The 288,358-nt window shown below is 33.9% G+C and overlaps 3 protein-coding genes across 4 annotated transcripts in view; 1 reads left to right on the top strand and 2 right to left on the bottom strand.

The window, feature by feature from the left end:
* LOC145241526 (uncharacterized) overlaps positions 1 to 19,708 on the top strand; it is a 30,717-nt gene extending 11,009 nt beyond the window's left edge. The window contains exons 4-7 of the mRNA XM_080104570.1: positions 8,284 to 8,379; positions 11,288 to 11,359; positions 16,254 to 16,334; positions 19,639 to 19,708. Coding sequence (XP_079960696.1) covers positions 8,284 to 8,379; positions 11,288 to 11,359; positions 16,254 to 16,334; positions 19,639 to 19,665 — 276 coding nt within the window. The 3' untranslated portion in view covers positions 19,666 to 19,708. The remainder of the gene's footprint in view (positions 1 to 8,283; positions 8,380 to 11,287; positions 11,360 to 16,253; positions 16,335 to 19,638) is intronic.
* Positions 19,709 to 28,807: 9,099 nt separating this feature from the next.
* Positions 28,808 to 66,775, bottom strand: LOC145241525 (threonylcarbamoyl-AMP synthase-like). Of its 2 annotated transcripts, XR_013862566.1 has the most exons (6): positions 66,509 to 66,775; positions 60,568 to 60,763; positions 57,368 to 57,602; positions 41,485 to 41,621; positions 29,044 to 32,331; positions 28,808 to 29,011 (listed from the first exon to the last, which is right to left on the bottom strand). XR_013862566.1 is itself a non-coding variant. In XM_080104568.1 (5 exons), exons 1-5 carry the CDS (start codon positions 66,615 to 66,617, stop codon positions 32,271 to 32,273), a joined length of 738 nt encoding a protein of 245 aa, XP_079960694.1. In that variant the 5' UTR covers positions 66,618 to 66,775; the 3' UTR covers positions 28,808 to 32,270. The 2 variants fall into 2 exon arrangements, 1 of the variants encoding a protein (XP_079960694.1); XM_080104568.1 differs by having other exon boundaries at positions 28,808 to 32,331.
* A 42,187-nt stretch (positions 66,776 to 108,962) lies between these two features.
* On the bottom strand, positions 108,963 to 247,551 carry LOC145241523 (growth factor receptor-bound protein 2-like). Its single transcript, XM_080104566.1, has 5 exons — positions 246,998 to 247,551; positions 153,074 to 153,171; positions 122,383 to 122,529; positions 114,009 to 114,189; positions 108,963 to 110,141 (listed from the first exon to the last, which is right to left on the bottom strand). Exons 1-5 carry the CDS (start codon positions 247,073 to 247,075, stop codon positions 109,977 to 109,979), a joined length of 669 nt encoding a protein of 222 aa, XP_079960692.1. The 5' UTR covers positions 247,076 to 247,551; the 3' UTR covers positions 108,963 to 109,976.
* Positions 247,552 to 288,358: the final 40,807 nt, after the last annotated feature.

Below are 288,358 nucleotides of genomic sequence, written 5' to 3'. Positions count from 1 at the left end.
TAACAAGACCGATGATGAGGGAAGGTTCTGTCATGATTTCTCCATTGCCTATGACCTCACTCAGATTTTTCAGGAACCCACCCGTGTGCCCGACAATGATGGCCAGTATGCGAGCCTACTAGACCTTTTTCTCACAACTTGCCCTGAACTATGTTCAGTTTCTGTTCTGTCGCCTCTTGGCTCTTCCGACCACTCTGTTGTATCAGTTAAGATAAAAATGAAATGTAATAAGTCCCCAGATGTACCTCTCCATCGTACAGTATATCGATACACTAAGGCTGACTGGGATAGCTTCCGTACATTTATATCTGATCTACCTCTGCATTCCATGTTTAAAAAGGATGTGTCCTCTATAGTATTAGACCTGACGGAATGGTTAATTGTAGGTATTGACCGTTTCATACCCTCGAAAAAGTTTCAGCAAAAACCTAATAGCCAGCCATGGTTCTCTCCTGAATGTGCTGCTGCCATTGCGCACAGAAATCACTTTTTCCACTGTTTCTAACGTAATAGATGTATGAAAACTAAAGCCGCTTTCAGGACTGCCAGCAACCATTGTAAGAAAGTAATAAAGAATGCAAGAGAGTTGTATGCTCAATCTGTTAAGTCCAAAGTAGCTGAGCAGCGGCTTGGTTCCCACCAGTTTTGGCAAATAGCAAACAGAATCATGAATAGAAGCGTGTGCTCCATCCCAACTATTATCAATGGACCTGAGGTAATCTCGTCAGCATCAGACAAAGCCAAACTCTTTGTCAAGAACTTTGCAGCTAATTCTACCCTTTGCGATCAAGGCTGCCAACCCCCAATATTTCCTCCTGTATCAGAAAACACGCTATGTGATATACGTATATCTGTACATGATGTTGCCAAGCTAATCAAAAACCTTGATTCCAGTAAAGCAACTGGCCCTGACGGTATTCCAATTATAGTACTCAAAAAACTTCAACCTGAACTAGCGCCCATACTTACAAAACTGTTTAAACGTTGTCTTAAGGAGAATAGTTTCCCATCTCCCTGGAAAATTTCATCAGTATGCCCTGTATTTAAGAATTCAGGTGATCGCTCATCCCCCTCTCAGTACAGGCCAATAAGTCTCCTGTGCGTCATGAGTAAGTTGCTGGAATCTGTGTTAAATACAGAATTAATCAACCATCTCAACAAAAATAACCTTCTTAGTGACACTCAATATGGTTTCCGTTTTGCTAGATCTACAGCAGATGTGCTTACAGTTATATCTCATAGGATTAGCAAATCTCTCGACAGAGGCAACCTTTCTAGGGCAATTGCTCTTGACATATCAAAGGCCTTTGATAGGGTATGGCATAAAGGTTTACTTCATAAGATCTCTAGCTATGGTATTGCTGGAAATGTCTTCTCAATTATTAAATCATTTCTTTCTGATAGGTTCATAAGAGTAGTAGTTGAGGGGCAAAAATCAGAAGCTCACAGTATTAATGCCGGTGTCCCTCAGGGGTCCATCCTGGGCCCAACTCTTTTCCTGATCTACATTAATGATCTTCCAAATCACATCCTTACATCATTTGTAGATATCTATGCTGACGACACTATCATTTATGGTAGCACATCTAAGACAGTAAATGACCAAGTTCTCTCCAATTCTCTCTCCTCTGATCTTGAGCACGTAGTACAATGGGGTAAAGAATGGCTGGTTACTTTTAATGCATCTAAAACCAAGCTTCTCTCTTTACATCATCAACATTCTGATCCACATCTGACATCAATTGAAATGAATGGCTCTCGTCTTCAGGAGGCCTCAAGTTTTGACAAACTTCTTGGCTTGACCATTACTCCTGATCTTAAATGGAACACGTACATCAAATCTGTTGCCAAGGCCGCTGGAAAAATGGTGGGATCTTTCTATCGATCCGGTAGATATCTCACTGCTGATGCTATTCTCTATCTATATAAGAGCCAGGTACGTCCAAGGATGGAGTACTGTTGCCACATCTGGGCAGGAGCTGCTAGAAAGGACTTGGCCTGCCTTGATAGAGTTCAAAATAGACTTTGTAGCCTCGTAGGAGATGTCCTTTTCTCTTCCTTGCAACCTTTATCTCACAGAAGAGATGTTGCGAGTTTGTCTCTGATGTATCGTTATTTTCATGGAAAGTGTTCGAATGAGCTTCAATCTATGGTCCCCCCTCGCCAAACTTTCACAAGAAACACTCGTCTAGCTGTAAACACTATCAATAATTCCCCCCACTCTTTATCTGTGCCTAAACCTAAACGTAGATTCCATGAACAAAGCTTTTTTCTTAGAACTGCACGTCTGTGGAATTGTCTTCCGTTTTCCTGCTTTCCGACTGACTACAATATGGTTGTCTTCAAGTCTAACGTAAATAAGTTCTTGATGAGCCGTTCCATATAAGTTATCAACTTTACCAAATTTTCATTACTAATGTCCAATTTCTACTGTACACTCTTTAACCCTTATCCTTGAGTGGCCTCTTGGCCTTGATAATGTGGTGATGCCTATGTAAAAAAAAAAAAAAAAAATGACTATATCCAAATGAAAATATCCAAATGAAAATATCCAAAGTGAAAATAGCTTGTATTATTTGGATTATCTACTGTTCTAATCTTGAATGTTATTCTCACAATATTTCAACCGATGTAACTTCCGACCTTCTTCCAGTGTATCTTGTAGAACTCCGAAATCTTTCTGTTGAAATCAAGAATCTGTATGGAATTTAGAATGGAACAATTTTTTTAATCCACAGAGGTAGCTGGTTCTTGTTCCATCAGCTATGATCGAGTAGAAATCATAATTTGTTATTGAATTCTTAGTATCGACACACTGACGATTGAATCTTCAACCTCCAAAAAAGTGTCACTTAGAACTGATTACATTTAGCACTTTATCCGTTACGCCACAGACCCTATCGCTATACATCGCTATACTACTTATTACAACATATTATTGCACACACACATATACGTATATATATATATATATATATATATATATATATATATATTAGTATATTTGGGCAGCATTTTCATCTTGATGCACGTTTCATTGAAGAGCAGAGATAACTCGTATTTGTTTCTCTTACAATCCCTTTTTTCTTTTTGACGCGCTAGTTTCCGAACATTCTGTTCAAGTGTAAAAAGAAATTTGCCATATTCGCGAACGTTTTCGGCATCCATAGATTATCCTCAGGCGAGTAATAAAAAAATAATAAAAATAAGGTAATGAATTGAATCGAAAGACGATTAAAATCGTTTAAAATCGTTTAAAATCGTTTAAAATACTTAAAAGCTTCGTATTGAGCTTGATTAATGATTGTTTTTAATACAGACTTAGAAGGCTTCAATAATTGGGAGGCGTACATCACAGTGTGAGGCAACTAAAATAGCAGTGTTTTTTATTAGTATGTCTCTAAATTCGGTTTGGGGATGTCGTGTGCTGTGAGGGGCTGATAAATGGAGCTATATAGAGAAGATAAGTGACATATTAGTCGACGAGAGATGCTAGTTCGAGTCACGCCAATGTATTTTTATTTAGTGTTTTTTTTTTTTTAGTGTTTTTAATAATGGTGCTTAAAGTGGTTTAATCTGCTGGTCACGATGTAATTTGGGAAGTTATTATTAATTGATTAAGGTTTATTTTATGTTAGAAAGTGCCTTATAGAATATTTCATTGTGGAAAAACTACGTTTGGCTCTGTAGATGAGATATTTACACTACAGCCATTTTATATCTATCGGAGCATTCACTTTTATAATTGAGGAGACATGATTCTTTACGGCAGTTTTTTTTTGTATGGGTAGGTAATAAATGTTTTCGGTGTCAACTTTAATGTCAATATCGAGGAAGGGAATATTGTTATTTATATTTATTTCATGTGTGAAATTTAGTACGGAATTATTTTAAGTGTGATTTTAATTTTTGTTAGTTCATCTAAATTTTTCATGAATAGAAGTATATCGTCATAGATGAATGGTTTAAGTATGATATTAAAAACTTTAGCTCCTGGGTTTTCATTACCTTATTTTTTTTATTATTTTTTCATTACTCGCCTGAGGACGACTTATGGAGGTCGAAAACATTTGTGAATACGGCAAATTTCTTTTTACACTCGAATAGAATGGTCGGAAACTAGCCCGCCAAAAAGAAAAAATGGTTTGTAAGAGAAACAAACAAGAGTTGTCTTTGATCTATATATACTAGCAGGCCGCTCGACGTTGACCGGTCATAAAAAACACATAAATATTATATTTGAATTCACACAGAAACTGAAACACATACATGCAAGTATTATGTTTGTTTTTTTTTCTAAACAGTTTATTTCTTGTAAGTAACAAAAAGAAAAAATGCTTGAGGTGAGATCGGAGCTAAATCCGTGATTTGAATACGATAACCATTGGACCAGCGTGACAAGATCTTTAAAAATTCTTTTCAAACCTAGTTATTCGTGAACTATTCACACATGTGCATTTGTGAAACAGTTAGCAAATAGCTAAAAATCCGATGAAAAATTTTTCAATTTCAACTCATTAGCAGCACTTTTTTCCGAATGAAAACGGATTAAAAAGTTTTCCACAAGTTCGTATATCCTACACACCAAATTTCAAGTCTGCAGATCCAAATTTCGTTGGGTATATAGGTTGAGAAGTGTCCTTATACACACTTTCTCACTTTTATAGATATATAGATTGCTAAAGTGAACCTAAAACCAACATTTTGAAAAGTTCTCAATATAGAATAGAGCTTTATAAATGAAATTTATATAAACGTCTTGAAAACCTTCAATTACTGAACTACACAACCCCACCTGCTTCCCTTGTTGTACTGAAAAATTAGTTTTATTACATTCCCTGATAGAGATAAACTACTGAATCAAAGAAATGAAATATGTATTGGCTGTATACACTTGAAAAAATTCAACTTAGATAAAGATAGTAAAAACTTAGTGTAGTTATTTACATTTATTTCGTAATAAAATCTTGATAAACCTACTTTTGTGTGTTGCATAACAATTAAAACCTTTCTAGCTAAGTATATACAACTAATATACAATCATTTATTAATGTTAATTCATGTAGGTATTAAGCTAATTACTAAATAACTTTCAATAGTAAATTATAGTGTGGTTGTAGAATATAGTAAATCTAGATTATATTATAAGAACTAGATTATATTTAATGATTAAACAAATAGACAAATAAAATTTTAATGATTAAACAAATAGACAAAAAAAATTTTAATGATTAAACAAACAGACAAATAAAACCCACATTAAATTGTTATAAATGAATAATATATTTAATAATATCGCTTTTACTGTCATTATCATTTGAAATTTTATCGATTGCAACAATTTTCCTTGTTGAAATAATTATTGCAAGAAGGAAACCGAAGCGAATTATACTTTTTTAATTTAAAGAATATGCTACAAAATCAAATATCAATTACGTTGCTACTTAGGTCTGACACTAAAAATTTGACAAGATAAATATATATATATATATATATATATATATATATATATATATATTATGGCATTGTAGTTTGGTTTCCTAGAAGTACATCCATTGAAACAACATGTGTCTCCCAAAAAATGCTTAATGAGTTAACAGAGCAGGTATATTAAATTTATTTATACAAACATTAATGGCTACATATGTGCATACATGTTTCTGTAATTACCCGTTATTGGGGGCCTACAGAAACATGCATGAACGTTGCCCGGGTGTTTGGAGGTGTATGCTGAGCAAAAAAAAAAAAAGTCCATTTTTTTTTTTAACTTTGACCCCTATTATGACCCCTTAACGTTTATTGTTTTGGGCTCAAATCAAGTTTTTTTTTTTTTTTTACATAGGCGTCACCACTTATCAAGGCCGATAGGCCACTCAAGGATAAGGGTTAAAGTGTAGAGTAGTCAAAAGGACAATATAGTAATCGATAGTAATGGAAGTTCGGTAAATTTGTTAACTTAAGTGGAACGGCTCATCAGAAACTTGTTCACGTTGGACTTGAAGACAACCATATTATAGACAGCTGGAAAGCAGGAAAACGGAAGACAATTTCACAGGCGTGCAGTTCTAAGAAAGAAGCTTTGATCATGGAATCTATGTTTAGGTTTAGGTACAGATAAAGAGTGGGGAAAATTATTGATAATGTTTTCAGCTAGTCTAGTGTTTCTTGTGAAAGTTTGGCGAGGGGGGGGCCATAGATTGAAGCTCAGTTGAACACTTTCCATGACAATAATGATAAAGCAGAGACAAACTGGCAACATCTCTTCTGTGAGATAGAGGTTGCAGGAAAGAGAAAAGGACATCTCCCACCAGGCCACAAAGTCTATTTTGAACCCTATCAAGGCAGGACAAGTCTTTTCTAGCTGCTCCTGCCCATATGTGGCAACAGTATTCGATCCTTGGACGTATCTGGCTCTTATATAGATAGAGAATTGCATCAGCAGTGAGATATCTACTGGATCGATAGAAGGATCTGACCATTTTTCCAGCGGTCTTGGCAACAGATTTGATGTACGTATTCCATTTAAGATGAGGAATAAAGGTCAAGCCCAGAAGCCTGTCAAAACTTGAGGCCTCCCCAAATAATTTTAATTGATGCCAGATGGGGATCAGAACGTTGATGATGTAAAGATAGAAGCTTGGTTTTAGATGCATTAAAAGTAACCAGCCACTCCTTTCCCCATTGTACAACGTGATCAAGATCAGAGGAGAGAGAATCGGAGAGAACTTGGTCGTTTACTGTCTTAGATGTGCTACCATAGATGGTAGTGTCGTCAGCAAAAATGTCTACAAATGATGTAAGGATGTGATTTGGAAGATCATTAATGTAGATCAGGAAAAGAGTTGGGTCCAGGATGGACCCCTGAGGGACTCCAGCATTTATACTGTGAGCTTCTGATTTCTGCCCATCAACTACTACTCTTATGAACCTATCAGAGAGAAATGATTTAATAATTGAGAAGACATTTCCAGCTATACCATAGCTGGAGATCTTGTGAAGTAAACCTTTATGCCATACCCTATCAAAGGCCTTTGATATGTCAAGAGCAATTGCCCTAGAAAGGTTGCCTCTGTCGAGAGATTCGCTAATCCTATGAGATATAACTGTAAGCACATCTGCTGTAGATCTAGCAGAATGGAAACCATATTGAGTGTCACTAAGAAGGTTATTTTTGTTGAGATGGTTGATTACTTCTGTATTTAACACAGATTCCAGCAACTTACTCATGATGCACAGGAGACGTATTGGCCTGTACTGAGAGGGGGATGAACGATCACCTGAATTCTTAAATACAGTAGTAGTAAATTCTTAAAAGTGGTAGTAGGAAGGCAGGCTTGAACCTGTACCGCGGAGGAGGAAAAGAATGGGGTAAACACCTGACATCTATGCTGTTACGACCACCGCCAAACCGGAAGCGACATTTTTTTTAAATTAAGGCTAGACAATCTAAAGGAGAGGATAACTTTCAAAAATATCGGCTAAAAAAGTGACCCCCCGCCCTGTAGAAAAGTGCCTAGATATCAATATTTTTAGCCAATTTTTCGATATTTATCGTATGAAAGGTCGAACTTAAAAACGATACTGATGTTGTGAAAATCCGTCGCCTCTGTCAAAAGTTTTAGGCAGACATGCAAACATACTTACAAGCATAAATTTATATATTGGTAACTAAACATTTTCGACCCAAACTGATGAAAAAGCTTGCCTATCTCTGAATACCCTTTATGTAAAATTTCAAATGTTTAGACCAGAAATTGTTTGAGTAATTTGGAAGAGACCGCAGAGGTCAATTTTTTTTAACTTTGACCCCTTTTTTGACCCCTTATTATTTTGGGCTCAAATTAAGTTATTAAATTAGATCCATGTCCAAGGAACCAATATCTAAAATTTCAAGTGTTTAGACCCAAAATTATCGGTGGAGTTTGGTAGAGTTCTCAAAGGTCAAATCGTTGAACTTTGACCCCTTACCAGCCAAATTTCTTACCGAAAACCGATCACATCGATTTTCCCAAATCTCAGTACACTGTATATGAAATCTCGAGTCTGTAGACTAAAAATTAACAGAGTTATTGCGTAGGGAAATGTACGCAGACACACAAACACACAGACATGTTCACTTTTATAGATAGATAGATAGATAGATAGATAGATAGATAGATAGATAGATAGATATAAAAATTTGTTGTTCAGTCAATTACAAACACTAAACGTTCGTTATATGATTCATTTCCATTATCTTGTGTAAGATTGTTGATTTTAATTGTTATTCTGTTCTATTTCAAGACAGATACTAGGAAGCTCCACGACTACAAATCACTTTACCATTCCCGAGATGACACAAGCATTAATTCAAAGAATATGTCTCATCACGACAAACAGGTATTTCAAGGCAGATTTGCTTCAGTTGTTTTCATTATTGCATTGTCTATTGTTGTCACCATTTCTTTCCTGAAAGCTTGATATATATATACTAGCATTTCAGCCCGGCGTTGCCTAGGTGTTTGGAGGTGTATGCTAGGCAAAAAAAATTAAAAAAAACAACAAAAAAACGGTCAATTTTTTTTAACTTTGATCCCTATTATGACCCCTTAAAATTTATTGTTTTGGGCTCAAATCAACTTATTAAGTTAGATCCATGTTCAAGGAACCAATATCTAAAATTTCAAGTGTTTAGACCCAAAATTGTCGGAGGAGTTTGGTAGAGTTCTCAAAGGTCAAATCGTTGAACTTTGACCCCTTAAAAGACAAATTTCTGGCCGAAAACCAATCACATAGATTTTCCCAAATCTCAGTACACTGTATATGAAATTTCGAGTCTGTAGACTGAAAATTGTCAGAGTTATTGCGTAGGAAAATGTACACAGACACACAGACACACAGACACGTTTACTTTTATATATATATACTAGCAGGGGTGCCCGGCGTTGCTCGGGTGTTTGGAGGTGTATGCTGTGCAAAAAAAGCAAAAAAACAAAAAAAATGGTTAATTTTTTCAAACTTTGACCCCTATTATGACCCCTTAAAATTTATAGTTTCGGGCTCAAATCACTTTATTAAGTTAGATCCAGGTTCAAGGAACCTATATCTAAAATTTCAAGTGTCTAGACCCAAAATTGTCGGAGGAGTTTGGTAGAGTTCTTAAAGGTCAAATCGTTGAAATTTGACCCCTTAACAGCCAAATTTCTGGCTGACACCCGTCACATCGATTTTCCCAAATCTCAGTACCCGGTATTTCAAATTTCGAGTCTATAGACTAAAAATTGACAGAGTTATTGCGTAGGGAAATGTACACAGACAGACAGACACACAGATACGTTCACTTTTATAGATATAATAGATATATATATATATATATATATATATATATATATATATATATATATATATATATATATATATATTAATAAAAGTAATAACAATTTTTCCCTTAAAACTTCCTACAGTATAGGAACCAACAAGCCAATTCCTATGCAAAACTTCCACACTCACTATTCCAAACTCATACTGTGGCACATTTTTATACAAGAATATACATATTTCTTCATTTTTCAATAAACGTTATTTTTCCTCCTTGACTCACTCTCTCATCACCATAATCTCATAATAGTAGTAGCAAATATATTCCACCTCTTCAATTTTTAGTCCTCCTACAAAACTCTTAATCACCAGTTCTTTATTTAAAAGTAATACTTAGCTACAAGGCACTCGTAATTATTCCACTTACTAAATGCATTCGTTTCATACATATTACATTGACATGACATTTCAGAATATGGACCGCTCCTTTCAATTTTAAGCTCTGCAGAATGACGAAATGGCAATCAGACAAACACCCTAGTATTAGAACCAGTCGTTCTTCAATTGAGAGAATGCGATTTTCTGAACACATAAAAAGTCTTCATCAATATCAGTCACGTTACCTGCAACACAAAATTTACTTACAACAAAAAAAAACATAACTTATCGTTTTCACAAGTTCTCACTAATTCTTGCGGCTATAGTTTAGATTCAATCGGATTATCAATTTAACAGTTACTACACCACAATCCACCTGACTCATTACTATACCTTCATAAGTAAACATACACGTTGTTTATAACTGACCGAAAGTCAGTTTCTTCTGCTTCTCACTTTCTTAACATTTCTTCTTCACTTTCTTCTCCAGTAAAACCTTCGTCCTCTTTTTCTCTTTCGCTTTCTTTTTCTGCCTCATCTTCTTTCTTTTATTTTTCCCTTCTTTGTGTTCTTCTAATTATTATTTCTCCGCATCTTCAGCTTCTTCATTTATATATGTCTTCTCCTTCCTTTTACACTGTCTTCACTGGTGCTACCAGATCAAGCTGTCTATTGGCTTCCTGAAACGAAACGCACCTACATTGATGTTCCTTTTTTTGTTTTCTATTCTCTTTTGTAAAACTTAATTATGTTCTACAAAACCAAAAACACCCTTCCACCCCTTTTTTTCTTCCCCTATTTCCCGGTCCTGGATATGACCTTAAACTATATTCAGTGGTGAGGCCCCTGTTTGTGGGCTTTGGTGAGTGTGGAGCCACCCTTTAATTGCCATTGCTCCCAGATCCACCAGAGTGGTAGTACCTGTTAGGGTTCGAACTATGGGTTAAATAGAAACCGACTTGAAAACAACAAATCTATTCTATTAAAAAATTTTCTTCAAAATCTTTGGATTCGGCATTAAATAACCTGAAAAGGGTTGATATGCCGTAAAACAAAAACAACCAACCACCCAACACTGCCTTCATCTTCTTCTTTCTCGTCTTCGACTTTGATTTCTTTGGAGTCTCTCTCTCTCTCTCTCTCTCTCTATATATATATATATATATATATATATATATATATATATATATATATATATATATATATATATATATATATATATATATATATATATAAAACCATATATATACTCAAATAATATAAAATGCATGCTAAAATATAACTTAGTTCTGGATTATTTTTTCTTTACTAGAAGCCAATACTTATAAAATCCAAAAGCCACATTAGAGGATTCCAGATCTGGTAATTCCAAATCTTATGTTTGTTCCAGATCTGATTATTTGAAGTTATATAGTTGTTATGGGATTCCACATATGATAATTTTCCACCAAAAATTTGTTAAAGAATTGTTATAAAATTGTTATAGAATTGTTATAGAATTCCAGATCTGATATAGTTAAAGTCCTATATTTGTTCCAGATCTGATCATTTTAAGTTTTATCAATGTTATAGGATTTCAGATGTTAACATTTAATTCTTATGTTTGTTATAGGATTCCAGGTGTGAGAATAGACACAGGAAAGAATGCAACGAAGAAAAGAAAAAGAGTCAAAAAACAATTTATGTAAGTGGATTTTCTTTTTTATTTCATTAACTGACAACATGAGGTTATTCATTTTTTAATTACCCTTTTAAAAGGAAAATTTGTGAAATAATTATTTACTATGTCGAGTAATGATAAACAAAATTAAAGACATTTTTCTCTTTATTTCAATAATTAATATCTAATCTTTTTAGTTGAATTTTGTACACTTTCGTTTTTCATTTACACTTATAGAACACAACAAATGTACATCTTGCATATAAACAAATGTCGTTGATGATATATGAGGCATCAAAAAATATTTTTTTTAAGATTTTGGTATTTACAGGCTTGGAGGATAATCATGGAAGGAATAAATATATATTTTTTGATTTAATTATATATTTTTTGTTTAAAGTTTATCCTCGTCTGACATATGTCCCAAGTTGAGAGTTTCAGAAAGACTAAATGTTTTGGGCACTTTCTCAAGGAGAAAGAGTCTTGAAAATCAGCATTAAATGGCTCAAACATCAACCACATATAATTAGGTGCGAACGATATTCGCTAAAATTTTTTAACTGATAAATTTATGCATAACTTAATATTTTTTATAGGCATCACCACTCATCAAGGCCAAGAGGCCACTTGAGGATAAGGGTTAAAGAGTGTACAGTAGAAATTGGACAATATAGTAATCGTTAGTAATGGAGATTCAGTAAATTTGTTAACTTATATGGAACGGCTCATCAGAAACTTGTTTACATTAGACTTGAAGACAACCATATTGTAGTCAGCTGGAAAGCAGAAAAACAGAAGACAATTCCATAGGTGTGCAGTTCAAAGAAAGAAGCTTTGCTCATGGAATCTATGCTTAGGTTTAGGCAGAGATAAAGAGTGAGGGAAACTAGTGATAGTGTTTTCTGCTAGACTGGTGTTTCTTGTGAAAGTTTGGCGAGGGGGGACCATAGAATAGAGCTCAGCCGAGCACCTGCCATGAAAAAAATGATAAAGCAGAGACAAACTGGCAACATTTCTCCTGTGAGAAAGAGGTTTCAGGAAAGAGAAAAGGACATCTCCCACAAGGCCACAAAGTCTATTTTGAACCCTATCAAGGCAGGACAAGTCCTTTCTAGCAGCTCCTGCCCATATGTGGCAACAGTATTCCATCCTTGGACGTACCTGGCTCTTATATAGACAGAGAATTGCATCAGCAGTGAGATATCTACTGGATCGATAGAAGGATCCCATTTTTCCAGCGGCCTTGGCGACGGATTTAATGTATGTGTTCCATTTAAGATCAGGAGTAAAGGTCAAGCCCAGACACTTGTCAAAACATGAGGCCTCCCCAAGACGAGAGCCATTCATTTCAATTGATGCCAGATGGGGATCAGAGCGTTGATGATGTAAAGATAAAAGCTTGGTTTTAGATGCATTAAAAGTAACAAGCCACCTCTTTCCCCATTGTACCACTTGCTCAAGATCAGAGGAGAGAGAATCAGAGAGAACTTGGTCATTTACTGTCTTAGATGTGCTACCATAGATAGTAGTGTCATCAGCATAGATGTCTACAAATGATGTAAGGATGTGATTTGAAGATCATTAATATAGATCAGGAATAGAGTTGGGCCTAGGATGGACCCCTGAGGGACTCCAGCATTAATACTAAGAGCTTCTGATTTCTGCCCATCAATCACTACTCTTATGAACCTATCAGAGAAAAATGATTTAATAATTGAGAAGACATTTCCAGCTATACCATAGCTGGAGATCTTGTGAAGTAAACCTTTATGCCATACTCTATCAAAGGCCTTTCATATGTCAAGAGCAATTGCCCTAGAAAGGTAGTCTCTGTTGAGAGATTCGCTAATCCTATGAGATATAACTGTAAGAATGGAAACGAAGATATTTCCACTGTTTTTGCAAAATAATTGATTATGAACAAGTTTAAACTTTCATAGTTGTGGAAGGGATACAAAGTTCTCCTTGGAATGGTTAAATGACAAATAAGGAGATTTAGCGACAGATAGTGGAAATGGTCAAAAAAGAATTGATAGATTCAGGATTCCATGATGCGGCATCAGAGATAAAAAAAAAAAAATAATAAATAAATAGAGATTTTTTTTAAAAATACATGATCAACAATCTGAAGTCGTGGAAAACCTGGAGTTCGCTGCTAAAGGTGACGTCATATCATCTCACTTCTTCCTTGAGATCCTCAGACTGAACACCAACGACTACACTGAGCAAAATAGTGAAATTCTAGATCGACCAAATAGCAGCAGATAAACCGTATATTTGGCAGCAAAACTTAGCATCATGTGATACAAGTCAGAAGACTCAAATCTTGATGTCAGAGAACTGTGTCGACCACACTTCATCTAAAGTCTGACCTCTTAGCAACCCACTTGAGATTTTTGGGTGGGCTGCAGTAGAAAGAAACACTAGCAAAGCTGAGGGTAAACTAAAATAATTAAGTCTTTGGGGGTCTAAGTTGGGAGGCTATAACTGGACGGTTCCAAGTTCACTTTAAGGCTGTCATAAAATCTAAAGATAAATTAGAGTGAAATTGACAGAACAAATCGTAAAGACAACCTGACCCTTGTTTCACGTAAAAATTTCAACAAAATAAAACCATTTGAAACATGGAATTCATTTGCTATTCTACTTCTTTTCTGAGTATGGTAGTGAAAGACAGGATCAACCAGGCAATTAAATGCAAACCATACGTATGGTAGTAGCAGAAGAAGAATGACAGACACAGGTTGTTTGGTTAAAGACGAGGGTTCGCCTTTTATTTGCAAATGAAGCGGGAAATCGTGTGATCTGGATGCTGGTTGCCTGGAAGGTCGCTCATTACCAGAGGCTAAGGTCTGGAGGTCTAGAACAGGTACTCTAGACGTAGCATGGTTTAGGGTTGCTTGCTGGGTCTGGAACGATCGTCTAGGCGTCAGGGCGATCCGAAACGGGCAGTGGACACTGAAAATGAGATGGTCAATGTTAAGGAACGGACGACACTGAGAACGTAGGGTCAGTGTTAAGGAACGGATGGTCGGTAGGGAGCCAGGTGCAGGCAAGGTTCCAAACCAAAGGAGCAAGGTGCATGTAAGGTCACAGATCGGAGGAACGAAGTGAAGGCAAGGTTGCAGGCCGGAGCGGCAAGGTGCAAGCAAGGTTGCTGGCCAGAAGAGCGAGGTGCAAGTGAGGTTGCAGGCCAGAGGAGTGAGGTTGCAGAAGGAGCTGAAAGCACCAAGGCCTGGAAGGCTGCAGGAGTGAGCTGGACGCACTGGAGTGAGCTGGAGGCACCAAGGGCTGGTAAGGTTGTGGGAATGAGCAGCAAACTGCTGGAGTGAACTGGAACCACTGGAGACTGGGAGTGAAGTTCGCTGCTGGTGGGTCTCAGGAAACAAGCAGCAGTGAATCGCATTCGTAGGAAAACTTATTAGCCCTGATAAGGACTGGTTGTTTAGCCCTGATAAGGACTGTTTGAACTGCTGCTGAGACAGCTGGTGTCACTGGGAATCCTTCGGCTGGTGGGTTCGGTCAACATGACTGGTAGCGTCAACGTCGCCATTCCGGGAGCCTCCTCCTACCCCCGGCCGAAACTGGCTTGGTTGGGCCGAGGCTGGCTGTATTCATTTGTCCAACGTGATGTTAGAGGCGTCACTCCCAATAAGACAAACAAATGACTCTAATTGATTCTAGAACAAAATTTATGCAATCAAAAGTAGCTTGGGAGTTTGCTGATTCCATTTAAATTAATTTCGTCTAAAAAGTAAAAAGTCAATTGCCTGAATTATTGGTGTTTTGTTTGATATATTTGAATTCCGATGTAGTGAAGTCGAGGACAGAAAGGGAAGGTGAATGTATTCACAAAACCCAGATATTGTTCGTACGTTTAGCTCACGTTAACCTATTGCGTCCTTTGTTTAAAGGAAGGGAAGGCGAAGAGAAACAGCGGGGGTGGAGAAAGAAAGCAAAATGGAGGCGTAGATTTTGAAAGCGCAACACCACTGACCTTTCAACTTGCCTGACTACAATCCCCTTCAACTTCTTTGTGTGTGCAGTGGAAGAAGAGAACAACTGATTCAGCTGCAACACGAAAGATGAGCTAAAAATCAGAATCACCAAAGGTTTTGAAGACAATAACAAAAGTCTGTGACAGATTCTGAAGTCATCAAAGGTGGTTTCAACAAGTAAAATCAGCAGATAAGTCAAGTTATATTTAATGTTCTTTAAATATTTATTCATGGTGTTTGATCGTTTTTTTTGTTTTTATGGCATATCTACCCTTTTTCAGGTTATGTAATGCTGAATCCAGTCATTTTGGTAAAATTGTTATGTTTAAAGTTCTTCAAATATTTACTCATGTTGCAAACGTATGTGTTGTATATGAACAGTGAGATGAAGACTTGGTTAGCCATAGCTTTAGTGCTATCTTTAAGGGATGACTAAATCGAAAGATAGTAACGAAAACTTGTGACCGAATGCTCTTATCAAAATCAGGAGTGAAATTAATAGAACAAGTGATGAAGATAAACTAATTCATATTATTTTATTGGAATCCTTTGAGATCAGTAATTTGTGTAAAACAACAACAACTATGGAAGGCAGTAATTACTGGAGATACAGTTACGAGACAAAGCATTCCTATCCCGTTGCGACTAATCACCTGAAAAAGGCCAGAGGATGAGTTGGGCGAAACGTGGTGAAACGACAACTATGAAGCTGAGGATAACAATCCGCATAAAGTAATCCACGTTTAACGAATAAATCAACCGAAATAAAATTACTGTGTTATTTTTTTTTCTACAAAATAATTTTGCAAACGAACATGGTTCGCATCCTGGAGATCATTTTTTTTGTTTTGTTTTGTTTTTTTTGTTTTTTTTTTGTCATTTTATTTTTGACTTATCGCAATAATCTTTTTGTTTATCAGGTCAACGCACCCAGTTGCTATGGTTACTTCAGTTATCAAGAAGTTGTTCAGCAATTACAAGGAAGCATGAAGATTCTCAAAGTAATTAATTTATATATTTTATTTTGCAAAACAAAAAGTTTAACAAAACAAAATTAGGCACAAGGCCAATCAAAAAGGTGGGGATGGGGGGAGGCGCTATGGTCATCCTTGTCAGTGTACTTTTGCTTGTCTACGCTAATCCTAGCTAGAGTTCTCATTTACCATAATACCACAAACACATCACTTAAGATTCCCAAATCAAATTGTTTTTTTTATATATATACATTCCTTTACAGTTCTCTTCTTTTATTTTTTCAAATTTTCTCATCATTTTGGTTTTTCTGCGGATATATATATATATATATATGAATAAAAAAGAATACGAAAAGTATAAAAGCTTATAACTTTTCTTTATTCGTTTTCAATTGACGTGCAGGAATACAAAATAATATTGTGAAAAAAAATTAAAAAACTTTTATAAGTACATAATTTTCGACCAATCCTTCAGTCTTCATCGGTGTAGTGAAAGTATGAGGATGCACGGGGAAAAGGGGAATGGAAAAGGAAGGAAGCTCCATTATGTCCATTAATTCTATTTTCGATCCTTTCCTACTTTCGAATAACAGTCTTCTTCACTTCTGGCAGAAACTGGCTGATGTTATCACCATATTTATCATAAGTCCGAGTACTTTTCAATCCTTCAAGATTCATCGTCAGGGATAAATTAATTTTAAATGGTTTTGAACAATTTATAACTTTTTTTTCTCTTCATTGGTTAATTATTTATCCTTTTTTTCCATTGGTTAAAAATTATTATTTTAATAGTTTTGCAAATATTTCAGAATGCTATTAATTTTAACTCCAAATGATCCCTCCTATAAGTACTTAAAGCTAAAAAGAACTGGGGGAACCAATGCTGCTAACAGATAAAAAGAGTTGGCCAAAGGTCATAGCTTGTGGATTCATACAAATTTGTGTTTTACAAGCTGTACTTATCCGGTGTTGCCCAGGACGCAGTGAATTATTCTTTAATTTAAAATATGAGTTTGTAAAAATATGAACTCAGTGTTTTATTGTTCATAAACTTCCTATATGTCTGAAATATATTTTAAATTCAATAAAATAATTAAATTTAAATAAAATTAAAGTGAAACAAAATCATTAAGAGTAATATATACAGGGTGACAACCACCCACCCACCCAAAAAAACGGGCCCCGTGTACACTTTATGTGATATCTACATTATTTATTCACCGATTGCCCTTATTTTACCGGACATGGCAGAATCAACGACTGTGAGTACACCAATGGGAGCTGGGACAAAGAATACACTGTGTTAAATTTTACTACAAGACAGGCTCGTTTAAGAAAACCCAGGACAGTTTCATGTGTCAGCTCGAATGTGAAAAGGCTCCATCCAAAAGCAGAATTCAGAACTGGGTGGACCACTTTGAGAAGTATGGGACCGTGGAGAATCTCAACGCTGCCAGAGAGAACCGTCCAAGCCACTTGGGACGTCCCAAGAAGCGAACAGCCGAGCTGGTCGAAAGAGTGAGAGAGTCTCTCCAGCAGAGTCCGAAATGATCTGTGCATAACGAAGTCAGTCCCTCAGTATGTCCCGTGAGACTTGCAGGAGAGTGCTGGTGAATGATATCAGGGCTTACCCATACAGAATACAGACGCTGCAGACCCTTACAGCATCAGACAAGAAGTAGAGGAGGGCTATGGCAGTCAAGATGCTCAAGATACTCGAGGAGACACCAAGTTTCCTTAACCTCCTTTGGACCTCAGATGAAGCCCACTTCCATCTTGATGGAAAGGCGAACTCCAAGACAAATGTCTTGTGGAAGTCCTCCAGACACAATGAAGTAGCCGCCTAGCCCCTGCACTCTCCTAAGTGCACGGTGTAGGCTGCAATCTCAGCCAGAGGCATCATCGGACCAATCTTCCTCAAAGAATCTGGCGCAGCAGTGACAGTCACCAAGGAGCGGTATGTGGAGGTCCTCAAAACCTTAGTGAGCTCCAGACCATCTACCCGTCGCTCATGAGCAAGTTCTGGTTCCAGCAGGACGGAGCAAGTTCTCACACCTCAAATCTGTCCCGAGATTGGCTTAAAGAGAACTTCAGAAGCCGAGTGATCAGTCTCAAAACTGATTTTGAGTGGGCACCCCATAGCTCGGACCTAAGCCCCCCAGATTTTTTTCTTTGAGGCTATCTTAAGGGCAGAGTCTACGCAGGGAAACCCAGAACCATCACGGAACTCAAGGAAGCCATCAGGGAGGAGATGAGAGCCATTACCAATTTGGTCTGTAAGAACGTCATGGACAACTTCGTGCTGCTCCTCAAGAAATGCACGGAGCTAAATGGAGGCCATCTAGAACATATGCTGTAGAACAGAGAAAAAAAGGCCAAAGACCCTAGTGTTTTGATGTTATGTTTTGAATATAATTAACTAGTTATGACCAAAGTTTCATTTCATTCAGACAAAACACTAAGAAACGAGGTCTAATTAGAGTTGGGGCCCGTTTTTTTTGGGGGGGGGGGTCACCCTGTATGTATGTATGTATGTATGTATGTATGTATATATATATATATATATAGAGAGAGAGAGAGAGATTAGATGAATTGTTTTTCTTTTTAATGAAAAAGAAAGTGTTATTCTTGCAATCATTTAATACTAAATGTTTTGTTAAGAAGCCGACAAACCTCGGATCTTGAATTTCTTTTTCAACTAATCGTGTCTTTTTCTAGCCCCAAGATGAAATCATTTCAACTTGTAAGAGGAATAAAGAAGATAAATAGCAAGTCTGACAACCGCCACTGCTTGAAATGAATTAGAAAAGAAATCCTTCACTTTAAATAAAAATCAACAGTTGTTTTTTTTTCTTTAGTTTTATTAATGATAATAATTTACATATGAAAAGTGAGTTTACTGACGTCATAATATTTGGTTTAATGTCTATTTATTAATAATAATAATTACATATGAAAAATTAAGTTACTGACGTCATCAATGTTTAATGTCCATTTTCATGCTGGCATTCATTTGACATCCATCATAACTTATCTCTGCTCAGGTCTTCATTTTTTCAGATTTCCCTTAAGTCCATTTTTATTACTTCCTCATTTACTCATTTTTTTTTTTTTTTACACTAGTTTTAAAATAATTACTTAAAAATAAAAATCGGCAAGAGGGATAACTCGTACTTTCGATTGAAAAATATAATAGGAGTTTTCTACCTTATTTTATACCATCAAAGAAAAAAGTTCCACAAAGTTTTTAATGTTATTAAATTTAATTAAATGTTCTTACAATTAGAAACGAAGTTATTAATATTTTATGCTTTTTTTTTTGTTTCAACAGCATACATCAGAAAAGAAATTATATTGAAACTGATGCGCACTATAAAGAATAAAAGCTGGGAACATTTGAACTTTTGTGTTTTGCTTCTTTACTGCTTATTCGACAAACGAGTCATCACTTATCAAGGCTAAAAGCCATTTGAGAATAAAGCTTAATGAGATGAATGGATGATGAATATTATGAGAGGGTAGAAAACGGTGAATGGAATAAAAAATTTACTTATAAGAATGGTTTATGAGAAATGTTGACATTCAATTTGAAGGTGAGTATGTGGACCTTGGGCATGCCAGGTTCAAATCCAGTCAGTTTCATAAGTACATTCACATAATTTCTCCTGGAAGTGGATGTTCATCTGTCCGAATGACGAGGATCATCTGGATGGATGATGGATGACATGTTGAATTGTGAAGCAAGAGTTGCACAATCTCTAACCACTTCTCTCCTGAGTCAGTACTGCTTGATTCCAGTTGCAAAGAAAAATCCACGATGATTGGGAGCAATGCCGAGATAAGCAGAGTGCACATAAAGCATCTAGTATTCCTAAATATTGACCCATATTAGTACTGACGAGGTTCAACAATGCTTAACTTTGGTGATCTAACAAGAACCAGTGTATCCACGTGATTATGCCACATATCTTGTAAGTACCTGATTCGTGAAAGAACAGAAGAAACCAATACTAGAAACAGAATTAAACCAATCAAGGGTCGTACCCTGCGGATTCATTCAGATTTTTGTTTTATTTGATGTACTTATTCAGTGTTGCTCGGGATGCAATAAATTATATTAGTTTTTAATTTTTTGCATATTTTAAAACTTTAGATAGATAACTTCTATTATATTCTAAGGAATGATTGAAAGTATTATTTTTGGGTAGGAAACAATTCTGAAAATCAAGCATTTTGATATTCATTTATTCTCTAAATATATTCAGGATGTCATTTAGAATGTAAGTGAAATTGAGGGAATGTCTATTATTTGTTTTCTTAAATGCAGTTTCGTATGTTGAAAGTATTAGAATTGAAAAAATGAAATAATAAACAGTAACATAAAAATAATTATATCTGTTAAGGAAGTTACACAGTGGTATGAGGGAATTGAGAGTACTTAACAAATAGAGAGTTAAACTCTTTGCTACCTTATTTGTGAGACTACATTTTAAAGGAGTATTTTCTTAATTATAAATGTAATAATTATTGAATGGGGATGAAATGTATGTATAGTTTATTGAAATTAGATGCAGAGGAAAAATTGAGATACTCTATTAATATTAATGCTGAACTTACTCAGCATCGCCCAGAATGCAGTAAAGTCATTTTAGTTTTTAATTTTGATTAGTTTGCAAATAAAGGCAGACAACTTCCATCATATTCTTCAATCTAAAATATGAGTTTAAGGAAAGCAGTCCCATGGTAACATGTTTAAAAGATGGGAAGTTCTTGAAAAGAAACCGTTCACATAAATATTGTTTGATTTCGATACGAATGTTAGCGTTTGCCACCATCTTCTAAAGTCATCTTGAAACTGCATCAACTGATTCCACAAGTATCTTTTTTTATGATGTGTCATCATTTATCAAGGTTAAAATCCACTCGAGAACAAGGGATGGGTTTGTTAGTTGAATGATTAGGAAGACTATCAAAAGATTGAAATCTTCACATATCACGCACTCAAAACTGTTAGATAGCAAAGGGTGTATTCGGGTGAAAGTCGTTTGAGTAACACTAAATGGGGGACCAAAAGGAGGCTAAAAGCGAAAGTCAGGAAAATTATGTGACTTCCGGTAAGGAAGAAGGGTTGTCTCAGTCTCTTTCCTGGCTGACAAGACAAGCAATTAGACACAAAAACGTTACACTCTCTGGGTTTTACTGGAGGTAGGGTCGATCATGCACAATAATACAGCAAGACAGACGATTTCTGTCTATCTGTTTATTGGTCTTTCTCTCTCTCTTTATCTGTCACTCTCTCTCTTTCTCTCTCTCTCTATATATATTTATTTGTTCATCAGTTTCTCTCTCTCTATCCTTTGCATACAAGCTTTTCTGTTCTATTTCTAAATAAACACTTTATGAATCAATCAATAAAATAAATGTCCGCGTGATTTTTATCAACAGCTGAAACGCCATTTTTATTTCACAGCAGTGGCAATGAAAAGATCAGCCGCACGAAGATAATGGTTGTAAAATGATGCATATACCCAACACTAAGGCATAGCATGACAAAAAACAACAATTCCTTCTTCTTTGTCCGAAACTTCACTCATGCAATGTGAGGACTAAAAGACAAAAATAGGAGGAAGTAAATAGTTACAAGGTTGCCCAAATAGAATCAATTACGTGATTTCCATGACAATTGAAATTATGAGCTTTACAATGTTTATCTATTTATTTATGATGCGTGATTGAAATATACACTCACAACACCAGCAATTAACTTTTGTAAGAATTAACAGTTAATTTTTGTAAGAATGCATAGAAGAATCGGTTTACATTGCGTAGTGAAGACACATGTTCCAGTGTTGAGTAAACATTTTCTGCATCTTTGTAATCAAGGAATCGAAGATTTTATTATGGCTTCCAAAAAGTGTTGCTTCCTCGTTTGTTTTTGTTTTAAGTCAATAATAAAAATATTAGACAAGAATGGATGACTATCTTTGCTGTTTTAATAAATAAAAAAAAACATCATATAATTTTGCTACCATATTTTGTTTATGGTAACAACTAAAGCTAGATTGCTAAGCATGGTGCTGATATCGATTGTAGCAAAAAGGCTAGAGGTCAAGTTTGTAGCAGTAGTAATCACTACTACACAGAACGGCAACAACAGTCGCCTTTAACATAAAATTGGCACTGATTGGAGTAAACATTTAATTTGGATTCTGATTTAACCAATCAGAGAAAATCTCTTATGTGAGTAGAACATGCGTTCCCAAAGATTATTTATGAAAGTGAATTGTCACTGTTCACTTTTTAAGCCACGAGCAATCACAGATCTAAAATCAAGCTCCTGTTGTTCAGATCAACTACCAACCTCTTTGTGTGCAAGCAAAACCTACTTTTAACCACAGGTTATCAGCATCAATATGAACATTTTATTATCCAAAATGTCAACTTGTGGACTTAGTTTCAATACCATTTCGACACACAGACTAACTTCCAAAGAATAAGTCCTGGATATGACCTTAAACTATATTCAGTAGTGAGGCCCCAGTTTGCAGGCTTTGGGTAGTGTGGAGTCACCCTTTAATTGCCATTGCTCCCAGGTTCACTTTGACCCGGAGTGGTAGTACCTGTTAGAGTCCCAACTATGGGTTAAATAGAAACCAACTTGAAAACAACAAATATATTTTATTAAAAAATTCTTCTTCAAAATCTTTGGATTCGGCATTAAATAACCTGAAAAGGGTTGATATGCCGTAAAACAAAAACAACCAATCCAAAGAATAACAATATCAACTCTGCCAATCTTACAAATCAACTCTCATTTCTGTACTTTGAAATAATATTCTATTATGATAAAATCTTAACACTTTTTCTTGCTGCAGACTCATATCACTAAAACCTTGTTTATTTTTTTTTTATTACGTTTAACATGCAGACACAACATTGTGAGATAAAAAAAATAAACACAAAATATTTCAATAACCTCCATTCTCCGCAGTCTTGTCGAATCACTTGCTTCCAATTCTCCCTTGATTGGTCAGCCTTCCTGCAATTCAACACTTCCCTGCTTATACAAAGATTTGTCCAGGAGGTTTGAACATTAAACATGGCCATATCAGCTCCACAAATTAATCCTTAGGATAATAGCTATGTTGGGTAATTGCAGTGCTTTCAGCAAATTTGACCGAATGTGGCAGGTTTCGTCAGATTTCTCAGCGCAGATCCATTTAATCATACTGCAGTTGGCAAGAAAACTTGCTATTATCTATCACTAGCAGTTCAACCCAGCTTTGCTCAGGCCCTATGTACTGTTCATAACTTTATGTGGATATATATATATATATATTAACAAGTTTGACTCAGGTAACCTACATCTAAAATTTCAAGTGTTTAGATCCAAAATTGGCAGAGGAGTTTGATAGAGTTTTCAATGGTCAAATCGTTGAACTTTGACCCCTTAACAACCAAATTTCTGGGCAAAAACCGATTAAAAAGATTTTCCCAAATCTCAGTACCCCTTATGTCAAATCTCGAGTCTGTAGACTGAAAATTGACAGTAATTTGGTAGGGAAATGTACACACACAGACACACGCACAAACAATTTCACTTTTATAGATATAGAGATATAAAAGGCAGTTGTCAGTGTGTTTGTATGTTTAGCTAACATTTAAAAAAGTTGGTAATTTTTTCAATCAGTGTAACTCCAAAAAAGCTAAAATTTAGAAAAAAAAGAGATTAATTTTGTGGAGGTCAAATACCCGTTTGTATCTTAATGTTATGAAGAAGTAAACAATTTTTAATGTTATCATGTATTAATAAAGACCAGGAAATGAGTCAGCATTTTTTCAAATTGAAAGGCGCTAACTACAGATTTATTGTTTCTTAACTATTGTTATTTCTCTACAAAGGAAACTTAGTTTTAGTAGTGTGCTGGAGCATCCTTGATTTTATTTTGCACTCTGAAGGCCTAAGTTTTATTTTTTCACTCATAGAAAAAAAAAAGGGGGAATTTCTCTTTGGAACTTAATTCTATTTAACATCTTTTACTTAGTTTTTTTATGGCTCTCAGGCAATGCCAGGTAACACTGCTTATATAACATAATGCTGCAGACAACTATTATACAACTTACCACAGATGTAGGTGAGATACCCAGCAATGTCAAGCAGAGGCAACAGTTCACAAAATTTTGTCTGTTGCCAGGCACCACACACACTCTTACGAAGCAGGAAGTGTCAACTACCTTCAGAATGTTGTCATTTAGCATCATCTCTTTGTGACGATCATCATTAATAGGGCATAGCATCTCAGACGCATTAAATTTTCATTATTGAAATTTACAAATAGTAAAGTAAAAATAAAATAGAAAACAATGAGGATTTTAAAAGTGATTCATTTTTTTAATATTTCATAAAAATAATCCCGTTTACAGAACGAGATTGTATTTAAACATGAAAATAATTTCATGCCAGACACTTTGGTCACTTCACTCATTTTTTCGATGCTTATGGCAACAGAGTCAATTATCCAGGAGAAATAACTAGCATTGACTAAATAAAAAATAAGCATATTTTACAAATTACAATTTAGGATGCTTAATCAATTGAACAATGAAACAATTTTAAGTAAAAAAAAAAAAAAAGACCTTATCCCCACAAGCATCGAATGAAGTTAGTCCCTGAAATTGCCGAAGCAGTTTACAAAAAGGAAACAAGTTAATTAACAGACTAAAAATGAAACAAGTTCCAGAAATTGCGAAAGCATTTCACAAAAGAAAAAAAAATTACACTACAGAATAAACTGAAAAATAAATTAGTGATCATAATTATTAAGAATTTAAATAATTAAAAAATGAGTACACAAATATAATACTTAATACTTGAGCATATTAACTGAATCTAAACCATCAAAGGCGGCTTGTTTAAAATGTCTTGTTCACACTTCTGATAAATTGTTTCCAATCCACGATTGGAAGTTGGCATTGATTCCCACACTTTCTCAAATGCATACGGCTTCATCTCCATGCTCCAACAAAAAAAAAACGAGTAGAATTATGTCTTATTTGCAGACAGCTTTTTTTTAAGAACCTTTGCACACTCAAACCACTGACTGACAGCTACAGCATAACCACTGCTATTTGTTTGTGCATTTACTTCTTTTAATAAAAATCCTAGATATTTCACATGATAAACAAATGATAGAATCCCTCATCAACCCAAAAGAAGCTACAAAGTGCAACTCATCTTTAAGTAAACTGAACTAAATGTTCAATTTAAATTTATAATTTCTAGTCGAGTGAAGACTATTTTTTTACTGAACTAAGGACGTTCTAAATTTGACATGTTATTCAGCCTTAAGATAGCTTGCTAGTGATTAATTCATAATTAAGTCGACAGCAACAAAATATTCAATTCCAGTAGCCAATGAGCCAATGACAAATGTTCACCTATTGAAAGAAATAAATAAAATACATTTTTTATTATAATTTTTTTCCAAAATTAATAAACAAATATAAAACTACCCAATAAAAATTAAAAAAAAAAATTTTATCATCTTTATATACAAAAGCACTTAATTAAAATTAAAAAAAAAAAAAGCACTGGATTAATTTAATCCTGGAAATTGCCGAAGCAGTTTATGAAAAAAAGTTTTCGTAATATCAACAAATTTGTATTCAATTAGCCAATTTGATCTCCTCCTCCCTCCCCAAATAAATTATTGCTAAACTTACCAAAGTCTCTTTAAAAAATATAATTAAAAAAAAAAAAAAAATTTTAATATTTAACGGATGGCGAAAATTAAATAGAAATTTACAATTTTATTTTGGTTTACTTAATTTTTATTTGTCGATATTGCAAAATAACATTAAATCTGCTAATAATTTCAAAATAAAATATGAATACATAAAGCAATCTACGTTTTTACCCCAAAAATAAAGATAATTACAAAATATACCCCAGGACTAACTTCATTGTGCAGTCGCTTGTGAAAACTTCCGTGTACTGCTTCGGCAATTTCTGGGACTAACTTCATTCGGCACTTGTGGAGACGTTTTTTTTTTTTTTTACTTAAAATGGTTTCATTGTTCGATTATTTTAGTGACCTAAATTGTCTCTTGCAAAATATGTCTATTTTTACTATGTATACCCCCCCCCAAAAAAAAAATAATTGACTCTGCTGTCATAAGCGCCTGTTTTTCTAGGCACCGCCAAAACTGGGGGGGGGGGGTATGGGGGCAGGCAAGTACTTTTTGACGAACCGTCTTTTTAAAAATCTACTAAAAATCAAGTAATTATCTAATCAATACGAAATTTTCAGCGATTATTAAGAGAAGAATGAACTTTATAACAGTGTACTTATTTTTCATGAACAATATTTATATATATTTTTTTTTTTTTTTTTGCTTACAACCCCCCCCCCCTTGTTTTGAGGGGGTTCCAAATATGCTTAAAATAATCATCTGAAACTGAACAAAACATATTGTGTTGTTGTAAGGGACGGGATTATAGATTAAAAAAAAAAAAAAAAAAAAACTTGGTTGCATACCTTATTTTGATGTCTAAATATCAGAACTTCGATTGTGTTTAATTATCCCGCTTTTGAGTTTTGAAGTGTGAAATTCGGTGAATATGTTAAATAAAATAATTTAAGTTAAGCAAAAAAAATTTTTTTTTATATTTATACGAAAAAAGCCTTTTTAAAATTTTTGATAAATAAATTAACAATTTCTTTTTAGCGAGTCGAATAATGCATGACCATTATTAAAGAGGGCATGCTTTGAAGAATCGATACAAAAAAAAAATTCGATAAATATTGTGCCCTTTGTGTTAAAAATATCATCATTTTTTCGATCCAATTTGGAAACGTTTGCCGCCTTTCGACTACGGTGGACCAAACGCGCTGAAATAATTTTTTTTATTCTGCTTTAAATTGCCCCCCCCTCCCCATTTTGGAGAGCCTGACCCCCACACACATACACATTAAAAACCAAACTCATACAAATGGTCACCCATCTGGTACTGGCCAGCCTCAGCGTTAATAATACATTGAAATTTTCGTCACTGAAAAATAAGGTTTTTTTGGGGGGGGGGGGGCTTTTTGGTCTTCCGTAGTTTTCTTTTTATCAAGTACAAATGTAAACAGAGTAATCAAATCGACTCGAAGTAACTGGTTGCCTATATGAATAAGTGGAATTATTTGAAATCCAGGTACTTATATTATAATATTTTTGCATATTCTCATAGAAAATCACCCTAAATCTTAGTTAGACAAGAAATAAACAAATTAATTCTTTCAAAAACCTTCTTTTTTTTTTTTCTTTTTAACTATTTATATACGTTTTTTGTACAAAACAAAAAAACGCCAATTGTTAACTTTTGGGCAAAATTTAACATTTCAAATTTAATTAAAAATAGTAGAAAAAGTTTTACATTATTCTGTTTTCTATATGATAAAATTCAGGCTTTTATCTTTCTGGAAAAAAAAAAGTTACTCAGAAATAATGGATGTTAATGAATGTTATTTCGTTTTAAAAAACAACAAAAACTTGATTTTTCGGCCATTTTTGGCGGTGCCTAATTTATACGATCATCTTAGCGATGAAAAATTCCAGGGATGGCATTAAATCAAGGGAGATAACTTTTAACCTAAAATGGATCCAGGGGAATAACTCATAATCCATACACTCATCCTCAAATGAAAGACAATCATGATTTATAGTGACATTGAATGGTAACTATTATGCAAATATTGCGACGTACAATTGAAACCGGTTTCGTATTCGAACTCTAGTACGAGTGTAAAATTCCACCCTCACCACTAAGAAAAAAAAATACCCGTTGATTTAGTAGACTGCAAAAAGAAAATTCAACTCTCAGCTCAGTCTTACAAAGCCGACATCAGCAAAGAATTAAAAGATATTTTTTTAATAAAGATAGTAATTTTTTTTTTTCATCCAACTTTTGATTTGCTAAATGGCAGCAAAAATGTGACTCCATTCAGTCTTATAAAAACCCGACACCAGCAAAGAATTAAAAGTAAATCAATTTTTTTTAATCTGAAACACATAATCTTGGTATTATTAGTGATTAACACCTTCAGCTAGTCTCTCACCACAACCATGACTAAGAAAAAAAAAATGTGATTCTACTTTTTTAGGGGATTACGTGGGAACATCCTGAGAAACCTGGTGAGAAATCAAAACAAGAACAATTATTTTAAACTTAAGAGTGGCCGATCAGTTATAAATTTATAAAAAAAAAAAAGGTTAACATGAAATGATCCTACATTTTCAGACCATTCTAGAATTTTAGGGAAGTTAATCAATGTTATATTTTTCCTGTGAGAAAAATTTTGTCTGTTCTGTTTTTTAGAAGTGGGAGGGGGAAGCTTTAGGTGATTACATGTGGTTTTTACAAGAGGTTTTGTTTGGGTTAGTAATAGAGTTAGTTGAAAGGTGGAGATTTTAGGATTTATAATTTTTTATCAAATTTAATGCAAAATAAGAGCAAAAGTTTTAATTTTTTTATTTCTTTAAATTAACACAAAATGTTTTTTTTTTATTCGTTAAAACACATGCCCCATGTTTGAGCACAACTAGAAATTATCCGCATACAAATTCCGAATACACTAGTTTGTCCACACAACAGAAACTGGCAAACATGTACAGCAGGTTCCCACTCACCTTACTGGTATAGCTTTTATGGGTCATACCTTACAAAAAAAAAAACAAATTATGGTCATACCTTACAAAAAACAAATTATGGTTATACCTTACAAAAAAAACATAAATCAGTCCAATTAACATTTTTATGATATCACAAATACAAAAATTTTATTTTATTTACCTCCTCTTCACAAGGTCAAGTCTGGGTTTTGATGAAAATGTTTCTGTGGAACAAACTTGATTTGAACTCCACACACTCAGGTTTTCAGTCTATCATTAACTACTTAGCCATCATCACCATCTGACAACCTGAACAATATCAAACTCAACAATATTTACATATAAGTAAACATGTAACTGCACTTTTGTATTTGTATCGTCTGCCTTCAAACTTAGGAATAGTCTGTGCTCTTTTGGGATTCTCCGTTCATACTCAGAACACACTACACAAGCACTGTAATCTGATGAGGGCTGTAATTCACTGCAAATAATCTTAAAATTTTTCTTTGCTAAAACTTTATTTTATTTCTTTGTTTTAAATATTAAATTGAATGTATATGTGCCTAGCTCACCTCAATAAACACATATGCAAATTTTATGAAAAAAGTGAAGGCTTAATAACTGATAATAATAAAAATGAAAGTAACCAATTACTTTCACTTCTGATATAAATACAAAAATATTTCATAAATCATGTAAACTGATCAAGTAATTTCATCTTTAAATAAGAAAATCAAATTTTATGAGTATCTGAAGATGGTCTCGTCCTCCATTTGAAAAAAATGACAAGAAACAGAGGAAGATAACTCAATAATTCAAAACTTACTAGCTTTGTTGTAATGCCTACAAATTCCCATTAATCACTTAAAAATGTTCTTTTATAAAGATAAAACTACTTGTTCAATTTACAGGATTTTTGGAACATTTTTTTGCTTTATCACAGGTATATGCACCATACAGATTTTTCTTAATTTGTTTTTGATATGGGGGCAATTCTGGATAAAAATCTCATTTTTTTCTTTTACCCAGAAAAATGAGAGAAGGAATTATAGACAGAGATATGGGCTGAAAGAAGGTGATATAGTGGGAGAAAAGGAGAATCAAGAGAAATTTTAAAAGATGTTGCACAAACTTTTAACTCTATGTTGTTATCCATGCTCCTCCCGAGCAACAGCAGGTAGCTATACTAGTTTTATGTTTTTAAAACATTTTTTTTATGAATGTATTATTTTCTAGATTTTTTTCCATAACATTATCTTTATTGTCAAATTTTTTTTTTGGGGGGGGGGGATTTTACTAACTTTTCAACATGATCCCTACCTCCAAAAAGAATATGCACATATTTCTTGGTCCCCCTACAAAAGACCTATAAATTCACCCTTGTCTGTTCATCCATTTGCACTTTTCTCATTAACTATGCCTTGGAATATTTAGAAATTTTGCACAAACATTAAACATGATATGAGTAACAAAAGTAACACAACAGATTTTCAGGCAAAACTTTGGTTGCTCCCCACCCCACCCCACCCCAAGGGTGCCTTTCAGGTTAAAATGGCTACAATTGAGACTTTTGTGCCTTGGATTTTTATAAAACTTTCTGAAAAGTTGTAATTAACTGATTTCTATATAATTTTATTTGTCTATACTTCAGGATAACTCTTGGGTGTGCCCTAGGGGCTATTTTAGGGCTAATAAAGGCACTCCATTTTTGGGACTATTTTACCATATTTGTCCAACATTTTCTGTGTATGTCTATTTAGCAGTTTTGCATGGTGGTGAACTCAAATTTAAATATGTTAAGGCCTTGGGAACTTTTTTTATGGGACGCAAATGATGGACTTAGTCATTTCTTTTTTTTTTGCCTGGTGCAGAAGTCAAATTTACATATGTTAAGGTCTAAAACTGCACCGTTCATTTTCACTAGGATTTGACATCCTCTGGGGATGTTTGGGGCTAAATGGGAGAGAGTGGGGGGGGGGACAAATGCTGAACTTGGTCATTTTTTTTATGCCTCGTACACTGTACACTCACGAGGGACCATGCATGCTTCACTTTTTTTTTCAAATTTGGTTAACTGCCCTAAAACACTAAAATAACCTGCAAATAGGGGATCATTTTACATTAAATTTGTGTGAAAAACTGATTCACTACTCTAAATCTAGATATTTTGCTTGTCCCTTCTTTAGTTCGTCCGTACGTTATGCTTTGAAAAAGGTCAAATACAATTTTTTAAGGTCAATCTTTAAAAAAAAAAAAAAAAAGAGGCCAAATTCACAAAAATGTCGCTTTAAAAAAGCCAATCTGGCAACCCTAGACAAGACTACAAGAGTGACCTCCCTTTGATGTAGCTTCGTTTTTGAATATCATAAAATATGATCATTGTTGTAGTGGTGTGAGAAAGGAACTCATAATTTCGATGTGCAGTGAATTTTTCACTGAAGAAAGAAGTCAGCAAAACCTTATGTAAAAAAAGGAACATTTGAAAGAAACAGGGAAAAGAAAAAGAACCTTGTCTGCCAAGAGGTGCCAGGCTGAAGAAGTAGATTAAAGATTGTTTTTTTAGAATGTGATTTTTATTATTTGTATTAAACTATGCGGCACAATATTACTTTTTGATTATTTATTAATTGATCTCATTTGGGTCAGTTCTATATTTAAAATACAATGAACACTATTTTCATAGAAATGTAAATAAACTCATATTTGCTGCATGTGATTGTTTTTGTTTCTTTTTACCAGTTTTATCAAAACATATTTGTTGATGAAATATAGTTCTCATTTCTACTAGTCCTGCTAATTCTAAAATGTTTTTGAAGCTTTACACCATGTTTTTCCGGATGTTTACACATAATCACCTACAATGTTTTTTGGGGTTTTTTTTTAAGTAGAACCTCATTTTTCATTGATGATTCTAATTTACAAATTTTTTTCATGAATAAAAAAGTATTTTTTTTTTATTAAAAAAAAAAAAAAAAAAATGACTTTCATGCATGATGTAAAAGGTAAGGGGAGATAATTAGTAAATATATATAAACTCTTGACTTGGTATAGTTGATTGCAAATAAATACAAATCAAGTTCCTGATAAAAAATTCCAAGATTTTTAATAAAAAATAAAAAAGGTTTCTTTCATTAAAAAATTGTTTTTAAATAAATCAAACTTTCAAACAAGTTTCTGCAAAATTAACTTGTGCTTCCTTCAATCCTTACTGTCTCCAGACTCCAACTTTCAGATTCTGTTCCCAATAATTTTACAACATTTGTTTTGAAATTGAAAAAGGTTTTGTGTGAAGAGTAACAGATGCTGCTAGCTGATTTCTTTAAGATGGTATCTGTCTTTCAAAATCCAGATAGTTTCGTCATAAGCACTACAAAAAAGAAATAAAGAAACCACAATTATAATACATGCTTTTTTATTATTTCTTTAGCATTGCCTGGAATTATTTTTACTTCCATTAATAATTTATGTGACTGAAATGTCAAGATTTTAGAAAAATGTGATCAATACACCAAACAGAGGGAAGTAACTCTACATTAATAAATAATACGAACAATTATTTTTAGCAAATAAAACTGTTCGTATTATTTATTAATGTATTATTGTTCGTATTATTTGGTTCTTATCTTGACTGTTATATTCACAATATTTCAGTTGGTGTAACCTCTGACCTTCTTTACGTGTATTTTGTCGAACTCAGGAATCTGCATGGAATTTCAAACACAATCCTTCATTTAATTCACAGAGTTTGCATGCTCTCATTCCATCAGCCATGACTGGGTAGAAGTCCTAAGTAATTTGCAATTGTATTTTGAGTGTCGCCCACACTGAAGATTGAACTTTCAACCTTCAGAAGAATAACTTTTACAATTTAATTTTACCAAGTACAGATTCGTGCAGATTCCCGAGTTTGACAGAAAGATTCCAGAGTTGAAATTGTTGTGAAAATAAAATCCAAAATGAGAATAGTGGTTCAAATTATGAATCCTCATCTTTAAAAATTCAAAAAATAAATTTCATAAATCAAAAAAGGAAAAAATTCTATTCACCTGTAATTGAGCACCTGGAATGGATTTTAGATACGCTACTTGAGAAAAAATTTCTTTGAGATCTAGGGAAAGATCTAAAGTTATATTCTACCAAACCTCCCGTTATCTACAGATATCACACAAATGCAGAGACAGAGACAAGGTTGTTAGAAGACTCACTTAATGGATTTTCACCAGAACTCCTTCAGCTAGGTTGAATCCTTGATCCCGCTGGATGGCAAATCAATACCAATCTGCTTTATGTTGTCCTTTTATCAATTATGCATTTCAGTTTATAGTTACGCATTTTCACTATTTGTAGCATTAATAATTGTGCAATGTTAATTAAGTTTGAATGTTTTCCTGTCAAGGATTTTCATATTGCAAAATGCTTTTTTTTTTTTGTTTTATAGTTTTGAGGAAGATCTGTACATTTTTACTGAATGGGGGATTAAACCATATTATATTTCTACTACTAGTGTAATAAATATTCCACACCCAAGTGTTAGAAAGTAAAAATATAGAGGGAAAAAAAACTTTAAAAAAAATAAAAATAAAAAATAATAATTTATCAACAGAAAAAAAGATATACAAAGTTGTTCACTAAGGCACACAAAGGGAACTAAAATAGGATTGTTAATCAAGGTGTACCAGTGATTTGGGACAAAAATACTAGACAACAGAGGTCAATAGATATAGGGACAGTTTACAGACAGTCTAATATGCGCAACAGTTGAGGACAGTTTCAAGTTTGACAGTTGAAGGCATGTCATGGTTTGGAGCAGATCTAGATGAGCTGAAATCAACCAACAACAAAGACCTCATCAGGCTAGTCCTTAGAAAGCTGCATATCCGCTCGGCAGCCATTAATAGAACAAAAGAGAACATGAAAGAGAAAACCATGGAAACAGCGTCGAAATTTGCATTTGCTGTCAAGCGGGTTGGGGGTGAGGATAGCACACGATGTCACACTAGTTGAATGTTTCGTTCTGCTGAGGGGTATGTCAATCTTTAATGTTCAGATCTTGAGGAGGGGTTGGACTTTATGGAATACAGTTCAGCACCAAGAGGAGAGTTGATCTACGAGGCCTTCCCTCAGCTCATTAAATCGATTGGCACAAACATGCTGGTAGGCACTTGAAGACATAGGCAACAACTCAAGTAGTTAATTGTCAACTATGCAATCAGAAGCTAGCCATACTGTGTGACGAAGTTCAGGTTGACAAAAATGGGTTGTGATGGTCAGAGACACTGTAAAACCTACAATTGCCAAATAACACTACCTGAGAGCTCATCTTTCAAACTCTTCAATGTAACATTCATAGGCAACATGAAGTGGAACAAATACATTGAGGACATTGCCAAGGCTGCTGCAAAGATGGGCTCCGTCTACCATGCTAGAAAATTACTCACACCAGAGAGTCTCCTATATTATTACAAAGCCACAATTTACCCATGCATGGAGTATTATTGCCACATCTGGACTGTTGCATCTACCATTGGGTTCAAGGAGTCTTAAATCCAATAATTTCCGCACTGTCGGTCAAGTTCAAACCTCTGTCCTACTGCTGCTGCAATGTCGCATTCCTGTGCCTGATTTACAATTACTTTAATGGAATGTACTCTGATGAACTCATAACACTTGTGCCCTCTTGACATACATACTCCCAACTAACCCAACAAGCAGTAAAATCCCACGCCTTCACTGTTGGGGTCTCTAGATACCAAAAAGCGTTCTACTCTAATAGTTTCTTCCCTTGGACGGATAAACTTTGTTTCTTGCTTCTGACTGTACTAACACACAGAAGTTTAAATGTAATGTGAACAAGCATCTCACTGCTCAGCTCCCCACAGTCTCCTGTTAGACAATTACAAATAGTAGTTCCTTACATTCCAAGTAGCACTATACCTTGTTTGGGGTGAAAAAGAATAAAATACAAGTTACGTGCACTGTTATGGTTGAATGGCCTTGATGCAAATTAGGTCATTTTGGATTCATAAAGTGAATTAAAATGCTTAAAGAAAACCTTAACTAGCAAGTAGTCAAGTAGTTATAAAGAAAAGTAAGCATGAATGAATCTATTAAAGGCATCTGCTGATAACGTTGATGAAATAACATAATATATATGAAATTACAAATAAAGCTAATACACAAAACACACACACACACACATATATATATATATATATATATATATATATATATATGTATGTATACACACACACACACACACACATATATATATATATATATATATGTATACACACACACACACACATATATATATATATATATATATATATATATATATATATATATATATATATATATATGTATACACACACACACACACACTGCTGATCAAAAATTTAAGACCACTTAAAAATATTTTAAAGATAGATTTTACACTCTCCCGAATTAAGGTGACCAATACTACAATCTAAAAGGTTATGGAAACAAAAAGGTACATTCCAAAGATTTATTTTTAAAATTTACATTTTTATTAAATTAGGCTTTTTACACATGATCAAAATTATAAGACCAGAGACAAAAATTCTATTAAATTGTACAAAAAGTGTATGAAAAGTGTATGAAAACATTCAACAATCAAACTTAATATTGAGTTTTACACCCACTGCTTTTGATGACTTAAAAATTCTTCAGGGCATGCTAGAAATAAGGGTTTCCATTAAGGTGCGGGGGATTCTGCTCCAGTTTCTGAAGCTGGCTTCATGAAGTTCATTTTTTGTTGAATATTGTTTGCCATTTTGATAAACCTTTCTTGTCATCCATCCCCAAACATTTTCAATTGGGTTCAAGTCCAGTGAGCATGCAGGATATCCCAAGAGATGAACTCCATTTTCTTGCAGAAAGCTCAAGGTCCGTTTTGCAGTGTGGATTGCAGCATTATCCTGTTAGAATAACCATCCATCCCCACAACCTCCATCATCGAAGATGCTTTCTGTAGCATGCTAACATAACCAGCTGCTGTCTGATGACCCTGCACCACCTGGAGCTCCATCCTCCCTCTGTAAGAAAAGGCACCCTATACCATTACGGACCCTTCCTGCTAGGACGTGTGGAAAAAATTTCAAGGCGCATGTTTTGTTATGCCAATATCGCTGGAAGCCATCAGGACCATCTAAATTGAATTTTTTCTCATCAGAAAACAGGACTTTCTTCCACTTCCCAATGACCCCAGCAAATCTTAAGTGGTCCACTTTGTGATGTGGAAGCAGTCGAGGAATTTGTTTACGCTTTTTATTTACCATGCCTTTTTGTTGTAAGTGTCGTCTGATGGTTATTAGACTGCAATCAGCATCTGTAACCGCCTTAATTTGACTAGAAGAAAGTCCTCTGTCATTCATAACAACCGGTCTGATTCTCTCTCTTTTTTTTTTTTTTTTTTTTTTTACATGGTGGTCACCACTTATCAAGGCCCGGAAGCCACTCAGGGATAAGGGTTATTGCAAGTACAGTACGTTAGTGTGGAGATTTATTGAAGTGTTTACTTGAGGTGGCGGTTCATTAGGAATTTGTTTACGTTGGACTTGAAGACATCCAGGTTGTAGTCAGGTGGGAAGCAGGCAGACGGAACAGAGTTCCACAGGCGTGCAGTTATAAGAAAGAAGCTTTGTTCATGGAACCTACATTTTGATTTAGGCACAGATAAAGAGTGGGGAAAATTTTTGACAGTGGATTCAGCTAGACAGGTGTTTTTCGTGAAAGATTGGCGAAGGGGACCAGCGATTAGAGTTCAGACAAGCACCTGCCATGGAAATAATGATAAAACAAGGATAGGCTCGCAACGTCTCTTCTGTGGGAGAGAGGTTGCAGGGAAGAGAAAAGGGCATCCCCCACTAAGCCACGAAGTCTATTTTGTACTCTGTAAAGCTAGGATAGGCTGTTTTTAGCAGCTCTTGCCCAGATATGGCAGCAGTATTCCATCCTTGGACATACTTAGCTTTTATATAGATAGAGGATTGCATCTGCTACTCAATGCAAGAGAAATGGGGGGGGGGGCTACCAAAGGATTTTGCTTTTCCATAATTCTCAGCGTTCTTTAGAAAGTTGCAAATAATAGTTTTACTGCGATTTACCTTAGCTGCTATCGCTCGCTGTGACAAACCTTGCTTATGGAATGCTAGAATTCGAGAGCACTCAACTTCGGTTAGTTTTCTTGCTTTAGGCATGGTAACACCTTTACACAGTGATTGCAAATCTCTAATTGAACCAAAAATATTAGAATTACCATAAATCTAACAATTTATACCCTTGGTCTTATAATTTTTATCATGTGTAAAAAGCCTAATTTAATAAAAATGCAAATTTTTAAATAAAATATTTGGAATGTACCTTTTTGTTTCCATAACCTTTTAGATTTTAGTATTAGTAACCTTAAGTCAGAAGAGTTTAAAATCTATCCTTAAAAAAAGGTTTCTTTTTAAAGATTTGCAAGTGGTGTTAAATTTTTTATCAGCAGTGTATATACACCTATAAAGATGAATTTTTTCTCACTCTGACATTGATATTAAAAGCCTTCTTTTTCTATTGAAAATTTATTAAAATGAATTTCTTAATATACTCAGTCACCAGATATGCAAGCGACTTTATGAAGTTTGCATATTCCTTTGAAAAACTTGTGTTCATTAATTAATTATTCACTTTTTATGATTTCTTATTAGTGATTGGTTTCATTTAACTATTACACTTAATTCTTTTTATGCATAGTTTTTATATTGTGCATAATTGTATAGAATTTATTTAAGATGAAAATGTCTTAGCACACAAACCTATATATAAGTGACCCTGTGTGTGTGTGTGTGTGTGTGTGTGCGCGCAAAACTTCTCTACCAAGCCCCTCTCTGAATATTTGGTCTACAGATTTGAAACTTGATATACAGGATATTTGGACCTCGGGAACATTTTTTATTTGCCTTTGACTAGCAATACACATGAAAAAATTGAAATAGCTTAAAATATTTCAATATTGGTATACATAAAGAGCTTGATGAGCTAAGAAAGAATTTTTTAAATTTTAAAAATCTGATTAAAATTAAGGAAGTTATGACTATTTTTGTGCCTCACACGTTTGGATATTTTCCCCTCTTTAAGACCATATGCGTTTTGTCACATTTTTTACACTACATTTTCAGTAAAAATGTCATATCTTTGGTAAAACACAAGACTAAGCAATGAAATTTACCATATAAGTGTATTTTTGTACAAAGAATCAGAATATGCTACTGAAAATCTCCAAAATTTCATGCTTTCCAAATAATCTGCAGTAAATATGCATAAATATGCTGCAATTCCTTAAAAATGCCATGTATCCATAAACAGAAAAGAAGTTGGAGAACTCAAAGTTGAATTGTAATGTGCTTTACGTACAAAAAACTTAAATCTAAACATAGGACCATTTAAAAATGAATATATTGCAATATTTCTTTGGTATTACTGTAGATTAATACCTTCTGTTTAAACCCCACCCAACCCCTTCTGACCACCCCTCCAAAATGTGATTCTACCTTTTTAGGCAATTATGTATGAAATGCCATGAAAAAAACTTTAATGAAAGATAAGCAAATTATTTTAGAATTTAATGTAAAATAATTCCCTATTACAAGTCATTCTAGCATTTTAGGGCAGTTAACTGTTTTTTTTATGGGAGATAAATCCTGTATGTTTTTTGTTTTATTTTTTTTAAGACGATTATGTGTGGTTTTAAGAGGGTTTCTATGCAATGAGAATATGGGGAGGGTTGTCATTTGGACTTTGAATTAATTGTAGGGCTAAGGAAAATTATTGTGAACTTACTGAAGACTTGACAGAAACAAAAACGACAAAAACAATATTAGAAGGGGAGGGCGGTTAGTTTCACAAAAATTTAATTTCAAATAAATATCTTACAGAAAGCTATATATATATATATATGGGTGTGTGTGTATTCAACAGGTAAATAAGTCAGCAAATGTTATATTTAGTTTTAATTTAATAAGAAACTGCGTTACGAAATTTCGAAGAAAATTCCATAAATTTGTTGATTTCTATTTTCGAGGTTGAAGGTGTTTATTCCATAGGCCGTTTATACTACGCTGGAGCAGGTGGTAAAAATACCTTTCGCTTAATAAGTAGAAAAAAAACTAACGGGGTTTGTATTGCTGTACACATAGATTCGAAAAAGTTATCAAAAAGCAAATATATAAGAAATAAATGTTATCAAAGGCAAGATAAGTTACTTTTCTATCTAACTGGATATGTTTTTAGTGTTTTTATTTAATGCAACATGTTTATTCAGCTCGAAAAACATACAGTGCTTACCGATGTATTGGAAAGTTAAAAATGGCGGCCGACTATCTCTTTCACACGGTAAGTTTGGGAAAATGAGTTAAAAATAAAAAACTAGTCAAAATACTGCTAAAAACCCGTCAAATATATATCCGCCTATGTCACAGTAACATATATTGAGCGAGTTCCTAACAGTATTTTGTCTAGTTTTTTTATTTATAACTCATTTTCTCAAACTTATCGCCTCAAAGAGAGTCGGCCGCCATTTTAAATTTTCGAATATATCGGTAAACACTGTTTTTCGAGCTGAATAAACATGTTACATTAAATATAAACACTAAAAACATATCCAGTTAGGTAGAAAAGTAACTTATCTTGCCTTTGATAACATTTATTTGTTATATATTTGTTTTTTGACAACTTTTTCAAATCTATGTGTATGCTGTTCGCAGTAAAACATTGTTTTAATTCGCTGTTCAAAACTAATGCAATGAATAAAAGTGCATGCAAGCTATATATCTACAAAAGTTTATTTTGTTTTTTTAACCATGTTTTTAAATTTAACCAGAAATGCGAGAAATTATAATGGATTAATTACGCCGAATTGGTTGGGATTGTTGTTATACATTCTGAAAACCGAATAGTTCTAAACTAATGTTATTCTGATAACAAAATAGCTCTAATTAAACATATCAGAACATTTATATTCATATTTTCATGTTTTTCTTAATTCGTTTGTGAATAAAAATTAAAGAACGCGTGTTGTTTATACTGTGCTATGACTAATACTACAGCTGCTGCTCCTGCTGCTAGTAATACTAAATTAATTTGACCAAACTCAAGAAATAGAAACATTTTTTTCGGGTAGGTCCTTGTCCTACTCAACATCGAATAATACTTTTAATTGATAAAGATAGTAAAAAGAATGATTTACTTACTAGTGGGTGTCCGATTAAATTTTTTTTTCAAAATGTTCAATACTTGTCTTATTTTTAACACAACAAAAAAAGAAATGGTCAAAAATATTTCAGACACTTGACACCTCTTCTGATTGTTTCCTAAATTTCATGACGATATTATTCATACAATCATGGTACGGGCCTTTAGAAAACAGAGGGTCATTACAAAACCTTACCCAAAACGCCATTTTATGACGTTCACATTTTTATCACTTTATTTGCTTAAAACTATTAAAATATATAATGTACATTCATATTTATTAATTCATTTGAAAGTATATTCATTTCCGAACAAAACAGTAGTATTTTGAAGTCTTGAAGTGCTTTGGTTTCAAAAATATGGCTATTTTAGTAGAACTACCTTGAAATCTGTGATTATCCAAAGCGTTTTTTTTTCATCCGTGTATTACTACTTTGACTGGAGTAAATCCACTAACTTCTAAGCATGTGTACATGTAGATTTTTAGCTTGAACTCACTGAATTTTTAGCCCTTTATATCCATCTGACAATAGCTCAGTAAGTAACAATGAAAACTGAAGTGTTAATAATGACTAAAGCTGATGGCACCATAATCATTTTAACTTTTGAAACCATTACTATATATATGTATATATGTTTTGGATAAAATCTAATAGTCAACAGAGAATTTGCTCTATAATATGTAATCTGCATGAAGTATCATATTTTACAACCAGGCAATGCCAGGCAGCCTGCTGGTTTTGTTTGTTTTTTTTAAATTGCATTGTTTGTTCGTTTTGTTTTGTCTTCAATGGATGTATCAGGGAGGTTCCTTATTTGAATTGGATATGAATTCTGTAGATGCTCAAGTGGTTTGCTTTCTCTGCATGAAGCTTCAATCTTAAGACACTTTATTATATATATTTTTAAAATGGCTAATAGATTTTCTGAGTGGTCGAATCTAGAACTAGATACTTGTTTAATCACAAGTTTGTCAGTTCCTTACATGTATCATCAAATAACATTTGTTATGTATTTGCAACATTGCTCAACATTCATCGCAATACATGTCCACATTGTAGAAGTACAAATAGAGTTAATAAACAATCTTTTTTTATATTAAACCTGTCACGTTTTTTGCATTTTTTTTTTGACCAAACTGAATATTTCAAATTTTAGCACTGAAATTGGTTATTATCTCTCAATCTACCTGTAATTCCACTGCACTTTCTAAACTCAATGAGAATTCAAAAGATCTCTCTTCTCTCCCCTTCTGTAGCAGACTTACCTTCCATCTCTTAAAACCTTAAACTTTCCAGGAACACTGAGATCAACCACAGTCGAACCTTGGCGTGAACGAGCATTGCTTTCAATTATACCACCATCACAAATCAGGTCCAATTTCGGCCACAAGTTCTCAAACTCCTGTTAAAAAAAAGAAAACATGAATCTTAATATATAAAATTAAGTCAGGTGAAGTTTCACTTTTAGATATAATCATCTTTATTTTTAAAATATCAATATTTCATTCCAAATGGCCAATTTTGTTAACATTGGTCCATGTTACTACGAAGAAAAAAAATTATAATTTGATTTAAATTCTTTGCACAAACAATTATTCATGTTCAGAATATTTTTTGCACGGAAGACATCAGATTAGCCCTTATTCATGAATGATGTCTATTTCTAAGCATTACTGCAATAATAATGGGAGATAACTCATGTTTGAACTTTAAAAGCATAATAGAAGTTATGTACCTTACATAAGCATTTTTTTCATTTTTCCTCCATATTAATAATATTTAAAGTATATATATATATATATATATATATATATATATATATATATATATATATACTAGCATGTTTGCTCGGCGGGCAGGCTGCTCGAACCCGTACCGGGAAGGAGGAAAAGAACGGGGAAAAAACCGGACATCTTTGCTGTTACGACCACCGTCAAACTGGAAGTGACATAGGTTTAAATTAAGGCTAGACAATCGAAAAGAGGGGATGACTTTCGAAAATATTGGCAAAAAAAGCGACCCTTCCCTGTTGAAAAGTGCCCAGTTGAGGGTGAAGGAATTAATGATTTTAGCCAATGTTTTGGTATTTGTCGTCTGAAGAGTCAAGCTCCAAAACCATACTGATCTTGTGAAAATCCATCACCTCTGTCGAAAGTTTTAGGCAGACATGCAAACATACATACATTTATATATTGGTAGCTCAAATTTTCGACCCAAACTGATTAAAAAGCTTGCCCTATCTCTAAATATCTTTTATGTAAAATTTCAAATCAAACATTTGAAATTCTACATACATTTTACAGACCAGAAATTGTCTGAATAATTTGGCAGATACCGCAGAGATCAAGTTTTTTTTAACTTTGACCCCTTAACATTTATTGCTTTAGGCTCAAATCAAGTTATTAAGTTAGATCCATATCAAAGGAACCTATATCTAAAATTTCAATTGTTTATACCCAAAATTCACGGAGGAGTTTGGTAGAGTTCTCAAAAGTTAAATCGTTGATCCCTTAACAGTCAAATTTCTGGCCTAAAACGGATTACAAAGATTTTCCCGAATCTCAGTACCCTGTATATCAAATTTCGAGTCTGTAGACTGAAAATTGACAGAGTTATTGCGTAGGGAAATGTAGACACACAGATAGACACTTTCACTTTTTATATATATATATATATATATATATATATATATATATATATACACACACACACACACTCACACACATATGACTTACACGTTACTATTTTTTTTATTCATTGTAACAAAAAAAAAAAAAAAAAAAACATATACAAATCTTTTTCCTTTTTTTTTTAAACTGAAAATAAAAAAGGTTTAAAAACTAAAATCACTATTTCATCCTGGGTAATGCTGAGTAGGTAGAGTTATTAAATAATAAATAATTTTTCATCAAATTCAAAGATGACTTCACTACATCTGAGGGACACACACATGTAGTAAACAAATAGGATTTATTTCCAACAATATCTTCTGCATTATACTATTTAGGTTGACACTCATATTTTCTTAGGTAACATCATTATTAAACGAAATATTATATTATGCTACAGGGCTAGGAAGAAATAATTCACAAAGATATATATATATATATATATATATATATATATATATATATACAGTGATGATCATATTTATTGGCACGGTAAAATAAAAGTTAAATTTTGTCTAATAAATTCTAAAAAAGGGATTAAATTAAAGAAAATAACAAAGCATATTATGTATTTTTAACTGGCCTTTCCGATGCAGCAATCGGATTTTAGAAAAAATAAATAACAAAGGAACAACAAACATAATTGCAAAAAACCCTTGTTCAAAATTATTGGCACGGCTTTGTTTTTCTTTTAGTATCAGTATAATATCAATCAATTTCCGGTTTACGTGCTTTCTGAACTTTTTTATAGCCATATTATGCTTATTTAACGCTAATTCAGTGAATAATTTTTTTCAGATAATTTTTAGATAGCGATTTATTTAAACTATTATAAGTGACTAAATTATAATTTTCAATCGCCATGGTTAAAACTAAGGAACACAGCGAAGACGTCAGGAAGCTTGTTGTAGCATGCCATACCAATGGGGAGGGCTATGATAAGATTTCAAAGAAGCTAAACCTTCCCAAATCCACTGTTAGAGCCATAATAAACAAGTTCAAATCGCAAGGCCACGTTATGAGTTTAGAGGGTAGAGGGAGAAAAAGGATTCTTTCCCCAAGAGATGAACGGAAAATTGTTCGACAAGTAAAACAAAACCCAAGGATCTCTGTTGGGGAGATTGTTGATGAACAGAGCACCTCTGGAGTGAATGTATCTCGACATACAGTTGGTAGAGTTTTGAAGAGAGCTGGTTTAAAAGCATGTCGTCCGAGAAAGACTCCCTTATTGAAGCCTATGCACCTGAAAGCAAGGCTAGCCTTTGCAAAACGTCATATTGATAAAGATGTTGCATTCTGGAAACGTGTTCTATGGACTGACGAAACGAAAATAGAGTTATTTGGCCATAATAAAGTGTCTTATATTTACAGAAAATCTGGCGAAGCTTTCCTGCCTAAGAACACCATACCCACAGTGAAGCACGGTGGAGGCAGTTTGATGTTTTGGGGATCCTTTGCTGCCTCTGGACCAGGGCGACTTGTTAAGGTCACAGGTAGCATAAAAAAGGAAGATTATGTTAAAATATTGGATGAAAACCTGAAAGACTCTGCTAAAGAGCTCTCACTTGGTCGTCGTTGGTGGTTCATGCAATATAATGACCCAAAGCATTCGGCTAAACTGACTAAGAAATGGCTTGAGGACAATCATATTAATGTTTTGGAGTGGCCATCACAAAGCCCAGACCTTAATCCAATTGAAAATTTATGGAGAACATTAAAATTGAGGGTAATGCAAAGGAAGCCTAAGCATCTTATTCAATTGGAGGATTATTGCCAGGAAGAGTAGGCTAAAATTACTACTGAAGAGTGCAACAACTTGGTTGTAAACTATGAAAAGCGACTGAGGAAGGTAATCAAGGCCAAAGGCTATACAATTGATTATTAAATAAATCGTGCCAATAATTTTGAACAAGGGGTTTTTGCAATTATGTTTGTTGTTCCTTTGTTATTTATTTTTTCTAAAATCCGATTGCTGCATCGGAAAGGCCAGTTAAAAATACATAATATACTTTGTTATTTTCTTTAATTTAATCCCTTTTTTAGAATTTATTAGACAAAATTTAACTTTTATTTTACTGTGCCAATAAATATGATCATCACTGTATATATATATATATATATATATATATACGAAAAGTTTAAAGTGATTACTGAACTAAAACAATTCAAGATGAAATGAATTCCTATACATTCCTTAATAAAATCAGAAAACATAATCAAGTATCCAGGATACAGTTTAAAGGTGTAGTTAAAGTTAAGCTTAATGATCAATTGTTTATATCAGAGATTAATTGAAAAAGACATCCAGTGGTCAGGCCCTATTTGGGGGCTGTGGGGAATGAAATTGCCTCTTAGTTTCCATTGTTCCCAAGTCTACTTTGAACCAGAATGGTAACAGCTGTTAAGGTATTTGGTACTACCAGATCAGGCTGTCTGAAGATACTGACTTCCTGACCAAAGATGCACAAAACATTACAGGTGACCAGGAAGCGCCTGTGAATTTAATATTCTCTTGAACCTTTCTCATTTGGAGGAAACTGGTTCAACCTACCTAGGGTGAGTGTGGTACAAAAACATTAAACCTTAAAACTTTGCTTCACATCTGTCCCAGGAAAAAAAATATTGGATTACCCTGACGAAGGTACTGCTACAAATTGAAAGTTTGTTTTTTTTAAATTAATTTATTTAAAAAAAAAATCACTTGATTTTTTTAAATGGTAGAATTTTGAATTTGTATTAATATAATAGATTAATATATTTGTATTAATATAATAGATTAATATATTTCAACAATTCAAAACATTAATTATGATTTAAATATCTGAAACTTGCTGTGTGAATCAATACTAAACATGTTTCATATATGCACGTTTCTACAAAACACTTAGGAGTAAAATTACATAAATAATTTACTTCATCAATATTGTTGGGAATGCCTTCCTACTATCGGGAATGTTGAACTATTTCATGATGTCATTTCCGGAAATTAGAAGCAGTTTATGAGAGAGTCAGACAGACACGTGAAGCAGATGATCGTTCACAACTAGTCCTGCCATGAGTAAAGATATTGTTCAATTACCTCTTTTATGTACTTTTTTAATACATATTTATTTGTTATTGTATCTTTCAACCACTAACACGACAACAAGTATATTTCATAATTTAAATTGATATGGCCAGATAGAGGAGCTATAAAATCAAACCAACATTCTGCAAATATAAAAAAGAGGAATAAATGATGCAACAGTTTCGTCTGTTCTTTATTGCCCCCAACCATTGCAGCTTCAAAGACCTTGCAGAGTACATTAATAATGGAAAGAACCGTGTAAAAAAATTGGGAACCTGTTATATGACCAAATGTGTTAAATTCTACATATTAATACGTCTTATGCAAGAACAATGTAAAGAAACATGTAAAAATAGTATGAAACTGTCAAATTGTACATATTAATATCGTGTGATGCTACATTTCTGAATTTTTGAGATGAGAAGTGGTCATTTGAATTATTTGGACTCCTGTTCTCATCTTGAGTGTCATTTTCACATTTTGGTCAATGTAATCTCCGACCTTCTTCAGGTGTATCCTGTCAAACTCAAGTCTGACAGAAACATTCCAGAGTTCAAAGAGATACACCTGAAGAAGGTTGAAAATTACATTGACTGAAACATTATGAAAAATGGCACTCAAGATGAGAACAGTAGTAGTTGGATGGTGCTAATAAAGCCATATTAAAAAAGATTATTAAAACCCAAAGCAAAAACTGCTGTTATTATATGTAGAACGACAGAAGAGAGAAAAGAGAGGAGTTTACATTATGGACAAAAGAGATAATTTTATACAGTCAATACTACTACTACTACCACCATGGAGAAACGGAGACATCATACAATATGCACAATGACCATCTGTTTATGTGACAAAGATTCATTTTGGCTACGTTACAAGAATGAGGTTAATTTGTATTATTTGGAGTATTATTCTTAGATTGGATGTTATCACAAAGATCTGGTCATTGTACCCTGACTTTCATTAGGGTTATTCCAGTCCAATTCATCCAGCCCCGACACACCCCCTCTTGGATTTTTTTCATATTTACACCATACAAACTTTTGGTTAAAACTAAGAGAAATCTGCAATTTCAGCCCAGTTGGATTTGAGGAACATATTTTTTTCACAGTCGGTTTTGGCCTGGAAATCAAAAATTGCTATCTCATGACGTAGAATTTTCGACCCCCCGGCGTTTTACAAAGTTTGCATTTTTGTTGCAAAAAATAAAGCTCTGGAGCTAAATATTCACACAGGTAAGGTTTTGAGGGCAAGGAATCCAAAAATCATGGTTAGAAAGATGGCAAATGAGAGGAAGTACCTTATTTTTACCATTTTAGGTGATGCCGCAGCACTTTTTTAGAGCTTGTTTGGGGTGATATTTTGTTGAGAAAAAAACATAACTGTGGTGCTTTGCCAGACTTCTCCTTTGGATTTTTAAAGTGACTTTGGGTTGGAAATTACAAGAATCAAATAAAACCTTTCGGCATATTTGACATTTCCAGACACTAAAGCCTCAAAATTGGCATTTTTATAAAAATTTAAGGATTTTTTGGTGAATTTGGCAACAATCTAATCTTAAGTTATGATCAATATCTAGAGCTGGAAAAGGACTTCGATCGACCCATTAGAGCCCATTTTCATGATATAATATCAAATTACATCATATAAAAGGATATGGACCCCTACTTCAGTCAAAATGGACAAAAAATAGTCGAAAATAAAAGACTGCTGCATAATCTAATTTATCGTAAGAAAAACTGTCAAACAAATATAAAACAGACATTTGTTATAACTCCAACTATCGACTTAAACTGTGAAAATAGTTCTGAATCTTATTTTTCTCCTCCTCGGTGATGAAATATGTGTAGTACTTACCAACACAACAAACGCCCTCGTGTTTGTGCCTTGTATAGGCATGCGCGACAACAAAACTTGGGTTTTTATAAGCAGAAGTCTCGAGGTTGTCAGGAATCTGCATGCGCAAGAGAAGGGATTGAGATAGTGGTATAAAGGCAGGTCGAGTGAGAAGGTTGTTGTTGTTGTTGTTGTCATTGGACGTTACAGTGACGCGTGCGTTAGCAGGTGATTAAGAGGCGGTTTATTTTTGTGTGTCAAGTCGCACACCTCGGTGAAGGTCATATAAATCGTTCACCTCGGTGAAGGTGAAGGTCATAAGCTATTTCGGCTATTTCATTTTGTCTCTTTTCCTGGACAACTATGGCTGGGGCAAAGTTTGATTTAAAACTGATACCCGAATTCGACGGATCCACTTCTGTTGTCGACTGGGTCGAAAGGGTTGAGCTGACCTGCAACCTCTGTGAAGTAAAGGGGGTGCATACTGTGATTCCCCTAAGATTGGCTGGAGGCGCCCTAAGTGTATATCAGCAACTGAGTGCTGTGGAGAAGGCTGATATTACCTGTATAAAAAATGCTTTATACAAGGCATTTGCCATGGATCCCTGTACGGCCTACGAAACATTTGCCACTAGGAAGCTCGTGCCAGGAGAAACTGTGGATGTCTTCTTCGCGGAGCTGAAGAAACTTGCAGTTCTATTTGGCAATGGAGTGTCAGAGCAAACACTGGCGTATGCGTTTGTGGTCGGCCTTCCCACCCATGTTAAGGAACTGTTGAGGGCTTCCACCAGCATATCTGTAATGCCCATGGAACATTTGTTAGAACGCGCTCGAGCCATTATCAGAGATGAGGAGGACCTGAGGGAACCGGTTGTAATGATGGCGCAGGCAGCCAAGACTAATGCTGAAAAGAGTCTCAGTTTGAGACCCACGACCAATGGGAGATGTTTCTGCTGTAGCCAGCGAGGCCATATCGCAAGAAATTGTACTAACAAGGGGCGGGGGCGCCCGCGCTGTTTCCAATGTGGTAGCTATGGACATTTATCCCAAAATTGTGCGGGAAATGCATCAGGGGGCAGGCCGTCAGCGCCGCCCTGTTCCCCGGACAAGATTTAATTGAGGCGCAACCGACAATAAATGTGTACGTGGACCAAGTGCTTTGTTCAGCTCTTCTCGACTCCGGGTGCTCACACACCATCATGAGTGCCAAGTTGTGTCGAAACTGGACAAAGCAGAACATCAAAGTAACCACAATAGGTGGCAATATGCAAGCTTGCTGTGGAGCCGGAACTGTCAAAGTCCACACAGACTCTGGTGTGGCCGCAAACATTAATGTGCTGGTGATGCGAGAGGATTTGCTGGGATTCGATGTACTGTTGGGATATGATGCTATTAAGGCACTGGGGGGGAGTGGTTATCGGAAGAGATGGGACTGTGTGATTTTTGGAAACCCCAGTGTGTGCTGCAGTTCACATTGATCGGCCTGATTTTAAGGTGGACTACGACCCTCACCAAAAAGCATGGACTGCATCGTGGAAGTGGACAGAAGGAAGGGTGCCAACCGAACTCAAGAATAGCATTGTAGAGTACTCGATACCCGACGAGGCCCGTAATGATTACGAGAAGGAACTTGAGGCATGGATCCAGGATGGATGGCTGATCCCCTACCCCAACAAGCTGGGACCACCCAAGGGTCTGATTCCCTTAATGGCTGTAGTCCAGCATAACAAATCAAAAGTTTGTCCGGTGCTGGACTATCGTGAACTCAATAGATACATTGAGACGTACACTGCCGATGCTCACGTGTGCGCCAGCAAGCTGAGAGAATGGCGCCAGAAGGGCTCCAATGTGTCTATAGTAGACTTGCGGAAGGCTTATTTGCAGGTGCGAGTGGATGAGACATTGTGGCCGTTCCAGACAGTGTGGTTCCGAGGTCAGAGATACTGCCTTACTCGACTTGGCTTTGGGCTGAATGTGGCACCGCAAATCATGAAGACCATCGTAAATGCAGTGTTGTCCCAGGAAAAGACCACTGAGGACACAATATCGGCCTATATTGATGATGTGTATGTCAATGAAGACGTACAATCTGCGTCGCACGTCAGAAAAGTTAGCTCAATTCGGGTTGGAGTGCAAGGATCCCGAACGTCTGAGAGATGGAGCACGGGTATTAGGATTGGACGTTTGCGGGAAAGACGGTACCTTACGATGGAGGCGTGGCAGTGAGATTCCAACCATCCCTGATGTTATTACGCGGCGGACTATTTTTTCCTTGTGTGGGAAACTTATTGGTCACTTACCAGCGTGTGGCTGGCTCCGAGCAGCTGTGGGCGTCATCAAACGCAGGGCAAGTTTAGTAACTACAGGTTGGGATGATGTATCTGATGATGCTCTTCTAACTCTGATGACGACAGAAACCCTAGAGAGAGTTAACAAGGAGGATCCTGCCCGTGGAGAATGGTGTGTCGATGGGGACACTGTGAATGTGTGGGTTGACACTAGTTCTTTGGCATTGGGAGTGTTATTGGAGCAACGTGGAAATGTAATTGAAGACGCATGTTGGCTGCGACCCGTGAATGATGCTCAACACATCAACCTGGCGGAACTGGATGCTGTTGTGAAGGGTTTAAATCTGGCACTGCAATGGCAGTCGAAGAAGTTACACTTGTACACAGATTCTCTCTGCGTCTACCACTGGGTGTCCGACACTCTCTCGGGACGAACAAGAGTCCGTACTAAGGCAGCCAGTGAGATGTTAATCCGGCGGAGGCTAAACACCCTGAAGAGTCTGGTATCAGAATATGACCTGTCGGTGAGTGTAACGCTCGTGGCATCACACTGTAATCGTGCAGACCAACTAACTCGTGTGCCTCACAAATGGTATGAAGCTGTGAAGACAGGCGTGGAGTTCACTGCTCGATCTTGCGCAGTTGGCATGATTAGCTCATGCCAAATACAAAGAATTCATGTGCAGAGTGGACATCCAGGTATCAAAAGAACTTTGTATTTTGCGAGGCGTGTGGACCCGGCAGTGACAAGGGCGGATGTCAGGCAGATCATCAAGCACTGTGAGGCATGCCAGTCTATCGATCCTGCACCTGAGCAATGGCAGAAGGGGACGATTGGAAGTTGAGCATGTGTGGCAACGATTAGCGATGGATATTACCCATTACAGTGGTAAGCCCTTTCTAACCCTTATCGACTGTGGACCCACTCGTTTTGCGGTGTGGCGGCAAATGACCAGGCAGGACTCAGCGAATGTTGTCCGCCAACTGTCATCTATCTTTTCTGAGTGAGGTGCGCCGGAAAAGATATTGACGGACAACGATGCTGCTTTTTGTAGCCACCAAGTTCGGCAGTTGTTGAATGAGTGGGGTGTCCGACTACGACTGCGATGTGCTCATGTGCCATCAGGGAATGGCATTGCTGAGAGGAGCCATCGCAGCATCAAGAGAATTGCTGCCAGAAAGCAATGCACCATTACGGAGGCCACGTATTGGTATAACATCACACCAAAGGATGGGAAGACACTAACAACAGCATCGGCCAATGCCATACACAAATATCGTGTTTGGATAAAGGGCATTGACACTGTCCAACCAATCGACGAGGAGAGTCATAACAAATACAAGGTAGGGGATCCAGTTTGGGTTAGACCCCCTGGAAACCGGTGCACTATCAAGTTCAAGCGAGGATGAATATCTGGAGTGGTCAGCCAGCAGTCGGTCCTTGTTGATGGAACCCCACGCCATGTGCGCGATCTTCGCCCGGCTAGTGAAGTACATCCTACAACTACAGAGAGCGATGAATCATCAGATGATGAGCTGCTAATGAGTGAGGTCACCGAGCAAGAGAGTGGTAGTTGTAGTTCGTCTGATCAGGCAGGATCAGAACCTCACACAGAACCAGAACCTGAATCTGAGAGTGTAAATACCACCCTTCGCAGAAGCCAACGAACTAAGAGGCCACCCCCGGAGTGCACTCTATGTGATCATCAGATCAGGGGGGAGTGTAGTACTTACCAACACAACAAACACCCTCGTGTTTGTGCCTTGTATAGGCATGCGCGACAACAAAACTTGGGTTTTTATAAGCGGAAGTCTCGAGGTTGTCAGGAATCTACAGGCGCATGCGCAAGAGAAGGGATTGAGATAGTGATATAAAGGCAGGTCGAGTGAGAAGGTTGTTGTTGTTGTCATTGGACGTTACAGTGACGCGTGCGTTAGCAGGTGATTAAGAGGCGGTTTATTTTTGTGTGTCAAGTCGCGCACCTCGGTGAAGGTCATATAAATCGTTCACCTCGGTGAAGGTGAAGGTCATAATATGTTCTACCATTCACTGAAATACTTGGGGTCTGCACTTTCATAACGACCTTGCTCAGTGGAATATAGCCTCGATTCCTATTAGTTGGCCAGTGGAATTTATGTGATGGTCCATGTGGATGCAGGAACTTGCAAGTAAGATCTTTCTCTTCCCTGTTGACACTCTCAATCAATGCTAACCACCAATATCCATCAAAAAGGCAAGTAACGTAGTCATTGCATTTGAGCAACTCCAGAGTTTCATCTAGCGGCGCAGGCATGTCCAGGAAAGAATGGTCAATAAAGATCGTTGTGTCAGCACTCAATTGCTTGCCCTGAATAGTAAACTGAGAAGTTGGTTTGAAATAGTGATATACCAGGCACAGTATCTCCCAGTTTATCTCATTTGAAGTTTCTCTCGAACTGAAACCATGTCTTCTTTGTCGATCTTTAGAAACATGATACAAGTGATCGATGATCTGCAAAAGTCTGCAACAGCATGAAAGGTAAGTATTTGGTCTTTTATTGGCCTTTGCAAGCTGGCACGGAGAACTTTGCGTTTGACAGCCCCACCAATTCCATCACAGGGTGATTTGCCATGGCTAATTGCAAAAAATGGCCAAGTTGCATCAATTCCAAAATCTGATGAGTGATGGCAAAGGTTAAGAAATGCTTTGAAGTTTTTATATTGGCCAGTGCAACCATTGCTGAAGTACTCTACGCTCTTGATCCAGGGAAATTTCTCTTTGATGTACAACATCACCATTCTTTGCAGGTGTCATGCTCAAGGTCATCTGAAATGATGCATAATGAGATCTGTTGAAGTTTGCCATTGTTGTCTTTGTAATAAATTACCACTGGATGCATGGTACACTGGTCTTTGTTCCAGTGATATCCCTGGATCTCATCTTGCATCACGTAGTGATAATTTTCCGCAAAGTCTAGGAGAAGGATACATTCCGTCTCAGTTATTTCTTCTCTTTTTTAGATACTGAGCTTGGCTCTTTGCTGTGAAGGAATGGGTCATTAGATTATCAACATTGTATACCAATATCTCTATGAAGTCATCTACATCAGCCATCTGTGTCCGTAGCATTGTCCTATCCACACTCTCCCACTGACTATATGACATCTCACTGTCAATTTCCAATTCAGTAAATTTATCTCTGATATACTTCTCTAAAGCAGGGAAACCTGGCCATTTAGGACAACAGTGGACCATACATTCAAGACTATTGGTGTCGCAAACTATCAAGGCCATCAAATCTTTGTAAGTGATATTAAAATTGGGACTTTCAGTTGATACATTAGCAGCACTCTCATCTCTGAATTCTTCAGCTTTCCTTCTGAGCAGAGTCTTGACAGCTGAAACAAAGCAGTCAACAAGCAATTTGCTGTTTTGATGGTGGGTGCAAACACAAACTGAATGAGAACCTGATGTCAAGACGGTGACACACCATTTTGGATGGAGCTCACAGAACTTTGAAAGACCTATTTTGTGTTCAGCATAACTTTCTTTGTAAGCTACATAAAGCTCCTTAAGATTGCATAATAGGAGCCGTTTCTGGACATGAACTTTGTTACCAATGCTCACAAAATCTTTCCCTCCAGGCATTAACCGTGAAAATTCATCGTCCTCATAGAAAGCCAAGACAGAATTGATAACCTCTTTTGAGAGACCTCTCCCCTTCTTCTTCTGTGGCAATGAAAGAATACCTCGATCCTTTTTCAGTTGCCGTGCTTCACATACTATATATTCAGAGACATTGAAATATTCAGGCACCTCTTTTTGAGACCAACATTCCGGAGCTAAAGTCATCAACTGGATCCTCTCACTGGTTTTCATTTCTTTATTCTCAAGTTTGGCCTTCATTGCATCCAACAAACGATCATGATCTTTTGCCTGTGCCACTAAATCCGTTTGACTCGTTTGGCTGCTAATAGGGCTTCCTAATTCAGGGCTAGAGATGTTAAGGACTTTGGCAGCTGCCTCTACTTGCATTTCATAGCTTCTTTCTAATTTCTCTCTGACAATATTGATTTTTGTGCGCTTCTGCATTCTACCGGTTTTTATATCAAACATCATTAGACTGTCATTCAGTTTCTCTCTCTTTTGCTCAATTTGCGACTCATTTTCAAGGTCTTGATTGTCACTTTCTTCTGTTTCACTTGGATCTTCTAACTTCTTGGCAGCTGCTTCACAGTGACGCAAAGCTTCCAGCCAGGAACAACATGGTAGCCCTTCTGCTTTAGCATCTCGGCCATGTCTAACTTGATAGCACGATCACCCTCTACTTTCTTTTTGTGCTTCAAAAAGATGTTGCAGCACTTCGTATATTTTTTCTCAAAGTAATGCCCCAAATGAAGTTCGTGATACCTGCAAATGTTAGCAACAGTTTCATCAGTGAGTGTGACACCAGCTCTTAATTTGAGCACAGTTCCTACATCATGCTCTAATGCAGTTATTGGTGTTGAAGATGGCTTCAGATTGCAGTGACATGCACTCTTCATTAGTAATCCAAAAGAACATTGAGGAGCACTTGTCATGGATCTCATCCCTCTCTTTTCCTTGTTTCAGAAGATATTCTTCATTTACTGCTCTGGAAGAAAGATGTGAAATAATTATTACAATATTATCATAAAAATAATAATTCACAATGATCAGAATCTGCAATCCCCAACTGCAACATTAAGAGATTTACAGATAGTATAATACACAAATGATGTAACAGTAGCACATTCTTGATCAGAAACAAAGGCACTGTAATCAAAGAAATGAAATTTGCAAAAAGTAATATTTATCTTAGTTTCTGACCATTCAAATTTGATAATGAAAAAAGATTTATTATGGTAATTTCTAAAGTGTGAAATTCAACTGCATGTATTTCAAGGTGCTACAGAACTGCATTTCTGGGGTATAAGAAATTCTATTTTAACCATTATTATGCCTTGAGGTTAGTGGGCTAAACGATAATTTAGTGAGAAACCATAAAAAAGTGATGGGAAACAATAAACTTGGATTATTGACAAACTTAGAAGTTCACACCAAAGAATGCATTATTAGATCAATGCAACGATTAAATAGCCTGAAAGAGAAGAAAATTAATCATAGCAGCAATGAAATATAACTATGAGATGTCATAACTAGCCAAAGAGAGACACCCATTTATCCAAAATGGTTTCATATGAAAGTTTCTATGCTGAAGATTACCCTTACAAATATATATCTTGTTTTTGAGAGCCACAAATGTTGACTTCCCTGTTTGTCTTTGACAGTATTTAACATGCTCAGGTAATAACTCTGAACAAACTGTGTTGAAAATGTATCACCAGAAACAGAACAAAATTGATCAATCAAAAACATAACAGCAAGAAATCATTGCATGAATACTTCACAACTAAAGTAATGTCATTTTGAGTGAAACTGATCAAGAAAAGGTATATCCATTTGAATCAACATGAAACAATCAGAACTGAAGTCAATGTAGTGTCTTTTGAGTGAAACTGAACAGGAAAAAGAACATTTAAATCAAGATTTAAAAAAGAAGCATAGGACATTATTCGGGTATCATATGATAGAGGAATTTGCTCTGACACTCAAACTTGATTACTCAGGTGGACATGATTCTGGGCAGCTTAAATGCATTGATTGAAAGTATTTGCTGATTTAATGGTTTATGAACTGCACGGCACGATTGTATGATGTGTGCCTGAAGGTATAAATAAAAAACACAATATCTTATTCCCACTGACTTTTTGGTAAACTGAGTCGACTCTACACTACCCCTAGTCACAATTCATCAACACATACAAATGAAAGAATACTGTTATCATGATCAGTACTATTCTACTGCACATTTTTAATTAGATCATAAAAGAGAAGGAAAGAGAGGGTTAGATCTTGCCTCAGTTTGATAATGAGCAGAATGTTATGCTTAAAATGAAAATGTAACCACTTCATTCATATCTGAACGTTACAAATTTTTTTTTGTGTGCGCGACAATGCACAAAAATTCTTATGTTTATAAGCACTTGTCAGTATTTTTTTTTTTTTTTTTAATTACATTTTCCCCCCAAACAAGGCACATTGTCACTTTGATGTAGGGGGGGGGGGGGCTACTTTCCTCTAAATTTTAAGCTGTTGATATCTGCAAATCAAAAGACAATGGCCAAAAGTTGTTTTTTTGAAAAACTCAAATGTCCAAAACTTGTACATAATTAAAATTGCTGTCCATATGTCCATATATGTGTCAAAAATCTTATTTTCAACTAGTTTTTGTCTATTTTGACTGAAGTAAGGGTCCATATCCTTTTATATGATGTAATTTGATATTATATCATGAAAATGGGCTCTAATGGGTCGATCGAAGTCCTTTTTCAGCTCTAGATATTGATCATAACTTAAGATTAGATTGTTGCCAAATTCACCAAAAAATCCTTAAATTTTTATAAAAATGCCAATTTTGAGGCTTTAGTGTCTGGAAATGTCAAATATGCCGAAAGGTTTTATTTGATTTTTGTAATTTCCAACCCAAAGTCACTTTAAAAATCCAAAGGAGAAGTCTGGCAAAGCACCACAGTTATGTTTTTTTCTCAACAAAATATCACCCCAAACAAGCTCTAAAAAGTGCTGCGGCATCACCTAAAATGGTAAAAATAAGGTACTTCCTCTCATTTGCCATCTTTCTAACCATGATTTTTGGATTCCTTGCCCTCAAAACCTTACCTGTGTGAATATTTAGCTCCAGAGCTTTATTTTTTGCAACAAAAATGCAAATTTTGTAAAACGCCGGGGGTCAAAAATTCTACGTCATGAGATAGCAATTTTTGATTTCCAGGCCAAAACCAACTGTGAAAAAAAATATGTTCCTCAAATCCAACTGGGCTGAAATTGCAAATTTCTCTTAGCTTTAACCCAAAGTTTGTATGGTGTAAATATGAAAAAAATCCAAGAGGGGGTGTGTCGGAGCTGGATGAATTGGGCTGGAATAACCCATTAGGTGTGTCTTGTCGTACAGAAACAGTTATTTAATCCACGAGAATAGCTTGCTTTGAAGCCATGGCCAGGTAAAAATCTTAATTCATAATTGTATTCTTAGTATCACCCGTACTAAGGATTGAACCTTCAACCTCCAGAAGACTGTCAATTAAAACTAATTATAACTTAGCAGTTTTATCCGTTGCGCCACACGTTCAATATGAGAACAGTAGACAAACAATCCTCATCTCAAAATGTAATATGATTTATTTTAGGATGAAAGTAAAAGAGATTTACCTGAATCGATAACGTACTCTGTTGATTGCTGACGTTGGCACTCGTCAATGCCAACGGTCCTCCTACTGCTCGTGCTAACAGTCGAATAAATTTGTGATCTGGAATCCTAATCCCAACAAAGTCTGTATCAGGGTTTAATCTTGGATTTAGCAAGGGTGTTCGTTGAAAGACTAACGTCACAGGTCCAGGCAGCAAGTCGTATAAGAGATTTATTGGTACAGTTAGGACGCCCCATCTGAAATTTGATTTCAATATGTACAATTATTTTAAAGATGTAATAAATATATTGTAACGATATTTAAATGTTCATAAAATGTGGGTTACACAAAATATAAGTTAGCAAATAGAATGTGTGGAGTGAGATTTGATTGCCTCTGAAATTCAAGGTTGTTTTGAAAGATTGTAATTTATGAAATTCTGCAGCTAAATTATTAAAATAAGAAACCTATGTTTAGAAAAGTAATGTGTAAAAATAAAAAGATATTCATAAATTCAGTAAGCTAATTGGAAAACACAAAAGAATGTGATACTATGGACTATCCACCCACCACAACTGTTGAGAATGTTTAGGAATAATTCACAAAATGAAAAAAAATGAATAAATAAATTAAAAAAAATGAGAAAGATAAACAGACGACAATAGAAAGGCTATAAATCTATTGAATTTCTTAAATGAGATTGACCTTGGGTTTACGCTCATCAGTCTCTCGTTTCCTTTATTTTGTTCTTTAGATCTCACATTCCATGAGCAATATTTCTGACAAAGGGGGAAGAATTGCTGTTTACTGGGTTAAAATCTATCCATCTAATACTTATTGTTGATTAGTTTTTGACCTTGAAGTAGTATTTTTTAGCTCCTTATATCAAGTGGTTTCATACCTTGTCTGGAGTGATTTACAAAAAGAAAAGTGTCTAGTTTTCCAAGATTTAGTCAGTTCTGCCAAAGGTAACTGAGAGAAAGACCAGAATCTAAGAATTCCAGATGAAAGTAGATATATTGAGGAGATGGAAGAGATGAGAGTTAAGCACAGATTTAGATCTGGTCGAGCTGATGAGATGGCTTTGAGTGAACGACAATGGTCTCAACAGACAAATTAACTCTGGTCTTTGTACTGGAACTTAACAAAAATGGTGGACACTAGCAATAAAGACCGAATATTTGGGGGGTTACTTGCTGTGAATACAACTAATACGAGTAGCAACACAGCTAAAACAAATATTCATTTACCTTTTTTCCATTTTTATTTGTATGTTAAAAAAGACAACCCAATAAAGTTCTTTTAAATGTTACAATGAGACGTTGTCCACCTACAAACTTTTATGTCAATTTATTCAAATTATTTCAAAATTTATTCAAATTAGTTCAAAATGACAAGTAAAGGTAATCTAGTGATTAATAATAGACTGACAACCTGGGTATCCCAAGTTTGAATCCAGTTCGTTCCACAAAATCATTTTCACTTATGATGTTGGCAACCTTCACGTGTCCCTCCAGTAATCCCTGATGTCTTTCTAGAAAGCGATTAACAGCAGCAGCAGTAATAAAAAAAAAAAAAAAAAACGCATATGCTAATTAGCAAGTGTGTACAATAAGAATGAAAAAAAAGGAGGAAAAAATGCAACATGTGCTCGAAGAGAAAGAAAGTCGGCATCGGGGAGAATGGACATGTATAGCCAAGGTGAGAAATACTTAGCTGAGATCAGTGTACAGTCAGAGGAAGGATGCCTGATAAACTGAACATATGGCAGCAAGACACTTAAGTGATGTCGAAACAATTATAACGGTAATAAAAAACTTTTGTTAAAAAATTAAAAATACTGACTCAGATTTTTATTTATTTATTTCCTTTGTTTGTAATGGCAACGTTACGTATCTTGTCGAACTCTATGGAATTACAAACAGAACTTTATATTTAACTAGCAGTTCAGCCCAGCTTTGCTCGGGCCCTATGTACTGTTCATAACTTTATGTGCATATGTATATATTAAAAAGTGTGAATATGTACGGTTATGTCTTTCTATATAATAGGCTTCCTTAACTACCATAGTTGGTAGAGACAGCAGAGGTAAAAAATTTTTAAACTTTGACCCCAATTTTGACCTCTTAACATTTATTTTGGGCTCAAATTAAATTAAAATGTTTGACACATGTCCAAATAACCTACATCTAAAATTTCAAGTGTTTAGACCCAAAATTGCCGGAGGAGTGTGGTAGAGTTTGCAAAGGCCAACTCTTTCAACATTGACCTCTTGGAAGCCAAATTTTCGCCCCAAAACTGATTAAAAAGCTTGCTGCATGTCTGAATACCCTGTAAAATTTCAAATGTTTAGATCTAAAATTGGCTTAATAGTTTGCTAGAGACAGCAACGGTCAAATCTTTTGAACTTTAACCTCCTGGAAGTCAAATTTTCAGCAAAAAAAAGCATTAAGCGGAAGTCGTCGAGCGTGACAACGACACCGTAGGTTTGTTTGTTATAAGCAAAGTAAAAGAAAACAACGTTAACACTTAAGCGGGGGAAAAAAAACAGAAAAAAAACTAACGTAAGGCAAACAAACGCTGAAAACAGAAAAACGAACACGTGAAAAATGGCTTCAATACCCTGTTTCGATATTAAAAGTTAAAAAATCGGTGGGTACCCAGGTGTTTTTAGATGTCGCTAATAATAAGCGAAGTAAAAAAAAAAAAGCAGAAAAACGAAACACTGGTTCAATATTTAAATTTAAAAAAAATCAAAAAAAAAAAAAAAATATCTCACACCACGATTCGAACCCAAAATGTTTAGATAATGAACCAACGCCTTAAACAACTGAGCTAAGGCGACGTACATGAAATTTGTTCGGTTTTTCAACCATTTAAAGTAAATAAGGTCATGTCATCTGACGCATGCGTAGAATCGGTCATTGTTACGAGAGGACCGTTTTTGTTGACCCCCCCCTGCCGAAAATTGTCGATTTCGGGGTGAAAAAGTTCAAGTTTTTGTCCAATTTTTCGATATTTTTCGAGCAAAGGATGGAGCTTCGATGTGATACCGAGTTTGTGAATTTTCGTTGCATCTGTCGAAAGTTTTTAGTAGACATCCATACATACACACAAACATACATACATTTTCGCTTTTATATATATAGATAGATTTATGAAGGCAGTTTTGACTTATTTAGAAAAAAAAAAAAAAAAAAAAAAAAAAAGAATTTCACTAACTTTTGAACATCAACCACATCTGAAATGCTGATTGCAATTGGTTTTAATGGATTTCTCTCTTTGATCTTGTAGATTCTCGTAACAGCCTCATCATTTTGCACAGAACCAGTAATTCCGTAGATCGTATCCGTGGGAACAGCAATCACACCACCAGCCAAAAGTTTCTTTGCAGCAATTGCTGTCTGCATAGGAAGATCTACAAAAACAGAAATTGAAATAGAATTTTTTTTTTTTTTTTTTTTACTCATTGATAAGTCATCACTTAAGGCCAAAAGCTACTCGGGGATAAGAGTTTATGAAACGGATAGATTGTCAGTTAAATGAAGAATATTATGAGAAACTTTAATGATGAATGGAATGAATCAAATTTGATTACTTATGTAGATGAGCCATGACAAGTATTTGTTGTTATTGCATTTGGAAATGACCATGTTGTAGTAAGCAGGGAAATAATACTGCGATAACATGTACCACAGATGGGAAGTTCATATTGAATTCTAAGAAAATTATGTTGTAGTCTGCAGAGAAGCAATCCCATGATGATGTGCCCCAAAGATGGGAACTTATTGAAAAATTTTGTTCATAGAAATTCTGTTCGATGTTGGACACACAGTGAAAGAATAGATAAGAAATTTTTGCTGTGAATGTCTGAGAAGGAGCTCAGTCGAGTACTTTTCATACATATAACAAAAGAGTAGAGAAAGACAATGTGTGTAATGGGAGAAAGGGTGTGTAGAGAACAGAACTCTATTGTGAAGTCGATTTTGTAATCTATCAAGGCAAAAACAAATGCTCTGAAAGGCACCTCCCCAGATGTGGTGATGCATTTCATCATAGAATGTATCTGACTCTTAGCTTTTGGTCGAGGTTGTTCTATGCCATAAACGACTTCTTTGTGAATTTTTTCTGTATTAATAAAAGTTCTTCTCAATCAATTCTCGAATGTCTTTCTGTGTATTATTTCTTGCATTAAGATAATTTTAATAATTAATTATTTCTTTTTTTACTAGAAGGGCTATTTGGCATTGTCCAGACTGAAAGTGTAACATATTTCTACTAAAACTTCCATTGTTCTTTTTCCCAAAACACCCATATTCAAATCTCTCCTTCTACAACTAGCCCATTCCTCTCTCTACACATATAGACACACACTTGTAGATTCCTTGAGGAATGAGTTTGTTGAAAAAAAAAAAAAATACTTCCCTTTAGTTAATGAGTGAAAAACAGACAAGTTCTTTATGAAATCTGAGTCAGTTTAAGGTCAATGAATAAATCTTTTTTTTTTTTAATTTTAGATATTACTAGCATGGGTGGCCGGCGTTGCCCGGATGTTTGGAAGTGTATGCTGAGCAAAAAAAAAAAAAAAACACAAAAAAACATAATGGTCAATTTTTTTAACTTTGACCCCTATTATGACCCCTTAACATTTATTGTTTTGGGCTCAAATCAAGTTAGATCCATGTCCAAGGAACCTACATCTAAAATTTTAAGTGTTTAGACCCAAAATTGTCGGAGGAGTTTGGTAGAGTTCTCAAAGGTCAAATCATTGAACTTTCACCCCTTAATCGCCAAATTTTTTTTGGGGTGGGGAGGGGGTATTATTTTTTTAACAAATAAATGTTATGGTAAGATTTTTTGTTGTTGTTTTTTTGTAAAAATAAAGGAAATGCAATGATAGTTGGAAGAAGAAATTGTGATTTTCTAGCAGTTACTAAACTATTTACTGTAAGCGGATCAATGCCCGGTGTCAAAGTGATTCGCTCGCACTGACCGATCGGTTGGCAGAGCGCATTGATTTGAGTTGTTCCCTTAAGAACTATTTTTAGCCCTTTAGGATCTCAGCTGCGATCGACAGAGGAACGCCAGCAAGCAACCTATACAGACCTTTCTCACTCACTCCTCCTACTGCTACTTCTTGAGGACTGCAGTCTGATGGCAGACGACACCTTAAAACAGACATTTCTATTTTCTTTCTCTCCAGTCTGAGATACAATCTCGCCTTTTCTAAATAAATCCTTTTTTATGCTTTTTATTAAAAGCAATGTCGTTTGGCCTTGTGTTTATTTAAGTAATTATTAGGAGAGAAATGTACAACATTTTCCTCCTATAAACTGATGACCCCGACCTGCTTATGCGGGTGACGTCTGAGTCGTATTTTTCAGCAAACGATGTTAAAGAGCATCGGCAATTGCCAATAATATTTAGTGCATTCCCTGCGTCGTTGACGCCAGTGGTCAAAGACTTGATCACTGACACCCCTCCTAACTCCACATACAACTCGATAAAATAGGAGGTACTGCTCCGGACGTCAGTGTCAGCGGAAAAACACTTCCAAACGTTAGTCCATGACGAGCTCTTGGGAGACCGTTTGTCTAGTGAGCTACTCTAGCGAATGAGAGAGGTCTGTATAGGTTGCTTGCTGGCGTCCCTCTCTCGATCGCAGTTAAGATCCCAAAGGGCTAAAAATAGTTCTTAAGGGGACAGCTCAAATCAATACGCCCTGCCAACCGATTGGTCAGTGCGACCGAATCACTTTGGCACTGGGCATTGACCCGCCTACACTAAATAGTTTGTTAACTACTACAATTTTAACAAACAAACTCTTTAATAAAACAAGGATGAAACTGTGTTTTTTTTTTAAAGCTATGGCGACTTTTTCTTTTTTTTTAAATTTTTTACTGTAAAAAGCTTATAATATTAATAACCCCAACATTTAGTTTTTAACATTACAAAAAATGAAAATGCAATGATAGTTGTAGAGAAATTGTAATTTTTATTAAACAAAATTGCAATTTATTTTATATGAAACATTTTTTTACATAAATAATTTAAACATGTGCTCCCTGATACAAACTATTCTTGGGAATATTTGACCAGTTTCGTAAAAATTCCATTTCTTTTGTAATGTTTCCATTCTATGGGTTTTAAGCTTAAAGACTAATTTTTTTATAGAACCTCAGCCTCACCATAATATTTACTTTTTAATAAAAATCTAATTGGAAAATTAAAAAAAAATAGAAACAGTTGCCGCAACTTTCCTTTTCAAATGTTTTCATCTGATGAAAATATCATTGGTTTTAGCATCGTAAATTGTGATATGAAAACAGAAACGATTCTCTTAATAGTCGCATGAAGACTACGTTTTGTATTGTTAATGTTATCAATTTTGTTATATAAAAAAAACAAAAAAACGCTGCAGTTTTCTTTTTCATGTTTTGACTTAATAAAAATATTGTTAATTTTCTCATCCTAAATTATAGGATGAAAAATAATTCCTCTACAATTACGTTGCATTTTCATTTTTTGTAATGTAGTCGAAAAAAAACAAAAAACCTGTGACATGAAAACAAAAACGACTCTCTTAATAGTCGCGTAAAGACTACATGATGTGCTACCATCTATGGTAGCACATCTAAGACAGTAAACGAACAAGCTCTCTCCGATTCTCTCTCCTCTGATCTTGAGCATGTGGTACAATGGGGAAAGGAATGGCTGGTTACTTTTAATGCATCTAAAACCATCTTTAGATCATCAACGTTCTGATCTCCATCTGGCATCAATTGAAATGAATGGCTCTCGTCTTGATGAGGCCTCAAGTTTTGACAAGCTTCTGGGCTTGACCATTACTCCTGATCTTAAATGGAACACATACATCAAATCTGTTGCCAAGGCCGCTGAAAAAATGATGGGATCTTTCTATCGATCCAGTAGATATCTCACTGCTGATGAAATTCTCTATCTATATAAGAGCCAGGTATGTCCAAGTATGGAATACTGTTGCCACATCTGGGTAGGAGCTGCTAAAAAGGACTTGTCCTGCCTTGATAGAGTTCAAAATAGACTTTGTAGCCTCGTAAGAGATGTCCTTTTCTCTTCCCTGCAACCTCTATTTCACAGAAGAGATGTTGCAAGTTTGTCTCTGCTGTATCGTTATTTTCATGGAAAGTGTTCGACTGAGCTTCAATCTATGCCCCCCCCCTCGCAAAACTTTCACAAGAAACACCCGTCTAGCTGAAAACACTATCAATAATTCCCCCCACTCTTTATCTGTGCCTAAACCTAAACATAGATTCCATGAACAAAGCTTCGGTATTATTATACAAACACCGTGACAGCGAATTAGTAAAATCTTTTACGTAGTATTCTGTTACGTTTCGGTGTGCTGAACACGAATCTGAAAACTGGGTTAGGGTTAGGGTTAGGGTACATTTTTTTCTACTAATTCGCTGTCACGGTATTTGTATAAATTTACCAAAGCTTCTTTCTTAGAACTGCACGCCTATGGAATTGTCTTCCATTTTCCTGCTTTCCAGCTGACTACAATATGGTTGTCTTCAAGTCTAACGTAAACAAGTCCTTGATGAGCCATTCCACTTATTAACAAATTTACCGAATTTCCATTACTAACGATTACTATATCGTCCAGTTGTCTACTGTACACTCTTTAACGCTTATCCTCGAGTGGCCTCTTGGCCTTGATAAGTGGTGATGCCTATGTAAAAAAAAGACTACATTTTGTATTATTAATGTTATCAACTTTGCTAGATTAAAATAAAAATTCGCAACTTTTTTCATGTTTTGATTTAATAAAAATATCGTTATTAGTAGCGTCCTAAATTAGGAGATTAAAAAATGAACGTATCTCTTGTAATGTATACCTATTAACCCTTATCCTTGAGTGGCCTCTGGGCCTTGATAAGTGGTGACACCCATGTAAAAAAAAAAAAAAAAAAAAAAAAATCTCTTAGTAAAATGGAGTTGTCTCCCGCTGCACAGTGACCTTGTGTAAAACAGCGCCTACGGTGTTTAACGATGTATTTGAAAAATGCAAATGGCAGCATGCTTGCTGTTGAACACGGTAAGTTTGGGAAAACGTGTTTCAACAAAAAAAAATTATACAAAATACTGTTAGAAACTCGCTCAATATATGTTACGTGATATAGGCGGACATATATTCGGTGGATTTTTAACAGTATTTTGTAAAATTTGTTTGAACTCATTTTTCCAAACTTATCGTGTCCAACAGCGAGCGCATGTCGCCATTTTTCTTTTTAAAATATATCAATGAACATTGTATTATTTTCGAACCGATTACACGTTTTAAAGTGAGTAAAACCACTAAAAACTTTTCCAGATAGGTAGAAGAGTAACTTATCTTGCCTTTGATAACATTTATTTGTTAGATGAAAAAGCCATCAAACTTTGAGAATGTTCGTCATGTGGTCGTTCGATCATGATACTTATGCAGAATATAGACCGTGCTGAAATAATAACATTTAGAACCCCATTTTTAATACAGGGAGAAGAAGGTGCTTTCACTCATTTCCGAGAGTGGTAGATTTTGTGTCTGCTTCTGTCGACCAGCGGGTCTACCCGCCGGGTGTTGTTTAAAACATGAGAGTGGTTGAGTCAACCCACGGGGGCCCACGGCGGCATGCGGGAAGATGTTTTACAGGAAGGTTTGCCATGCTATTATAAGCAAGCTACGTGTCACTGGGAATATTAGTTTTACCAGGGATAATAAATTGTTGAATTTTTTTTTTTTTTTTTTTTTTAAATTTCAAAGTACATGTCCTTCCGTAAGCCTAAGTTCATGTGGCAATACGAAAACCGGTATTTCTATAGAATTTAAACCGAACATTTTTTTCTTAAACTAATCTAAGTTTTAGATTTAGTTTTGCAAAAATCAGTTTAAATTCTATAGAAGTACTTGAATAAAATAAAATAAAACAAACGAAAGCGTTAAGCATAATGGGACCGTTAAAAGTCACTTTCACAGATAAAGTAATTTCAACAACAAGAGCATACTAAATAAAACTAAAATTTTCCGATAGAGTTGCTGAAGTAAAATTTAAAGCTAAAAATAAAAATAAATAAACAACATTTTTACAAACATTTGGAATGTTCATTTTATGAATGAACATATAGTATTTGGATTTACCTTCCTCTTGATGGACATGAATGATTTTGTCTTTCGTTGCCATGTGGCCCGATTTTGTAAATTTGTGTAAAGCTAATCTGCGAACAGCGAACGACTGGCACAATTTCATGAATGTTTCTTTTATTATAAAACACCGGAAACTATTCTAGCGTGAATAGTTGGTGCTCTGTAAACAATAAAATTGACAAACAACGGAATCGTTTACGGGGGAAAAGCTCCATTATTTAAAAAAAAGATGATGTAATAAGAGGAAAATAAATAAGCGGTGTCAGTGCACCAAATCCCCACTAAATTTTGTACCGGCAATTGGGTAATACCACGACCACCGAGAGATAGCCGTGGTGATAATACGCCTAAGTTTTATCTTAGCATGTAGGGTCCTGTTTGATCTATCAGACTTTTCTTTCTCTGACCCAATACAGTTTTAGAAGATTCATCCTTCTCTAGGAGAAGGGTAGGCCAACCAAGGAATGACAGTAGATCCATTCTCCGCTATTTTTGTGCCAGACGATAGTGGCCTCCTCGGGGGAGCTCTTTTCCTGGCTTCCAACCTTATGCTACATTTTTCTGACAGGACAATCACTCCTAGTTAAATTTTAATTCCGCTTCGGCGGGGTGGAAAATGCTTGTACATTTTGATTTTAGAGTATTTACTTGTTTATAGGGACGAGTAAAAGTTATGACAGATTTTCACATGAAGGGAGATAACTTACCTGGACTTATTTTAGAATGGCACAAACCTCATTTCCTTCGAAATAATTTACATGACTAAAATAGAAATTAACCAGAATAGAAAAAAGGGTTCTCGGCTTTCGGGCCAAGATCAAGGTGCAGTATCTGTTCTGATGCTGCACTTCACTTTTTTGAACTCGATTAGTGGAGGAGAATCCTTCATGCATTTTTTATTTTTGTTACTAACCAGAGTGCCCCTTTTGGGGGAGCTGGTTTTGTTATATAGTTATTATTATTAGTATTAGACGATACCACTTGTGCGCGTATGTTACGTGAGTTCTTATTAGTAAAGATATGAGTCTTAGTGAGAGTTCTTGTCTTATTACATATGATGTTGTATCTTAGAGAGAGAGAGAGAGATGTGTATGTAATGACATTTTATAACACAGACATATAATAACAATACAATTTACCTTTTTGTAGAAATCACAAACACAAAGATGAGCTTTATCACAAAACACATGATGAATTTATTTCCTTACGACCGGTCGTGATTTCCTCATTAAGAATTCAAAGTTTTACATTTTAGTTTCAAAGTGACGTCTTGCTTCCTAGACGTTCGAATTACAAACTGCAGACTCTCTCTCAGTTTCTCACTGACTGTCTCCCCGACCAACTAACTCTCACTTCCTATACTGAGAAATCCATGCATCCTGGCCACGTGAGCAAAATTCACGTGTTTCAACATGCGCGACTTTGCACGTTTCCGACATTGATTTCCCAATAACATATTTTTTCTTGTGTTGTTTCCACAAAGGAATTCAACCTACATATCTAATTTATTTAACCCATATTTTATTATCCACATTCTTTTAACAATTGAATAGTTTATTTATTATTTATTTCATCCGAATTAACAATTTACTGAACATTCCATTTAAACCTATTGTTCTTTAAAACTTATGTCCAGGGTTCGATTTCTGCTTTCTCTTATTTTCATTTTAACTAATCTCTCTATTTTTATACTTACATGAACAGGGGACAGCCCTTATCATGTAACAGTTTCCCCCCATATTAAAAACCGACCTTGTGTCTAACTCTGCCTAGTAGGGAGGCAAGTAAACAAAAAAAAAATAGAAATTAACCAATAATTTTTCCAATTAAAAATTGAAAACGCCCCAATATTTTTAAGCACATAAAAGAAATAAAATCTAAAGAAGAATAGCCATTACAATAAAGAAAATAGTGCATAAAACTTACTGTAAACCAAAGTATAAAACCACACATCATTATCTAAAAATCGTGTGGTTTTACATCCTTGCCACTCGGACTTAGGGTTACTGGTAAAAAAAATTGTTTAACATTAATTGTTATGTATTTTATCTCCCTTGACATGACAATCTGCTATTCTAAAGTAAAAAAAAAATGTTTAATTGCCTGCTCTTCTAGAATTCATCATTGGTCTGGGAGAGGGTATTTATTTCTCTCCCACGGTGAGAAATATTACACAAGGGTTTGAAAGTGGAATTTAAAAGTCTTGAGCACTTTGACCCACAAACAATGCCTGGACAGTCCAATTGGTATTCTCCAGTATAGGCACATCAAGCGATTAGCAATAAACTAACCCCTTTTCCAAGGGAGAAGGCAAAGACTGGGAAAGTGAAATGATACGATGAATGTGTAGATGTAAGTCTTAAACAAAGCTTAGATCTGATGACCTCAGAGGTAGATTTAATCTGGAAAGTATTGCGAGATATGTGCAGGATAGGAAACTTGATTGGTTCGGGTTCGTAGATGTACAAGAGTTGAGGTAGTAAGAGAAGACCAGTGGAAACATGGTAGGAAATTATAACTATATAAATACTTGGCCAGAGATAGATTAATTTGAAAGTCAATTTTTAAAAGCTGTCCAACAAATGCCAGCATGTAAAATAGACGTTAAGTGGAGGAGGAGGAGGAGGAGGAGGAAGAGGAGGAGAAGATGATGATGATGATGATGATGATGATGATGATGATGATGATCTGTTAAGTTTTAACAAGTGTATTGGAGATATTTTTACAATATTGCATGAAAAGATGACATTTGAGACTCAATTCAAGAGTGTTGATTTCAACCAAGTCAGCATCACACTAAAACAGTTTAATCTGAAAATCAAAAAAACACCTGGAGGGGGAGAAAGTTGATGTAAACAAAAAAATAGACAAAGTTTTCTACATTTAATTCCTTGGATGAAACTTCTTTTTAATGGTTGAATGATGTTTATTATAGGAAATTTAATTTTATATGGAAATCATTTGATATTGATTACTTGATAAATTGATGCTGCAGGCCACTGCCACAGCATCATCATCGAAGGATAGTTCATTCATGAAGTGTAATATCAGTGTTTCATGCACGACTGCATTCATTTACAAGTCAATTTCAATCATTTCTGTTCACTTAAAACTTTTCAAGACACATGATAATTTTAGCTAGAATTGATCTTGCTTTCTGTTAGAGCATAAACCTAAATATAATATTATAGTAGAATTATATCCTTTAAATCCAGAAGAAGGACAGTTATCTGCCCTTGGAGGCGGTCGGTCATGATAGTAAGGGATTAAAAAAAAATGTATCTTGCAAAACACCAACATGATCATTTCACATCAACAGTTGCTAAATTATCATCCAACCTGTGAATCTATTTACATATAGAAAATCTATCTTTATCTATAAAACTCAATATCTGCATGTATGCACAAAAAATGTCTGTATGTATGCATGTGTAAATTCGTTTAATAAATGTAGTAAAGTTTATACTTCGTCTATTGATAAATTTTGGTCTCTTGAGTGTAGAGCCATTCTTGTAAGAGAAATTGATCCAAAAATTGATGGCTAAAGAAATAATTCTGTCGTAGAGAAAAGAAAATTATTCAATTGTGAATATGAAATGTAGTTGTTTCAAGCAAAATTTAGCAGTTTCAATCCAGGCAGAAAAGCTTTGAGTTGTAAAGAATTCCAGGTAACGAATGGTAATGAAAGGTAATATTCATCCATTCAGGATCAGCAAAGCACTGTTCCCTTCTCACATCATGACAAAAAAACTATGTAAAATTAAAAAAAGATTCAGTATATTTAAAACGATGATGCTGGTACCTGATTGGTTTGTTCTTATCACCCCTGGCTATAAATATAATCGTCCAAATCTTTGTGATCATACCAAGTATCATGTACAAAATATTGCAACATGGATTATTATAACCCTATACTCGTCCAGGCCGCATCCGTCGGATCCTGGTTCACAGAGCATACTTGTGATGTACCTCTGGCCGTGTTCGTCACTCCTGGATCACAGGAACATAAGACTACATTCTTAATTGTCCAGTGGTGGATCCTTCCAGGGTGACCAGACTTTCACTGGTCACTGGAAAATACCGCTCCGCTGCTCAGAGTACGCAAAACTTGCATGACCCTGTGTGGCAACTCTTATCTTCTGCTGTTCATAGTCAGATGCTGGGGTTGGGTTCATCCTTCATAGATGCTCTGATGAATGGCTTGTATGCTGCCATTCTCAGCTGCAATTTGGCATCGATGCTGTAACAAAACGTATTTCAATTCAACAGTTCAAAAAAATAATAAAAATAATTATTTTAACAAAAATCTCTGTGGTAAACTTTGTACATGGACAGCTAAATTCTTCAAGTTCTCAATGACTTCCTAGTGCAGGTTGTTACAACTTGCATTTAGTTAATTTCCCAGCTAGGAACAAGAGCTTTTCAACTTAGCTCTTATGGGGGTTTGGCCCCTCCCCACCAAGTGGGAAGTCAATGCGATATGCACTGCTCGATGCTAATCAGCAAAAGACTCCTATTTCTAAAAAGACAATGGTTTTTATCAAATTGGCTTCTTCCCCCTCTGTCATTTGAAGATTACTTCTTTCTCTTTCCCATTATTTTATATTCTTTTTCTTTTCTCTTTTCTTGTGATTTTCTTCTTTCTCTTTCGTACCCATATTACTCCAATTCTCTCTTTCCCCTTTTTCTCTCTTTCTCTTCAACTTCAATTACTTTTCTCTCAAAGAAACTGTATTATCTGTCCAAACTAACTTATCACTTGCTTGGTGGTCTGGAACTTAAATACAACAGGTGGATCAAATGACAGCATCTCACAGACACCAAAGCAAACATTTTGAACCCAAGTTCTTGTACCTGTCTCCCTCAATTACTTATTTAAAATTCATTTTTACCAAACCCAACTAGAAAAAACAATCTCTTGTTCTAAAGAATCCTATTATCAGATTTATATTTTCCTTTCATTGAAACAGATATTATTCTTCCGATGGATAGAATCTCATGAACATCTGTCTTTCCTTGACCAAGAGTCAGCATAGCCCCCTCTAACCATACCTCATCCTCTCTCATCCTTATCTATTGGAACGGGTCCCTGGTGTCACCCGAGATCCCGTTACATATTATTAAACCGATAATAATTGTTATTATTAGACATAACACTTTCTTCTGGCAGGATGCATAAACATGGGTAATACTTGTTTTTTGTTCTGAAGCTTGAGTAGGTGTCGTTTGCATCAGTTGGAGATACGTCTTTGACTATCAGTCTTAACAGTGACTGTATTGCTGTCAGGCTAAGGTATATTTCTATTCAATCCTAGGAAATCCACTCTTCTAGGCTTTGCCTTCTCTCTGAAAAGGGTTATTCTATTGCTAATCGCCCGAGGTGCTCCTACCAGTGAATGTGATGGATCTACTCAGGCATTTGTTGCAGATTGGAATGCCTTTTACCTAGTATGCTGGCTTTTCAAAACGCACCTGACCTTGTGTTTCATCTTCTGCAGAAAAGATAAATTAATATAATTGGTCATCCTCTTAGTTTCTTTTTGTGAGATATTGGTATATGTTTAAAGAAAACAGTTTTTCTATACTTTCTGTTGTGGTGTATCCACCCTACAGATAATAATGAACTCCTCCACTTACTATCAAAATCAGGAGAATATGTCTCTTGGCGTTTGCACACCAGTTATTTACAAGTCATGAATTCCCTTCTTTTTCTTTCAAAGAAAAAGTTAATGATTTCATTTTATTCCGGCACTGTGTTAACTTTTAAGAAAAAAAGGAATACATTATTTTTTTTCCTCTCTTGACAGTCGGACTGACGTATAACCACACTATTTGTTGTATTTACTTTTTTTTTTTTTTCAATATAATTTGTTTCCACTAAATACTGAGTTGTGTCTTTCTTCTAGACGCTTATGGGACCACAACACTGGTGAGAAGGAAAATTAAGGAACTTGAACCTTTGTCACTAACAACATTAACACCGAATGATTAAGGAACCTGGCACTTGTGTCACCCATAACACTAACAACAGAGAATTCTTAAGTCATTTTTACTCAAGAAAAACTTAAAAAGCATACCACAACAGTAGCGTCACGGATCTATTCAAGAACTCTAAAAAGAACAAATGTGAAGAAACAACGTCAGATTTCCCGACTTCAAGTGCTAAAAAACCAGCTTCATCAACTTGAAAGAAAAATCTGTTAGTTCGATTTATTTTCTTTAGCTAAAGTGAATTCTCTTCTTTTTCTCTCAAGAAAAGTTAATGATTTCATTTTATTCTGGAACTGTTGTTAACTTTTTCTCTCTTCCAAAAAAAAAAAAGTATCCCCATCGAAATTATAAACCTTTACTGCTGACTAAATTTCGACTGTAAAAACTTGTATGCAAACAGCGTATTAAAAAAGTGATTTTTTTCGTGGCGAAAAACAAGGAACGGGTTTTATACGTATGTTAGCAGCATAAGATTGAAAGCTTTACAGTCGAAAACTTTCCTAAACTAAAGACAGAAAAATAGACTAGTGCAACAATAACAAACGTTTGAAGAATTCTTATTACAAACAGTGTAAACAAATATCAAGAATGAAAATACTTTTTCACAAAATGCTTTTTTTTATTACATTTTCACCCCCAAACAAGCACAGTGCCACTTTGATGTAGGGGGTTACTATCTGAGACATAAGTTACAGGGATACTATGTAGAGAGTCGAGCAGCATGTTTGTTTACATTACATTTGAACTTCTACAGTTGGGGAAGCAGGAACCCGGAATGGAATTCCGAAATCTAGTAGTTCTGGAGAAGAAACTATTACATAGAAGGCTTTCTGACATCTGGGGATCTCTACTGTGTAGGGGTGGGATTTTGCTGCTTGTTGGGTTTATCAGGGGTATTTACATCAAGAGGGTACAAGAGCTTGTAGTTCGTCGGAGCATCTTCCATTAAAATACTTGTAAAACAAGCAGAGGGATGCAACATTACATCGATGGGACAGAGGTTGAAGCTTTGATGACAGTTCAGGACCTTTTAGGTTGGCGACTCTCTTTTGAACTCTGTCCAGGAGTGAGAGACTAGTAGCAGATGCTCCAGCCCAAATCTGACAACAATACTCCATACATTTTAGTATTACATTACAGCTTTTGCAGCTAATTCTACCTTTTGCGATCAAGGCCGCCAACCCCCAATATTTCCTCCTGTATCTGAAAACACACTATGTGATATACGTATATCTGTACGTGATGTTGCCAAGCTAATCAAAAACCTTGATTCCAGTAAAGCAACTGGCCCGGACGGTATTCCAATTATAGTACTCAAAAAACTTCAACCTGAACTAGCGCCCATACTTACAAAACTATTTAAACATTGTCTTAAGGAGAATAGTTTCCCATCTCCCTGGAAAATTTCATCTGTATGCCCTGTATTTAAGAATTCAGGTGATCGCTCATCCCCCTCTCAGTACAGGCCAATAAGTCTCCTGTGCGTCATGAGTAAGTTGCTGGAATCTGTGTTAAATACAGAAGTAATCAACCATCTCAACAAAAATAACCTTCTTAGTGACACTCAATATGGTTTCCGTTCTGCTAGATCTACAGCAGATGTGCTTACAGTTATATCTTATAGGATTAGCAAATCTCTCGACGGAGGCAACCTTTCTAGGGCAATTGCTCTTGACATATCTAAGGCCTTTGATAGGGTATGGCATAAAGGTTTACTTCATAAGATCTCTAGCTATGGTATAGCTGGAAATGTCTTCTCAATTATTAAATCATTTCTTTCTGATAGGTTCATAAAAGTAGTAGTTGAGGGGCAAAAATCAGAAGCCCACAGTATTAATGCCGGTGTCCCTCAGGGGTCCATCCTGGGCCCAACTCTTTTCCTGATCTACATTAATGATCTTCCAAATCACATCCTTACATCATTTGTAGACATTTATGCTGACGACACTACCACTTATGGTAGCACATCTAAGACAGTAAACGACCAAGTTCTCTCCAATTCTCTCTCCTCTGATCTTGAGCATGTAGTACAATGGGAAAGGAGTGGCTGGTTACTTTTAATGCATCTAAAACCAAGCTTCTCTCTTTACATCATCAACATTCTGATCCACATCTGGCATCAATTGAAATGAATGGCTCTCGTCTTGATGAGGCCTCAAGTTTTGACAAGCTTCTGGGCTTGACCATTACTCCTGATCTTAAATGGAACACGTATATCAAATCTGTTGCCAAGGCCGCTGGAAAAATGGTGGGATCTTTCTATCGATCCAGTAGATATCTCACTGCTGATGCTATTCTCTATCTATATAAGAGCCAGGTACGTCCAAGGATGGAATACTGTTGCCACATCTGGGCAGGAGCTGCTAGAAAGGACTTGGCCTGCCTTGATAGAGTTCAAAATAGACTTCGTAGCCTCGTAGGAGATGTCCTTTTCTCTTCCTTGCAACCTCTATCTCACAGAAGAGATGTTTCGAGTTTGTCTCTGATGTATCGTTATTTTCATGGAAAGTGTTCGACTGAGCTTCAATCTATGGTCCCCCCTCGCAAAACCTTCACAAAAACACTCGTCTAGCTGTAATCACTATCAATAATTCCCCCCACTCTTTATCTGTGCCTAAACCTAAACGTAGATTCCATGAACAAAGCTTTTTTATTAGAACTGCACGCCTGTGGAATTGTCTTCCGTTTTCCTGCTTTCCGGCTGACTACAATATGGTTGTCTTCAAGTCTAACGTAAATAAGTTCTTGATGAGCCGTTCCATATAAGTTATCAAATTTAACAAATTTTCATTACTAATGATTATTATATTGTCCAATTTCTACTGTACACTCTTTAACCCTTATCCTTGAGTGGCCTCTTGGCCTTGATAATGAGTTGATACCTATGAAAAAAAAAAGAAAAAGTCCAATGTGAACAAGTTCTAATTGAATCGTCCCCCTAAGTAATCCAAGTTTCAAAATTCCCACTGTTTACTATGCTAAAATCACAATGTATACCTATTAACCCTTATCCTCGAGTGGCCTCTGGGCCTTGATAAGTGGTGACACCCTTGTAAAAAAAAAAAAAAAAAAATACATGGGCGAATGATGGCCTTATAACAGCCTTGACAATGCACTCAATGTATCTGTTCCAACTCATGTTCCCTGTGAAGGTTAAGCCAAGAAGTTTGAATGAAATACTTTCAGGTAATGTATCTTTAGCCAAAAATATTGGTGGTTGAGAAGGTTTCTTGTAATTATTAAAAGAAACGAGCTTAGTCTTGGCAGCATTGAACGTTACCATCCATTTTTATCTGCATTCCACTGCAGATTGGGGGGTCTTCTTCTTGGGTTTTTTTTTACACCATTGCCTTGGATATGTGTTTATTCGTTTTCTGCTCATGCCTGTTATAGAGCATGGTGTCATCGGCAAATATGCCCATCTAAGAGACTATTTTCTAGGATGTCATTCATGAATATCAGGAATAATAAAGGTGCAAGGATCAACTCCTGAGGTACACCCGCATTTATATCACATTATTTTGACATACGACCATCAAGGACAATCTGTATTCTTCTCTTATTTAAGAAGAATTTAATTATGTTGAGTATTCGTCCAGTAATACGATAGAATCTGATTTTCATGCCATACCCTATCAAAAGCTACTGCCCTGATCCAGTGCATGGTATATACGTTCAGAGATTATAGTTAGGATATCTGCAGTAAAACGGGCTTACCTAAATCCATATTGATGGTCAGACAGAAGTTTAGCAACCGTAAGGTGGTGAACTAGAGCTTGATTAATTATGGATTCAAATATTTTGGCAAAAAAGAGGGAGGGGCTAATGGGCCAATAATTTAATGGGTCAGTTCTTTTGCCAGAATTCTTGTAAACAGGAGCAGTTTTCCAACAGTCAGGGAAGCATGATTCGTTAAGGCATTTGTTGAAAAGTTTAGAAGCAACTGGAGCAACCTCAGTGGAGCATTTTTTAATAGGATAACCAGGATGAGATTAGGGCTACATGAATTTGAGGTGTCTAGGTTTTTTATGATATCATATACTTGAGAAGGGGGGATTTTTAGATCATCTAGTGTGATTTCTGTCCACAAAGGAAAATCAGAGAGGGAATGGTTTGCTGGGTCCAAAGTAGAGCTTGAGGCAAACTGACGGGCAAGCATGTTAGCTTTCTCGGTTGCTAAATTGATAATTGTTGGATAGGGGGGGAATTTTTGATTACCCATTGCTTACTATTCTGTTGTAGATTTTCCAGAAATCACGAGTTCCTAATTTCTGCGCTTCAATGCGTTTTCTGGTGGTTTCGGTATATTCTCTCTTAGCTGATGCTACTTCTTTCTTACAATTACTTCTAGCTTGTATAAACTTTTGTTTGTTTTTACTGGACAGATTAATCTATGGTATGCATGTTGCCTTTGACCAATGGTAGCTGTACAAGTAAAAGTAAACCATTGGGGAAAGTGGGGTTTGCTATAGAATTTCCGTGTGGGAACATGTGCTTCAATTGCCACTTTGAACTATTCAGTGGTCTCATTTGCACACTGTTCTACAGGAAGAGAGAAGATATTTCTGCATGGGGCATCTCTGATGTGATCTCTAATGGCATCCCAGTCAGCCTTATTGTCATAACTTGTTGTTTTGAGCAATGGCTCTTCAACTTGTGGTCAGGAGTTTAGAGTGATGTCTATCATTATCACAGCATGATCAGCAGTCGAGAGTGGGCAATGGGCATTTGTTACACAATCTGCAGGAACTGTTGACAGAAATAGATCCAGAAGTGAAGCTTGCTGGTCCTGAGAGATGGCTCGGGAATATTACTATCTGTGTCAAGGAATAGGATATAAAAAAGTTATGGATGACGCTACTAGCTGTGTCTGTGTAGTTGGAGAAGCCAAGCCAATTATTGTGGTGGGTATTAAAAGTGATCAAATACATGTATTTGGGTGCTAGTGTCTAGGGAAAGTGCTACATCTCTGCTGTCAGAGACATGATTGATTAGAATGCAGTTCTGGGTCGAGGGAAAGCGATAAAGAAAATATACACTATATGTCAAATTATTAACAAGATAACATTTTTTCTAACAGTTTTAGAAACTTACTGGTAGTTTTGTATCAAAAGCTTTGGAAACGTTGGCAATGCTGAGCTACGTGTACTGTGAAATTTTTGTACTGTTCCGCACAATGTAAACAACTTGCCATCGTAATTGCTGAATCCACGGTATTTGAAGCGTGTTAAATTATTAACAAGTTATTTTGTTTTGTCAATAAAATGGGTCGTAATGGTTGTTTGAGTAGTTCTGAAAAGAGTACTATTACAGAACAGCTAGCAGGTAAAACTACCCTCGAAATATCGAAAATGATAGAAAGGTACCATACAAACTGCAAAGAACTTTGTCAAGGACTCTACAAAGGTATGTCAGAAAGCTGATAAAGGTAAATATAGAGTTGTTTCACGCCATTCTCTACTCCAAATTAAATGTAAAGTTTTTAAGAACCCTGGGCAGACAAGTCGAGAAGTCTTTGACCAAGTTGGATTGAAGAATATCTCAAAAAGTATTCGATGTCGCCTTCTGAAAGAAGTGGCAAAGTCTGTTAAGCCTGTGATAAAGCCTCCATTAAACCAACATCACATACAAAACCGATTGAAATGGGCAGAGGACAACATGAAAACAGATTTTGTTCACGAATGAAATCCGTGTCACTCTTGATGGCCCAGATGGCTAGAGCAAGGGATGGGTCCTAGATGGACGCCATCGTCATCAGCGTTTAAGGCGCCAACAAGGTGGTGGGATAATGATTTTGGCTGAGATTATCGGAGGTAAATTAGTTGGCCCATGGAGAGTCCCAGAAGGCATAAAAATGACATCAAATGCTTACATAGCTTTTCTGAAGGAGCACTTTGAACCATGGCTGAAGAAGCAAAGGTTGATGTTCAGAAGAACCATTATTTTTATGCAGGATAATGCTCCCTCGCATGCAGCAAACAAAAGCAAAGAGTATTTGCAACAACTGGGGTTCTCTGGGCTACAGAAGATGGAGTGGCCTGCGAATTCACCAGATTTGAACCCAATTGAGAACCTTTGGAGTATCATGAAGCGACGCCTCTATGCAAGTGGATATCAATTTAAGAGCAAAGATGATGCTCTTCAAGAGGTATCGCGAGGAATAACGGTTGACGAAATCACAAATTTGACTAATTCTGTGGACCAAGGTATTTTACAAGTCATTCATAAAAAAGGATCGCATATCCCCTACTAATTATGTCAATGTAGAAATTGCTATGTAGTTATTGTGTTCTAAGCATTTTTCCTAGTTCATTTAATGTTTGAAAATTATTTCAATAAACAAGTTATGGGGATATTGTGTTTTTTTTCTCAACCTCGTAATAACTTGACACACTGAAATCAACAGATATTCCTATCTTCTGCCATAGTTTCGCTAATACTGCCTTAAATACTTTTATTTTCTGACTGGGGCAGCTGAATAGTATTGTAAGCACTTTCTCAAAGTTTCATGGATTTTTATTCACTCGTTCCTTAAATATTTAAAAAAAAATTTAAACTCATAATTTGATATGCAGTGTAGGTAGCTAATGTTATGTTTTACAGTTAGTTTAAAGCACATAAAGGCTTGGTTATCTGATTCTAGTTTAGATTCTCTAGTCATGCTGAGGGTGTTATGAATATAGACTCCAAGTCCGTGCATGTGTCTGTCAGAGTCCCTACAACAAAGTGGAAAATAACCACTGACAATTTCACTTATTCCTCAGACGAGAATAAAACCATCACTTCATATTTTACAAGGTATGGAAATTTATATAAAATCAATTGCGAATAATGAGCAAACTCTACAAAAGTTTGTGAACTACTCCAAAAATTAGGGACCACTGAACATAATAAGTTTGTGGATTATATTTTAGCCCCCAAAAATATCGACTTGACTTTTATTGAAACTATTAAACTTTTAACAAAACTATTCAGACACAAAACTTCACTGTTCCACAAAGGTAGAAATGTCTGAACTCAACAAGAAAAGACAATGAAGACTTTTTAACATTTGTATCCATTGTTAATAAACAATGCGACGATTTCAAACTTTTTAAAGTTTACACAGATAATTTTAAATGCTTAATATTCATGCAAGGACTGGTATCTGCAAAAAAAACGTAAAAGTTAAATAAAAATGCTAATCAAATTGGAAGAACTAAATTTAACGTTATAAAACTTAACTGAAAACTGCTAAAGACTTAAACAAGACTCTAAAAGTATCAAAGAATCGGGCGTTGCTCACATAAGGAAGATACCTCAGGAAGCACATTCAAACTTTCCTTTAAAATCAAGTCAAACTAAAAAGAAAGACAGTTTTCACTCTCCGACAAAAACAAAAAATCAACTCAATAAAAATTAGGAAAAATTACTACCTAGTCTCTGTTTTCGTTGTGGAGCCCTTCATTGAGTTAGAGTTCACCCATACCATTTTAAACCCTGTTTTACGTGTAATAAACTTAGACAAAAGAGTTCACATTGTAGAACAAATAAAGGAAATAAAACTCAGGTTAAATCCACAAGAACAGATGAACAGGATGGCACAAGTATAAGAAAAACATACAAGTAAAAATCCCAAATAACAATGTCAAATTACAATTAGACTCTGGGTCTGATTTGTAGATAATTAATATTCATACATGGAAATGGTTGAATAAACAAACCAAAGTCCAAGAAATAAAAAAGTTCCATGCAAAATTTCTTTGAAATCAAGCTGTCTATGGTATCACGTTGTGCTAATCCAAATTGTTTTTATTCAGTTACTTTTGCAACAAACAACATTTTCCTCCAAATAAAACTGCAACCACTAATTTAAAATAATTAACAGAGGTTACAAATGGTACTAGTTTTTTGAACAACAGATTTGCAATTGGAATACTTTTATGTTATCAAATCAAAACATAAGTTGAATAAGATGGTCACTTAGCTAAGAGTCCCAAGGGCCCATCTTGTTTGCAGGGGCACACAGAGCCAACTCACTATCAAACGTCCAACTCTGATTGTTTCACACTGAGGAGGGCCCGCTTGAACTTCCTTTCTCATCCTCCAGATTGGAATATATGAACTTTTGTCTGGAAATCTTACATTCCGGTCTTTCTCAGTCACCCCTGTTTGACCAGCATACAGAAAGGGAATTCCAAAGTATGCATGCTGGTCGATTTTTCGTCAGCCAGAAAAACTTGTAACGCAAACTTTGTTTTATAACGAAGTTTGCTTACAAGTTACAATTATTTTCTTTTTTGTTATTGTCTCATATGTGTGCGCCAAGCTAGAGATGAAGAGGGTTGACTGGAGGGTGAGTGGAACCACGAGTTTGTCTAATGTTGCTTTGCCTGCTGGCTATTTGCTTCTCTCTTTTGCCTTTCCTCTGGGCTATATATGTGACCTGTTCTCTACAGATGTTCTGACCTTAGCAATTGTGTCAAATACTTGACCTTTCACCATTGGTGACATCAGTTTTGACAGCTTGACTCCAATTGTTCTGTGTATTTTGGCTACCAGCTGTCATGCATGTGTGTGCATGTGTGTACAGCTTCATGATGCAACAGTATATCAGTTCAAGGGAATGACTGGGCAAAGAGTTCAGCCCTTTCGGTTGCCAAGCAGATGACATCATGGTTGTTGGATAGTGGAGTAATTGTTGATTTTCCATTATTCATTACACTAATAAATTTTCCAGAAAACACGAGTTCCTAATTTCTGGGACTTCATGCATTTTCTAGTCATTTTTGGTATATCGCCTCTTAGCTGCAGCTATTTCACTCTTACAATGATTTTTAATTTCTATAAATTTTTACTTATTTCTATTTGATTTATGACGGCCATATTGGAATTCTTTCTGCTTTTTCACAATGGCAGCTGCACAGATTGAATTGAAAAAATGGCTTGCTATAGAATTTCCATGAAATATCATCATCAGGAGTGCCCTCTCTGTTATAGTTAAGATTGCCTTTTTTGACTTTCAGTTTCTACTGTCCACTTGGTTGGATAATAAAAATGGTTAAGTGATAAAGAAGGCCATGAGGAAATGGGGGCTTTCACGTTATCTGAAAGGAAAATAATCATTAATTGAAGGGTCTATATCTTCCTTGTCACTGTCATCCCATCACAGAGAAAAAGCCAAAAGTCAAAAAGAGCAAGCAACATTGACTATAACCGACTTCTTAAACTCAAAATGACTAAAACATGGAAATTTTTATCCTTGGAAAAAAAGTTCACTTTTTAGCATGTGAAAATGTAGGAAATAACCTCGAAGATAAATTGAAATGGCTGACAACTTTTGGAGAGAAAGAACAGTAACAGTGTATATAACTAAATCGTTTTACTTTGACAAGTAATAAAGAATCAATACAAGATGGTGTGGGTGCAGGGTGATGAGATGGATTTGTAAATAAGTTCTTTTGTTAAAATTTTATCTGAAAAAGATTGTTCGGATTGCATGTGCAGGGTTCATCAATTCAAACTCATTTCATTGTAGAAGAAATGTCCATTGCCTGCAAACTGCCTTCTGTTGCAAATGTGATCAGGTCGACATGGAAAGGAGTACTTGGATTATAGGTTTACTTTCGGCATCCTTCAATTTTTCGCTTCTTTTATTTTTTTCTTTAATCCTTATATTCCATGAATGATGTTTCTTATAACGGGATAAGAATTGTTGTTTTCTATGTTGGAATCTGTCTATATGAAATTTATAATTGGTTATATTTTTTTTTTTTACATTGAAGCTTGTATTTTTTTAATTCTTTAGCTCTTTAAACCAAATAGCTTCATGCCTTGTCTAGAGTTATTTCCATAAAAAATTTTTTTTAAATGTCCGTGGTCTGCAAACTGTCTTCTGTTGCAAATGTGGTCAGGTCAATGTCAACGAAAAGTTAGCCATCTAGAAAAACAAGTGATAGTTGTATGATACTATGGACTGACCCCCCCCCCTCATCACAGCAAAGACCCCAGAGAAAAAGTTCAAGTGATAATAAAATAAAATAAGTTTGTGACAATGGTGTGGCTCAGACAGGATGGCTTTGCACAGTCTCTTTGACAGTTTCTGTGTGGTCAGCTGAGAGTGGCTTCTAGGATGTGGTCATTTCTGGTGACTAGTGGAGAGTGATTGAGGGCGAGGGTCAGACATCTAAGGTGAATATATTGAGGAGGTAGAGCAGACGATATCAGATGGAAATAAAAGTTCAGCGACAGTCAAATCAGGTAGAGTTAGAGTTTGGCTCAGGAGAGATAGCTAAAAGAGTTCAAAATTTAATGACTGCATTGGACAAAGAAGGTGTCGGAGCATGACTAGATAACTTAACAGGCAGTCTTTGGGTGAGATCCTTTTTCTGGAACAATGGTATCGCACGCACACATACACACACAGAGCACAATTGACTTACACACAGTTGGTTTTCTGTTGCGTGAGTTTGCTTTTGTTTTTAATACTTGTAAGCCAGTGCCCACACCCTCACCAATCATCAGTATGAGTGACAGCATGGCCAGAACAAGAAGATAATGGAGAAGAAAACCATGGCATTGGGATCAACGATCATCTGGGACTGACAGCTGTGTATGAAGTTCTATCTGAAGGCCCAATTAAGATGTAGTCAACCTTTGTTCAAGATGATGGGTAACTGGGAAAGTTGAGGAGGAGTGGATTGGCTATCTGCGACTGCCATGAAGGCTTTTGTCTCTACATAGTGAACCAATCTTTTGGTTGTAAAACGAAATAGTTGAAAGAGGATTAAGCCCAATGACTATTGATTAATATAGACTGTCTCATATGATTATTAACGACCAGTGATTGACTTGGCCAATCCACACAACCCGTAAAGAAACAAGGGAGACAATCATGGACCAGTGTGTTATAAATTCAAATAAAAGAGTGATACTAGACATAATAGAATTGTAAATAATGATGACGTCTCCAACCTTAATAACACTGAATAAAATCTACTTCCTTCCTTATTTTTATGCCTTTGACACACGGTTGTACAACAATTTCCTATTTTTTTGTACACAGTCTTTTATTATTATCAGGGAACTCTGGACTGGTTGGGTAGAAAAAGGCAGACAAGCAGTGCTGCATCATATGGTCCTCTACTCCAGATGGTTGTGCCATTTTGTAGTCCCATTTAGCCATAGCAGCTTTTGATTTGCCCATTCCAGTTTTTAGGTGACTGAGTGTCTTCCACTGAACCCACAATGCTTTTGAGCCGGACAAGTGAAGGGAATTCCATAGTGGACGGGTATCCAATGTCAATGCCAACAAGCATACATTGACCAGTTTTATATTTGACTAGTAGAGAGACCTGATGTTGCCCGGGATTGAATGATGATCAACGAATATTTCACACTCCTATATTTTTATTGTCAGCAAAATCCGTGAAATCTCCCGGGAAGAAGCTTCACATGCCCCATACAGTAACTTAGTCCAAAATATATGTTATTCTATATTGCACTCTAGAGAACCTACTGTTTCTTTTATAAACTTATTTTATATAAACTTCTTTCCACTTAACGAAAAATAACTATTAAGAAATTTATGTGCGAGGTTTGAACCTATAGACCACGTCATGCAAAAAAAAAAAGAAGAAAAAAAAAGACACGCTATCAACTTACCCAAAGTAGAATTTTCATGCCTGTTGTTCTATCATTGTCGCTAAGCAACGACATGAAAAAAACGCTTTACCGATGATAAATAAATTAAAATAATAGTTTGATTATTGGTAATTATCAGGGGTATTCTGAGACAAAACTTAACTAGGATTACTCTCAGACTTATTCACTAAAGTTCTATAAATTGCAAAGAAAATCTGTTCAGCTGCTTCGGGGTCTATAAAGAATGAACTTACACATACAGACACACACAGACAGACAAAGTTGCATTTATATAATTGTATAGATATTTAAGGTGATATGTTACATATATATATATATCTATATATATAAAAATGTAAATTTGGTTTGTTACAAGTGAATAAAACCATATTTCTACGTTACCAATTTATTTGAAATTTTCAGACAACCCATCTTTAGAGTCGAGGCATGTTTTTATGTCATTAAAATAAATTTACCTCGCGAATTATTAAAATATTAAATAAAATATAAATATTTTTCGAAGTCGTTTCTGCGAGACTTTTATTTCTGGTAACTTCCGTTTCAACTACTACAAGGTAAGTAAAAAAAAAAAAAAACTTACTCATGCAGAGAGTGATCCGTGCTGAAATAATAACGCTATTATTTAAAAAGCCATTCTTAACATGAGGAAGGGAGGGTGTTTTGTACCTATTCTGTACTTTAACCTTACAATTGAATAAAAACATATCATAAAACTTTAATTAAACGTGGAAATACGATTTTAAAAAAATAGCGCGGATCACTCTCTGCATTAGCACACAAAAAAAAATAAAATAATCCAAAATTTTAAATATTTAAATTCATTTATGTACTTACCAATTTTATGTTAAGGCTTTTCAATCATGAAGCATTACGTTTTAATTGTTTAGTTTCTTTTCACGGTATTGTTTACATAAAAAGTTTGTTTTAACTTTTTCTAAATTGTTTCATTTTTACGACATGCCTCAACGTATTATAAAAACCCTAACCTCCCCATGTTAAAAAAAAAAAAAAACGCCCTTCCATAAACCTCGAAAGCCGTTCTTAATATGGGGAGGTTGGGGGTGTTCATTCCGAAAGCCGTTTTAACATGGGGAAGTTAGGGTGTTTATAATATGCTGGGGCGAGTCGTAAAATTAACGAAGTTGCTATCTATTATTTATTGCAAAAATTGCTTGAAATTTATTTATTTGGCAAAAAAAATCCGTTGTTAACATGGAGAGGTTGAGGGTGTTTATTCTGAAAGCCGTTCTTAACATTTGTGGAGGTGGACCTAATGTAAAAAAATAAATGAATAAATAAATTTAAAAAAAAAACTAAATCATTTACTGATAACTTCTCACTTTTACAAATATTTTTTAATTTACATGCGCGGATGAACAAATTGTTGAATAGTGCGAAAACAAAACGTTTTTGTAATAAACTTCGGGATAATTTTTTGGGTAAATATTTACATTTAGGTCCACCTCTACAATTTTCTTTTTTAAATGACGACTTTTATTGATAAATAAATCTACTTCTCTGCCACGGGCACTCAACCCCTCCTTTTTTTTTTTTTAATAGTATTTTCGGGTGGGTATGCTGACAACAAATATCAGTTAAATTTTGCAAATAGCCCCCCCCTCCAAAAATGGTGTTTATTCCGGAAGCTGTTCTTAAGATGAGGATATTGGGGGGGGGGGTGATTATAAGGTGGACCTAATCTAAAAAAAAAACAAAAAAAAACAAGTTTTTTATGCGCACATAAGCAACTACTTTTTTTATTAACTTTTTTGTTTTTACTTTTTTATTTAAAAATTAGTAAATTTCAATGAATAGAATAACAAATCATTTATCATTAATATGTGTTTTTGGTTTTGTGTTTCTCCTAAATTAATTACAGTGAATAAGGCATTGTCAAAACATGGATAAATCCTATTTTAGTCACCTAATTTACTGACTGTGAGAATAGAAGTTATTTGGAAATTACTGCTACCTTGAACAGCACCAGAAGTAACTGGTAAAACCTTTCTAATTAAATTGATTTTGGCAGCCATTTGGTAACAAAATGACATAGCCTTAGCCCTTGCTGCATGAGGAATATCTGTGACCTTGCTGCCAAGTATAAGAATTATTTATTCTACTTTAAAACATTCAATTTTTCAAAAATCTCATGTTCGACATCTCCAAAACATCCAATATGGGAAAAATATTGCAAAAATGCAAACTTATTGTTTAGGATGAATGCACAATGGTACGCAAAAAATCACTTGAGGCTCTTGGTCGATCCTTGCAAGATTTGCATGGCAATGTCAGACCATTTGGGAATGCAGTAATATTGCTTGCAGGAGATTTCAGACAAATGTTACCTGTTATTCTTCAATCAACACCAGCAGATGAAATAAATGCTTGCCTCAAATACTCTACTTTTTTGTTCCATGTGAAGACATTAAACTTAACTCAAAATATGTATATCCAGTTGCAGACTGTTCGATCCGCACAAAAACTTTTGCATCACTTGTGGGAAATTGGGTACGAAAAAGTGCCAGCTGATCAGAGTTAAGGGCAAAATTCCTTGACTTTTAACTTCTGTAATTTCTGCAATTTTATTTCATCAAAAGAATAGTTTAAAAGGTTTTTGCAGATATTCAAATTATAAGAATTCCATTTGACTGAGTGAATGAGCTTTTCTTGCAGGTCAATACAAAGATGCCCACGAACTTAACGCTATAATTAAATGTAAAATTCCAAGTGAGGTAGTCAAATACAAATCCATCGACACTGTTGTGAAAGCAGATAAAGTGGTTAATTATCCAACAGCTATATTTGCCAGGGATGCCACCGCATGTATTGCAACTGAAATTTGGTGTACTAATTATCATGTTGTGAAATATAAACCAATCCAAGCTTTGCAATGGCACATAGCTTGCAGTAAAAAAAAATTAACAAACAATATCATAGAAACAACAATCTTAACAGGACCTTTCACAGATGAATATATCTTCATTCCATGCATTCCTATGATTCCACCGGATACATCATTACACTTTAGGAAATTGCACTTTCCAATTTTATGGTCATTTGCAATAACCATCAACAAAGCACAGGGAACAATCTTTACAATTGTGGGCCTTACAGTTACACACTGACTGTTTTTTCACATGGACAATTTATGTTATGTATTCAAGAGTCACCAAACCGGAAAATCTCTACATCAGCTAAGAAAATGGAACAACAAAAACTGTGTACCCATGCAAAATGGAAATTTAAACCTATAAGAAACATGCTTTTTCTCATTTTGGAACTTTTTCCATTGCGCCAATTTGAGCCACAGCAACACATGGCAGGGTACAGCTAGTGTGTGTATATATATATATATATATATATATATATATATATATATATACTAGCAGGGAGACTCAACATTTCTCAACACCGAATGAAGATCATTGAATGTTCCACACATCCAATATTTTTTATTGTCATCAAAATCGGTGAAATCGACCATTTTTCAATCAAATCAATTGATTGCCTGCTTTAGTCAAGGACCTACTGCTGTGCACCAGAAGGAAACTCCCTACAATGACTTAGTCCACAATATATTGTAGGCTACTTTGCACTGTAGAGAACCTACTGTTTGTGTGAATTTTTTTAAATCGGTCCAGGTGTTTTGGTCAATAGGGAAGAAACTCACACAAAATACCTTTTATATTCTAAGTATATATATGTATATCTATATAAAGTTGAGTTTTTCATTGTACTTACATTGATATTAAGCACCTACATTTTCTATTTAAGAATTATTAAAAACAAACTATCATGGATATGCAAGTGACTAAATAACAGTTAACTAATTTGCATATTCTTTGAAAAACGAACTTTCATTAATTAACCATTCATTTTTTATGGTTTCTTATTGGATGACTCGTTTCATTTATATGCTCAATTCTATTTATCCATATTTTCTGCATTATGCATAGTTCCATAGAATTTAGGATGAAAAGTTATAGTGCACACACACACACACATATATAAGTAACCTTGTCTGTGTGTGTGTGTGTGTGTGTGTGTGTGTGTGTGTGTGTGCGTGTGTGTGTGTGTACAAAACCGTCTCTACTAAACGCCTCTCTCAATTTTTGGTCAACAGAGTTGAAACTTGATATATAGAGGATTTTGACTTGTGGAACAAATTCGATTTGGTTTTTAGCTGATAAAATAACTGCTAAGTTGAAAAAAAAAAATGACCTTAGCAAGAGTAAGTCAACTAAACCTGTTACTTTTGTGCTTGTGCAAATATACATTTATATGTTAAAGTCGATTTATATTTAACGTTTTTTTATCCATCTGTTGATAGCTCAAACAGTAACAATTTAGGCTGGAGTGCTCATATTTTTTTATAGCTGATGGCATCCAAGTCTTTTTTTTTTTTAACTTTTGAAATCATTACTATATATTGGGTACAATATAATAATCAATAGAGGATTGGTTCTAAATACAAAATCTGCATAAATTAAAATATATTTAAGCATATTTTACGACTGGCAATGCCGGGCTGCTTGCTAGTATATATATATATGTGTGATGAAAATAATTGAAATAATATTCCGACAAAATAGAGAAATAAAAAGGAACAAACCGTATTATGTGTTCATCAACGTTTCGGCTTTATTTATTCAGAGGAAGTCTCGAAATAAAGATGAAACGTTGATGAACACATAATACGGTTTGTTCCTTTTTATTTCTCTCTCTCTATATATATACATACACACACACATTCTTGGGTGAATTTATGGTTCAACGACAAAATAAAGTAAATATCTTAATCTATTCTTATTTGAAAGTAATTTAAAATATCAGAAATAAAGATAAAATCATTAAAAAAAAAAAATACCAAATAAAAAATTGTGGGAGTTCAGGTAAAAAAAAAAAAAAAAAAATCATTGAATGGAAAAAGTAATTAACAATATTGCTGGTGGCTAAAAATACATATTTTTACCACAAAATCTTTTTCCTAATCTGAAAATAAAAATTTTGTATGCAAACTCAAGGGAAAAAATAAACAAAAATATAAAAAGACCTAAATTCTATGTGATTTTCTAGCTGGCAGCAAAAATATGTGAAAGCCGTGAAGAGTTGGGAGGCACATAGTAAAATATACTTTTGGTTTCCTTGATGTCTTAGGCTGACAAAAATACTAGGTGATATATGTGCATTTTTTCTGTTTTTTTTTTCTGTTTTATAACAGTTTCCATTTTCTTTTTTTTTTACACAGTTCTTTGCATCATTATTGAATTCTGACGTTGTACAGTAGAGGGCAGACAAAGAAGTGCTGCATCATGAGATCCTCTTGTCCACATTTGCAAATGGCTGTACTAATCTTGTACTTCTATCTTACTATAGCAGCTTTTGATCACCATGGATCATTTTCCATTGAACCCATGGTGTTTCTGAGCCAGGATGTATTTTAGTTGCATTGGTTATGCAGTAGAGAGCAGGCAAGGTAATACTGCATCATCTGGTCTTTTTTCTTACATTTGAAAATGATTAGGTCAGTTTTGTAGCCTTATTTCGCCACAGCAAGCTGGCTTATGCTGTATCACAATTTTTTTATTAGATATTACGTTCATATCACTCAACAACTTCCTGTTTTTTTTTCCTAACCAGCAGATGAATTTGAATGACAATCTTTTTGTGCTTTGCAGTGGACAACTCTGCTACTGGACTAAGAACTATACCATTATCAAGATGAACAACTCACTTTAGGCCTCTATTCCTTGACTGCTTTTCTGAAGTGGTTATGTAGCAGTGCTGTCATCTGCCCATAAATGTTATCAAACCATGTACATCTTTCAGTCATCAACAACTGATTTTTATTGCACTGTGACATCATACATTATTCTACAATTATGTAAGCCTTCATATATATATATATATATCCTTCATTTCTTTTCCCTTCATTCAAAATTCACCTTCAATTCCAGTTCTTATCCCTTTTCATGTCTTTTCCTGCTGTTTTCTGAAAATCTTTAATCAATTTTTTCAATTCTGAGTTGTGACAGTAAAAGTGACAGTGAAATAAGGTGTACAACCATTCAATTCACATTTCTTCTTAAGCCAATTTTTCTCCTCAAGTTTTTGCTGTACCAGATTCGTATGTGAGGAGAAAGCTTTCCTGGCAACAAACTTTCTATTTTTTCTTTTTACTTGGAGTTCACAACTCTAGGATAAGGGCTAAGAAGCGTTAGGTAAACAGTGAGACAACACCACGGCAATCAGTAATGGTGGAAGTTGGATACTGTTTAATTATTTAAGAGGACAGCTCATCAAGAACTTATTTACATTAAACTTAAAAAAAAAAAAAAACTATATTATAGTCAGCTGGAAAGCAGCCCCATTGTATTGTATTCCACAGATAGACAGTTCTAGGAAACCAAAAATAAAATTTCTATTATTCCAATACCTTCTTTCCAAGAACTCTCTTCCTATTAACTGTTTTCCTCCTACTACAGCCTAAAGTTAATCGGCATCTCTCTTTGCAATAATCAATTTCCATTATTGTTAGCCCTTTACATCAAGTGGCTTCATGGCTTGTCTGGAGGGATTTTCTTTAAAAGAAAATTATCTCTTCGATTAAGGTTGGGGTTAAAGGTTTGATTAAAAGTTGCAGTTGGACCATGGTGCCATTGGTTGCACACAACATATTTTCTATCATTATTAATCAGACCAATTTCTTTTAGTTTTTCATTATTGTACATTTGACAAAAAATCAGCTACTTATTTGTATATGGATTAAAGTGAGATTTAATATTTTATGAGGTAAGTACTTTCACTGCACAATCGATTGAGTACTTCATTTAGTAGTTATTCGCTTGAATTATATTCTTAGAGATTTAATGCATAAACAGGATGCATCATAGATAGAGGTCAATATAGTTCAGGTGGTTAACTGTTTGAGGCAATTAGCCTAGCATAGGAACTAAGCTTAGCAGAAATTACATCAAAGGATGTGAGATTGTCAGATTCTTCAGTCAACATGGAAAATGTATTGTAAGCAGACTCATAGTCTGATATATTAAAATCCATTTAACAAAGCCAGGCGCTTGTACACGTCTCCTGAACTTGTTCATCATTGGACAGTGTGCACAAATGGTGTAAGGCCATGTGCCATTCTTATCAACAATTGCTGACCGCAACATTTGTGTGCTGTAGTTTTCTTCTCTTTCCTCTTTTAGCCATGTTATCTTGGTGATTGCCAAGGCCACAAGAACTGGTTTACAAAAAAACAAAAAAATAAATGCAGACTCACAAGAGAAAACACAAACTCAAATATGTATAAATCAATAGTTCTCTAGGTGCATGTTTGTGTGACAGAAAAGAACTTCCAAATAGCAGACACATCTTAATTAAGTTCCCATATATCAGCTAAGATCTGATCGAGGTAATTTGTCCGTCTCAATATCATTGTTGTTCGGTTATTGTACTCCTTTCTCAAAACCCACTTGCACAACAAACAGACTTCCCTTTATCTCAGACAAGGGAAGATAACTCAACTGTCTTAACAGAAGTCAGCTCATCTAATGCCTACCCTTATCTGATCCCATCACCACTCTAATGAGCTCTGACTCTCAAACATTTAATTATGACAATCCGGATGTCAAATGGATAAGTTATTCTCTGAATTTTTCAGCCACAATCCCTTTGTATATGGCAGACAGACTGTACGGAGTTTTCCGGTTTTGTGTTGTGTGATTCAGATTTATCAGAGCTTATATCATGCTCTCTGGATAGTTGCTTCAACATAGGTTTTTTTTTGTTTTTTTTTACTCTTGGTATGTATTAGTGTTACTACATATTGCCTTTGCTCAATGGTGTAGGCAACAGACAAATCAACACGCAGGGATGCAAGTGGCAAAAAAGCTGAAATTGAGAAATTCTAAACCTAGGAACCACTGCCCTTCTAACAATTTCCCAATGAGGCGTGTGTATGAAAAGAGAGAGGATTACGACCTCCCTTCCACCAATTCCTCAGCCTGGGGTTTAGTGGGGGCACACTCTCCTCTGTGACAATGTGGTAGGGGGAGTCACCATTGCCACTAATAATAGAAACCTTTAACCAATCTCATCTGAATTTATTTGTTGCAATCTAGGTTCATTTATAATCCTTATTTACTCTGCTCCCCACGAGAGCAGAGTGAAACATAAGATTGGTTTTTAATGTGGATAAAATTCAGCCCCCCCCCCAAAAAAAAAGGGGCACTTTGGATTGAAACATAAATAAAATTGCCTCAGCTTAGGAGGATCTTTCCTTTATCGATCAAGAACAGATACTACACTTTGCTCCTAGCTCCAAAACAATCTTCAGTTTTAACTAAAAAAAAAATGACAATTAAGAGAAAGGCACCAGTGCGTATGTGGGGAGAAAGAGACAAGAATCATTCTTTATTGGAACCGAAGTCATCTAACATGCCTACCTATATCGTTTGAAGTGTTTGCATTATTTATTTCCCTCCCATGATGAGAAGATGTGACACACGGGTCGGAAAGTGAGATTGAGGAATCAGTGCTCCAGAGGAGGAGAACTCTGGCCTCCAAAAAATGCTTGAGCAGTCTCATCGGCATTCCCAGGTAGAGACGCTTTATGGATTAGCAATAAATTAACCCCTTCTCAAAAAGAGAAGACAACGCCTGGGAGGCTGGGCCTTCACAAACTGCATAGGACTAGCACGATGCCCTAGTCAGCAGGGATAAGGCCATTTCAGAAATGACCTATTCACTTTGGTGTCGCGGGGAAAAAAATTTCCTGGTGGGAGTTTGAAGTCTTAGCTTTCATGGCAAAATTAACATTTTTAGTTTGCCTAAAGTGTCAAAAGAGGGGAAAGAAAGCAGGATAAGATGATAGAGAAAGAGAAACAAAAGAAAATAAGGGAAAGAAAAAGAAAGAAAGAGTAAGGTAGAAAAAGAAAACAAAAGAAAAAAAAATGGAATTAAGGCTCTAGTAATTTAGTAGGAGTAGCAAAGGGGAGAGGAAAGAGGTGATTAAAGAAGAAATCCATTTTTTTTTTTTTTTTTTAAATATTTAAAAGAAGCGGAATTTTGATAAAAAGCAAAGAATTCATATTGCTACATTTATTACATTCTATGGATGATAGGAGTTAAAGCGGCGAAATTCAATTCAATATATTAACAAAAAATTAGTACAGAGCTAGAGCTATGTAAAAGTGAGTTATGAAAGAGGGAAGAGGGGGTATAATTAATGGCCAGGTGCATCCTATGAAAGTTGGTTTTCAATCCATACACAAAACCAAGATGAGAATCATAATCCTCATCTCCAAAATTCCGAAACATAAAATGTTTACTTCTTATTGCAACAAATGAGTGTTTTTGAAGAAAAAAAATGTTAACAGTTTTTGCTTTCATCATAAGCACGAGGGTTGGTTGTTTTTGTTTTACGGCATATCAACCCTTTTCAGGTTATTTAATGCCGAATCTGGTGATTTTGAAGAAAATTTAATAGAATATATTTGTTTTTTGCAAATCAGTTTCTATTTAACCCATAGTTGGGACCCTAACAGGTACTACCACTCCGGATCAGAGTGGACCTGAGAGCAATGGCAATTAAAAAGTGGCTCCACACTCCCCAAAACCCGCAAGCTGGGGCCTTACTATCGGATATAGTTTAAGGTCATATCCAGAACCCCCATAAGCACGAGGGAGCCACTTAACAAAACTGAGTTGTCCCTTTTCTGAAAAATGTAATGGAAACCAAATATTGAATAAAAAAAGAAAAAAGACAAAATTTTAGTCATAATTCTACTGATCCGACATTGCCCTTGAGCCATAACATTCAAATTTTTATAACTATGTCATTCAGTATCTAAGCTTAAAAAACAAAACAAAACAAATAAAGAATGCTCTTACGAAAAGAATAATAGCGATTCCCCCATAACCACTTTTTAGATGTTTATTTAAGAATATCTCCATTCTTAGCAAACTACCAAATCAGATGAAGTATTTCTTTTAATAAATTGTAATGAAATACATTAATTTACTGCCAATAAAGTGGGACAAAACTTACAAATGAAAATTAGCTAGTTAGAATGAGTTTTATTTGTTATCTTAAATGCTATTTATGTCTAACTTTTAAAGAGTTTTAGATTATGATTAGAATGCACTCAAGTACATAACACATGAGAGAGAGTAAAATTTTAGACCCCCCCCCCTTAAAAAAAAAACAACAAAAAAAACACATTTGTCCTTGCACCTCTCTGAGAGTCCCCTCCCTATCTGGCATGGTTAACTTTAAAATGTCATTCTTTGGTCTGTCTAGTTTGAAAAAGCATTTTTTTAAATTTATTTAAGCATGTATTTGCATTGACAAACGGTAAAACCGGTTTAAGTTACAATATTATTCCTGAAAAAAGTTTTTTTAAACCCATCAGTGCACCAATTTTTTTCTCTTTAATTTATCATCAAAAATCTTTTGAAAATACAATATCATATAAAGAAAATTGTGTTCAAAGATTTACTTTGTAAGGCGGTTAGAGCATTCGTTTATAAAAAATGTGGATTGGTTATAAGAAATACTTAAAAATAGTTTGTCTGAATAATAGATGAAACGGATTGTATCCTTCCGCTCTAAGATTTTTAAAGCATACTGAAAATTGTGAATATACAACCAGTAGGTGTGTTCGAACATATTTTTCCTCACATACATACACCCACATGTACGCACGCACGTACACGCATCCTCATAAACACACTCATTGTGCGCACGCACCCGAGCTATGCCGGCACAACAAAAAATGCTAACTCATGGTAACAGGATATAAAAAGCATAAGCATCCACGCTAATCCTCTTTTTAACTCCTGGCGTCTACGGCAACACACGTGTTGTTAAACACGCGAGATGCTACTACTGTTTTTGACCAGTGCGAACATTTGACGATTCACATTCCTTTGTCCTCTCCTTCTCCCGTTTTTGTTCACCATCAAAACAAGTCGCCATGATTTCTCTCGCGACCAACGTCAACCACCAGGTTCGACAAACATTTTCTGGGACCTTTCAGTAATTCCATCATGCGTCTTCATCTTTTATCTCTCATCCCTTTCATACCACAGAACTGAACATTATTCACAAGAGACTTTATTTTTCCATGAAAAATAAGTTTTTTATTTCAACCATTGTGTTTCTTCTCGCCATCACATTCATTTCATTATTTTCTTTTGTAGCAAGTTAGGATTATTATATCCTGGTCCGCAACAGGTGTAACATTTGAAAGACAATAATCTTTATATCTCTGAAAAATACATCTCTATACATTATCTGTATTCCTAATATTGATATATCTCTGAAAAATACAGATATTACTGAAATATATTTAATTATCCTTCTGGTTTTAAAAAAGAATCATGGTTGCTGAGGGGGTAATTAAAAAATAAATAAATAACTGCCGTTTCTTCACAGCCACACAATCAGAGAATTTATAATTACAAAGTCAGAATCTTATTGAAAAATTAGCAGATCTGCTCCACGTTGCCTAAGGCAAAAGTGTAGCATATTTTTATTAAAAAATTCTGTTTCTCTTCCCCTACCCCCTCTTTCTTCTCCACCCAACCCATTCCTTTCTTTGAACACACACAAATCCTTGAGGAATGAGTCATTATATTCGAATTAACTTTTTCATTAAAAAAAAAAAAAAAAAAAAAAAAATTACTTCCTTTTAGTAAATACATAATCTGGCTGATCCCAAAAATATCAACTTTGTGGGTATTTATTTTGTCGTTTTTTTTTTCACTTATAGTGAGACATGCAAACAAACAGATAACTGCCCTTAATATAAATGCCCCATCAGATATACAGAATAAAAACGATTTACTACTGAATATTTTCAAATAGGTGCTAATGTCCCATCATAAATAAGACACCAAATAATTTCTTTTTAAAATCTATGATAATATATAATAGTACTGCTTACTGCATAATATCTCTGAAAAAATTCATCTATATTCATCCGTTTCTCTCTGAAAATTGTTGGAACCCATTTAAAAATTCTTGTGAATTTTGCTAAAATTCTATTTGTTCAATGACGTATGAATTTATATAAACAAGTCTTGCAATAGTAAGCCACTAACTTATTGCCAAAAGTGCAATGGAACTCCTTGTGTGAGCTGCTTTGCACCTTACCATAATGTGTCAATGTGTCTTGAATGTATATAGCCTCTTCATTTCTATTTATAGGAGCACCAATATTACGCTTTCTAAATAAAATAACTTTTTCCTTTCAATTTGTGTATTCTAACACATTTTTAGTTATTACACCAAGTTTCAGCTCAATAGTAAACTATTCAGATACCCTAAAACTTAATGGGTTAACATCAAAATTAGCTAGGATCAAAATGTAGTATCTGTTCTGATACTTCATCTTTTCTGACCTCGATCAGGAGGAAAAATCCTTGTAGATTGAGGGAATTTTTATTTTTGTTCCTTTCCAGAGTGCCCCTTTTTGGAGAGCTGGATTTTCCCACATTAAAAACCGACTGTTTAACTCTGCCCTCGTGGGGAGGCAAGTAAATAGGAACATCAAAACAGGTAGAAAGTGGTAATTGTCTGTATTTTTGAGATGAGGTGTTTTCACACCCAACCAAGACGAGGAAGTCAGTACGACAATCTCAATAAAGAAAAGGTAGAAAGTGCTTAATTACACATATTGACAACTTGGGTGTGCCAAGTTAGAATCCAGTTCATTCCACAAAAATCACTTTCACTTAGGATGTTGGCAACCTTCACATGATCCCTCTTGTAAATACTCTGTCTTTCTAGAAAGAATTCTGACCAAAAGGATATTGGAGGAAACCATTGCCAAACAATAGAATCTTTACATTCATATGATATGATGATGATCAAAACACATTATGTTTATTTAATTTTATGATACAAAAGATTTTGAAATGCTGTATAGTAAGTAGCAAATACCTACAAATCCCCTTAAATCTTCTTAATTCAAACATTTATTTCATAAACTCTAAGTTCATATTTGGTAACATAGCTGTAATTTTGTATTTTCATATATATATATATATATATATATATATATACATACACACACACAATACTTTCATTGATAGTAAATGCTGCTACACAAGGGAAGAGAGAGTGCCAATAATAAATATATATATATATATATCACGTGACGGCACAGTCCTGCACAAATTACTGCACGCAATCCCGAACAATACCGTCAAATCAACACGACACCATGCAAAATGCAATAACGCCAAAGAGTCAGGGTAATACTGTTATTATTGGTTAGACATTTTTTAATGAATGGAAAAACATGATTTTAATCAATTATTGTATTTTTTAATGAAGATGGTTAGCAGAGTACTGATACCATCCTTTTATGATTATCTCTTATCAATTTGGAGTGGGGGTAGTGTACTATCTGTTCTGTTATATCAACCTCCCAGGCATTAACTCCTTTGAGATAACTTTTTCCTTTCAGTTTGTGTATTCTTACTCGTTTTTAATCATTACACAAACTTTCAACTCAATAGTCAAAAATTTAGATACCTTGAGAGATGATGCGTTAGAGTTAGATGAGTGGGAGGCAAAAAAAAAAAAAAAAAGAAGAAATCTGAAAGGGAATCAGACAAGAATGAACAAGAAAGAGAGTCATCACGTCAGCAGAGATGCATTTATTTAGGAATAGATCATAACTAATGGTAACATGGACACTTATAGGGAAGTGGACAAAAAAAGGGGAAGGGAAAAAAAAGGTGGAAGAAAAAAGGGGGTCAAATAAAAAAAAAAAAGAAAAGAGTAAATGGCCATTTTATCACGTCATTATGAGTTTCATCAACAGTTTATTATCCACTTTTGAATGTCCGACATGACAACAACAGCATTTTCATTCTGATAGAACCAAATTGTTGCCAGTCGATAACGAAAACACGTTACGCAGTGGATGTTTCTTTTTTTTCTTTTTTTTTTTTTATACAAATGTAACAACAGTCGTAGAGTGTCGGCCTCACATATCAACTTTGGAGGGATGTTACGAGTAATATGCAAACATGAAAGGGATGCATGCATATGTATACAGTGTTATATACATACTTACAGATATTTCACATGATATTGTGTGTGTGTATGTTTGTGTGAAATAGGATGGGGAAAGATATTGGTTTTTGTGAGGTTTTTTTTTTTTTTCCTTGGTGGGAAGTAGGGTTTTATTTTATTTTTTTTGTTGTTAATCTCAAGACTTGCACTGATATAAGAAAGAAAATAAAGGAGTGGAAAGAAGAGGAAGAGAAAATAAACTAAAACAGAAGAAAATACTTGTGTAGGTTGCAAATTATCACACGTCTGCTAATGCTATATATATCCCTTGAATTTCCAACGGTACGTTAATTATTCTAGAATTTTCTTGGCTAAATTCGACATTTTGTTATCCATAGATTCAATGTATAATCAATACAATTGGTCAAAATGCTCTTATTTAAACGTTAACTTGACGTCAACCATCCAATAATGCCTTCCTGTGCTGATGACGGGATTATACATAAATAAACTAAATATCATCTCTGACACGATGGTACACAATTCTAAACTGTTACTGCTTTTTCATTTCCATATACATATATATATATATATATATATACATACACACACACACAATTGTAATTATGAATTTCTTAGCACTAAGTCAGTTTAGCTTATGATATGTTGAACTTAATATCCTTACGAATTTAAACTACATTTTTTTGTATTATATATTTTTTTTATAAAATACTCAAAGCTTTTTAAAACTATATATTAGGTTTTTAGATTTGATGGCTAGGTTTCCTTTCCCTTATCTTTTAAATACCAAAGATACGTAAGCTTTTTTTTTATGAATTTTTATTCCTATATAATTTTATATATTAACACATCACAGTATTATTATACTTATATATTAATGAAATAGTAACTGGCTTGTGTTTACATTTGTACGATATGTTCAACTTGGTATCCCTAGGAATTTAAACAGCATTTTTTATTTTATATATATTTTTTATAAAATACTAAAAGCTTCTGTAGATCATATGCATGTAAAATTAAAATGGAACACAGTTTGGTTGCAATTCCATCCTCTAATGATATATTTTATAATAAAGTATGCATATATTACTTCTTTTATTAGAAATTAGTAAATAAAAACAAGAGTAATTACATAAAACCGTTTTGTTTATTAGTTCCTAACCTGAATGATTTGGGAGGAAAAACTAAAACAGAAATATTGGACAGAGATTAATAAACAATGCAGTTTTTTCTTCTCTTTTCATTGCTTCTAATAATGAAATTTCATCTTTCTTCTAAATAAATTACAAATTATGTTAACTGGATTTTAAAAGGTGAATCTAAATAGCATTGAAACTAACAATTCAAGTTTTCTAGCTAATTTTTATTTGTTATTTTTACACCATGTTATTGGCAATAAACTAAGACACTTCATTAAAACTTATTAAAAAAAAAAAAAAAAAAAGAAAAGTCATCTAGTCCAGCAAACTGAAGAGATTCTTAAACACCTAAAAATAAAAATCAGCCAAGGGGAATAACTCTTATTCTTTCTGTTGGGGTTAACGATCCTTATTTGCTATTTTTACCTTAAATACTGAGCCTAACAAGACATGCGGTAATAGAACATAGATGTACTTACAAAAATTTCAACATCTGGGATCCCAGGAAACACTGTGTTGATATAGCTTCCTCTTATCACTATATATATATATATATATATGTGTGTGAGAGAGACAGATAAGCACTCACATGTTTAAATAAAAAATTTTTAATTGCTCTAATTAGCCGTAATTTTTAACTGAAATGAACATCTCTTAGCTAGGTATTTCTCTTACTCTTTCTCATTATGTTGATTTAACCACTAATATTTCTTAATGCCTGTGAGCATTTAAAAAAAAAAAAAAAAAAAAAGAGGGATTCTTTTTTCTTAGTATAATCATCTAATTTACATATACACGTTTTTTTTTTTTTGTTTTTTACACACCAGACACACATGTAAATTAGATGGAATAATGAGTGCCTTTCATTCTATATAAGAATAATAAAAAGTAATCATACTCCTATGTAACAATAAAATAACAGTAATATTGAAGTAAACAGATGTGATATCTATCCAGAATTTCCCCTATATTCCAATTGAAAAATCTGTATGTTGTACATATCTGTGATAGAAAGAATATATCATATTCCAAAAACCATGTAAATTGATCTGTTGAAGCATTTTTCAGAATAGTATTGAACTCATTTCATGTACATTGAAAGTATTAGTGATTTAAAATTATCCTGATAGACATGGGTGACTTTTACACTTATCTAATATATAGTTAGTTTGTCGGACTGTAGGCATAAATATCTAGTACAGCGATATTTGATTCTATTTAACTACATTTTTTTGTTAGGGGGTCAATTATTTTACAAATGGCAAGTCAAACATGTACAAACCTAGACGACCCATGTAGATTATGTTTGAATGAGAAATTAGATATCCCAAACTTTAAAGTAGACTGCAGGAGTGAAATAGCAAACATATGTATACACAAAATAAACTTTATCTTAGGATAATGGAAGAAAAAAAAAATGATGAACTACTACTAACAAAAATGATAGTCTAATAAAAAAAAAATAAAAAAAACTTAACTGTGTTTGCACATACATACTTATCCAATTGGAACAAATAAAATAATATTTTAGAATAAAAAACAAAAAAGAAAATATAGTATTAATAAAAATCAGAATTCAAAGTAATATAAGGACAACTAGGAATACAATAAAATTTTTAATGAATAATGCAGCAAAGTTAAAGGTAGTTTTAAAGTATCTTACGCAAATTTAATACTGCAATTACTTTTTAAGAAAAAAACATTCAAACAATATACATATTTCTATAAAATTAATAACCTCCTTGAAAAAAACTTAGGTTATGGTAAATTATTTAGTCCTTTTGCTGATTATTATTTTTAGGCAATCATTTAAAAATATCTTGTCTAAACTAAATCATTTTTTTTTTTTATTAATTGTAGCTAAATATGTTATTATATAGTAAAACAATACACAAATAAAAATTGGTTAATCAGAAGTTTGATTTCTCAGTTTTAATGTTATTTGGGTATAACTTTGAATATCTGACAATATAACTTTATATATTAGATAGGGACAGACAAATAAAGTGAAAGCAATTTGCTTATTAGCTAAAAAATAAATAAATACCCCCTACCTTGATTAAAAAAAATACACACACACAAAATTAGATTATTTTTTCCCCCCAGATCACTTAAATTACTTTACCCTTCATTACAAGGTTGAAATATGTCTTTTTATATGCATCAATGAAAATCAGTGACCACCTTTACAGAGAAGAGACACCCAGATGTTTTTTTAAAGGCAGCTTTCAGTAGAAAATGAAACTAAAAAAATCAGAAATAACATAAAATGTCTTGAGAGCTTCAGATACTATCTACCAATTCTTAAAATCTGGTTAACAATTTTCTATATTGAATATACTAATAATATTGCTAGTATATTTAATATGAATATTGAGTTTGCTATTGAACAGCTGATTGTGACAATTACTTACTGATGTATGCTGCCTCCTTCACTTCCAAAGAAGGAGGTTATATCTGGGACTATGATTTCATGACAACAGAACAGATACTACACTACATTACCCCCCCCCCACCAAGTAAGAAGTAATTCCTAACAGGATGCTGATCATGAACACAGAACAGAGACTACATTATCACTTCAAATTGAGTTTTGAAAGATAGTGCAATTAACAGAAATAATAGTATAGTTTCGGTTTCAGATAGATACAAAATCTCCATCAGTGGTAGATAGAATTGTTCCTTGCTTAAATTATTAAAAAAGATATAGCAAGGAAGGATAAGCTTATCTATTGCAAAGATAGAACCCCGGAAAAAAAAGTTTTGAACTATTTAAAAAAATGAACGGATCCAATCATATATGGCCTGAGATATGTTGGCAGATGTCAGTTTGTTTTGGGGTGTGCGAGAACAAATATAAAATGAAAAACAACTTCTGGTACTTTTTCAAAATGATTGCCCTTTCAAACTGCCCTCCCTTCTCTATAAAAAAATAAAAACTAAATTCAAAATTTACATGTGGAAGGAAAGCCGAAGTGTAAAGAGCAAGTTAACTTATAAAAAAAGAGTATCTCCTCTTCTTAACCAAAATATCACATGGTCGGAAAAGTTGGATCATTCATCACACTACAGTGATATTAAAATTTTAAATTTATATACAAAAAAAAAAAAAGTAAATAAAATAAAGAACCCCAACTTTTTAATATATCGAACATGTCCGCATTATGCAAGTAATTTTCATATTAATTTGCAAAAAATATTTCTCATTAATTCACTATTTGTTATTTTTTTTCATATTAATTTGCAAAAAATATTTCTCATTAATTCACTATTTGTTATTTTTTTTTTCATATTAATTTGCAAAAAATATTTCTCATTAATTCACTATTTGTTATTTTTTTTCATATTAATTTGCAAAAAATATTTCTCATTAATTCACTATTTGTTATTTTTTTTTTCATATTAATTTGCAAAAAATATTTCTCATTAATTCACTATTTGTTATTTTTTTTCATATTAATTTGCAAAAAATATTTCTCATTAATTCACTATTTGTTATTTTTTTTTTTCATATTAATTTGCAAAAGATATTTCTCATTAATTCACTATTTGTTATTTTTTTTCATATTAATTTGCAAAAAATATTTCTCATTAATTCACTATTTGTTATTTTTTTTTTCATATTAATTTGCAAAAAATATTTCTCATTAATTCACTATTTGTTATTTTTTTTCATATTAATTTGCAAAAAATATTTCTCATTAATTCACTATTTTTTATTTTTTTTTTTCATATTAATTTGCAAAAAATATTTCTCATTAATTCACTATTTTTTTTTTTTTTTTTCATATTAATTTGCAAAAAATATTTCTCATTAATTCACTATTTGTTATTTTTTTTTCATATTAATTTGCAAAAAATATTTCATTAATTCACTATTTGTTATTTTTTTTTTCATATTAATTTGCAAAAAATATTTCTCATTAATTCACTATTTGGTATTTTTTTTTTTCATATTAATTTGCAAAAAATATTTCTCATTAATTCACTATTTGTTATTTTTTTTTCATATTAATTTGCAAAAAATATTTCTCATTAATTCACTATTTGTTATTTTTTTTTCATATTAATTTGCAAAAAATATTTCTCATTAATTCACTATTTGTTATTTTTTTTTTCATATTAATTTGCAAAAAATATTTCTCATTAATTCACTATTTGTTATTTTTTTTCATATTAATTTGCAAAAAATATTTCTCATTAATTCACTATTTGTTATTTTTTTTTCATATTAATTTGCAAAAAATATTTCTCATTAATTTACTATTTGTTATTTTCTAATTCAATGATTGTTTTCATTTTACTATTACAGATTTATGTTTTTGAGAGTAAAGGATAAAAATAGGATAAGATAGGATAAAAAATTAGCCTTTTGAGTGAAAAGTTTTCCTAGGTTCATTTATTCATTGCGACAATTCAACATTGTATATTATAAACATAGTGCCTACTTTTTAACAAAACACACGCACATAAACCATAGGTAAACAAGTCAGTGCATATCAATCACCTCCCCTTCTCACATTAACTTCCACCATAATGCATTTGGATTTATTCATGCATACATCAACCATTTTATTTTTTTTTTAAGTTGTAAATCAACATCCCCAAACACACTGTGGCTGAGCAAAAAATATCAAACTTTATTACAAAATTAAATCCCAACATGATGTATTTTTGTTCATTTGCACACCAGTCAGCCATTTACCCCTTCCCCACAACAAATACACACTCATCCTGAAACCAAGCAAACGAGTCAGTGAATCTTCCTTTCCCACTAACGTTTTACAGATGTTTTTAAATCATAGACTAAGATTTTGAATGAAAAAGTTTTAAAATCAATTTTCACGGAAAATTTTTTTTTTTTTTCAAGTCAATTTTGAATTAAGTTTTTTTGAATCAATTTACTTCTACAGGTTGTGATTTTTAGTTTCCTCAATTTTCCCGGACAACACCATAACATGTGTCTCACTTATTCACTTTCAATTGATTAGCCTGTTGGCAAATAAAACTTTTTTCAAATTTAATGTTATTATATTGCCAATAACATGGTACAACAAAAACAAATGAAAAATAACTAGTCAGAAACAAAGTTTAATTTGTCAGCTAAAATGCTGCTTAGGTCTGACTTTGAAAATTCAACAAAATAACTTTGATAGACAATTCTTAAAACAAATACAAACAAACTTAATATTTTACCAAAAATCAAATCCTACTTCTTAATCAGTTAAGTATCCCTTTCTTTCAAATCTTTATTACCATCTCCATGTTTTCCTTGGTCTTCCTTTGCAACTCCGATTGTCCTATATCTAACCCAACCACACTCTCACACATTCTTTCAATGTGACCAAACCAACAAAATATTCTGTTTTGCACACTATGCAATAACCGCATTAAAATGAAAACTGTTGTAAACTGTTTTTAAAATATTCTAACTAGACAATAAACCACCTAAGATGTGAACCATAAAAACAAGGTCATCCCTGCCCCCACCCCAAATAGTAAAGATGACTTCACTCACCAGACTTTAACCTCCCAATTGTTAATACAAAAAGGTCTTAGAAAATCTAACAATCTCCATAAAACTGCTTATTTAAAACTAAATCTTATATAAAAACAAAATAGATACCCCCCCCCCAATTGTTAATAATATTCATAATCCTTTCTGCAATCTAACCACTTCAATCTATGACTGACTTGTCTACCAAGTTTCAGTCATGAATGTCCAACAGTCTTTGTTTTATAGCCATTCAATGACATGTAGGTGAATCGTCTTATCAGTAGAAGGTTTGATCCTGAATGGTCTTCACACACATTGGATCTATCACCCTGATTTTTATCGGTAAGTTTATCTCAAAGATAATGTCTGTTAAAACAATCCCCAGACTATTTCTGAAATGCAGAGTTTCATCACAACTAAAATCAGGACAACGACAAGAGTGTATAAGAGTTATGACCAATTTTGCATGGCGTATCCCGGGTGTGTTTACCAATCAACAGCAATAAAGAAAAACTTGGATATTGACTGAAACTTTGTGGACAAGTTTATAGTAACACTATTTTTTTTTTTTTGGGGGGGGGGGTCTCTCTCTCTCTCTCTCTATATATATATATATATATATATATATATATATATAGATAGATAGAGAGAGAGAGAGAGAGAGAGAGATAAAGCAATATTTTTATATCCATAGTAGATGGAAAATACAAAGGATTTGTATATTTTAATAAAAATGTTCAGAACCAACAACTATAGAGACACAGATGAAAATTTATTGAACCTGGTATCTTTTGCCAACAGATATAAAAAAAAAAAAAATTTTAAATACTAGTGTCAGTGGTTTGATTGTTGTCTTATTTTGAAAATTATGCTTCGGAATTTTTGAGATGTGGATTTATAATTTTAATTATTTGAATTATTTAGACTACTGATCTCATCTTGGTTGTTATTTTCACAAGGTTTTCATCAAAGTAATCTTTCACCTTCTTCAGGTACATCTTTTTGAACTTTGGAATCTTTATGTCAAACTGGAGGAGGGGAGGGTCGATACAAAATTTGGGGTGATAGATTGTTCTTATTCTGTTAGCCATGTTAATTATCTAATTCTTAGTTACTATCACCTGTAGAAAGGATTGAACCTTTAATCTCCAGAATCCTAGCATTTAGGACTGATTGTTAATTAATATCGTTAGCTGTTGTACCATGGATCCATATGGATACTTCTGGTATAAGTTTTGGAAGAGCAGGCATTATTATATGTAAAAACAAGATTAGGTTTAAAGCTTCCAAAAGGGTTCAGTTCTAAAAACAATAACCCAAAGTGCTCAATATTTTGGACAGAGGATATAGTAGCCCAAAACCTTAATATTCTGGATAGAGCAAGCATGTTTAAAGGTCACATTGCCCCAGAAAACCAATATCAATATGTTTTGGTGTATTTTTTTTATACAATAAAATCAATTTAGCGTTACCTGGGATAGGAAGTGGTATATAGTAATCAAAAGGTACTCAATATACTAAAGAATAGCATGTATGTGCTAACGCAACTTCATTTCTTCTATTTGTTTTATATAGACCCGAGCAACACTTGATAGCCCTGCTAGTTATAAACAAGGTTTTCAAAACAGTTCAGTTCCAAAATTCTGTCAAGGTTCCAAACGTTGGTCATGGTGCACGGGAAGAAGGCCAGAGATCACATCGATCAAAATGTGAAAATAATAAGATTAGAATAATAGTCCAAAAATCCAAATTAAAAGTTGTAATTTGTTTTTCAAAAGATTTCTTTATTTGATTTCAAAACAAATGAATTCTAAGCGCATTACTCTCCAAGTAAAAGAAACATTACAACAAAATGTGCAAGTCCCATTTTATGATACAATTGTATGAGCATAATTTGGTTGTAGATGCTGGTGGTTGTCTGCATAATACTCAAGAATTAATAGGACCTGCCCAGAAGAGAACCCGTCGGCCATAAAAGAAAGGGACTTATTAAATGAACTCGAGTTGTAACAACAATACAAGATTTCTAAGAAAGTGAAAGTAATTAAAACATTTTTAACCAAAAATGAATACCCCTTGATCGAAAGAAAATAAAATCCATCAAAATTCAGAAATTTATAGTCTAATGAAATTTTCAATATTTACCTAATAACTAAGATTTTAAAAGTTGGACCTAAATAACATTTAAGCTGACATTTAAAATATTGATTCTGAATTTTATTTTATTTTTAAAAAATTATGATTGTTGTACCATGTTATTTACACTATAACATTTCACTGCAGTCGCAGTTTATTAAAAAAAAAAAAAATGGTACTCCCTCCCAGACAATTGGTAATATGGAAAAAAAAAATTTCAATTTATGACCGAAAAAATTAAAATCAGCAAGGGGTATAACTCATTGTTTTTAATATAAAAAGCATTGTCTCCCTTACAGCTAAAATTTTATTGGTTTAAAATATGCAAATAAAAAGGAAAACTAAAATAATTACACTGCATCCCAGGCAACATCAGGCAGATACAGCTAGATAATAAATGAATGTTAATATAAATATTAATTTTATTAAAAAATATAAAATAAAAGCAAAACAAAAATTTGAATTTCATTATCTTCCGCCTCATTTCAAGGATTAAATTAATGTTATGGCTATAGTCAAGATTCGCTGACAACCTTTAAAATGGTTGGAATGAAAATGAAAATATTAAAAGACAGCTAATATTTCAAACTCCAACGCATTTTCCTTCGACATTTAAACTTTCAATTTTTTTGTAACATTTTCTCCAGAGAGCTGCCTTAATATTTTTCACAACTTTAGGTCGTAATTTCTTTGTAAAAGTTGTCACTGAGTTTTGACTACGGGTATAAGACATATTTCATTCTTGACTTGAGGGGGGGGAGGGGGGTAAGCGACAAAAAAAAAAGAATAAACAAACATTGAAAAATAAGATTTCTTTAAAACCTATTATAAGTATTCATTTTTTAGTTAGAAAACAATTTACTTTCACTTTCCTTGCTCGTCCCTAGATTAAAGTAAATTCTTTTTGAATACTTCATTTGAGTTAAAATAAAGATTCCGTCTAAAAGAAGTTAACAAAAGGACTATCGTTGATGAGGCAAATCAAAAAAATAACAGTTTTATATACAGTAATGAGATTAAAAAAAGGGATTTTCAGAAAAGCAGTTCACTGCGGACAATCACAGAATTTTTTTTTTTTTTTTTCAGGGAAATAGGATGCTTGAGAAATAGCACAACTTGAACACTTTTTTTTAATAAAATATTTTGGAGGGTGTAACATGACGTTTTATACTACAGGTCACTTCATGCTGCGGCTGAGAAGCACGACTGGAGGCATATTGATAAATGTTTGATTTTTTAAAATTTCTTTTTAAGAAATTAAGCTAATTACATTTGAAAAATACATAATACATTCTAATTCATAGCCGAGAATCATTATTTGAATTATTTAGACTAATGTTCTCATCTTGAGTATTATTTTTACAATGTTTTCGCCAATGTAATTATCAACCTTCTCCAGGTGTATTTTGTCGAATTCGGGAATCTTTCTGCTGAATTTGGGAATCTGCATGGAATTTTGAACGTAACTTTTTATTTAACTCACAAAGGTAGTATGCTCTTGTTTCATTAGCCATGATTGGGTAGAAGTCATAAGTAATTTGCAATTATATCTTGAGTACTGCCCACACTGAGGCTTGAACCTTCAAACTCCAACTTACTTAGGACTTTCACCCAGTCATGGCTGACAGAACAAGACCATGCTACCCCCCTCGCACGAGTTAAATAAGGGTTCCTTTTGACAAGATACACCTGAAGAAGGTCAAAGCTTACATGGACTGAAACATTATGAAAGTAACACTCAAAATGAGAACAGTAGTCCGAAGGATCCAAATAAGATCAATAGTCAATCTTCATCTCAAAAAAAATCAGAAACATAATAGTTGATTAATTTCTTTAAAAGATCTGAGATTCAAACATTTGTTGTTCCGATTGTGCTTTTCATTGTGCCATGAAGTGGCCGGTAGTATAAAACGCCATTGGGTGTATGCAAAAAAAAAAAAAAAAAAGGGGGGGGGGGTACGGGCTGGGGGATAACAATAAGAGACCCTGTTTGCTGGTATTTTCTTTTTTCTCTTCATTTTTACAATTTTTTTTTTTTTTTATATATATTTATATATATAAGGCCAATTGTTTTTTTTTTTTGTTCTTTTTTCTTTTTTAAGATAAGTATGCAATTATAAGTAAAAATTGTTTTGTTTTATCGTGATGATTCTTCCAATGAGATATCCAGAGAGTTAAAACAAGGAAGACATGCTGAGTTAAATGTCAGTTTTTTTGATCAATATCACTTCAATCTTCAAAAAAGGAAAAAAAAAAACGGTAAACATGAATTCAAAGAAGGACTTAGAAACATATCAAGTAGAGGGCGACTCGGCGTGCGGTAGGTGGAAAGGGGGGACTTAATTTTTTTTATCAATCTATTTTTTCTTGTTTTATAATGTTGAGAATTAAGGAGATAACAAGAGGAAATTAAAAAACCTTAGATAATGGTGTAGTGTGCGCAGGAGGGAAGGTTCAACATGGTCAAATAACTATTCTGACCAAGATAAGTATATCTTTCCTTAATAAATTTATTTTTTCTTCTCTTTTTGGAGGAAGGGAAACTGAAGGAAAAAGGGAGTAGGACTGAAGGAGAGAGAGAGAGGAGGACTGAAGGAGTGGGGGCACAACAGTTCCTTTTTCATTTAGTTTTATTTTTTCCTAAATAAAAAAAAAAAAGGAGGGGGGCATATAATTGCCCCCTTTCTTCTTTTCTTTTCTCCTATAGTATTGTCCCCATAATCTCAAATAAGGGAGAAAGTGTCTTCATTGTTTTTTTTTATCTTTCCACAATATCCCCGTAACTTTGAATGCGGTTCCAAGAGAGGAGGAAAGGACGAAGGGGAAGCGAAGGGAGGGGGTGAAAATTAAAAAGAACTTGAGGGGGGGGGTTAAAAATAAGAGAGAAAGAGGCATGGAAATTCTTTGGATTCTTTTGTGGTTGAAAGTTTGCATTGGACAGCAGGCCAAAAACGTTGGTTGTTGTATGTTTTTGTTTTAATGTTGCTTGATAGTTTCACAGTCTCATATGTCGCTAACGTAGGTGGCCGGGAAAAGCCCCTGCTGTCCATCCACATTCTCTCCTCTCCACCAATTTTCATCCTTCTTTTCTAGAACCGTGATCGTCTCGCCCTTCCGTAATTGTAATTCTTCAGGGTATTGTGGGTCAAAATCAAAAGAGGCCTTCACCTGAAGAAAAAAAAATTTTTTAAAATGAAAAAAAAAAAACAATGAAACAGGAACACAGCTTTAAAAAACTTAAAGGTGAATTTCTTCATAATGAATCACAGATTGAATAGAAAATAACCGTTCTGAACCATGACAAGGCGACTTTTTAAAGTGGAAATATTAACTTGAGATAAAATGATGGCCATACTGATTCATCACACTATGTTGGTAAATAAATATTTAATTGAATATCATTGAATTCTTCTAATATTGTCATTTCATTTTATATACCATTTATCATATTAAACAAGGTCTTCAACCAAAATTGCATTGGCATCTTCAACTTATATAAGTGAATAAATGGCAAATTATTACAATGAACTTGGAAATATATATCTGCCTTTTGTTTTTAAAAATTAGGGATACAGATCAAAGAAAATAGCTAATTTACAAGGGAGATATTTCTTAATTTCTACTTAGAATTATTTCCCTTAGATTGCAATATTGTCATTTTATATTATGTACCCATTGTCTTGTATTAAACAGTATCTTCAACCAAAATTGCATTGGCAACTTCAACTTATAAAAAGTAGCAGGACCTGTTTCTCGTCATTGCCCAAGAAGATATAAAATTATGCTAACCAATTAAATTGCTAAATTTTGTTCTTTTTAATTTTGTGTAAATTTTTTTTTTTTTTTTTAATGTTAACACATACATGTGCACCCCCCCCCCCTGGGAAATTCACCTGGAATCTTGTTTTGTGTTTACATGTTCATGTGATCTGGAAACATTTAATATAATTTAGATGTGTTATTTCAGAGCAGTAGCAAATAAAATGTTTTTTTTAATGTTAGTGCAATAAACTAGTGAAATTGTAATTTTTTTTATTAAGCTGTAAGTAAATTTAAGACAGTAAAATAAAAAAAAGAATGTAAAAGCAATGTTCTCATGTATATTAAAAACTGGCCAGCATCAAATTTTCTGTATAAAACTGAGAATTTCCCCACCAATCATAATCATAAAAGAACGATCAAATATTTATGAAGAGTTATCGAAAATTAGTGCTGAAACCATTAGTTCTAGAGTCTTTCCATAAAGGAGAAATCCTTCTAGAATGAGGTAATTTTGTTAAAATAATTGGATATGCACCAGGAACTTTTTTTGTATACATGTGAACAGAAAGCATTTAATATAATTTATGTGTGTTATTTCAGTGCGGTGGTCAAAAGAATGTATTTCCCATTTTTGTCTCATCAATTATTGAAATTCTATTTTATTTCTAAAGTGGTCAGTTAGTTAAGAATATATATATATATATATATATGTGTGTGTGAAAGAAATGAAAAAAAAAATCATACATTATGAAGTATTACTTTTCCTCATAGCTGATGAAAAATGGAACTGTTAAACCCCGATCTTTCTGAACAATACCACTCACCCCCCGTTTCAAAAAAAGAGAGAGAGAGAGAGTAAATCTTATAAATAGTATTTATATTACTCATGCTTCCTAGAAAATTGAAGTAGGCTATAGTAATCCCTCCTTAAGGCAAACTTACAAACTACCTGAGAGTTAATACTAGACTGAATATATATTAGTTCAAAATTTTAGTAATATGTTATATTTAATTAAACCTCTTCATGAGCTAAATAATTTTAATCAATTTCGGCAATGCTTAAAAGGAGGATAGCATATACCTATTTTGGTGTAGACAGTTTTGTAGAATATCCTGCGTTTTGTTTAGCAAACTGTCACTATATAGCAAGATTCTATAGTGAACAAGTTGCATTTATTTGTTTGTTGCATATATATCTATTGGTTATACCTAATAAAGTCCAACTGAATCCAGAATGAGTGCTATTTCTAATGACTTCCTTAAAATATTTAGCCACTGATGTACGAGTGTTTCTGGATTAAGCCTGGTTTTAAAAGAGCATATGTGGTTTCTTTATCTATCCTTGAAGTTTCTTTCAGTAGACTCGATGTATATATATTGTTTCCCATCACTATACTACATTTATAGACTATGTTTGAGACCAACCAATTCCCCTCAGTGGGCAGTCATTCACGTTTCTACAATTTTATTGTATCTTGGATCTATTGCTAACAGTATTAGGAGTTTGTATCAACCCTTTGGTCACATGTATTTTGGTGTTATAATTAATGATGAATGAAGCCTGATTTTTAGGGGCTGAAAAAGATAATTTAACTATTTTTATTTATGAATTTTTTTCCCCCTCAATAATACTATAAACAATTTTTGGGAGATCAATAAGAATATGCTTTACTATACAGGGGATTGAATGAGATGGCGCTACGTCTCCAGCTTTTGTTTTTAGTGGTACTATAGATACTGTGTGTTTGTTTTTAACCATGACCATAGTATATGACATTAAATTATTATAAGGCCTTCTGCTACCTGTTCTATTATTCCCAGTATATTCAGAATTGGATTTGTTAAAAGGTAATTTTTTCTCCATGGATCAAAATACAATTACTAATACTTAAAAAAATAAACTATATATTGAATTGGAGGTGGGGGATATAAAAGAGAATTTTTTTTAAATATTTTATTTCAGTTTATATATAGTTCAGATATTTTTAAATAAGTCTGTTAAAAAAAAAAAAAAAAAAAAAAATAGTGAAATTGATCATTTAATTTTGGAGAGAATTAAAAAAAAAAAAAAAAAAATCACGTTTTCATTGTTTACATCAAATTGCATAGTAATAACATTGCATTTCATCCCCCCACCCCTTTTTTTTTTTTTTTTTTGAGATTTTTGGGGATTTATGTGAAAATTCACCAGTTTTATGGAGAGTAAAAACAGGTTTTTTATTAACTTGAAAATAGAACAAAAATTACGATGAATCAATTTTATTTTACAAGTTTTTACTGTTATTTGTTACGGAGGTCGAAAATTCCGCCTTTATTATGGCCATATATATAACAGGCTCCTTCAGTCTTTGACAGACTATGGATACTCACGAAGACGTGCCTGTGCGTGAAATTTTTGTGGCAGTAGGTGTGCAATCTCCGACCACATCTCTCCTGAATCGACATTGTTAAATATCAGTGGCAAGTGGAGTGTATGTACAGGACGACTGGAAACAAATGCTGAGATAAATGGAGAGCACATACAGCACCTAGAATTAAGAAATGGTCACCCATCTGGTACTAACCAGGCTCAACGTTGCCTAACTTTGATAATCTGTTGAGAATATATATATATATATATATATATATATATATATATATATATCAATAGAGAGAGAGAGAGAGTTTTGAAGTAAAGGGAGAGAAATCAGCATAGCTATGCACAATAACTTCTCTCTGATTTGTTTTAGTAAGGAAAAATGTCTTGCCTCTTAACTAGAATATGTCACTGATGCCTTTGTTCAGTCTCGAAAGACGAAGGATATACCCTTTTAGGAAAGCTGTGCATGTAATTGTGTGGCAAAGGTGGCACAATCCCCAACCATACCTCTCCTGAATTGGCACTACTTGAGTTTAGTGGCAAGGAGAAGTTCAGGACAACTGGAAACAATGCTGAGATAAGCAGAGAGCGTATACAGCAACTGGAAATCCCAAATGGTCACCCATCTGGTACTGGCCAGGCTCATCGATGCTTAACTTCAGTGATCTGACAAAAACCGGTGTGTCAACCTGATTATGCCATATACTAGAATACATATTTTCAGACAAAACACACACACACACAAAAGAAAATTACATACATTTGTGCCATTAAGAACAAAGTAAGGAAAAAAAATTAAATAGGGTAGTAGAAAAGTATCAATATGTCAAATGGATTGCTATTTGGGTCTAAGTTAAAAAAAAAATATATAAAAATAAAAAGATAACTTCATGCGTCAAATACAAGATGCTTACCTGATTTTTTTTGTCTTTCTTAGTTAGCATGTCTAGGAGATAAATAGTTTCACCTCGACTTACTGATGATCGTCTGTGATATTCGACGATTGCATTGAGCGAAGAAAATTTTGTAACCCAAAGGAAATATTTGCCACTTCCATCCCTCAAGACTTTGTAGTGTTGGACTTCATTCCTAAATCTGGGAAGAAAAAGGACAAATATTAAATTTACTCAGGAATTTATATAACAGATAAGAATATAAAAAGCAAATTTATACAATTCAAAACAATTTGAATAGGAATCAATGGAGCTTAGTATTCAATATTTTAAAATGGCCATAAAACCATTAATTATCAAATCAAATACGAGACACTGATTCCTAACAATTCAACACTGTTTTTGGAGAACAATTTGTTTTTGCCTGGAAGTATGCATCAATTTTCAATATCACATTCGCTTTGGAGGCAAATCTATCTCTCCCTGAAGTATTTTTAGCTTTGCAAACTGTCAATAATTGCCGAAAGCAAAGTCTGGATGTGGAAGCAATTAGAAGTGTAATTCATGTAATTTTGCTATTATTAAGATCGACTTGACATTGTGCATTGTCTTGATAAAGAGTACTACTTTTTCTTATTCATTTGTGATCATTTTTTCGTGATTTCTTCTTTCAAATAAATAATGTTATATAACATTTGCTATTGATGCTTCTACCTTTCTTAAAGCAATAAAACTTGCATATCCAAATATGAAGGCCAAAACCTTGTGTGCTGATGCTTGCACCTTTGCTCTCCTTAGACAGCTTTCACCTGGTTAACAGGTCCTGCTAGTTTACAATAAAAGTATAGAAATTATGTATTAAAATCAGCAGTTGAAAAACTATAAAACTGCATCCTGTATATACATAGATGGGTTTATAGATTTAAAATAGCAGTAAAATCAAGTTTTAGAAGTAAACGTTCCTATAAGCCGTTTTTAATGCAGGTTTTGAAACATTTGACAGACTAGCACAAGGCAATTATTACTCTATCAGTCTCCTTCCCCTCTTCACTAAAATCTTTGCGCCCATAGTTAAGCGCTAGTTCACCACCTCGCAAAAGCAAACTTTCTCTCTGACAAACAGCAATGTCGTTCTACTGCAGATATTTTAACAGTCACCTCTGAATGCATATACCAGGCACTGGATAAGATGGGTGAAGCCAGGGGTGTAGCCCTTGATATATCCAAGGCCTTTGACAAAGTCTAGCACAAAGGGCTGCTAACGAAAATTAAATTGTATGGTATAACTGGACGTATACCAAATTAGATTAGATTCTTCTTAGACAATAGGACTATCCAGGTTGTTATTGATGAACATACATCTAAGCAGCATAACATTAATGCAGAAGTGCCTTAGAGGGTTGATCCTTGGACTAGTATTATTCCTGATATTCATAAACAACCTTCCTAATAATATTGTGTCAGAGATGGGTATTTTTGCTGATGATACAATGCTCTATAACATGCACGAGGGAAGAATAGATGTACATAAATCTAAGATAATGGTAGAATCGTTAAAAAATGACCTCCAGATCATAGTGGAATGAGGCCTGTAAATGAATGGTAACATTTAATGCTACTAAGACTAAGCTGCTCTCCTTTAACAATTACAAGATGCCTCTCTAACCACCTACATCCATGACAAATAACACTACCTAAGAATTCTTCCTTCAAACACCTCAGCTTAACATTCACAAGCAATATGAACTGAAATAAATACATTAAGGACATTGCAAAGGCTACTGCAAAGAAGGTAGGTTCCCTCTATAGAGCTAGAAAACTACTCATACCTACAAGGCCACTATTTGCCCATGTATGGAGTATTGTTGGCACATCTGGGTTGGTGCATCTACCACTAGCCTCTCTCTCAGATAGGGTCCAAAAAAAGTTAATAGGTCCCACTTTGTCAACTAAGTTTCAACCCCTGTCCCATTGCCGCAATGTTGCATCTCTGTGCCGGTTTTACAAGTATTTTAATGGAATGTGCTTTGATGAACTCGTTGCACTTGTACCCCCTCAACATACATAGCCCCGACAAATCTGCTTAGCAACAAAATCTTACCCCTTCCTGTTGAAGTCCCTAAATGCCTAAATTTCTATTCTATTGGTTTCTTCCCTCAAACAGCTAGACCTTGGAATTCCCTTCCTGCTACCTGCTTCCCTGACTGTACTCACATGCATTTTCAAAGGAATCCAAATAAAAGAGAATTCTCCCTTTAAAAGAATCAGTCAAAAACGTTCGCAACATCAATATATGGTTGCATTTGTAGTGTTTCAATTCACAAAAGATTACTGCATTAGTTATTCAATTTGCTTAAGGGAGGTAAATATGATTTTGCCAGATTAAAGTTATCAAGATGTTTAGAAAGAGTGTCTTTACTATTTTTTTTATAACAAAAAATATTTTATTTTTAAAATAGAACATTGACAGTTAAATTTAATTGAATTATTGATGAAAAGTCTATCAGTTATATGCAGTATAATGATGCATGAAAATGAAACCTAGCCAGTAATGGTTGAGAATGTGCACTGCATAGAAAGAACAGATATGAGAACGATATGATATATAAAAGACGGGCTTGGATTTGTTGAGCTCAGAAGAAGATTAAAACTGGACAGCTGACTCCAGTGATATGGTCAAGCTGAAGGAATGGATAAAAGTTCTTGGGTTAATAGATGTAGAATCATTGTTGTAACAGATTTAGTTCACAGGATAAGCCCAAGAAAAACATGGGAGAAAGTGATAAGTATGAACTTAAGAGAACGTAATAAAGCTAAAAAGTGGGTAATGTCACTAAATGGGGTTTGTGAATGATATGAGAAAATTGAAATGTTGAATGAGTAATAATGAAAATGGCTGCCACCCGCAATTTTGTTGAGCAAGTAGCAGCCCTGACCTTGAGATCAAAAACCAAGATCGAGTGAAACGGAATAACCAAGTCAAAACTGATAAGTTGGAAAATGATAATGAATATTTCTCTAAGTAAAAAGAAATTAAAAGGAAAATAATTTAAACAACTTATTTTTACTTGTGTAAAATAAATGCATGCATGCAAAAAAAATTCAAACAATTTAAACATTTATTTTTAACATAAAATTTTTTAAATTTAAAATTACAAATAATTTAAACAAATTTTACTTTTAAGTTAATTTTTTTTATTATTTACAATGGAAAATAGTTTATGTAGAATAAATGCACGCAATGTAACAAAGTATTTTGCCAAATTTATTTGTGCCCACTCGGTTCGTTCCATTCACTCGATCTTGGTTTTTGGTTGCAAGGTCAAGGCTGCTACTTGCTCTATGAAATTGCAGGTGGCGGCCATCTTGGGCTGGATACACTTTTTGTAACACTAAAGTCTGTTATTTTGAACAGGAACTAACATTGAGCAACAATTAAAAAAAAAGGTTAACTAGAAGCAAATACTAATTTTGTAGTATTACATATATCTTCCCTTCGCAAGGAGGGTTTAACGTCTTGTAAGTCACAATCAAATAAAATAGATGTTTTTTATCGATGCAAATCGCAAATCAAAATCTGTGGCAACTGGAATTAAAGTTTCATAACAGCTTGAAGAAAATAAGAAAATTTGAATTCAAAGAAAGAACCATTAATTTAAAATGTTGATGTCGCTTTCTCCTCTGCTAGCAGCAGAGAATGTACTGGGCTACGAACATCAACAACCTTTAGCTACAATGGTGTTACTCGAAAGCCTCCCAATGCACTGTTTCCAGCCACAGCAGTTTGAGATGACATTTAAGTGCAAACTAGTTGACCCCATTTTCCTGTGCTTGTGCCAACATTGGCCTGTGAATCTAAATCACTAGGTAAATACTAACAAACATACCCTTTAATATTTAATCTGAAGAAAGTTATTTTACTAGAAAGATATCAGATATGTCACCTTTCACTTTATATTACTATCCCGCATTTGCCCGGAGCAAAAGTGCAACATAGCTTATATCCCTCTCTCTTTCTACTTCATCTAAACCATTCATCTATTTGAACAAATACACACTTAACTCAAGTAAGGGGAATTAACTGAAAAACATTAGAGTTACTTCCCTTTCCATAATATTACAAATGCATATGTCTTGATTACGTTTAATGATAGAAATGCCCATTTCATCTCCAAATAAGGATTTTTTTTTTTCTCTAACTTTTAGATATTGTGAATCCATGGCAATGCCAATCAAGAAAATATAAACATTATGAGTCTTTGGCTAGTAGTTATAACTTTTAGCTGGACATAGAAACATACACACAGACAACTGTCCTTCATATAAGAGACTAGCTGATGTTGCCGTAGATCAATTATAAATCAAGATTTTGTAAATATTTTTATGTTGCATAGTCAGCCCAATTTTGTTAAATTCATGAAGTTAAAAAACAAACACTAAAAGAATAAGAGTTATTTTTCTCAGCTGATTTTTATTTTTCAGTGTTTAAGAATATCTTCAAATTAGCAAACTGCTGCACCAGAAATAAACTGTAGTGAAGTATGTTAATGTATTGTTTATAACATGATACAACATCACAAATGACAGTCAGAAGCAAAATCTTATTTAATTTATTTAAATACTATTTCAGTTTTACTTTTAAAAACTGGATGACAATTTTATGTAGATTGGATATACATACTCTTTCTGTTCAATACGTAAGTGCTCAACATAAAAAGTTTAAAAACATATTTATATATAAACTAGCAGGCCGCCCGGCATTGCTCGGGCATAAAATATGCTTAAATATATTTTGATTAATGCAGATTTCGCATTTATATTATACTAGCGAGGGGTACCCGGCGTTGCCCAGGTGTTTGGGGGGAGGGGGGGTTAAAATTTTTTTTTTTAAAAAGTAAGTATGAGGATCGAACCCGAACCCTTGCGGCAAAGTTATAATTTAAAGTGTGAAAAAAAAAAAAAAAAAAAAAAAAAACGTGATGTTAACCAGTGCCCCACTGTGACATGCTAACGGAAACATGTTTGAATTTATTTAATTAGTTGGATTTAGCAGGTGCCCGTTTTAAATGAGGTCAAGTTTTGACTGCGGGATAGTATTCATTTACTGCTGAACGCCCCCCCCCAAGATATTATAGGAAAAAGACTAACCCACATGCGGCGAGCGACAAATATTGAATATTTATCTTCCCGAAATCAACCAAATTAAATGGACAGGTGAGCTTCGTTGTTAACTGAGATATTACGATTTGTATGTGATATAAAAAGTTTTAAAAAGTTGTTAAGCGAGCGACCGCTTCTCTAAAAGAAGCCTTTTGTAGACACACAGAAAAAGCAAACACACATACATACATACATTTTCGCTTTTATATTTATAGATTGGACCCATTATATTGTAATGATTTAAAAAGTTTAAAAAAAAAAAAAAAGGACTCATGTGCCACCATGAGAATCGAAACCAAAACGTTTAGCTTACGATTTACTTTTTCCTTTGACATTAATGCCTGAGCTATGAAGACATGTTAACTGTAAGATTAAAAATTAAAACATGAACCAATAGCTAATATGTTACACATGTATATTCGTAATGCCGTCTTTTGACTTTCACCTGGCAAATTCCATTTTTTTTTTTTTTTTTTTTTTCACTTTTGCACCGATTTTCTCCGGCTAAAATCCAAATATAAAGTTTTGCAAGGGTTCGAATACTCTATATATTAAGTTTCATGTCATGACATAGGAGGTAGGTAAAATTTTTTTTAAACAAATATATATGCATGCATAAATATATATAGAAAGAGGTTTGTGTTTACTATAACATTTTTACACAAATATTACGCAAGTATAACTCATGTAGAATATCTGCATAAATATAATTACATGTAATAGTTAACTAAAGATGATCATCCCATAAGAAAACCGGGGAAAAAAAAAAAAAAAAAAAAAAAAACAACTAATATGGAATTAATTTAAAATTAATGCATAAAAGAATATGCAAATCAGCAAAATCTTTTGTAGATGAATGCAATTCCACGATCCATATACAACAAATTTGTAGTTTCTTTTCAAATAAATAGAAAAAAGGATTTTTAATATATCAACACAAAAAAAAAAGAAAAATTTATAGGCGTATAGATAAATTAATTTTTATTTTTACATAAAAATGATTTTTTTCTTTTACATAGGCATCCCCATTTATTAAGGCCAAGAGGCCACCCGAGGATAAGGGTTAAAGCGTGTACAGTAGAAATTGGCCAATATAGTAATCGTTAGTAATGGAAATTCGGTAAATTTGTTACTTATATGGAACGGCTCATCAAAAACTTCTTTATGTTAGACTTGAAGACAACCATATTGTAGTCAGCTGGAAACCAGGAAAACAGAAGACAATTCCACAGGTGTGCAGTTCTAAGAAAGAAGCTTTGTTCATGGAATCTACGTTTAGGCACAGATAAAGAGTGGGGGAAATTGTTAGTGTTTTCTGCTAGACGGGTGTTTCTTGTGAAAGTTTGGCGAGGGGAGACCATAGATTGGAGCTCAGTCGAGCATTTGCCATGAAAATAACAATAAAGCAGAGACAAACTCGCAACATCTCTTTGTGAGAAAGAGGTTGCGGGGAAGAGAAAAGGACATCCCCTACGAGGCTACGAAGTTTATTTTGAACTCTATCAAGGCAGGATAAGTCCTTTCTAGCAGCTCCTGCCCATATGTGGCAACAGTATTCCATCCTTGAACGTATTTGGCTCTTATATAGATAGAGAATTGCATCAGCAGTGAGATATCTACTGGATCGATAGAAGGATTCCACCATTTTACCAGCGGCCTTGACAACAGATTTAATGTATGTGTTAGAAAATTTGATAAAAAAATAAATAAATACAAAAGGAACATAAAACAGAAGAATTGTTATGCTTAACAATGTTTTCATTTAAATGAAATAATGTTGGCTAAATATACAAAATATTTTTCAATTATCTTAAAAAGGAACATTTTCTTTATAAAATAAATCACTATATTTGCTAAAGTTAATCTCAATTCTAAAAGTAGTCAAACATTTTAATTCTTCCAAACTAAATGTCCATTCTTTTTCTTTTCTTCATAATGGAAAACTAGCGGGAAAATTTCAGAGGTGACTCATTCATATGTAATATATGTTGGTATATATTGATGTTGGCATTCTGTAGATGTTCAGTGTAAATGGAGACGCTCTGATATTGTGGGTTTTTTTTTGTTAAAACTGCAAAAGTATTTATCTAAGCTAGCATGAATGCCCAGCAAAGCCCAGTTGTAAAGTACGCTTAAATATGATTTAAATTTTAATTCTTGCAGATTTTGTATACATTATTATAGAGTTAATGTTCTATCGATTTTTATATATTATAAAGTTGCGATTTCAAAAATTAAAAAAAGTATATGTATATGATTTTGGTGCATTAGCTTGAATTGAAACTGAAATAAGAACTTATGAAAAAAAAAAAAAAAATATATATATATATAACTCTAGTTCCTTCAGCCATAATCGAAACTGAAACTTATGAAGAATTCTTGGTAAAATTATTTATGACAAGAAATGGAAGTACATAACAATTAAATGACCCGGATGTAAGCATGACACAGAAAATAACACACATGTTATCGTATTAATATATAGATGAAAATTATGACTCCTTGATTTGTTTGAAATGCTTTTTTGAATCAGACTTGGAAAATCTGGCTGACAGTTTATATATTACACACATCTAGTTGTGGAGTTGAAGGATCTAACTTTGATAATTCCAAAAATTCTAATCGACTGTTTATATTGTCTTTCAATATTCAAATTGGGTTCTTGTCCAGAATTTTCCTATATTAAAAATTAAAATTAAGAAAACTTGTATGATGTACATACCTCTGATGAAATGAAAATATTATATTCTAAAAATCACATAAATTGATCAAGAAAATCATTCTTGAGTGATTAATGCGAATTTGTAGCATTATAACATAAATCAAGTATGAATTATTCTTGAATTATCTACCTTGTTCTTTGAGTTTTTTTTTTTGTTTTGTGTTTTTTTTTAAATGGCAGCCGAGACACTCACTTCTCCAATGTTCAAATGCTATTTTTTTTTATTTTTTTTTTTTATTATTTATTTAAACATAAAACTTCTCAATCAATTTACGTCATTTTTGGAATATGAAAGTTTTGTTTTATCATGGGTACATACATTATACAGATTTTTCTTTATATTCATTGTTTAATATAAGGAAAATTCTGGACAAAAAACCTTAAATTATCTGCTGATTCTTTGGAATGAAAAATAAATCTTACTCCTAGTAAGTCCTGACTTCTTTCCAAAACCTTACACTCTTCAAACCCAATACACACACAAAATAATAATGTAGGTAAATGTTGGCTTACTTGACTGAAATGGAAAATTCTCCTGGAGAGCTTTCACTATGCCGTACAAGAAATGCTCCATCTGGTTGAATATACTGATCATTCTCATCTTTGTCTAACAAGAGTTTTTCTGCTTGTGCTCTGGTAATCTTTTTGGGAATAAACCACCTGAAAGAGAACATAAAATTTAGTGTTTTAAAAAATTAAAATGAGATTTCACATTGTAAAAAAATTGGGTAATTTTTTTTAAATAATAATGAGTCAATATTTATTAAGGTTAAAAGCCATTCAAGGATGAGAGTGTGAGAGATGGGCTAATAGAGACTATTATAAAAGATTGAAAACAGTGAATGGAATGTACAAAATTTAGTGACTTCCGAAGATGTTAATTGGCATGACATTTTGAAAAGAAACATATTGTAATCCTCAGGGGAAAAAAACTTAATTAGTCACGGATTTATCAAGACTAAAAAGCATTTGAAAATAAGTTAATAAAAAGAATGGATTTTTAATTGAACAATGAAATCCAGTTATGCTTTTACAACATAATATCTCAAATCATTTTATGCTGAATCTGTGTTTATAGTTATGCTGTTTGAAAAACAAGAACATGATTATGTCGTTTGAACATTATCAGATTAAATAGTGGGTGATCATTTTATGTAAAATTAATATGCAAAACTTATACCTTAACTCTAAATTCTCAAATAATTGTTTATTTTTTTTTGTGTTTTGTTTATGCAATAACACCATTCCCTCCAACGTTTTCTAGGGTGTTCACATGTAGTTGTCTATTAAAAAATTTTTTTATTTATTTTAAAGGGTTGGAGAGTAATTGGATAAGGGTCCTTACCTGAAATAATACTAAATTGATAAAAATGAATTAATCTTACCAAAATATCATGAGCTTACTTCAGTTGTTTAACTTAAGGGTTGTAGATATAGTGCGATACCCACCCTCACCAAGTATTAGGAAGTAAAAAAAAAAAAAAGAGGAAATGGATTTATCAGCAGAACAATAGAGAGGAAGTTCTTCAAGGTACACAAAAAAAAAAAAAAAAAAAAAAAAAAAAATGAATAGGATTATTAAACCGTGTGGTCGACAAAAGAGCAGACAAAGATTTGAGATTAGTTTATGGGCAGTTTTGTTTTATGTGTGACTGGGTTTTTGAGGACAATTTGTGGACAGTCTTTGGTTTGCAACAATTAATGATAGCTTCAACTATGTCTAAACTAAGTCATGGCTTAGACAAGACAGATCGAGCTATAGGTTGGTTGGTTGTTTTTGTTTTACGGCATATCAACCTTTTTCAGGTTATTTAATGCGGAATCTAGTTATTTTGAGGAACGATTTTTAATGGAGTATATTTTTTTTTAAGTCAGATTCTATTTAACCCATAGTTGGGACCCTAACAGGTACTACCACTCCAGGTCAGAGTGGACCTGGGAGCAATGGCAATTAAAGGGTGGCTCCACACTCCCCAAAGCCCGCAAGGTGGGGTCTCACCATCGGATATAGTTTTAGGTCATATCCAGGACCATGAGCTATAGGAGATCAAAATGAACTGATATCAACTGACAAAAACAGGTTTGTCAGAACATAGATGTAGACCTTAGTGTGTACAGGAGTGATGATGTCACGTACACACGCATGCAGAGCACAACTGATATTTACTGTAGGTGTTGGCATCTTTTATTTATCTTTGTTTTTTTATACTCGTGAACACGTGTGCAACTCCTTGGCAGCCGCCAATGTACAAGACACTGACATAGCCAAGAGAGAAGATGACTGACTAATCAATTCATAAAACAAAGCTGCGTTGCTTAGATCATATAAAATTAAATCCAGGAAAAAAACGGACCACCTTCCCAACAGAAACTGGACCAGTTGACCCTCACAGAATGAATATCTTTTTGTCTAATTTTTAGATATCTTACATTCCTTTGCAGTCCATATAAAAATTATCGTGGTCTGTTTCTATATTGTTTTTTTATTTTAAGCTGGACATACAAACAAACACACATACATACACACACACACACAGACGTATGCCTTTTATATAATACACTAGTAGGGATACCCAACGTTGCCCAAGTTCACAAATAATAAATAGAAGAAATGAAGTTCCATTTGGACACACCTGCTATACTAAGGATATCAAGCACTTTTTCATTACTATATATCGATTCTATTGTGGGCAACGTCGATAAAATTTTCTTGTAAATTCTGCAACCATTCTACCCTCACTCCTATCCGGGTATATGAAGGAGGGATTTGTTAACTGTACTTTAATGTAATAATTTGAAAAACAAAAAGATACAAAAAAAATTTCATTCAACTTGAAAATCCTACTTTAAAAACTGATAAAAACACAAAAATGTAATCGCCCCTAAAAACAGTACCAACCAGATTCTTCGACAGTTCTATCCCCACCAATCAGATTAGGAGAGGGAAGGTAAACAAAAGATTAAGAATAGAAAGAGAAGCTATTCTCAAGATACTGAGCACTTTTTGATAACTATATACCAATTTTCTATCCCATGCACAGCATTTTTCTTAAATACTGTTTCAGTCTAGAAAGATTTCTCTTTACAGTCTGTTGCAATGGCCGTGTTACTTTGTGAGTGGTTATCTCAGTATGATCCTAAACTTCAGAATTTTGTTTTGTCTCCTTCAAAGATAGGAGGGAAAAAAACTTAAAAGCAAACTAAAATTAATTCAATTGTAAAAACAAAATAGAAATAAAGAAAATGAAAAAAAAGTTATTTTCAGCGCTTTGCAAACTGCACAAGTTTTTTTTAACCAAAATAAACGTTTTCATGTTTAAAAAAATGATTGCTAATTACTTATTTTGTTATGCACAAGTTTTTTTTGTTTTTTTTTTAATCAAAATAAACGTTTTAGGTTTTAAAAATGATTGCTAATTACTTATCGTGTTATTAAAAGGAAACACAAAAAAACATGACCCATGCTGGACGTGAACCTCAAAAGGCGAACGCCGTAAGCAAATACACTATCCATTAGGCCAACATCATAACGACCTTATAGCATTGCAAATTTATGTTTCAAAAGTAAGGTAGGAATGAACAGTATTCACGCATGCATAGATTGAAATTGTTAAGAAAAAGCACTGAGAGCAATTTTTTTTATCTGCCCCCTCAAATAATATGACATTTGTACCTTAAAAAAATTGATTTTTTTCTAATTTTTACATGTGGATCCCCATTCTTTCAGTTGATACCATATTTATAGTGTTCAGTTTTTTTGTTTTTTTTGGAACTTTTAGTTGGACATACAAACACACATACGTTTGCCCTTTAATTAAAAACATGAACAAATTATGTAATGTAAGTGAAAACTTTAGTTATCATCAGTTTAATGTCTTGTTTTATGGCTTTTAAAAGCTGACTTTGAAACTAACCTATCTCGGACAGGGCTTTACGTTGTGAGTGAAACAGTCACATTTGCAAATGATTTTTCCAAGCGGCGACTAGAAATAATAAAACACATCTTTTGGTGATTACCAGTGAAAAATCAACACAATCTTTCAAAGCTTATTACTGATTGGAAAACTCTTTTTCAATCTTTACTTTTCTTTTTTAATAAAAGAAAAATTATTTAAACAATAAAAGCTTAATAGAACAATATACTTTTTTTTTCACAAAGGTTGTTTAAAAAAAATAACATCTGAAGAAATTTGAACGTTTATATCTAAAAGTCAGGACATAAAATTCGGTTCATATTTAGAATTTCACTTTTAAAATACAAAAAAAATCTTTATGATGAACATACTTGCCACATGGGTTTCGCTAGTAACTTTTCTATTTGGTTTGTAAATGAAAATATTTAGTCATCAAAGGTGAATTAGATAAATTTATCCATAGAGCCCTGTCAAATCAGGTCTTCATCTCTCTCCCAAATCCTTTCATATCACCCCCCCCACACACGTTTTACTTGATCTTCCTTTACCAACCAACCTTGATACTTCAACTGTTCTACATACAATAATCCAAGCACTAATTTATTGCTTTAATGTGACCAAGCTAACAGTCTCTCTCCCTATTCAACTATCCTCCAAGTTAATCATATCTAAGCATCCATTTACGACTCGCATTAAACATCCACAATATTTTATGATGGACGTTTAATGCGAATCTTAAAAACAGGTTTAGATCTAATGACCTTTGAGGAAGATTAAAAAGTCAGAACTTAAAAGGGAGAATTTCCCCTTTAGTAAATACATAAATTGGTCATCAATGCTTCTCAGAATAAGTTTTAACAATTTCAAGTAAAAACTGTCTTGTCCAGAATAATTAGTTAAAAATTTCACAAAAAACTCCTAAAAAGAAATAAAATAGTAATGCCCAACAACCATAAAATCACTTTAGATATTCCAAGATTTCAAGTAGTTCTCTCAAAATAGTCATCTTTCAAAACCAAACCACTAAGTCCTCAAAATACCACCATTTCGCTCAGAAATGAATATCTTTTCACATGCTTTAATAAATCTATACTCCTATAATTTTTTTTGTGTGTATTGCGTTACACATGTGCGATAAAAGATGTGGTAAGGCAATTTATAATGTAGGGGTATAAACGGAAACTTAATGATAAAACAAATATCGTTTACCTTTGTAACACGTTGCCAAAGTATTTTTCTCTTTATCGCATATGTGGCACAGCAAAAAAATAAAGCAAGTGGATAGAAACACAAGGACGAACACAATAAAAATGCGATGAAATAACAAGATAACAGACACTTTCCCAAATGATACAAAAATAGATTTATTTAAGATAAAAAAAAAAAGGAAAGAGTTTAATGAAAGAAAAAGAAATGTATTCAAAGTTATGGAATCTGAAGTATATCTACGTGTATTGAAATGAGCGAAAGTCCTTAGGGGTAATCAAAGTCTTTGCACTTACAAGTCTCTTGTTTTTCCCCTTTTTTTTTTGTTTCTTTTGCTGGTGTGTTTCCCAACTCGTCAATGACGCAGTTAATCCAAGATATTTCCTTCGGTGGGGAAAAAGTTCGGATAGCAAATTCACGCGTTCTCTTTTCTTGCTCGCGCGTTATATATCTGTCTCTTTCATGAGGGATGGGGGGGGGCACATCGTCCGCGTCAGTATATCCACATCTCCTTCGCATGATGAGAAAAAGGTCATCGTCTCTTTCGTGAGAAAGTAAATTAATCGCATCCTCTCACATGACTGGAGATGGTCGTGTCGTCCACGTCTCGTATATCCGTATCCTTTTCGCATGAGGGGAAGAAGTCACCCCTCCCTCCTCCCACGAGGAGAGAAACCTCTTAACAGGTCGGCGACCCAAACCAAAAAAGAGCGATTTCCGCTAGTGTGTAGTTATAAAAGGGAAAAGGGGAAGTGATAACTCTTCGGTTTAAAAATAGACTTGACAAAATCCCTAGCCAGTAAAGTCTCTGCAAGTTTTTTTTGGGGGGGGAGGGGGGGGGTACATTAATAGACTCTCGCTCCGTTCAAAACAACTACTGTATTAGTCTATCTTGTGGGAATCACGTTTTATTTTACCTCGGCGACAAAGTATAAAAACTAAAAAAAACGATATATCTCGTCAGTCTAAAATGAAATATTTAAATTTTGATTTAAATACCTCCCACTAAAAAAAATGAAAAAGCGTAATATGCTGCGCTTTTTCATAAAATTTAGAGCAAGTGGCACAGGCAATTATCACAATCCTCGTGGTTTCCTCCGCCTTGCAAAACGCTAACTTGAGTGGGAGCGTCTCCAAGTATTTATCTGACGGATGGCCTTTATACCAATTTTTATGCTGACGTAAATTATCTCCCTTAGCTTCATTCTTATAACTGTCACTATCTCCATCATTTTCGTCGCTTGGTGTCTCTTTATCAAAATTACGTACATAGTTGCCATCATTATTCTCTTCCCCGTCATTCTTACTATCGTCATATACTACATCTTCATTTCTCATCTGGTCTTCATGATTATCACCATCTTTGTTAAACTCATCATTATTACTGTCTCCATCGTTGTCGTCACTATGGGTCGGCTTATTCTCGTTGGGCTAGTCATTCTCACTATCGTCGTTATCTTTCTCTTTCAAGTTATTAATTGAAGTTTCATCCGCTGCTATGAATATTTTCCCCGCATATTCTATCTCCATCACGTGGTTCATTTTCGCAAGTAATATTACCGTCGTCTTCATTATTCGGTTTATTTTCATCAACATCACTATCATCATCGTCGTAATCATTATAACTGTCGCCTTCACCGTCAACCTTATCGTCGTTTATGTGGACTTCACCAACCTTCTTTCCAACACAGGAAAGTTTAGTCTCACTGGCTTCCTTAATGAATTTTTCCCCCTCAGATATTCTTTTACTATCGCCGTAGTCATAATCAGTATTATCTAGCTTATAACTGTCGTCCTCCTTGTATTTTGATGTATTATTGTGGTCCTTATCACCTTTATCATCTAATTTCTCCTTACTGTCGTTTTTAGCTTTTTCTTTCAATTTATTCTCACTAATATCACTGTCTCTGTAGTTTATTTTATTTATTCCGTCATCGCTATTGCTTAATTTATTCAAACTACTGTCATTCTTCATTTCGGTAACTATGTCTGGATAAACTTCCATATCCGTTTCACTCATCTTTGTATCTACCTTACGCTCGGTATTACATTCGTGAGATTCCTGACTTTTAGGTGACGTTACAATTAAAAAAGGTCACAATTGATATTCGTGTTAAAAACTCCTTTTTTCTATTTATTTAAAAAGAAAATACAACTTTGTTAGATATGGATCATGGAATTGCATTCTTCTATAAAAGATCTAGCTAATCTGCATATTCTTTTAAAGATTAATTTTAATTAATTCCCTATTAGTTTTTCGGTTTTCTTATGGGATGATCATCTTTAGTTAACTATTACATGTAATTATATTCATGCAGATATTGTACATGATTTATATTTGCGTAATATTTGTGTAAAAAGGTTATCGTAAACACAAATCTCTTTCTATATGTATTTATGTATGTGTATATATATATTTGTTAAAAAGTTTTGCCTACCAAACTCCTGTCAATTTTTGATCTACATACATGAAAATTAATATATAGGGTATTTGAACCCATGCAAAACTTTATATTTGGGGAAAATCAGTGCAAAAGCGTGAAAATTCAAAATGGAATTTGCTAGGTGAAGGTTGAATGACAACATTACGAATATACATGAGTAAAGTAATAGCTATTGGTTCATGTTTTAATTTTTAGCCTTCCAGCAAATGTGTCTCCATAACTTAGGCATTAACATCAAAGGAAAAAGTCATAAGCTAAACATTTTGGTTTCAACTCTCTGTGGTGGCACATGAGCCCTTTTTATTTATTTATTTTTTTTTAACTTTTAAAATCATTACGTTTTATTGGATCCAATATAATATTATAATAAATACGAAATCTGCATTAATCAATATATCATATTTAACCATATTTTATGATTGGGCAATGCCAGGTGGCCTGCTAGTAATGATTCACATGATATATTTGAAGAGTTTTTAGGAAAATAATGAAAAATTTTAATGCTATGAAATGGCCATTTTGCATTAGATTTTTGCTTTTTTGCCACTATGGTGTTCAGAAACACAGTACCACTTCCCTAAGGTATTTTGTCGTGAAATTTTGAAAACATTGGTTCATTTGGAATCTTTTTGTCTTAACCCTGCGTTAGTCACCTGGGTATTCCAAACAGGATTAGTCCCATGCAGTGTTTATACACCCCAGTATGAAAATGTGTATAGTGTTATTTTTTTATAAAATATAGTTATTCTGCTGGTTCACGATATACCTAGTCCTTGTTGAACAGTTTGAATCACTTGTAGTTTGTTGATATTAATATTAATATAATACAATAAAATAAATTATAAAACTAAGGAAAAATTAAAAAACCTTGGATTTAGATCAAATTTATTAAAAAATACTCACAGGATACACCAGTTTGTGTTATTTTTTAATATCTATGATAAACACAAAATGTTTGCATACATTGAAATAGCAAGAAAAGTAAATACGAGTTTATTACATAAACATTACCTTGCAATCTGATTCACCTCCAAGAAAAACTGAGATACAACTGCTATGCCCTCAATGTCAGGAGAGTACTGAGAGGGTGGAAAAGAAATAAGTTGCCAACTAGGAATTATGAGTACTCAGGCAAAACTGGGGTGACAAAACACCCCATGGAAGTAATGCAGGGTTAAAAATTTAACAGGTTTCAGATATTTTTTTCTAAATATTTTTTGTACCTCAAGTAATGAATAAATTAATGTTTTTATTATTTTTACGAGATAAAATTATAACTATATTGATTTCTCTTTTGGTACAAAATGTTTTTAAATAGGGCTTCTCCCCCCCCCCAAATTGTAATTCATTTTCAGCAAAAGTAAACAATTTAGTAGCACTAATGATTACTGTTATTGAAAGAATGCTTGGATTTAAGTAGCATCAGCTGTGGTCAACTTAGTTTGAAATCGATGAGTTTTGTGAATTATGTTTACTTTGAGAAAAAAAAAAAAATCACAAAAACTTTTGCTTAAAATTAATGCCGATTCTTTTATATTTCTTCCGAAAAAATATTGGTTTTCAAATATATTTAACTTTCAAACTTTCATTGTAGTAATAAATTACTTTATACCTGTTAATTAAAAACTAACGATTCTACTCTTTTAAGCGATTATGTATTCTAAATAAATTGTTTTTTTTTTAAATTAGTGAATAAAAATTGACAGCAATAATTTAGAATAGGGGGGAATCAATTTTGCATATAAATTTAATGTATAATGACCCCCCCCCATTTCCCAACCATTCTTGCCTTTTAGAGCAGTTTTCTTGATATTTTTTGATTTGAAAAGTATACATATACATATATATATATATATATATATATGAACAAATGATTAATAAAACATGTTAAAAGACATCTTGAAAAAGAGTTAAAAACATATTTAATTTTAAAAAAAGAAAGCACAAGATAAGTGGATAGTCCTTAATCCGCGGAGTTTCGAAGAAATACTCTCCTTCTCAATTTACTTGATTCCTCCAGCCTTGACAGACGTGTTTTAAATATTCTCTCCAGTGCTTTTTCTTTTAATGATTTGGAATTCATTCCATTTGCGCTTTTTTCCAAGGAACTCTGCCTTTTGGATCATTTTGGACCATTTGGAATTTACCCATTGGATTGGAAATTTTAAATTCGACCGTTTTGGATTTTACCATTCTTGGATTTTTTACCCTTCACCGGACTATCCATTCATGTGAAATCTTTTTATCATTTTTCTTTTGCCTCCTGTTCCCCTTACCTCACCCTTTTTTTAACCAAGTAAGATCTGTGACTTACTTGTGGTTTCATTAAATACTTTTATATGCAAAATCCGATCCTGCATTTTTCTAATTCCTGCCCTCTGATGAGAAGGAGGGTATTTCTTCGAAACTCCGCGGATTAAGGACTATCCACTTATCTTGTGCTTTCTTTTTTTTTAAATTAAATATGTTTTTAACTCTTTTTCAAGATGTCTTTTAACATGTTTTATTAATCATTTGTTCATATTATAAGCTCTATTTCCTTTTCGGTTTTATTGAACTTTTACATCTGGCTGAGTTTATTTTACTTGTAAATATTAACTCTTTAATATTTATAATATATTTTAAGTTTACCATTTTGATTACCTTGGTAAACTTATTGTAATTTTTATTATTATTATATATATATATATATATATATATATATATATATATATATATATATAAAGTTACGCTACCACTAAATCCAGATCAGAGTGACAAGCCCACCTCCTAAACTTCCTTCCCTTTGACCTTTCATACTATTAACTCAGTGACGTCCCACTCTGAAAAAAAACTATTTTAATCCACTACTAACCCCAAGTCCAAATGGCACCCATTTCAAAATAAAAATCCCTTCCTAACTCTAACTCCAAGTGTTAAGTGCCCCATCATACAAACTATCTTAAAACCACACAATATCTAAAGAAAATAAGACCCTGCGCCCTCTAAATAAATGTACAGGATTTGTCTCTAATAGAAAAATGAATTAACTACTCTAAAACATTAGAATATTTTGGAAATATTGGATTAGTTTGCATCCAATTTATATTAAAACTAACCCTCCAAACTAAAATAAATGGCTTTGTTTTTTTTTTTCTTTCTGCCAAGTTTTTAGTGTGTCCACACGTAATTGCATCTAGTCCTACCACCACAAACTCAAAGTCGAAGTGATAAGCCACTTTTGAAAAACAAAATCTAATTTTTTTAAACTCGCAGGATTTATTTCCCATAAAAAAAAATGGTTAACTGCCTGAAAACGTTAGAATGGCCCTAAAATTTAAGATTGTTTTGCATAAAATTTTTATATTAAATTTATATTTGTTTTTATATAATTACAAAAAAAAGTGAGAATCACATATTTTGGAGAGGTAGGTGGGAGATGATTTAAACAGTCCTAGTATTAGGTTTCAGTTTCTTATACTATAAAGATGCATTACAATTCACCCGAGTTCTCTAACTTTTTTTTTTTTTCATGCATACATAGAATTTTTATGATATTGCAGTAGCATATTTATATGCATTTACTGCATATTCTTTGGAAATCATTAATTTCTGGAGATTTTCTGTGCCATATTGGGATTGCTTGCACAAAAGTACATTTATATGGTAAATTTCATCACTTAATCTTGTTCTTTAACAAAGGTATAGCATTTTTATTGAAAAAGTAGAGTAAAAAATGTGATAAAACGCATGTGGTCTTAAGAGGGAAAAATACCCAAACGTGTGAAGCATAAAAATAGTAATACGAGATGCCTTCAACAAGTTTCCATACTTTCTCCATATTGATAGGACACACATGAAACTCTAGTCCCCTGCAGTGCACTTGTACCATTCCAACAACTTCTAGAAGGCCCTATGGATGTTCTCTTGTGTTAGCATGTCAATGAACTATAGAGAGGGTGAGAAACTGTCTTGATGCCAATCTTCTAAGCACCCCTGGGACAAACTGCACACAAATCCCGCGCATTTTAAATTCCTTGCAAATAACAGTGTTTAAAATACCCATCACGATATCAAACTGTGCACTTAAATGTCTCTATAGACACACGAATGGTCCTTATCCATGAAATTCTTTGACTAATCAACTATAGTGTTCTGACTTCTTTACTCCTCGCACCATTTCTCAGACTTCCTGCCTTTCTTGAATCTCTTATGCCACTCAAAAACTGATGCTCGATCCATGCAAGATGGTCCAAAAGCAGTCTGAAGCATTCCATGTTTCTGTAGCATTGTTTCCAAGTTTAAAACAGAATTTTATTGCATGTTGTTCTTCTGATCTAGATTGCATTTTTGAAGTTCACCAGCTGTGACAATCAGGCTTTAGTAGAGTATATTGCAATTTCTACTGTAGCTGTTCATTTGAACCTGAAATCATAAAAACTGGTCAGTCATCTCATAAGATGTATAATAATAACATACTGAATTTTCAAGTCTATAACAATTTTAAATACCTGTACAATAAGTCTGGAAACTTATTGAAGACACCTTGTAATTTCCTTATTTTTAGTCAGATTATAAAAATTTAAAGATTCTTTCTTAGATCATGAAGTTCTGTCTATGTATGTCATTAAGATATTTTAAACAATTTTAATTTTTTCATGTATATTGCTAAATAAAATGTATATTTTATCTATATTTTATTTCCCAATAACTTGAATGACTAAAATACATATAAAAAGGTGTATTACTATAAGTGCAATAGGTAGTTGCAAGCTTATAATGTATAGATGGGGAATGGCCCCACTGTACTCTTATTATTGTTGTACCCATCAAGGCTAGCATTGTGTTATCATTGATACGCTACTTGGGCTAGTTTATTGTATAAGGAAGGGGGTGGCAATACTTTCTCTAGATGTCTGAAAATTAATGGAATTGGTATCGCAATGATTCCATTCTCCTATGTAACTCACTTCTTTGAATTTAATGCACTTTCCCTCATTCTTCTCTGCAACGCTTCAAAACGTTGCTGGAAGGATTCTTCTGGGATGCCTTTCAGCTATGTTGCTATAGTTCTCTTAGCAAAACTTCATAAAAAAGTTTTGGGAAAATAAAAAGTCTTTAGGAGTCAGATCATGTGAATAAGGACAAATTGCTGGTGGTTTAGGAGTCTAGGAGCAGGTGCATTGCTATGGTGAAGAGGAAGAAGTGTAAACACAGAATGGTTGTAGAAAGCTAGAATTACAGCAAGATATACCAAGAGTATCATCGGAGACAACAGAAACTGCTTATCCCTCTTTCCCCCATAGCTCACACAATCTCATTTTTCAGCATCTCATAGTACTAGAGTAAGTGTGTTTGCTCTCTTTAAGCCAATTACATAACGAAGTGAAAAAAACAAAATTTCTTAACTTCCAATTGTTAAAAGATAAAGTTTATAACTAAATATAAAAAGGATTTAAACTGTTTTTTTTTTTGTTGTTGTTGTTACTCATCATTATGTATGAATGCTAAAAGCCACCCAAGGATAAAGGTTAATGAAGGAGATGGATAGACACTCAGCTGAATGATGAAGAATAACATTGTAAACATGTCCTAGACAGCATGTTTAGTGGCTTAGTGCGCTAGAGATATTTAACGAAGGAAAGAGAAACCACAAAAGAAATTAGAAATATGTCTGGTCCGGAGTTTTGACCACCTAGAATTCTATTTATTTGAAAAAGTAATGCTTTTTTAGATATGTGCTTCTTTGCTGTGGTTATGATCCATATAAGGTTTTCCAAAAATAATGTTCATCTAGATTACAAGAATAGCTAGGCAAAAGTTTTTTTTGTTTTTTTAAAATTAGATTAGCTTTTTTAAGTGGATAGCTGAGTGGTCTACAACAAAGGAATCTAATATCTCTCTCTCTCTCTCTCTATATATATATATATTCTAGCAGGTGGGCAGGAAAGGTCAGTTGGCTTTCTGGGGTCTGACAGCTAGTTGGTTTTCAGTGGCACGCAGAAACAGATGTTCTGTTTGTGCTCGTTTGGACTTTTGATTTGGTTGGATTAAGAATTCTCATTTGTAAATGTGCTGTTCAATAGAAAACGAGTACTGCTGTATCCCTTCCCCCCCCCCAATAAAAACTGAAGTTGTCATTTTATTTGGATGGAGAATTCTTTTGTCGCATCACTGGCTGAGATCACTCAATTGAAATTGCAATCAATGTCAGAACCAAGCAACTGTTTTGGACCAACAGAACAAGTGGGCAATAATGGTCTGTCATGAATGCACACAGATGCACCATATTATGAGAGGATTGAAAATGATAAATGAAATGAACAAAGTCTGATTGCTTATGAAGACAGTTTATGACAGGTATTTGCTGATTTTGGATTTAAGGAGGACCAAGTTGTAACCCACAAGGAAGTAATCCTGTAGTAACATACTGAAAAGAAACTTTGTTCATGGAAATTAAGTTTGATGTTAGAATACTGGAAGGAAGCAAAGTTCTTCACAGTGGCAGTAACTAGATAATCTCTTGGTGTGAATGTCTTACAAGAAGGAATCAAAGATGGAAACTCGGTTGCGTTTCTTCCAGGAAAATAATGATCAGATAAGATAAAGACTAGCAAAATCTTTTCTGAGAAAGAAACAGTAAAGAAGGAAAGAGGTCATCTTTCATAAGATTGTGAAGTTGATTTGTTTTTACTCTGTCAAGGCAAGAAAGAGTGATCTGATCAATATCTTCCTTGATGTGGCAGCAGTTCCCCATCTTAGGATGTATTTGATTCTTATACAAGAATTGGATCAGGAGTCATGTATTTTATGAAGCAGTAAATGATCCAACTTTTCCAACAATTCTAGTCATAGATTAATATTGGACTGATTAAATGCTAACATCTTTTGTACTTTGATTTGTTCATGGAAATTTGGTTTCATGTTAGACACACAGATTAAGAAAAGTTCTTGGCAAATTTGGTAGGAACCAGAGATTAAAAACAGTCAAGAACCTTTGATGGAAATAAGAACAATGGAGTAGAGAAAGACTAGCAATGTTTCTTCTGTGAGAAACATTCTGTAGAGAACAGACTAAATCATTTTTCTATAGATTGCAAGTCAAGATGAGAAAGAATGATTTGATCAACACCTTCCCAGATGTGGCAGCAATTCTCCATCTTAGGATGCATCAGATTTTTATACAAGTAGAAGATTGCATTAGAAGTAATGTATTTTCAAGAGCATTAGATGGATCTGAACATTTTTTTCAATAACCGATCAGATATTTTATTCATTTAAGATCTGGATGAAAGTCATCCCTAGGAGATTATGAAAACAAGAAACTTCCTTAAACTTTCTGAATATAAAATATTTTTTATCTCGTACATTAAAGCCTTGCTTTTGGCTCAGAAGCATAGTAAGTTTAGTGGAAAACCTTCAACCACCCGAGAACAGGAATGGGATGATCAAAATCTGCTTTAGCGGAATGAGAATACAAAACTAACTCAACATCTTGTAGATGCAAAGAAGATTGCCTTTCTGTCCTTTATTAAACGAATGCAGCTTAAAAAATCTTGCAGCATTAAATGATAATCCAAAGACTATAAAGAAATTTTTGTTTTATAAGAACCATACGATGCAGCATTACCTTGTCTCTAGTGCATAAAACAATGCAACTAAAATGCACCCTGGCTTAGAATCATCATAGGTTCACTGGAGAATGCTCAATCGTGACGAAAAGCTGCTATAGCAAAATAGAGCTACAAAACTGGCCCAACTATCTGTAAATGTGGACAAGAGGACCATACAATGCAGTACTTCCATGTCTCTTCAACCAATGTAGTTTATAAAGATGTCATTGATAATGCAAAGACTAAAGAAATGTGAAACTTATATAAGCACACTAGCGGGGGTACTCGGCGTTGCTCGGGTTGAGGATATTGGCACAAGGTGGGATCAAACTCGAAAACGTAGGGTAATTAGTCTCGCTAACCATTAGGTCAAAGAGAATATTGAATTCAATGAGTTGGTAATTAAGAAATGAACATTGCTTTTAAAACTGGCTGAGGGCCAGGTAAGCTTGGCGCTTTCTGCCGGTACTTGTTTTCCCATGAAAACAAAATTTGCTTAAAAATGAAATTTTCTCAGTATAGAAAGGTTTCTCCCTCCATTGACCGAGAACTAGTCTCATTTTGGTGCAGTGCAAGCGCAGACACCACAGGCTGTCAAACTGTCATTTGCGTTCAGTTTCACTTTATACGAAAAAAGGCACTCGAAACGAGGGAATTTTTTAAAACTCTATCAAATAAAAAATAGATTTAAAAAAAAATGATAGAGACAATGTCCGTTTACAAATCTGAGACATTATGATCTGACGTGAGAACCCCAATGGAAAAAGCCTTTCGCGGATATACAAAAACACGTGCCCATTTTGCCTTTAATATATATAGATGCTTTGATGATATAAAAAGAAGATAATATATGGCCACCAGCTGAACTTGCACAAATTAGGTCTTCTTGGGGATGTACAGTGATAACAAGGCTATGATTCAGTGGATTTGTAGTGTGTGTCTTGACGAAAGATAATTCTGACTTCCTGCTATTGAAGCGGATATTACCAAGACTGGAGTCAGCTTGGTATTGCAACCACCTGCAGTGGTGTAAACATATTCAACGAAGCTCTAGTGGTTGGATAAATAGATCTCAACTGAAAATTAAAAATGAAAAGTCAGATTTAGAGTAATTCAAAGCTTAACCTCAAGCAACGACACTGAAAACATGAAACCAATGTAAATGACAGAATTTCACAGAGAAAATTACTATCGTTATGAACAGCAAGCAACCCACATCTTATGTGGAAAAGACACTAAATGACAATTAATAATTTGGGTTTAAAACCTTATTAGTGCAATTTTATGTTTTTATGTCTATTACTTTAGAAAAATATACTTCTCAATAATAGACTGTGCTAAAATGGTGCTACCAGGCCTCATGCACGAGATGTCATCTAAAAGCATTTCAAAGAAATGCTATATTGTCAGTCAGCATGTTACACTAATCATGGTGTCATACTGCCAGGCTTCAACGTTAATATTGTTACCTGTAGATTGTTTACAACAATCAGTAATTTTTGGCGGCAACAGTCAAATTTTAATTAAGTCCAGTTGACTAAAAAAGAAATGTTAAAAATAAGTGTTGCAAGGACTGGAGCATTGTTGTCGGACTAACCACAATGAGTTTGTGTGCGTGTGATTTACTCACTCACCCATGTGAAACGGTGTTCTCAGTTTTAAATTGTTTACACAGATTTGACAATAACAACATCTGTTACCATTTAGTAAAAAATATGTTAGTGTGTTCTGCAAGCTGAGAAACTGAAATACAAATTTATTTTATTAAAAAAAAAAAAAAATCCAAGTTTTTATACAAAGCTTAAGCGTCTAGCAACTGACTAAAAATTGTACATAGGTTGGGTTCAACCAAACTTAGAATTTGCATCATCTGTTTGGAAACGTTATCTTGGAAACTATTCAGAGATGTGGAATAAGGGTTGTGGTTTTGAAAAGTATAAGGTCTGACTGATTTCTGGGATTCTAAAGTATCCAGCTCCAAAGATATCAAAATATCTGACTCCATATTTTAAAGTCTTCACATATTTAGACTTAACTCTTCAGAGAAAGATCAGTTTTTCTTTGTATAATTTTAACAACTTCCAACAATTTGCTTTAATTTTTTTTTAAGGACTGTTTTAGCAATTTTTTTGTTTTCCCAGTTGATTCATTTTCTTTTCTCTCACAATTTCCAGACTCATTCGCACAGAATTACGAATTATAGAAAATTATCTAAATACTACAAACAACATTTAGTTGTGTGGGGTATATGGTTAGAAAAGAAAAAAAAAAAAAAAAAAGAAACGTACCGGCCGTATCTGCATCGCTCTTTGGGAAAGAAGAAGGAAAGGACGGCATTTGTATACACGAACGGCATCTTGGGAAGACAGAGCATGATGGGAGAAGCTATTTTTTTTTCTATCTCTTCCTTTTTTTTTTGTAGATAGGATATAAAAGCTGGGAAAAATTCCCTGGGAGAGCAGAGAGAAAAGAGTCGTAAACATCTTCTCTTGAAAAGAATTTCGTATTGCTGACGTTCGTATTGTGCGGTGTGACATTGGTGGCGAAAGGCCAGGTGTGGTCGATTGGAAAAGAAGAGGGCAGAAACGTGCTGTTGTTGAGAGAGTGACTCACTCCTTCCCGAACCCCAGAATCGAATCCTGATTATAACTCTAGAAGTTGCTTTTATATTAAACCTACATCTACCTGGTGTCGTCCAGAAGATTAAGTTAAGATGGTCAACAATAAAAAATGCAACTTTAACTGCTAGCATTCTTAAGAGTCAAACTCCTCCCAAAATTTATCACACCACAATCAAGCAAATATCCTCTGCCAGACACCTGCCATACTCTGAATGCCATGCTTACCTAGACTTGGATCTATTGAAGCTTCGACATCTAATAACAGAGTTGATAAACATCATTAAACATGCACAAGGAAGCATGTTTAATGGGATGCATAGTTGCAATGCATGCTTACGGTCGGAGAAATATTTTAAGACAAGAGAGATCATTCAAGAAATGGGCTGATCATTAAAATAATGTCTTCTTGGATATAAGATTCCATCATGTGATTATGAACTTCTTGAGATTTTCCAAAATTAATGTTCATGTCAGATGATTAACCTCATGATCACTTGTTTTTTTATATCTATAGATTAAAAGCTGATTCTCTGTGTGGTCCAAGTGATATTACTGCAGAAGAGCAGTTAGATTTTTGCAGTCCTCAAAGACAGATGGGCTCTAAACTAATGGGTTGAGTTCGATTGGAAGATGTGTTCATCTTGATTTACAAGCCTGTTGTTCAATAGAATGAAAACTACTATCAATGTAACATTTCTCAAAATAAAACATTTTTAACTATTTTAAAATGAAATTGTCGTTTTATTTGAAAGGAGAATGTTTTTGTTGCATCAATAACAGATTACATGATTGACACTGCAACCAGCATCAGATTTAGATATCGACAACAAACGGTTGATTACTCCACGTGGTAAACGTACACACAAATGCATGATCTCACGTATTTATAAAGTCATCAACATCTCAACAACAACAGTTTTATTCTTCATGTGTCTAACACAAACAGAAAACACAGTTCCTATGACTTTCGGAAATATTTTTTTCATGTTCAGAATTTGTTGAAACAGAACAAGCTGCCTACATCAAATGAGCATGATAATGTGGTATTCATACTACGCTGTTTTAATTGGCATATTAAGTTACAAAATATATACTAGGCTGTTTTAATTGGCATATTAAGTTACAAAATACATACTAGGCTGTTCTAATTGGCATATTAAGTTACAAAATATATACTAGGCTGTTTTAATTTGCATATTAAGTTACAAAATACATACTAGGCTGTTTTAATTGGCATATTAAGTTACAAAATATATACTAGGCTGTTTTAATTTGCATATTAAGTTACAAAATACATACTAGGCTGTTCTAATTGGCATATTAAGTTACAAAATACATATTAGGTTGTTCTAATTGGCATATTAAGTTACAAAATACATACTAGGCTGTTTTAATTTGCATATTAAGTTACAAAATATATACTAGGCTGTTCTAATTTTCATATTAAGTTACAAAATTACAGCTCATCAATTCATTATTCGTGTTTTCTAATACAATCACCGTTTCGGTTTATAATTACACAGGATTCTGTTTACAGATTTTTTACATGGGGGATAGAAAATTAGCCTTTGGAGTGAGAAACATCTTTCCCGCTATTTTCAATTAGACTTCTAGTGACTGCGATCCAGGTAAACAAAGAAACTTGCATACAAAGACATCACCAAGTGAACAATCAGTGAGTAACTCTCAAACCTCCTTCACATTAATTTCATTACGTTACATTTTTGTTGTGTCTAGAGGTATTCACTGCAACATATACATTATTAAATAATTTTTTTTTTTTTTTAAGTGCAAAGAAAACAGAGAATGGAGTTAAAAAGAAAATAAGTTTATAGTAAAGAAAAGTAAAAGTAATGAAAACTATTTTACAGTAAACAAAATTATCTAAGGGAGGATAAAAAAAAATGTTTTTGTTCTAGCAATTACCATAAGTTAAAAATACTTAACATTCACAGATATATTTACTTTGGTCAATATCAAAATTCAGGAAAATCTATATTTACCAATATGATGCCATGGTTTGTTTGAAGAGTGGTTTATTTAGGCTTGATTTCAGTGTGCTTTTTAGGACCAAGTTTCTTTCCTTTCCCGTTAGTGGCCAGATTTAATTGATTTTAGCAATAAGGTCGCTCCAAGTTTACGTCTTTCATTTGGTGTACGAATCAATAACTAGTTTTACAAACGCATATACTTCTATTTATAGTAATCGCTAGAGAATGTTCCAGGAACCTTCTGGAACCAACGAAAAAAGAATACTTTTTCACTTATATTTTAAAAGTCTCTAGAAATGCTTAAAAGGATATTTTCATTTTCTAATAATAAAACAATATTATTTATGTTATCTTAGATATTTTAATTTATATATTATCAATATTTGTTTTTGTATTATATTTTATATTTCATTTTACTATATAATATTTCAACTATCATTATTTTACTATAATATTTGATTATATTAATAAATATTTTCATTATATTTATTAATTATGTTTCATTACTTAAATTATTTTGTGTAAAAAATTGTAATTTCTTCATATTTTAAGAGGTAAAGGTGTCCTCATATGACAATTATGAAATTAAATTTCATCATAATGTATTTCAGTTAAGCCATACACAAATCAGCCATTTTATTCTTTTGTTAAATTGTACATTGCAAACAAAATCTACCAAAAGTATGCTGCGGCTGAACCAAAAATTCAGTGAAGGAGTAGACTATCATATTTTTATTTACAATGCATTATGGTTCAGTTAATCATTTCATTATTAGCCATTCCAATTATTAGGGGTAAAATCTATGATAGTGTGATGTTCTATGGCAATGAGAGTTGGGAGAGAATGACAGAATAATTATAAATTGAATATGCAAGGTAAAGCCAGATCAAATCTAGAATATTCTATCAGGTATTCTACTTGAGAAATCTGTCATCTCAAAACTTGATGTCATTATTCGGACATGTTTAAAGACGCAAAGGGTATATCAGCACTTGTAAAGTGCTGAGATTGGACAGCAAAAAGAAATGGCCACCCTAAGAAAACATGGGGAAAAAAACATGGAAAGAAAAAAAAACATCAAGTAAGATCATAAATGGTGACAAATGTCAATTATCACAATCATGATCATAATGACAGCCAGACAGCACTGAACCTATTGTTGAAGGAAATGTGAAACTTTGATAGTGAGTGAATATTGTACATTAAAATCAAGGCCAACATCCTGTTGATTAACTCATCTTTAGTAGGGGATGTGAATAGCCAATGACAATGAAAGCTAAAATAGACATACAATTCTCAACCTGGGGACCACGCGCCATGTGCGTGTGTGGAGAGAGTGGACAACACATAAAAATACTTTTCCCTAAACATGTTCAATCAGATTCAACTAAGATAATAAAAATCAAATGAAAGTCATTGAGTGCGTACATGAGGGAAATGAACAGGAAGTCATTCTTTGAGGAGATAATCTATTCCCTCCGTCCCATTTGAAGTCATAGTTTTCATGCCAAAATTATTAAGGATTTCGATATAAGAAAAAAAAAAACAAAAAAAAACACAAAAAAAAAACAGACCTTATATGAGAAGCTTGAGTGATTTAAATGGAAATAGTTTGTTTTTTCTTTTTTCTGGAAAAAAAAAAAACAAAAAAAAAAACAATTCTACTAAAGAGTGAAGGACCCAAATCTCCCAGTATGATAAAAGATTTACGAAATTAGGTTTTACTTATATTTAATTTGGATTTTTGTTTATACATAAATTTCAAACAATGATTTCAAAACGATTACTTTTTGACAATTACACAACAATGTTATGCAATTTACAAATTTTATTATTTTAAAGTTTTCTTTTCTCATTTTAAAATAGTGTGGCATTCTGCAATTATCATTTACAGCTGAACAAAAACAAATAATTTAATACTTCAAATTTGAGATCAGAAGTTTATTAGATTACTTTCCATGCAAACATGTAATAATATAAATGTAAAATATTCAAGGTTTTAATTTGGAGATTTCTTGATTTAAATTTTTAAGTTTCACAATGTTTCATGTATGTTATTTTGATCCTTTTTTTTTTTTTTTTTTTTTTTTTTTTTAGGAGAAAACCAGAATAAAAAAAAAAAATCTAATGAAATTATTCCCAAAACAAAATACATGCACTGCTGAGTAGGTATGTTTAATATTTGCCCATGGTAAATTTTAAGAACTCTGAAATTAATATTACAGCAGACAAACATCCTGGAAGATCTTCATGCTAGGATCAAAGTGTAGTAAGTGTTTTGTCCCAACTTTTTTTATTTTCTAATTCTTCCACAATGCTCACTTGACCTCCCAAACTGTTCATGTTGTAGACAGCATCTACTCCCGAACCTCATATCTATATCACATCCTCCCATTTAAGTACCACTCCCATTTAGAGCTCAACTTGTTTTTGTTTCTAAACTAAGTGGAAAACAAATCTACTTTTTTTTTAGGAAGAGTCAGGAAAGTCTTACTAACTTGCTTTTGTTGTCCCACTCTCTACTTTAAAATTGTATGTGTGTGTGCATATATATATATATATTTTAGGTTGGTGCAAAAAGAATATCATTTTCTCACATGTTATATTTACATACGATTTCTGAATTAATTCATTGATATATATTGCCATGTCATATCATTTTCAAGCATGTTTTTCGCTCTATTGAATCATGTTATTCATTACCCTTCTCAATCTCTCCATTTTTTTTGCAGGCTTTTCGACAGCATGGACAAAATTCAAATCTGCATGATTTTCATGTTCCAGTTCAAACTAGGCCGAAAAGCTGCAGTTTGTGATATCAATGATGTGTTCGGTCCAGGAACCACTAACAAATGTGTGGCACAAGGGTGGTTCAAAAAATTTCTCAATCGTGATGAGAGCCTCGAAGATGAATACGGTCGTGGCCAGCCAATTGTGGTTGATAACGAACATTTGAAAGACTTAACTGAAGCCAATCCTCGCATGAGAAGTTGCTATTAAACACGAGGTCAACCACTGAACAGTCGTTCGCCATTTAAAGCAAATAGAGAAGTCAAAAAGTTGGATAAATAAGTGCCGCATGAATTGAATGATGATAAAAAAAATGGTCGTTTTCAGGAATCATCTCCGCACCAAAAACGACCCATTTCTTGAGCTGATTGTAACATGTGATGAGAAGTGGATCCTTTACAACAACCAGCGATGTTAGGCACAGTGGTTGGATGCCAGAGAAGCTCCACAACAATTTCCAAAGCCGAAATTGCACACACACACAAAAAAAAGGTTATGGCAACTGTTTGGTGGTCTGCAGCCGGTCTCATCCATCACAGGTTCTTGAATCCGGGCGAAATGATTATGGCGGAAAAGTACTGGCGACAAATTGACAAAATGCACCAGAAGCTTCAACGTATGTGCCTAAGATTGGTCAATATGAAGGGACCAATTCTCCTCCATGACAATGCTCGCCCGCATGTTGCTCAATTGACCCTGCGGAAGCTGAACAAATTGGGCTACAAGACTGTCCATCCGCCATATTCACCAGACCTCTCGCCCACTAATTATCACTTTTTCAAGCATCTCAATAAACTCGAGTGAAAAATGCTTTAAAAGCCGAGATGGTGCCAAATCGGCCTTCAATGACTTAATCGCTTCCAGAACTCCGGATTTCTATGCTAATGGGATAAATAAACTTGTTTCTTGTTGGCAAAAATGTGTCGATTCTAATGGTTCTTATTTCGATTAATAAAGTTTATTACAAAAGGAGTTATGATCTTTTAAAGTTGAACATCAAAAAAACGGCATTATTTTTGCACCAACTTAATATGTGTGTGTGCATTGTTTTGTCAAAATATGTTTTTTCAATTATATTTCACGCTTTGTGTATAGCAATCCTTTTTGTTTAGAAGATCAATGTATGTTAATTATATCAACAGAGCATATACATATGCCTAGCTTTACAGTATGAACAAAGATGGCTGCTGGGAACAAACACACAATGTTGAGCTTGTTATTAACTTGTTTTCTTGAAAAATCATGCATTTTTTTCTATCGAAACACAGAATTTCTTTTTCTTTTTTTTTGAAGAGTATATGCATGAAAAGAGATAGTATTGACATAGTAATAACTTTGTTTTTGCATAACAAAACATCTGTAAAAACGTACCAAAATTTTAACATGCTGGAGAAGCTGTTTTGCATGAAAAATAAATATTTAGATCTTGGAATGTAACTATACTGTTATTCTCTCTCATATATATATATATATATATATATATATATATATACTGGTTTTGTCACATTCCGACGAATCTGTCAGCAGCTTTAGGTATACATACATTTGAACAGATTTTTGCCCTTTATATTATGGATAAGAATAATGGAAATAGTATTCCGACGAAATAGAGATAACAAAGGAACAAACCAAGTTATGTGTTCATCAACGTTTCGTCTTTATTGTGAGACTTTTTCTGGATGAATGAAATAAAAAAAAACACTCGTACCAATATTTGAAAGTATATTTTTGATGTAATGAAATGTTTTTTTTTTTTGAATTTCCAACAACTTTTTTCGTTTCTGAAATGGAACAAGATCTGTAATTTCATTACATCAACAATATTTTTTTAAATATTTGTACTGGCGTTTTGTTTTTCTTAATTACATTTATCCAAAGGAAGTCTTGCAATAAAGATGAAACGTTGAACACGTAACTTGTTTGTTCCTCTCTCTCTCTTTATATATATATATATATATATATATATAAAACTTCTGACAGAGTCGCCGGAATGTGACAAAACCAGTATCATTTTAAACCTCGAACTTTCGGACAACAAAAATTGGCCAAAAACATTAATTCCTTCACCCTCAATAGGGCACTTTTCTAAAGAGAGGGGTCACTTTTTTCGCTGATATTTTCGAAAGTCATTGCCTCTTTTCGATTGTCTAGCCTTAATTTAAACCTACGTCACTTCAGGTTTGGCGATGGGCGCAACAGCTAACACGTCACTTTTTTTTTTTTTCACTTTCTTTTCGTCCTTCGCAGTATGGGTTAGAGCCTGCCTGCCTACTACCACCTTTTTTTTTCGCACTCACAATTTTTTTTGCTCAACCAACACCCTTACACACACCTCCACTTTTTTTTCCACCTTCGCATCATGAGTTCGAGCCTGCCTGCCTACTACAACTTTTTAATTTTTTTTGCTCAACACACCTACAAACACCGGGGCAATGCTGGGCACCCAGACTAGTCATATATAAGGATAATTTGATGTCAAATCATCCCGGGGTTGACACCCATATCCTCAGATGTTGTTGAAACCACATAAAAACTAAGAAATTCTGAAAATTTTAGCACATAACTTCAAGCGGTTGCTGATTTAGAGCATTTTTCATTTTGTATACATCACCAAAGATGTCACCCAGACGACATTTAAATAATTACATTTTCTTGAATATTTTTATTTTAGAACATGCGTGATCCTGAAAATTCACTCAGATAAGGATTTGGGCTCAAGGAATCCAAAAATCAGATTTGCTTAGTGATTTTTTAAAATGTTTTGCATATGTTCCAATATGAATATAAAAAAATTATGTGGCAAAGATGGTACATGTTTTTTTTTCTTCTTAGATATTCATGCAGACACTATGAAATACTTTTGGATCAAAAACGATAAAAAGTTCTTTTATTCACTCACAGTTTCTGTTCAAAGTTAAGTCTTTTTTCCAAGGATTCAAAAATACCCTATTGGCAGAAACAAGTACTTTTGGTATGCTAGATGAAGTTGGGAGACTACCTGAATTTACATAAAATTCATATTGAAATGAGATTTGGAAAGTAAAAGTTAAAAGATAAAACAATTTCACAGTAATCAAATATTTACAATTAAACAGACTTCAGAACAAAAACCAACATAGGACAACATTATCTACATAGTTTATTCTCATCAATTTTAACTGAGAATAAGTTTTACATAGATGAAGTAAGCACTGTTGGTAATTAGTAACTGCATAAGATAAAAATTTGGGGCTGTTAACACCATCCACTGTAAAATGACGAAGCATTACAATTTTTAAAATGTCCTGTACACAATGGCACTTTGGTCTAATATACTCAAAATTATGTAGAACTACACTGCGTTCCAATGAGTAGGTCAATTTTGCCTACTGAATCACAACAACTGGTTAAATCTTGACTATATTTCTTTTAATATGTTGTACAACAAATTCTTTCTTTGCCTTTTGTTTCTGCATTATTTGGTGATTATCACCGGATTATAAAGGCATGTGGAAATTGCTCTAAATCGTTAACTGTTTTGAGTTGTGTTGAAATTTTCAAAATTTCTTAGTTTTTATGCTGTCCATCTGTGATGCAAGTTGAAACAAAATCTAGACATGGGTGTCAGACTCCTAAATTTCTGGAGGATTTGATGTGGAATTACCCACATATATATATTACTTGGGAATCACCACTTATCAAGGCCTGAAAGCTACGCAAGGATAAAGGTTAATGAATGTAAGTTGGTAGTGTAGTAATCGTTAATGGCGTAAATTGGGTAGAATTTGTTTACATTGAATTTGAAGACTACGAAGTTGTATCCAACCAGGATATATCACTTTATGTCCTAATAAAGGCAAACCGTCTTGGCTGATTCAGGCAGGTTAAGACCATAAACAGTAGCAAATGAACACAGCCAATCTCCACAATCATGATCACTTGGAGACTTAGCGTAAGGACAGCCAGACAGCATCAACTCCTTTGTCAAAAGGAATATAGATGATAAACCTAGGTAATGAGCACATGCATTTCACATACACACACACATTTATTAAATTTAAATAATAATTTGGGATATTTTAAGTATGGTGGCACCATAGAGTAAATGCGGTATTGTAGTGACTGTTAATACATTCATTTAAGAGTAGAATAAAGAATGAGCATCAAGCCTCCTCTTTACTTCTCACATGTTTGAGGATCTTGTGCCTAATTTGCTAAAATTGTATTATGTCCTTTCAGTAAAATAATTCCAAATGCAGTATCTGATTATTCTCCAGTCAAAGTGGAAATTATTCTGACTGGAGCAATTTTTATTTTTATTTCATCCAAAGTTTTTTCCGAGACGGATATCCTTTACATTAAAAAAAGTGATCTTTTATGTAACTTTGCAATACAGTTAAATAAGGAAATCGTGTTGCCTTTCTTTGTGCGTGTGTTTGTTTTTTGTTTGTTTTTTTTTGGGGGGGGGGGGAGTAAAGTCTCTCAAAAACTAATAAAAACAAGAGGTAAATATATTTACCCTTTGTCTCATTTTGCCAACAGAAAAATAAAAAAAAACATCTAAGAACACTGCCAGATATATAAATTAGCTTTGTGTGAAATTTGCAAAAGAAAGGCTCAGCCATTTTGGAACCTATGAGGAACTAACACACAAAGTGACTTTTATATAAGAGTGGAGATAATCACTTAATCTGACTGAAAAGCGTTATTGATCAACAGGGTTGTTTTTTTTTTTTTTTGTCAAACGCAAACAAAGCATATTGCTACTGAATATATGAGGTTACTGTGATAGGGGCTAGATTTATAGACTGTAACGCAAGTGAGAAAATGGGCAACAAGACCTTTGTTCACATATTATTGCATGTCAAGGAAACAGGGAATAGGGAGGGCATTCCAAAGGCAAGCAGCAAGAGAAAAGCTATTAGAGTAGAAAATTTTCCAGCATCTCGGAACTTTTACAGATAAGGCATGGGATTTGGTTATTACTCAAGTGGCTTGCATCTATATTAAGAGGGCTCAGCAGGGCATGTGTTACTGAAGTACTTGTAAAATAAGCACAAGGATGTAACACTGGCAGGTGACAAAGGCCGGAGCTTGACAGTCAGTGCAAGACTTATTAAGCTACAAAGTTTTGTTCTTTGCACACGATGTAGCTCAGAACGAGTAACCAAGCTTTTTGTATTTCCTAAATAATCGTAAATTCATAATTAAAAAATTTTTTAAAAAGTATATTTTAGATTTTTCTCCCTACTGTCACATATTTTTAAAAAATAAAATAAAAATAAGATACCTTTCTTTAAACTCAACATTAACATTAAGTTTAACAAACTTAATGGTTGAGTTTAAAGAAAGGTATTTTCATTTTGAGACAAACATCTGAAGTTTGCTAGTAGTTAAAAACTGGCAGCCATTTTGGAAATTGAAAAAATGGTTTATTCTGTTAAATGGGTGATCATTTTTTGTTAAATTTATATAGTAAAGTGAACCTCAATTTTAATTTTTTTTTTTCTTTTCTTGAACATTGATGTCTAATTGCACATAAAAATAGAATCATTTTTATGCTTGCATTGATAATGTGTAAGAAAATATTAACCAAATAAAAATTATTTAAAAAATTTTTTTTTAATTAAAACATGTTCACTTAATGATGCAAAAACACCCACCCATTCATGCAAAATAAACACTATATACTTTTTAAGCTTCTGACACTTTGGGGATTTGAAATTCTGTTAACTGGCATATAATTGTTTATATTTCATATGAAAATTAAAGTCTAATCATGAACTTTCCCACAAATAAATTGTCAAATGTAAATAACATTAACTACTTTGTGTTGACTAGTCTTGGTTTTTTACTTGCAATCTGTTGTATTTTTTTTTTTTTTTTTTTTTAACTATGCTGTTTTCTAAATTTTTTCTTCCAAACAAAAGGAAGCAAGTTTATTAATGGATGAATACACAGTTACTCTTTCTTTTTTAAACAATACAAAAAGAAAAAAATTTGACTGGAAGAAATGAACTAATTACATTTTACTGTTATTAAAATGGATCAACAGTCAATAAAAGAAAATGGCTAGTTTTTTTTTTTTTTTTTTTTTTTTTTTTTTTTTACAAAGGAGTCAGCAGTTATCAAAGCCCGAAGGCCACTCAAGGATAAGGGTTAATGGTCAGTGGCCAAAGGGAACATGTTGTAGTCATCGTTAGTAGTGGAAATTTGATAATTGATTAGTTAGAATCAAATATTGATTTGTTAGAATGAAACCTATCAATGACAAAAATCAACAAATTGACTGGCTTTACTTTATTATATAGATTTAAATTAACAAATATGAAAGAAATAGTTACTTAAAATAATATAAAAGGGGAGACTTTTTTTTTTTTAAATTTATACGGCATTGAGACAGATATTTCTGTGTAAATTTGGATAATTACAACTTTCACTTTTACCAAATAATACCATCACCATTTGTTCAATTCCTGAAGCCAACGTTTCTAGTTTTAGACATCATGTAGTTGCCATGTGTTGGTTATGAATTGCAGGAAGTAAATCAACATTTTAAACGGCTCCAGTTTCTTATCAATGTTCAATAAGAGAAATAGGCTAGTTAGAATCAAATATTGATTTGTTAGAGTGAAAAGTCAACAAACTGACTAGCTTTACTTTATTATATAGATTTAATTTTACAAATATGAAAGAAATAGTGACATAAAATATAAAAGTTTTGTGTGTCCTTGTTTACTGATATCACCATATACAGTGGACAAAAACATAATTTATAGAAAATTGACTTAGGGATAGATTTTTCTGAGTCAAATTTACAGAATTACAACTCTTTCTTTCAATTCATGCTCTCACCATTTGTTCAATTCTTGAAGCCACCATGTCAATGATTCTAGTTTTGGACAATACCTGATTGCAATGTGGTAGGTCATCATTTTGCAGGAAGTAAATAAAAAAAAAAAAAAAAAAGAAAAAAGTTCTTTGTGTAAACATTCCAAAATATTTACATTCTCATGCATTTCTTGTTTCGAAGTTTGTTTGCTTGAATATTCAATCATTTTATTTCTCCACTCAGATGCATTAAAAAATGTTTTTATGATCTTCAAACTTGAGTATTGAAGAAAGTCTATAGCTACTCTTTAAAAAGCACTACCTTACAAAAGATGCATTCAATGAAGTATGGTGTGTGTGTGTTTATATATATATATTATATATATATATAAAAATAAATAAAACAATTTTAAATCAAATTAAGAAATGAAATGACACTGGAAAGAGGATTGCAATTAATTGGAGCTAACTCTGAAATTAAGATTTTGATCAAATTGTTTTCAACGGCAACAGACATCTCTGCGGTGCACAAGAATGTAACAGCAAGAGGCAGCTCTTCAGAGGAATCAGAGATCTGGTACAAGATCAAGTCTGTTGCCAATAAAGAATAGGTTACTCAATCATAGCTGTTGAATGCAGAAAAAATAGACTAAAATAATTGGATAGTTGTTATGGACAATCAAACATGTTCAAATACAAGCTGAAAATGGGGAATAAAAAAAAAAAAAAAATAAAAATAAAAAAAATCGATGATTGGAAAGATAACATCTTTTCATTATTATATGGTTCAAAAATTATTTTAAATTATCTCAACTCAATTTCATCAATAATATCAATATAAATTTATGGTTGATAATAATGAAGACTCAATAATGTTGATATAATGAAGTTTATTAATCAACTTTAGAATTAGGTCATTTCAAGCCTAAATTAATAACTTGGTTTATGAAGATCAGGAATAATACAGGTTCCAGACAGTAATCACATTAATCATAGACTTTAAAAATATCTAAAGCTATTATTAAGCTAGCTTCCCATACTTTATCCAGAATTAGGTTTACTCTCATTCATTCTTTCAATGTGATCAAATCAACAAAGTCTCCTGTTCTGCATAAATCTCCCTATACTGTCCAGATTTAATATGCCCTTGAATGCATCAAATCTAGGGTGATTTTAAAACTCACATTATACATATATTGCATAATTACTAGGGTTAGGACAACAGCATATTCTTTTCATTGTTTTGAGTCTTGAGTGTGTATCCGTTGATATCTTATATGCTTTTATATAGTATGAAGTGGTTCTCGATTGAAGTGATGTGGTTATCAGTTGATTAACTGTCTGTGTTGGATATATACTCGAGAGTCAAAAGAATATTCTGTTGTCATAGCCATAGTAATGACAGAAGTTCTCCAAACTTACTCTATCCCCTCCTAACCATTGCTATCACACCAGTTCTAGATCTTCCCTATTTTTGTTAAGTTTTGTTCCCTTGATATCATTAACATCATAAAGGAAACAAAACTTCTGAACAACCTCAAATACAATTTCTCCACATCAGAGTTCTCATCCATCTCGCTTGCCTTACATTTCTTGTACATAAATTAGTTATCTCTCAACCTACTTATAATTCTATTATAGAGCAGAAAAAGACAAGCAACTTGAGAAAGGAGCTGTACAAAACCAGCAGAGATTAATCTCCACTAGATTATGAAGTTGATTTAGTACTTTATCAAGGTAAAAACAAATGCACTGAGTGGCACACCTTCAGATGTTGCAACAGTACTCCATTTGCTTTCTGTTTACGTAGGTTTTAGATAAGAACGTATACTTACGGATGCGGTTTCAATTCTATATAGTTGTAAGGAATGTAGCCTTCCAATCCATATTGTTCTGCTTTATACCACATCTTCTCTTCATCCATACTCAAAATCTGAAAGAACAAATTGAAACAAATTTAAACCATCATCATAACAAATTGAAACAAATTTAAACCATCATCATAACAATTTGAAACAAATTTAAACCATCATCATAACAATTTGAAAAAAAAAAAGAAAAAATTTTATCATCATAATAATTTGAGAGAATGCATTTACACATTTTTAGAAATAGACTAGCTGTGCCTATCCAGTATTGCCCATACTTGTACTTGTTTTAGCATTCACTCTGGAGCGGTTGGGCCATCTCCATCCAGAAAATTTACTTCCTCTCAAAAGAATGCTGACCCCGTGCAACAGTCCACTGTAATAGTAGATATGAGTGTTAGCCAATCACAGAGCCAGCGGCAAGAATCCAGGATCAGCTTGATATTCCAAGTCATGTTTACAGCTGGCTTTCACACTTTTTTTTTTTAAACTGTGAGGAGAGACTGGTTCAATGGCTTTGTAGATGAAATCATTTGTACGATGACAAAGAATGTGATCAAACCAGTGAAGACATCTCAAAAGGAGAACGTGGTGTATAGATATGTTGCAGTAAGAATGAGCAGCAATAATTGAAATAAATTGCTAGCGAATACAAAGAATGCAACGTAAACAGTAGTAATTGAACACCTCAAGCTTTCATGATCATTTGGTTTTATCAGTTAAATTAAAATGATATGGATGAGAGTTTTACCCAGGATGCAGAGTAGTCATTTTAGTTTTTAGATAGCCTTCTAGAACTTGTCTTTAGTTCTTAAATTTATATAGAACAAAGAAAGTTTGAATCAGAGTTGCAGAATCAAGGGTTATGGACGGAGTTAGACTTTAAGAATGCTAACAGTCATTTAATCTCTCTAAAAATCAACAATCTGAACATTGAAAGATTTTAATATAAGGAGTCGTAATTTTCGAATCCTAGGAGGCGAAATTAGACCATATGTCTTCCGACTTCACAATCCTGGTTTGAATGCCTAATAGACGTCATCCTCAAGTATTTCCGGTTTTGTCAAAACACCCTGAGATGAGGATACTTCTTACTTGAAAGTAAACCATGACCTAATATTTAAAATAGCATACTATTTGAAGCACATCTTAAGTCTCTGCAACACGGTTACATACTAGACAGTACAAGGAATGGTGCACCTTCCAAAAGTAACACTAAGCTGGATACTCCACCAGACTAGCACAATTCTACTCCTGAAATCTAACAAAACCACACAAAGATGACAAGAAAAAGAAACTACAATATAGTTAAATGGTCCTCATTATTTTTCACTGCTTTATGGAAGATTTTTAAATGAACTAAAATATATATATACAGTGTTGGCAAAAAGAAAGTTCGCACTTGTAATTTTTTTTTTTAAACTGCAAATTTAAGCTAAATTTAATTTGACTGTTTAAACAACCTATACCTCATTTGATTGGCCTTTTATTCCTCTATAATTTTACCTGTTCATATTTGACTTTTAATTGAAAACTTCTAGTGTTCACGTCAATTTAAAAAAATAACTTTAAATTGAGGAGGCAAAAAGAAGCCAAAGCCAAAGCCATATTTATACGAAGATCAAGAACAAATTTTAATATGATCACTAATAGTAACAAGCCAAATATGCGAGGTCCTCCTCCATGAGTGAAAAATTTACTTTCACCACGACTAATGTTTGTAAAATTTTTAAAAAATCAAAGGCATGGTTATTGAGAAAAGTGCAAAGAAACGGGAGTGAATTACCGAGTCCAATTCCTCTTTTGTCATGGGGTGCAATAATATTAATCATAGTAAGAAGTGAATTTGTGATATTTATTTTCATTAGATGCAAATGTTAATATTAATTATATTGGTTTCGCTTTTTAATTTGTATTTTATTTCATTGTGTTTTATCAAATGTATAATAGATTCTGGTCCAACGAACGTATCCATTTTACTCATATGCCGATTTAAAATATAACATAAAATGACCCAACACTTAATATCTATAAAAATGATACGCTAGAGTCGAACTCAGCAAACAATGCATATTACGACTTTTTTAAAAATCTTATTGAACACAGAGCTGAATCAAGCAATTTCCATTCAAATCATGTCAGGAATGACACAAGGAAAACAGCCAAGTTGTCACCAGAATTACATACATAAACTTTGCCAACAGAGTCCTTTTTTCTTCAGTTAGTGAGAGGGGAATCTATTGCCATAAATTTCCCTAAACATGTCAATTGAGCTTATATTAAGTAGAATACTTATTTTTTTTATTTTTTTCTAAGGGAGAGTAGACAATGCATTGTGGAAGCATTACCAGCAGCTGCGATAACTCAATTCTCTTGATTTGTCCATCAAGTCTTCATTTAGAATGAGTGATTTTTCTGACAAAAAGAGAAGAAAAAGCTGTATTCTAGGTTGGCAGTATTTTTACATGTGCACTCACCTGAGATGTCGGAAATTTTCATTTTCTATTTCTATCCTTGTGGCCATGTTACTAATAAGGGTGTTGGAGTTAAGTTTTATTTAGGTTGATATTAACCGACTAATAATTAGGGACCCGAACCTCAGAATCACCTCCTAGGTGGTTAATCCATCAGCAGATGTAAAGTACTGGGGCTGTTGTATTACCATTTGGTGAATGGATTCTGGGCCATACATTAGTTTCTGGTGGTGCTTCTCTATGCCACATTAGTGGGTAATTGTTACAGCTTTACCTTATCATGGGCTACAAAAACAATATTTCTTAGTTTCTTTTTCTCCTTTACTTCCCTTCTCTGCCCTGCTCTACCCAAGTCTGTCGACCTGTTCCACAAATCCAAAAACTCCATCATGAAAAGTCTCTAGAAAGAATACACAATTAAACCCAGAACTCCAACGTAGACCCCCACTACCATGTCTCTTTCTCCAACATCAGGGGTCTACATTCCAATCTTTCAGAGGTTGAAACTCAATTACAGAAAACCAAAGTAAACCTATTATTCCTAAGCGAAACTGGCATTGGACTGACTATTTCTCTGGATGAGTTCGTAATTAAAGGATATCCTAACTTAACATCAAAATCTAACTCCCAAGATCGCCACGGGCATGGAATATGTGCCTACATTAGAGGTGGCTTTCCATGTGGTAGGTACATCTTCAAAGAATACCCTAAATTACCCTATATGTGTTTCCGGGTTGCACTTGCTTACAACATTGCGTTTATATTTGCCCTTTATTCCCCCCACAACAGCGGAGTTCCTATCTTTAAGAGCATATCTGAGAAAATTTACCACATCCTGTCTGCTCATCCTTCGGCTAACATTCACATCTGTGGAGACTTCAATGTTCTCAATGTGAAATGGTTAGCCCAATTAAACAAAACAGATGATGAAAGGAGGTTCTGTCATGATTTCTCAATTGCTTATGATCTTACATTGTTCACAAACCCATCCATATGCCCGACACTGATGATCAGTATGCAAGTCTCCTAGTCCTTTTTCTCACAACTTGCCCCAAGCTATGTTCATCCTCCATTCTGTTTTCACCGAGATCTTCCAACCACTCAGTTGTCTCAATTAAGATAAAAATGAAATGTAATAAGTCATCAGACATACCTCTCCGTCATACAGTATATCGATACTCTATGGCTGACTGGGATAGCTTCCGTACACTTATATCAGAGCTACCCCTGCATTCTATATTTAAAAAGAACATGTCCTCTATATTATCACACCTGATGGAATGGTTAATTGTAGGTGTAGACCGTTTCATACCCTCTAAAAAATTCCAGCAAAATCTTAACAGCCAACCATAGCCAATAATAAACAGGGTCCTGAACAAAAGCGTGTGTTCTACCCCAACCATGGATCTAAAGCCAAACTCTTTGCCAAGAACTTTGCAGCTAATTCTACTCTATGCAATCAAGGCTGGCAACCCCCCCGTATCTGAAAACACATTATGCGACATGCAAATATCTATGCGTGATGTTGTCAAGCTAATCAAAAACCTTGATTCCAGTAATGCAACTGGCCCTGACGGCATTCCATTATATTGCTAAGGAAGCTTCAACCAGAACTAGCCCCCATACTTACAAAACTGTTTAAGCATTGTCTTAAGGAGAACTGCTTCCCAACACCCAGGAAACCTCATCAGTATGTCCTGTATTTAAAAATTTGGGTGATTAGTCATTTCAGTCTCAGTAATGTGTCTCTCCTATGTGTCTTAAGTTGCTGGAATCTGTTTAAGAGAAGTAATCAACAAAAATAACCTCCTCAGTGACATGCAATATGGTTTCTGTTCTGTTAGATCTGCAGCAGATGTGCTCACAGTTATATCTCATAGGATTAGTGAATCTCAATGGAGGCTTCCTTTCTAGACATATCAAAGGCCCTTGGTAAAGTGTGGCATAAAGGTCTACTTCATAAGACCTCCAGCTATGGTATAGCTGGAAAGGTCTTCACAATTATTAAATCATTTCTCTCTGATAAGGTTCATAAGAGTAGTAGTTGATTGGGAAGAATCAGAAGCTCACAATATTAATGGTGGAGTCCCTCAGGGGCCCATCCTGGGCCCAACTCTCTTCCTGATCTACATCAATGATCTCCAATATCACATCCAAAGATCATTCATAGACATTTATGCTGACGACTACCATCTATGGTAACACTTCAAAGGCTGTAAATGACAAAGTTCTCTCTGATTCTCTCTCCTCTAATCATGAGCACGTGGAAAGAAAGGCTGGTTAACGTTAATGCATTTAAAAAACCAAGCTTCTATTTTTACATCATCAACACTCTGAACCCCGCCAGGTAACAATTGAAATGAATGGCTCTTGGCAAGGCTCCGTATTTAGACAAGCTTCTAGTTCTGATCTTTACTCTTGATCTGAAATGGAACATGTACATCATATCCATTGCCAAGATCACTGGAAAAATGGTTGGATCATTCTATCGCTCCAGTACATATCTCACTGCCGATGCAATTCTCTACCTGTATGAGTAAAGTATGTCCAAGGATGAAGTACTGTTGCCACATCTGGGCAGGAGCTGCTAGAAGCACGTTATCCTGCCTTGACAGAGTTCAAAACAGACTTTGTAGCCTAGTTGGGGGATGCCCTTTTCTCTTTCTTCCCTGCAACCTCTTTCCCACAGAAGAGACATTGCGAGCCTGTCTATGCTTTATTATTATTTTCATCGCAAGTGCTCGTCCGAGCTCCAATCTATGCCCCCCAGCCTGACTTTCATGAAAAACACTCATCTAGCTGAAAACACTATCAATAACATCCCCCATGCTTTATCTGTGCCTTAACCTAAACGTAACAAAGCTTCTTTCTAAGAACTGCACACCTGTGGAACTCTTTCATTTCCTTGCTTCCAGCAAACTACAATATGATCGTCTTCAAGTCCAACATAAACAAGTTCTTAATGAGCCGTTCCCTTAAGTAATCCAATTTATCAAATTTCCACTACTAACAATTACTACGATATTGTCCCATTGACTAAAAAAGTTTAAAAATGTTAATGATAATAGTAATATGGAAAAATATAACAAATAACAATGATAATACCGATAGTAATAACAGTAAGAAAAAAAAATTGTTACAGTAATGCAGAAAATATTAAAAAAATAATAGAAATTATTGAACCCAAAAGAATACTAACAAGGATACTATTTCTAATGATAAAATCACAATATTATAAAAAAAAATATGAATGGCAGAAAATATAAACTGTACTATTAATAACAATAATAGCAATTCATCATCACCACCACCAACAACAACAACAAAATAACCCATAAAAATAGCAATGATAATACTGCTAATGATGTGTAATGTATTTTTAGTCAACTTTATAAAATTAAAATTTAACTTGGGTTTACCATACTTTTATTAAAGTGTTACGTGAAAGTACATAATTTTGTAAAAGACAGGTGCCTATTCTGCAAAAATAACTTAAAACAAGTACGACACTTTGTAGTCAAAAAGGGGGGAAAAAAGCTTCTTTTTTTTTGGCTATGTACGCATTTAGCGTCCTAAATTATAATTTTCAAATAACATCTTTTAATTAAAGTATTAGGTGAAAATTACAGAATTAATTTTTAAAATACAAGTCACCATTTCTGTTTTTTAGTATAAATAAAAGTACAAGTACAAACCTTTGTATTCAAAAAGGAAAACAAAGTCTACTTTTTTGATTAAGTAGTAGTAATAACTAGTGTTGGGACGACTCCTAAATTTTTTCCGATTCCAGGAAAATGTCGATTAACGATTCCGATACCAAGTACGATTTTGATTCCGATTCCCGTGGAATTGTTGTTTTTAAATATACCATTATATAATCAAAAGTTTTTGTGTAGCAAAAAACTTTAGTACAGTGAAAAAGTTGAAATACAATTAAGGGAATTTTGAAAACGATTTGATTTTTTTCGTAAAATTTCTTTCATTGAAGATAGAAGTCAAAACAAATATTTTAACCATGAATTAAACATGCACCATAAAATTAACAATCAATTTCAGGAGTTATTTTATATATAAATTAAAAAAAAAAATATAAAGAAAAAGTCATGATTAATTAAACAAAAATGCAATAACATCAAATTTCAAGAGAAATAACATGTTTTGTTTATCTTTTTGATATTCATTTTTTTGTTTTATTTTTATTCCACTTTCTAGAATATTCTTATTTCTAAATGAAATTTAATTTTTAGCCTTTTATATTCAATCGTCTCAAATTATTCCTATTTATTTATTTGACTTTAAAAATAGTTTTAACAATAATAATGTTATTTTTTAAATCTAAATAAATTGGCTTGTGGTTATTCACTGACCACATTTATTTAACAGATAGCAAAATAATTGTTTTTTTTTTTTTTGTAGTTTTCAAGAGACCTTAAGCTTAACCGTCAGTCAGCATAATATGTAGTTCTAATGCTTTTGTTTTTGGATACTTCACAAAACTGACAGTCGGTCGTCTTTTTTTAACTGATACCATGTGATCAGTTTCACTTTAGTTTTAGAAATATTTCCCGAAACAGCCTTGTTCAGAAAATAGAAAGTACATATATTGTTCTATTAAACCTTTTATTGTTTAAATAATTTGACATTGCTTGTTTTACTTTTTTAAAAATATAAAGGTTGACATTTTTTTTATTTACTAATAAGATTTTCATTTTAATGGAAGAGTGTTGGAAAAAAAACAAAAAAATTTGCCAAAAGATAAGGCCCCCCCCCCTCTTTTTTTTTTTTAGTCATCAGACTAAAAACACTAATTTGTAACATGATTTACTCGCAATGAGAGCACTGTAAAATCTTTTCTATAAGGGTTAAGTATTCATTAACTATTTCATGGACTTGACGTAGTTAGGCTGTTTCATACATAAATAAACTTCGCTCACAAATGAAAACAATGTTACCTCGCGGCCCCTCAAGTTTCGCAACAGTGAAAATATAACTAATCATGGGCCTCAAAGTTACAAAACAAACAGACAGCGCCTATGTATGTGACGGAATAAGAAAACTCATTAAGATAAACAAAGATTACCTTTAAAGTAGTTTATAAAATTCTTGCATATCATTAAATATGTTATGAAAAGTTCTATGGCATTTTTATAATAAATTTTTGACAGCATTAATCTCACTTCAAACAAACAGTTCAACTTAAAAATATAAGAGAATCGTAATGAAAGAATTGTAAATCTAAGGTATTTTTTAACGATGCGATTCTGATACCGATTCCCCTAAAAATACATGATTCTTACCATTAACGATTCCGATTCATCATCCCACCATTAGTAATAACAATACAAATAACAATAAATAGTAGTAGTCATAAGAATAGTAGAAAGCAATGTAGTTTTTGTTAATGTATGAATTCCAAGAAACGATACAAAATCCTGTTTTAACTTTCTATGTAATGAAGCAAATGTAAAGAGAAAAATGTGGATTTCTGCAGTTCAGAGCTTCCATAAATTGAGCAGTGTGCAAATATGTTGTGTGAATAATTGCGTATCTGTTTTTCGATGAGTAAGCCGAATGATTTATGTAAATTAAGGTTTTATATTAATAATAAATAAAATAAAATTAAAATAAACTTAGAAAAAGTTATATGAAATGCAATAAGCTTTTGTTTGGTTAATTAATCATATTTGAAAGCAACACTGCAAATGTTTTTTTCTGTATTTGGAAATACAAATTCTTAATCTCAAGTGTGACTGGTTCTAAAGTTGATGTGAATGTAGAACTGTTGATTGTCAGCTTTTCCTTCATTCTGTTAAACTAAGAATGAAAGGAGAATGTTATTTTAAGGTTTAGTCTAAAGTAATATGCATACGATGAATGCAATTTAAAAATGAATCATTTTTTTGGTGGCATGTGGCTATTGTTATGAATAAAAAATACCCAGCGAATTTAGGTTCTATGGCTAGACTAAATTTAATAAGGGTGAAATATTTGCCACTACCTACATGGGACTACATACTTGAGAGAGCAAAGCAAAGAGTGTAACAATTCTTTCTAAATGTGTATATTCTTGCACAAAAACACACAGTAATAGTATGTGAAAGAACTGTGCAGAAATTGCCTCGTTTTCCTAGTGTCCAAAGTGATACGAGAAAAGTTGACTTCTTTTTAGTAAGTATAGAGAAAAAAAAAAACTGAATACATTTATTTTAATTGTGATTAGTAAAGTGCGATGTGCAAATGAAACTTTATTTCACTCTATAATGTTGCGGTTATTTGTTCATTTATTTAATATACCTACTCTGTACTGCTTGGGACTTATTTCAACAGTAGTAGTAGTATTACTATACTCTCCAGTCATTAGATTTTTCATATAAAAATCATTTCTGAGGAACTAAAAAATAAAGTTAAAACATGACTTTTGATTTAGAGTAAAGAATCCCCCCCAAATTCATTGCAGACGATAGGTGTTGTCTCATTTGCTTTCTTGCTTCTCCAAACCACCTGAAATGATTGAATCTAGAAGCTAAAAAAAAAAAAAAAAAAAAAATGCATTTATTTTATTTACTCGCTAACTTGTGTGATAGGACAGATTTATAAACAAATAAATACGCATTATTCTTTATTATAGAATTAGGATTAATTTCAACTTCAGTTTATATAGCTACCTTTATACCCCCCCCCCAAAAAAAAAGAAACTAGATTACTTAAAAGAATAATTGCCATCGGCATTATCAAAAGTATTATTAGTTTGTTAGTGTCTAACGACCTTTCTACCATTATAAGGTCATCCCAGGTCAAATCAAATAGTTTTTTTTTTCAAGTGTCAGACGTTTTTAACAATGGTTTTTTTTTTTGTTTTTTTTTGTGAAGATGTTTTTAAAGTGTCAATTTGACTAATCATAATGTGTGAGTGATTTTGTTTAATTTAAAAAAAATTCTCTTAGGTTATTTTAAGATATTATTTGGGCCATTCTTTAGGTTATTTTAAGTTATTATTTAGGCCATTCTTTAGGTTATTTTAAGATATTATTTAGGCCATTCTTTAGGTTATTTTAAGATATTTAGGCCATTCTTTTGAAAGGAGTTTTACAAATTGTTTGCTTGGTTAGAAGGTATATAATATTTCTGTACAGATTGATTGGTATTTATTTCTTGTTATGTTTTTGTTATAGTTTCTTTTTAATTAAATGTTTGTATAAATTTGTTTCATTAAAGAACCCTATTATTTGGAAAAGGCTAGATCTTCAAATAACGTTTTTACCTTGTAATATTTGCTGTGAATATCCACACAATTTTTTGGGTTGTATTTGATTGTTTTATTGTTAGTTCTTGAATTCATCTACTCCTCCAAGCAGATGTATGTGGGTCAGTCTTTTGCAAATTTTCGTTTACTGTTTTATGGGTTAATGTTCATATGACTTGTTTCAATGAAAAATGTTCCATATTGCTTACCCCTTTCATTTTATGTATTTTTTTTCCTTTTAAAATTTGTATGCAGCATTTTATTATTTATATCCTTATTAAGGGCTTTTCTTTTCTTTTTAATTTAAAAGAATTTTTTTTTATTTATTTTTTTTTTTTTTTAACTAATTTACTTGCATTTTTCCTCCCTTTAATATCAACCAATGTGACTTGGTACTATTAAATATATTATAAGTAATAGTAGATTCACTTTTTTATTTTATGTTGCATGTTTTTTTGCTTTTTTATTAAATCACATACATTTGTTTTGACAGTTTGGGATTTATTAAACTCTGTAGATAATTTTTTTTATTTTTTATTTTTTTTATTTTTATTTTTTTTTTTAAATCACCATATTTGTTATATTTTATATGTTGGACAGTTTTAAGAAATTAACTTTGAAAGTAACTCATCTCTGGGTAGGTCTTTATCCCTCAGGTCCATTTTTAATACTTTCATGTTTTCCTTGGCTTGCACCTATGATGGTTTTGCCTTACGGCATATCCATAAACTTTTGCTTCCCCTGTTTTGTCCCTCAGTCCTCACCTACAACAAATGAGCAATGTTTCTGACAAAGGGGGAAGAAAACGCTGTATACTCGATTGGTAGTTTTCAGTAAGCAATAGCTTGAGATAATTAAACTCTCCATTTTATTCTATCCTGGTGCCATGTCATTAATAATTTTCCTAGACTCCCATCATCTGCCTGAACCCAAACCAGGAGGTCGTCATCATATCAGCAAATGCATAACACCAGGGCTGCTGCATCACCATTTGGTGAATGGAGTCTGCACTACGCAGTAGCTTCTGGTTGGGCCTCTCAATGCCATATTAGTGGAAATTCCTACAGCTTTTCCTTTTAATTAGTTTACAAAAGTCTTCAACATTTATTTCATCACTATTCTCTTTCACTTCCCCCTTGTCTTGCTTCAAACAACTCTGCTAAACTCTTCTACAACCTAACTATGAACAGTAATAAAAAACAAAAGAAAAAACCCAGAACCCCAACCTCTGATGTAGACCCCCACTACAAGGCCTCCATCTCTAACATCAGGGGTCTACATTCCAACTTTCAAGAAGTTGAAATCCAATTACAGGAGACCAAACCAACCCTGACCTATTGTTGGTGAAACTGGCATAAACTCAACTGCTTCTTTCGTCGATTTCGCCATCAAATGATATTCACATTCAAACCCAATCATCTTCACCGAAAACCTCAAATATCTCTACATGTGCTTTAGGGTAGCACTTACAACACAACATTTGCCCATTACCATCCCCACAATGATGGGTGCTTTAAGAGCATTGCTAAGCAAATTGATCATACTCTGTCTGCTTATCCCTTTGTTAACATTCACATCTGTGAAGAATTCAATGTTCATAATATTTAATGGCTAGTTCACTCAAACAAAACATGATGAAGGATGGTTTCGTCATTATTTCTCTGTTGCTTATGACCTAATACAGGTTGTCAATGAACCCACTTTTGTAATAGATGCTGACGGACAATGTGCAAGTTTTCGTAATCTTTTTCTAACATGCCCTGAACTGTGTCATCTTCAGTTCAGTCTCTGCTAGGATCTTCTGATCACTCGATTGTTTCAATAAAGATAAAAAAGTATAACAAAACCCACTCCAACCAACAGTGTATCGATACTCAATGGCTGTCTGGGGCAGTTTTTGAATGTTCAATTCGAAACTACCCCCTACACTCTATATTCAAAAAGAATGCATCCACTATAGGGTCTGACTTGAATCTAGATAACAGTGTGCATAGGTAACTACATACCCTCCATGATATTTCAACTGAAAGCCATTACTTATCGCAACCACTACTTCAATTGCTTTAAACATAATTGATGTTTTGCAACTGAAGTCGGCTTTAGGACTGCCAGCAATCGATGTAAAGGAATTATAGAAAATGCAAGAGACATATGCATAATACATCAAGTCCAAAGTAGAAGGACAGAGACTTGGCTCCTATGAGTCTTGATGTATAACGAACCAGATCTTGAACAGATGTGTGCCCTCAATCCCGATCATCATCAGCGGGCCTGAGGGGATATTGTCAGCATCTGAGAAAGCCAAACTCTTTGTCTAGAACTTTACAATAAACTCAACCCTATGCGAAAATGGCCACCTACCTCCCGAATTCACTCAAATAGCAGAAAAGACTTACATGAAATCTATTGCCAAAGTCACTGGACAAATGGTCATGTCATTCTACACTGCTACCGAAAGTATCTCACACCCGACAATCCTCTACATATTTAAGAGGCAAATATGCCCTAAAATGGAGTACTATTGCCACATCTGGGGAGGAGCTGTTCAGAGTACCTTATCCTGACTTAACAGAGTTTAAAACCAGCTTCAAAACCAAGTAGGCGATACACTTTTCTCCTCCCTGCAACCTTTTTCTCCAAAGAAACGTGTCTCTGTTCTACCATTATTTTCACGGCAAGTGCTCATTTGAGATTCATTCAATACGCCACCCCCAATAAAAAAAACTTCGCAAAAGCACTCACCAAGCTACAACCACTACAATGAAGTTCCCTACTCTATCAGTGGCTGAATCTAAATGCAAACTCCATGAACAAACCTTCTTTCCTAGAACTACCAGTCTGTCGCACTGTTCTACTGGTTTGCTTCCCAGTTGACTGCAACATGGTCATCTCCATGTCCAAAGTGAACAAGTTCTTGCTATTCCGACTCTTTAATAGTCCAATTCTGCCCAATTTTCACCATAAACAATCACAGAGCTGTTGTTTCACTGATCATCTTCTAGTCATTAGCCCTTATCCTCGAGTGGCTTCCAAGCCTTGATAAATTGTAACTATTCTGAATTCTGTTATAGATATGGTGGTCCTTATTTCAGGTAACAAAATACAACAAGCCAAATATGACCCGCATAAACCAAAGACCATGAATAGAGGAATAAATAGACAATGGAGGAAATTAGATTACTAATAAAGTACTATTACAAAAGCCGCTTCTGCACAAAGATTCATTAACACATATAGAACATAATATCAAAGATATTTCATCGATTTTCTAAACTCTAAAAACGTTCCCAGCAAAAACTTGCCAAGTAGTTTTCTTTCTGTGAAATTGAAAACTAAAAACTTCTATGAACAGATTCTTTCTAAGAGCTTCCTATCTGTGGCACACGATACTCTGGAGCTGCTTTCCAGCTGACTATAAACATTTTTAAATATGATGTTAAATATTTATTGAATCATCCTTTCAAGTAATCAAATTCTACTCATAATTTCTAATCTTTTCATAGTACTGTTCCTCGTTCAATTGTAAATCTTATTAACCATCATCTTTGCATGGTTTGGGGTGTTGCTAAGTGGTGACTCGTTCATACAAAACAATTTTTTTTTCTTAAATTCTGTTGTACATATAATCCCCACTTTCTGCCCCCCCCCTCAAAACTTTCATCTAATTGAATATTTCTTATGTATGCTTGTGTTATGTTGATTAATCGGACTATTATTCTGATACTGAGTGTTATTAGCACAACGTTTCGGCCACTGCAATCTACGACCTTCTTCGGATGTTGAAAACATGTTTCTTTTTCTCTAAGAAAAAGAGTTGGCTCTGCATTACAAGAATTCGAACCATGGGTTTGAGGGTGGGTCCGTAGATCATAAAGAAGGTTCAATCATTAAGGGTCACTAAGATATCTTTTAAAGGCTTTCCTATGACTCAGTTTTTCAGGATATCTATACTAATTGTTAATATTAGTGAAAAAATGTTTTATGAAACAGCGGATTGATACCCATGCTTTAAAAAAAAAAAAAACAACACTGCAGGAGGGGGGGGGGCAACTTCAAAGAAAAAAGTTTTTTTTATTGTGAAGTTATCTCCCTTGGGCTGGGTGTATGTCATGTTTTCTTTTTTTCTGATTTTGTGATTAGGGGCGCCTAAATACAGTTTAGTTCAATGCTGGAATGACTAATGATGTTATTTTCTATCATTATGTGCTGCTTCTCTTAGTTTTCTGATCCGCCATTTTTCTTCTGCATCTAATGCTTTGACATCATCCCACATTGAGGAATGGTTATTCCCTTTTTCCCCACAAATGTCCAGCTAGGGCTGATTTTTTTTTTATTTTATTTCTCCGCATGTGACAGCTCTTCGGCGTTCTTCTAGTCTTACTTTGAGGGAGTGGCATGTTTCACATTTGTAAAGTTTCTCACATTTGCATGAAATCTCAAACGCAGTTTTTTTATCAGGAGTTTTTCAGTCGGGGGTTTTACATGCATCAGGTATTTTCAAAGTGTTGAGTTGCTCTTAAACACATCGAATATCATATCGACTGCATATTTTTTAAGGGAGGTAACTTCACAAAAGCAAAAGAAAAAAAAAATTTTTCCTTGGAATTGCCTTGCATTGTTAAAAAAAAAAAAAAAAAATATGCACATGGGTATCGATCCTCCGTTTCATAAAACATTTTTCCACTAATATTAACAATTAGTACAGATACCCCGAAAAATTGAGTCATAGGAAAGCCTTTAAAACATTAGTGACCCCTGAAGATTGAACCTTCTTTATGACTTACAGACCCACCCTCGAACCCACGGTTCAAATTCTTGTAATGCAGAGCCAACTCTTTTCTTTAGTAGGGAATAAGAAGCAGGTTTTCATTACCTAAAGAAGGTTGCAGCGACCGAAACGTTGTGCTAATAACACTCAAGATGAGAATAATAGTCCGATTAATCAACACAAGCATTCACATCTCATCCCAAAAATTCATAATTGCATTTCTTACATTTACAACATATCAGTTATATTCAATGATTTTCTATTTTAAACTGGTTGTATCTACCCAGTATTGCAGAGTTTTTGTTGCTGTTTTTTTTTTTTTTTTGCCTTCCAATTAGTTTTTGTTTTGTTTTTTCAAAATATTTTTCTTCCCAAAGGGAAGTAACTATTGATAAATATATAATTATGGTCCTATTTTTTTTTTTTTTTTTTTTTTTTGTAAAGATGGCGTTTGTATGAATACAATTCCAATCTGATCACAGTATTTGCTATAGAAATTATATTCTATTACCTTTTATTGTTTGCAACATCATGTTGCAACGATCCACTGAAAGGACAGACGAACCAGAATGCAATAATTTTGTAGGATGTAGCTATTGATGGCAAAAATTTGGAAAGTGACTTTTCCTTGACCTTCAATTGCAAACTGACACTGCTCCTTCAAATGTTCTACATCTACTAACCTAAGCACTCATCCATTCTTTCAATATGACCAAACCAACACAGCTTCCTGTTCTACATAGATCTCCCTATACTATGTAATTTGAGTAAAACACAACCAACTTGATAAAATTTGATGAAGACTTGTCCAGGTCACTGAATCAGATTACCCTCTCAATAATTTTATTCCCTCTTTTCCAATATTATTTTTCCAAAATATGAAGATATTTGAGTTAGATGAGATTTGAAAATGTGTTTGTAAATGGCTTACATTTTGATTGCCTGATATTTGTGAGGTAAAGTTTCAAGTAAGAATCTTCATAATGTTGAGGGCAAATTTTCAAAATAAATTCTAGACTAATCATAAAGTCATAATTATGTTTCAGAATTCTTGGAAATGAAGATTTGAGTAATTTAGATTATTTTAATTATCAAGATTAATATTCTCATCTTGGCTGTTATTTTCACAATATTATGGACGGAATCTTTTTGTCTAGTGAAAACATGTTAAAACATTTTATAAATAACAATAATTACCTTATATTTCTGTGAAATTAACTTGTAACGGTTCATCATATCCACAATTTCCAATAGTTTTATTGACCCAAAGTTCTCGAGTCTGTAAGTCAGTAATCATTACTGCCTGGTGAACCTGAGGGTGGAGGTGGGGGGTGTCTCTGATCATTTTAAGTTATATTTATTTGCAATGTTATCGCTCTAACATATATTAACTAGTGGAGAGACTGCTCAGCTTTACTTGGTTGTAAAATATGCTTATATATATAGTTTAATTCATGCAGATTTCATATTTGTTATTACAGAGTAAATTTCTATTGAATATATATTATTAAAAAGATTATAGCCAGCAATATTTATTGATTTTTAAGACTTATTTTTAAATATTTTCATAACGCGTGTCAAGTTTTTATTTAGCTCTCTTCAGATATTTTTTAGTTAATAGTTAACTAAAAACTTTTGAGAGCTAAATAAAAGCTTGAAACGCGTTATGAAAATATTTAAAACTATTTTCAAATAAGTCTTAAAAAAAAATTTTTTTTTTTTTTTTAATTTAAAAAATAAATGTTGCTGGCTATAATCTTTTAACTATACATTTTTCTCTCATTGGAATCACGCAAACATACACACATACATTTATATATATATATAAAAGATTTAGAAAGCTATCACAATGCAAGGAATGGGATGTAGTTGGTATCAAAAACAAGTGACAATTTGCAAATCAATAAGATATATATATATATATATATATATATATATATATATTTTTTTTTTTTTTTTTCAATTGTGTGAAGTATAAATGTCTTATTTGTGAGGTCTGTTATATGTGACAATATCCATATATTTCGGGAAAAATCCCTTTTTCAATGGTGGATGTAACTGATCTACTCAAAGCATGCTAGATGGAAGACATATATATGTCGTTTTTTTTTTCAAACGATAGATTCGGTTAATATTGGCTTTGCCTCGAAGCTCGATTTTTTTGTTTATTTATTTTAGAAAGTCGCCCATAATTTGTTTGGACGTATATATAACATTTTTTATTTTTATTATTTTTAAAACAGTAATCTACATACACGTTTTTCAAGTTAATTAACTCGAATCAGCGTAGCTCAACTAATATATATATATATATAGTACTGATTTTAAAAGATACTAAAAAAATGACTTGGATGCCATCAGCTAAAATCAAACAATTTAGCACTACAGCCATGTTCCCTACCATTTGAGCTATCAACATATGTAAGAAAGATTTAAACTTAAACCACTTCAAGCTATGAATGAATTGGTGCATGTGCAAAAGTAATAGAAATATGTCGACAAGTTGAAACGAACATTTTGCATTTCAACTTGTCGACATATTTCTGCATGTGTTGTTCATCCATCCTTGGTGTTTAACTACTATTTCCTTTTAATTTCAATGTTATGTGACCACTAATTTAAGAGTTTATCAGTTAAATATTTTCACACACACACACACAATCTGTTTTATTTATATAAATGTGTTCGATTATTTTAAAATTGTTCAAAACTGTTCTTGAAAATAAGTACAAAGGATGTTGGTACTGGTGCAGTTTGTGACCCATGCTGCAAATCGACTTTTCATCAGCATCTTCTGTAAGTTTACATAAACAGTTGGAAGATGCCTGCCAATGTGCTAAGCCAATCAGATTACATGCAGACAATTCTTTTTTTAAATCTTAAAATTTAAAAAGTTAAGACAATTGAAGCAATGAATTTCAGAGTTCTAGGACATATGATTCAGTTTTCCAAAGAACTAAAAAGAAAAAAAAAAAAAAACTTTATTTTTTCAGTCTAAACTAATGTCTGGTTCAAAAGCTGTGCCAATACAAAAAAGAAACATTTTATCAAAATAAAATATAATTAAATGATGTAATGGAATAACCTAACATCCCTTCATAAATGAAATGAACTATGGATATATTGACCCTCTCACGTGACTGAGGCAGAAGGAAAAAGACAGGAAGAGAATGAGAAAATATGTCGAGTAACTCTTATGCCACATGTATTCCCTTGTAAATAAACCCCTTTGTCTTTCACCCATAACTCCGTGTTTCTTGCTGTATTCTTATTTAAAGTAAGGATATAACATTAAATAAACCATAAAAAATTTTTTTTTAACTTTCTTTTAGTTACAGAGATAATCATTATAAACTAAATACATAAAATGGAAACGAACGTTTAGTTGCATATTAATGTGCATATCGTTTTCAAAATTCATGAGTATTTTTAAGCGAAATTTTACACACATTAGCAGAATTAGGGTATCTACTTACTTGTAGCTGCTATCATCCTAGTCGGATTGAGCTGGTTTTCTCCTAAGCATAAACTACACCTCAAATCATTGCAGTCTAATTTCGATGATCCTGGGCCAAGTCGCAGGAATTGGCTAACCACTTCCAATTCCAGCACTACAGACCAACTACATATGGGTCGATAGAAGTGCCAGGTCATCCTTAATTGTTCTTACCCAGGTCTTTAGCTGTCAACCGACATGTTTGTATCAGTAAGATAGAGAGGAGGGTGTATCTAAACCCCTACTAATTTTAAGCACTTCAAAGTTTGCAGTTACAGAGATGTATCAATAAGCAATTATATTTTCATTGACAAGTTTTTTTTTGTTTTTTTTATAAAAGTTTACATATGGCAATTGTTTTGTTCTTTAAATGGTTTCATTATTTTTTCCTGTTTGATAGTGTTAACTTGTTTCGATTTTGATGATGGGTCGTTTTCATTCAGGGTCTTCGAACTGTTTACGTATACAGCTGGAAGATGCTGTCAAAAAGTTGGTCTTAGCCTGAATCATAAACTGTACTAATATCAAGATCTCTAAATCTAAATACTGTAGCAGCACTGCTAGGAATATGGAAATTGAGAACTAACGAAAAAAAAAAATGAAAATTTTATGCACATTTCATGATCAGGGAATTAAATTTATTTCATTACTTAAATCATAATTTGAAAAATGTTTTTAAAAAAAAATAAATAAAATGATTGTTAAAGAAAGATCACATTGATCTGAAGATTGACGTTTTCTTAAAATGCCAGTCTGCTATTCGTTTATACTGTTAATCTGGAATGTGAAAGCATTTGCAATAGCCATTCAAAATTATCCCCTCCCCCATAAAAATATAAAGTGTAGTTAATGTTTAGGTCAAAGATGTAGACAATAGCAAGAGTTCAAACATACACATCATAGTGGGGCGCTGATGGGTGTTAGTGATATCTCTGCGTGGATCACTAGTTTTGAGTCTTTCAACATCGTGCTCTCTTCACCATATCGACCCCATCAGAGATGATCCGTCTCTGATCCACCCTTTTCTAGCACACTTTCAGACACTGGACATTTATAACTAATTGACTAAATCGAGGAACACGGCCCAGTGAATCAGGATTGCGACAAATTCAACCCAGAGGACATAGGATTATAAAAAGTGCAAAAATGCTATGAAGAAATAGTTATCCCATGAAGATATCCTGATGCAAGTACATGGTTGTGATAGTAAATTTAGGTGTGAGAATGAAAATATCCCCTATTTCCTGTACCCCTCCCACCACCTAAAAAATCTAATAAAAATATTGAAAACAAACAAAAGAAACGCATAGTTTTCAAAAACATGCATGAAGAATTTGCTTAAATGGCTGCTAAAGCAGATTCACATCTGCAGATTATGGTCAGAAAGCTATAATAGTAATTAAAATGGGGGTAGGGGATACCTTTTACGTTATAATAAAGTGAAATATAGAAAATTACATTAAAATCAGATAATCCTAATTTTGAGTTAATTTTTTTTTCAATCAGTATTCATGTTTTGGTTTAAAAGCCAGTTGTTTTCATTTCCATTGCTTACCTCTATCTTTAACCCCTAATCCTGTAAAAGTTTTTCCAAATGTTTAAAACTATTTTTTACAACAAAAAAAAGTGGATAATTTGTTAAACTTATTACAATGAATGAACCAATAAATCTACATACGGTTGAATAATTGAGATAAATAAAAACAATAAAATAAATCAAAATGAGAGTAGAAAGTAAACCTTGTGTTTACTTTTGTCAGTCTCCTAACTTTCTGTTATTTTCATCTCATTGCATCAGTGATGTTTCAGACAAAAGGGGAAAGATTGCTGTTTTCTAGGTCATAATCTATTCACCTCAGTTTATCATTGGCTAGTTTTTGACCTTGAAATAGTATTTCTATTTTAAATTGTCTTCATGCCTTGTTCCATTAAAAAAAATAAAATAAAAAAGATCACCCATTTCTGGGCAAATAAGAATTTTTAAAAAACCAATTTTCGTTGTTTTTTTTTGGGGGGGGGGGGGGTTATAACTAATTTTTTCCTTTCTTTCTGCTAAAATACATTAAAACAATTAATTTTTGGTTTCTTAAAGATTCCTATTATGGTAGTCATGACACTTTACCAGAATTATCAGTTATTCAGCACCAATCGTATGAGATTGGACTTTTGTTTCTTTCATATAGTTTAACAAGCAATAATGTATGAAAAAAAAAAAAAAAAAAAAAAATGCAATCTGGTTAGGAACTCGGTGATCATCCTTCATTTAATCTATATGCAAAAGTAAATATTTGCTTTTGTTTTGTAAATTGTCCACTTTTTTATGCTATTTACATGTATTTGCCTTTTTGGTGCAGCGCATCAGGGTTCTTTTTTATCATTTTAATATATATTAGCAGGACTTGTGGAAATTCCACCGGGGACTCATTCATATGTAATATATTGATGTTGGCATTCTGTAGATGTTCAGTGTAAATGGAGACGCTCTGATATTGTTGCAGCTTTTTTTGTTAGAACTGCAAAAGTACTTATCTAAGCTAGCACGAACCCTCGCAAAGCCCGGTCGTAAAGTACGCTTAAATATATTTTAATTCTTGCAGATTTTGTATATATTATTATAAAGTTAATGTTCTATCGATTTTTATATCTGATAAATTTTGCGATTTCAAAAATCGCAAAATTTATCCACATGACTTGAGGGCATTAACTTTAATCAAAAACGAAATAAAAACTTAGGAAAAAAAACAAAAACATATATATTGAGTTCCTTCAGCCATAATTGAAATCGAAACAAAACTTACGAAGAATTCTTGATAAAATTATTTATTAAAAAAAATAGATGATTTAAGTGCCATCAGCTATAGCCGAAACCAAAACTTATGAAGAATTCTTGGTAAAATTATTTATGACAAGAAATAGAAGAACATAACAATTAAACGACCCGGATATAAGCGTGACACACAAAAGAACACGCTATCGTATTAATATATCGATAAAAATATTGAAACTAAGAAAAAAAAAAACTGACAAAAGAATTTTCATGGTAGATGCTTGAATGAGCTCTAATGTATGGTTCCCCTGTAAAACATTTAACAACAAAAACTCGTCTAGCTACAACCATTGTAAATAATTTTCCCTTTTATCTGTGTCCCACTAAATAAAACTTGTATGAGTAACGTTCGTCTGTCGCACATAATATCATAGAGATGTTTCTCAGATGACTACCACATGGTTATTTTCAAGTCTAATGTTAACAAATTCTTGCTGAGCCGTCTTCTTAAATAATCAAGTTCTACAAAGTTTTAACTATCATTACCTATTCTCTAGTCGCTTTTGGTGACCGGTAATCTACAACATCGAGGTTTCAATTCAAGTAAAATCAAGTGCCATTTTGATTACATTCAAGTTTACAAGACACAGAAATTACAAGATAAAAAATTGTCATAAAAGCATTTGGAAATACTTTTAAACACAAAAAAACTTATGCAGTTCGTTTAGAAAGTAACTTATTGCCTTTGATAAATTACTTGTTGACTTGTTTAACCCTACCCCTTTTTTTTCTGTTGCAAATTGTTAACGTTTTTTTTTTTTTTAATGTTGATTAATTTCCCTTAAAAAACCTAGAATGGTCCGGAACTGAGGGACCATTTTACATTTTAATTTATGTAAAACTGACACATCAATCTATATACTCAAATGATCACCCACCCCCAACCCATTAAGTTTATCGAAGTGTTCTTATGTAATTGTCTAAAAAGATAAAATGTCATTATCGGGAATAAGGAGAGAGGGAATTTAGCAACAGGTGCTCTTCTACAAAATTGCTAACATTTTTATTTAAAAGGTGAGAAGGCGTAAATAGAAAAAAAGGGGGGGGGAGTAGCAACACAAAATGTTTTTGTTAAAAAAATTATGAACCCGAGTTATCTACACCTAGCCTCGTCCTCGACTTATAAAAATAGCGACTATATTTTCCCGACCGAGTTTTTATTGTAGCTTTCACGTGGACGATGAAAATGGTTTATCGATTGCAATGTTTTTTTGTGTTTTACTACAAAAATGATTTAAGTAAAATGGGGGGGGGGATAATCCTAAATACCCCCAAATAATTTAATTGATTGAAAACGGAACAGTTTAATCGTCGAGTAAAAATCTTAAAAAAAGAATGTTTGCCCCCACCCTTTCTTCAACAGTAACAGACTAAACAGTCGTCGTAGTGGTGGTAACAATGCAAGAAGCCATTCTGTAGAGTAACTCTAGTAGTTATTTGCTACTATTCAACAGCAGCAAATGACAAGAATTGTTGGCATAGCTCAACGCAATAATAGGAGAGGAGGGCGTACAAAATAGTGAAACAGGGCTTCGGCCGCCATTTTTCATGCCAGCCAAGATTTTGCCTTGGCACCATTCTGGGTAACAAGGAATTACTTTGGCAGACCCCATTAAATTTACTTTTAACAGAACCATTAAAAGTAAATTCTAGATATTGTAGATTAACGCCTTCCGCCATCTCCTGGAAATATATATATATATATATATATATATATATATATATATATATATATATATATATATATATATAAGGCGATTACGGATGAACACCCTGAAAACAACAACAAAATATTTTAAGACTTAAAGTGGAGGGGAGTGAGAACAACGTAAAATGCTCTAATTCCAGCCCATGCTAGCGTTTTAGGGCAGTTAAATGTAAAAATATTTTATCGAAATCGTCAGATTATTGTCCTTCCTTATCTCTCAACTATTCTGATTATCTAAGAGAAATGACAGTCCAACATAATTGAAAAGAATTAAGTTACTTGACGCTGCCCTGCCTGCACAGAAATGAGCAAAAACAAATAAACACATACGCGCGTGCCTTTCCTTAAATCCGCGTGTGAATAAGTCGAACTCGGAATCTATACGGAATTTTTCAACTGAACACTATATTTAATCCAAGGGGTAGTTCTCGTTCCGTCTATCATAACTAAGTAGAAGTGTTACAATTAAAAATAAATTTCGTCGACACTCATTTATCGGAACGCAGTATTGTGCAGTATTATGATCATGAAGTGAAGGATTTTCCCAGGTATTACCACCCTCTCTTTGATAGTGGTGATGGGTTTATTGATTGACTGCGCCCCCCTACCCGGGAAATGTAGATGCAGTCATTATACTGGGTTATTTATTTGTACATGGCCATACCGTCCCCACTCCCAAAAAGATACAGGCCTTGTGCCACATCTTACTGGTGTGTTGGAAGCATTTATTAAATAGGGGGAGGGGGGGATCAAGACTGACCTATGTAGTGAAAAGTAAACACGGAAATTTTGTCACCACCGACCCGACCCAACCCAACCCATTATATTTTGTTTTATCTTGAAATGAAATAGAAAAACACACACACACACACACACACACACACACACACACACACACAGAAATGGTTCTATTAAAAAAGAAATGCCAAGAATTCAAAGAAAACAGAATGGTGGGGAGGGGGGATATTCTAAAATAAAAAAAAAAAGACAAAGATGAAAGGGAGTGCAAGGAACTGAAAATTTGCTAAAGGAAATAACATACTAACATCCAGAAATGAAAAGAGATAGGGATAGAGTAGAGAAGCAAAAAAGAGATAGATGGAGAGAGAGAGAGAGAGAAGAGCCAAGAAGTGAGAGAGAGAGAAGAGCCAAGAAGTAAGAGAGAGAGAGAGAGACAGCTTTCAAGAGAGAGAGAGAGAGACAGCTTTCAAGAGAGAGAGAGAGAGACAGCTTTCAAGAGAGAGAGAGAGAGACAGCTTTCAAGAGAGAGAGAGACAGCTTTCAAGAGAGAGAGAGAGACAGCTTTCAAGAGAGAGAGAGAGACAGCTTTCAAGAGAGAGAGAGAGACAGCTTTCAAGAGAGAGAGAGACAGCTTTCAAGAGAGAGAGAGACAGCTTTCAAGAGAGAGAGACAGCTTTCAAGAGAGAGAGAGACAGCTTTCAAGAGAGAGAGAGACAGACAGCGAGACAGCTTTCAAGAGAGAGAGAGAGAGAGAGACAGCTATCAAGAGAGAGAGAGACAGCTATCAAGAGAGAGAGAGACAGCTATCAAGAGAGAGAGAGACAGCTATCAAGAGAGAGAGAGAGAGACAGCTATCAAGAGAGAGAGAGAGACAGCTATCAAGAGAGAGAGAGAGACAGCTATCAAGAGAGAGAGAGAGACAGTTATCAAGAGAGAGAGAGAGACAGCTATCAAGAGAGAGAGAGAGACAGCTATCAAGAGAGAGAGAGAGAGACAGCTATCAAGAGAGAGAGAGAGACAGCTATCAAGAGAGAGAGAGAGACAGCTATCAAGAGAGAGAGAGAGACAGCTATCAAGAGAGAGAGAGAGACAGCTATCAAGAGAGAGAGAGAGACAGCTATCAAGAGAGAGAGAGAGACAGCTATCAAGAGAGAGAGAGAGACAGCTTTCAAGAGAGAGAGAGACAGCTATCAAGAGAGAGAGAGACAGCTATCAAGAGAGAGAGAGACAGCTATCAAGAGAGAGAGAGACAGCTATCAAGAGAGAGAGAGACAGCTATCAAGAGAGAGAGAGACAGCTATCAAGAGAGAGAGAGACAGCTATCTAGAGAGAGAGAGAAACGGCTATCAAGAGAGAGAGAGAAACGGCTATCAAGAGAGAGAGAGAAACGGCTATCAAAAGAGAGAGAGAAACGGCTATCAAAAGAGAGAGAGAAACGGCTATCAAAAGAGAGAGAGAAACGGCTATCAAGAGAGAGAGAGAAACGGCTATCAAGAGAGAGAGAGACGGCTAACAAGAGAGAGAGAGACGGCTAACAAGAGAGAGAGAGACGGCTAACAAGAGAGAGAGAGACGGCTAACAAGAGAGAGAGAGACGGCTAACAAGAGAGAGAGAGACGGCTAACAAGAGAGAGAGAGACGGCTAACAAGAGAGAGAGAGACGGCTAACAAGAGAGAGAGAGACGGCTAACAAGAGAGAGAGAGACGGCTAACAAGAGAGAGAGAGACGGCTAACAAGAGAGAGAGAGACGGCTAACAAGAGAGAGAGAGACGGCTAACAAGAGAGAGAGAGACGGCTAACAAGAGAGAGAGAGACGGCTAACAAGAGAGAGAGAGACGGCTAACAAGAGAGAGAGAGACGGCTAACAAGAGAGAGAGAGACGGCTAACAAGAGAGAGAGAGACGGCTAACAAGAGAGAGAGAGACGGCTAACAAGAGAGAGAGAGACGGCTAACAAGAGAGAGAGAGACGGCTAACAAGAGAGAGAGAGACGGCTAACAAGAGAGAGAGAGACGGCTAACAAGAGAGAGAGAGACGGCTAACAAGAGAGAGAGAGACGGCTAACAAGAGAGAGAGAGAGACGGCTAACAAGAGAGAGAGAGAGACGGCTAACAAGAGAGAGAGAGACGGCTAACAAGAGAGAGAGAGACGGCTAACAAGAGAGAGAGAGACGGCTAACAAGAGAGAGAGAGACGGCTAACAAGAGAGAGAGAGACGGCTAACAAGAGAGAGAGAGACGGCTAACAAGAGAGAGAGAGACGGCTAACAAGAGAGAGAGAGACGGCTAACAAGAGAGAGAGAGACGGCTAACAAGAGAGACGGCTAACAAGAGAGAGAGAGACGGCTAACAAGAGAGAGAGAGACGGCTAACAAGAGAGAGAGAGACGGCTAACAAGAGAGAGAGAGACGGCTAACAAGAGAGAGAGAGACGGCTAACAAGAGAGAGAGAGAGACGGCTAACAAGAGAGAGAGAGAGACGGCTAACAAGAGAGGGAGAGACGGCTAACAAGAGAGAGAGACGGCTAACAAGAGAGAGAGACGGCTAACAAGAGAGAGAGACGGCTAACAAGAGAGAGAGACGGCTAACAAGAGAGAGAGACGGCTAACAAGAGAGAGAGACGGCTAACAAGAGAGAGAGACGGCTAACAAGAGAGAGAGACGGCTAACAAGAGAGAGAGAGAGAGACGGCTAACAAGAGAGACAGCAAAGAAGAGAGACAGCAAAGAAGAGAGACAGCAAAGAAAGTGTGCGTTTACTATAGTGATGTAGAACGAAATGAAAGAGAGAACAATGGTCAGATATAGTGCGTGAATAGGAGGAGAAGTATCGATGGCAGTCAGTACATGAAGGGAGGTAGATAAAGTAGTGGTAGCTCGGGTCAAGGTCGAATAAATAACCAGGTCAAATAGTAAAATAAGCATAAAATAAACAACCTGAAAAGTGAAAGTATTCGACACAAGGAAATAAAATGTGAACAAAATTTGTTTTTTTAATATTCCCATTTTCGTATTTCGTAGTTAGTAATTGGACTACTATTCTCATTTAGCTTGTAATTATCTTTGACAACGTTTCGGTCGATGTCACCGCCGACATTTTTCCGGCACCATCTCCCTATTTACTTTCCTCCCTACAAGAGTCAAGCTATTTATTTTTTACGTAGCAGCACTCCATCAAAATTAAAACGACCCCGTCAAGATGAATCTCTCCTCGTAAACGACACATTTTAATTTCAATCCAATGTTGACTTTCGAACTAATACGGAATTTCGGTACAAAAATCACAAATTGATCGTAATTTTAATAAATATATATATATATATATATATATATATATATATATATATATATATATATATATATATATTAATTTTATAGCTAAACAACGTTAGGTATGTACGAAAAAATGCGGTTGATGTTCGTGCGAACATCAACGTAAGAATTTATAAAGAAATAATAAAGTGAAATCCTGGTTCTCTACAAAAACAAAATCATTTTTTAAAATGGAGAAAGTTTTACTAACAATTAATTTGGAGAAGTATGAGAGGACAGAACCGCAATAAAGGCACCCCACTGTCATCCAAACTATTTTCAGTGAATAAAAATTGCCACAGTAGGCAGTTCATAATAGAAAAAAAGTTCTGAACAAAATTTTACAAAAGTTTTAGTTTAATATTCTAAGGAAAAACATTGTTAAATAGTCGTCATCAATAATTTCAGAATCTAAACGTAATAACAAGGTAAATATTAATCTTTTTAGATAAAAATAAAATATTTTGTTCTTATTTAGAACTAGCGGGGGTGCCCGGTGTTGCCCGGGTATTTAAAGGTGTGTGTGCGTGGGGGGGGGGGGGGAGTAAATAAAAACAAAGTGAATAAAAACAATGTTAAAACTTCTATAAAAAAAAAAAAAAAAAAAAATCAGGGGGGGGGGGGACAGCGAGCGTGATGAAAAAAAAAAACAATTAAAAAACGTGAGGCAATACAAACGGTCCGGCGTTGCCCGGGTGTTTTAAAAAAAAAAAAAAAAGAAAAACTTTTGAGGAGGGAGGTAGGCTCGAACCCGAATCCTTGGAGTGAAAAACAAACAAAAACAAAAAAAAACGTGTGATGACTTATCTCGACGCTACGAGAGTAGGAGAATAAGAATAGATGAAATTTAATAATTAAAAAGGGAATTGACAGGTGTGTGAATTTAAGTAGGTCAAACATCAATCCCACAGTTAAGTTTGGCTGTGAGGCAGTTTTTTGGTTTTGTTTCCCCAAGATGTTGGGTTGGGAGAAAACCAGCTCCCCATAAAAAATGGGGGGGGGGGTCCCAATGAAAAGCAATTGTCTGATATGGCAGTTTTCACCGCATTGATTAAAGCTGATTTGCTTTCTGGACGTTCCTGGCATGAAAGCGAAAGAATACACACTGTTTCAATTTAGCATTTTCGCTTTTATACTGAAAACCCTAACAAACACGATTAGACAAAGAAATACCGCAAAAATAGCAGGTAAAAGTCGCCCAAATTAAAGATACACGTGAGCTCGTTTTGTAAATCATAGATATTATAATCTATGTATCATATAAAAGGTTCTAAGAAACAGTAACCGCTCCGAAAAAATATGATAAAATAAAAAAAAAGGTTTTGGTAGGTAGGTAGGCTTGAACCAGAAGCCTTGAGACGAAGGTGGACAAAGTGTGAAAAATGTAAATAAATCTAAACGTGACGTGCATTCGCAAATCCTAGATATTATGATCTAGACAGTATATAAAAAGTAGTAAGCCCACATGTGGAATATTTAGCTTTTCAAAGTCGGGCAAATTAAATAGACAGGCGACCCCTATTGTTAACTCAGATATTATCATTTAAGACGTGATATAAAAAGTTTTAAGGAGTGAGCCGACTGATCGCTTCTCGGAAAAAAGCCTTTTTCGGACATCACAAAAAGCGAACATACATACACATTTTCGCTTTTATATTTATAGACTAGTAAGTGTGTGTAGGAGGGGATAAATCAGAACAAAAAGGAAACAATGATAGCTATTTTAAAAATGGAAAAAAAAAGGGGGGTAGGCTCGAACCCAGAGCCTTGAGGCCAATAGGCTGAGCCTGAACACCTGCGCTACAGTGACAATGTAAGAGCGATTAAAAAGTGAGTCAAGTCAAAAAAAGAGTGAAAGAGGTTTGATTGACAGGTGGCTGCTAAATGAGGTCATCGCGGGTGCGTTACGACGACGTAAGCAATGGCTATTCAGCAGTGAATATTTTTAGTTTTTAATGATTGTTTTTTACGGGAGGAAGGAAGAAAGGAAAAGCAGCTCCCCCGTTTATTATTAGGGGAGGAGTAATAAAGCAATTGTCTGATATGACGGTAAAGCAGACATTGACCAAACGTTTAGCTGGCTATTAGAATAGAGTTTCGCTTTTTTATTTTTATTATTATATCGAAAAACGAAAGCAACATACAGCGATCCAAAAATGTGGAATATTTAACGTTTCAAAGTCTGGCAAATTAAATAGACAGGCGGCCTCTGTTGTTAAGTTGTAGATATTATGATTTAGAGGTCATATAAAAAGTTTTAAGGAGCGAGCCGAGCGAGCAGCCTCCCGGAAAAAAGCCTTTTGCGAACATACACAAAAAGTGTAAATACATACATACACACACACACATTTTCGCTTTTATATTTATAGATAGACTAGCGGGGCGATCTGGCGTTGCTCGAGACCGTATAAACAATGGAAAAAATTGAATTTGATTTTGAATAGATTTGTTATTTTTAGGAGAGAGGAATTTTTAATCTATGTATCATTCGCTATTTCGAGCAAAAGAATATTTTACCTACCTAGGATGGGTATTATACATATGAAAAAATTGTATCTTACCTAGGGTAGGTAATTTACAGCATGTATATGAAATAATGTTACCTTTACAAGGACGGGTAATATAACACATATTTTAAATAATTTTACCTATACTAAGACGGGTAATTTAAATATATAGATGAAACAATTTCATATACTTTTTTATTTTTACCTCAAAACGGACATTACTCTCTCCAACCCAACCCCCAAAAGAAAACGCAAGGCACGTTTAAAGTTAACATAATCATGCTTCTTTCTACACCACTAAAACCATCACATCATTCCCGGATGATAACAAAAATTTTTTTAAAATATAGATTATTCCCTAAAAAAACTGGCCTAAGTAAACTTTCATAGAAAACCAACAATATATATGTATTAATCTAATTTTGAGATCGTAAACTGTTTAAGCCATATCGGGAATCGACTTGACAAATTAATTTTGAGATAAAAAATTGTTTAAGCCATTTCCGGTAGAAACTTTATATTCTACCACCCTCATTTAATCCAGAGCGACACTGATTATTCTGCTAATATATAATTGCCCCTATCTCATTCAATCCCGAGCAACACCAAGAATTTTGCTAATATATATTTCCTTCCATCTCGCGTATCTCATTCAAGCTTGAGCAACGCCAGGTATTCTGCTAGTGCATAAGTGCAGCTATCTAATACAATCCCGGTTGACGCCAAGTATTCGTCTATTCTGTATTTGTACCTATATCATTTAATCTCAGGCGATATCAGGTATTCTGTTAGTATTTATTTGCACCTACATTATTGAATCCCAGGCGATAGCTGGTATTGTGCTTCTATATATTTCCACCTATCTTATTCAATACAGGGCGATGCAGAGTATTATGCTAATATATATTTCCATCTATCTCATTCAATCCCAAGCGATGTTGGGAATTTTGCTAATATATATTCTCACCTATTTCCTTCAATCCCTGGCAACGCCGGGAATTCTGCTAGTATATATATCTATATCAATCTCATTAAATCCTGAGTGACGCAAGGTATTCTGTTAGTATACATTTCAAAACAATCTCATTCAATTCAAGGCAACGCCAGGTATTCTGCTAGTATATATTTGCATCTATCTCATTCGATCCCAGGCGCCCGTGTATTCTGCTTTCATACATTTGCATGTATCTCATTCAATCCCGGGTGACTCCGGGTAATTTGCTAGTATATATTTGGACCTATCTCCTTAAATCCCATAATTCTTGGATATGTTACTAATTTCAACAATCATTTTTCATAATTCAACCCACATTATCATCCCCCGTTTATTAAAAAATTAACTTTAATACATTTTCTGGGCTGTATATTTAATTATGAACACCTCAATCAAATAACTCACATTTCATCATTTTTCATAATTCTTAGATATGTTACTTATTTCGATAATCATTTTTCATGATTTAATCCACATAATCGCCCCCCCCTCTTACTAAAATAATAGCTTTCATACATTGTATGGGCTGGTTATTTCATTACAAACAGACCAATCAAATAACTCAAATTTCATCATTTTTCATAATTCTTGGATGTTACTTATTTCGATAATCATTTTCATGATTTTACCCATATAATACTAAAATAATAACGTCGATACATTGTAATGAAAGAAACCCAGACAAAAACAAAAATAAAATTACTTAAATTAAAAACACACCAATTAAATAACTCATATTTTATAGCAATGTTCAATCGTAAATGGTTTCTGCCATTTCTGGGACTTATCTTATATCCCCACCCCACTGTTAAAAATATACATGAAATATAATGTTTACTCGTAAACGCTTTCTGCCATTTCCGGTACTTTCTGTATATCTACCACCCACTGTTAAAAATATATATGAAATATAATAATGTTAACTTGTAAGTGGTTTCTGCCATTTCCGGGACTGTCTTCATATCCACCACCCTACTCTTAGAAATATACTTTAAATATAGTAATGTTAGCTCGTAAACAGTTTCTGCTATTTCCAAGACTTACTTGATATCCCCCACATCACTCTTAAAAATATACATGAAATATAGTAACGTTAACTCATAAACGGTTTCTGCCATTTTCGGGACTCACTTAATATTAATGCGTATAATATTAAAATTTGTAAGTAAACACGTCTGATTATCATCCGCCCCCCCCCCCACGAAAATAAGGAGGAGATTACGCCTGGGATCTCATTAAACGCTCACTGAATCGATTAACTCACATGTCTTATAATATTAAAATCTGTAAACATAAGGCTTTAAAGAAACAAACGTTGATTAGCTCATATTATGCCTTTTCATTTACTTGATTTTTGGAATCAGCAGTTCAGCGATGTGATTTTTGGAATATGACATCTTGTCTCAATTTAGTACACGATAAATATATAATATGCATCTTTTTTTAATAGAAGATAATGTTCGGTAGGAAATTACGCTATATAATATGGGTACTTGGTCTTTTGGTTAAGATCAAAGTGTAGTTACAAAGACCCTGAACCCTCCCCTCCCCAATTTCTTATAGGGCCTTGTGCCTAATTTTGTTGTTTGATTTTTTTGTCTTTATAATTGTACATTGTAATTTCAACTTTTGACAACAATAAAATAAATAAATAAGATCAAAGTGTAGTATCTGTTCTTAGAATTCAAGCGTTCTCATCTCCCCCCCCCCCCACAGAATTAGGATAACATTGTTACTAATACTAAAAAGAAAATGTCAGTTTGTTTCGTTTTGTAAACATGCCGAATCGTTCCTCTCATCGCTAAATATTTTTAAGCGTAATTTTATTTTCCTTGTCATTTTTCGTTATACTCTCGTATTTTACTATTTTTAACCCGATAATCACGTTGGTACCATTTTCATAACATGTAAGTTAATATTTTAATTTGTACTATACTGACATTTTACCCATAAAACTCTTATTATATACATTACATTGTATACAAACGTCGCCATTAAAGCATGTTGACCTGACATCACATGACATCACTAAGCGTTTTTTCAAATATAAACAACAAGAATCTATTTTAAATTATAGAGAATTACGTAGAATTACGTAGTATTTAACGTTAAAATAACACTAAACCTGATGACCCCCCCCCATGCAAAAAACCGCCAGATGACCAACTTAGAGTTGCCCATTGGGGCCAAAATTTCGATATTTTTCGTCCGAGGGTTGGAGCTTCAATATGATATCAAATTTGTCAAGTTTGGTTGTGCCTGTCAAAAGTTTTTGACGGACATACAAACACACACACACACACATTTTCGCTTTTATATATTAGACTAGCGGCGTAGTAATAACCTTGCTTAAATATCATATAAAAAGAAACAATGTTAAAACTTCTTAAAAAAAAAAAATCGTTGCCCGGGTGTTTGTGTTGGTGGTGGTGGTGGGGGGGGGGTAAAAAAGTTTTGGTAGGTATATAGGATCGAACCCGAAGCCTTGAGGTGAAGTTGGAAAATAAAGTGTGAAAAAATGTGGCACGTTAACCGTTCGGCCATCAAGAAAGAGTAACTGAAACACGTTTGAATTTATTTAAGTAGAAACAAAATTGACAGGTGTCCGCACTTAATGAGGTCAAATATTAGAAGTGGAGTTAACTTTTACTGTGGGGCAGTTTTTTTAATGAGGTCAAATAGAAGTAGCGGGGCAGTTTTTTGGGGTTTGTTTACCTAACTTTGGCTGGTTTTGTTTTCTTATGTTGGGGGGAAACCAGCTCCCCATAAAAAGGGGATTGTCCAAAAAAGGAGAAACTCTGCATTGATCAAAGCTGATTGCTTCTGGACGTTCCCAGCACGATTGCCGGGAACAATGCCAGCTTCAGTGTCACTTTTATACAAAAAAGCCGAATCAACACGCGGCGATCAAAAAAAAAAGAAAATCTCAAAAATAGAGCACAAAAGTCGGGCAAATTAAAGATAGACGCGACCCCCGTCCTTAAGTGATAGATATGATTTAGACAACATATAAAAATTTTAAACAGGAGTGAGCCGACCGAGCGCCCCCTCCCTCCCATCTAAGAGCCTTTTGCGGACATACAGAAAAAGTGCACGCACTAACACACACACATTTTCACTTTTATATAGATGGATTCAATTTAATTAAAAAAACAAAATACTGAAAAATCTTTCGATGTAATTACCTGTCACAGTACAAAGATGTTATAAATCGATCAAGTAGTTTTAAGAAAATCAAATTTTATGAGTATCTAAGTAACTGTCTCGCCTGCCATTATGAAAATAAAATGTCAAGAATCAAAAAGACATAACTCAACAACAATTTATAGTTACTAGATTTATGTTATATTAAGCAGGCCGCCTGGCATTGCCCGGTCATAAAATATGCTTAATATGATATTGATTAATGCAAATTCATATTTATTATTATACTAGCGGGGTTGCCCGGGTGTGTTGAGGTGGTGTAATAAGGACCCCCCCCCCCCAAACAATGGTATTAGCGAAGGGGAGGGGATCAAAGCAATAGTAGGCAGCCCGGGTGGAGAGAGGTGTTAAAAAATAAAAAAGAAGGCAGGCTCAAACCCGTAACACAAAAAAAAAAAGTTTAAAAAAATGTAACGTCTTAGCCAATGCCTCCATGGTAAAACCGGAAGTCGTAAATGTTAAAATTAAGACTAGTCAATCGAAAGAAGATGATGACTTGCAAAAATGTCGGCGAAAAAAGCGACTCCTCCTCATATTTACTGCGAGGTAGTTTTTTTGGGTTTGTTTACACAAATTGACAGGTGCGCAAATTTAATAAGGTCAAATAGAAATTCCGCAGTTAACTCAGTGTTCTTAGGTTTTCATTTCCCAAATTTGGTTTTTTTGTTTCCCCCAGATGTTGGGGGGGGGGGGGGACCAGCTCCTTATAAAAAGGGGGAGTGTCCAATTGAATAGTAATTGTCTGATATAAGAAGTTTTCCCCGCATTGATCAAAAGCTGATCGCTATCTGGACTTCTCGGCACGAGGGCTGGAAACAAATGCCTTCGCTTTAGATTTAGTTTCGCTTTTATAAGAAAAAGCCGAACACACACATGAGGTCACCCAAAATAGCAAGATTTTGTAAAAGTCGATGTAAATAAATCTAGACACGATGTGTGTTCGCAAATCATACATATTATGATCTAGGGGGTATATAAACAGTTCTAAGACATAGTAAACCCCCCTCCCCCTCCCGAGAACCCCGGTGAAAAAAAGCTTTTCTTGGACATACAAAAATGCCCGCGTTGCATTTGCCTTTTATATATATATATATATATATATATATATATATATATATATATATATATATATATATAGACAACCTAGCAGGGGTATCTGACGTTGCCCAGGTGTGTGCAGGTGTATTAAGGTCCTGGGGGGGGGGTAAAAATAAATGGTAATGTCATGGGGGTTCCTCGCTGTTGCTCGAGTCGGGGAGGAGGGGGGGAATTAAAAAATAAATTGATAAGACGGGGAGGGGGGCGAAACAACAGAAAGCAGTTTGGGTGAAGAGAGAGAGAAAAAAAATAAAAAAAGTGGTAGTAGGCAAGCAGTCTCGAACCCATAACGCGAAATAGGAAAAAAATAAAATAAAAAATGTGACGCCTTTGCTGATGTCTCCACAGTCCGACCGGAAGCTCAGAACATTGAAATTAAGCAAAGTCAATCAAACCGATACGATGACTTGTAGAAAATTGCCCAGTGAAGGAATGTTCTGGGCCAATTTTTCAATATTTGTCGTCCGAAGAGTCGAGCTTTAAAACGATACTGATCCCGTGAGGATCCATCGCGTCAGTCAAAAGTTTTTGCGAGACATACAAACGCACACACATTTTGTCTTATATATTGGACTAGCCTGGATGCCCGGCGTTGCGCAGGTGTTTGGTGGGGTATGTTGAGCAAAAAAAAAAAAAAGAAAGTGGTAGTAGGCAGGCAGGCTTGAACCCATACCATGAAAAAGGAAAAGAATGTGAAAGAAAAAACATGTCTTTGCTGTTGAGTTTATCGCCAAACTGTAAGTGGCAACGGTTTAAGTTAGGGCTAGTCAATTGAAAAGAGGGGATGACTTTTGAAAATATCGGAAAAAGAAAAAGCGATCCCTCCTTGTAGAAAAGTGCCCAGTTGAGGGTGAAAGAATTAGTGTTTTTAGCCAATTTTTCAATATTTGTCGTCCAAAGGATCAAGCTTCAAAACGATACTGATCTCATGAAAATCAGTCGCCTCTGTCAAAAGTTTTAGGCAGACATATATACATACGTTTAAAAAGAGGTGAGATTTATATTATAAATTATATTGGACTCAATGTATAGTAATGATTTAAAAGACATCGAGAATCTAAACCAAAATGTTTAGCTTACGATTTACTTTTTCCTTTGACGTTAATGCTTGACCTATAAAGACCGATTTTCTGCAAGGTTAAAAATTAAAACATGAAACAATAGCTATTATGTTACGCATGCATATTCGTAATGCTGTCGTTAGACCTTCACCTGGCAAATTTCATTTCTTTAATTTTCACACTTTTGCACCGATTTTCCCAGCAAAAACCCAAATATAAAGTTTTGCACGGATTCAAATACCCTATATATCAAGTTTCATATCTGTAGGCCAAAATATGTATACATAAATACATATAGAAAGGTTTGTGTTTACTATAACTTTTTTTACACAAATATTATGCAAGTATAAATGTAGAATATCTGCATGAATATAATTACACGTAATAGTAAACTAAAGACGATTATCCCATAAGAAAACCAAAAAAACTAATAGGGAATCATTAAAAATGAATATGCAAATTAGCTAGATCTTTTGCAGATGAATGCAATTCCATGATCCATATATAACAAAGTTGTATTTTCTTTTATAAATAAATAAAAAAAAGCGTTTTTAATATGAATATCAATGCACACACACAAAACTAATAGGAATTTATTAAAATGAATGTTTATAAGAATATGCAAATTAGCTAGATCTTTTGAAGAATGCAATTCCACGATCCATATATAACAAAGTTTTATTTTCTTTTTAAATAAATAGAAAAAAGGGTTTTAATATGAATATCTATACACACAGAAAAAAAAAAATTATAGGAGTATAATGCCGATGAATTCCCCAAAAATGCTTTTATTTATATAAAAAAAAAAGAAAAAAAGGCAAACTACTTGATCAATTTACGTGATATCGCAATATTTTTCATTTCATGACGTGTATGTACACCATAAATAATTTTTTCTAGTTTTGTTTTCTTAATTAGGTTGAATAAGAACCAAATATTCTAATTAAATAAGCATATCATTATTACAAAACAAGAACTTTTTATCATATTCAAAAATAAAAATTATGGGGGTAGGTTTTACTGTCCACAGTTCTTTGAAAAAGTGGTATAAAAAAAAAAAAAAAAAAAAATTTAAAAAAAGATACATAACAAATGTTATCAAAGGCAAGATAAGTTATTCTTGTACCTACCTGGACAATTTTTTTAGTGGTTTTGCTCACTTTAAAATGTTTAATTGGTTCGAAAAACAATGTCTAGCGTTTACATAAGAGCAATTTGATGTTTTCTGAAACTATTTTAAATTATAAATTTAAATCATAAGATACCGAATTAAAAATTTACTTTTCTTTTACTAACAATTGCATAATTTAAAAAAAAAATAAAAAAAAGCGATAATGAAATGTCTTCACTCAAATATAAATACAAATACCCACTGATATTCACAAAAGTACAGATTATGCTAATTTTGATAATGTTGTTTAATCTAATATATAACAGGCTACAAGTCTTTCTGTCTGTCTCCATATTTTCAAACTATCTCCTCCAAAACTAAAGTCGCAGAGCGGCGCTAGGAGCTTCAAATGCTTGGATTTTTTACAGGCCATTCTTTTATGGGTCTTTAGCCAGTTAAAATTGTTTTTAAAGGGATTAAAAATTGGTAAAAATTGAAAAAATTGTTAAACATTTTGTACATTCAGTTTTTTTATTTTTAATCAATTTATATGCGTTGGTACAGTGGTGACGTCACCAGCTTTAAATGTTACATTTTTGTTTTCAATTCTAGCTGATGGCACCTAAATACTTTTTTTTTTTTTAAACTTTTGAAATCACGACTATAATATATACGAAATCTGGACAAATTAAAATATCATATTTAAGCGTATTTTACACCCTCGCCAGTTTTGTAAAAAAAAAAAAAAAAAAAAAGGGGGGGGGATGCTTATTTTTGAACGTATACAAGTAAGAATTTATTCATTTTTCTCTAAAACTTTCATATTTAACTCGGTATAAGTTTTTCACTCAGTAATACTTTAAAATTATTGTTGACGTCTGTTACAAATGTTTTTCCTTGAAATAAAAATTTTTGTAAAATAACATCTAAAACTATTTTCATATGAGCTGCATACTACTGTCATTTTTAGCAAGTAGTAAGAGTGTCATTTATTTTTTTGTTGTTTGTTACTTGTCCACACTTCGTTTTGATAAATGTTACAATGTACCTACTGCATTATCGTGATTTATTAACTTGATCATTTGTATTATTTCTGTTTTCTTATGTGTCCATAATTTCATAGTGCAACCGAATCGCACAATTAGAGGCATATTGACAAGTGTTTTGAATTTTAGAAATTTTTTAAGGAAATTATGTCAACTTGTATATTTGAAAATACAAGGTGTCGTAAATAAGTTTCCAAACGTTTTCGTATTGATAGTACACATATGAAACTCATCCCCTTCGAAGTAATCTCGTCTGGCTGCAATGCACTTGTATCGTTCAAGGACTTCCGTGGGTCCTTTCATCTCAATTGTCTCATAACGACAGCCTCTAAGGTTTTCCTTGAGCTTAGGGAATAATCAAAAGTTACAGGGAACAAGGTCTGAACTATAAGAAGATTGAAGAACTGTCTTGATACTCATCTTGGTCAAGTAATTTGTGAAAAGGATGGAATTGTGGACTCGTGCATTGTCCTGGTGGAAATGCTACTGACCCGATTTGAAATCTCTTCCTAAACTCCCTTAAAACCTCAACTTGTTGGTTATCTGTCTAGTGGGAATTAAATGCATGTAGATCATGCCCATGCTGTCAGAAAAAATAAATAAAGGATCATCATAAGTTTCTGGGTGGATTTGCTATGTCTGGCCTACTTGGGTCTGAGATAGCCAGCATACTGGAGACTGTCTCTTGGACTCAGATCATAGCAGTAGATCCAGTTTTCATCGAAGGTCATCAGAGCAAAGAACTGAGAGATCTGAATTGATCAGCTTGACCATCTCTGTCATAACGTTTCTTTCTGATCTTCTGAGCACTCTTGGGACAAAATTTGTGCAAATCTTCTGCATCTTCAGTTCCTCACGAATAATTGTGTGTACAGTTCCCACACCGACATCAAACTGCACTTATTGTCTCTATAGACACAACGGTCTTTATCCATGAAATTCTTTTGTTAATCATCTCTGGCGTTTTGACTTTCTTACTCCTTCCACACCTTTCATCATCCCTCAGACTCCCTGCCTTTCTCGAGTCTCTTATGCCACTCAAAAACTGATGCTTAATTCATGCAAGATGGTTCCAAAGCATGCCATATGTTTCTGTGGCATTTTTTCTAAGTTTAAAACAGAATTTTATTGCATATCATTTTTCTAAAGTGTCCTCACATCCAGATTGCATTTTCGAAATCCATCAGCTATGACAATCAGGCTTTAGTAGGATGTATTCCAATTCCTGCTGTAGTTGTTCATTTAAATATAAAATCATAAAAATTGGTCAGTCATCTCATAAGATGTATAGCAATAACATACTGAATTTTCAAGAGTCTACAACAATTTAAATGCCTGTATACAAAAAGTCTGGAAACTTATTGAAGGCACCTCATACATGGAATAACATTGTGATCTATATCCGAAGATAACAAGATGTGTTGAAAGATAAACAAAAATATGCAAGCTTTTACTATCAGTTTCACAAAGATACATATTTTTGTTTATCTTTCAACACGTTTTATACTTAGGGATGAGTCAATATGTATTTTCAAAAAAATTTCCCTATTAAAAAAAAAAAAAAAAAAAAAAAAAAAAAAAAAATCTGAAAAATTAAACATTTATCAATAGACCTCCAGTCATGCTTATCAGCTGTGTTATGAAGTGACCTGCAGTACAGAACGCAACACATACCAAATTGGATTAACAAGCTTTCTCCATAAATCAAATGAACAATACCAACAACTAGAAGTACTGAAAGTAAAGTAGATCAGCTGTAGTCAAGAGCGACTCAAAAGGTTCACTTTCATTAGCTACTACACCAAGATGTAGTAAAGGAATAAAAAGACAAGATGGCTAGATAGAATCAAATATCCAATTGTCAGATGTGATACTATTTAAGTCTAAATTCTAAAATCTGATAAGAGCTTTATATGTTGGATAAACATTAATTCTGGTTAAAGATCTTGAAAGTTATTTTGCTCATGACTTTAATTCTGTTAAAAGTAGGAATTCCCTCTAAGCAATTATTCCAGCAGGGAAGTTTTAGAACTTCCAAATCCTTCTTGGGAAATTGCACATTATTCCAAACATTTTCTATTCTAATACAATAGCATAATTTAATGTTGGGTGTGTAAAAAAGTTAAAATGGAAAGTTCCACATACGGTTAGTTTAAGCAGGATGTGGTTGATTGAGGGGGGCAGCTATAATACTTTACGTAGAGTGAAAATATTAACTAGTAATAGTGATCGACCATAAAAAGCACAGATTTCAAGGTGGTTCAAGTTCCAAAGTCATATTTTAAAAACCAAAACATTAATTCCTCAAAATACCATTAATATGAATTAATGCGTAATAAGCTATGTTATATTTTAAGTAAGGGCCAGCACCCTCACCCCGAAAAAAAGAACTCCTCGCTACAAAAGCATCTATAAAGTTGTGGATGACCTATGCCCCTTCACGGGCTTAAGGCTATTATATATGTTGAAAATATAATTCTGTTATTTTAACAACTTTTAATTAGCTTATCTGAAAAAATATTGTTGCCATTTCAGTGAATTTGACAGTTTTTTTACATTGACAACATGATCTTTTTAGTTGTATTGCAACAAAAAAATAAACATTGTAACTTTTTTCATAGAATGCAAATCAACAGGTTTCCTATCATTCATTTCAGTAACATTAATTATGATTCATATTTTCTTAGTGTGACTGATAGAAATCTCCAATTCTATCCACACGATCATTGTTTTTATCATTTGTTGAATTTTACAAAACTATTTTAGATAATTCATTTTTATTTGTGTTTTGCAACATTCGAAACTTGCTGTTATATTTATAGGAATTTAAGAGTCAAATAACGGACTTAATTATAGAACACTGACAAAATCGTAAATTATAAGTGTTGATTGCAAATGGAGGTAGTTTAACAAATGAATTCAAACAGCTAACATTAATTTTGTAAATGACATGTTCTCATACATTGGGGGGGGGGGTTAAATAATTTTTCTTTTACAAATTATTTATTTTTCAGATTTTCTTTGCTATTTAACAGATTACCGTATATATTAATGAGAAATGTTTATATTCAATTTTTTTTATTTGTTTTTTTACACACTTGTACTTGTTATAATAGACTAGTGTTGTTCATGAAAATTGGGGAAAACAAGAAACTCCCAATCTCATACCTTCTATTGAATAAAATTAATTTGATAAATTTGTGTATCTTTATTTCCTTCTGTAAAAGAAATCACATTTGACAAATGATCTATCTCAAAATATACCTTTTATTCGTCAGGATATCACACCATTTCTCAATTTCATAACAAACCAGATGAAGCCAAGGATTTCATCAAACAAAAAAACAGCATTTGACAATCCTGACTTAATCCATAACCTCAACATTTTAGTTTCAGAAGTTAAAATCATATAAAACAAGTGAAGCATGCATGGTCCCCCGTGAATGCACAGTAAACGAGGCATAAAAAAATGACTAAGTTCAGCATTTACCCCCCTCTCCCCATTTAACCCAAAAGGTTCCCAGGGGACGTCAAATCCTGATGAGAATGAACAAGCGGTGCAGTTTTAAGCATTAACATATGTAAATTTTAAGTTCTGCACCATGCAAAAAAAGAAAGGAGTCTATCACCCCCACCCCCATTTATCACCAAAAGTTCAAGTTAAAACCTATTTAAATTTGAGTTCAGCACCATACAATTCTGTTAGACATACACAAAAAGTTTTGGACATACATGGTAAAATAGTCCCAAAAATGGAATGTTTTTATTAGCCCTAAAAGAGCTCCTGAAGCACACCTAAGCATTATCGCAAAGTATAGACAAACAAAATTATATAGAAATCAGTTACAACTTTTCAGAAAGTTTTATAAAAATCCAAGACATCAATTTTTTTTAATAATCACAAGTGTCAATTTTACCTATTTTAACCAGAAAGGCACCCCTAGGGGGGGTAACCAGTTTTCCCGGAAAATCCGTTCTGTTACTTTTTTTACTCATATCATGTTTAATGTTTGTGCAAAATTTAAAAAAATTCCAAGGCATAGTTATTGAGAAAAGTGCGGACAAACGAACAGACAAAGGTAAATTTACAGGTCCACTCTCGTTTTGTCGGGGGACCAATAATGGAAAGTGAGTAATCATTTGAATCGCCATTCTCATCTTGGTGGTTATTTTCAAAACGGTTTGGCCGATGTAACCTTAAATAGGAGCAAGAAATTTGTATTCCATTCAATGAAAGTGTGGAAAAATATACAAAGGTGAGACATGCTGCCTACTACAAAATGGTATGAAAATGGTATGGTTGACCACGTATACAGAGAAACTATTTTCTCCACATGGGATGTAGTATAAATTATAGACATAAGAATGATGAAAAGAAGTCTCAAAGAAGCAGCACATGTTGGGCAACAATAACCTCCTATAGATCTAGTACAGAAATACATTAAATAACCATTAATTATAAATAGTAGATTAAAGACAAATTAATTTTTTTTTTCCTCGATGTAAACATTCTTAAAATTTGAATTTAAATTTCTAAGTTTAGAAAGTGAGATAAAACACAGAATATTTTTTTTGTAAGTAAACAAACAATTATTTGTTTAAAATCAACTAAGTTTTTGCAATATAATGTTATATCAATGAAACTTAGTTCATTTTAAACAAATAAATGTTTATTTTTAAAAAAATATTCTGCATCGTACTGGCTTTTTAAACATGCAAACAACTATTTACTATAATAACCATTAAATACCTACAGACACTAGTGTTTCATCCTTTCGGGAATCATCAGTGCAGGGTGTCACGATTAACACCAGTTGATAAATTCGAACCCGGCAACAGAAGCCATTCCTGGATTCATTAGCAAGGACCTAATCCATTCGGCTCCCGTTAGCCGCGAGAAATACTGTTGAATTTTAAACATTTGTTAAATGCTTTTTAACGTCTGTCAGAGTGATCTAATCATTATATGACGATCTGCACATAAGAGCTAAAGTGACCGACTTAATTCAACTGAATGTGCTCAACGATAAGAAACTCGTTTCTTAAAGGGGCTGACACATATAAGTGCCGTTCCACAAATAAAGCAATGTTTTGTGCTCTAGAATTAATTTTTCTAATCTCAAAAGTTCTGAAACCAACTTTCTTGTGAAGGCTTTTAACTAGTGTTGGGACGATTCCTAATTTTTATACGATTCCGATTCCAGGAAAATATTGATTAACGATTCCGATACCAAGTACGATTCCGATTCCTAGGGAATTATTGTTTTGAAATATACCAGGTAGTTTTATACTTATGGTCGGTAGTTCCCAAATATGTTCCCTAACTTTGGAAGAGATATTTTATGTCTACACCGTCGTGTTTTGGTTTAAATAAAATTATTATATAGTAAACTAAACGGAAAAATTAGCAAAATTTATTTTAGAGAAAATTTATTTTAATTAATTGGAATACAGAAAAAAAAAACAACAAAGAAAATAGAGTTTATCCTTCAGAGCAAAAACAAATAAAATAGAATTTATATAACAGAACAAAAACAAGAAAATTAGAGAATAAATTAACACGATTCATTATTTTGGTCCTCATAATTTACAGATTTAATGAATTAAATAAAAAATATATAGCGGAAGAGAAAGAAAATATATACTAATTAAATATAAAAAAAGATAAATATTTAATTTAATATTTTATAAATGAACGTGTGTAATGAAAAAAACAATGTGACATGGCGCCGTAGATACAAAATAACCCTTCCAAAGTTAACGACCATATTTGAGAAATACCATTAATCGAAAGTTTTTGTGTTTTATACCAAAAGGTAGGTATAGCGAAAAGTTACAAGTAAAGGAATTTCAAAAACGATTTTTTGTTTGGCTATTGATAGTTGTATTTGTGACGGCAGTTCTTCAGACCTTCATAATTCACAAAGAGTAGTTAACACCTATTGTTTTTTCTTTTTCATTACTTTTACATGTTGTTTCTAACGTGAAGAATAAGTTTAGCCAAACTAATTTTGAAATAGGGTATATCAAAGGAACACATATAAAAATTATACCACTATAAAAAACAAATGAAATACTAGATAAAATTGAGCAAAAATAGTTACCAAAATTACAGAAAAAGATAAAACAAAACAAAAAATGGTGAAGTTTGTTGAGTGAAATGAATTATCGAAAGAATATTAATTGAACTAATAGAAATGTTAAATAAAAAAAATGTCACATTTCAATATTTTTTTAATAATTAAATTCTCAGGGTTGTCGAAATTAAAAATTAAGTGATTTTTTTTAATTAGACTTATTTCGAAGCTTGTTACCTTGAAAAATACATTTTAAACCCTGTTTTTTTTTATAAATAAATTGAACAAAAAAACGCAATTAAAAAAATTTACTTGATAATTGAAACTTTAAAAATATTAAACATTGAAAAATTACTTATCTCACAAATTAACGTCCAATAAAGTAGATCCAGTCTTCATACAGGAATTCGGTTATAATAAATATATCTTTCCCAATGTTAAAAATTAAATCTTTTTTTTTTTTTTTTTGGAGAGAGAGTGCTTTAAAATCGGCCGGGAATGCCGCCTAAAATTTTAAAGAAGTAAATTTTAGGAGTTTAGTGCCTTTCAAAGACGATTATCATAATTTATTATCATCCTTTAATTTCCTTTTTTCCTCCCCCACACCTTTCCATGTGGTTCAGTAGTTAACCAGTGCTCCTGTTGCTGTCAGTCAGCTATCTTTACCTAAGTTTTAATTTCTAGTTAAAAGAATTTTTCATGAATAGAATCAGCATTTTTAAAAATTATTTTTTTAGTTGTATATATTGTATTTACTCTTTGAAGTTAAGGAAGGTTAAAAAAATTGGTGACTTAGGCAAAAAAAAAAAAAAGACACTGCGATTTCGACCCTAACTAATAAAACTGCTCTGAGTGACTAGTTGGTAATTTTTTTGTTCCTTTTTTTTTTTTTTTTTTGCTCCTCCAATTCATTTGGATGCTTCATAGTTAAATGTTTTAACATGTTGGTTGTGGTCATGTTAGATGGTTTTGTTCCTCGCGATATTTTAATTTGACAGACTTTGCAAAACTTCAAAAAGTTTCCATGCAAGACTTTTTTTTGGACTTTGAGGCCATATTAGAAAATTCAGTTTATCTGTAAACAAATAAATTACTATTAAATTTTGTTTTAAAGCTAGTCACTTATTTGGATAATTAATTGAAAATAATCCGCTAAAAAAGACAAAAAGAAAAAAATATAAAGGGATGGAGCGGTAAATTGTACCAACCAGTAGTTAACAAAAAAAAAAAAAAAACTTATAGAATTTAATTTTTGAAACCAATGTATAAAAGTTTACACAATGAAATGCAAATATGCATTTCTTTTGAATTTTTTTTTTTTTTGGTTGACTGTGTTCAATTCACACATGGTTGATGCGGTTCAATATTGCTAAACTATAAGTCTTAAGTAAAATTCTATTTATAAATACTTTTTAAAATGAAATTATCTAATTAATCGTAAATATTATTTAGACATAAAAATTAATTGATTACAAAACCTTTTAAAAAATATATATTAATTTCTTTTTCGTTCGGCAAAAAACTGCGTCAAACACTTTTTTTTTAATTTTCAATTTAAAATTCTAGAAAAAAGATTATATTATTCTGCTTTTAATATAATCAAATTCAGGGTTTTATCTTTCTGGAGAAAAAAAATTAAAAAATGGATTTTATTTCAATGAAATTTAAAAAAAACAATTTGACTGAATTGAATTAATTACCCTTAAATTAACGAAGGGGTTATTTAATAACTTTAGGTTTGGAAGAGATAGGTATGGGGTCGGTTTTTTTGAAACATCAAAAGAAGCCGACTACTGTCCAAATTTTGCGAAATAATACAACGTGATCAATTTCATTTTAGAGATATTTCTTTCAAAAGCCTTCTTTTAAAAAAAGAAAAAAAAGTATATTGTTCTATTAAACCTTTTACTGTTTAAATAATTTGACTTTGCTCGTTTTAAGAAAATATAAGTTGAAAAAGCATTTTCATTCACTATTAGAAGATTTGTCAGTAAAAAAAAAACAGTCGCCAAAAAGATAAGCGTTTTTTTTTTGTTTTTTTTTTCTTTTTACTCGCAATGTAGAGCCCTGCATACTTCTTTTCAAGTTAACTCTTTTGTAGTTTTGATCACAATAGATCTGAATGAATGAACCTTGTAAGGGAAGGGCACTAAGCATTGCCCTGTTAATAATGAATTTCTTTGGTTTCTTTTTATAACATGCTACATTTCTCTCTTGCCGTTAGAAATATCAGGACATTTTTTTCAACATCAGGATAAAAGAATCGTAATGAAGGAATCAGAAAATTAAGGTATTTTTTAACGATGCGATTCCGATTCCGCTACCTCCCAAAATACACGATTCTTACGATTAACGATTCCGATTCCGATTAATCGTCCCACCACTACTTTTAACAACATTGATTCCCTTGCAAACTTTTCATAGCAGTAAAAACAATATTAACAGCTTCTTAAGTGATATAAAAATAATGATTTATTTAATTGAGTTTATTCATTCATATGTATTATACTAAAGCTGAGTTAATCAACATTTGTTTCACGGTGGCTTTTTTCTATATATTTTAACCACATAAAATACATGCTAAAATATTCTTTGGCTGTTGAGATTGGGTGATGTTTGAGGGGAATAAAAAAGAAAAATCCATTTTTATAGTTCTGTAAATTGTAATTATGTCACCCAGTGACTCATCTCTTACTAAGTTCATCTGTCTGTCACTCTCCACCTCTCATTTTGTGTTGCGTGACCCCCCCCCCCGCCTCTTATTTTATGATAGTAAATAATGAAACAAAAATTAAGACAAAAAACATACGTCCAGAAACACTTGTTTTACAAGTTATGATTAAGTTTCTTTATTGTAAGAATGTTGGGTCATCCATTGAGCTTGGGGTAGTTTGTTTGAATCTGTAAACTGCAGTTTTGCAAACCCAGTTAACTATGAAAAAAAAAAAAAAAAAAAAATTAGTTGCTGTGTTCTGACATCATAGATTAAATAGTACTACTACTGATGGTGATAGTCCCTTTTGTTTATAATAGACTATTCCAATCATACATACACACATATATATATATTCTCCATTAGAGACGGAGAGACGCACAGTGAGAAACAAGAGAGTGTGAGAGAGATACCCATCTCTTCCTAAGTTGCTATATCCCTCTCTCACTACATTGTTTGACCCTCCCCTTCCATTCTCTCAAACCAATGCTATTGTATAAGTGGCACCCTTGACAAAAAGACAAATCAAAATGTAACCTACTTTGCCAACTATGATGATTCATAAAGACATTTTATTTACAAGCTCCAACAAAGACACTAAACATTTTTGGTTTTGTTAAAATTCAGGTCATAAAAATAGAATTATTCATTGGTTCTGTGCTCCACCACCCACGATGGAGTCCAACTTCTGTTGGGAATATACCAAAGGAGGGGATTCCAAATGTCTTGGTTCAAATGGGAATATACCATCAGTATACTTGCATCAAGTAGAGTTTGGAGTCACTGCTAGTTTCAAAATTAGTATGCAAAAACTTATATTTAGTAACATGAAGCAGTGATGAAGATTTTCGTTCCCTTTTTATTTTGTTTCTTTAAGTGTTTCAATTAGTTGATGCATAACAGTTGAGGTAGCAAGATCAGTTGATGAGGGAAGGCAAAAAAACATGGACGTGGTATGAATAAATTTGGAGAGAAAGCAAACTAAAGACCTGATGGAGATGAGGTTACTTTGAAAAATTCATCTTTAATTTCTTCCCTATGAGAACATGGGTCGCTTTTTAATGTGGAAAAATTCCAACTCCCCAAAAACGGGGAATTTGCATTGGGATAAAAATTTAAATTGCCTCTGTCTAGAAGCAATTCTACTCAGAGTTAAAAAAAAAAAAACTGAAGTGTAGTATCAGATAAGATGCTAGCATGATCACCCGGTGTTGTCCCAAATAAGGTTCAAACTCTTAATTTCTGCCTTTAAGTACAGTATGCTGTTTTAATGAGCCAATCAATTATGAAGCTCAGTTGAATCTTGCTTAAAACCAGAAACGTTGCATGCTGTCTATCCATTCTCAGTCAAATGCAATGAAAGAGAAAAGAAAACAGAAAGAAATGAAGACTTTCTTTCTTCCTATTTTTAACTGAAAATGTGGATTACAATGGTGAAGGCTGACAGGGTTAGAAGCTAGTCCTCCACCCCCACCCCTGTGTTTTCAGTATTCATTGGAACCGGAAATGGCTGAGAATTTAGTTGCCGATTGATGTTGGTAAAACACCTTGACGCAGGGGAACTAATTTGGAGTTGGCTCAATCCACAGCAGGAGAATACCGTTACAAACATGAATAAGTACTGGTAAATATCCAAATATTTGGGTTATAAAATTAATACCCAGTAATTTGCGTAGCAATATCCAGACTTCTGACTGAGGTTAGTAGCTTCTTCGATTTCTTTTATCTGTGATTAATAAAATAATGTATTGATGAAATAGATTGAAAATAATATTTTTATTTTAAACATGGACAACTTTTGTTAATAAAGCTATTAATAAATATGAGTTGGAATGGATGGTCATGCTTCTTTTAATATATGAAGTTATCTTGTCATATTTTCCATGTTGAATCTAAACATGAATACAAACGGCAAAAGGATATATTCTATCAATTATCTCCAGTTTCTGTTTGAAAATAATTATTCATGCAAGAAAGATTATGTTTATGAATTTTTGAGATGAGGATTGCTTATTTGGATTCTTTGGACTACTATTCTCATATTGACTATCATTTTCAGGTTTCAGTCGATATAGACTGACCTTTAGATATATCCAGTCAGACTCAAGAATCTGAACAGAATTTTGTACTAAAATTGGTACGAGAACTGTCTGCAAGGACCAATGGTGCAGTGGTTAGAGTACATGGAAAAAAAAAAATCAATTATAAAAATGATATTCTCCTAAAAGTTGAAGGTTCAATTATTAGCGTGGGCAATTGAAAAATGCAATTGCGAATTATTTAGAACCTCTATCCAATCATGGCTGACAGAAAAAGAGCATGCTACTCCCCAGTGACGTAAATAAAGGGCTCCATTCGAAATTCCGTCCAGATTGCAAAGTTCAACAGAAACATACCCAAGTTCGATAAGATATACCTGAAGAAAGTAGAAGTTACATCAACCAAAACATTGTGGAAATGACATTCAATAAGAACAGTAGTCCGAAGAATCCATATGAAAGATTACAATGGAAAAAATTTTAAACAATGAACTAAAATGCTCCAGATAAAAAAAAAAAAAAAAAAATCCTTAATTTTTTTCTCCATTACTTACATTTTTTGTGGTACTTTGGATAGAGATCTACACGGAAAAAATGTCTATACTGTTTGCCTATCACCTTTTTCTAAAACAAATCTTCCCATTGAATCATAACTTTTCAATTCTTACTGCATGTGATCCTGTATTGGGATTGACAAAATTTTACTGATTATTTACAAGTTTTCAGCAACTTCTTGTTCAATAATTGGCTGAAGTGTCACACAATCTCTTAACGTTGGGGTTAGTGTTTCATGCTTGCTAACCACACATTATTTCCAAACCAACTAGAAGTGCTTTCCTTGCTATTTTACCGATTGCAATATGAAGTGTAGATTGCATAACAAAAATGTAGATATCATACCAAAGTACATTTATGATTTATGTAAATAACAAGTCAAAGTGACACTTTTTTTTTTTTTTTTTTTAAATTAAAATTCAAACAAAAAAAATGACCGTAATGAATAACGGGTTACATCATGTAGGTACAGTTAGTTTTGTATAAGAGACTTGCATTTAAGTCTATGTGTTCACACTTTTTCAAACTAGTAGACATACAAAAATAGTATTTGGTTGGAACGATTTCCTATACAGATTGTCCAAAGGTCATATATTTATCAATTAAAGTTGTATCCTGAGAACGAGTATACATCAGGGATATATTTTATTTAATCTTTGATTTGAATCAAATTTAAGCCCATTAGGCAAATGATAAAATCAGAGATTCAAGTTTTATTATTTTATGATTCACTAAATGTTTGTTGGTCACCGTTCATCCCAGGAGACGACGGTGTAGTACTGGAGCTACATAGTCTGGACAAGGTGATATAGGAGGATAGCTATTGCCCATACAGCCCCCCTCCCCTGCTCCACAAAGCCAGAGGATCCAAACGAAAGACAGAATCAACACATCTTAGCACTATCTGCACCGCAGGAGTTGCCAGGGATAACAATCTAAAGCCAGGCCACCTTAGGAATTCTGTCTCTGAATTTTCTGTCAGGGTTTACTCCCTTAGCCTTTCCCCTGATGAAGTAATCCTGCAAGACAGTAGAGGTTTTGAATCCGAGTTACTTCCTCCTAGGTGAGTTACCATCCAAAGTTGACAAACTCCATCTGCCCAAAGTGACTGGCTTTAAGTCGCCAGTGGACAGCCTTTGCTCCTTCTCCCAGATAGGATAAACAGTTTTGTCAAGCTTAGCAGCTAAACCACACAAGGGCAGGAGCTGCACTTGGTTGTCATGGCTATTTGAGATCCACACCATGGGGTTATTTTTTTTAGGGAAAGGGAGCTTATCCCACTATCACCCTCAGTTGTGGTGACAACCTTTATGAGTGTAAAAAAATCAGGAGTCAATTATGTAAAGAAAAAATAGTCTTATTTATGGGCTGAGAATAAACAGGTTAGATTTGTGCATGGAGGAGTCAAAAATTTTGTTTGAAAAAAAAAAAAAAAAAAAATTATTTTCAACTATTCTACATTTTATTTAGATCAAATTCTCTTAGCACAGTAGGGGAAGATTATATATAAACTTATGTATATACTGCGAATACAGAATTCACTCCTAAACTAATTAACCAATCTTTATGAATTTTGGGACACAGCAGCTAAGTGTAGAAGGAGGTAATATGAGATATTTTCATTTGAATTTATGCAAGGGGATAAAAAGAGGTTAAATGTTCTTAAATATTCGAATACCTTGAATTTTTGTGGAATTTTAACAATAGGTATCAGACATTAATATTCCACAAATTTTAATTTGTATTTTAATGGGTTTTTAGGTGGTAAAACTTCCCATTTGAAATTCAAATATTTCAGATTTACATTAAATTTGATCTATAGTTATTAGACATTAATTAAGCAAGATTCCCTAAATTTGAAACATTTTCTAGAATCAAAATCATGTTATGGATGTTTACCAAAATTGGAATGAGCATTCTATATATAAGGTTTAGTATCATTCTATCTTGATTTTAATCCTTGTAATGGGACATAAGTGATATGTAAAACCGTTTCATTCAAGCAATTTTACCTGTCTTGGGACGGGTATTCTTCCTGTTGTATTTTAGTTTTTATTTTGTCTATTTGTAATTATATCTGGTACTTACACAGAAGTTACTGTGCTAAAATAACATTTAGAAATCTATTCTTAACATAGGGTGGGGAGGATGTTTTGTAAATATTTTGTACTTTCACATAACAATTTAAAAAAGATATTGTAAAACTTGAAATTTAACTTAAAAATACTATTAAAAATAGCACAATAACTTTTCTACATAAGCACCTTATATCGATTTGTTTTTGATGTGTTGTATGATGGTACAATGGACTATATTTTCCACTACTGCAACGAAACACCTAAGGCATTTATTATTTAAAAGACATTTGTCTATAAGTAAAAGGATTTAAAAATAAAATAAACGAAAATCATGATTGACCTATTCTGAGGTTTGGAATGTTACCAGTAAATGATGGATACTCCCCACTGATTTCAAAGTATTAGGTCCACCACAGCAACTAAGTTGTTCAAAAATCCACACAGATGATTTGTTTATAGTAGTGAAGGCTTTGTGTAGAACCAGCCACACTTTAGTACAACTGCTAATGTCAGTCCAAGACAGAGCAGACGATAGACCTCAGACATTAGAGGGTTCCTTCTAAATATATATCTGAAGGTGCATCTCTCCCAGTGGATTAAACATGCCTCGAGATACCGACTTGGAAATCTCTACGTCCTTACGATAAGTTTTAAAAGGGAGCCATTCCCAACAATTTTTTTTTTTTTTGGCTATTCTATTTTCTTTTCAAAGACTTCAGGTAATGCTTGCTAGTCATGTAAGCATTCAATAAAAAACTAATTCACATATTTCCTTACTTAACTATGAATAATATGTTCTTAAATAATTTTCTTATCTTTTCTTCAAGGCCAAACAGGATTGTATGTTTTTAAATGTCCAGCAACTCCAGTGATTTATAATAAAAAAAAAAAAAGTACATACTCTCTCTAGAGAGCTTATTAAGTGATTGAGAACTGAACTTCTGATCAAAAGGGAAGTTGTTGTCAACATATATGGATTGATAGGTTAAGGCATGTAAAATGTTTTTGACTCCTAATGGAGGTATGAGACGAATGGATTCGCCAATCATTTTTATAACCAACAGCTGTGCTAAACAACCAATCAAAACGTCGCAAAATTATTATAAAAAATCGTCGAATTTTGGATTCAATCAGTTCGCCATTTGCTACGTCACGGACCGCATGTAATTCTTCGCCGCCATTTTGGTTACTGATCTGAACTACGCCGCCATCTTGGTTACTGATCTGAACTACGCCGCCATCTTTGTTCAACACAAATGTCTCAAAACTTAACAGGTTATGGGCCCAGCCACCGTCTTTTCTTTGACGGATCGGAATCTAAATTCGAATTGTGGCAGGTAAAATTTCTGGGATATCTAAGGCATCTTCAAGAAGATGTATTTATTTTTGAGAGGGAGGTTTCGCATCCTACCACATATAGCACCTGGTATTCTTAAATGGTAATCATCTAGAACTGGCAAGACTCAACATTGCTTAACTTTGATGATCTAACAAGTTATTACGCCATATATATCATTTAGTTTAATGACAGTTTTACATGGAGTTAAAGTGGAGAAGTTTAGGAAACTATTGCCATTACTAACCAGCAGAGTGTTACTGTTGTCAACCAAGGGAACGGACTATTAGATATGTGCAGCCAGTATGATGTATGGGAGTGAAACCTGACCAATGAGGGTTGAGGACATGTGTTGCAACGAAAGAAATAATACAAGAAAGCCAGGCTTAGATCTGATGACCTTAGAGGAAGATTAAATCCGCACAGTATACAGAGAGATGTGTGCAAAATAGGAGACTGTTGGTTTGATCACCTTGAAAGAATAAATAAGAGTTTCTGGGTTAGTAGATATAGAACAATTGAGACAGCAGAGTGGAAGGATAATACATGGGTGAAAATAATTAAGACAGATTTGAGAGAAAGAAGGATAAATAAACACTTGGCTAGAGATAAATTAGTTTGAAAGTCAATTCTTAAAGTCAGAAAACATATGTCAGCATGTAAAAGAGATCTTCAACAGAATATGATGCTGAAGTGCTATACAATACTTCTGATTTTGTGGAGAATTGTATTCATATCCACTTGAACTAATGACCAACATGAAGGTCAGTAGGTCAGAATGTCAAAAGGAAAGCTTAAAACATGCTATCATCATAAGAAACGGTACAGCTAAGAACTCCAGAGACAAACAGGTTTATTTATAGCACATTGTAATGGTTGAAGAAGCCAAAGACATTTGACTAAAAAAAAAAAAATTTTAAATCCTTTTTTGGTGCCAGAAAGTCTCATTTCATTTAAAATAATCTCAAAACCTTCTGGATGGTTTGACCCAGAGTTTCAGAGTACAACAACCACTAAGTGGTCAATCCCTCCTTTAAAAAAAACAAATTCCTTCTCTCTTTCTGATTTTGTCTCTTCACTTTTCATGCCTCCCTTCTTACAGATATACATTCTGATCACATGAACTTTCCAAAAAAGATGAGAAAATTAATTAAAAAAATACATTTTTGCTATAGAATTCAAAGAATGTGAAAATTTTTCAATTCCTAGCATTTTGTAATGTCCATACCAATAAACACCTCTTCAATTCAACTTCTTTTCCATTTAAGACACTTTTCAGGTTTGCATTTGTTTTACTTGACCTAATTTTAATGCTTTGTACCTTTTTGGTTCATATATATATATATATATATATATATATATATATATATATATATATACACACACAATGGCGCCAAAAAGAAAGTCCACACTTGTAATTTTTTCCAAAACTGCAAATTTAAGCTAAATTTAATGTAACGGTTTAACCAACCTTAACCTTCATTTGATTCGTCTATAATTTTACCTGTTTATCTTTTGATTTTCAATTGGAGTACCCTAGTGTTCACTTCAATTTAAAAAATTATCAAATTGAGAAGGCAAAAAGAAACTCCACAGCAATAAATTAGCTTAAAACCAGCTTAAAATATCCACCTTTGAGGCAAAAAAGCATCTCTAATTGTAATTGTTGTTGTTCCAGATTATATAATGTAACATTTAGTCCATATACCTAGAGTCTCTCTTAGTGATCATCAGGAGCTCATAATTCTCCACCTTTCTGGTTTATATTCAATCGAGAAATCAACCACAGATTGAAATATGAGAAAATAGTATGCATGACTGTGCAAAAAGCACCAAAACACAGGCAGTGTTTGTGATACCCTTAAACCTGGTCATCCTAGAGTTACTTCTTACAGGGAAGACAATGCAAAAAAGACCTGCAGCCTCAAAAGCAGATTTGAAATGGCTCCCCAAATCCAACAACAGTGTAATCTTGTTAAAAAGTGCTCTCTTTCTACAGTTAAGAACAGAGTGAAGGAATTTAATTTGCAAGGTTGTGTTGGAAGACAAAAGCCAATTATTTATGTAAATAGAAATCGCCACCTGGACTTGATCAGATGCAATGAAAATCATGACTCTTCATATTGGTCCAAAGTGATTTTTAGCAACCAAAGAAAGTTCAATAGGGTAGGCAGTACGTCCATCAAAGGAAGGATGATCCTAGGTGCACAGTTTCAACACTGCAAGGTGGTGGAGGTTCAGTTTTGGTGTGGGGCATTATTAGTGCCAATAGTTACAAGGCCTATAGTTTGCTTGCAAGGTCGAATTAATTTGACCAAGTACATTAATATTTTGACTGAGCATTTTCTAGCCTACTTTAACTAGAGTTTGGATGATAATTCCATCTTCATGCAGGATAATGCTCCCGTTCACACAGCTGGCAATGTCAAGAGGTTCCTTGAAGAGCATGATATTCCGTGTTTGGATTGGCCTGCACAATCTCTAGATCTCAATTCTATCGAAAACATGGCATTATATCAAGTAACAGCTACGCAATGATAAAATTTTAAATCTGGAAGAACTTGGGACAAAAATAAAAGAGAAATGGGATGCCCTTTCATCAGAGTATTGCCACAGACTAATTCAAGGAATGCCCAAAAGATTGCAGGCTGTCAAATTACAGAACGGCTATGTTACTAAATATTAACTAGTTCATAGTGTTCCTGTTGTATTTGTGTTACATTAATATAACAATTTTCCATTGTGCGGAGTTTCTTTTTTCATTCTTGATTTGAAGTTAATTTTTTTAATTGACTCGATCACTAGGATACTTCAATTAAAGTCAAATACGAACAGGTAAAATTATTGACGAACAAAAGGCGAATCAAAGGAGGTATAGATTGTTTAAACAGTTACATTCACTTTAGCTTAAATTTGTGGTTTTTGAAAAAAATGACAAGTGCAGATTTTCTTTTTGGCGCCACTGTATATGACATGCAATCCGGGTGAAACGATAAAACTGTCACCCTGGAAAAGACGACATGATTCCATTTTCATTTGATGAAAACCAGTTTTCTTTTTTGTTGCAGACCATCTACTAGTTGACCAGTTGCATACAAATCCTAACAGCAATAGGAGCCTTCTATCATGTCTGAAAATGACACAATATTCAACAAGCAAGATCAGAGATGTGCCGCAGTAAAACTCATGCTCTCTACCGATCCAAGGTGTGACAACAGGACCATTGCCAGCACCCTCAAAATGCATTGCTGAATTGCCACGAATAACGGACATGCTCAGGGTGATGAAAACAGTTTGTGGCTATGGTTATGGTCTTTGGTGTGGTTTCAAGTGAGGGCCACATTATGCCACCTCACATCTTTGAAGTTGATTTGAAAGTCAACACCAAATTGTACCTGGATGTGCTGAAGAGTGTGATTATCCCCTGGTGCAATAAAGTGACCACTGGCAGACTCTGGATGCAGCAGCAGGACTTGGTGCTGGCCCACAGGTTTAGAGAGACCCAAACTTGGCTTCACAAGGAATGCTACAACTTAGTACCCCTCTCTCACTGCCCCCCCTCTCTCAACCTGAACCCGCTGGACTACTTGTTTGGTCATACGTTGAGAACATAACCAACCAAGTATTTGCTGGCGGTTGTAGAAAAGGCATGCTCCCAATTCCAGACCAGTATCAAGGCAGTGAATGAGGCTGAAGGCGGCTACATTGAATAGATATCAGCTCTACTACATAATCAAGTTACCTGAATTGGTTTATTCAATAAAAGGCTTAGAACAACACTGTAGTGTTGTTTTCTTTAAGGCGACAACTTTATTGTTACACTTTGTACTCATGGAGTTAATAATCTAACAATAAAAAAAAAAAAAAAAAAAAAAAAAAAATGGAAAAACAAATGCTAAATAGCAAGTGTCCACAATAATTCCTAAAATGTGAGATTATTCTTATATATGTAATATTTTTTATTATTATTAACACAAAATGTTAAGTTATAGCTCAATAGTATAAAACTAGAGCTTTTTACTCAATTTAATGTCAAATAAATCTTACTAAATATAAGATACAAATTACCCTTAAAAAAGGGAGGGGGTTATTAGCATACAATTGTTTCTACTTTGTTTGATCGATTCATTTTCATAACTTAAAATCAAATAAAAGAAATTGAATGAATAGATGCCCCATATATTTCAAATTTTAACAGTTACGACTTTTTTTTCATCTTCCTCTGATGTCATCAGATCTAAACCCGTCTTCAACACTCACATTTTATATCCATCATATAATTCTCATCATTTCTCAACATAATAAAACAAGAAAACTTTCTCCTCAAAAACTCAAATTCAGGATATAACAATTTGTTTTGATTTACTCAAGATTATTCAAAAAAGTCGGATTTCTTTGGTTTGATATACTATTTTTATCTATTATCGCAAATTGTATTCTAGAGTCATTTTTAATGTCTTGCAATTAAAAAAAACATATTTTATGAGGTTAGTTTAAAAGTTAGAAATAGTGATTTTTGTTTGGAAATTTTCAGCTACACTAAGGAACAATTCTTGGATATAAAAAAAATAAATGGAAAGATTTTTGAGGGGGAAAACGAAAAGAAAACTTGGATGTAAGAAAACTTGCTATCAATAATGATCTTTGACAATGAAATTTAAAGGAAATTGATTTTCAAGAGTAGCAAGCTTTGAGACTAGGATTGCAGGCAGCCAGACGGTAGGTGCTCGACTGAGCTTCAATCTATGGTTCCCCCTGTAAAACATTCGCAAAAGAACACTCATCTAGCTACAACTGTCAACAATTTTCCCTCAGTTTCAATCAATGCTAAAAACAAAGGAAAATTCCATGAGCAGTTTCATGAAAACTTTACTAAAATTACATTTCAGCATTGATTTTTAATTCGATCCATGCATATACAATAATGGCAACATAGGCAAATTAGCACTAATTAAACAAAAAAAAATTAATTAATTAAAAAAAAAAAAAAAAAAAAAAAAACACTGTTCTGGATTTTTTTTTTTTTTTTTTTAGACAAGAATTCATAATTTTTTTATTATTTGGCCTCTGACCTTCTTTAAACTTGGGAATCTATATCGAATTCTGAATTGGGCACTTTATTTAATCCACCCGAGTAGATTGTTCTCATTCTGCCAGCTACGACTGGGTAGCAGTGTTAAGTAATTTTTAGTTTTTTGTTGCATGTCGTAAGGATTAAACCTCTAACCTCTAGAACTCATTTAGAGCCGATTGTTAACATGTTTATTTGTTGAGCCACATATCCGCATGGACAATTATAATAACACTTCTACTCAAACATAATTGACAGAACGAAAACAATCGACCTCCTGAATTGAGTGAAATCTTCAGTTCTAAAACTACTGAATTCAATAAACATTCTTATGTTCGCTTGAAGTTTATGTCAGCTGAAAGGTTGTGAAAATAACCAAACTGAGAAGAGTAGCTTACATCATCGAAATAATACAAGAACCATTTTATAGTTAGGATTAAAAAGGAGGGAGAAAACAATACATCTGTTGTTGATATCCGCATCAGATATTTCTGTATAGGGACTTTCAAAATCGGGCCCCAATGAGTGAAAGATTTCTATATTATTTACTTCCTTGTTGACAGGTTTTTTGAGAAGCCAGCACACTAAGATAAGCACACTGTCCTACAAAAAATGCATGAGCAGTCTCATCAGCATTTTCTGGCAGGGGCGCCTCAGATGATTGGCAATAAACCAAAAAAGATAAAACCTGATAGGACTGAACAGAATCATATCTCAGCCAAGCAGCAACAAAATCATTGTCAACCTGATAGGATCATGAAGGACTTTCATTACATGGCATTAAGGTTGAGGACTGTTTGAGAAAATCAAATTATTAGATTGGTACTTCATTTAGTGTCCAGAGTGTTTAGAAATCAATGGCATAACTTTGAGATTATGTTCTATATGTTTATATAAGTCTGGAAATACTTGGTTTCAGAGTTATTAGCCATTAAAACAAATACAGATCAACAGCCTTTATTGTAAAAAATCTAACACATACAATGTGTGAAACAGTGCATTGTTTGTCTAATTTCTGGTAGAGCAAATACAGGTAAATAAAGCATGCAAAGGAAGAAATAGACCATAAAGGAAATCAGTAATGGAGGACAGTTAGAAAAGCAACCGTCACATAAGCGGTTCGTTTATAGAAAAAAAAAAAAAAAAAAAAATCAGTTTTCTGTGTATGTGTGTGTATGTTCAGAAAGAGAAGAATGGGTTGGGCGAAGAAGATAGAGGAGCTGAGAAGAGGGAACTAATGGAGGGGGAAAGAAAAGAAAAGATCAAATTTTAATAAAAATGTGTTACGCAATACCGGGTAACCCTGCTAGTCATTTATAAGTTAATTTTGGAGTAATTTTGCCACAAAATTGTCCCAAATTTTATTATCATTTAGCACTTGTCTGTTATAAAATGAATTGCTAATTTAAGTTCAAAATGACCAAATTCTAAAGTTAAGTAATTGACTTTATGATATATGTAGAGATTTAGATTTAAAAGCTTAAATTTTTTTATAATACAAAGTTTTATAACAGCTTGGAGAAAAAAAAAAAGGTAATTAAGAAGTCTAAGAAAAATCATTAAAAAAAAAAAAGCATCAAAAAATGAAAATTAAGACTTAAGAGAACAAAAAAATTGAAAGTCACTTAATTTCAGAAGAGATTTCAGTGGGTAGCTGTCTATAAGTCTCCGACTTTAAAATTTGGCAGGCAAAGAGCAAAAGATCTTTTTTTTAAATTTTCTTTATTACATTTTCACCCCAAACAAGGCACGTTGCCACTTTGATGTACTATCAGGGACCTAAGTTGCAGGGGTTCTATGTAGGGAGTTTAGCAGCAAGATGTCTGTTTACATTACATTTAAACTTCTGCATGTCAGTACAGTTGGGGAAGCAGGAAACCGGAAGAGAATTCCAAAGTCTTGCAGTTCTGAGGAAGAAGCTATTAAATTAAAAGGCTTTCTCACATCTAGGGATCTCAACTGTGTAGGGGTGGGGCTTGTTGGAGACATGAAAAAAATATGTGCAGGAATGCTAAAAGATTCAATATTACAGATTGCTCAGCCAAGTCCTCTAAATTAGTTGTCACCCATGACCTAATGCTGCCCATCAATATGTCCGCTCTACTCAGACAAAGAGGATTACATCATAAATCATTTCTCCTTTTGACCGACAAATTGCACACCTAAAGAATCAAAGACATCACTTTTACAAGATGAATGGCAGATGCTTTAAGTTAAGAACAGCAGTCAGGAAACGGTCACCCCACCAGCAACAGAAATTGTGACGGAGGCCATTATGTCAAAGATGATCAACTTTTGCCAATCAATCACTTCCATTAGTGACGTCTTGCAGGCATAGAGGAGGATCGACTGGAAAGTAGATCAATACACATTCCGAGTTTGATATTGAAATCTCCTTAGCCTTCACACCTAGCGGCCTCAACTTGATCATTGACTTCCACTTTACCATGATGGAACAACGGTGGACTCGAAATACACAAACGATTCCATATCAGATAAAACAGTGACATTCAGAAATAGCGGTCTTGAGACTATTGGAGAAACCAAAGAGAAAAGAACCTTATTCTGATATGTTGATGCTCATGTGAAGTACAATAGTTAAGATAAAAAGAATAAAATGACTAGATTTTAAGTTTTTACTTATTTGTTACTATTATAGAACACAAGTGTAGAACCTGTCAAAAACGGCTTTGCTAGTGTTTGCACTCATATTCATATAAAATAACATCAGAGTGAAAAATCTCTCCAACTGGAAAGTTTAGAAAAAATATTTTTTTTCATGGAGTCACCACTTATCAAGGCCTGAAGGCCACTCAAGGCTAAGGGTTAATGTGTGTGGTCGAAATTGGGTAGAATTTGATTTAAGAGGACAGCTCAACAAGAACTTGAAGACAACCATGTTGTAGTCAGCAGGGGAGCAGAGTTCCCCAAGCGGGTAGTTCTAGGATTTTAAAAATCATATCTATTGACATAAAAAAAAAAAATTGAACTGTTTTTTTCTTTTACTCACTAACTTATGCGACGAAATGGATGCGGATACATACATTTGTATATCATACTTACATAATATATCCATACACATTGGTCTTTATTATAGAATGGATGATAGAATGCATGCAGTTGGTCAGAAATTACTTCTGAACTGTGGCTCCAATCATCACAGAAATATTTCATCAAAAACAGTAAAATAAATACAAAAAGGAGATTGATATTATTACTGACAACTAGCTGTACCTATCAAGCTGTGCTCAAGATTCATCTTTGTAATTTTAGTATCAAATTCTTTTCATGTAGGAAAAAAAATATTATCTTTATAAAATTTAAAGTAAAATAATAATGTGCAAGATACGTACAGGAAAGAAACATACTTGTACACAAAAACACACAAAGTGGTCATAAAATGCTATTAATATAAAGAATATGTGAAAAAAATGCTCAATAATAACTGAAATATTACAAGAGTGATCAGTTTTAAGTTGTAAAAATTTATCTCCCTTTCATTATATAATTCATTATTTAAAATTGTGTGCGCGTTTGGATTCTTAATCTGGCAGGGGGGTGTGATGCGTCTAGTGTGTTAGGTATAAGTTAGTGTTAAGTTCATGCTTGCATGCCTTCTCGCTTCCAACTAACACCGCTGGCTAACCTCACGGTGAAAAGAGAGCAGCTATGCATAAGTCTTCCCGGCCAGTACATAGCCTCTCCATCATAGGGGACCCCAGAGGTAGTCCGTTATGGCTCACCGATGTATGGACATGCCCTGGCACACTACCACCCCCTACCCCACTGTCTTGTGGGTGCCCTTAGTTGGGCGAAGACTAGGGGAACCAACCCCAGAATCAAACACCACTGCCTTGTGGGCCTTATCATAGCAAAAGGCTAAGAAATGGGAACTCTGACTTCAAATCCTACTGCTGCCTTGCAGTTTTCCTTAAAAGGCTATGAAACTTCATCCAGAAAGAAAAGGCATAGTAACGGACATGATAGAGCGACTGTTTATCTCCCTGAGATTACTTTTGGCCAGAAGCTGCGGCCTCGTCTGATGCCAGTTGTCGCGGGTTTGCTTCACTAGACATGAGCATTGGAGGTTCAGAGGGTGTCTATCTGATGCGCAACAGATATTGCACCTAAACTGCGCAAGCAACCTTGGAACCAAGGTGGAAAGTCCTGTGGTGATGGAGTGAGACTACGCCAACACTGAAGGATAAAGCACCGAGGCCCCAACTAGTCATCATGAAGATTGACAGACTGCATGATGATGATTTAAAATTGGCATCATCTTAATCTTCCTAACTGAAATAATGTTTTGTTTGGAAAAAACAAAACAAAGTGAAAGATATTTTGATATTTTAAAGTACATGCTGGCACCAAAAAAAAACAAAACAAAACAGGTAAGAATCAAATATCAATGTGTCAGGTCCAATACTATTCTAAAATCCGACAAGGTAACTTGAAATACAAGCCTAGCAAATAGTGTTACATCTATTTAATCACCTTTCCTTTTCTAAAAATATTCAAGAATGACGATAATTAAAATAAACTAAGAAAAGACATGCTTCAAAAGTTGCGTTATCTGAACTATTAGTCTACCCGGTGATGGTTGAAGGTTTTCATTCAAAATTCTGTACAGATTTCAAACTTCAACAGGAAGATTCTCAAGTTTGACAAGATACGCCTTAAGAATGTTGGAGGTTGCATTATGCAAATAATATCTAAGATACAAAAGACGATTTCAAAGAGCCTTATATTAAAAATATCCTAAGTTTATGACATTTTTGAGATAAGGACGTATTACTTCAATTATTCAGACTAATATATCACACATATATACTAATATAATATACTAGTAGGCCACCCGACATTGCTTGGTCGTAAAATAAAATTATACTTTAATTAATGCAGATTTCTCATTTGTGATAAACAGAAATACTGTAGGCATTAAATGTAACCTTAAATTCCTTTAAAATCCTGAAGAAAAATTACAAGTTGATTTTTTATTTTTATATAATTGTTATTTTATCAACTTGCATGAAAAGAGCTATGTAATAGATGCTTAAAACCGTTTGAATTATGCAAATACCATGAGTAGTTCAAAAGTTATGAGAATTTAAAGTGCCAAAATTTAGGCTTTTTCATGGACATTTTTCTTTAGAAAAAACGAGCTAAATTACGGACCTCAACATTTCAAGAAATTCTGTAATTTTTGCCCTAAAAAGAATTTTACAAAATAATTGATAAGAACTTCCCCCCAGAAAATAGATTAAGTAAAATAATTAAGAATGCAGTTAAACTTTCATTCTCAACCACTGCCAAAGTAAAACTATAATAAGTTCTAATAATGGTAAAATAAACAAAATAGTGAATACAGGTGAATTGAGAAAAAGCTGTAGAATACCTAACGAATGTCTATTGAAAGGCAATTACTCAAGTTCTGAAATCATATACAAATGTGAATTTAAGGTGGATAATAGTAAAAAAAAAAAAAAAGTATACCTAGGGAGAACTGGATGTATTTTTAAGAATGGATCCTGAAACCTTGTTGCATCATTGAACCAGAGAATAAATCAAATTGAGTTGAGGATACTGATAGAAAAAAAGGACAGAACAAAAATAATTATTAAAAATAAGAGGAACACGACTGCATTAGGTGATTGAGTTAGAGAACTACATGAGAATAAAATAGAATTTGGATTAAAATGCTCAATTGTTGATAAAGCTAGAGAATATAAACCAAATAAATAAAAAAAATAGAATCTATGTTTACTTCAGTCATACCATATAGTGAATTCTAAAGAGTAAATTTTAAACAAGAAGTTAGATGTTATACAAAGCTGTCTTCATAGAAATAAATTCCTATTATCATGCCTAAAACCTGATTAAAATAACATTTTATAATAATAAAAAAAACATTAAGGAATAGGTTGAGAGTGAAATGTTAGTAAGGCAAGAGAATGTTAAATTTAATATGAAAATTTTATAATGGTACAATAAATAAATTAATAGATCAAATTAACATATAGAAACTAAACTAATTATAACCTAAAAATGGAAATATGTTAAAATTTAATAATCATTATTGGTAATAAACTAACACCAGAGTAATTTCAATCACACAAAAGGAAAGAAAAAAAAGAAATTGAACGTTAAGTAATGGAGATGAACAGATTATGATGGATTAAAATAGATTAAATCAAAATATAAAGTTGAAGCAAATTAAAGGAGAAATTGAACCTAAATTGATATAAAGAGGATAAGTTTAAAATTAAGCAAAGCCGATTAATCTATAGATATAAAAGCGAAAATGTATCTATGTATGTATGTATGTATCTATGTATGTATGTATGTATGTACACTTTTCCTCGATGTCCACAAAAGGCTTCTTTCAGAGAAGCGCTCGCTCGCTTCACAACTTCTTAAAACTTTTCATATCATCTATAAATTGTAATATCTCACAGTTAACTACGGAGCTCGCCTGTCTATTTAATTTTATTGACTTTCAAACGTTAATTATTCCATATTTCCCGCATCGGCATGCATTACATTCGGTTTTCGGTATAAAAAAAGCGAAACTCGACTCTAATCACAGGCCCAGAGCCAGTGGTCTCTAGAGAGCTAAGTAACGTTTGGTCAATGTCGACTTCGTCATATCAGACGGTAGCTTTAATTTGAGACGAGGGAGCGGGTTTTTAAAAACAAACAAACCGATTTATTGACCTCATTAAAAACTGTCCCGCACAAAATGCTAACTGCTGAATAGCTATCGCCGTCACGTCAATCAAAAACGCGCACCTGTTTTTTTTTCACACTTTACTATTTTCCAACTGCGCGTCGTCAAGGCTTTTTTTCTTCACGGCCACCTGTTTTTTTTCACACACACACCTATAAACACCCGGGCAACGCCGGGTACCCCTCGCTAGTCTATATATATAAAAGGCAAATGTGTGCACACATTTTTTGTATGTCTCCAAAAGGCTTTTTTCGCCAACGGTCCCGGGATCGGGGGGGGGGGGGTACTATCACTTACAACTTTTTATATAGCCCCTAGACAATATCTACGATTTGGGAATGCGGGTCGCGTCTAGATTTATTTACAGCGACTTTTACAAAATTGTTATTTTGGCTTCTCACATGTTGATTCTGCTTTTTCGTATAAAAAGCGAAACCAATTCAAACACAACATTGTTCTCGGCTTTCGTGCTGAAATGTCCAGAAAACAATCAGCTTTTGATCAATGGAGTTTCTTTTCTTTTTTTCCTGTGAATAAAACATTTAATATCTCAATGTGGAGTTTCTCCTTATATCAGACAATTGCTATTCCATTTGGACCATGGGGAGCTGCTTTCTCCCCCCCCCCCCACCATCATCATCTGGGGGAAGCGAAAACTAAAAATACTGCCACGTCATCATAACGATCCTGCAATGACCTTATTTAGCGTCTTCCTGTGAATCAAACCATTTTCACTCACTTTAAAAACCTTAACTTAACACGCTAATCAATTACTCTCACTCGTAGTTGAGACAGTTAAGTGGTTTCCACCTCCGCATCAAGGCTTCCGGGTTCAATCCCACCTCCCGACCAAAACTATTTTTTTTTTTCTTTTACACCTTTAAACACTCGGGCAACAGTTTACCTCGTCCCCCATACACACAGCGTTGTTATCTTAAGATTGCAGGTTCGATCCGACAGGTTTATTTATGCCATTTTTGGTTTTGGTGATTTTTTAACATCGTCTTTTTTATAATATTTAAACAGGGTTATTACTTACCCTACCCCCATACACAAACCTACAAACACCCGGGCAATGCCAGGTACCCCCCCCCCCCACTAGTAAATACTAAAGGCAAAATATTAAAACAAGAATACATGTAACTTCAATAAATGATAGATAAATTTTAGGAAAAGAGTTATGTCCCTTATAATACACCGCTATTAGGAACAATGGATGGTAAGGATTAAAAATAAAAACATAATACTCAGATAATGATAAGAATTAAGTTAAATTTAAAACTTAAATTAACATAAACAGTAAGGAATAAATTTTAATTAATATTATTCAAATAAACCTTTTAATTATTCCTTCTTAAAAAATAACTTATGAAGAAAAAAAATCAACTAGTAGATCCTAACATGTAAATAAAATTCATATAAAACTATGGCGGATTGAGAAAAGAATGGTTAAACATAAATAGACATTAGAATTTTAGTATTTGGTAAATAAATCAATAAAATAAATAAAGTGGGGAAAAAATTTTAAAAATTAAAAAATATTTAAAGATTAATTGAATATAAAAATAGGGAATTGTTGAAGTTTCATATAAAAATAGAAATACAAAAGTGGGTTAAATAATCAATTCGAAGACAATCGAAAAAAATTAAAAAATAAAAATAAATAAAATATAAAAATCAGTATAGAGGTGAATCTAACTGCTTAATCCCTTAAAATAGAGATTATGAATGTATTCATATGTGTAACTGTATTTCACCATCTAAAGAGTAGCTATTTTGGAATATTTTTAAATTGTATTTGACAATGTCCAAATGGTTAGAAAACAATTGTAATGCATAAGGAAATACACCATATGATGTTCTCATTTTATATTTGGTTGCCTTGATTAAAAATATTTATATTTATATATATAATTATTTTTTTAATGAACCTCTGTAATTATAGAAACAATAATGAATATCCCTTGGATGGTAAATGCCATATTGCTGACACTGTATAGAAAAGTAAAATCACTGAAAATAATAGAACTAGAACAAATATGGTCGATAGATGCTGGTTCAAGGAAAGATTGCCAAACCATACAGAATCTTTTAAACTAATAAATGAAGAAACAAATCAGAAATCAACATCTTAACTAAATGGGTAAGGGAACTATGTAGAAATAACAGAAGACAAATTAAAAGAGGCAATATTAGGAAGTGCAAGAAAATATACACAAAATAAATCTGGGCATAGCAACCTATGCACCCTCAAATCATTTCATATAGTACAGAGTGAAACAATAAAATTGTCGCCCTAGAAAAGACAACAGGATTCCATTTCTGTTTGATGAAAGCCGGTTTTTGGTTGCAGACCATCTACTAGTTGGCCAGTTGTGTACAAATCCCAAAAGCAATAGGAGCCTTTTAGCAGTTCTGAAAGTGGTACAATGTTCAACGAGCGAGATCAGAGATGCGCCACTCTACAACTCCTGCTCTCTACACATCCAAGTTATGATACCAGGACCATTGCCAACACCCTTAAAATGCAAATCCAGATGGTTCAACACTTGAAAATCCACAGAATATACGAGTAGTAAAGTATAAGGAGAACCCATAAATTTAAAATTAAAATTTAACATGTGGCAATATATTAATAATTTAGTAGATCTTTAACTTCACATACAGGAAATGAAATAGTTATAATCATAATAGGGTGTAATAGAAATTGTTTTAATGTTAATAGTTATGGATAATAAAATTAAACCCTGATATCTTCAACAGCACATGTAAAGAGTAAAAATCTCTAGAAGTAATAAAATGCAAGATGGTACAGGCGGACATGAGAAGGAGTAAAATAACTTGTTAGTAATATATAATATTGAAAGTAAATGAGAAGCATTACTGGAATGGGCATTGTGAAGGTAAGATTAGAAATATAATTTTTTATTTTGTAAAATTAAATGAGGATGAGATTTTGGTGAATCAATAAAAATTAAATAACCAGAGTTATTCCCCTTTAAACATGGTAAATTGAAAATCGACATCAAGGAGATAAAGGAAATTAGAATTTGAATGATGATACAATAATAAAAATGTTTTAAATCTTTTAAATTCTTGACTTGACACGTATGGAATGTAGATTTATTTTTAATTTATTAAAAAAATTGTTGGAATAACCTTTTAATAACATTTCCTTCTCAGAAAATAAAACATTAAGTAAAATAAATTAGAAAATCCTAGATAAAAACAAGATACAAAACTTTGAGACTTAATAGAATATAGTGGAGACATAAATTCGATTGAGGATTTGAAGGTGTCGTCCAGTACTTTAAAAATAAGATAAATATTTTAGTTAAAAATATTTTACAATTAAGTTAGAAACACACAGAGGACTAAGGTAATATAGATAGATAATTAGTTGAAATATAAATCGAAAAAAAATAGGAATACGAAAATAGGATGATTCATAAATTCCAAGGTAATTGGAAAATGATTAACAAAATAAAGATGAACAGAGAGGAGGTAGGCTCAACTGCTTGGTATTGTAAATAATAAATAGAAATCTGTTTAGTTATATATAAATCTGTGTTTTTACCGTCTGATGAGATGCCATTCTGGAATATTTTTGAATAACAAAGTTTGAAATTGTCTGACTGATGTTGAAACAATTGTAACATGCCAAAAGGATACACAATATGTTGCTATAAATTTTTTCATCTTGTTTTGTGAAAACTTTATATGAATACTCAATTATAGAAACTGATAACCATGAAGCTTAATATTGGAGTCAATTTACTTTGGCTTAAATTTTTACATTGTACATTGCGAATTGTTGAGATATACACACACACACACACACTTTATAAATATTAGTAAATTACCAAACAATTGAACCTTATATGAATAATAAACAATACGGAACAAAAAAAAAATATCTACACACAAAAAGATATTAAATGCAGTTTAAAATGGAGTTAGTTTCGTACACATAACCTAAATAAACCCATTTTAGATATAACCCTAATTAACATACTACAGACAATAAATATTAGTTAATTTTATCGTATAAATAATTTCTTTGTAGACTAAAACCTTTTTAGAACATTTTAACGTAAATGTTAACTAAAACTTGACTTAAAAACAAGATGGCTACTTAAATACATGATGCTGAGTCTTCTGTTCAATTTCGTTTTCCACGTTATGTCATGCATATTTCTTTCTAAACAAAAGAATTCTATTTTTCTGAGTATATGTATGAAAAGATTCGATGTTAACATGATTCTTTCTGTGTAACAAAACAAATTTATATAAAAAAAATGCATTAAAATTTTGATATGCTGAAAGAACTGTTTGGTAAGAAAAATAAATATTTGGAATGTAGCTATACTGGTATTTTTATGTATGTATATATATATATATATATATATATATATATATATATATATATATATATATATATATGCTATATTTAACTAGCATTTAACTTCTAAACAAAAAGGATTGGTGTACACAAAGTGAAATATAGTTGAAAAAGCATATTTTACAAAAAAAAAAATGTATATTTCTAGAAAATTATTTTAAGGATGATTGGTGGTGCATGAAGCATAAAAACTAAATTTGAAAGCTAAGATCATAACAAATAAATTTAAAAACTAAACGCTTAAAATTCGATGTTGGCCAGCTTGAACTCTAAAAATATCAAATGTATAAAGATATACAAGATAAAATGACACTCCTGATGAATTGATTTACCATGAAGCTGTGGTGATGCATTAAGTTGTCCACATGGACCCATGGTGCAGCGAATAAGGACATTGATTAACGGTATTATAACAGCAGATAAAACTAATAATATAACTAGCACTTAAGCTCGGTCATGACTGACTGAGCAATAACAATCTGCCTCTATCGACTAAATAAATGGTTCAGCTCAAAGTTCCATGTGGGTTATTAAGTTGAAAAAAAAAAAAAAAAAAATGCACCTAAAGGCCAGATAAAACTTTGTGAAAAAGATAGTAACTAAAGTAATCTGAATCTTAATGTTTTGAAAATAAATAAACGCAACTTTATAAATAAAGAAAAGAAACATGCTCAAGTAATGTTGGATAGAAAGAGATAAGTTTTAATAATGCAGCTTCTTTACGATGCAAACAATCCTTCCCTGATTGTACTAACCTGCAGAAGTTTAAATGTAATATGAACAGACATCTCACTGCTCAACTCCCCACAGTCCATTGTTGGACACAATCCTAAATAGTAGCCTTTTACATTCCACTATGCCCTTGTTGGAGGTGAAAAAGACATTTTCATACAGACGATTACAAACGGAATAAAAGCTCATCCACCTACTAAAAATATTTTTCCTTTGCATAAAATGAACAAAATTTCTGCAAAGCTTCTTTCCAAGAATTTCCTATCTGTCGAAGAACACATTATCACAAAAGCACTACAGCATAATCATCTTCATAACTAATGTCCATAAATACTTGAAATAAATTGTTCTCATAGGTAATCAAAATTTTGTACATTATATTCATTTTTAATCCTCTAGGTCACCCAGTGCAAGGATATTTCTTTGACAAATTTCATACACAAACAATGTGTTAAAAGAAATATACTTAGAATTTGTTATAAAGAAATCAGAAACTGACTGCAGTAAAAAAAAAAAATAAATAAATAAATAAATAAAATAAATAAATAAAATGATTAAAAAAAGGTGGGGTATTATTTTGGAATTTTTAGATGAGGCTTGATAATTCCTTCAGCTTTCTGAACTTGGGAACATATAAAGAATTTCAAACTAAACATTTTAATTAACTTAGAAACGATTATTCTTGGTCTCTCACCCAACTAAAAAGGTGCTAATTTATGCTTTCTTTAATGAAAAATAAATAAAATCAGGGAAACCTGTACTATGTTAATACCTCCCCTTCTTTTATTCTTATCTTGACTGTTAATATTTTTTCCTTGATAAAAACAAAACATTGTTATACATGAAATAACTTGTGTGTTTTTCTTGCATACGTATATTATGACTGTTGCTTAATCCCTATCCTTGACATCCCGCTAGAATTACTGCCCATTCAGCACAAAATCACTTGGATTAACAATAGCTGGATAATCGTTTCCCCAATCTCTATGGACCATGATTTTTTTTTCCATGAAGTCAATCTTTACTCCCTTAAAAAAAATCTAATTTATAAAACTCATTATGCCTGTCTGTCTCCATATTTTCAAATTATCTCTTCCAAAAGTTGCAGACCGGTACTAGGGGCCTCAAATGATTGGACTTTTTATGGAATGTTCTTTTCTGGGTCTTTAACCGGTTAAAATTGTTTTTAATGGGTTAAAATTGTTTTTAATGGGTTAAAATTGAAAAAAAAAAATCGTTGTATATTTTTTACATTCATCGTAGTTTATTTTTAATCAGTTCATATACGTGTCACATTGGTACAGTGGTAACGTCACAAGCTTTGAATGCTAGTTTTGCTTTCAGTTTCGATTCTAGCAAACTTTTGAAATCATGATTATAAAATATAGGAAATCTGAACAAATTAAAATATCATAATTAAGCGTATTTTACGACCGAGCAAAGCTGACCCCCCATCCCCTGCTAAGAAATAAAATCTTTAAAAATTTTGTCATATGCTCTTAAAAGCCCAACTGGTACGGAAGTGGGTGATCATTTGATCATTTTACAAATTTATATGCGAAAATGATTAGTGTTTTTTTTTTGTTTTTGTTTTTTTTCCTTTTTACCGTTAACTTTTTCAGGCTGTTTACATATAACCATCTAAACAAGAAAAAAAAAGTAATTCACAGGACGGGGTAGATTAGCCAAGTGGTGTAGAACTACAGATTTATCAAAAGTTATTTCTTTTAATGTGATTCGATGAGAAACCCTAACAGGTGTTGTGGGAATCGAGGAATCATGAGGAAGAGTAGATGATTATTGAATTGTTGACCTAATTATGTCAGCCTCAGTCTCTCACCCTCTCTCGACGGTTGCGGTTGTGAAACTGACCTACTTAATATAGTAGCACTTGTTGTCGTTGTGGAAATGTGGAAATGTACACGCATTACAAGTTGAAATGGATTTCCACAGATTGTTTAAGAACGTACGCTTGCAACATTTTACATAACCAACTTTCATATTAACTTTTATTCGTGGAAGGGTTGCTGCCAAAATAATTAAGGATTTTCCCCTGTTAACATGACAATTATTTTAAAGGAAGCGAATAGTTATTTATGATTCTCAAGACATTTAAATTTTCCGATTTATAATTTTCTAATGAAAATTTCCTTCTTTTTCATGGTATTATCTTTGTAAAGATGTTCACCGAGTCTGAGTATAGCAAGCCGTATTTCGTCCTTGAAATGAAGGGGTGGGGGTAATTTAAGCGACCTAGAAAAAAGTCTACAAATTTCTGTCCTTTTAATGAAATACTATATGCTATTTTTACTACTATTAACGACAAATTCATTTTAAAAGAATTATAGTTGGAAAATTTGTCAAAAATAATTTATTCTACTTTGTGATATATTCGCGTTATGGAAGTTATAATCATTTAAAGTTCGTAAATATCAGATCTGAGGAAAATGGTCATCTTTGTTTACGTTACTGACTAAACAATTATGGCTACTTTTCTCAAATCCGGTATTTACGGAACTTAAAAAAATGCTTATTACGGTATTTTTTTTTTTTTTTTTTTACTCAAATGAAAAATGCAAAATAAAGTGTTTTTCACTAATCTCTTAACAGTATTTCCTTTAAAATAATTTATGTCGGCCATAGTAATGAGTACCTGATTTATTAATACTGAAAATTTCATTAATATCGGATTATTAAATTTTTTTTATTTTTTTTTTAATCAGAAAAAAATACTTTCACTTTCGTTGCCCATCCCTATAAATTAGAAAAAAATCCGAATAATTAAAAAAACACTTTTTATAAAAGCATTCAAGTTAATGTTTTTTAAATAAATTTCAGAACAAAATTAGAAAAGTGGAATTAGTTTAAAAAAAAAAAAAAAAACTGAACAACAATCACAAAAATATATATATCCTGTTTTCTTTTACCCCCCTTTCATTTTTTTTTTTTTTTTTTTACTTTCAATGATTTCATCATTATCTATTATAGGAGATAAGTCGATCAACATTTGTTTCCCTCGGATTTTATTCCCATAACACAAAAGATAAATAAAATGCATTTTAGTTCTGGGGTTGAGTTATGTTGGATTTCTTTTTTTTTTTCCGACGTCGTCATCTGATTTTCATACGTGCCTGTACACAAACATGTAATTAGATAACACATCAATAATACTGTTAAATAATAATAATAATAATAATAATAATAATAATAATAATAATAATAATAATAATAATAATAATACACTTCAATAATAACGGTAAAAGGAGACCATGGTTCAATCCTTGTAGTCATACCAAAACCTAGAGAAAAAAAAATGGTACTTGATGTCCCCCTTTCCAGTGAAAACTACATTTTTATTATAAGAATGACTTAATATTGTCGAATGAAATACAAGTAGAATAAATAGTTCTAGTGGTTGTATACGGGTATGTCTAGTATCTCTTTGAAATAATTATCAGAATTACAAGATGTCTATCAGATCAAGAAGGGATTTTTTTTCTCGTCATATTTATTCTCTTGCAAATCGGAATTTTTGAGACGAGGATTCGTAACTTGCATTATTCAGACTATTCAGCAGCGCTGTCTGTGCCTGTGGCCGATACAACCTCCGACTTCTTCAGGTCCATCTATTTGAATTTTAGAATCTATTTGAACCTATAAGCCATATCAAACTGAAAACTTTTTTTTAATCCACGGGGGTCACTTAGAACTAATTGTTAATCAATGCCCTTATTCGTTACGCCACAATCCGTTTGGACAATTCTAGCACAAGTTTTTGGGAGCTGTAAACCTAATTTTGTTTTAAATGTGTAGCAGCATTCACACACACACAACAACAACAACAACAAAACCAGGATTAAAGTTTCCGTAAATTCATTCTAGAATTATCAACATTGACCATAGCATAACGGATAAAAATATTAACAAAGTTCTATAGGCACCACCATAGCCATGTATAAAACGTCAGCGTTTTACACAATAGCAGCAACGTCATCATTTCGTGTGTTTACTATTTTCTGAGTCAATTTCTATGGATGGGCATTGGTGTTAACGGAAGTAAGGCTTTTTTTCTTTTTTTTTACACTATTGGATTTTCATATTTACATTGTAAAACAAGTAGATTTTTTTAACGAACTACACAGACTAGAGTTAATAAAATAAAATTAATTTAACATCTTCTGTTGACACTTATGTATCTAAAAGATAATGTTGGTTACAGGTCTCCATACTTTTTTGGAAAAAAAAAAAAAAAAAAGCACCCGAAAATAAAGCTCACTATCATTTTAAAGAATAAAATCCAAAAGATATTTTTTTTAAGGTCGATTTTGGGTTTACAATTTTTATTATCTCAAAAGTCTAGGCACCGCCAAAAAATGGCCGCAAAATCAAGTTGTTGTTTTTTAAAACGAAATTACATTTATTAAAATCCATTATTTCTGAGTAACTTTTTTTTTTTTCCAGAAAGATAAAACCCTGAATTTTATCATATAGAAAACAGAATAATGTAAAACTTTTTCTACTATTTTTAATTCAATTTTAAATGTTAAATTTTCCCAAAAAGTTAACAATTGACATTTTTTGTCTTGCACAAAAAACGTACATAAATATTTAAAAAAAAAAAAAAAAAGGTTTTTGAAATAATTTATTTATTTATTGTCTAACTAAGATTTAGGATGATTTTCTAAGAGAATATGCAAAAATATTATAATATAAGTACCTGAATTTCAAATAATTCCACTTATTCATATAGGTAACCAGATATTTCGCGTCGATCTAGAGTCTACAGCGACACTGTTTACGTTTGCGTTTGATAAGAAAACTATGGAAGACCAAACAGGCCAAAAAAACTTATTTTTCAGTGACGAAAATTTCAATGTATTATTAAGCTGAGGCTGGCCAGTACCAGATGGGTGACCATTTGTATGAGTTTGGTTTTTAATGTGTATGTGTGTGGGGGCCAGGCTCCCCAAAATGGGGGATCGGGCAATTTAAAGCAGAATAAAAAAAAAATTATTTCAGCGCGTTTGGTCCACCGTAGTCGAAAGGCGGCAAATGTTTTCAAACGGGATCGAAAAAAATGATGCTATTTTTAACACAAAGGGCACAATATTTATCGAATTTTTTTTTTTTTTGTATCGATTATTCAAAGCATGCCCTGTTTAATAATGGTCATGCATTATTCGGCTCGCTAAAAAAAATTGTTAATTTATTTATCAAAAATTTTAAAATGGCTTTTTTCGTATAAATATTTAAAAAAAAAATTTTTTTGTTTTGCTTAACTTAAATTAATTATTTTACTTAACATATTCACCGAATTTCACACTTCAAAACTCAAAAGCGGGATAATTAAACACAATCGAAGTTCTGATATTCAGACGTCAAAATAAGGTATGCAAACAATTTTTTTTTTTTTTTTTTAATCTATAATTCTGTCCCTTACAACAACACAATATCTTGTGTTCAGTTTCAGATGATTATTTTAAGCATATTTGTTCCCACTTCAAAACAAGGGGGGGGGTTGTAAGCAAAAAAAAAAATATATATATAAATATCGTTTATGAAAAATAAGTACACTGTTATAAAGTTCATTCTTCTCCTAATAATCTCTGAAAATTTCGTATTGATCGGATAATTACCTGATTTTTGGTAGATTTTTAAAAAGACGGTCCGTCAAAAAGTACTGACCTGCCCCCCCCCCCCCCGTTTTGCCGGTGCCTACAAAAGTCTATTATATGAATATATTTTTTTAATGTTGGAAACCCGTTATAAAAAAAAAATCTTTGTTTAAACTTCATATCGCGGAATATTTGAATTTAATATCATTTAAAGCTTTTTAAAAATAATTATTTCTTAGAATTTTTTTTTGTTGTTGTAATTCAAATAATTATATTACCGAGAAAAAAAAATTATCAAAAAAATGTTTTTTTTGTTTTGTTTTAAACATAATATTGATTTTATGTCCAATTTTATTTATAACTGTAAGTAAAATAAATAACGGGATTTTATATATAACTATTTTTTAATTATTTGATCTTTTCAGTTCTAAAAATGGTTAAAATTTTGGGTTTGTATTAGACTGTACACAGATTCGAAAAAGTTGTCAAAAAACAAATATATAACAAATAAATGTTATCAAAGGCAAGATAAATTACTTTTCTGCCAAACTGGATATATTTTTTTTGTTTTGTTTTTATTCAATGTAACATTTATTCAGCTCGAAAAACATATAGTGTTTACCGATGTATTCGAAAATTCAAGATGGCGTCTCACACCCTCTTTAACACCGTAAGTATGGAAAAGGTGTTATGAATAAAAAACTATACAAAATACTATTAAAAAACCCGCCGAATATATGTCAACCTATGTCACGGTAACATATATTGAGCGAGTTTTTAACAGTATTTTATCCGGTTTTTTATTTATAACATCTTTTCCCACACTTACCGTGTTAAAGAGAGAATCGCTATCGCTAACTATGAAAGCAACTAATTGAAAACATTAGCTTGTTTTTAACAAATTAATAAAAAATTAAAAATTTTTTAAAAAAACATTGAAAACCGTGAAGTAAACTAAATTCCATTTTTTTAAATAAATGTATTTATTTCTAATAATATTACAAAATATTAAATTTTTTATTTTTGTCTATAAAAAAATATTTTTATTAGTAAGATGTGAAGATGAACGAATTGGTCTACCATAGAAAAAATTATTCACGTTAGATTTCTAAATATATTTTTTACTTACTCATTGATGGAAAACGGCATTGATTTAAAAAAATATATACTTTATTATAAGTAAGATTGTCGGTTTAATCACAAGTTTTAAGAGGCAATTTTCAAAAAAAAATTTCAGACTGAAAAATTCAATAATTAAAAAAATTTAAATTATTTCGGAAATTTTGAAATTTCACAGGTGAAAATTTTAAAATGTAAATAAAATTTTTCGTAAAACTTGAACAATCTATATATCTATGAAAGTGAAAGTGTCTGTCTGTCTGTCTGTACATTTCCCTATGCAATAACTGTCAATTTTCAGTATACAGACTTGAGATTTGGAAAAATTTTTGTAATCCGTTTTCGGACAGAAATTTGACTGTTAAGAGGTCATAGTTCAACGATTTGACCTTTGAGAACTCTTCCAAACTTCTCCGCAAATTTTGGGTATAAACAATTGAAATTTTAGACACAGGTTCCTTGGACATGGATCTAACTTAATAACTTGATTTGAGTCCAAAACAATAAATGTTAAGGGGGTCACAATAGGAGTCAAAGTTTAAAAAAATTGACCTCTGCAGTCTACCAAATTATTCAGGAAATTTCTCGTCTAAACATTTGAAATTTTACATAAAGAGCATTCAGAGATAGGGCAAGTTTTTGTTAATCGTTTTGGGTCGAAAATTTGAGCTACAAATATATAAATCTATGTATGTATGTTTGCATGTCTGCCTAAAACTTTTGGCAAAGGCAATGGATTTTCCCAAGATCAGTATCGTTTTGAAGCTCGACCCTTCAGATGACAAATACCGAAAAATTGGCTAAAAACATAAATTTCTTCACCCTCAACTGGGCACTTTTCTACAGGGAGGGGGTCGTTTTTTTTTTTTTTTTGTCGATAGTCATCCCCTCTTTTCGATTGTCTAGCCTTAATTTAAACCTACGTCACTTCCGGTTTGACGGTGGTCGTAACAGCAAAGACGTCATGTTTTTTTCCTGTTCTTTTCCTCCTTCACGGTACGGGTTCGAGCCTGCCTTCCTACTACCACTTTTTTTTTTTTTTTGCTCAACACACCTCAAAACATCCGGGCAACGCCGGGCACCCATGCTAGTTTTAATATATTTTCCAATTCCTTTTTCTTTTTTTCCGAAAAATCGAGAAAAAATGCATATGAATCGGCAACGATTGCGACCCAAAATTAAAAATATCTTATTTTATCATCCTAGTATATTTTCATATGTAAAAAATCCCCCCACCAAATAAAAAAAAAAGAAAAAAAAAAGAAAATTCTGATAAGATCGCGTTGGGGAGAAGCGTGTGGGGGTGGGGGAAATATGAGTTTATTTTTCTATATTTTAGTTCACTTATATATATAGTTCAGCTTTTTTTTTAAAATAAATAATTTACACAGAGCTGGAAAGTTAAAAAAAAATTAAAAAAAAAAAAAAAATTTTTTTATAAAACATGTATCAGTAATGGAACGATTCCAATATTTTTCCTGATTCTGATTCTTATAAAAATTTCTAAATAGTTTTTTTTTGTTTGTTTTTTTTTTAATTATTTTTGTATTATCGTAGAAAACCTGTTGCAATGTGTATATATTTTCGCAAAAGTAAAATTAGACGATGTGAATCTTTCTAAATACTTTTTCTTTAAATTCACCCCCCCCCCGTAAATTGAAAATAACGAAACGACTAAAGATTTTTTTTTTCGTTTCCATTTTTCCCCCACTAAATTCGTTATCATTTATATATTTTAGTTTCATTTATAGTTTAAATAAAATATTTATTATCAGGTACTAAAAGTGGAAAAAAAAAAAAAATTTTAATCGTTTTTTTAAATCGGAAATTAGACTCAATTTTTTCTGATTCTGATTAACTGCCCTAACACTAATATGTATATAATTTGCATGTTTTTTTGTTTGTTTAAAAAAATAGTGGAGGTATTTAAAGAAATTATCGTCACATTCCAAACAGATGACATGTTTGTTGTTTTAAAGGTGTGTGCCCACATTTCTTTAGAAACTTTTTTTTTAATTACACGTTTGTTTTTCTTACAAGTGGAACGCGGCATACACAAGGCTTAAGACGTAAGAGCTGCTTGGCAAATACACGGGAAGGGGGGGGGGGTAAAAAAAAAAAAGATTTTTTTTTTAAGGAAAAAAAATGACCAGCAACGACGACAATGCCAGTCGAACGACAAGTTAGCTTTTGGATTGGGGAGGGGCTGCTCCCATGTGGAATGAAAAGAGGCTGGAGTAAGATGAGACGTCATAACTGGCATAGGTTGTTTGAGATTTCAGTTTAAGCATTCTTCTTGTGAAGCAATGCGAGAGAGAGAGAGAGAGGGGGGGGGAAGGGAGAGAGAGACAAAAATCTACAAAAGTTGACACTCAACAAAACTGGAATACAAAAGAAGCTAAAAACTGCATTATGGCGCCGTAAAAAAAAAAAAAATAAAATAATAAAAAAAAAAGCCGGCATTTTAATTCGAAACGTTAAACACAAAAAGAAAGCTAAAAGCGGATCTCATATTTCGAAAGAAAAAAAATATTGTTCGTTCCTGAGATTTGTTCGGATTTCCTCATGAAAAATTAGGATAGCAATTGTTGCTATGTGTGTGTGTATGTGGGGGGGGGGTGATTCAGTGTAATTGCTTACACGAATTTCCACGTGGAAAACGCTTTATTTGTTTGGGTTCTTAGGTGTATATGTCTAGAATTGAGACAATATCAAATGTTGAAATATCTATTCGAATATGATGAAATGTCATCGAGATAGATGTGAGATAGAGAAAAGCTTTGTTTGAGAGAGAGAGAGAGAGAGAGAGAGAGAGAGAGAGAGAGAGAGAGAGAGGCAGACACACACACACAAAGACCAAGAGGAATTTCACATCACATGTACTCTTATGAAGAGTCTCTTACTGAGAAAGAGAGGGGAGATTAAATGTTGAAACTGGATTCCAATTTTTTTTTAAATTTGGTTTCGAAATTAAAAAGCTCATCTTTTGAGAAACTTACAATGGAAATTCAATAATTCAGAAGAAAAAAAATGAAAAGTACAAAAAATAAATTTAAAAAAAATGGATAATATTAATTCAACTTAAAAATAACGAAAATATTTTAGAATTTTCGGAACAATTTCTTATATAAATTTAACGTAAAATGATTATGTGCTTCCGGATCAGCAGGTGGTAAAGATATCCTATTTGGAACCACATAGCGTTTTTAAGAGCATGTAACCATTTTTATTTTTTTTTTCAATAACATTACAATAAGACAAGCGTCATTCAAAGTGTAGTATCTGTTCTTTCACTTCAATTTCTTGTTCTCTGTCAGTGGAGGAGAAATCCTTCACGACTGAGACAATTTTTTATTTTTGTTACTTTTCTCCACGTTAAAAAACGACCCTGGTGTCCCGTAGGGAGGCATTGTAAATAGGAACATTACAATAAGTTATAAATAAAATTATTTTTCCATGTTTTTCTTATGGACCTATATTTATAAAGGAATAGTGGCCATGTTTCCACCTCTTATCTCAAACATTCCACGAGAATTACTGTCCACCGGAATCAAACTTGCGTAGCTGGGTCGTCACCCCCCTTACACACACACACACACACACCTTTCTAAGCTAATTTCAACGAGTCATATTTTGCTTTTCCAATATAAAACCAATCATAAATCAGTGGATGGCCACGTATTTATTATCTCCCTTTAAAATATATATTTGGTTATATGCCCTTAATCCGGAAGTTGGTGATCATTTCTTTAATTCACGTGTGAATGCAATCGCCATTCATTGCTGTTTTTTTTTTTTCTTTGTCAACTTCCTAGTAATCGCCTAAAAAAGTTACAATCTTATTTGAAGTGAGGGAGATGAAAACAAACAAAAAACCCGGTAGGTAAGATCCCCACCCTCCGCCCTCTAACCCTTTTTAAAAAATAGATCGCCCACTATTTCAAGCAGGTTGATCTCTAAGTGGGAGTAAATAACGAAAGGATGGACTTAAAGGAGTGGATAGTGTACTTCCAAGATGAATTTAATGTGGAAAGCCCAAAGTCAAAATAAAGGTGGGAGCTCTAATTACCAAAAAATAAAAACGAGTACAGAATTCATTTTTACTTGACTAGTTGAAAGGCCAGGCTGGTGTCCGCCAGGACCCGAAACTGCGTGAGCTATGCTTAGGCAGAACACCTACTCATACATGCCTCCTTTTCGCACACACACGCTCGCAACTTGTATCTACCTTTTCTATCACATCTGATTTTGTCTTTAAACCAATACTACACTTTGATCTTTAAAATCATTTCCGGCAAGTGAAACGGAACCGGGAACCACTAAGAAAGAAACTGAAGATAAGTGGTACTAATTGTCGCTTGTTAGTTTTTACTGTTGACTAAAAACGAAACTTTTACAACTTTTGCATAATTTTTAGCAGAAAAAAAATATTGAAGTTTAACCTTGCGGAATGTTGAACTAACAGGGCCAGATTTTACATGCACCTCGAGAAGAAACCTATCATGCTAAAATGCAGGTTAATTAATGTCCGTTTCTTTACGGCTTTTTACAATATACTTTAATGACAAAATATACATGCTAAAATATACTTTAGTTCTGGAATTTAGTTATGTTTAAAAAAATTACTTGAAATGTTCTAATTAATCGTAATTAAACAAGTCATCTATCTTTTAGCTATATGTATTTTTAATTTTCTTATAAGGAATGGTGTTGCTGCTGCTCTGTGAGCATTTAGAAAGAGTGACCATTTTTAGCATTGCCATCTAATTTGCATACATGTGTATAAACCACAAACATGTAAATTAGATGCCAAAAGGAGAAGTTCCTTACTTAACAACAACAACAAGCACCACATTCCAGAGAAGACCAACGTTAGTTGCCAACAAGAAATCAATAATAAACGACTGTTGCGATATCGGAAAAAAATTTTTTTTTAAATTATCAACAAAGGTGAAAAGTAATGGAAATCCAAAAAAAAAAACCTGTTGACACTCGGAAAAACACTAGTGTTTTTGTCAGTGAGCAATCACTGGTAAGGACTTGTTTGCAAACTCCTAGTGGGTAAAAAAATAATAATAATACAGACTTGTTACTGGTATGCAATAAGACCGTTTTAGATCAAAGTTTATGAATTTTCGCATGAAAGCAATAGAATAAAAAACGGCAGTAATTGTGACCCAACAGGTCACAGGCAACCTTATGTAATACAAATCATGACAAATGAGAGAAGAAATGGGAAAAAATGATTTAAATATTGAAGAGGACAGAGAAAATACAAATAGATGCATTCATTAAATAATATTATAATCACTCGTTCGACTATTATTTGCCCGTCGTGGTTATTCCGATAAAAAATAATCGAAATATCAGTGAAGACTGGTTTGCAATCTTGAAGCGATTAAGAAAAAAAAAAAAAAAAAAAAAAAAAAAAAATGAAATTATGTCGATTTTTCATCTCGTTTTATGTCAACATGACAATGTGTGATGGTTGTGATGTTTTAAGATGAAAAACAAACAAAAAACTGAAATCAAGTGATGTCTCCAGAAAGAATAGTAGTCGGTCTGGGAAGAGGATGGGGTACATGAACACACAAAGATTACTGATAAAATTAATTACCTGAACATTAGTTTTGCATAAGTCTTATGTCCCTTTACGAAGCAAGATATTAAACCTTATGTTTAAAATCCTTATTCTAATTTGGACCCAAATCCATGCAATGATTTTCATTCAAGATAATGTTTAAAAGTTAAATGCATAAGTAGTTTAAAAAAATAAAAAAAATAAAAATAGAAATTCAGGTAATCTTCCTTAATCGGTGTCTAAGACTATGAGTCAAATTTAATGCCAATCTGAAATATTTAAATTTTCAAATGGAAGGTTGCACCAATACTATGGCCTCTAAAATCCTTTCAAATACTTTAAAGAAACTGAAATTTGGGGAATAGTTATTAAAGTAGTGAAAATTTAATTTTTTTTTTTTTTACTTATAAAGGCCTGAAGACCACTCGAAAATAAAGGTGTTTAATACCTATTGTTAAATTTTTTTTAAAAATCGAAGGTATATGATTTTCACAGAGGACCTCTACTTTGCATACAACTAAATAGAGCCCACATTTTGACTAGCAGCTATGTTCCAAAATTCATAATACTCTGGTTTATATTTAACTTTATAAAGATAAAAAGATATGGATATACAGAGAGAGAGAGAGAGAGAGAGAGAGAGAGAGAGAGAGAGAGCATCTGCTCTGATGAACATACTGCACTTGTGCTCACAGAAAATGCCTTCAACTAACAACAAAATCCCACCTCTTTACAATTCAGAAATTTCTAGATACTCTTTCCTTATACCACTTGCCTTTGGTTTCTGCTCCCTGTTTTGCAAAATAGTACTAACACACAAAAATTAATATAGTGTGAACAAGCACCTTACTACCCAACTCCCCACCCAGCTTGTCTCCTATAAACCTGGGCCCTATCATAGTAGTCCTCCATGCTTCATTAGTAATATGCCTTGGTGGAGGTTTATAAACATAAAAATGATAGAATCAGCATATTCTGAATAAATGATGTACTTTTTTTATAATCTTTTATTTCAGAACTATTCGAAATATTTAACAGTAAAGTGCAACGGAGTATACTGTTGATGGGTTTGAAAGTTGGAACTAGAAAGCACCAGAATATATTGAACAAGAGTGATCTTGCATCATGATGATTTGTAACGGATTAAACTGAAACTCATTAGATGTGAACTGAGATGTTGAAGCAGTGGCTAGCTGGACGGATCACAGCAGGCATTCCGTGTCCACAATAAAATTCGTTAAGCTGAAAAAAAAAAAAAAAAATATGGACTTTGGCGAGAGAGATGAACATCAGAGTGGCGACTATGAAAGAAGTGCAGAATGAGGATCTTAATTACTGTTTATACATTTCAAAGGTTAATCACTCACTGGCAAGGTCCAAGAGTACTGCCTTATGAAGGCCAAGAAACTCTTCAATAAGGTCAAACATCCGGTTGTAGTCGAGATGTTATGGCTCTTTTCTGAATAAGTTGCACAACATAAACAAAAAGAAATAGTTAGCTTACAGTCCGCACAAAATCCAATTCATCACGAAGACCAAGTTCCCTCAAACGGCAATTTTCTTTTGAGCGTTTTTCCAGAAAAAGAGAGTAGGAAGTGAATCTTGGACTTACTTTAGGCAGTCTCATTTCCCTTATTTTATCCTTTAATCCTTATGTTGCATGAGCAATGTTTCTGACAAAAGGGAAGAATTGCCGTTTTCTGGATCAGAATCTATTCATCCAACACCTTGTTAGCCGTTTTTAACCTTGAAATCGTATTTTACCTTTTTAGCTCCTTACATCAATTAGCTTCTCAGACTCAATTAAAATGCTGTCCACTGTTGGGTGGAACAATATCTGCTAGAAAGCCATCATAATCAGAAGAGCTAACTACTCACTACCAAAATCTAAGAGAACGACCTTATGAAAGCCAAGTAACTCTGCAATAAGATCAAACAGTTGAACCAGGGATGATCTGGTTCTTCTCAAACAAAAAATCTTTCACTTATAAACTGATGATCTTTAGTGTTTCCAGTGAGGGTTACCTATTATCACCCTACATCTTAAAAAAAAAAAAAAAAAAAAAAAAAAAAAAAAAAAAAGCTGCCTCAACTCAACTCAGCTGTACGAGTTGCTGTCAAATGTTGTCAAGCACTGGGTAGAAAGGATGGCTGCTGGAAGGTCACATGCATGGCAGCAGGACTCAGCTTAATATTAGAAACAGCTGTCCAAGATCCTCCTTCATCACCGGTTTGCAATCTTGTGGGCAATTATGTATAGAGTGCAATTGTAAAAAGTCATCAATGGTATCGCCTGCAACACCAAGAACGAGTTGATTGTCAAAATAAAACTTGTGTTCTGAGATCTTTTGAAGGGCATCAAAAGCTGCAGTCTCTACGTTCAATTCATGCTTGACGAAGGCTCAAGCTTGCTTTTTCAAGTGAGTGTTATGAGTAAAATATCCTCTAAGAGATGAACTTTAAGAATTCAACAATTACTGTTCAAGATATGACAGGTTTCTTTTTTCTTTCCTTTCCAAAAAGTGTCAAATTTATCCAGAACATCTAAATAAATGAGTGTGTGTTGTTAGCATCTGTCAGTCTAGCAAACTATGGGTTTGTGCTTCTTTTGTCTTCTGTGGTTGAATAAGCCTATCTTCAATCTACAGTGTCGGTTGCAGACATAGGTAAAGGTCAGTGTACCGCGTTGGTGGTCTGTTGAATTTTGTTGACTGGTCTTCCTGAAAAGTCTTTTGATGTGTGTGTATACAACAGTAAAAATAAAAATTCATACAATTCAGATAGATTTGATTAGGCATCAATTTCCAAAACAAAAATGAAGCTCAATGTTTAACAATTTCAATAGACTTATTAATAAATAATGCATTAAATCAATTTAATGGTAATTTCAAACAAAATAGCCATTACACGTTTCTAGAAAAGTCAATAGAATTCACAGGCAACCCAGACTATTATAACCGACTAACTTTATTGGAAGAGCAACAACTTCCAAGTATTCCATGAAATACATTATGTTTATAGAAGACACAAGTTTCTTGATTAAAAATAATGAATTTCCTCACATTTGATCACTAAAAAAAAAAAAAAATAGCCTTATGCCCGGGTGTTTGAAGGTGTGTGTTGAGCAAAAAAAAAAAAAAAATGGTAGTAGGCAGGCAGGCTCGAACCCGTACTAGGAAGGAGGAAGAGAACGTAAAAAAAAAAAAAAATTTTTTAAAAAGTGATGTCTTTGCCGTTGCGTCTATCACCAAACCGGAAATGGCAAAAGTTTAAATTAAGGCAAGTCAATCTGAAAGAGGGAATGACTTTCAAAAATATCAGCGGAAAAAAGTGACCCATTCTTGTAGAAAAGTGCTTAGCTGAGTGTGAAGGAATTAATGTTTTTAGCCATTTTTTTGATATATGTCGTCCAAAGGGTAAAGCTTTAAAACAATACTGATCTCGTAAAAATCGGTCGCCTCTGTTGAAAGTTTTAGGCAGACATACAAACATACATTTAAACAGACTGGTGAGATTTATATTAGAGACTTGGGGGGGGGGTACCCGGCGTTGCCCGGGTGTTTGGAGGTATGTGTGGTTTTAGGTAAATCAAGACACCCGGGTGTTTGTGTGGGGGAGGGGGGGGGGGTAAAATAAAAAAGTTTTGGTAGGCAAGTATGAAGGATCGAACCCGAACCCTTGAGTCGAAGTTGAAAATTAAAGTGGAAAAAAAAAAAAAAAAAAAAACATGTGACGCTAACCACTGGGCCACCACGAAATAGTAATGATAGCATGTTTGAATTTATTTAAGTATTAAAACTTGGCAGGTGCTTAACGAGGTCAACTTTGATTGCGGGGCAGTATTTTATTTTTTTTTTGTTTCCCCCAAGATGTTGTGGGGAAAATCAGCTCCCCATAAAAAGGGGATTGTCCAAATTGAATAGCAATTGTCTGATTTAAGGAGAAACTCCACATTGATAAAAGCCGATTGCTTTCGGACGTTTCCGGAAAAATGCCACCAGAATTAGTTTCACTTTTATTATACGAAAAAGTTTAATGCACATGCGACGATCGGAAACTGTTGAATATTTATCTTTTCAAAGTCGAGCAAATTAAATAGACAGGCGATCCCCCCATTGTTACCTCATAGATGCTATCATTTAGACTTGATATAAAAAGTTTTAAGAAGAAGCGAGTCGACCGATCGCTTCTCGGAAAAAAGCCTTTCTTGGACATACACAAAAAGCGAACATACATACACATATTTTCGCTTTTATATTTATAGATGACTAGCAGGGGTATCCGGCATTGCCTGGGTGTTTGGAAGTATGTATGCAGGAGAGGGTGATCCCATTTTAATATTATAAAAAAACACGATGTTAAAAAAAATTGGAAATTTTTTTTAAAAACCAAAACAAAGCAAAAAGGAAAAAAAAGGTGTAAAAGAGGAAAAAAAGTTTAGGTAGGAAGCTAGGCTCGAACCCGAAGCATCGAGGCTAAGGCAGGAAAAAAAAGCCTAACACGTTACCTCTACGCCAAAGAGACATACAATTGAGAATGGATAAAATTAAACCTTAAAAACACTTGCAGGTGGTTTAAACTAACGTCAATGTTTTCTAGGTCAAACATGATGTCATTGTCGTAGTAGCAGGAGGAGAGAAAATGAAGGAACGATTTTTTCGCATCCCTCCTTGTAGAAAAGGGTTCAGTTTAAGGTGAAGGAATTAATATTTTGGGCCAATTTTTCGATATTTGTCGTTCAAGATGTCAGGCTTCAAAATGATACCAATCTCGTGAAAATCCGTCGCCTCTGTCAAAAGTTTTAGCGAGGCATACAAACACACGTACATACATACATACAGGCAGACACATTTTTGCTTTTATATATATAGACTAGAGGGGGGTACCTGGCGTTGCCTGGGTGCTTGTAGGTGTGCGCGTTAGGGGAAGGGGGGTAAAGAACAAAAACAGAACTTAACCCTGTTTAAATATAAAAAAAACAGCGATTTTAAAAATGGAAAAAAAAAAAATAAGGGAGGGGGCTTGGTGACAGGTCGGCTCGAACCCGGAGCTTTAAGGCCCATAGGCTAAGCCTGAACACCTGCACTTCAGCGACAGTCAATATAAGAGGGATTAAAAAGTTAATGTAAAACATCACACTATTGCCCAGTTTTTAATGAGGTCAAATCGTTTTACTGCGGAATAGTTGAAAGTGACGTTTACATCCGGTTCGAATCCGGTTTCGCTGTTTTTGTACAGAAAAGTGAAAGCAACATGCGGCGATCCAAATATGTGGAATATTTATCTTTTGAAAGTTGGGCAAATTAAATAGACAGGCGACCCCCGTTGTTAACTCATAAATATTATCATTTAGACGTGATATAAAAAGTTTTAAGTGAGTCGACCGATCGCTTCTCGGAAAAATGCCTTTCTTGGATATACACAAAAAGCGAACATACATACATACACACACGGGTGGTACCCGGCGTAGCCCGGGTGTTTGTAGGTGTGTGTGTGTGTGTGTGTGTGTGTGTGTTGGGGGGAGATCAAAACAAAAGAATAAGCGAAATAAGAACCCTGTTTAAATATTATATATAAATAAATTAAAAAAAGAAAACAATGTTAAAACTTCTTTAAAAAATATCGTTGCCTGGGTGTTTGAAAAAAAAAAAAAAACAGTTTTGGTAAGTAGTTAGGATCGAACCAAAGCCTTGAGGCGAAGGTGGAAAAGAAAGTGTGCAAAAAACCTGACACGTTACCCGCTCGGCCAACAAAGAGCAACTGAAACACGTTTGAATTTATTTAAGTATTAAAAACAGAATTGACACGTGCCCGCAATAAAAGTTAACTCTGCTCATTAATGAGGTCAAATAGAAGTAGCGGAGTTAACTTTTACTGTGGGGAAGCTTTTGGGTTCGTTTACCCAACTTTGGCTGGTTGTTTCCACAAAATGTTGGGGAGGGGGAAACCAGCTCCCCATTGTCCAGATTGAATAGCAATTGTCTGATATACGGAGTTTGGCCCCACATTGATCGAAGCTGATTGCTTCTGGACATTCCCTGGTGCGATTGCCGGGAACTGGGTATTTATTTGCTCCCCCACCGAGCAAATTAGGCACAAGGCAGATTTTTAATGTGAGGAGTGAAGGCGAAATGGGGACCAACTCCCCGGGGAGTAGGGGAGCTGGATAGTGACAATTGGTATGAAGGGTTGCCCCTACATTGACCAAGGTTTTATATGTGGGGTTGCCTCCCCTTGATCCCGGCTGAAAGGCCAAGAACCGGCTCGATTGCCGGGAACTGCCTTAGCTTTGAATTAGTTTCGGTTTTATACAAAAAAGCTGAACGAACACAAGACGGGCTGAAATAGCAATAATTTTCTAAAAATCGACATAAATAAATCTAGACGCAACGCGCGTTCGCAAATTGTATATATTATGATCTAGGGGCTATATAAACAGTTCTAAGTGATAGTAACCCCCCCCTGGACCGTTGCCGAAAAAAGCCTTTGAGACATACAAAAAATGCGTGCGCCGCATTTGCCTTTTATATATATAGATGAGAATTTGGAACAAAAATTATTTATTTTTTCTCATAGAATTTAATGTAATGCTGGTAGTTTACACTCAACAGCAGTTTCCCCATCATTAGAACTATTAAATATTAGCGGGGGTACCCGGCCTTGCCAGAGTGCACAGAGGTGGTGTAGTAAGGAGTCAATACAACCAGAAAATTCTTTTTAAAAATAGACGCAGCCTGGGTGGAGAGAGGTGTGGAAAAAAAAGTTTAAGCAAACGGTAAAATAATTCAGTTTTTGTTTTAAAAGAAAAAAAATCCCATTACGTAAGCTTTGAAATAAAAAGGCAGGCAGGCTCGGACCTGGAACACGAAGGAGGAAAAGGTGAAAAAAAAAACAAAAAAAAAAAAACATGATGTCTTTGCCGATGAATTCCATGGCAAAACCAGAAGTCACAAATGTTGAAATTAATGCTAGTCAATCGAAAGAAGACGAGGAGTTGCAAAAGTGTTGGTAGAAAAACCGACCCCTCCTTGTAGAAAACTGGGAAGGAATTAATGTTTTTGGCCAATTTTTCGATGTTTGTCGTCTGAGACGTCGAGCTTCAAAACGATACCAGTCTTGTGAGGATCCGTTGCGCATGTAGAAAGTTTTTGCGAGAAATACAAACACACACACACGCACACACACACTCGAACCCGCGACTCGAAGGCAGAAAAGAAAATGAAAGAAAATCTGATGTCTTTACCCCTACTCCATGATGCGACCGAAAGTGTAAAGCGTTCAAATTAAACATAGTCAATCAAAAAGATGACTTGCAGAAATGGTGTTGCTTTTAAAACTCCCATGAAAGTCGTTTTTAATGTGGGGAGAAAAGCAGCCCCCCCCCCAAAAAAAAGGGGGCACTCTGGCAGTATCCAAATAAATAGTAATTGTCTTAGTACGAAGGGTTTCCCCTACATTGACCAAGGATCAATTCCAGAACAGATACTACCTGGCTCAAAGGCCAGGCGTTTGCATTCAAATAGTTTCGCTTTATTTATATGGAAAAGATAAACAAACAGCCGACACAACGGGACCGTGGGAAATTTTTAAACTATCAAAAAACTGAAAGAAACCATGTCCGCTTGCAAATCCGAGATATTATGATCTAGGAAGTATAAGAAAACTTCTCCCGGAATCTAACCGATGCGAGAACCGCAATGCAAAAAGTCTTTCGAGAACATACACAAACGCTTGCACCTATTTTGCCTTTTATATATTAGATATATGGAAAATACTGTAAATATTGAGCTGCATTTTTGCATTTGTAAACTGATTTCTATTTACATTGATTTGAACTGTATAAATAAATCTCATATATCATCACATATAAAATATTTGTAAGTTTCACAATGTCTAAGAATAACAAGTGGATATGCAACATTTCACCCATGCCACTAATCATGATCATTGTATCGTGTAAGTATTCGCAATAAAGGATCACTCATTCACACACACACACACACACACACACACACATATATATACACACACACAGCATAATCAGAGTGACACATCAGTTCCCATTAGATCACCAAAGTCAGTTAAGCAACGTTGAGCCTGGTCAGTACTAAGATGGGTGACCATTTGGGAATTCCAGGTGCTGCATGTGCTCTCCGTTTATTTCGATATTGGTTCCAGTTATCCTAAGCTACTCCTTGCCACTAGACTCAAGCAGTATCAATTCAGGAGAGGCGTGGTTGGAGATTGTGCAACCCTTGCCTCACAATTACATGCTCAGATACCCTTAAGAGGACATCCATTATCTTTCGAGACTGAATAGAAGTAATGATGATATACATACTAGAATACTCGTCCCAGAACGGGTAAAATTAACCCCCCCCCCGAACAGAATAGCCTTGTACTAATTTTATGTGCCCTTATACAGATTGAAATCAAGAGAAACCTTATATCTAGAATCTTTATTCTAATTTTGATCAAAACCCATTACATGATTATTATAGAATGTCTAAGCTTAGGGGGTCTTAAGAAATTGAAATTCAGGGAATCTTGCTTTATTTGTGTCTAATGACTAGTGCTAGGATAACAGAATATTCTTATTGTTTTGACTCGATATATCCGACACAATTAATCAACCGAGAACGACATCATTATAAATATATAAAATATATAAGATATCAAATAACATATACTCGGGAATCAAAACAATGAAAAGAATATTCTATTGTTCTAGACCTACTAATTACTATGAATCAAACTTAATGCAAACCTGAAATATTTTAATTTTCAAATAGGAGGTTGTGTTTATATTATATCCCCTAAAAACGCTTTAAAATATTCCAAAGAAACTGAACATTTGGGAATTAATTGATGTCTATTACCTACTGTTAAAATTTCCCTTAAATCAGTGATAGATGAATTTTCAGAAAGAACTTCCTGTTTGTAAAACAGAGGATGGAAGTAAACTATAGAAACGAAAATAAAACAAAGTAAACTATAGCCCACACTATCCACTCTAACGTCTAGCATCTGTATATTGCAAAAATTATGTGTGTTGAAGAAAAAAATATTAAAACAACTTCAATATACATGTCGATTGAGGCTGGGGACTAAATGCAAAAGAGTAACATAATTTTTCACGGACTACACTGCAACATGGTATAATCTTTATAAAAAAAAAAGATAGTTAAATCGGTACAACCCCATCACTAAATCTACGGTCGTAATTGGCAATACGCCACTCTGAACTTAGGGTTAGTGATTGCGTTAAATTATGTTTTGTGTTTAAAAAATTAAAAAAAAAAAAAAAAATGGCAGCGCATATCCGTCTGCACATGCGCGTATAATTATTTCACGTCCGCGGCGGCAATATAGACTTTTACCTAGTTTTTCTTAAGGACACTATCTGGTCCGGGAAAGGTGATCATTTTATGTTAAATTTATATGCGAAATTAACCCCTACTCTAAAATGTTTTTATTTTATTTATTTCGTACTTATGCACAATACTGACCGTGCTATTTTTTAGATCGAGTTTTCACGTTCAATTATTACAGTATTTTTTGTTTAATTACGTGAAACTACAGAATAGTGACAAAATGCCATCCCTATGTTAATAATGGTTTTCTAAATGCTATTATTTCAGTACGGTCCGTATTTTTCATATATACTCAGTTTTTGTAAACAAATATTATTACCGACATAACTTAATTTAAAAGGAAATGTATTTGAGAAATTAGGCAAAAAATAATTTATTTTGCTTTATTAGTCATTTGTAATCTATTTGCATTCAAAATGACTACTCTGCCAATTTTCATTCTACACACCTGAAATTTGGTATAAGGGGTATTCGGACATGTGGAACAAAATCCATTTGTTTTTTAGCCAGAAAAAAATAGCTGTTAAGGGATAAAAATGCTCTACACATGCGTTAATTTGTCAAGTTTAATATGTAGGTGTCGTCAGCTCAGGTAAATGTTTTGGTTTCGATTCTAGTTGATGGCAACCAAAAATATTTTTAAAAAATTAATTAATCACTGTTATATATTGGGTACAATATAATACTCAATGGTGAATTGGCTCTATAATCATACATACAAAATCTGCATAAATTAAAATAGTATATACATGCGTCTCTCTCTTTCTCTCTAGAAAGAGAGAGACCAGGAAGAATGCATGTATTCGTAGAGTAAAAATTCAGCGAATATCCACCGGGTTTATTATTTAGGTTCTTATGTTACCTTGCTGAAATAACATTTAGAAAGCCATTCTTAACAGAGAGTGGAGGGTGTTTTGTAATTATTCTGTACTACCACCTAACAATTTAATAAAAAAATAAATTAAAAAAAAAAATAGCACGGTAACGTTGGCGGACCTGAACGAGCTTTCCCCCTGCCGTAAAATTATTATCGTAGATAATAGATTTAAATTAAAAATAAAAAAAAATAAAAGTTTATTTAATGACTTAACGTTGGGGGGGGGGGGTCATTTTTAAATAACGTTTTATTAATTTTTTTTTTTTACGCCACGAAAATAGCTTAATAAGGAGTTTTACTGATTGACTGAAAAGTGGGGTATCAATTTAATAAACCGTTATAATTTAAAAGCGATCCCCCACGTTAAAGTCATGAAACTTAAAAACATTTTCCTGCTAATATGAAAGTTAAGTCTGTTATCGACGATAATACGCAGAAATATAATAAAACGTGAAAAAGAATTAATTTTACGGTAGGGGGGAGTTCTAGTCCGCCGCATCGTTATTTAATATTTACATGTACAATATTAAAATCTAATTATTAATAACTGGCATGGCAATATATTAATCTGTAGTTATTAATAATTAAGATATCATCAGGCGAAAAGTATTTTTTATTTATGTGTTCATATTCACACCTAATACAGACTTTTCGTCTGATGAGATCTTAGTAATTAATAACTACAGATCGAAATAGTTATGCCAGTGTAACGAAATTATATATGGTTAAATTCAAGCAACCCCCCCCCCTGATGCTTTGCTGCGAACTTGTCAAACTAAAATCAAACAAAAATAATTTTAAAAACACGTATCCAATACAGAATATTCCCAAAATAGTTTTTTTTTTTTTTTTTTTTTAATTTCATTAAATCTTAATAGTAAATAAGAAAACTACTTTGAGAATATTCGGTATTAGATACTTTTTTTATGTTTGATTTTAGTCTGATAGACCCGCGGCAAGCGTCGAAGGACATCGATTGAATTTAACCACTTGAAGCAAAATAAATAATTTTTGACTAGTTCCCAAACTTTAAAATATTTTTGCAGTAATAGCAACGATTATATTTTATTTCTTTTACCGTTGACTTTCCCTGTATGTTTATATGTAATCGAGAAAAAAAAATCACATTTTTATTTTTGTTTATTTTCTGTGAATTAGCCAAGGGTGAGTTTTATCAAAGTAAATATTTCTAGAACAGGAACATAAATAAAAAAAATGGTTTTTTAACACAAAACTGACAATTTTCGTTTTGCCATAAATGACATTGTCATTAAACTTAGTTAAATAAACAAAAACACTTTAGAATAAAACCGAATGTTTTCGAACACGATCATTCAAATTTGAAACAAAGTAGTTCTAAGTAGCTTTAATTATTTCTGACCATAATTAATGCGAAGCTCAATGATAGTAAACATTCAACAGAAAATATTTAAACATTTTATGTGAAACAAACTTGCATCAAGTGTTATCAAAATGGGCAGAAAAGAGTTGCTAACAACTAAAGGTAAACTAAAAATTGGAATAGGTATTTCAGGTGGCAGTTAACTTAAATAATTAACCGTTTAATATTGTCAACAGATTTTCTAGGGAGAAAAAGAATTGTTGATTTTAAATAGAAATTCCTTCAGATTCCATGAGACTTTTTTTCTCATACAATTTAGAATTTTCTAGGAGTTACGAAACGTTGAGTGCTTTTATTAAAAACAGTTTTAGATTCGTCTGGACAGTCAAGTTTTCTATTGTGAAAAAAATCGAAGTGCTTAAATCTTTAGAAAAAAATTATCAATAATAAATTACCACGAAAAGAAAAAAATGAAATTGATTTCGTTTTAGTTTTTCTGTTGTAGAAATAAAGACGAAAATTTTCGTCCCATTTTTGTGAGCGTGAGTTTCGTATTTTAATTTTTCGTTCGTCTTTTTGTTTTAAAGTTATACAAAATAAATGAAAATGAAGAAAACAAAATTTTAAAGGAATTTGATAGAAAAGGGACAAACGGAAGATATGTTTACCTTTAAAACACTGCCTTTTGTAAAGCTTAATTCGTCGTTGGCAGTAGCTTTAAAGTCATACTTAGCTGTTGCCTCCATGTTGAGATATTCGAGATGTACTTTTTTTTCTTCTTTTTTTTCTTTCGTTTGCCTTGGCTGGTGGCGCCTGCCAGGACGGCTCCTTCCTTCCTTTTGGAAAAACCCTCGGTCCTCCTCCTCGGTCGGGGAAACTATCTTTCTCTTGGACTACAGTAAAATCCAAAGTTTCCCCCTTTCCTTTATTATTATTATTGAAAAAGTAGATTACTCCACACCCCTGCCATCGGGGAAGATTTCTAAATCAAAAAGACCAAGATCTAAGCGTGTTGTCTGCTGAACAACAAGAAGATGTCGTTTTTCTAAAAAGAAAAACTCTTTCCGATCTTTGTATACATGGATTCGAAAAGGGAAATCGCGTGTTTCCAGACACTGTTTAGTCCGTGGTACTGTGCGGTGTCTGTTCCTTCGTGTCCGTTTTTCCGTGTCACTCCCGTGTTGGCTCCGACGTTTCTCATTGGTCCACGGCGAGACATTACAAAACACGAAATCCACTTTTAACTTTAGTTAAAACAAACAATCAAAAAAAAAAAAAAATTGTTCCCTTTCAATAAGTTTTATTTATAAAAGAAAATTGAATAACTTTTCTTTCTTATTTTGTAAAACAAAAAAAAAACATATATAAAAAAAAAACTTTTCACAGCAAAACAAAACAAAAAGTTTAGGTAAATTTTAAAATATGGAATGAGGAGAATGTTTTCTTCGCAAAACGGCATGAAGAAAACTTTTTGTTTCTTTATTTCTTTTTAGTCAAGTATTTAAACAAAATTAGGCTAATAGTTGTATTTGTTTTATCTATTTTTAGCGAGTGTTCAGGCTACTATCTTAGTTATTATTTTCAATATTAATATTATTATTAATAATAATTATGACTATAAGAATAGTAGTCCAAACAAACCAAATAATACAAATTATCAATCGTCATCTAAAAAATTCCGAAAGTTTTTTTTTGTTTTTGTTTCTTTTTTTGTTGTTGTTAATAAAGTGTCTGGAACATATCTATAATTTTAGGGAATCAAAAAATAATTTATTCTGCTATGTCTGAGAAACAGTAGTTTTCCGAATTTTAATTTCGTCTATGTCTAATAAAAAAAAAAGCAAAAGTACACTACAGGAATGTACGCAATGTTAGGAAAGGGGGGGGGTCTGCTTTCCACTTAAAGCAAGGTTAGACATAAAGTCATTTTAACATGGGGGAGGGGGGCTCTCCGCGAGTGGAGCACTGGAGCACTTTCAAAGTTTACAAAAATAGTCGAGAACAAATCCGTTGACATTCCCCAGTATGGGAGTCCCAGAGGACGGTAATAACCCGTAGTCCTCACACATACAAGCACACAAACACACACACAAACACACACACACACACACACACACACACACAAACACTTTTCCGAAGTAGCCGGTAATGCCTGGGAGAGTGGCTTTTTCTTGGACCGAACTGAACCTTATTCAAAGAAAAAGTTCGGGGGTTGCTTAGCGAACCAGACCCTAGAACCAGTTTGTGCCAAAGTTTAAGACCGTCTAATACGACACGAATGACGATTTAGATTTCATGTTTGTTATAGTGAGTTTAAACCCCCCCCCTCTCTGCCTTCATTTTTTTTTTTTTTTTTTTTTTTTCAATAAACTGATAGATTAAAGAAGAAAAAAAACAGTCTTCATCAAACAAAAACGAACATCGTCAGTTTCTGGTTCGAAAATTGTCACCCAGAAACTAGTTTACCGTTTATAATTTTTTGGTTATCTCCCCCTGACTTCTAATTTAAGAAAATTTAATAAAATTGTGTGATCATTTCTTATGTGTTTGTCGGGGTGCGGGTGGGGGTCATACCTCTACGTGACTAAATTGAAATTTTTATTATTAAAAGAAAAATTTTGATAATAAATCACCACTTATCAAGGCTAAAGCCATTCGAGGATAAGAATTGATGAGATGGATAGAGTGTCATTTGAATGATGAAAAATATTATGAGAGGATTAATGGAATTGACAAAGTTTGATTAATTATGGAGGCATGACAATTATGTATTCATAATAAAGTATTTATTGACATTGGATTTGAAAGAAAATGCCCAGCAGAGAAGCAGTCCCATGCTAATGTGTTCTACTGATAGGAAATTTTTGGAACAAAACTCTGTCCATGGAATTCCACAAAGGAAGAAAGGAAAGTTGTGATAGTAAGATGAGTCCTTGTTATCCTTTTGTTTGTAACCCATCCCACTTTTGTGGGCACTCACGCATGTGCATCCTTCAAATAAAGATTAATTTCAGTATTTTTTTTTTTTCGAACTGATATCCTTATGTTTCACCATGTTTCAACCAACTTATCCTCTGACTGTCTTCAGGTGGCTAACCATGACAGGATAGAAATGCTGAGTCTGTAGGGGACTAGGATATATAAATACCCCAATCCCGTTACAAAAGAATAATGAAACGAATGGGAATTGAAGGAAACAAAGACTCAAGTAATGGATAAGATAAACGTCGTTTATTTGCTGTTGAAAGAAATGAACATTTTAGTTATAACATGTCCGCGCATATGTAACCAATGTCCGTTGCAGGACTGGTGTTGTAGCAAGAAAAGGAAATGTGTTTTCATCTCAAGTTTGGGTCATTATTGTTTGTTCGCGCGTGGGAATTGAAGTCAGTGTTGTAGTGGAAATGAGAATCCAGCGTGTAGGCAAGGAAGAGGATATTAGAGTTGTCATCAGTTAGTAGTCAGCTACGCTAAGGTGTCCTTAGTGGCCAGTAGTAGATGGAGAGGGAAAGAGGGAGAATGTATACATACAGTCATTAGCTCGTGCCCCATACATAGTAGGAAGTGGGCGTGAGGTGCGCGTGCGCCGAAACGGCGGCGGCTTGTTCGCCCAACCTCTCTAGTTGAGAGTTGGTCCTAAAAAGAGGATTAGAAACAGCTTGTCTCCATGTTTTATACTCGCTTCTGGAGTGTCTTTTGCGCATGTGTATTTCCTTAGAAAGCGGAAGTGACGTCGTCCATGTGTGTGTTCGTGTTTGCGTGTGTGAGTACATGTGTATACGTAAGCGTGTGTGTATATATACGTGAATGTGAGTGTATGTACGCGAATGTGAATATGTGTACATGTGTGGACGTGGGCGCATATGTTTGTGTGCGCATATGTATATGACAGCTTGAAATATGAATGTGTGTTTTGTGTGAGACTTGAAAAAGGCTCGTACAAGTCGTGTAACTGTATCCTCAGTAATTACTGCCTTCCATAGTTGCTGTTGCTGTTGTTGTTGTCTTACCACGTTTTGGACAACTAATCCTCTGGCCTCCTTTGGGTAGGATTGAAACTCCTATCTTCAAACAATGCTCACCTGGAATCATAGAGACTCAACACCTCTACCGATTGCACCACACGCCTCAAAGGGCAATTAAGGTTGGATTTTATGGTCTTATAAATCCAATTTTTGTGTTCCTATTTTGTCTTCCATTGTCGGGTCAATGCCAAATGGTATTATATATTATTTTATTTTTATATATATTTTTTTAAATCCTTTGAGATAAGGCTTCATAATTTGAGTATTTTTTTTTTTTTTTTTTTTGTAGATTGTTATCTTCATCTTTATAGTTTATATTGTTTCCCCATGTTTCGGCAAACTTATCCTCTGGCCTTCTGAAGGTGGTTAAACAACTATGAAGATGAGGATAACAGTCTGCAAAAAAATAAATACTCAAATTATGAAGCCTCATCTCAAAGGATTTAAAAAAATATATATATAATATGTAAGGTTAATTTCAGAGAGTTATCTGTAAACATCAACAAGCAATTTGATTGGCAATTCTCTCTGGGTTCAATTTTAGGGTATGTCTCAGTCAACCAAACATTGTTTGCAGATTACTAACGATACTACCTGTTCATTAATGCTGTTTCTGACTTCTTAGTTCATAGTTCAATCTCTCCATTTAATCCCTAGAACTTTTCTAAGGCACTTGGAATCAAATGTATCTAATTTCTTCTCTTACCAAGTTTAATTTTTATACATCGCTGTTATAAAAAATCTTAATTTGTATCTGAGGATGAATTTTTTTATTTTTCCAGATCTTGCAAAGCTGATTAAATACTGCTGAGGCCTTACCTATCCTGCACTGCAACTCATAGTTAATTCTGCCTTCTTTGTTTATGAAGCTTCCTAAGTAGGTGAAGTTGTCAACTTCAAAACTTTAAACTATGTCAAATGAGGACCATAAAGACACTCTCAAAATCTTTAATGGCTACGTGAAGCAGCTGGAACTGACAACAAATCATTGGGCATGTAAGTTGGAACTCAGCGCATACAAACAAAAGCCGATTCAGATAACTGCACATTCTTAAACTAATGTTGTTTACTAGCAAAGAAATGTAATTGTAAGGTTTGCGTTTTAAGCAAGCTGGTTTTCCAATCCGACAGCGTGTTGCCGTGAACGAGTGTAAACAAATAATGGCGATTCGCCTGTCCTTTTATAAGGGGGATAACTCCACTTATGCAAAGTCTGAGCGAAAGGGAGATAACTCCTTTCTGGCCTCTAGATGCCCCTCCCCCTCGTGACCACAAAAGCAAGTTGTTGTGGTCATCTTTTATGTGGAGAAATACTCGTGCGATTTCCCCCGCATTTGCGGCGACAAACCCCTTGGGGCTCTCGTCCTCCAACTTGACGGTTCCCTTAACGGAGGAGGACTGTATTTTTGGGTATCTCCTCCCGTGGTATCTTCCACTTCCATTTCTTCCTCATGCTCGCTTGGGGATTGCGTGTCGGCGTGTTGTTCCACCTCCATTGCCTCCTCCGGAGGTTGTGCCTGTGGGGTCTCCAGATTTATAGGTGGGTTCGGGATTTCTTGTCTGATGTTACGAGGGCCATCCACTACCGGGTGTATTCTGCGGAGAAACCGACGGTTGCGCAATGTCACTCAATTGCTTCCATCGACCCGGACTTGGTACTGTCGGTACCCCTGGGTCTCCACGATTCTCCCCGTCTTTGTCCATCGACGTGGGTGGTTCCCGTCCTGGTTCTGGATCTGGACGTAATCTCCTACCTGGAGTTCCCGGAGTGGGTGACAATGTTGGTTGTAATACTGCACGTTCCTCATGTGTCTTTTGGCCATTGCCACTTCCCTTAGTTTGCCTATTTCTGTCCACTGTTTTCGAACCTGGTATTTGTCCCGCAGGACAGGAAGGTGGTCTTTAATGACCCGACCATACAGCATCATGGCTGGGGACATGTCCAGATCTTGGACAGGCATGTTCCTATGGGTCAGTAGTGCTCGGGCCACCCGATCATGGCACAGGCATCCATAACTGCCCATATTGTCCGCCAGTATACGTCTCGCGGTTTTGACGGCTAACTCTGCGCGGCCGTTGCCTTGGGCATAATGCGCTGATGAGGTACGTTTTCGTATGCCCCAATTCCTCAAAAAGGAGTCATATTCCTGGGATTCAAATGGTGGTCCACCATCCGACGAAATTTCTTCTGGTACGCCGGAGGTACAGAACCAAGTCTTCAAGGTATCGCACACCGTCTTGGCTCTTCCCGACGTCATTAGGGCCACTTCAACCCATCCCGTATACCTGTCTGCGTATACCATAAAGTGTCTACCCTGCATCTGGACGAAGTCAGCCACCACTTGTTGGAATGGAAATTCCGGGTCTGCTGGGGACATCAAGGGTTCCCTGGGCTGAGATGGTGCAATTTCATTGCACGTGCGGCACTGAGCTCTTGTTTGCCTGATGTTAGCATCCAACCCTGGCCAGAATAGTCGTTGTCTCGCATTCGCCAGCATTCCGTTCACACCCTGATGAGCGAAATGAAGAGATTCCAATACCTCTGCGCGGAGTTGTCGAGGTATTAGGATTTTGTTCCCCTTGATGATCACTCCTTCCAGGCAATATAACTCCTCACGCATAGGCCAGAAGACTCGAACTACGGTTGGGATATTGTTACGTGACTGGGGGAAGCCATTTTGAATCAGTTCTTTCAAAGTCGTGCATTCTTCGTCTGTGGCTGCCGCAGCCACAATCCTTCCCCATGTGATGGCTCTTAACGTAGTATCATTCTCGTACATCGATGTTAAGGCGGCTTTGACTGTGGTGTCAATGGATTGGTCCTGGTCGCTTGGTGGGGTGCCCGCTGGGTACCGAGATGCACAGTCAGGGGCCAAGTTAAGTTTTCCCGGTCGATGTTTTATCTGGAATTTATACATGAGTGACTTTTCCTTGAAGTTTAACAGGCGTGAGTTTTTTATATTCTCCAGGGCTCGGTCTGAAAATATCTTTATGAGCGGTAAGTGATCCACTGTAATCACCAAGTCTGGGCATCCGAGTATGAACATGCGGCATGATTCCAACCCATAGATCAGAGCCAAGGCTTCACCTTCCACTGGTGCATATCGTGATTCCGCGTCGTTGGTAAAACGGGATCCCGCCAGGATGAGTTTCCAATGACCATCCCCACAACTCATGTTTAATTCCCCCTCACATCTACAGTGCTTTTGAAACAGAAAATACGATATCCCTGTTTTTCTGTAGTCTGTCGCGAGTCCTGTTGCTCTGTTCATTTCGAACGTTTGGATGCCTTTTTCAATTCTTTTCGATTCTTGGAATATCTGTTCTAATGTCTCATCCCAATAAAATTTCCTGTCCTTTGTTTTCAGCAACTCTCGGAATGGGGCCATAACTTCCGCTTGTGAGAATGCATAGGAGACTTGGTTTACGAGTCCGAACCAGGACCTAACCCCAGTAATATTTGTCGGGGTGGGGAAGCTCAGGATGGCTTCAGTAATTCTTCTTGTGGGTTTGACTCCGTTCGCTGTTACTTGAAACCCTGCGAACTCCACTTCCATATCAGCAAAGTGAAACTTGTCTGGGTTAAACACAATCCCTCTATCGGCGCAGTGGTTTATATATTCAATTGTGTGCCAGAATGAGTTGTCCCACAGGAGACTGTCATCTATACACCGAGTTTTTCGAGCGATGTCCATGGTGATATCATCAAATCGACGGGTGTAACCATCTCCTGATCCATGGAATCCTTGAGGGGCTCGACAGTACCTGTATCGACCCCATTCAGTGATGAACGTGGTGGCGTTTCGTGCAGCTGGAGACAGCGGTAAACTGTGGTAACCATTCCACGCATCGAGTACAGTCTTCCTGGTATGTGCAGGTATTACCGAGACCTGATTGAATGGGGACGAAGTGTGGTGCGTCTCCCTCATGGTCGCCTCGTTCAACTTTTGTAAGTCCACCGTCCGCCTTGGGGACCCATCCTTTTTTGGTGTGACCACCATTCTCGAGCACCAAGTAGTTGGTGTGCCTACCGGTACGGGTTCGATTATCCCCAGTGCCACGTCACGGTCTATATCTTGTTTCACCTTTTCCTTCCAATGATGGGGGACAGGTATTGGTGTGTGGATTGCCGTCGGTGTCGCATCTGGGAGGAATTTTATTTCTAAGGGTTTACCCTTTATTACTTGGAGTGGTTGGTGTGGACAGGTATCGAATGCGCTGGCCTTGAAATGTTCCTTTAGCCATTGCTCCAATTTTTCTCTGTTAATGTCGGTTGGCTCCAATGGGATTGCTGCTGGTTTCTTTGGAGCCGGTGCTCTGCGTGGACACCCGCAAGGGGCCGTCTCTTCTGTTTCCGCTGAGCTGCTTTGCGATAATGATGTAGGAAAATTGGATGGCAATAATTTCAGCTCCTTAAGTGCCATTTGTGATAAGTAAAGCTCGGATGTGTTGTCAGACACATACACTGCCTGTCATGTTTCTCTTGATCCCACCTTAATATGTAAAAACAGGACCCCCTTGATGTGTAACTGGCTATTTGTTATACTCCTTATCCGATGGGCAGTTGGAACCAAGTACCCATTTGGGTACCCGAGGAGTCCTTGAATCTCGGGGCCAACAGAGCAAGTTTGGGCTCCTGTGTCCGCGAAGGCTTGGATGGCATGGGTGCTCACTTTCATCGGCTTCTTTGGCACCCTTCCAAAGGTCGCATGGCACTTGTTCATTACAGTTACCTCTGCTGTAACTGAGGGGGAGGGGCGGTTCTGGGGCGCCCACCTGGAACTGTTTCCCATTCCACTCAAGGTGAGGAATGTTTGCCGGTTGTCTCTCATTGTGTCTGTGAGTAGGGGCTTTATCTGTGGTGCAAAACATGAACGACTCCCCCCTTTTTATAGCCTCCGTTTTGGATCTATTAATTTTCCGGCACACCTTTTTAATGTGCCCTACTATTCCACAAAAGTGGCACTTGAGTCCCACTGCTGAGCAATCTTTCCGGTTCATCGATCCACCTCGGTGTGATGTTTTTCCACAACCGTTGCAAGGTTTGGTGTCCCGTGGGGTCGACAGGGCCTTTGCCTCATGCATTTGTTGTACTTGATTCGACCTTTGTACCCCAGACATCATGAGAGGTTGTGTGGTATCAGAAAAGTGTGAAGTTGCCTCATCTGTTGCCTCCAGGCAAACCAACCGTGAAAACTTTAGATCCAAGGTAGGAAGTGTAGCTGCCTCTGCCAGTACCCTTCTCTAGTGTTCGATATTTCTTAACCCTGCCATCATTTGCCCGGCAACCATATCGTCTGAGTAATTAACCTGCTGCCAGCAAGTGGGTTCGTTCGGACACTGAATACGAAATTCACAAAATTTCGCCTGGCCACGTAACCTCGATAAAAAATGGGTCACTGACTCACCCTCATTTTGCTTTATGGAGTGAAACGTTTGTCGGTGGACTTCCTTGTGTAAGCCTCGAACGGCCACCAGTCGTATTTGATGAAGAAGGTACTCCTCTGCCGCATTATTGAGTCGTTCTGGCCCAATGAGCTCAAACAGTAACCTGTTTCCGGTGTGCATGCTTCTCGCAGTTCGTTTCGAATTGCAGCTGGATTTTCGAGTCTGCACATCTCCTTGTACCGTGACCAGGTGTCTAAAAAGAGTGCCCATTCGCTATCTGTTGAGTCCAGACCTATCGAAGGTCGCTGCATTCTTTTTGTTTGCGACGTATTCGCTCGTCCGTGTAAGATGTCCTTCCGTAATTCGATGTTTTCTTTTTGTAACTCGACTAGTTGCGTAATAAGAGAACGTTTTCTTGTTCTATAGTGTAACGATATGTTTAGTTCAATGCTGCGATATAAGTATTTCACGTTTTAAAGTGACAATATGTTCGTAGCGCCATGTAAGGTTTGCGTTTTAAGCAAGCTGGTTTTCCAACCCGACAGCGTGTCGCCGTGAACGAGTGTAAACAAATAATGGCAATTCGCCTGTCCTTTTATAAGGGGGATAACTCCACTTATGCAAAGTCTGAGCGAAAGGGAGATAACTCCTTTCTGGCCTCTACAGTAATAGAATTACTTATCACCAATTAGCCTTCACAGGATTTATTTTGAATTATTCAAATTATTTGAATTATTTTTTTTATACAAGGTGGTCACCATTTATCAAGGCCCAGAAGCCACTAAGGGATAAGGGTTAGTGTTGAAATTTAATAAAATGTCTACTTAAGGGGGCGGTTCATCAGGAATTTGTTTACGTTGGACTTGAAGACGTCAGGTTGTAGTCAGGTGGGAAACGGGCAGATGGAACAGAGTTCCACAGGCGTGCAGTTCTAAGAAAGAAGCTTTGTTCATGGAATCTACGTTTTGATTTAGGCACAGATAAAGTGTGGGGAAAATTTTTGACAGTGGTTTCAGCTAGATGGGTGTTTTTCGTGAAAGATTGGCGAGGGGGGGGAGATTGGAGCTCAGACGAGCACCTGCCATGGAAATAACGATAAAACAAAGATAGGCTCACAACATCTCTTCTGTGGGAAAGAGGCTGCAGGGAAGAGAAAAGAGCATGCTCCACTAAGCCACAAAGTCTATTTTGTACTCTGTCAAGGCAGGATAGGCTGTTTTTAGCAACTGCTGCCTCAATATGGCAGCAGTATTCCATCCTTGGCCGTACTTGGCTTTAGTATAGATAGAGAATTGCATCAGTAGTGAGATATCTTCTGGAGCGGTAGAAGGATCCCACCATCCTCCCAGCGACTCTGGCAACAGACTTGATGTACGTGTTCCGTTTCAGATCAGGAGTAAAGGTCAAGCCCAGAAGCTTGTCAAAACATGGGGCTTCTCCTAGATGAAAGCCATCCATTTCAATTGATGCCAGATGGGGATCAGAGCGTTGATGATGTAAAGATAGGAGCTTGGTTTTAGATACATTAAAGGTAACCAGCCATGTCTTCCCCCACTGTACAACATGCTCGAGATCAGAGGAGAGAGAATCAGAGAGAATTTACAGCCTTTGATGTGTTGCCGTAGATGGTCGTGTCATCAGCATCGATGTCAACGAATGATTTAAGTATGTGTTTAGAGAGATCATTGATGTAGATCAGGAAGAGAGTTGGGCTCAAGATGGATCCCTGAGAGACTCCAGCATTAATACTGCAGGCCTCTAATTTTTGTCTATGTAGCTGGAAATCTTATGAAGTAAGCCTTTATGCCATACCTTGTCGAAGGCCTTTGATATGTCAAGAGCAATTGCCCTAGAAAGGAAGCCATTGTCAAGAGATTCACTAATCTTGTGAGATATAACCGTTAGCACATCTGCGGTAGATCTTGCAGAACAGAAACCATATTGCGTGTCACTAAGAAGGTTATTTCTGCTGAGGTGGTTGACTACTTCTCTATTTAATATGGATTCCAGCAACTTACTCATGACACACAGGAGACTTATTGGTCTGTACTGAGAGGGAGATGACTTATCACCTGAATTCTTAAATACAGAGCATACTGATGAGGTTTTCCAGGGTGTTAGAAAGCACTTCTCCTTAAGGTAACGCTTAAACAGTTTCAGAAGTATGGGAGCAAGCTTTTTTAACACTATAATTGGAATGCCGTCAGGGCCAGTTGCTTTACTGGAATCAAGGTTCTTGATTAGCTTGGCAACATCACGCACAGATATTTGTATGTTACCTATTTTGTTCTTGGCAAATAGTTTGTGGCTTAGTGGGGGATGCCCTTTTCTCTACTCTGCAACCTCTCTCCCACAGAAGAGACATTGCGAGCCTATCCTTGTTTTATCGTTATTTCCATGCCAGGTGCTCATCTGAACTCCAATTTCTGGTCCCCCCTCGCCAATCTTTCACGAAAAACACCCGTCTAGCTGAATCCACTGTGAAAAATTCCCGTCACTCTTTATCTATGCCTAAATCAAAACGTGGATTCCATGAATAAAGCTTCTTTCTTAGAACTGCACGCCTGTGGAATTCTGTTCTGTCTGCCTGACTACAACTTGCATGTCTTCAAGTCCAACGTTAACAAATTCCTAATGAACCGCCCCCTTAAGTAAACACTTCATTAAATCTCCACACTAACGTACTGTACTTGCAATAACCCTTATCCTTGAGTGGCTTCCGGGCCTTGATAAGTGGTGACCATTGTGTAAAAAAAAAAAAAAAAGTTTGGTCTTGTCTGATGCTGCCGAGATGACTTCTGGTCCATTGATAATGGTTGGGATAGAACACACGCTTCTGTTCAGGATCCTATTTGTTATTTGCCAAAACTGGTGGGAACCAAGCCGCTGATCAGCTACTTTGGATTTAACAGACTACCGCATATAACTCTCTTGCATTTTTTATTACTCTTTTACTGTGGTTGCTGGCAGTCCTGAAAGCATCTTTAGTCTCAGTACATCTATTACGTTGGTAGCTATGGAAAAAGTGATTTCTGTGCGCGATGGCAGAAGCTCATTCTGGGGAGAACCATGGCTGGCTGTTAGGTTTTTGTTGGAACTTTCTAGATGGTATGAATCGGTCTATGCCTACAATTAACCATTTGGTTAGGTCTGATACTATAGAGAACACATTCTTTTTAAATATGGAATGCAGAGGTAGATCAGATATGAATGTATGGAAGCTATCCCAGTCAGCCATAGAGTATCGGTATACAGTACGGTAGAGGAGTACTTCTGGGGACTTATTACATTTCATTTTTATCTTAACTGATACAACGGAGTGGTCAGAGGATCCTAGAGGAGAAAGAACAGAACATGAACATAGCTCAGGGAAAGTTGAGAGAAAAAGGTCTAGAAGGCTTGCATACTGACCGCTTGTATCGGGCACACGGGTGGGTTCGTGAACAATCTGAGTGAGGTCATAGGCAATGGCAAAATCATGACAGAACCTTCCCTCTGTCTTATTTGAGTGTGTCAGCCATTCCACGTTATGGACATTGAAGTCACCACACATGTGAATGTTAGCTGAGGGATGTGCAGCCAGGATGTGGTCAATTTTCTCAGATATACTCTTAAAGATAGTAACTCTGCTGTTATGGGGTCGATAGAGGGCAAATATAAATGCAGTGGTGTAAGCAAGTGCAACCCAGAAGCACATTTAAGGTAAATTAGGGTCTTCTCTGGAGATATCCCTACCACACGGGAAGCCATCTTTAATGTAGGCACATATTCCATGCCCATGGCGATCTTGGGGGCCAAATTTAGATGTTAAGTTAGAGTAACCGTTAATTATGAACTCATCTAGGGAAGTGGTCGGCCCTATTCCAGTTTTGCTTAGAAAGAATATGTCCAGTTTCGTCCCCTATAATTGGGTTTCAACCTCTGGAAGGTTGGAACGTAGACCCCTGATGTTGGAGAAGGAGACATGGTAGTAGAGGTCTATGTTGGAGAATGGGGTTCTAGGTTTATTCGAGTTTTTTTTTTTTGAGATATTTCATGTTGAGGTTTTGGGATTTGTGGAACAGGTCGGCATACTTGGTTAGAGCAGGATAGAGAGAGAAAGTAAGAGAGAAAAGCACAGGAAAATTTTTTTATGTAGGATTATTTGATTATTTGAATTATTTTGATTATTTGAATTATATGGATTTTTTTTTTAATTATTTGGATTATTTGAATTATTGGATTATTTGAATTATTTGGATTATTTGAATTATTTGATTATTTGAATTATTTGGATTATTTGAATGATTTGATTATTTCAATTATTTGATTTGGATTATTTGCATTATTTGGATTATTTGAATGATTTGGATTATTTAAATATTTGAATATTCATATTATTTAGATTATTTGAATATTTGAATTATTTGGATTGTTTGACTATTTCAGTTACTTTGATTGTTTTAATTATTTGAATTATGAGAATTATTTGATTATTTGAATTATTTGATTATTTAAATTATTTGATTATTTGAATTATTTGGATTATTTGATTATTTGAATTATTTGGATTATTTGAATTCTTTGGATTATTTGAATTATTTCATCATTTGAAATATTTGGATTATTTGGATTATTTGAATTATTTGGATTATTTGAATTATTTGCATTTTTTAAATGATTTGAATTATTTGGATTATTTGTATTAGTTGGATTATTTTGATTATTTGAATTATTTGGATTATGCATATTATTTGAATTATTTGGATTATTTGAATTATTTGCATTTTTTTTTAATTATTTGAATTATTTGGATTATTTGAATTAGTTGGATTATTTTTATTATTTGAATTATTTGGAGTATGCGTATTATTTGAATTATTTGATTTGGATTATTTGGATTATTTGTATTACTTGGATCACTTAAATTATTTGAATTATTTGATTTGGTTTATTTTAATTACAATGATTATTTGTATTATTTGAATTATTTGAATGATTTGAATTATTTGGATATTTGAATTATTTGAATTGTTTTAATTATTTGAATTATTTGGATTTTTGAATTATTTAGATTATTTGAATTATTTAAATTATTTGGATTATTTTGATGATTTCTATGATGGACTATTTGAATCATTTGGCTTATTTGGATTGCTTGGATTATTTGAATTATTTGGATTATTTGGATTTTTGGAATTATTTTAATTATTTGATTATTTGAATTATTTGATTATTTAATTCTTTGGATTATTTGAATTATTTGATTATTTGAAATATTTGAATTATTTGAATTTTTTTAATTATTTGGATTATTTGAATCATTTTGATTATTTGAATTATTTAGATTATTTGGAGTATTCGAATTATTTCAGTTGTTTGGATTATTTGAATTATTTGGACTATTTGAATTATTTGGATTTTTTTAATTACTTGATTATTTGAATCATTTAGATTATTTGAATTTTTTGGATTATTTGGATTATTTGGATTATTTGGATTACTGTAATGATTTGGATTATTTGGGTATTTGAATTTATTTGAATTATTTGGATTGTTAAAATATTTCAATTACTTGGATTGTTTTAATTATTTTAATTATTTGAATTATTTGGATTATTTGAATTATTTGGATTATTTGAATTATTTGAATTATTTGGATTATTTGAATTATTTGGATTATTTGAATTATTTGAATTATTTGAATTATTTGGATTATTTGAATTATTTGAATTATTTGGATTATTTGAATTATTTGAATTATTTGAATTATTTGGATTATTTGAATTATTTGGATTATTTGAATTATTTGAATTATTTGGATTATTTGAATTATTTGAATTATTTGGATCATTTGAATTATTTGAATTATTTGGATTATTTGAATTATTTGGATTATTTGAATCATTTGTATTATTAGAATTATTTAATTCTTTCGATTATTTGAATTATTTGATTATTTGAATTATTTGAATTAAAATTTGCAGGCCAAACCATAGAGAAATTAAAAGCTGGAATTTTTTATTGACCCCAAATTCAAAATTTAATGAATGATGCAAATTTCTGTAATTGTATGAATCCTGAAGAATTGAGTACCAGGTCGGCATTTACGAATGCAGTAAAATTCTTCTTGGAAAAATTTCTTCTTGGAAAAATTTTTTCTTAGAAAAATAAAGGCACTCAACTACAAAAAGGTAGTTGAAACATTACTCATAAGTCTCCATCAACTCGGTGCAAATATGAACACCAAGTTACATTTTTTGCACAGCCATCTTGCCTGTTTTCAAGAAAATCTAGGTGATGTGAGCGATGAGTAAGTGGAACGTTTCCATCAAGTCATCAGCGACTCAGAAGTTTGCTGTTAAGGTCGTTGGGATGCCACTATGCTTGCAGACTACTGTTGTTGTCTATAATTGTGAATATTTTGGTGTGATATTATGAATATGAGTCTTAAAGTTCGATAAAAATATTGTTTCTTCGATATGCCTGTTTTTCCTGTAACTATCCTTTCTACAGAGGGGAGTATACCATAGCAGAAAAACTAGATTTTATAGAAAAAAGTGACAGCATTTTTGGCATCAGCGTCTTCAAATTAGATAAAAATAGTTGAAATATCTTAGGCACCGTGACAATTTTTTTTGTGATTGGCCAATGTTACCAATTCTCATTTCAAAAATTCAGAAATATAAATTACAAAAAGAAATTTGGAAAATAGCAAAGAGCTACAAAATTAAAAAGGCTGTGATATTAGTATGCACACACAAAGTTTCAGTTACATATATATATATATATATATATATATATATATATATATATATATATATATATATATATATATATATATATATATATACAGCTGGTCATCTTCACATAGTTAGACACCATAAATCAAGGTGAAAGCAATTCCAGACATCTGTGTAAGAATTGTGGACATGACCACCATGTCAGCAAAGAATACACTAATAAACCTAGAACCCCATTCTCCAATGTAGACCCCTACTACCATGTCTCCTTCTCCAACCTCAGGGGTCTACATTTCAACCTTCCAGAGGTTTAAACCCAATTGCAGGAGACAAAACTGGACATATTGTTCCTAAGCGAAACCACCATTTGGCCGACCATTTCCCTAGATGAGTTCATAATTAACGGATACTCTAATTTAACATCTAAATCTGGCCCCCAAGATCGCCATGGGTATGGAATATGTGCCTAAATTAAAGATGGCTTTCCATTTGGTAGGCATATCTCCAGAGAAGACCCTAATTTACCATATATGTGCTTCCAGGTTGCACTTGCTTACACCACCACATTTATATTTGCCCTCTATCGCCCCTACTTTAGCAGAGTTACTATCTTTAAGAGTATATCTGAGAAAATTGACCACATCCCGTCTGCTCATCCTTCAGCTAACATTCACATGTGTGGAGACTTCAATGTTCACAATGTGGAATGGTTAACCCACTCAAACAAGACCGATGATGAGGGAAGGTTCTGTCATGATTTTGTCATTGCTTATGACCTCATTCAGATTGTTCACGAACCCACCCGTGTGCCCGATACTAATGGTCAGTATGCAAGCTTTCTAGACCTTTTTCTCCCAACTTGCCCTGGCCTATGTTCATGTCCCGTTCTATCTACTCTGGGGTCTTCTGACCACCCGGTTGTATCAGTTAAGATAAAAATGAAATGAAATAAGTCTTCAGACATACCTCTCCACTGTACAGTATATCGGTACTCTATGGCTGCCTGGGATAGCTTCCGTACATTTATATCTGATCTACCTTTGCATTCCATGTTTAAAAAGAATGTGTTCTCTTTAGTATCAGACCTGATGGAATGATTAATTGTAGATATAGAGCGATTCATACCATCTAGAAAATTACAACAAAAACCTAACAGCCAGCCATGGTTCTCCCCAGAATGTGCCGCCAACACCACGCACAGAAATTACTTTTTCCATAGCTACTAACGTAATAGATGTACTGAGACTAAAGATGCTTTCAGGACTGCCAGCAACCACTGTAAAAGAGTAATAAAAAATGCAAGAGAGTTATATGCGGTAGTCTGTTAAATCCAAAGTAGCTGATCAGCGCCTTGGTTCCCACCAGTTTTGGCAAATAGCAAACAGGATCCTGAACAGAAGCGTGCGTTCTATCCCTACCATCATCAATGGACCTAAGGTCATCTCGTCAGCATCAGACAAGGCCAAACTATTTGCTAAGAACTTTGCAGCTAATTCTACCCTATGTGACCAAGGCCATCACCCCACTCCCTGTATTTCCTCCTATAACAGACAACACACTATGCGACATACAAATATCTGTGTGTGATGTTGCCAAACTAATCAAAAAACTTGATTCCAGCAAAGCAACTGGCCCTGACGGCATTCCAATTATAGTGTTGAAAAAGCTTCAACCAGAACTAGCGCCCATACTTATAAAACTGTTTAAGTGTTGTCTTAAGGAGAATTGCTTCCCAACATCTGGAAAACCTCATCAATATGCCCTGTACTTAAAAATTCAGGTGAAAAGTCATCACCCTCTCAGTACAGACCAATAAGTCTAATGGGTAAGTTGCTGGAATCCATATTAAATAAAGAAGTAGTCAACCAACTCAGCAGAAATGACCTTCTTAGTGACACCCAATATGGACGTTCTGCTAAATCTACAGCAGATATGCTAACAGTTATATCTCATAGGATTAGTGAATCTCTTGACAATGGCTTCCTTTCTAGGGCAATTGCTCTTGACATATCAAAGGCCTTCGACAAGGTATGGCATAAAGGCCTACTTCACAAGATTTCCAGCTACGGTACAACTGGAAATGTTTTCTCAATTATTAAATCATTTCTCTCTGATAGGCTCATAAGAGTAGTGGCCGATGGACAAAAATCAGAGGCCTGCAGTATTAATGCTGGAGTCCCTCAGGGATCCATCTTGGGCCCAACTCTCTTCCTGATCTACATCAATGATCTCCCAAAACACATACTTAAATCATTCATTGACATTTATGCTGATGATACTACCATCACATAAAAGGCCGTAAATGACAAAGTTCTCTCTGATTCTCTCTCCTCTGATCTTGAGCACATGGTACAATGGGGGAAGAGGTGGATGGTTACTTTTAATGCATCTAAAACTAAGCTTCTATCTTTACATCATCAACGCTCTGATCCCCATATGGCATTAATTGAAATGGATGGCTCTCGTCTTGGGGAGGCTCCATGTTTTGACAATATTTTGGGATTGACCATTACTCCTGATCTGAAATGGAACACAGACATCAAATTTGTTTCCAAGGTCGCTGGAAAAATGGTGGGATCCTTCTACCGCTCCAGTAGATATCTCACTGCTGATGCAATTCTCTTTCTATATAAAAGCCAAGTACATCCAAGGATAGAGTACTGATGCCACATCTGGGCAGAAGTTGCTACAAACAGCTTATCCTGTCTTGACTTTGTAGCTTAATGGAAGATGCCCTTTCTCTTTCCTGCAACCTATTTCCCATAGAAGAGATGTTGCGAGCCTGCCTTTGTTTTATTGTTATTTTCATGGCAAGTGCTCGTCTGAGCTCCAATCTCTGGTCCCCCTCGCCAATCTTTCACGAAAAACACCTGTCTAGCTGAAACCACTGTCAATAATTTTCCCCACTCTTTATCTGTGCCTAACTCAAAACGTAGATTCCATGAACAAAGCTTTTTTCTTAGAACTGCACGACTGTAGAACTCTCTTCCATTTGCCTGTTTTCCTCCTGACTACAACTTGGATGTCTTCAAGTCCAACACAAGCAAATTTGTGATAAACCGCCCCCTTAAGTAATCCGATTTATCAAATCTCCATTACTAACGATTACTAGAATATTATTCCATTGATTACTGTACATGCAATAACCCTTATCCTCGAGTGGCCTCCGGGCCTTGATAAGTTGTGACTGCTATGTAAAAAAGAAGAAGAATATTGCACTGCAAAGAATAATATGTCTAAACACGCTTTTCAAACTACTATTCAGCCAAGCTCGCATGCAAAACACACACATGGATACAATGCACAACACCCTCAAATTCGAGACATATATGGTTATCACTCCTTATTTCCAGAGTTTTATGTTTAAACCAATAAGTGGCAATATTAACTTACTTTCTCTCTCTCTCTCTCTCTCTCTCTCTCTTTCTCTCTCTCTCTATCTATCTATCTTGCTCTCTTTCATCTGGGAACCATGCTGTATGGACGTGTGGAGATTTTTTACTCCTGACTTTTTTATAAAACATGTTTCATATCAGTCGCCCGTAATAAGTTACATATTTTGGTGAGTGTTGTTTTTTTATTTGTTGTTCGTCCATTTATTTTACCTTTTTCGATGTGATAGACAACATCTACCAACGTCCGCTACATATGCAACGCATGTGGCAAAACAAATTAATTGGTCAATTATGCGTCACAACTAAACTTTAATCTAAGAAACAGTAAGGAAAACACCATAGCATGTTCAAGGTTAAATTCAACACACTGCTGTCAAAACTCGCTACTTCAAAATCCAACCCATTGCTGTCAAAACTAGTTAATCCAAAATCCAAATGAGCTCAGTCTCTGAAAAACAGGCTATTTAGTTAAACCAGTAGCATCTCGTTTTTGAAGCAAATAATTTTCGAACTCTACAGCCATAGTAGGTGTATCAGAATTTTGGGGGAATTTTTGACACCCCTAACACCAAACTGTGAATAAAAGATAAAAAACTCATAATGTCTCCGTTTAAAGTGGATTGTTTATTTTCTTTATGGAATATACTTCCAAAATAAACTATTAAAGTTGTTTAAAAAATAATAGAAATATTATTTTTTATTTTTAAAAAAAAACAGTGTTTACAAAATGCCAGCGTGCCTTCATGCAGCCATTTTTTTATGTAATGAAATCAATTGAATTTTATGAGTTAAATATTTTTCAATTTTTAAAATTTAAAAATCTATCAAAATTTTTCTATTGATTCAATTTTTACGATATTTTCAGGGTCGATGTGAAATTTTATGCTCTTTCCAATAAACTGAATATAATATTTTAGAAAAACGTTTTTTTTAATTCACGCCCCATTTTGAAATGTCTATTAAAATTTTAATAATTAATTTACTCACCAAAGTTTTATGTATCACAAATTGAAGATAAAAGATTAATAAATAATATATTGTAATTTAAAACAAAAAAAAGAAGTGTTTTTGGACATTTACCTGTAAAGTCCAAAGTGTAAAATCTTCTTTTTTTTTTAATCACATTGATTTTTTTTTTAATTGGAAGCTTATGTTCTGCTTATATTGTCCAGTAAGTATCGGACGCTGACGACAATGTTTTCTATTTCATTCAATGTTTTCTATTTCATTCAATGTTTTCTTTTTTTAGATATTTAAAAAAAAAAATTCACTCCATAAAGTAGAATTAAAATATATTAAATCAAAAATTCATGTATTTCTTTAAGAGAATAAAAAAAAATTGACATTTTGTCTAGCCAATTTTTAGTAATTAGGCAAAATGCATGAATGAAATGTTACTATTTTGTAAGTATGATAGTACATCCTGGCCACTTTGTAGTTGAAATGAAATATGTCAAAAATACAAAAGGGAGATAAGGCTGCCTGGTATAAGGACAAAGGGAAGACAACCGAAACTGATTACCTTTCTGTCACACACAGCTTCCATGAAGAAATGCACAGTTAATGTCAGCACGTTCGAGTTACTTATGTTAAAACGGTTAATTAAACTAAGCACCTCCCTTTTGAAAAACATTAACCAGCAGCCCTCACCCATGTTTCCTGGAATGTTAAATGTTAGTAGTATTTTACGTTAAATTATGTTCATTGTACATTGCCAACCCCTAATGTGGCCATAAAGTGGGTGCCCATTTGACGTTACATTATTATAGACAAATGAACACCCACTTTTTGACCACTAACATTTCTTCATATCTTAGAAACTACTCGTTTGCCGTATATTTAAAAGGTTATTTCCGTTTACAGCACCCTCAAAAACCTATAAAAATGGAAATTTTAAAGGAATTGTCGAGGGTGGAGTAATTCTTCATATTTACCCTATCGAGATTACTAATGTGTTGTTTTTACGTTTTTGAAACAATTATTTTTGTCACTTTGATGCTTCCGTACATAACAAAGTGAGAAATCGAATAACATCTGGGTTCTTTAATGACGGATAAACTATTGTCGAAGAGACGGTTTACCATGACTCTTGGTTGAAAAATCCTTTCATTTAAAAAATACATAGAATTTAACATATAAATATGGATAAATTATTATCCAGGAAGAATAGAAGCACCCATAGCTTAGTAATTTGCAACAGGTAAGTGATTTTTTGGCAGTTATATATATATATATATATATATATATATATATATATATATATATATATATATATATATATATATATATATATATTAGATCTTGATTCAAGTTAATTAATTGATAACGCTTTTCGTGAAATCTTTTTTAAAGAAAACCGATGAAAAAAAATATTGTATATTTTTTGATTAAACCTTTTATGATTTTAAAATTTGGTCTTTGCTCATTTTGTTGAAATAAAAATTAGGGTTTGAAATTACATTTTCATATTGTTATAAGCTTGTAGACATGGAGAGTCTATTTAATCAAATGTTTTGCAATGGCGACTTGCTCAAAAATTCTGATACACCTACAGCCATAGTTAGTCGAAACACAGAATATAAAGCTGGCAGAAAAGTCGACTGCAACAGAGCTAGATGTAGCGATTGCACATTTGGTGTGATTAACAACAGTGAACATCTACCAAACCAGAAAACACTTCAAAATGAAGTAATTGGCATTATCAACATTAAATTGACAGATCACCCAACGGTAGTATTACATTATTGACATAGTCAACAGGGAGGGGTGATAACTCTATGTACGACAGACTTATTTGCCCTTCTCGTCTGGTGGTGACTCTGAGAATCAACCATATTGTTTTTATGTACAGATATTTTCTGAAACGTAAAAATAAGTCCTTGTGGGGGATGATCTATACACTTTTGTTTCATTGGTAGTCTAAAATCAATAAATATTTATTACTTTATCATTAATACCAACAGTGGATGGTTGGTTGTTTTTGTTTTACGGCATATCAACCCTTATCAGGTTATTTAATGCCGAATCCAAAGATTCGGAAGAAAAATTTTTTAAATAGAATATATTTGTTTTCTAGTCGGTTTCTATTTAACCCATAGTTGGGACCCTAACAGGTACTACCACTCCGGGTCAGAGTGGACCTGGGAGCAATGGCAATTAAAGGGTGGCTCCACACTCCCCAAAGTCCGCAAGCTGGGGCCTCACCACCGGATATAGTTTAAGGTCATATCCCGGACCCTACCAACAGTGGAAGAGTTTGCTTTAAATAAAATCAAATAAAAAAGACAATTAAAAAAAATCGTTTTGGACATCAGAAAATAGGCATACTTTTTCTGATTCCAATGCCGATTCCAATACAATAAAAAAAATTTGATTTTTTCAATTCCTGATTCCGATTAGTCTTCCTAATACTAATATATATATATATATATATATATATATATATATATATATATATATATATATATATATATATGATGAAAATAATGGAAATAGTATTCTGACAAAATAGAGAAAATAAAAAGGAAAAAACCGTAAGTCTCGAAATAAAGACGAAACATTGATGAACACATAATACGGTTTGTTTCCCATATATATATATATTGTTAGACTGGTAATTAGTAAAAACTTGAAGAGAGTGCTCAATACTATTGCAGGGCAAATATGTGTTTTATTTTTTATTACCGTTTTATCTGTTTGGCTACATATGTTTCAGATGTTGGACCATGTTTACGATCCAACAGCCTCGTCAGGCCTCGCAGAAGTGGTTGTTAGTTATTGGAAAGAAGTGTTTTTAAGAAAAAAGAAAGAAAGAAAAGGGGAGAGGCGGGTGTTGACAATATTTCAGTTTTGAAGATTAAAGATACATTCGATAATATTGAAACTTCCCCCCTCCTCTCCTTACCCCCTCACTTTTCTCTTTATCATCCTCTCTCTAACTCCCCCCATATCCATATATCTCACGCCTACCTGAATCTGCTACCCCTACACACACAATACAATCGAATGTATCTTTACAAGTCTCATTTCTCTGGACAATTGGAACTTTATTCAGTTTCACAGTCAAATGTCACGTTTCTGGTCTCTGCTCATCCTTAGACGGAGGGTGAAAATTTTGCTATCAATTTATCTGCCCTCCATCCCCATCTGTCGCCGGTCCCACAAAAAGTCTTCCATCACTCAAAACACACTGACTTATCTCATGACCTTTTGTTAGCAATGCAGGTGCTGCGTTATTAAGGAAAGGCAATGAGTTGGAAACTTGTCAGTCTTGACCCTTCAACCTCTGTGTACTCAACTTGACGCAAACAAGTTGTGTTCAACTCAGTACCATGTTAACCACATCATTGACATATTGACATTGATATATATTCACACTAGAAAATGGATTGAGCCTGGGTTAAATTTTTTTAATCAGAAAAAAGCTGATCGGCAATAAACCAACGCCACTGCCGAAAGAGATGGTAATGCCTAGTAAAATGGTCTTCTAGGACTAATCCAAAACCTTACTGAGATAGAAAGCCCTTTGTGAATTGAATTCTAGAAACAGAGTATGCAATGAATTCCCATCTAGTATGATAAGAAGAACAGAAAAAAGCCTTTGTTTATGTTAGTTTAATGTGAAGAATACCAGATTATTTGGAAACATATAAAAATAACCATGAATGGAATATGGTAGAGGACGCCTCAGGCGACACGCCATAAACTAATTTCTTCCAAAAGATGAAGGTAAGTCCTGAAAGGATAATTTCTAAATTAAACTATACATCATAAAAATAAACAAGAGACACAACAGTCTCCAGGTTTTTTTTACTCTAGAGAGAGAGAGAGAGAGAGAGAGAGAGAGAGAGAGAGAGAGAGAATGTGTAAGTGATAAATACAGCAATTAAAAAAAAGCATACAGTAAGATAGAAAAAGAGTGGTAGACAGAAATTTAATAAAAAAAAATAGGTCAGTTGGTGAGTTAATTGCAACAATTAAAACTAATTGCAACAATTAAAACTAATTGCAACAATTAAAATGGATTTTTTTTTCAACTATAACTCAATCTCGAAATCAATGAATATTTTAGTATTTATTTTGTGTGATTAAAACATATAGTGTTTCTGAATTTGTGAGATCAGAATTGATTATTCATATTATTTGGATTCTTTGTTATCATCTTGAGTGTTATATTCACAATGTTGGGATAACCTCTGATCTTCACTCTAACAGTAGTACATGATAGATTGACTTCAGATACTTCATTAAAGGAACACACTCGCATACCAATTGACAATATAATGGAGATGTTGACATTCTGTATAGAAACTACATACTTTGTGACAGGATCAGATACATATTGGCAGCAAGAAGGATTAGTGATGGGATTATCATTTAGTACTGGCCAATGTATATATGGAATACTTTAAGGAAATGGCATTAAGATCAACACTATTAAAGCCAACAATGTGGCTGCCGTATATGGATGACACATTCATACTCTGGCCTCACTAGGAAGATGTTCAAACATTAATGGACCTTATGAATTTTATCCATCAATCTTTACAGTCCACGATGGAAAAGGAACATAATAACAAATTATTGTCCATAGATACACTGAACCTTACAGATGCATATCTACAAATGGAAGTTGATGAAGATTCAAAAAATTTTCTCATTATTAACACCCACAAGGGATTATTTCAATTTAGTCACCTTCCGTTTGGGGTCAAATCAGCTCCAGCAATATTCCAACAAACTATGGATACAATGTTCACAGGATTGCCAAGAGTTTCTGCTTACATTCATGATATTATCATTACAGGCACATCCTGCTTTCTGCACCGTCTTACTTCCATGCTAGATCGAATTCAATAATATGGATTTCACTTAAGACCAGACAAATGCAAATTCTTTCCAACTTCTGTGAAATACTTTGGATTCATATTTGACAAAAATGGTCGAAAACCAGATCCAGACAATATTCAGGCGATAAAGTACATGGCAGCTCCCAAAGGACGTTGCAACACTATGATCCTTTCTGAGCCTTGTAAGTCATTATGGTTCTTTCTTACCCAAACTGCTCAAGCTATGGAGACATCTGAATAAAGATACCAAATGGAACTAGTCAAGCACATGCAAAGAATCATTTCAGAAAATCAAAACACTTCTTACATCTGATCTATTGCTGATCCACAACAATCCATCATTAGACATATGCTTCAGACTATAATAATATTTTTCCTGGTGGAAGCGAAAAAGCCAAGTCCTTAATAAGTATTTTTGATTCCAAGAAAGGAATTTCAGTTTATACAGCAAACCGCTTACAAAGATGGGCAACTATGCTTTTAGATTATGACTTTTCTATAAAGCACCAACTAGGCAGCAAAATTGGCAGATGTGTTATCCAGACTCATCTCTTCTTATCATAAAGTAGTGGAAGACACAGTCATTGCTGCTATATCTGTGGAAACTGAAGTTGTCTCTGCACTTGTTTCCACAGTGAGATCGCTATCTGTTTCTTCAGAGATGATCCAGGAGGCTACAGCTGCAGATTCATTATTACAGAAAGTTCATCAGTTTTTATCTCACAAGCTGACCAAAATCATGCACTGACCAGCAACTTCAACCATTTTATCAAAGATCTTTATCCGAGATCATTGAAACACTTCCTTTTGGAGAACGTGTTGTGTCCCATTCAAATTAAAAAACAGTTTTCAAATAATTCCATTATGGACGTCAAGGAATTAATCGGATGAAAGCCTTGGAACATGGCTATATCTATTGGCAAAACATGTACAGGCAATTAGAGGAACTTGTAAAAAATTGTGCCAAATGTCAACTGGTTGCGAAGTCTCTTTGGAAAACAACATTGCATGCATGGCCTACCCCAGAAATGCCTTGGTCACGACTACACATGGACTTTGCAGAACCAATTAATGGGCAACATTATTTAATATTGCTTCATGCTTACAGTAAGTGGCCAGAAGTCTTCCAAATAAACCATATTACATCAAATGAAACTGTAAAGAAACTACAAGAAATTTTCAGCAGATTGGGCATTCCTGAAATCTTAGTTTCTGATAATGATACTAAATTTACCTCAGCAGTAAACAAAACGGTGTTCAGTATCTCAGATCTCCACCTTTCCACTCACACTCAAATGGCCAAGCCAAATGCTTTTTCAACACATTTAAGAGAGCACTCTTGAAGTTAAAAGGGAAGAAACTACTCGAGAATCATAGAAATATTTCTAAGTAGCTACAGAGCTACCACAAATCCGAATTGCCCAAATGGAAAGTCTCCTGCTGAAGCACTGATGAACAGAAAATTACGTTTACCAATGGATGCTATTCATCCATCATCAAATAATCTTCTCAAGAGAAACAAGATGATGGAAAACCAGTTCAATCGTTATCATGGAGCAAGGTCAGGCAAATTCCTACCTAGACAACCAGTATTGGCAAAAGACTACCGAAATGGTAAATAAAAATGGATACAACGTCACATAGTACGTCGTTCTAATAATGTAATTTATGATGTGGATTTGCAATCATCTATTTGAATCAAATATACAAATCAACTGCATCATCACTCATATCTTCCAATGACACAATCATTCCATTAAATATTTTACTGAACACATTTGAATTACCTCGAAGTGTTCAAACAACATTTAGTAAACAAAGCAAGTCTGAGAAGAAAGGTCCAACCCGAAGGATGCAACAAAAGGGCAAACAAACTTCAACTCTACAAATAGACTCACATCAAATATACTACACACATCATATTTCAAAGGGGAGGTGTTATAGCGATTAAAAGGGAAAATAACTCTAATAAAGAAAGTAAGACTTATTGCCCTTTATAGTTCCTAAAAAAAGACTTGAGAGTGCTAGAGAGAAAAAAGCATGGGCATTCAGTATCGTCTGTAATTAATTTAATTGTTGCCACAAATAAATTTTATTTAACTCAAAATGAGCTTGTCTACTTATTATTTGTAATTCCATAATTCCATCAAAAATTCTCCAGACGCAACAGTTAGAAAGATCAATCTCTTGGACAAATAATATCTAAAAATTAGAAAAAAATGGTCAATTATTTGGTGTAGAAATTGCGTTTTATTTCAAGTTGCTTGTCTAGCTACACTGATAAGCTGTGAAACAGCGAAACAGTACTGTATGTGGATGACTATATATATATATATATATATATATATATATATATATATATAATTATAAAACTCAAATGACCATGTAACGATATATGTAACCCACTTTCCGGTTTATGACATCTGGTTGTGCATGTGCGCATAAACATTAACCCATAACAACGTAAACAAATAAACACAAATCGCTTCTTTTGCAGATTTTGACCTGCGTACTGAAATATTAACGTTATTATTTCGAAATTATTATTTAATATGGGAAGAGTAGGGTTTTAAATAACTTAAACGTAATACAGAAATGAACAATGTAAAAAAAAGCAGACAGTATTAATAATTGTTTATTTGGATGATTTAAACGCAAAAAAAAAGACAAAAGAACAATTGGGACGCTGAAATATTAACGTTATTATTTCGAAATTATTATTTAACATGGGAAGATTGGGTTTTAAAATAACTTAAACGTAATACAGAAATGAACGATGTAAAAAAAAAAAAAAAAGCAGATATATCAAAATTTGAATTTAACTATAATAAGTATTAGGGTATCTGTTCAGTGCACATTTACCTATAAGTATGGCCAACCACTTATAATTCAGTAACTGTAAATTTTTTTTTTTCAAAAATAATCAATTATAATAAACAGAACGACTCATAGAAATCTTTCTATATTCTTTTTTCATTTTAATATACTTTCATAGAAATGTTTCTGTTATGTCAAAAAAATCTATTTTCTTTACGTAACAAGTGTCATGCTCATACATGAATTCCATAGCTAATAAACATACTGACCCAACGGGTCACGGGTAGTCTAGTATATATATATATATATATATATATATATATATATATATATATATATATATATATAGGTTTGTGAAAATGTTCACTTTCGCATATATTTTTCTATCCTTTATGTATACCGATTTTTTTTAAATCATAAGTTCGAGGTTTCTTAAGGCATGACAACAGAGCATATTTTTATATTTTTTTTTTCACAAAGAAGTTACCACTTATCAAGGTCTGGAGACCACTCGAGGATAAGGTTAATGAGTGTACAATAGTCAATTGGAAAACATTGTAGTAATCGTTAGTAATGGAAATTTGGTAAATTGGATTACTTAAGGGAATGGCTCATCAAGAACTTGTTCACGTTGGACTTGAAGACGCCCATATTGTAGTTAGTTGGAAAGCAGGAAAACGGAACAGAGTTCCACAGGCGTGCAGTTCTAAGAAAGAAGCTTTGTTCATGTAATCTATGTTTAAATAATCTACGTTATATAATAAATAGAAAGTCCGTTTGATTAAGTTTGTTTTTTACACATACAGAAAACAAAATTGGTGCAAATGTTCATTTAAAACAATTGAACATGTCTCCCTCTGTTTTACATAGGGATTAATTATTCATATTATTCGGATTCTTTGGACTACTGTTCTCATCTTGAGTGTTATTTTCACAACGTTTTGCTCAGTGTAACCTCCCATCTTCTTCAGGTGTATCATGTCCAACTTGAGAATCTTTCTGTTGAACTTGGAAATTTGCAAACTAGAATTGTCTGCAACATCCGTTGTGCTGTGGATAAAGTACTTGGTAAAGTTCAGATGTAAGTTACATTCTTCTGGAAGTTGAAGGTTCAATCTTCAGTGGGGGCAACACTCAAAAGAAAATTGAAAATTACTTAGGACATGGCCAACAAAACAGGAGCATGCTAGCCCCCATAGATTAAATAAAGGGTCACATTCGAAATTCTGTGCCAATTCCCAAGTTCCACAGATAGATACATTGTAATCTACATTGCACTGTTGAGAGCCTATTACTGATTTTATAAAATTATTTTTATATGATGGTTTGAATTAAAATTTAAAATGCAAAAATTAAGTATCAGGGGTCAATTGTGCTCTAAACAGAAACATTAATGTTAAATGCACCCAAAACCTATAGTTGATTTTATATGCCGGGGCTTTCCGCTCATGCAATGATAAGAATTCTCAAATGCACTTGTATTGAATTTTAGGCTGTATAAGGATGTTAACTTTCTCAAAAGCAGATTGTTTCTTCTTTAATCGTTTTTTTTAATTATTGATTTTTTGATACTTATTGAAGGTATTCTGATACAAACCCTATCTAAGAACACTCCCAGACACATAAAGAATTAAAGTGCTTTTTATATATAAGTAGAAATCCGAGAATTAAAAAATATTATAGCATTTGTATTTTGTGTAATTAAAATGTATATATAAAAAAAATCTTAGAAACGAAGTAACTGACGTTGATTAACTCAGCTTTAGTACACTAACTAGGGGTATCCAATGTTAACCAATACTTGTTAAGCCGTGCTTTTAAATAAGCGAAATTTGTTCATTTCATTCATCATTTTCAATCCTCTCATAGCATTGTTTATCATCCAATAGACACTCTTACTATGACTTTTATCCTCTAGTAGCTTTTGGCCTTGCTAAGTGGTAACTCATTAGTATATAAAAAAGCCTGAATAATAAAGAAAGCTATTTTGCTATCTAATTTACATGCGTGTTTATGGTGTGTGCAAATTAGCTTGAAAGAGAGTATTAATAGAATGTTCAGTCATTAAAAACTATTAGAAAATGGTTGAATCAGTACACAGAGCAGATGAAAGAAATACATAGATAACTAAGAGAGAAATAAGTGATTTGTTTGGTTATTTTAACTATTGGGTCACCAATTATCAAAGCCAAGAATTATTCGAGGATAATGTTTGACGAGATAGAACGATTGTCAACCGAAAGATGAATAACAATGGTATGAACTGAGTTTGATTATTTATGGGGACGGTTTATGACAAGTATTTTAAGATGACCTTGTTGTAATCTGCATGGAAGCAGTCTCACTGCAATGTGTTTGGCAGACGGAATGTCCTTGCAAAGAAGCTCTATTCATAAAACAAAACTTCCCAGAACTAAATAATTTTGTGTGTAACGTGGAATAACATTTTTTAGGGTATTCAATTAAGTTTAATCCATCCTCCAAAACATCTACTTTAATTTTAGCAAAAAACAGAATTTCTAGTTTTCTAATAATCCATTTCATTTTTAACATTTATTCTCTTCCTGAAGCAAATGTTAATGACCTGACTAGTGTTGAATCACATCCTAAAATATGCCCTTCCTTAACTTCCTTATTGGAATCAAATACTTATCAAAAAACTAAAAAATAGACAATGTTGAAGTGATCCAATATCACGGTCAATGTCACTGAAGCATCAAGAATACCAGCCTCATATTTTCTCATATTGTCTCATTGTCTTGGCCAAAAGGTTTTCATAATGTCACCTGCATAGGAACCAAGAAGGCTGAACTGCTTGCCTGGCAATTTGTTGAACTCTGCCTTAGACCATACAAACCTCTCCCTTTCAAATTTCCCTTTGTGGACAGAATCCACTGATCTGATAATCATTAATGATCTGATAATTATTATTATCAATGATAATTATAATTATCAATGATTTGATAATTATACTTTCCCATGTGCATGATATCATAAAATACATAGACACCTCCAAAGGGCGTGGGCCTGATTTTAACCCTCCTACACTAATAAAGAAAGAACCATACAACAAATGAATCTTGCTTTCCTGACAGCTAGAAAATTGCCTCTGTGGTACCAGTATTCAAAAATTCTGGTGAAAGAATTGACTCACTCAATTATTGCCCCATTAGTCCCCTTCCTTCTCTTTGCTAAAATCATTGAGTCGTTAATCAAGCAAGTACTGGTCTACCACTTTGCAAATGCTAAACTCTTTTTCGATGTCTCCATTCAGTCTTGAGGCCCTGTTAATGGGGCATTAGAATACGCCGACTGCCCCCCTGGAGAGGGTAAAAGTCCCTCAATGGGGGTCCTGGATATGACCTTAAACTATATCCAGTGGTGAGGCTCCAGCTTGTGGGCTTTGGGGAGTGTGGAGCCACCCTTTAATTACCATTGCTCCCAGGTCCACTCTTACCCGGAGTGGTAGTACCTGTTAGGGTCCCAACTATAGGTTAAATAGAAACCGATGTGAAAACAACAAATATATTCTATTTAAAAAAATTTTTCTTCAAAATCTTTGGATTCGGCATTAAATAACCTGAAAAGGGTTGATATGCCATAATACAAAAACCAACCAACCAACCAACCAACCATTCAGTCTTGAAAGACAATGGATACCCCCTGTTAGGGTAGTTGTGCATGTAATTGTGAGGCAAGGGTTGTGCAATTTCCAACCACACCTCTCCTAAATCAGCATTACTTGAGTCCAGTGGCAAGAAGAGAAGTGTTAGATGACTGGAAACAAAACCAAGATGAGCGGAGAGCATAATTACCAAATGGTCACCCATTTTTGTACAGACCAGGCTCAACGTTGCTTAACTTTAGTGATCTAGCAGGAACCTTTATGTCAACGTAAAGCTGGATAAGCTTCTTTCAAACAGTATGAATTTAGAAAAGCTCATTCTATTGTGAATATCTTGAAGACCATCTCTGAACACATATACCATGCAGGGGAAGCTAGGGCAGTAGCTCTGGATACATCCAAAGCCTTTGAAAAAGGTCTGGCAGGAAGTGCTTCTTATGAAAATTAAATTCTATGGTATTACTGGACAAATGATAAATATAACCTTCCTAGGCAAGAGAAAATTCTAGTCTTCAATGGCTGTACATCCAAAAACATGTCATTTAATGCAGGTGTGCCCCAGGGGTCGATCATTGGACCATTATTGTTCCTGATATTCATAAACGACCTCCCAGATAAAAATGTGTCTGAGATGGGTATTTTTGCTGATGGCACCACTCTCTATAGCAGATATATGGTAAAAGCAAATGCTTACATAGCTAAAACCTTGTCTGAAATGTTAGAAAATGGCATCCAGTCTGTAATAGAGACATAAATAGTTGATAACATTTAATGCTACTAAGACAAAGCTCCTTTTCTTCAACAATTATAGAGAAACTTTCCAGCCACTGACTGCCATAGATAATAACACTCTCTCTCTCTGACAGTTCATCATTCAAACTAACATTTACAGTTAACATGAATTTTACATAGAAGACATTGCCAAGGTTGCTGCAAAGAAGGTGGGCTTCTTCTACCATGCTAGAAAAATACTCACATTTAACAGTCTCCTATATCTTTACAAATCCACCATTCGCTTATGCATGAAATATTGTTGATACATATGGGCTAGTGCATCAACCATTAGTCTCTCTCTATTAGACAGGGTCAAAAAAGAGTTTTCAATCTTTGAAATCGAGTGGATTATGTCCTTTTCTCCTCCCCTGCTACCTCTTTCTCACAAAAGAGACGTTGCGAGCCTATCTCTGCTCTATCATTATTTTTATGGCAGATTCTCGACTGAGCTTCACTTTATGCACCCCCTCCGTAAAACATTCATGGCAAACACTTGCATAGCAACAACCACTGTCCGCAATTTCTCTTACTCTTTATTTGCCCAAAACTAAATGAAAATTCCATGAGTAAAGCTTTTTTCCTAGAACTGCTCATCTGTGAAACACAATACTGCGGAGATGCTTCCCAGCTGACTATAACATAGTCGTTTTCAAGTCCAGCATAAATAAGTTCTAGTTGAGCAGTCCTCTTAAATAATTAATTTCTACCCAATTTTTACTATCATCGATCATTACGATATTGTCTCACCTGATACTCATTAACCTTTATCCTTGAGTGGCCTCCAGGTCTTGATAAGCCTAGACTCTATAGTAAAAAAAAAAAAAAAAACTACAAAGAAAGAGGAGAAATAATGCAAAAAAGACAAACCAAAACTTTTTGTTTCTCCTTTCTGGTGAATATCGAAAAAAATATGTTATTAAATTAGTACACAGTGGGTAGCAGTATTAGGATTTTCGCCTGTAAAAATAAGAATGCCTCCACCTTCCTTATATTAATGATTAATAAAAAATAAAATATAGATCAAGATTGAATATAAAAATTATTGAAATAATTTTAACAACACAGAATAATACTTGCCTTCTATTGGAAGATGTTTAATTACCAAAAGGCTAATATTGAAATGAACCGCACAGCTTCTTATGTGATGTTTTATGGGGTCGTATCTTTGGTATGTTTCCAAACGATGCTGCTAAGGAGGTTAATGACTGACTTCTTGTTGGAATGGACACTTTCATTCCTCATCATAAGTTTAAATCCAAACCTCCTTCTCGTTGCTGGTCTCCGTCTGTTTGTGCTGCTGGCATTGCTAATTGGTATTATATCATTCTGGACAATCTGATATGAGAGCGAGCAATGTCTGCAAGAGAGAAATTTCTGAGACTAAGTCTAGCTACTCTGAAAGGATCCGTAACTCTATCTCGTCTCAAAAGATTGGCTCTTGTAATTTTGGGAGAGTCTACAATAGTGTAGTTAATAGTTGCAAGTCTGTTATTTCTCCTCTGTTTAATAGTATCAAGGTCATTTCATCTTCTAAGGATAAGGCTGATCTCTTTGCTCATCTTTTGTTGGCAATTCTTCTATTGATGATTCTGGTGTTGTTCTTCCTGATTTTCCTTTGAAAAGACTATTGATGCTGTAATTATTACTCTAAAGATTGTTGCTTGGGTTCTTTCTGGTCTTGACCAGTCTATGGCTTCCAGTCCTGATTGTTGTTCTCAAACGTTGTGCTCCTAAACTTTCTTTGATTCTCTCGAAATTATTCAATCTCTGTTCATCAAAATCATGTTTCCCTTCTTGTATAGACCTTTGTTATGAAAAGGTGCAGCAAACTATTTATCATGGTATCCATTCGATGCACAGTTAGGGATTAATAAGGATTAGTATTTTAATGTAAAAATGAGCACAAATTTAATCATATTCAGCCATCATATTTGGCATAAAGTATTTATTCTAAGTCAACGGATCTTTTTCTCTTTTTAACAGGCTCAAAAGTCTTGTACACACACATATATACAGGGTGTCCACAAAGTCTGGCTGCATAATCTACAGGGTGTCCACAAAGTCTGGCTGCATAATCTACAGGGTGTCCACAAAGTCTGGCTGCATAATCTACAGGGTGTCCACAAAGTCTGGCTGCATAATCTACAGGGTGTCCACAAAGTCTGGCTGCATAATCTACAGGGTGCCCACAAAGTCTGGCTGCATAATCTACAGGGTGTCCACAAAGTCTGGCTGCATAATCTACAGGGTGCCCACAAAGTCTGGATACATAATCTAAAGGGTGTCCACAAAGTCTGACTACATTAAGTAACCAGACTTTGTGGACACTCTCTCTATATATATAAATTCGTATTCCTGTCTGTTTGTTCACAATTTGATTAATATATTCAAAAGGTCCATTGCTTTCCTATTTCATTTATTTCTATATATAGTATGATTCGTGCAAAATATACGATTAAGAGGTAACCTCATTTGCATATTACATTGAGGAAAATCGATTTTACTAAATAACTGTTTGTTAGTTACTGTTTATAGCGAGAGAATTGTTTTAAGTGTTCTATTTAAGATTGTTATTTAAAGTTGATTTATATTTATAATATATTTAATTTAATTTATTTTGAATTATTATTACTGACATCTATTTTTTAGAAACTGGTTTAGAATTATTTTCCTTGTTGCCTTATCTTTTATTATATGTCTCAAACGTCAGTTTGTGTGTTTGTATATGTGTTCATATATCCGCTAAAAATTTTGTCAGACGCATCAAACCAAGTCGAAACTGGTACCATTTGAAAGAGCAATCCCTCGGGCACATAATATCTGAGAATTAGAAAAAAGATTAATTCTGTAGTGGTCAACTGGGCCATTTTTTGTAAGGAGGGTTATTTTTTGCGACTCCATTTTTTTCAAGTCATGTACGCGTTTATGTTTAGAAACGTTATTTTTTCAGGGTCATGACGTCATAAGTCGTCATGGTATGGTTGGCAAAAGCGTTTGCCACTTACCTTTTTTCCCCTCTTTCGCGTTTCAGGTTCAAGCCTGCCTATGTGGCTAATTTTTTTTTCTTCTTTTTTGTGATTGCAACTCGTTGCTATTTTTATCGAAACAACAGTTGGTTTGATTCGGTTTTTTTTTTGGGGGGGGGGCGTCCAAATTGTCACTTACTTCTTCCGTTCTTTTCGGGGGGGGGGCTCAATATCCTTAGTATAGCAGCTTTGTCCAAACCGAATTTCATGTCCACCAGGGTAATGCCATTCTCCATGCTAGTATATATATATATTTCTCACCAACTATGGGTTAAATGTTGTGATATTCTATTTTGTTTATAATGGAATATTTGTATTTTATTCTGTCCTTTCTTTATTGCCATTGGCTGTAAAATGTATAGAGAAAGAAAAGGGGGTGTTAGTGATAGATACAATATAAATTAACAGTGGGAGGGAAAGGTGTGAAACAAGATACAATTAGAGAGGATGAGGGTGAGAACAAAGTTTTACTTTTGTAAATCGTCCAATTTTAGCACATCTTCTCCAATTGTTAGAAACTCTTAAAATGTCGGTGGATTTTAGTAACAGACAAGTGGCTTTCTTATTTCTTTTAATTTAAAATCTGCCACTTAATACGTGATAGTGTCTTGGGTTTCAAAGATGTTATTAGAGTAGCCATACGAAACATTGGACGATTTAAAAAGTTAAGGAGATGCTACTATTTTATGTCAGCTATATATCTTCTATAATTATAAAACAAAAGTTGAGTTAATAAACGTTTGTTTCCCTAAAGTTATTTTCTGATATATTGTAATCACTCAAAATACATGCTAAAATATTTATCAGTTCTAAGATTGGGTTATTCCAGTTTAATTATCCTAATTAAATGTAACTAGACTTGACCGACTGTTAACAGTGCCGCTTCCTCTATATACACCTGAAAAGTTTGAATGCAAAACGCAATAAATACAATTTATATAAATTAAGACCTTAAATAATAAAAAAGGCGAATATATTAAATTATAGATCTCGGTTATAAGCTGATTTTAACTGAAGCCAAAAACAAATTTATACCAGTATTGTATTATGTAAAATATGATTTTTAGGTGTGCTCGTATATCAAAATGCAATACTTTTTTTTATTGATAACTTCATAATTGTGAAAATAGCATTTATTGCGTTTTCCATTTGAGCTTTTGATATATTCTAATACAAGCATTTACCAATGAAAACAAAGTTACAATTAAGAAAAATGATATACACAAAAACATTAATTCTTTGAAAACTCAACAAGGCTTGCTTTAAATTCCATCCATGAGAATGTATATAACAAAGAGCGTGTAAGTTGAGAGGAACATCTTGCATACCATATAGTGCTCCCTTTTTTTTTTTTTTTTCTTCCTTTGAAGATTGTAATGCTGGGTATGGGGCAGTCAATCCAGCTGCCAACATTGCCCCGCTTTTTATTGAAACCAACCGAGAGCTCTTTTTAGTATCCTCGCTGTTCCCTATAGTGCACATGTATGCAAGCGCATGTGTTGATTAATGTCTTCATAAACGGCCAGATCAAACAGTCTGTGACAAGGATGGAGTAACCCTTGGGAGAAACTTCATGCAAATCTTCCACATCTTTAGTTCCTCACAAATAATTGTGTTTACAGTTCTTACACTAACATCAAACTGCACACTTATTGTCTCTATAGAAACACGGCAGTCCTTATCCATGAAATTCTTTATTTGGCCAATCAATTCTGATGTTCTGACTTCCTTACTCCTCCCACGCCTTTCATTATCCCTCACAGACTCCCTGTCTTCCTAGAATATCTTAATCCATTCAAAATCTGTTCCTCGATTCATGCAAGATGATTCAAAAGTAGTCTGAAGCATTTTATATGTTTCTGCGGCATTTTTTTCCAAGTTTAAAACAGAATTTTATTGCATTGTTCTTATATTCTTCTAAAGTGTCCTCACGTCCAGATTGTATTTTTGAAATTCATCAGCTATGACAATCAGGCTTTAGTAGAGTGTATTCCAATTCCTGCTGTTCATTTGAACCTGAAATCATAAAAATTGGTCAGTCATCTCATAAGATGTATAGCAATAACATAATTTTCAAGTGTCTACAATAAAGTTGTGGGCGTTTGTATAACATGGGAGGAGGGGATCGTGTATATATTTATGATTTTCTATTATCGTCTAGTATATGATTGTATACGAATGTATAGATGCGTGTATATATTTGTATCTATAACGGTCTAGCATTGTGATTGTCTAATCTAGAGTTCGTTGTGAGTGTATGTACATTTAAATACAGTTCATGATGGAACAATAATATACATAAATACCTTTTCAACACAAAGGACGAATAACACAACATCTGACCAATCAGGAACATATCTGGTTCATCTTTGGTCTTGTATGATGGGAAGCTGTAAAGAAGATTCATCCTAAGAACGACAGAACCCCAGGTTTTATTTTTGGCAACTTTCTATTCCAGAGTGTTTTTTTCCTTTTGGTAAGTTGGAGCATTGATTGTGACTATCACCATTTCTGACACCCTCTACTCGAAGCCATCACGCTCTATCGACTGTCTCTGTTAATGTGACTAACTCTAACTCCTTCAAACTTTAAACACTAATTTCCATGTATCTCAGCTAGACCATTTCCCCCTCTAAATGACAGCATTAGTATACATCACTAAGTTGTCATCTAAATTGTTATGATAACGTTTTAAGGTTAACATTCCTAAATTAAGGTAAATAAATATTATTCTTAAATTTTGATTGTTCTAAAATATATTTTAGCTAACAAAACATTTTAGCTTGAATGATCATAATAATCATCGATCAGCCACTTTTCAGCGTTATCAGGTCAATATCTAACAATACCTATTGTTAATATTTTACAAACATTAAAGATATCTGAATTTTCATGAAGGGTTTCTGTTCCTTTCAGTTTAAATATCTTGCAAAGTTTATTAAACATGGGAAGCATTATTTTGCAGGGAAGGGGGAGGGTCATCCTGTATTACCAACCTTTTTATAAAAGTATAGAAAAAATTTAGGTGCTAATGTATTAAAGCAAGTACCAATTTGAAAGATGAATTTTGGACTCTAAAAATGGTTTGAAATGCAATGCCTGCATTTTTTTCTTCATATATACTAATTTGAATTAATTTTTAAGAATACAATTTTTCGATTGTGTAGGTTTTCTCATCAAAAATTCATCTTTCAAATTGGTACTGCTCTAATACATTATCCCGATAATTTTAAACCAGAATTTTCTGTAAAACTAAAAATGAATTTTAAGAGTGTTTTGAAAATATTGAGAAACGCTTAAATTTTTATGAATGAATTTGGAATAGATTAAATTTAATCTAAAAAAAAAAACAAAAAAAAACAATGAACATTAAAAGTATTAAAAATTGTCATTAAATGGGAATGTGTGAAATACCCTTTTTGTCTAAACTGACCAAAATATCAGGTGTATGAATTTGTGTTTGGTTTAAAAATATCTTCAAGTAGGTCAATCTGTAGCTTCCTGAGACAACCGGATTTTCGTCATCGTCTCAGTCTTAAATTATAAGTACCATGGTTTCCTCTGACAGGATTTGAATGATTTCGTACGACTGACCAGTAATAAAATAATTTAAAAAAAGATTTGGCTTTAGAAAAAATCCTTTTATAGATAAAAAAAAAAGTTGTATATTTTAATATTCTTAATAGTAGTTTTATTTTAAGCCAGTTGTATCCAATATGATCCTCCTCACCTAATGCCACTTCAGTAAAATTCACAATCCAGCCATATTTGGTACAAATAAACTTCAATCTATGCCTAACTTGTTCACATAGTTTCAGACGCAAATATTTAATAGTCTTTGTTTTATCTTTGTTCAATGATAAGCATGCTCAAATGCAACATGCAAAAGTATCAATAACTCTCACACAACTGGGTATATTTTATGGAGAACTAGGTGGTTGCACAGTGTTACTTGATTACTTCCATCTACTCGCAATTGGTACTGTTGATTCCCATGTGTCTCTAAAATCCTCCCCTTCTTTGTACAGTGACGCGTATAGTTATCATCCTAGTTTTGAATGTGGACAAAGTCTTGGACTTGGAGTTCTCAGAGTTTAGAGCTATGAGGTACATTCGCTGACTGTGTCTTGTTACTGATCAATTATCTGGGGTATCGTTGGTGAATATGACTCTTTGATACTTTGCTTGTGGCTTCTGTTCTGGACTCCTCAAGTTTATGACATACCTTTTTCAGGTGTCCCATCACTCCGCAAAAGTGGTATTTGAGTTCAGCTGCTGGACAATCCTTTCAACTCATAATCCCCGCTAGGGTGTGACGTCTTTTGCATCTGCTACAATGTTTGGTATATTGTGGGGTTGAAGGGGCCTTGTTCTCCTCATTGTGCTGTTCTTGGTTTGGCCTTTTTTACACCAGATAGTGCAAGAGGAGGGTGTGTGGTATCATTAAAATAGAGAATTGACATGTTTGGCAGACTAATCGTGAAAACTTTTGCTCCAATGTAGCAAGCAAAGCTACCTCTGCCACTACTGTCCTTTGGTGTTCTGTGTTTCTAAGTTCAGCTATCATCTGGCAACCATGTTTTATGAATAGTCCAAGTGTTGTCGGCAAATTTTTCGTTTGGACATTGAATTCGAAATTAACAAAATGTGGCTTGGCCACTCAGTCTTGATAAGAAATGTGTTATTGATTCATTCTTGTTGTGGAGTGGAATTTCTGTTGGTGGACTTCTTTGTGTAATCCTTTCACTGTCACTAGTCATATCTGACATAGTAAGTACTCCTCTGTGCCAGAGTTAAGCTTCTTTGGCCTTGCCAATTCAAAGAGTAGCTTGTTTGTTTCCGGTGTACATGTCTCCTGTTGTTCATTCCAGATTGTAACTGTGTCTTCCAATCAGTATACATCTTCCTATCGAATCCATGTGTCCAAAACGTCCATTCTCTATCAGTGGTATCTAATCTTATCAAAAGCTGGTCTGCTTTTTTCATCAATAACATGTTGGTACATGTTAGGACGACTTCAAACCATCTCTTTTCTTAGCTCAATGTTTTCTTTCTGAAGCTCAATAAGTTGCTTTAATAGATGCACACTTTCTTGCTCCATCAGGTCTGGTGGTGAATACATTCAATGTCTACTGTAGTGTTTACAAATGTCCATGCTTACAATGTTATCCTGTTCGAAGAATCATGTAAAGTGAGAAAATGTGTTCTTCCGTCAGTCGCTAAGATTCACATAAAAAGCAAATGACTGCCCTCATCTGTCCTCTACATATAGCTATCAGGGGAGATCACCTCTGGTTACTTCTAGTTTTGTAGAAGATAACTCCATGGGTACTTCCTGTTATTGGGAGCAGATGACTCTTTTACCTATTCACTTTCCTTGTGTAGTGATGATGTAAAGAGACTAAGTGAGAAAAAGTCATGAAAGAAACAGTAGCTGCACATAGGAATGAATTTGGAACTGTCTGACTTGGAGGCAATAGATGCGCTTGGTTACGTAAAGTAGGTGCTTTTGATAGTCCAAAAAAGCTCAGTAGAGGAAATGACATTTTCTGTTTAAGAGAGATGTCCTAATCAATGAAGATGTTGTGCTCACATCTCATGTCAGAGAACATTTGGATTTATGCCAGTTTGCTAGCAATTGAGGTAGCATTAGAAAGGTATGTGACAGTGTTGTAGTGACATTTTGTATTCAAGAGAGATTCTTTTTGGATGTCGTTTGAGTATGTTTAGGTTGTCATTAAAAACATTAGTTAAGCATTTTTTTGTGCTTTGTTCAAGCGGTAATACCTCTATTTAATTAAATTGGAACGAATATTGCCACTTCTACTACTATAATGTCACAACTTTTTGTTACTACTATGATGTAACAATTTTTGTTATCACTACAATGTAACAACATTTGTTACTATTACAATGTAACAACTTTTGTTACTATTACAACTTAACAACTTTTGTTACTATTACAATATAACAACTTTTGTTACTATTACAATACAACAACGTTCGTTACTATTATAATGTAACAACTTTTGTTACTATTACAATTTAACAACGTTCGTTACTATTATAATGTAACAACTTTTGTTACTATTACAATATAACAACTTTTGTTACTATTACAATATAACAACTTTCGTTACTATTACAATGTAACAGCTTTTGTTACTATAACAATAAACAACTTTCGTTACTATTACAATGTAACAACTTTTGTTACTATTAAAATATAACAACTTTCGTTAATATTACAATATAACAACTTTCGTTATTATTACAATGTAACAACTTTTGTTACTATTACAATATTACAACTTTTGTTACTATTACAATGTAACAACTTCTTTTCCTACTACAATATAACAACTTTCGTTATTATTACAATGTAACAACTTTTGTTTCTATTAAAAT

This window comes from Euprymna scolopes, chromosome 20, assembly GCF_053919585.1.
Source record: "Euprymna scolopes isolate OS-2025 chromosome 20, ASM5391958v1, whole genome shotgun sequence".
Taxonomy (NCBI): Eukaryota; Metazoa; Mollusca; class Cephalopoda; order Sepiida; family Sepiolidae; genus Euprymna; species Euprymna scolopes.
Note: the sequence above shows the minus strand (reverse complement) of the source record. Positions and strands in the feature narration are given on the sequence as shown.

What these genes read in the sequence shown, in the direction of transcription:
- LOC145241525 (XM_080104568.1), bottom strand. Translation starts at nt 66,617, where the DNA reads ATGAAATTGTGCCAGTCGTTCGCTGTTCGCAGATTAGCTTTACACAAA. An exon ending in TCATGTCCATCAAGAGGAAG is followed by an intron (nt 60,764 to 66,508) that starts GTAAATCCAAAT and finishes CTGTTTTTGTAG; the next exon opens with ATCTTCCTATGCAGACAGCA. An exon ending in GATGTGGTTGATGTTCAAAA is followed by an intron (nt 57,603 to 60,567) that starts GTTAGTGAAATT and finishes ATCAAATTTCAG; the next exon opens with ATGGGGCGTCCTAACTGTAC.
- LOC145241523 (XM_080104566.1), bottom strand. Translation starts at nt 247,075, where the DNA reads ATGGAGGCAACAGCTAAGTATGACTTTAAAGCTACTGCCAACGACGAA. An exon ending in ATAGAATTGAAACCGCATCC is followed by an intron (nt 122,530 to 153,073) that starts GTAAGTATACGT and finishes GTTCTCTTTCAG; the next exon opens with GTGGTTTATTCCCAAAAAGA. An exon ending in AGAAAGACAAAAAAAATCAG is followed by an intron (nt 110,142 to 114,008) that starts GTAAGCATCTTG and finishes TTTTTTCTTCAG; the next exon opens with GTGAAGGCCTCTTTTGATTT.